This window comes from Amaranthus tricolor, chromosome 3 (assembly GCF_026212465.1).
Source record: "Amaranthus tricolor cultivar Red isolate AtriRed21 chromosome 3, ASM2621246v1, whole genome shotgun sequence".
Taxonomy (NCBI): domain Eukaryota; kingdom Viridiplantae; phylum Streptophyta; class Magnoliopsida; order Caryophyllales; family Amaranthaceae; genus Amaranthus; species Amaranthus tricolor.
This window is the reverse complement of record NC_080049.1, coordinates 30,305,397-30,534,636: the sequence shown is the minus strand read 5'-3', so window position 1 is coordinate 30,534,636 and position 229,240 is coordinate 30,305,397. Positions and strand designations below refer to the sequence as shown.

At 33.5% G+C, this 229,240-nt stretch overlaps 22 protein-coding genes and 1 pseudogene across 30 annotated transcripts in view; 8 read left to right on the top strand and 15 right to left on the bottom strand.

The window, feature by feature from the left end:
- Positions 1 to 3,304: 3,304 nt before the first annotated feature.
- Positions 3,305 to 5,962, bottom strand: LOC130808538 (uncharacterized). Its single transcript, XM_057674000.1, has 7 exons — positions 5,958 to 5,962; positions 5,587 to 5,695; positions 5,459 to 5,481; positions 5,314 to 5,383; positions 4,683 to 4,736; positions 4,486 to 4,575; positions 3,305 to 3,406 (listed from the first exon to the last, which is right to left on the bottom strand). The coding sequence occupies exons 1-7, from the start codon at positions 5,960 to 5,962 to the stop codon at positions 3,305 to 3,307; spliced, it is 453 nt and encodes a 150-aa protein (XP_057529983.1).
- Positions 5,963 to 6,926: 964 nt separating this feature from the next.
- LOC130808898 (zinc finger CCCH domain-containing protein 19-like) lies at positions 6,927 to 31,604 on the bottom strand. Of its 3 annotated transcripts, XM_057674441.1 has the most exons (10): positions 31,321 to 31,604; positions 28,371 to 28,450; positions 26,715 to 26,902; positions 25,011 to 25,896; positions 22,579 to 22,688; positions 14,077 to 14,136; positions 12,462 to 12,512; positions 10,354 to 10,424; positions 9,221 to 9,399; positions 6,927 to 7,965 (listed from the first exon to the last, which is right to left on the bottom strand). In XM_057674441.1, the coding sequence occupies exons 1-10, from the start codon at positions 31,425 to 31,427 to the stop codon at positions 7,073 to 7,075; spliced, it is 2,625 nt and encodes an 874-aa protein (XP_057530424.1). In that variant the 5' UTR covers positions 31,428 to 31,604; the 3' UTR covers positions 6,927 to 7,072. The 3 variants fall into 3 exon arrangements, with proteins under 3 accessions (XP_057530424.1, XP_057530425.1, XP_057530426.1); XM_057674442.1 differs by lacking the exon at positions 28,371 to 28,450 and having other exon boundaries at positions 31,321 to 31,598; XM_057674443.1 differs by lacking the exons at positions 26,715 to 26,902; positions 28,371 to 28,450; positions 31,321 to 31,604 and adding an exon at positions 26,301 to 26,503.
- A 3,889-nt stretch (positions 31,605 to 35,493) lies between these two features.
- Positions 35,494 to 51,644, top strand: LOC130808897 (uncharacterized). 2 transcript variants are annotated; one of them, XM_057674439.1, is made up of 19 exons: positions 35,494 to 35,683; positions 35,925 to 36,035; positions 37,493 to 37,549; positions 37,647 to 37,717; positions 38,225 to 38,324; positions 38,911 to 38,981; positions 39,115 to 39,215; positions 39,302 to 39,405; positions 39,500 to 39,553; positions 39,655 to 39,710; positions 39,837 to 39,875; positions 41,011 to 41,155; positions 45,185 to 45,366; positions 45,452 to 45,519; positions 45,654 to 45,726; positions 45,818 to 45,879; positions 46,021 to 46,945; positions 47,296 to 47,586; positions 50,496 to 51,639. In XM_057674439.1, the coding sequence occupies exons 2-19, from the start codon at positions 35,925 to 35,927 to the stop codon at positions 50,770 to 50,772; spliced, it is 2,787 nt and encodes a 928-aa protein (XP_057530422.1). In that variant the 5' UTR covers positions 35,494 to 35,683; the 3' UTR covers positions 50,773 to 51,639. The 2 variants fall into 2 exon arrangements, with proteins under 2 accessions (XP_057530422.1, XP_057530423.1); XM_057674440.1 differs by lacking the exons at positions 35,494 to 35,683; positions 35,925 to 36,035; positions 37,493 to 37,549; ... (2 more) ...; positions 38,911 to 38,981; positions 39,115 to 39,215 and having other exon boundaries at positions 39,389 to 39,405; positions 39,820 to 39,875; positions 50,496 to 51,644.
- Positions 51,645 to 52,533: 889 nt separating this feature from the next.
- On the top strand, positions 52,534 to 57,363 carry LOC130808766 (ras-related protein RABD1-like). Its single transcript, XM_057674253.1, has 8 exons — positions 52,534 to 52,740; positions 52,846 to 52,918; positions 53,012 to 53,059; positions 53,148 to 53,195; positions 54,268 to 54,339; positions 55,864 to 56,019; positions 56,199 to 56,302; positions 57,082 to 57,363. The coding sequence occupies exons 1-8, from the start codon at positions 52,727 to 52,729 to the stop codon at positions 57,170 to 57,172; spliced, it is 606 nt and encodes a 201-aa protein (XP_057530236.1). The 5' UTR covers positions 52,534 to 52,726; the 3' UTR covers positions 57,173 to 57,363.
- Positions 57,364 to 59,596: 2,233 nt separating this feature from the next.
- LOC130807852 (endoglucanase 11-like) lies at positions 59,597 to 70,635 on the top strand. The gene is made up of 4 exons (XM_057673219.1): positions 59,597 to 60,007; positions 60,996 to 61,409; positions 62,196 to 62,453; positions 69,744 to 70,635. Exons 1-4 carry the CDS (start codon positions 59,765 to 59,767, stop codon positions 70,410 to 70,412), a joined length of 1,584 nt encoding a protein of 527 aa, XP_057529202.1. The 5' UTR covers positions 59,597 to 59,764; the 3' UTR covers positions 70,413 to 70,635.
- A 546-nt stretch (positions 70,636 to 71,181) lies between these two features.
- On the bottom strand, positions 71,182 to 76,062 carry LOC130807853 (uncharacterized). Its single transcript, XM_057673220.1, has 3 exons — positions 75,864 to 76,062; positions 73,027 to 73,298; positions 71,182 to 71,447 (listed from the first exon to the last, which is right to left on the bottom strand). Exons 1-2 carry the CDS (start codon positions 75,937 to 75,939, stop codon positions 73,057 to 73,059), a joined length of 318 nt encoding a protein of 105 aa, XP_057529203.1. The 5' UTR covers positions 75,940 to 76,062; the 3' UTR covers positions 71,182 to 71,447; positions 73,027 to 73,056.
- Positions 76,063 to 77,521: 1,459 nt separating this feature from the next.
- On the bottom strand, positions 77,522 to 96,836 carry LOC130809404 (shaggy-related protein kinase kappa). Of its 2 annotated transcripts, none has more exons than XM_057675175.1 (12): positions 96,259 to 96,836; positions 91,906 to 91,998; positions 91,755 to 91,814; positions 91,396 to 91,668; positions 88,257 to 88,331; positions 86,942 to 86,998; positions 86,679 to 86,819; positions 86,543 to 86,593; positions 80,807 to 80,902; positions 79,253 to 79,336; positions 79,032 to 79,134; positions 77,522 to 78,430 (listed from the first exon to the last, which is right to left on the bottom strand). In XM_057675175.1, the coding sequence occupies exons 1-12, from the start codon at positions 96,403 to 96,405 to the stop codon at positions 78,342 to 78,344; spliced, it is 1,269 nt and encodes a 422-aa protein (XP_057531158.1). In that variant the 5' UTR covers positions 96,406 to 96,836; the 3' UTR covers positions 77,522 to 78,341. The 2 variants fall into 2 exon arrangements, with proteins under 2 accessions (XP_057531158.1, XP_057531157.1); XM_057675174.1 differs by having other exon boundaries at positions 91,906 to 92,001; positions 96,259 to 96,834.
- Positions 96,837 to 98,468: 1,632 nt separating this feature from the next.
- On the bottom strand, positions 98,469 to 102,371 carry LOC130807848 (ras-related protein RABA2a). Its single transcript, XM_057673211.1, has 2 exons — positions 102,030 to 102,371; positions 98,469 to 99,335 (listed from the first exon to the last, which is right to left on the bottom strand). The coding sequence occupies exons 1-2, from the start codon at positions 102,192 to 102,194 to the stop codon at positions 98,850 to 98,852; spliced, it is 651 nt and encodes a 216-aa protein (XP_057529194.1). The 5' UTR covers positions 102,195 to 102,371; the 3' UTR covers positions 98,469 to 98,849.
- A 2,006-nt stretch (positions 102,372 to 104,377) lies between these two features.
- Positions 104,378 to 108,311, bottom strand: LOC130807847 (ras-related protein RABA2a-like). Its single transcript, XM_057673210.1, has 2 exons — positions 107,940 to 108,311; positions 104,378 to 105,077 (listed from the first exon to the last, which is right to left on the bottom strand). Exons 1-2 carry the CDS (start codon positions 108,102 to 108,104, stop codon positions 104,592 to 104,594), a joined length of 651 nt encoding a protein of 216 aa, XP_057529193.1. The 5' UTR covers positions 108,105 to 108,311; the 3' UTR covers positions 104,378 to 104,591.
- A 9,472-nt stretch (positions 108,312 to 117,783) lies between these two features.
- Positions 117,784 to 120,307, bottom strand: LOC130809254 (ran-binding protein 1 homolog a-like). Its single transcript, XM_057674942.1, has 4 exons — positions 119,634 to 120,307; positions 119,315 to 119,466; positions 119,098 to 119,223; positions 117,784 to 118,350 (listed from the first exon to the last, which is right to left on the bottom strand). Exons 1-4 carry the CDS (start codon positions 119,777 to 119,779, stop codon positions 118,103 to 118,105), a joined length of 672 nt encoding a protein of 223 aa, XP_057530925.1. The 5' UTR covers positions 119,780 to 120,307; the 3' UTR covers positions 117,784 to 118,102.
- Positions 120,308 to 120,727: 420 nt separating this feature from the next.
- Positions 120,728 to 131,576, bottom strand: LOC130809253 (MACPF domain-containing protein At4g24290-like). The gene is made up of 7 exons (XM_057674941.1): positions 130,978 to 131,576; positions 128,802 to 129,040; positions 126,032 to 126,233; positions 124,716 to 124,784; positions 124,437 to 124,623; positions 122,341 to 122,507; positions 120,728 to 121,866 (listed from the first exon to the last, which is right to left on the bottom strand). The coding sequence occupies exons 1-7, from the start codon at positions 131,236 to 131,238 to the stop codon at positions 121,189 to 121,191; spliced, it is 1,803 nt and encodes a 600-aa protein (XP_057530924.1). The 5' UTR covers positions 131,239 to 131,576; the 3' UTR covers positions 120,728 to 121,188.
- A 5,101-nt stretch (positions 131,577 to 136,677) lies between these two features.
- On the top strand, positions 136,678 to 140,702 carry LOC130808339 (stromal 70 kDa heat shock-related protein, chloroplastic-like). Its single transcript, XM_057673818.1, has 8 exons — positions 136,678 to 137,393; positions 137,615 to 137,867; positions 138,314 to 138,393; positions 138,525 to 138,667; positions 138,780 to 138,878; positions 139,042 to 139,231; positions 139,546 to 139,944; positions 140,029 to 140,702. Exons 1-8 carry the CDS (start codon positions 136,833 to 136,835, stop codon positions 140,428 to 140,430), a joined length of 2,127 nt encoding a protein of 708 aa, XP_057529801.1. The 5' UTR covers positions 136,678 to 136,832; the 3' UTR covers positions 140,431 to 140,702.
- Positions 140,703 to 140,883: 181 nt separating this feature from the next.
- On the bottom strand, positions 140,884 to 142,360 carry LOC130808341 (uncharacterized). The gene is made up of 2 exons (XM_057673819.1): positions 141,875 to 142,360; positions 140,884 to 141,384 (listed from the first exon to the last, which is right to left on the bottom strand). The coding sequence occupies exons 1-2, from the start codon at positions 142,208 to 142,210 to the stop codon at positions 141,256 to 141,258; spliced, it is 465 nt and encodes a 154-aa protein (XP_057529802.1). The 5' UTR covers positions 142,211 to 142,360; the 3' UTR covers positions 140,884 to 141,255.
- Positions 142,361 to 145,191: 2,831 nt separating this feature from the next.
- Positions 145,192 to 151,096, bottom strand: LOC130807891 (heat shock 70 kDa protein 6, chloroplastic-like; annotated as a pseudogene).
- Positions 151,097 to 154,466: 3,370 nt separating this feature from the next.
- Positions 154,467 to 162,936, bottom strand: LOC130808228 (uncharacterized RNA-binding protein C1827.05c-like). Of its 4 annotated transcripts, XM_057673705.1 has the most exons (11): positions 162,728 to 162,838; positions 161,850 to 161,939; positions 160,219 to 160,312; positions 160,019 to 160,133; positions 159,876 to 159,931; positions 159,650 to 159,697; positions 159,479 to 159,576; positions 156,658 to 156,730; positions 156,471 to 156,581; positions 154,906 to 154,980; positions 154,467 to 154,823 (listed from the first exon to the last, which is right to left on the bottom strand). In XM_057673705.1, exons 3-10 carry the CDS (start codon positions 160,267 to 160,269, stop codon positions 154,936 to 154,938), a joined length of 597 nt encoding a protein of 198 aa, XP_057529688.1. In that variant the 5' UTR covers positions 160,270 to 160,312; positions 161,850 to 161,939; positions 162,728 to 162,838; the 3' UTR covers positions 154,467 to 154,823; positions 154,906 to 154,935. The 4 variants fall into 4 exon arrangements, with proteins under 4 accessions (XP_057529688.1, XP_057529689.1, XP_057529690.1 ...); XM_057673706.1 differs by lacking the exon at positions 161,850 to 161,939 and having other exon boundaries at positions 160,219 to 160,315; positions 162,728 to 162,936; XM_057673707.1 differs by lacking the exon at positions 161,850 to 161,939 and having other exon boundaries at positions 162,728 to 162,936.
- A 2,756-nt stretch (positions 162,937 to 165,692) lies between these two features.
- Positions 165,693 to 169,345, bottom strand: LOC130808537 (uncharacterized). The gene is made up of 5 exons (XM_057673999.1): positions 169,294 to 169,345; positions 168,857 to 169,209; positions 166,845 to 167,096; positions 166,553 to 166,754; positions 165,693 to 166,363 (listed from the first exon to the last, which is right to left on the bottom strand). The coding sequence occupies exons 1-5, from the start codon at positions 169,343 to 169,345 to the stop codon at positions 165,693 to 165,695; spliced, it is 1,530 nt and encodes a 509-aa protein (XP_057529982.1).
- A 1,524-nt stretch (positions 169,346 to 170,869) lies between these two features.
- On the top strand, positions 170,870 to 179,207 carry LOC130808996 (protein NLP9-like). 2 transcript variants are annotated; one of them, XM_057674594.1, is made up of 6 exons: positions 170,870 to 171,643; positions 172,306 to 173,347; positions 174,168 to 174,212; positions 174,632 to 175,372; positions 176,348 to 176,468; positions 177,867 to 179,207. In XM_057674594.1, exons 2-6 carry the CDS (start codon positions 172,424 to 172,426, stop codon positions 178,805 to 178,807), a joined length of 2,772 nt encoding a protein of 923 aa, XP_057530577.1. In that variant the 5' UTR covers positions 170,870 to 171,643; positions 172,306 to 172,423; the 3' UTR covers positions 178,808 to 179,207. The 2 variants fall into 2 exon arrangements, with proteins under 2 accessions (XP_057530577.1, XP_057530576.1); XM_057674593.1 differs by having other exon boundaries at positions 172,209 to 173,347.
- A 786-nt stretch (positions 179,208 to 179,993) lies between these two features.
- Positions 179,994 to 187,105, top strand: LOC130808997 (YTH domain-containing protein ECT3). Its single transcript, XM_057674595.1, has 10 exons — positions 179,994 to 180,282; positions 181,224 to 181,269; positions 181,813 to 181,865; positions 182,231 to 182,378; positions 183,253 to 183,305; positions 183,408 to 183,794; positions 184,242 to 184,724; positions 185,357 to 185,569; positions 186,071 to 186,244; positions 186,760 to 187,105. Exons 2-10 carry the CDS (start codon positions 181,242 to 181,244, stop codon positions 186,889 to 186,891), a joined length of 1,671 nt encoding a protein of 556 aa, XP_057530578.1. The 5' UTR covers positions 179,994 to 180,282; positions 181,224 to 181,241; the 3' UTR covers positions 186,892 to 187,105.
- A 609-nt stretch (positions 187,106 to 187,714) lies between these two features.
- Positions 187,715 to 195,161, top strand: LOC130808998 (uncharacterized). The gene is made up of 10 exons (XM_057674596.1): positions 187,715 to 188,128; positions 188,234 to 188,290; positions 188,915 to 188,992; positions 190,004 to 190,057; positions 191,326 to 191,405; positions 192,085 to 192,184; positions 192,296 to 192,358; positions 193,901 to 194,137; positions 194,577 to 194,637; positions 194,785 to 195,161. Exons 1-10 carry the CDS (start codon positions 187,832 to 187,834, stop codon positions 194,877 to 194,879), a joined length of 1,122 nt encoding a protein of 373 aa, XP_057530579.1. The 5' UTR covers positions 187,715 to 187,831; the 3' UTR covers positions 194,880 to 195,161.
- A 3,579-nt stretch (positions 195,162 to 198,740) lies between these two features.
- On the bottom strand, positions 198,741 to 206,261 carry LOC130808995 (uncharacterized). The gene is made up of 3 exons (XM_057674592.1): positions 205,751 to 206,261; positions 203,433 to 205,627; positions 198,741 to 199,159 (listed from the first exon to the last, which is right to left on the bottom strand). The coding sequence occupies exons 1-3, from the start codon at positions 206,078 to 206,080 to the stop codon at positions 198,985 to 198,987; spliced, it is 2,700 nt and encodes an 899-aa protein (XP_057530575.1). The 5' UTR covers positions 206,081 to 206,261; the 3' UTR covers positions 198,741 to 198,984.
- A 1,201-nt stretch (positions 206,262 to 207,462) lies between these two features.
- LOC130808994 (serine carboxypeptidase-like) lies at positions 207,463 to 214,640 on the bottom strand. Its single transcript, XM_057674591.1, has 9 exons — positions 214,272 to 214,640; positions 211,912 to 212,080; positions 210,635 to 210,754; positions 209,629 to 209,772; positions 209,335 to 209,485; positions 209,080 to 209,168; positions 208,541 to 208,799; positions 208,285 to 208,418; positions 207,463 to 207,907 (listed from the first exon to the last, which is right to left on the bottom strand). Exons 1-9 carry the CDS (start codon positions 214,538 to 214,540, stop codon positions 207,752 to 207,754), a joined length of 1,491 nt encoding a protein of 496 aa, XP_057530574.1. The 5' UTR covers positions 214,541 to 214,640; the 3' UTR covers positions 207,463 to 207,751.
- Positions 214,641 to 215,507: 867 nt separating this feature from the next.
- On the bottom strand, positions 215,508 to 219,904 carry LOC130808993 (uncharacterized protein At5g49945). Its single transcript, XM_057674590.1, has 3 exons — positions 218,659 to 219,904; positions 216,112 to 216,315; positions 215,508 to 216,029 (listed from the first exon to the last, which is right to left on the bottom strand). Exons 1-3 carry the CDS (start codon positions 219,721 to 219,723, stop codon positions 215,805 to 215,807), a joined length of 1,494 nt encoding a protein of 497 aa, XP_057530573.1. The 5' UTR covers positions 219,724 to 219,904; the 3' UTR covers positions 215,508 to 215,804.
- Positions 219,905 to 222,898: 2,994 nt separating this feature from the next.
- The window catches only part of LOC130808992 (ATPase GET3B-like), a 7,456-nt gene continuing 1,114 nt past the window's right edge, over positions 222,899 to 229,240 (top strand). Inside the window, exons 1-9 of the mRNA XM_057674589.1 lie at positions 222,899 to 223,237; positions 224,706 to 224,917; positions 224,999 to 225,061; positions 225,189 to 225,299; positions 225,457 to 225,531; positions 225,706 to 225,774; positions 226,883 to 226,948; positions 227,983 to 228,060; positions 228,140 to 228,238. Coding sequence (XP_057530572.1) covers positions 223,063 to 223,237; positions 224,706 to 224,917; positions 224,999 to 225,061; positions 225,189 to 225,299; positions 225,457 to 225,531; positions 225,706 to 225,774; positions 226,883 to 226,948; positions 227,983 to 228,060; positions 228,140 to 228,238 — 948 coding nt within the window. The 5' untranslated portion in view covers positions 222,899 to 223,062. The remainder of the gene's footprint in view (positions 223,238 to 224,705; positions 224,918 to 224,998; positions 225,062 to 225,188; positions 225,300 to 225,456; positions 225,532 to 225,705; positions 225,775 to 226,882; positions 226,949 to 227,982; positions 228,061 to 228,139; positions 228,239 to 229,240) is intronic.

The window sequence follows — 229,240 nt, the reverse complement described above, 5'->3', positions numbered from 1 at the left end:
AATAAAAATAATACAACCGTCTTATTTAAGAATTTGTGTATAACTTTTAATAAATTAAAACATAAAATAGGTGTCACACAAATAAGGAGAAGAAGATATAACTCACCTATATTCAAGAGAGGTTCACTAATTGTAGTATGAATTACTCCTTACATTAGTTAAATTCATAAAATAACTTATACTCCCTCTGTTCTCTTTAATGATCTTCCTATTTGAAATGTTTCACTTGAGAGAAAAATTTGATTAATGTTTTTGATACATAAGTAGAAGATAAAGTATGTCCATGTGAGATCTCGTTAGATTCTTGTTAAGGAGAGGAAAATTGGCATTAATAATGCAACCTTTTACTCATCCGCTATGAATAATCTCACCTTTGGATTATTTTCTAATAATCCAACCTTTGTAATAAATTTGCCCACAACATACCGTATTACTAATAATAGGTAATAAGGTATGTTATTAGCAAACTAAAATAAAGGTTGGATTATTCAAAGCGAACTAAGGCCAAACGTTGGATTATTAGAAAATAATCAAAAGGTTGGATTGTTCACGGCGGATAAGTAAAAGGTTGGATTATTTATATCAAATTTTCCTTTTTATTATGTATTTTTTATAATTTTTCATTATGTTTATTTAGAGCTATTGAGGTTTAAAATTTGCTTTGAAAACTGTGCAAAGAGTTAATGAGAAGAATAAAAAAAACGGAGGGAGTACTATTTATTTCCTCTAATATGGACAACTCATATATATGTAAATAATAAATAGACATTTTAACAATATAAATAAATGGTTGGATAGTCAAAAAATTTAATGCCAATGTTTATTTAATTAGATAGTTGAAACAATTTATTGTTATGAATCAATTAATTTACTAAAAGTTTTTTTACACCAGCGTACTTAAAATCAACTAGCTAGTCAAATCAGTTAATTAATTAAACGGTCAAATCAATTAGTTTAATAAGCCATCAAGTGTTAGTCAAATAGTATATGTGCTCTTCACTTTGCTATGGCTTTTAACTTGACATGTATCAATCATATCGATATATTTTCTTTCGGGTAAACTTTTTTATCTTCTTAATTTCCATCCAAGTATTTTCTACTTTGTCTTAATAGCATCTTCACAAATCACAAGTATATGGTCATTAAATACACCTAGAGAAAAATTAGTGTTTGTTTAAGAAAAATGTAAACTTTTGATAATAAGTGAAGAAAAAAAATAAATTAAAAAAATAAAATTAAAAAAAATTAAAACACATAAATGAAATTATAAATTTTTTTTGTTATTATTCAAAAATATAAAGAATAAATATAAAAAGAACGACCAAAAACGAAAAATAATGTTAAAATAATGTTGAATGAGTATGAGGGGGAATAGCTTTAAAAGAACGGCATTCAACGGATTGGTGATAAATTTTCTATGTTCTTCTATGCATACATTCATTCATGCGTCATTAATCAATATAAGTTCCATTAAATTTAGAAAATTTCATAATAACATATAATAAAGTAAATATTTTTCGCCATTTTTCTTTTTTTGAGCTTAATAAATTTAAATAAAGGCCAAAAAGATCAAAATAAGTTAAAGTACGGATCATAAATTTTGAAATAAATAAATTAAAATTTATATATTTAATTTATATAAATTCATGTAAATTAAAATAAATCCTTAATTTATCAACATCTTCAAAATGAGTATCTATTTATTATATTTTACTTTGAAATAAATCTATTTTTTATTATTAAATCTATTAATTTTCTCATTTCTTATTTGTACCCTATTTTTAGGGTGTCGCTATCTTTTTTCTTTAGATTGCCCATGTTGCTCTTCCCTTTTAAAAATTCATGATTTTTCGAAATACATCAAAACTAAATGTTAGCTCATCAAAGGCATCACTATTGATTCTCATAACTAATTTAAACACAAATCTAAATTTGTATGTCAATTAATTTTTGAATAATTTTGCAAAATACTTCAAAAAATAAAAAATATCAAATCACACAATGTGTATCTGTACATCTCTACCTTTGTCTAATAGCATATTTTGTGAGAGTGCACTTAGTTAAGTCGCATTAAATGTGCAATGAGACCTAGGTTAAGTCGCATATTTTGTGCAAATTGACATTTTCATTTTAAATTTTTTTTAAAAACTTCTTAATTTTAAATTTTTTTTCAGAGGTATATTAATCATTCATATTATTGATGCAATTAATTATTTTTAGGTAGATTGAGATCAAATTAAAGTTTTTTAATTTATTATAAATCTTTAATTTTTCTATATTTGTTATTAGTTTTTATTGTCATCGAAGTAAATTGATCTGAAAATATCCATCAATGACCAATCTACGGTCAATATATAAAGTCAACATGACCAATTTAAATTAGCGGAATCTGAATTATAATTCACTAAGACACATGCTTTATTGACATGACTTGATTTAAGAGATTGTGTATAATCTAACACTTTACACATGTCCAAAACTACCTCTGATAAAATTTGATTTTTTTTTCTTTATAATGCTTAGCAAGAGGTTTTTGATAGCTTGAAAGGAAGTAAATGCAATGTCAAAGATTATTTATACAAGCCCTTATCCCTCAAGCATCCATTCTTTAGCAAAACTTGAATTATATTTTCTCACATTTTTAATAGTTATATACTTATTATAATCAATTTTTTTTGTTTTTAATAGTTATTATAATAACCGTAGCAACTACTGATTTTATTTGACATATTTTTTTATGTATAAGTAAAACATAGTCAAGTAGAATTTTATTTAATTCGTTTTTAATGCATATTTTCATAATATTAACTTTTTAAAAAATTTTATGATATGAAATTATAGATATTAAAGATTAATATTATGCTTTGGATAGCGTAAAAATAAAAAAGTAGCAATTATTATAAACCAGATGAATTATATAGATAAATAATTTTCCTCTATGCCTCCAGAAACAATTACATTTAACCACAGTTAATAATACTGCTATTACATGGCTGAGTAATTATATGTACACTAACAAATCAAGACCCAAGAGAAGAGGGTGCAATACAAAAATCGGGCTCAATTTCTCTTACCTTGTACGGGTATGGGTTGCTGCCTTCCTTTTCTCTTCAGATCCTGTTTATAGTTTCCTATGGGCGGAATACAATAAATACGATGATGATAGAGATGTACAGATTGTGAAATGCAGGATTTTCTTGCTTAAGGATATGTATTTACTTGTATATGTATAGCTGGTTGTCCTTGTATCAGCAATATGCAACTAAGAATTGACAGTATTGATCCTCATAGGTTAATATTTTCTTCAATGTTTTTGGTATATATCGATCCAACACTCGGCATTTTTCGTTGCATCGTTCCATCTTTGACCGAACATCTTCATCTCGATGTACGACTGCCTTCGCACCTGCAATGCAATGAACATTCTTAGTATTATGATTATCCGAGAATATAATTGACATAATCTTTTGTAAACCCTTTTTTATTACAAGGTAGGTTGCGGGAAGGGGAGGGCTAGGTGAGAATTGAATCTAGAACCTAAACGCGATATAACTGAGACAAGACCCGATTCTCATCTTTTGTAAACCCTTGAATCACTATAGTACTATCAATAAATCTCTATCGTATCAAGTCATACTGAACAAGGGCATGTTCTCTTCAACTTATCAAAGCTCAAGATTTATGTGTGGTTTCGCTCAGTTCAGAATGTACACAAGTCTATGTAACTCGAACTCTCGATACTAGTGTCAAGATATGGGTAAGTGTTCAAGTATCCGAAATAGTAATGTCAAATCTAGCTCATTATTTCCAAATTTGAATTTTTTTTAATTTGTCAAACAATAAATTTATGTCAAACCTATATTTTCAAATGCATAACATGATTTCGAAATCGTAGTTTTAGTACTTTGGGTCTATGGTTTAAACAATCTGTTCAGGTTTTTTTTAAAAATCCGATTTTATGGGGTATCGGTTTTTTGTTTTTCGAACCAGAACAGACCGCAAATAGTTCTATGATTAAAAAACATAGCTTTTTAAAAATTTAGATTGAAGAGAAGGATGTGTGGCACCAACTGGGATGATACTATTCGTTAGATCATCTAATGAACACCAAACATCCTTGCTTTTTATATATAATAGATAATAGATAAAATAATAGATCGTTACCTAGATATTTTAAAATGTAGTTATTTTTTAGATAAAATTACCCAGAATAATCCATAAAATAATCTCCAATTTTTTATGCATAGTTGGTATCAATTCGGGGGTGCTTGCTAAGAACGTATCGAGTTAACCTTTTACCTATACAATAAGCCATTTGCATAAAAAAAATAAAAAAATATGAACATAAACTATCACATGTGATTTTCCTGGAAAAACTACATTTAAAATTCATTACCATTACCATTTTTTTAAGATAGTGTGGCGTGTACCAAATTGTACTTAAAACATCAACTGCTATGATAAGCAAGTACGACGAACACTGACCTTGTATTGTTCCAATACAGCAAGCGTCGAAAGTCCAAGATGAACTACGTATTCAGAATCCACAACACCCACATTTTTAGTTCTGTCACCCTGAAATTAGAACTAACGTAAAAAGCAAGCTAGCAACACCCAACGAGGAGTAGGTGAAGCTAAATAACAGCGGACGAACAGGGCCAGACGAAGGAAAAAAGTGTCACCTCAGCACAATAACCATACTGTCTATCCAAACCCCAAGCATGAATTTGATCATTCTGCAAGACATGGAAATAGCTTTTTGGTTCATAAATCACAATAATATGACAGGACGTCTAAATAATTCAGTGACTACATTAGAAGAAACAATGTGAAAATAAGAAAAAAAAAAAAAAAAAAGAAGACATTTTGCATATGAGAAAACTATAAATCTGAAAGCACCAGTGCCAGTTCTAAGCACAACTGGGGTAGCCAACCGCTTAGAGCCCCCAGAAATAAGGGCCTTAAATATTAAATGGTGCTATACATGCTTAATTCTAAGCAACATTTTTTAAGTGATTTATTTGTAATTTTTTTTATGTTTAACGTAATTTTAGAATATATATATATATATATATATATATATATATATATATATATATATATATATATATATATATAACGTTACAATATATTTTTTTAGAAATATTTTCTTTAAGTGGAAAATTTTATCATTTGATATAATGAAGAGCTTCATTTTGAAAGACATTATAAAAATAAATAGAGCCTCTAAAATCTTTGCCCCGCCCTTAGAAAGCAGTAACAAGTATTGTTAGAAGCCAAGCTTGAAACTCATTTTTGGGCGAAAGCACGTACCTGGATCATCATGTACCAAACACATTGCCATGCTGCTTTTGAGAAGACTGGTGCCATGATTTCTACCCAGCTGCATCAGTATTTCCAAATAAGAATATTTATAGAAAAAACTTGGGCCTTTTGATTTGTAATATGTTTTGCTCACCTATTCCTAATTCGCTTATTCTCCTTAAACAAGTAAAAAAGAAGTAACAGAACATATCCTTACTATTGAAGGTCAAATTGATGATAATAGAGGCTTTTCTTCAAACCCGCTATTCCTTATCTGTGCACCCTTCCATTTTTTTTACTAGCAATTATCGTGTGGTGAACAACTGACTTAACAGGATCAAGCGCGGGTTGTGATATCTCTAGCCCTTCACTTTTAATAATGCTGATGTGCCTACAAGAAATTCGAAATTCGAGTAGTTAAGAATGATCTACCCACACTAGCCCGTAACAAATTGTTAACATTTTATAGAATAATATAAGAATAATTTGTGAATTACAGTCTTAATTTTTATTTTTTGCGAATGACAGCTATTAAACTATTAAAGTCTATAGCATTCAGACTAACCAATTAATCAAAAGTTTCAACCATTAAAATGGTTGGAATTCTGTAATTTAACTTGAATGTTGTAGAATAAGGAGGTAACTATAATAACCTCATTTCAAAAAAAATTATTATAATAACCGTTTGAAACAAAGAAAATTGGATATTTTGTGGGGTCACGTTTAATTTGATTGTTTGATTTGAGAATGGCATGTAGATGAATCAAATGATGAAGAGAAAGCGTGGTAGTCACCGCAAATCTCGGGGTCTCCATTCTCCATTGTATCAGAGTGGTCGTCTTTTAACATTATTTTTCTAAATTTTTTTTTAAATATTGTATAATGAAAAAAAATTTTATGGTAAAAGATAAGAGTTTAACATTGACATTATTATTGTTATTATAGGAAAAAATCAAGCGGAATGCAACAATTATAAAAGTTTTTATAAATAATTGTTAGTAAAAAAATAGTTATTATTAATAGTTCTTAATAAGGGATCCAAACATCATATTAAGGTTCTAAAAATATAAAAATTAGAGTATTCAACAAAGTTACTTAATTTGTCAATTCAATATACATAGACTTCCAAGAGTATGAAGAATTAAGTGGGTCAAGCGACACCAATCACACCATTGTCATATACTTGCACCCGCCAAATGGAGGTTCTATATATAAAAACATTGTCGACAGTTTTATATGTAAATTCATTTTACTTCGCATTCTTCTTTATGGGTATGAGTTGTAGTCTTTATTCCCTTTCAGACCCTAATCATAATATTCTATGAGTGGAATACACCGTGTATAATGATGATGATTTTACTTTACCAAGTTCATGCTTCCCCATTTGCAACGCAAAACGTTTTGGAAATGGCCATGTTTCACTATTTGTACCCACGAATAATCAACAAAAATTAACAATAACAACCTCAATCAAAGTTAAGGTGTCAATTAACTACACTTTAAAATTTCGATCCCTTGTCCTACAATTTACAACCCTAACCCTTGTAGAGGACCCAAAAACATGAGTTGATGAACAACTACCTTTTATCAACGCCAACAAATATGATCAGCATTTGGAATGATCACGTTAATCGCTAATCACGAATTTGCATCGAGATTTAATAGAAGAGTGTGATAACATACATAATCACACAGCATTAGTTAAAGGCTTGTTCCATTTTTACTGCAAAACTGCTTACTATATATAACCTGTGACCAAATACTAGAACTACGACTTGTGGAGACTACGACAAGCATCGGGCAAAAGCACCCCATCCTTTTCGCTTTGACCTATCTTCCATACTTTGAACTTCCAAGCATAAATGGTACTGATTTCATTCCACTCTTGGAGAATCGACATTTTGAACGGTCCATTGATGTCACCACATGGACCCATGCAGTACCATTCTTCAAGATCTTTTACTGATCGCGGGTGCTTTTTCACCTTTATCGTCTCTATCTCACCATCACTGCTAATAACAATCATCGGCACCTCCCCAGTTTTCGCCTCAGCTACTTTCGCACTGTCACAGTCTGATCCTTGGGTATCAAGATTACTTTTAGTTTCCGTGTCAATCATCCTCACCGCCCCAGTTTTTGTTTCAGAAATATTTTTACTGTCATAGTCTGATCCTTGTGTATCAGGAATACATTCAGTTTCTGTGTCTGTCGTTGTCACCGGCCCAGTTTTCGTCTGCGCAACTTTCTCACTGTCACAATCTGATCCTTGTGTATCAGGAATACATTCAGTTTCTGTGTCAATCGTTGCCACCAACCAAGTTTTCATCTTAGCTACTTTCTCACTATCCCCGTCTGATCCTTGTGTATCATGATTACATTCAGGTTCTGTGTCAATCATCCACACCACCCCAGTTTTTTTTTCAGAAACATTTTTACTGCCACAGTCTGAACCTTGTGTATCGTTATTTCTTTCATTTTCTGTGTTAATCATTGCCACCACCCCAGTTTTCGTTTCAACAACTTTCTCACCGTCACAATCTGATTCTTTCATATTAGGATTACATTCATTTTCTGTGTCAATCTTCTGCAACACTCCCACAAATTCTGTGTCAACCTGAGTTGCAGAAGAATGGAGTTGCAAGTGAATCTGCTGTTTGAATGCTGCATTACACACAAGAGGAAAGACTAATTGAGTGGATAATGGTTTTCATAATCAATAATATTCAAACTTAAAAACGCCAATGATTTTTTAACTGTTGTATGTTTTTTAAAAATGATGTTTGGTGAGTGTCTCCGGTGCAAAACACAACTCCCTGCTGTCCAAGGTGAACACGCTGTCCCCTCTCATATATGCACTTGCAGAAAAGAGGATTGAAGCTCTCACCACTCTTAACTAAGTTGAGTAGAAGAGGAAAAGACTAGGGACGCAAGATAATGAGAAGATTAATTAAGCATAATCAAAGGGATAATGTATATGCTCAATATATAGAGAAAAATCCAACAATTAGAATATCAAGAGTTGTAACCCTTGAAACACCAATAATGGAGATTAAAATAAAAAATGAATGGGGAATAAATATGAAATTAATCAAACCATTTGATCAACAATATAACAAAAGAAAAGATGTTATGGTGATTAAGACTCGTGAGATAGTTGTTGGACAACTAATAATAATCAATATCAAGCAATAAAAGCAAACGGCTAGAAATCAAAGAGGCCGCTAACCAGGGTACTGCGCACTCCACCAAGAGGAGCGTGCACTCCAAGTTATCAGACGCTCCTCTCTAGCTAAGAGGTAAAGAGGGGCACTCCAAGAAAAAGAGAGTGATTGCTCCTCCTATAAAACACCTAAACAAACTTTTTTTTTTTTGAAGTAAAACACCTAAACAAACTAAAATCCAACATTAACTAGCAAGGATTCTCAGATATAAATAATCAATTAATGATGGATTGGAGTATCACTACTTGACTTGCCTTGTGTATAAAAAGAACATACTATTGCTTAAATGAGTGAATAACATGAAAAAAAAAAGGAACTATTTGCATAATTGGATGCTCCAACGTCATGAAAAGGCGTTATTTCTCTATGATATGCATGTTGTTGACTTTTAAAGACATTTTACTTGAGTTTGAGAGTACAGATTGAGGTCATGTAACCAAAATGTCTCATTTCTTGCTAAAAGTTGTCACCAATCAAATAAATGAAAGGCCGGACCTTTAAAAGATAATCATCTAAAGGTGGGACCTTTAGAATTAAAATTTTCTAATATATAGTAAACCAAATAAATAATTCTAGTGTGATAAAAATACTTGGATACTCTAAATTACACCAAATAGCCAGAAGGAAACTACAGCTCTAAAAAAATTCTTTCTTGTTTAACAAAGAGATGAAAGAAAAAAGAGATGAGCGCTAACCTGCAGCTTCTACTCCATTTTTATTTTCAGCAAAAGTTCTTTTTCTGCTTTCATAAGAGCTTGCTGAACTAGTATTGAGCTCTACATCATCAGCTATTACATCTGGAATCTGCTGTATCAGACGCATCAGCTCAGATGGACTTTCAAGTTGTTTTCTTCTTTCAGTGTAATCGAAAAGTCTAATAAGCTGTTAAGGTAACAATGAAAAAGAGGAAAAGAAGACAGAAGTCCTCAGATCTTACATAACGTTAGAATTCTAACATTATCTAATGCTGACTTTCCAATACTATGTCTGCCAACTTCAATTTCTTCACATTTAAAACTACTATTTGGCCACCTTTACACCACTTTTGGGCCTTCAAATACCCAATGTACCTGCTTAGTACTACCTAGAATATAGTTCACTCATGTTTTTATATATGATAGAATATTTGTCAACAAAGTGCCCAAGACAAAAAAAGTGGATCATTATTATTTCAAGGGCTCATCAGGTATGAAATTTTACCAGTCCTACTACTTCATTCATCTGAATGATTCTGCCATCCATCCTAGTCCAACTGAGAGTAATTTTTACTCAGAAATTAGCTAGTTATGTTTAACATTTCTTACCTAAACAAATAGTAAGTGAGTCGATGAATTTCAAGCGACCAGTCTATAAGAGGACACTTATCAGCCAAGTTAGGCTAGACCTGGCAATTGACTGATCCTGCTTCAGCCAGAAGCACCAGAGAGGCAATACGCAAAAGGTGTGTCATACATGATACAACCAGTGAGGGATCAGAACTATATTTTCTTGTGCTATTTTGGCAATACGCGAAAGATTGCAGTGCTACGTTTTCAAACATGTTTATCCAATTCAGTGCATGTAAGGAGAAAGTCTCATAATAGCAACAAGCAACAGCTGTTTATGCCTCACAGAACTCTGACTTACCTTATCTAGCACAATTCACTTAAACATCACCAATGTCTACAAACCTTGACTTTTCTGTTTGCAATACAAGAAGAATAGTTTAAGGCAGTTCAGAGACTTTTTTGCTTCAAATATTATCAATTGCAGCCACCAAATAACCTTTTACTTATGGATGAGCATATTGAAATAACCTGAATAAAATGTAGAAGGCCACAAAGGATACTGTCTTCTCCATCCTTTCTCATTAGCTTTGTCAATAAGATTCTTCAATACTGTAGATTCCTTCTCAATACTCTAAAAGAACCAATAATTTTGGAATAGCAGGGTAAGCACAAAAGACCGCAAAAAGAAGAATGTCTGGATTAAACCATTAAGTATTTCACCTTTTTCATTATTGATTGATTATTATAAAAGATAGAGTACACAAGCAGACAGACATAGTCAGGTATTAAGAATGCATCAGAAATACTCACTCATCTCAAACTAGATTTAAAAAAAAAAAAAAACAATCCATTAGAAAAGAAAGAGCATCATGCGAAATGAAAACAGTTCCGCTATTCGAATAAAAGTTAGTATTAGAAAACTAGCAGGTTCAGAGATCATATTTATTTTTCTCATAAGATGGATCCAAGTGAAATCATATTTAAGAACCATCCACCAACAAGATGTTTTGATGCTAATATGTTAAAATTGCAATTGGGCTCAAATGAGCAAGGCCCACAAGTGATTGTCATACTGATTATAGCCTAGACAATTTCAGAGAGTGATAGGAGCCTGTAAAAGTCCAAAACGATTGTAAACACAGGAAGTGCACAGCCCACTTGTCTATTGCTGACAAGGATCCAAGCCAAGCGTACTTTGAGACTTATGTGCCCACAGAAAGCATAAGTGAGGCAAATACACACGCAACATGAAGCCGCTGGGTTAGAATTTGAAAAGGGGGCCTTCACGTACAAGCCCAACTCTTGGTTGAATCCTAGCAACTCACACAAAAGGGGAAATATACAGGTATAGTAATTAACACGTTACAGGGTGGTCATTAAGTTAGTAATTACGAGACTTGACTTACAGACCTTCAACACAAACAATACTAGAAAGAAAAGAAAGGAAACGATTAATGAACAATTGTAGGCAAAAGTGGTTGAGACCTAACATCCTCCTCCACTTGAAACATGCTGACAACTTTATTTGCTAAATGTGTAAGGGAATTTGATAAATACATAAATACTGCATTTTTCACTCTTAAATCTTATTCATTAATTAATTTTGACATGGTAAAATAATGATTTTGGTCAAAATTTGTATAGTTTTCATTACGTTAATTCAACTGTTTTTGTATAATAGGCTTATTAATAGTCTATTTTGTTTAGGTACATAATGTGGATCTTTGATGGTCTTATTTACTAATGTTGCAGCCTGCAGGTATGTATCAAGCTAGGGCCATGTTCTCTTGCATTTACAAGTTGGTCTGAGCTAAGCGAAGTGAGAAATGAAGAGTTGCGTCACATGTGCAGGAGAATGTAAGTCTAAGCATGATAACTCTCTTTAGTTTATGCAAAGAGTCCAGGAATCATACATTCTCTTTCTCTTCCAGAGCTTAAAATAGCAGAGTTCTTATCACAAGTTAGTTCAGCATAGCATAACAATAGTTCCAATCCAGTTGGACTCAAATTCTAGGAGAAAGGCAAGTGGTTACCTGACTAAGAGCCTATGAGGGAATAACGTCTTCTATCTATATTATGCGAAGATTTGAGTCCCATTAGAAGAGGCTAAAAGGTTCATTTTCTTCCTGCCTACACCTATTCACGTTTTTTATTCAGGGCAATGGTCCGAATTGAATGGAAGATGAAGCAACATTGAAAGTGGGGCTGGTTCCACAAATGAAGAGGTAGGAGGCCTAATGGCTGCACTTTGAAGGAGTCAAAATCAGCATCCACGTCAAGTTTCTCGGGCGAATTACATAAGTCTATTCTTTTCAATACGATAATGATTTTATTATGTTAATTATCTAAAAGAAAAAATTATAACTAGATACCATTGTTTCAAAATTTTTAAAACACACATATAGGATCATACAACCCCACAATCCGACACCATCAATTCAAATCTACCTCTCATCGATCCTAAGTAGGATCCTGATAGCTTTAATATGGACTACAATATAAGGAACTCATCACACCTAGTCATTGTTCATAGACAAAAATTAATATGGACACGAAGCAATAGAAATTTTTAATCTATTTTTTGAGTATGTTATTCTTCACTATATACATCAAATAAGAGCTTGAGATTCTCATTCTAGCTACAAACAGAAGAAACAGAAAAACATACATGCTTGATGATATCTTCACGCAATATTCTGGCCTTGTGCTCAAGCTCCACCTTAAAGAGAGGAAAGGGATATCAAAACTTAAAATAGTTGAAGTATCACGCATATTCCAAAAGCAAGCGTACAAGATACTAACGCAACATAGACAGTAAGCTGAATACAAATCATAAGGGAAAGAAGATGATATGATATAACATAATACTAGGAAGAGATTAATGTTTGGCACAGGTATTATAGATTTATCCGTCTCCCAATATCACATCGGTACAAAGATTGGTGTATTAGTTAAAGGGTGAAGATGTTGGTATCGATGCAACTCATAGGGGAGAAAATGTAGTTGAATGTAGTGTTCCCTCAGAGCCTAGATGCATCAACTACCAACTGCTAGATAGATGTCAAACCGAGAAGGAGATCACATAATAAATTCATAAGTTTGCAAATTCATCAAGAACATTCAATTGAAATGACATTCTATACCTTTGATTGTGTTAGTAAATGTTTTAGATTGATTTTTAGTTGAAAATATTTGTCTTGAAAATATGATGTTTTTTGATGATTTCTACTTGTTTCTATGCAAAAATAGGGTTGAATTTTAGAGGATGAATTGAATTAAACTCCTTAAACTTTTCACGTGGTTTTGACATCAAATTCAATTTTCATTAAAGTTAATCACTCAATTGGTTAGTCATGCTTCAGGTAGATCAACAGTTGGGGCAATTATCATTTGGTTAAGATTTACAAATGTTTTTAGTCGTTTCAACTCGGACTTCTTAAGATTAACCTCAAATATAATTTGAGTTCAGCATATTATAGTTTGAGGCCATGTCATTTACTCATTTTCGGTTATCTAAACATGGGTTATCTTTATTCACAAGTTATGACCAATTCAAATATATAGTATGGTAATTATTTCTTCTCTCAGCAAGTAATCACTGGGTGATACATGGTCTGGCAGAACATGTGCCTGCTCCACTTGTCTCTGCTATTTGCAAACAAAAATTATGTTGTTTTTCTTAGAAAATATTCAAAAGTCACAGATTTGGGGAGCAGGTAGGCAAAAAATTTATAAAAACCCACCCATAAGCCATAACCAGTTTGCTTGATCGGTCATCAAAAACCCTGATGTTACAAAACTTTATAACTTTCCTCTCTCTAGTTAGAGGCTTAGAGCGTACACGACAATGTTCAAGTCATGAACTTCTCAAAAACATCAAGAATAGGATGCTCTAAGGTTCTAAAAATCTCAAGGGCACTGTTCTGTTAAAACGTTTTGGTTTCTTAATCTACAAGTAACACTATATACAAATAAACAATTAAAGCATCTCTAGTGCAGGAGAAACACTATTAAGGAATACCTCTAGAAATTTTCCTCCAAAAAGGAAACTGGCATTGCAAAAAAAATTATTAGAACACGCATCTTAATCTGAAGCACCGGTACGTTCCTTTTTTGTTTAGTGGAATGAGCCAAAAGACCAGTAAACTTATGCAGTGTTATCCAATAGAAATATATATATGCATTAGCATAGAATAATCTTGTCAAATTTCACCATAGATATCCTATAGTTCACATCAAGTAAAATCGAAGGGCCAAACGCACTCTAGATATTGAGTACTTACAATAGTAAGCTTCTTATGTAGCCTGTCCTTCATTTTTTGATGCAAATGATCACACTCTTCCTGCATATAAGTCAAATAAAACCCAATAATCCTAGAAGATGAGCCAGTAATAGTAATCAACACATTTTCTAGCATCAAATTTCTCATTTATAATGCTAATAGAATACATCGATTGCTAAGTCCATATATTGTATACAATCCAGAACAAAAAGGAAAATTTATGCTGATTTTATATTATCTGAAAATGATAGTTCTGAATAAGGAATGACTGTGGGAAAGTATAAATTTCATATATTTAGATTATTCTAATTACCTTAATTAATGTATAGAATATTTAGTTCCTTAGAATAGAAGCTAGTGTTCATGTATATATTGGAGAATGGTTTAGTCCTTAAATAATACAGAAAACTATTCCTAAAACCCTACTTTCCGCAACTGTTTAATCTTCATGGTATCAAAGCCAAAACAAGTAATATCCATGGAACAGATGGAACAAATGTTTCAGATGTTTCAGAAACTCAACAAAACAACCAACCAAACCGAAAATTCAATCGCTGTCAAAATCTCAGAAAAACTTACATATCACAATTATACAAAATGGTGCAAGTTAATGCACGTAGCCATTAGAGGTCGAGGGCGGCTCAGTCACATCACTACCGCACCTCCACCACCGTCAGACCCCGATTATGCTCAATGGGAACAGAGGGATGTCATGGTCATAGCATGGATTATTGAAAACATAGATGGAGAAATTGTTAATCAATTTCTGGATTATACAACTGCACAAAGCCTATGGCAAGGAATTGAAAGTCTCTTGGGATGTGGTAGAGACGAACTCCAGATCTTTGATCTAAGTTCAAAGGCAGCAACTTTAGGACAAGCCAATGACACCATTGAGGTTTACTACGGTAAACTCAATATATTATGGAAAGAAATTGACCGGAGTGTTGGGATGAGTTATCCCACATCGATAAATTAAAAATGGTGTGCACGCTTTATAAGCTATTAGAGACCTTCTTTCCATTGCCATATGGTTTTGGGATGGTATATATCTCCTTGGCTTATGATTGTGTGCACTTGTGTTCCCCCGTTAATATGCTGGCATTCACGATAAGTCCAGCCTAATTTAACATGGTATCAGAGCCGATGGTTCGATCAACAATTTAAAAAATGGTAGGTTCGAAAAAGAATGGTGTTCCTACCCTAATTGATTACTCCCACATGCGAACTTGACGGGGGTTCGCATGTGAGGGGGGGTGTTGGGATGAGTTATCCCACATCGATAAATTAAAAATGGTGTGCACGCTTTATAAGCTATTAGAGACCTTCTTCCCATTGCCATATGGTTTTGCGATGGTATATATCTCCTTGGCTTATGAAGTGTGTGCACTTGTGTTCCCCCGTTAATATGCTGGCATTTACAATAAGTCCAGCCTAATTTAACACGGAGAATGTCAAATCCAATGTTATGCTCGAAGGACATAACAGATTTTAACAAGTATATACAAAGGCAAAGACTTTATCAATTTCTCATTGGGATTAATGACAATCTAAACAAAGAAAGAAGGGACATCCTCAATAATAACCCCTTACCAACTGTGGAGGCAGCCTACGCCACAATCAGATGAAAAATAGCACGTCGGAGAATAATGAACGGCGTCTCATCACTGGGAACGAGTCCCTCAGAGATCGGATCGGTTTTAGCCATGCGAAACAAGACCCTCCAGAGAAACCGAGAAGAGGATGACCGGAGAAAACTCCGATGTACTCATTGTGGTGGCTCAAGGCATACTAAGGAGGAATGTTTCAAGCTTGTGGGGTACTCCGATTGGTGGAACGATTTACAGAAGCGGAAAGCCGCTACCAAGGCACCGGCAAGCCGGACCGGCGGCAAGGCTTACCTGACTACTGCCGACCAACCATCATCATGTGTGGAATCAGGTAAAGTGAGGGGCTATAGCAAGGGGAAGGAGAGGAAACAGTGACCACAAACCAAATAGACAACAGAAACAACAGCGACAAACAGAGAAGGGAAGACAGAGAAACAGCCGCAACACATGGGGAGGGAAGCACACCCCTTCTCACTCACTCTCTTATTTATAACCCAACTCTACCTCATACTCCCAAATCCCACATACAATCCATACCTTTAGGCCCAAATACAAAGTCCACTAATATTTCTGGCCCACACCACATAATATCCACAAGCCTTCTTAGCCATAAACCCCACTCTCAATGGATATTTGATTGCGGGGCAACTTATACAATGACTTTTGATCCCCGTGATTTTTTATCAACCCATCCTACTAACCGAACCCATATCCAGACAGCTAATGGGGAATGTGTACCGGTTGACCAAGCTGGGCCTGTCAATATTTCTCCTTCTCTTCATCTTAAAAATTGTTTGTTAATTCTCAGTCTGTCTCATAAATTATTGTCTGTTATTCAGTTAACCAAAGAAATGAATTGTACTGTGCTCCTAACCTCTGAAAATTGTATTGTGCAGGATGCTTAGACAGAGACGATCATTGGGCGTGGTACTGAACAAGGTGGACTATACTATGTCGATGGGGTGATTCAAAATAGTAGTGCAATGCTTGCTCACGGATCTCATGCTCACCAATTGTGGACTTGGCATCGTCGTTTAGGTCATCTGTCCCTAGGTTATCTAAAACGACTTTTTCCTTCTCTTCATAGTTGTACTACGTCCCTAGATTGTGAAACTTGTGTACTGGCTAAGAGCCATAAACATTCCTATTTTCCCAGTCATACTCGTGCTCTCAAACTGTTTGATTTAGTACATTCTGATGTATGGGGTCAGCTCCACATATTGACTCTCATTGTTTTGCATATTTGTTATTTGTTGATGATTGTTCCCGTATGTGCTGGATTTATTTCTTGAAACACAAATCTGAAGTTTTTGATGTATTTGTTAAATTCTATAACAAGATCCTTACTCAATTCCATGCAAAACCTAAGATCCTTTGCTCAGATAATGGTGGTGAATATATTTATGTTGCTATGAAACAATTTTTTCTCGATCATGGTCTTGTCCACCATACCTCTTGCCTAGACACTCCCCAACAAAATGGGGTTGCTAAACGCAAAAATCGTACCCTGCTTGATATATCATGAGCTCTCATGTTTGAGGCTCGTATGCCTGTCCGTTTTTGGCCCGAGGCTATTGCTACTGCCACCTATCTCATGAACCGTCTCCCTACTAAAACCCTCCATTTCCAAACTCTTCTTGCCACCCTCCATACTTTTACCCCTGTTCCCTCTTCTCATTCCCTTCCTCCTCGCATATTTAGGTGCGTAGTGTATGTCCACCTTCCCTCTAGGGTACGAACCAAGTTTGAACCACGGGCAGTCAAGTGTGTATTTCTTGGGTACGGCATTACTCAGAAGGGCTATCGATGTTATGATCCCCTCCATAACAAACTTTATACCACCATGGATTGTGATTTCTTTGAACAATCTTACTACTATACCCAGCCTCGATCTCAAGGGGAGAGTGTGAGTGAGGATCTTAGCTAGTTAATTCATCCCTTGGTTGACAGTCGAGACCCCAAAGAACAAGTAGGCACTACCACTGATATTGCCACCGACATTGTCACTAATCCATCTCCTCAGACTACTCCAGTCCCTGAGCATCCGGTCGAACAAGAGGTAACACCAAGTTCTCTTCCTCCTTTCATTGATATATCTACTAATGATATTGTGCCAAGTAGTGTTACTGTTCCCAGGAAATATGAATTGACCCCACGGAGTACAAGAGGAATGCCTCCCAAAAGATATGATCCTGAGTTTGAATCCCAGAAATCCCGATATCCCATTTGTAGACGGGATGATGAACAACTATCACAAACAACTGTTGCCTTCAATACTTCTCTCTATTCCAGTACTATTCCAGAAAGCACTGAAGAAGCCCTCCGAGATCTGAAGTGGAAACAAGCTATGAATGAGGAGATCATGGCCCTCCAGAAAAACGAGACATGGGAGAAGTGTATGTTACCAAGTAACAAGAAGACTGTTAGATGTAAATGGGTTTTTTCGGTCAAGTATCATGCTGATGGAACCATTGAGAGGTATAAAGCAAGGCTTGTCGCGAAAGGGTACACATAGACATACGGGATAGACTACTCGGAAACATTTTCACCTGTGGCTAAAATCGATACTATCCGAGTCCTCTTCTCTATAGCAGCAACAAAGAATGGCCCCTATATCAGTTTGATGTGAAAAATGTCTTCCTGCATGGGGAGATTGAAGAAGAAGTTTATATGAAACCTCCACCAGGTTACTCAGATGAATATAACCAAGGAGAAGGGTGTAAACGAAAAGCGCTATACGGTTTGAAACAATCTCCAAGGGCGTGGTTTGGAATATTCACTACAACAATGAAGGGATTTGGATACAGACAAAGCAACTCAGACCACACTATTTATCAGGAAGAGTGAAAACCAAATTACATGTCTCGTTACCTATGTTGATGATATGGTGATTACTGGGAACAACGCTAAGGAAATTGATCGGCTCAGGAGCAAATTATTCCAAGAATTTGAGATGAAGGATTTGGGACAATTGAAATTCTTTCTTGAAATAGAGGTTTTAAGGTCAAAGAAGGGGATATTCATTAATCAGAGAAAGTACACCCTAGATCTCCTGGCAGAAGCAGGCATAAACCGGCAGAGACTCCTATGGTAGCTAATCATGGTCTGAAAATTGTTGAAGGGCAGAAATGGTAGATCAAGATCGTTCTAGAAGGATGGTAGGGAAACTGATCTATTTATCTCACACAAGACCAGATATCGCCTATGCAGTAGGAGTTGTGAGTAAGTTCATGCATCGACCTCAAGTGGAACACATGGCAGCAGTCCTGAGGATCTTGAGATACTTAAAGGGAACCAGTGATAAAGGTATTTTCTACTCAAAGAATGATAACCTTGATCTTATCGGTTACATAGATGCAGACTGGGCTGCTGATCGGGATGACAGGAAGTCTACTTCAGGATACTTCACCCTTGTAGGGGGTAATCTAGTCACTTGGAAGAGTAAGAAGCAGAAGGTAATTGCCTTATCCAGTGCTGAAGCAGAATTTAGAGGAATAGCAAAAGGGGTCACAGAGATTCTATGGATCAGAAAACTTTTAGGAGATCTAGATTGCCACCAGACACAGGCAAGTCTTCTATATTGTGATAACAAAGCAGCAATAAGCATCTCCGAGAATCCGGTTCAACATGATCGAAGGAAACATGTAGAGATTGACCGACATTTTATCAAGGAGAAACTGGAGAACAAGATCATCCATCTTCCCTTTGTTAGATCGAAAGACCAACTAGCTGACATACTCACAAAAGTCGTTTCATCAGAGGTCTTCAATAGTACTTTATGCAAGTTAGGCATCAGTGATCCCACGACCTAACTTGACGGGAGTGTGGGAAAGTATATATTTCATATATTTAGATTATTCTAGATTATTCTAATTACCTTAATTAATGTATAGAATATTTAGTTCCCTAGAATAGAAGCTAGTGTTCATGTATATATTGGAGAATGGTTTACTCCTTAAATAATACAGAAAACTATTCCTAAAACCCTAATTTCTGCAACCGTTTAATCTTCAATGACAACTGTTTTGACAACTTTCATTGTGCAAAATAATGTCAACAGCTAAAAGCCTTAACAGAGTACAAAATATCGCCAACATGCATCACTATATCGTGAGTCCGTGACCTTATTGCAAAGGTTTTTAAGCTAAACTCGAGTGAAATATAGGTCTGCTAAACCATGCACACTATAAGTTTGACGCAAGCATAGTTACAAGAAACTGGAAACTTCCTACCGAATCCTGTTTCAAAACCTTCGTTTCCGAAACTCTAAATTAACGTTTCTGAAACTACATTCCTCAAACGTTTTTTCTTTTCTTCTTTTTTTTCTTTTTACTCATTTTCTTTTCATATTTTTTTATACTCATTTTATTGTTTGTTGTAATTTATAAGTGTACCAATGTTTCCTACGTTTCCAAAACTCTAAAATTAACATTTCTCAAATTTGTTTCCGTTTCTCGTATCAGATTGATTTAGGTGACATTGGACGCAACTATTCAGTTTTCTGTTTGAAAAACGCACTTCTTAATCTCATTTTCATCAATCTGATCACTAATTATTGTTTTCAGATCCTAGAAAGGGCCGTAAAGAGAACAAAACGAACACAAAAAGTTCATACTATGCAACTTAGACTCCTCACTTTACCTAAATTACTCGTGTCAGATGATCGATTATTGATACTCGAACAAGGGTAGGACACTGTGACACTTCTTTTTGGACCAAAAAATTGTATGTTTCCGTTTAAACATACACGTGTTATGATAAGTTCCCAAGTTCAGTTAACATAAGTTCATACATATATATACAGTTATACACATACAACTATACATATACACGTATATATAAAAGCAAAAAAATTGTCTTTGAAGAAAACATTCAGAAAAAAAGAAAAAAAAACTGACAAAAAATGTTAATTTTTACTTATAAACGTGTTACCTGTTGGCAAAAATGTGTTACTTTTCCAATGAAACAAAAATTCCCAAAAATATTTTTAACAAAACCTGATGAAACATGTCAAAAATGTTACTTTTTGCACATAAAGTTGTTACTTTTTGACAAAAAAAAAAGTATTGCTTTTTACATAAAAATGTGTTACTTTTTGACAAATACATATATTTATACATGTATACATATGTATATATACATACATAATTGTGTGTGTGTGTATATACAATAAAACAATCAGGATAAACTCTCATCGAGTGAATTGTTCCCACCTTGCATTGGAATACACACACTTGTATTGGCACACTGAAAAAATGAGAAACCAAAGTCACAGGACAACCATGGATGATATAATTTTGTACTATAAGCCAAATATATACACAACAAAATTACAATTAACATAACCTAGCAATATTGAATGAAAGAACTATCATCCAAACTATAATTTTCAACTAATGTTTCTTATACATTCAAATACACATAGTCAAGAAAATAATGAAACGTGTTCAATAAGGTAACCAAACTATATCATTTTAAGGACGTATGATCTATCCATAATCCACAGTATGTAGGTTGTTAATAAATCTGTAAGGACTCAACATGCCAACTCAGTAGGAGAACTAATGGTTTGCTATGAATTGATGATGTGGAAGGAGTTTGTCCTAGGTCAATTTAGAAGAGAATCTTGCAACAAATATACCATCAAGTTGTTAGACTTGGTGGCTTTATAAAGATATGATGTAATAATCAATGAACATGCTTATGAATAAAATGAATTGGAGTTCTTTTGGAGCCTAACAGTTGCTCAAAATATGCTCGGTATCCTTCTTAGCTTTCTTTCTTTCTTTCCCTTTCTCATTTTCTGCAGTAATCTACTAATTTACTTCTTACGTTCACAACGGATCTATTACAAAATCATACATTGTTCTTTTAGTTTGTTATGGTCCATTGCAAGGTATGAGACTTGTCCCACATCGGTTGTAAAGTGCAATTGGTGTGGGGTTTATAGGCAAACTGACTCTCTCACCAAATAGGCTAGTCTTTTGGGTGTGCTCTCCTGTTTGTCCTATAACAATGGTATTAGAGCCAGACTCGGAGTGGGTGGCCTGGAAGAGACAGTTGTGACCCAATGAGGACGTTGGCCTTATGGGGGGTTGATTGTTATGGTCCATTGCAAGGTATGGGACTTGTCCCACATCGGTTGTAAAATGCAATTGGTGTGGGGTTTACAGGCAAATTGGCTCTCTCACCAAATAGGCTAGTCTTTTGGGTGAGCTCTCTTGTTTGTCCTATAACATAGTTGCAACGGTTATTATTCAATCGCAAAATAAGAAAGAAAGTTTTGGACAACACATGCCCTTAAGATTCGGTAGAAAATAAATGAAGATGAAAATGGACCATAAAAAAGATGGGCAAAACAGTGTAGCAACCAAAAAAAGATAACAAATGTAAAAAGTGTAAAACAAAAATAACAGAGATAGCATCGTAGTTCATACCACCTACTAAAATTGTCCATGTCCGGGGTAAATTTAAGTCTATACACCTTGCCACATCTAGACCTTCCCAAATCCAGCAGCACAATTCGTATAAGATACGATTCATCATGTGTCAGTAAATTTCTTTTGAGAGACAAGATCAAAATACAATCACTTTGTGTACAATCAAAAACATGAAAGTTGAAAGTTAAAATCATCAAGACCCAAATTGTTGATTCACACATGCTAATATCAACCAAAAAACGTTTTTTTTTGTGAAGTACAAATTATCACAGTTTGAACCCCATTACTTCTCCCCATACCCCACTGCACTTATTCCAGTCAGATCAACCACCTCATGACATTTGTGTTCCTTTTTCATTTTTCCACCAAGAAAACCATGGGAAATCAATATTTTGGAACAATATGTGTGTAAGAGTTACTTAAAGAAGAAAAAACACAACAAATATTTATACCTTGCTGAAGTCACTCTCCGACAACATATGTACACTAATATCAATAGGCATACTCGAGACTTCAAGAAGAAATCTCACATTCTCTCCTCCAATGCATTGCTCTTTTATGCCTGGAAGAGAAGACAACAGATTTACATAATCTAATTATATGTGAACTAAGGAACTAATGGCAGAGGAGCAAAGGCATGTAATCTTCATGCATGCCTCAGTCTTTAGCTACTTTAATGCAAACCTTGATCAAATGAAAGACTGAAAATAGACCACCGCGAAAAGAAATAATAGCTGTTGTAACTTGCAACATGTACATATACTTTAGAGTGCAAGAGAAAAGCTACAAGCCTACAATAAATAGCATACATCAACAACCACCCCTGAAAGATAGTATGTGGAAAGGAAAACACCAATCATTATTTTCCTCAACATAAGTCATTCTGAATCATCCTCTGGAATTTGGACAAAACTAGCGAGAAGAGGACATATCAGTCATTCAAGTAACTGAAGATAAACTATAATTTTTGTGAAGTAAATTTGTTACCAAAAAAGAAAGGATCATTGGTTGATAGACTTCAGAGCTACTTACCAAACTTTACACAATAAAATATATGCTCTTATTGAAATAGCCAAACAATTCTCTGCCAATACCTTTACTGTTAGAGTATATAACATATCATGGGGCTTCAACCATCAGCTTAAGCTTTTGGTTGAGTTGGTTCCTTGACATGGTATCAGAGCCAATGTGACAAAAGGTTTAGAGTATATAACATATCCTGGGGCTTCAACCATCAGCTTAAGCTGATGGTTGAAGCCCCAGGATATGTTATATACTCTAACATTTACATAAATTTACTACCCTCACCTTAATTAAACTCAAACAAAAGAAAAGGAAATGAGATGTATGCACAACTTCCAGTGAAAAAAGGATACCAAAATTTTGTTGGTCGCTAACTTGCTATCGTTTAACTAGAGGTCACCATAGACAAACTTTTATAACGATATGGAAAGTGGGTCTGGGTGTTAACTTTCGAAGCAATTTAAGCACTTGGCCATGAAAGTTGCACCCCCGAGTATATTGGATAATTACAAACAAATTGTTATCAATGTCTAGTACCTTAGATGAAAGAAACAATCACAATGTGTAGTCTGTAGGGAAATATTTGTTACACCAGTGGTAGGAGCACAATCAAGACAGATTATCATCAAAACATGATAATCACCAAGATACTGTTGTGTCAAAGCTCATCACAAACTTCTGACAATTATTAAGAGGATTTCTTTTCTCGTCAATCAAGAGTTTGGCAAGGTATATCTGTTTGACATTGCAATCAATTCTTCGAAGCAAGGGCTTCATTGTCGAAGACCAGTAGATACCAGAACCTCTATATTAGAATATCATAGGACACACTATGATGATGTGAATTAAATATGAGGAAGGACCTTAAGAAAGCAGCTAAAAAAAGGTAAGACATAAAAAGCCAGCACAATCAAGATTGCCTTAATGGATGCAATCTCGTTTCCATCAGCATTCATTTCTCAGGTTTTAGATTATTAGCACTGGATCTGACTCTCTGCCATCCCAGGAGTTTGCTTGCCATAACCAAAACCCACCTCCCACCCACCAAAAGAACATTCCCCTCATCCCAAAAAATACTTGAACAGGACATCTCAAAGTAACTTCCTCTCTTGATAAGTAAAAGTCAAATATCATTTTCTCTTTCAATGTGACACATAAACCTTTCTCTTTATCATAACATTTTTTTTTTCTTGCTTTGCCCTCTAACTTTCGGCTGTCTAACAAGCAAGATTATGTATTTCCTCAGATCCTGTTAGCTAGAGCCCCTATGAAAAGATATTGGGACTTCTCATCCTTGTTCACAGTTGATGAGATGGAAGTTTGATCCAAGACTCTTTAGTCCTCAGCTCGGGAGTTTACGTTGTCTATATCAAAGCCCGAGTACAATTTGTTTAATCACACCTCATATGCAAGTCACTGGAAACAACAGTTGTGAACCATAAGAGTGTACAACTACCCCAGTGGAGGGCCATCATATTCCCAGACATGGAAAAACAATTTATAAAAAACCTGTGATTACCCCAATGCCAAGTGTCGCCCGCCTAGACAAGATCGGGTGTGTCCGAGGTATGCAACCTTACCCGTGTAATAACAAAGTTGTTTTCAATTGATCATTAACCGCAAATACATCAACAACTTCACATAAGCACAACTAAAAAACAATTTTAAAAAGCAGATGTGGTACATGGCTATGACAATGACCAGCCTGGGATATATTAGTTCTTTGCCGGCAAAAATTAATAAAAAGAATGACTACATTAGCAAAAATAATTCACAAGCCACTACACATATATTCTCCTCTATAACATAGATGCAAATGCAAAAGTAAAAGTTGGAAATATGAAAGTCATAAGATGTGTACCAGTAACTTGAACTAGTTGATGAGAATGTACTTGCATATAGTCATCTGGATCAGATCTGACCCTTACAAAGCTACCAATAACTTTGGTTTCGATTTCAGTTTTTTTCAGTAGCTCTTCCACCAGGCTTCTTTTCAAGTACGCCAGTTTAATATTATCTGGAATTATTGATGCCATGATACCGCCTGAAATTACTTTCTCCTTGTGTAGAAGTACATCTAGATTTTTCTTGTTCGTCCTGTTACAAGACGTCAAGGTTTTCTTATCTTTTTCTGGGCTAAACACAACTTCATCATCATCAAATGATTCTTCCTGATTTTCAGCAAGATGACCCTCCAAAAGTTCACGTAGTCTATGTTTGTTCACTCTTTGTCGCCCAAACAAAGATTTTAATCTTTGGTCACAGATAATCATTTTCTTTTTTGGGGGGGCAAATAGCTTTTTCTCGTTTGCATACTTACCAACTATGTCTATTAGATCATTTAGAGGGATTTCTATGCTTGTATCTTTCTCTAGGGATTCAAGAAAACATACGAGTGGCTTAGAGGCCCAGCCTAGAAACTCCATTCTATTGGACTTCACCTTCTCCGTAGATAACTTCCTCCTTTTGAAGTGTTTTGCATTACCTTTTTTCATTCTGTTTGAAGGACTATAATCCTCTATAACTTCGAATTCCCAGTCTTCAAAATTATTCAAATTCGGAATATCTTGGTCGTTATTACCAAACTCTTCTGTATCATCCAGGCATTTATATTTGCTACCCTTCTTCAATAAATTGTATGCCTTTTGGAGATTTTTCAATTTCAAACCTTCATTTTTCTTGACAATTTCCCAATAATCCATAAAGAGGAATTCAAAAGTTTCTCTCTCTGTAAAGTCTACCGTCTCCTGCAAACACACAAAGAAAAACTTCAACTGAGATAATAGCAAGACCAAGCATTATATGACAAAAACGAAGAAATATTTTGACATGAGATTAGATCCCACTAAATTATTGAGCATGTCCATCTCCCTCTCTATAGCACTAACCAATGCCTAAGCAAGTATTTACAACTTACAAGGTAAAATTTACCACTTCCCACACAAGCAAAAGAGTCATTCCCTACCCTTGTTCTCACTCCAACACACCTTGGACTAAGTGTCTCAGCATATAACCTTCCAAAATGGATGGACTTAGTTAACATAGGCAATGTCATACAGCCATCATAATACTGACATCACATAGAGTTACCCACGCACCAAAACAGTCAATGTGATCTAAACTCTAAAATCTAAAGTGGCAATCCCCTCACCTCACCCTCCAATTTCCTACAAGGTAGGCATCGGCCCATCCATAATTGAAGATTTTTTGAAGATGAAGTTAGTCTTATGAAGTTAAGATAAACTAATGAGGAAAAAAATGTGAAGAATTTTAAATTTATACGGCAACATCTATTATTATTACAAGTCCAACATATAAATAGTACATGGTGAATGGTAACTTAATAGCTTCTAGTCACTTTTCATCAGCAATCACTTGTGATTCTCTTTCTGTAGAGATGTGACTATGACCTTATGTAGTCACATGAGAGTGAGATAAGAGAAATCAATCAGCATAAGTAATGGGATAAAAGACTACCTCCAAACACTCAAAAATGTGTATTATCTGAATATTTAAAAGTTAGATTCAGAACAAGACTACTTAACAGATAAAAAGGCAAGCATACCCCATCTGAGTCAACTTCCTTCTTTTCCTCCCACAGCAAGACGAGCTTTAGACAATTCATGCAGAATCCTTTGATGCCTTGGACAGCAACAAAGTTTGCAACATCTATACACAGTCCACAAACAGCATATGGACAGCAAAAGCAGTGGAATTTCGCAGCTTGCTTGCAATTGAAGCACATATGCCAATCTGAAAAGAGGGATATCATCACGCTATATTCTTAATCAAAACTTCAGAAGAGGCACATGCAAAAGTACATATATGAAGAGCATCACTTGACGGACTCAGGAAAATTGTGTAATTAACATGAAATTAGATTTGAGATATAACTATGAAGCTCACTGCCATTTGTTACTGTGCACAATATTCATCTTCAACTCTTCATTTTATTCAAAAAACTCATTTCATCCTAATTATTGATGTGTTTCTTATTGTAATTCTCTAACACTCTATTATATCTTCAATAAAACAACATTCCACTACCCCAATGCCATCTCACCTAAGATGAGGTTTGGGACTTGAATGTACGAAACCTTACCCCTGTTAGTGATAACAAAGAGGTTATTTCCGATTGACATCTGGTAGCAAATATCATCTACAACTTCATATAAATAAGAAGCGCACATGATTTAACGAGTTGTTTAATGTAGTCCATTATACTCCAAAGCCAAAGAACTATGAATCTTTGGGCCCATCGAAATAAAAGACACTATATCTTCAATAAAGCAAGAAAAAAAACACTTGAGCAACACGATCTCTTAAGGCATGAAAAGCATAAAGACCAAGAACAAACGATGCCTTTTGTCTAAAGCCTAAGCTTCTCTACCTAAAAATCACTTCAATAAGTCAAAATGATGTGTCAAGCTTGAACTGACTGGATTTGGAAGAAGGAAGCTAAAAGACAATATGAATATATATAGACACGATTATCTATGGAAAACCAAAAGTAAGCTCCAAAAATGCATAAACCATTTCATGGGGATAAATACAAGTATAAACGGGTACTTTTAGAATTAAGTGACGAATGAAATTAATAAAGATGTGTACCCTTTTACTGCTCAAATGTACCGTTTTATACTCGTATGTATCTCTATCAAATGGTTTTCACGGGTATTCAATATAATTTTGGTTTCCAGTGGATCCTATAAATAACCATTCAAAAAAAACTTGGCTCCTTGAGATCACATTGAGAAGGCACATCTTGTAATGGGATTTCTCTAGAATTAAGCTTATTGGCTATTGACTATAATTGTAAGAAGACCATCCGTATTTAGGATTATTCTTGTTAATTTTTGCTTGGATATATCAAGGCATCCCTTCAGAAACTCGCTACGACTCCTTGAACCATAAAATTCTCTTGGAAATCTGTTGGTAAAATTACAACATTGCACTCATACCATAAGTTTGACCCTTACATATGAAATAGAGAGTATTGTCTTGACATTATATGTAAAATTCCTATGACGAGGAAGTAGCAAACATAACAGCGACAGTAAATGAATGAAAGTTAGCTAAAAAGTGTACTTCAAGGCAATAAAGCTTATTCTACAACAAGGAAAAAAAAATTAAAAAAAAAATAAGATTTTTCCCTTAATGTTTGGACAGAAGAAAGTAAAGGTTGATTTTTCTATGAAATTAAGAAAGAAACATTCTTTACCACATTTGAAATGCACGTCACTCTTCAGAGCAAAATCATCTTTATCAACACACCGAGGGTGATATGATTTAAAACAATCCCTAGGAGCAAAATATTCAAAATTAAAACAGTGCAGTATGATGAAGAATAATCCATAACTAAGTGCATGGAAATAAAACATACATGATTGCTTCATCTATGATACACGACAGTATTCATATTATATTGTCTATGCAACAAAGTGGCTTCCACACATGTGAGGGGTAAGAAGGTCAACTGTAGGCATTCTTACTCTTGTAATAACAAAGATTTCTCATTGACTATTGATAATGAAATTATACCCTCCAATTCATAGAAAATGGGACATTTCTTTTTTACACTATTTACTTATTACTCTTAATTTATATTTTATTCTTAATCTATGATTTAAAATATAGTCAAGTGAGATCTTATTTGATTCGTCTCAATGCAAAGATTATTAATATTCACTTTTTATAATATTTCATTATGTATAATTAGAGATATTAAGTATCGAATAAGTGCATTGGATAGTGTGAAAAAGTAAATGTCCCCTTTTCTATGAATTGGAGGAGAGTACTTTATAAAAGTGCATGATTTAATACGTTTTATTATACCAATGTCAAGTTGTCACTAAGTGACTCCCACCCATAGAAAAACACTTTGGGGTGCAACAAGTTTTGCGGACATTGTAATCATGAGCGCAGATTGACATCACTAAAATTCAAAATAAAATCTAGTCTTAGACATAAATATACCCTGATGAGTTGGTCAGTGTGGCGTCTTTCACACATGTGAGCTAGGTTCGAATCCGAGCAACAGTCTAGTCCAGCCTCCCAATATCGAAAAGCCAGAACACTAGAACAAAACCTTAACCCTTCAAGCTCAGATCCACCCACTATCAATGACTCACTCACGTGCCAAACGTCACGCCCACATCTCCACCAGCCCACCACCGTCCACCTGACGGCACCCTTTTCCATTAATTAGATCATTCCTCATTTCCTCTTCTTCTGTAGGGTATTGTATTCATTGTTTTGAACCTCTCTTGAGTTTTTCCTTTTTTATGTGAAATTAATTATTTTAATATGAAGTTAGTAATTTCTAAGGTGGGAATGGTGTATTTATGGTGTTATTGAATTTTTTTTTAGATTTTTAAATTTTGATTAATCAATCAATCAGAGTTGTTAATTTTGGGGTTTTTGAATTGGGTAAATTTGTTGACATGAAGAGTATACTGGATTTGATGAATTTTATTGGAATCAGGGTTGTTGAATTGGGTAAATTAATTGTCATTTGATATTGAAATTAGGGTTGTTAGTATAGTGATTGATATATAGTAATGATTATGTTGTAGAATTGAAAACGAACAGATATTTCAAAAGACTTGCTTCATTCTATGGTGATTGTAACTTTTTATTTTAAATTATTAACATCTCACTTTTTTTTTCTCAATCTACCACTAATTGTAATGCAGATGGTTAACTTTACATATATTCATTTTATCATATTAATTTAATTTTTATGAACATACTCATTTGACACTTTGAATTTGCCATACAACTTCCAAAACTGCCTTCTAATTACATAATAATTAATATAAAAAAGTTCAAATTCAAATTTGAAGAGAAAAAGGATTGTATTTAATTTAAAGCTTATAATAGATCATTTGAAACTCAATGTATATATATAAATTAAAATTTAAATTTAAAAAGAAAAAACTTAATAGTATAGTGTTTTTCAAAAAATTTTGATGGTTAATATGTTAGAATGACAACTTAAAATGGTTTTTGACCTTGATTTTAAATGAGATTTCGTAAAATTCATTATGATGGGTAGTTGGCTTTTTTGGCTTGTTTTAGTCAGTCAAAAAAAAGAATATTGGTAAATGGCTTTTCAACTTTTATGTCCAAATGACTTTTTTTGGTTTTTTGTTGTTGACCTCTTTTTAAAATACTCAATAGCTTATTTTACCAAATATTTCTTAAAATAGTTGTTTAACCAGCTAGTACAAAATCAATAAAAACAAATAACACTTTCTGCTAGGCAAACAATATTGATAAATGACTTTTCATCTTTTAAGTCAAATGGAATTCTTTTATACTATATTTGGAAATGATAATTTCATTTGAAATATACATTTGACTTAAATTTTATGTTTGGCAAATAAAAAAATTCAAATTTAGATTTGAGTAAAGATAAAGATTTGAAAATGATTTTCCGAACTTTATAATTCTCAAACTCTTCATTAATGATTTCATAATTGAAATCTACGGTTTGAAATGAAATACTTGTTTTCAAACGCAATCTTATTGATTTTTAGCTTGTTGATGTACACAATAACCTATTTTACCTACACAAATTCTTGTGAGAGACGGTCTCATCTCTATTTGGACCGGCCCAATTCTATATTTTTTACAATATTGTAAGTCGGCATTAAGCATGGTGTGAGCAGACATTTAAGATATTAAAGGTAGACATTAAGAATACGGTAAGTACGCATTAAGTATAATGTAAATACGTATTAAAAATACGGTAAGTAGGCATTACTCTTTAATGCGCTGAGCTTGAGATACACTCTCAAAGAGACGGTCTCTCAAAGAGACGGTCTATTTTACCTAACATCTCTTAAAGACAATTGCATATCCAACTAGCACAGCAACCAACAAAAATAACTAATCAAACAAGCCAACAAAAAATCATCCGTTAACGGTCATTGGCCAAACACCGTTATTACTTAATAGAACAGTCTCGTTTTTATTACATGCAGATCCGCTAGACAGAAAGATACAGAAAACAACTTTATACAAATGGGTTTTTTATCACGAATGTGATCCTTTCCTTTACGCAAAAAACAATGAAATTCGGCAAATGACATGCACATAAGCACATTCAACAACAGAATCGAAAACAATAATCAATTTAAAATAAAAGAAAAAGCAGCACAATATACCTGTGTTCACAAAGAAGAAGATCTCCGCCATCTTTACAGACGAAACACCAGTCCTCCCAAAAGTCCTCTTTTTGAATCATTTTCTTCTTGTTCTTCCTCTTGCCCATTTTCACTTGTGACTCCTGAAATTTAGAGAGAGAAAGAGAAGAATCAAGAATGAAGGAGCTTGGTTAATTAGGTTAAAATTGTAGTATATGATCGAGTAATTTTGATTTGATTTTGAACGAGAATGAAAATTCTGTGATTACAAGGGAAAATTGCTCATATTATGAACAAAAGATACTATACAAATGGCTTCTTCTTGCTGTTCCTCATAGTAAATAGTACTATTACCAACTAATAGACGTATTTCATCCCGATTCTTATTTGTCGACACTCTTTTTATTTATCGCCACCCCTCCCAATGAAATTACGAATTTGCCCCTAAACTTTAAAAATTTACAAATATGCCATTGGAGTTAATAACTTTTCATTTTCATTTTTTTTATTTTTTTATTATTTTTATTTATATTATTATTGTTATTATAATTATTATTATTTTTGTTATTATTATTATTATTATTATTATTATTAAACCACAATAATAATAATAATAATAATTATAATTATAATAACAATAATAATAATAATTTTTTAAGAAAAAAAAAATATAATTTAAAAAAAAAAAACAGTCGCACAAAACGTCTGTGCGACTGGTTTTTTTTTGTTTTTTTTTTAATTTTTTTTTTTGAATTTCGACTTATAAAATTTCTTTTGTTTAATTAATTCATTTTTTAAGTTGTTATTATTATTATTATTATTATTATTATTATTATTATTATTATTATTGTGGTTGTTATTATTATTATTATTAAATTATTATTTTTGTTTTAATTATTATATTTAATTTATATTTTTAAATGTTATTATTATTATTATTATTATTATTATTATTATTATTAAAATAAAATTAACTTAAAAAATAAATTAATTAAACAAAAGAAATTTTATAAGTCGAAATTCAAAAAAAAAAAATTTAAAAAAAAAAAAAAGCAGTCGCACAAAACGAGCGACTCGACCGTGCGACTAATTTTTTTTTTTTTTTAAAAAAAATTTATTTTTTTTTAATTTTGTCTTATAAAATTTCTTTTGTTTAATTAATTTATTTTTTAAGTTACTTTTATTTGAATAATAATAATAATAATAATAATAATAATAATAATAACATTTAAAAATATAAATTAAATATAATAATTAAAACAAAAATAATAATTTAATAATAATAATAATAACAACCACAATAATAATAATAATAATAATAATAATAATAATAATAATAATAATAACTTAAAAAATGAATTAATTAAACAAAAGAAATTTTATAAGTCGAAATTCAAAAAAAAAATAATAAATAAAAAACCAGTCGCACAGAACGTGCGACTCTTTGTGCAACTGTTTTTTTTTTTTTTTTATTATTATTGTTATTATAATAATAATAATAATTATTATTATTATTATTATTATTATTATTGTGGTTTAATAATAATAATAATAATAACAAAAATAATAATAATTATAATAACAATAATAATATAAATAAAAATAATTAAAAAAAAATTTAAATGAAAATGAAAAGTTATTAACTGCAATGGCATATTTGTAAATTTTTAAAGTTCAGGGGCAAATTCGTAATTTCATTAGGAGGGGTGGCGATAAAATGAAAAGAGTGGCGACAAATAGTAATGCCCTAATTCATTTGGCCTGAGTTTGTACTTGGTATCTTAAACCCACTCGTATACGTAAACGTAATAATATAATCCTGCTATGGAAAATATTTAGAAAAAATGTCTACAATAATTTCACATATTGTTGTTAATCATGTGAATAATTTCTATTATTTATTATTTCTGAATAATTTAACTTTTGCATAATTTTGTGGATAGTATTTTTTGTCGCATTTTAATCGACTACTAGTAAATAGTACCTATCAGCCATTACACTCATTTTTTCTTCCGTTTTACTTCTTCGTTGGTCTAACCTTACCTCTTTGGTATTAGAATTTAAAAACTTACAATAATCGGTTAAAATATGACAAGGGGTCAGGAAAAATATACAAATGTTATATTATTTAGAAATAATCAATATTAGGGATTATTCATATAAGTGGGCAATGGATGATATTATTCAGGATCATTTTTCTAAAATATTTTGTAAATATGTATGAAAGTAGGTATCACTTTATTTTAATTAGTATAGAAACTCATGCTATGCACTTAGTTTATTAGTATAAAAATATATAAATATAGATTTTAAATAGAGATACAATTACATGTTATCAGTACAAAATTATAATAATATTTTTTATAGAATAGATAAAGGATTTTAATATATATATATATATATATATATATATATATATATATATATTGCTTTTTAATGAAAAAAGTTAGGTTGTTAGTATAAGTATTAATTATAGTTTTTATACTTTTTAAGGCAATTTAGGTACTCTGCCAACAATATTATCATATTGATTCTTGATCATTTTTAAAGTAATTTTTGATTATTATGTATCTTTTGTTTCTTGATGAAATATTTTAGAAATTAAAATTCTAACGAAGTAATTTTATTAATTAGCAAATACTTCAACATAAAAAAACAAATACATATTCTAAGAAACTTTAATTGGAAATTTTATGTAACTTTTAAATTCAAAAATATAATATTTCAAGAAATTAAAGAAAATAACTTAATGTGATATACTACTCATCTATAAAGAAATAAGTTAATATTAACTATGATAAAAATTATTCCACATGGCGAATTTCTATGAGGATATTATGTAGAATTTTACAATTTTTTTTTAGATTGTATAATTGTATGATATGATATGATTAAAAGTGATTCATAAAAAAATAAAAAAAATGTAAGGAACAACGGAAGTATTACATTATATCATTATATTGTTAACTTGTTTTCATTTAATTTTTTTTACCTAAATGACTTGTTAACAAGTTTCAGGGCATTTTGGATGCTAGTGATACCTTTTAAAATTCATATTATTCAAGGTTAATAAAAAGTTAAAATTAGTTAAGAAAATTTAGAAAAAGTTTGATTATTAAGAAATATAGAGTAATAATTAACAAAATGAGTACGATTGATTTTTTTTTTCTCATAGTTTTTTTTCACTCCTAGATAATGCTAGGTGATACAGAACAAAATATCATTTTATATTTTATTTGGTTCTTATTTGTTCTTTTCATTTTTTAAATGGAAATTTTACAAAGAATTTTTAATATGAATAATTTATTTTGGTGATGTTTTTTGACCATAATAATCTCATTTGGTTAATACATTTTACTAAAAGGAAATCATATATTTACAATTTTATCCACAAGTAACATGATTTCATCTTTTATATATGTACCTCACCATCTTAATATGTTAAAAATATGTTTTATTTTTTTCTTTGTTCAATAATTGTAATTTATGATTTTCAAAATGCATATGTATCACTCTCAATGAACAATAATTACACAACAATATAATCTCAATACTTTATTACACTCTTTTTCCTTCCGCATTTCAAATAAAAAATGAAATAAGATCCAAAGGAGTAGTTGATGACTTGATATCATTGATTATGAAATAAATAAATAAATCATTAAAGCAATAGAAAGAATAATCACCACTATTATATTTTTAATTTATGTATAATATATATATATATATATATATATATATATATATATATATATATATATATATATATATATATATATATATATATATATATATATAATCCTATAATTTTAATATTTGGTATTATTATACTTGTAATCTTCTATTTATCTTTTTGTTTTTGTTTTTAAACAATTATAATGGCTAATCACTTATTATTTAATATTCGGTATTACGATTATGGTCCGTTTGATAGGTGATAATAAACGGTGGTAATAAAATAACAATTAGAGTAATTTTACTTTAAAATTCTTTGACTATGGTTATGCTTATCCAACTTCAATCGTCTCGATTTTTCCATAAAATTCATTTAAATACATTATCATCGGGAGATATGATATTAGTAGGTAATGAAAATTTGTTAAAAAGAAAGTTCCATCATAATAAAAATGATATGAAACTTTTGATTAAATATTACCTATAAATCTTTATTATTTCTACAATTTAGTACCACTAACTAAATGAAACATACTACAATAAATCAAGAGTCGTAATAATAATAAAGAAATGCCGGCGATTGGTCGTAAACTCTATAATTAAGTTTCTCCGGCAATGGCGTCGGCATTTTCCAGAAAACTTTTACTCACATCCTCCATTAGTTATCGCTTCATCTCTCAATCGATCCGACGACTCCATTGAAACTTAGGTTTTTTCTTTCATTCATCAATCAATATTCTCAAATAACAAAAAAAATGACCAGTGACTAATTGGAATGTAAAATTTCAACGAGTAGAATTAACAGAAAATGATTCCGTTGGAAGTTTTGATTTAGATTTTTTTGATGAAATACTCAAATAGTATAATTATTATTCTAGAAAAGGAAGGAAGTTGATTAATGGACTGCAGTTTCTGTTTTTGTATCTATTGATACCCTTTTTTGTGTGTAGATGATGGTTAATCCAGGGGATCCTGTCAAACCAAGCTGGCAGCGGAAACTCGATGATGAAAATAAAGTTCCTTCACAGTTTGGCATTAGCGTTCGAGAATTTGTTCAATTGGTGTGCTTCTGTCTTTTGTTATTAATTGTGATATGGGTGTTTTCTATTTTGGTTGAAATTTCTTAATAATCCTGATTTTCATGTCAATTTTTTATTGATAATGCTTAACATAACTAGTGAACTACTATTATCTGATCTCAAATACTTGGTGGTCAGAATTTTGTTGGTGGATTCTTGCTTTAGTTTTTGATCGTAGGCTTTATAATTAGTTTCCCATACATGGTGAGTTATGGTTGATCACTACAAGTATTATATTCTAATATGGGATGTTATTTTGTGTTTGGAGTCCATAGTACAAAAATATGGTTTCGGTGGATATTCGGTCAATGTCGCCTATTTATTGGTTGCGATAAACTTAAAAACTTTATAATACGGCCGTGATTTGGTGACGCTGCCTTGTTCTTGCACTATGGTTTGAAGTGTATAAGATTGTCATTTGAATTAAATTGTTTATTCAGATTAGATTAGATATTCATGCTCTTTACATTCGTTCAACAAGCAAAGTTTGGGCAGAAAAAACTAGAGACTGGCAAGAATGCCTTCTTTGAAATTTTAGCCTAGTGTTAGAGCAATGCTTTCAATGTTACTATGCATTGGGTCTTGAAAAATGAAGATTCACTTCAAGACTCTTGATGTGGGATGATGTCATATTTATATTTTGCTTCCAATAACTATTTTTTTGGATTAAGTATAAAACTAAGGATACTCTCGTTTCAAAAAAAAAAAAAAGAAAACTAAGAATGGTCTTGGCATAAACTGTAAAACTAGGGAGAGTCTTGTATGAGTCGAAATAATATAAAAGTGGATAAAAGTTAGTGAAAATATTCATAAGATTGGAGTTTGAGTCTGGGGATCTTCACACCCTATAGTTGCATTTTTGAACTTTACAAATTGTACTAGTGTGGACTTTATACTAAAACAGGACAGTGTAGGTCACAACATATGTTACAAAATTTCATTTCCAAAAGATTTTTACTTGTAACTCAAAATATTTAAATTTCAAGCCATTTTGCTAGAATGTATATCCTCTTTTCTTTCTTTTAACATTTTTCTCTACAAATTTTTGGTTCAGCATAATGTGGTAAAAGTAAAGGTGACTATTAGATTAGGATGAGGTAAGTAGAGATGTCACGAGTGATGATTGGAATGAAAATTTGGAATTTGTATGAGCATAAGGCAATAGATAAGAATGTATGGAGGAGTAGAATACATGTTGATGATTAAAATTGATTTTCTTAGTTGTAGATTAGTAGAAGTATTAAGTAAGGTCATATATAGTATAATTTTTGTAAGTGATAATTTCCCTCGTTGATCTATTTTGATTCATGTAGTTGATCTTATATATTTGGGATAAATACTTATTACATTGTTATTGTTTACTCATGGGATATGTTTACTGTACGAAATAAGTGCTTTATGATTTGCTAATTTCATCATCATGTCTTTGCTTATGACAGGCCCCTGTAGGTTATCGCCTGTGGCGCCATGTCCGAGAAGAAACTAGCAAAGGAAGGGTAATGTTGTTTACAATGAAAATATCGAGTATAGATTGGTAATTTTGTGTTGTTATGACCATTTTGTCAGTCATTTTACTGGATATTCAATCCTCAGGGGGCAATTATTGATCCTTTCTTCAAGCGTTTTGTCACATCTGACCATGGAGTTCCTCTTGGAGGAATTGGGTATCTTTCTTTATTAGTTTTTCTTTTAATTAAATGCTAACAAAGTTATTACATTAGTTTACCTTTTATATATGGTGTTGCCTATTCTCGAGGCTTATGTATTGGTTTAGCTATGAAGTTTCAATTTTCTGATATGTGACAAAATTATTTATTATGTTTTTTCCCTGGGCAGGGGAATTTTTAATGTGTTTTCTCTATTCTGAAGTTCCAGATGTGACATAATTATTCATTATTTTATTTTCCTTGGGGAGGGGGATTTTCAACGTGTTTTCTCTATTCTGAAGTTCCAATTTTCTGATGTGACATGATTATGTATTATGTTTAGCTATGAAGTTCCAATTTTCTGATATGTGACATAATTATTTATTATGCTTTTTTCCCTGGGGAGGAGGGGTTTTAATGTGCTAACCTCTTTTCTATGTTGATATTGGAATGCCAATTTACCACTTTGAGTTTACAGTCATCCACCTTAGCTATTTTTTTCCCTTCCTTTGAATCAATACTTAGAGCTGGAAGCATAGGGAGAAGTTACAAAGGCGAGTTTCAGCGCTGGCAAGTTTTTCCTGGATCATGTGAAGATAAACCTGTTTTGGCAAACCAATTTTCAGTAAGTGTGACATTAGTTTGCCTAATTCCCTTTGAAACGCACAGATTTGTGCTTTTGCTTTGTCGAGAAATCTTCATCATTCTTATGTCCATGGTCAACTACAAATTTGGCAATTTGTTTACTTGTGAGCTGCCTATTTGGATTAGGATTTTCTTATATATGTATATGGTATGAGATATGTCTTTCAAATTTGTATTGAGAAAGAGAAAATAAAGTGTTAGAGCTACTGAATTGTGATACTGATTTAATATTGAACAGCAAAATTTCCACACTATTTTTATTTCTTTTCTTTGAAAGAATATTAGGATATACTGTCATGTCCCAATAAACAGGTGACCTGCTAGGCTTTGTTGCTATGAGTGCTCAAGTTCCCTTTGTCCCCTCATGGACTTAACTAATTACTTTGTCATTCACAGACTCATCGAGTTATCGTCTAGCCAGTAGCTGCTTACCCTGACTTCACATTTCTTGTTTTATCTACTCAAGTTGTTCTGTTTGAAAAAAGTTAGATATGCTTGAGGACTCTTTAAGCAATAGCTTTTCTTGGTTGGTTGGACAGTAATCAAATAACTTACCCTTCTGCTAGGTTTTTGTCTCACGTCCAAATGGTGAAAAGTATTCTTCTGTACTGTGTCCACAAAATCCTGAGATGCTCAAGTACGGTTATTTTCCTGATCTTTACTATTTTCATTGAGATGCCGAAGAATGCTATTGAATTTTCTGGGCATGAAGTGGATAATATTGATGCTGTTGATGGTATTAAGTTCACTTATCTTCTGGGTTGAGACAGGGAAACTACTGCAAAAGGCATTGGAACTTGGGATTGGAATTTAAAAGGAAGCAACTCTTCTTATTATGCCCTCTACCCAAGGTCGTGGACTGTATATGATGGTAATAGCAGCTGCTGGATTCTCAAATTTGTAGCTTGACAGGAATCTTGCAATTGCATTGGTTTTATCTATGGTCTTCAAATGTAGGTGAACCTGATCCAGCTCTTAGTATTGTTTGTCGTCAGCTTTCACCGATTATTCCCCACAATTACAAGGAGAGCAGCTATCCTGTTGCAGTATTTACTTTCACGGTAACACCAAGAGTTCCTACAATTTTTTCAAGTACAAATTCACAATACTTTGATTGAGCAGCTTTTTCATCTAGTAACTTGTTATTTTCTTCAGCTATCAAACTTTGGAAATACAGCTGCAGATGTGAGCTTGCTTTTCACATGGGCGGTGCGTTAGGCAGTTACTTTTCGTTTTCATATTATAGTCGTATGAAATTGTTCGTGATTTCTTTACGGAATGCTAAAATGACAGTCTTGAGATACTTTCAGAATTCTGTGGGTGGAAATTCTGGAACTACTGGTAATCACTACAACTCAAAGATCACGTAAGGGCATATCAAGTGGTTTCAACACATACTCCTGTCACATAAGTTCATTTTTCATATCCTTTCATTTCTATGTTGACATTGCTAATATTTTATTCTGACATACAAGGCCATATATAATATCAGGATGAAGGATGGCATTCGTGGTGTAGTTTTACATCATAGGTGAGTGGATCTTCTTTAGATACAGGTGTAATTGGAACAAAAAGAAGCTTTTAACAATTACTTGAAGTTAGCTACCTTTTGTAAAATGGTTAATTATATCTCAACCTGTGAGTTTAAAATGTCTGACCATGACCCTCAATTTTACCATAAGATCCTAAATTAACTACTGACGGTACCAAAAATGTTAAGGCAGTTCCTTCTTTTGCTCGATTCTTGAAATAACAATTCTGGGCATTATATATTTCACCACCTTTTTCATTGCATCGCCACTTTCTTTTTATCTTTTTGGCCCTTGAACTTTATCTATCTAATTTCTCTCCATACTAAGCTTTCTCAATTCAATCTCAACTAATTATTTGTGTATCAACGCAAGATGAAAGATGAATTCAACATCGAAAATGTCGACTGTCAAGATAACTAATTTTATGTAAAATTTAGAAAGTTTTCTTAAATTTAATGATAATTAATTTTATCTCCGAAGGCGCTCACACATTGAAAATAAAAAATATTTAACAATATCAATAATATGAATAAACTAACTTGCCACTGAAAATAAAAAAGTAGTTTAAAAAATTTTTAAATAATTTTTTTGAAGAAGTGTGTGACTATACATTTTAATTTATTTTTCTTTTTTTTAATTTTTTTTTTTTACAAAATTTACGACAAAAAATCCAAAAATTCATATGAGTTGCGTTTACATTGAACAAGCTTTGCATTTGATGAATTGAAAAATTATAGGTTTCTGGAGGGAGGGGCAAATTTGGAAATTTTATGCAAAAAGGCAGCGACACAATAAAAAGGTGGTGACAAATAAGAAATGAGATAATTTTAACTGAATGTGAAATCAGAATCTTCAATTCAATTCTCTAATTGTTCCATTTTATCTTAATTCTTAGAATATCAGTGTATCATCACTTGTTCGTTTTAAAATACTGAAGTAATTTTATGTCACGTCTCAACATCCATGTAACAAGGTAGTTATCATTGAGTCCTTAGTTTGTGCACTGAATTTAAGGCACTCAAATGGGAATGGATGTAGTGGGCATATTATCAGTTTTCCTTTAATATGGCATATATTTGTTTGTTTGCTGTAAAACTTCTATAAATTTTTTTTAAATGTTTGTGTGACACACAGAGCAGCAGATGGATGTCCCCCTGTTTCCTTTGCTATTGCAGCAGAGAACAAAGATGGGGTTCACATCTCAGAGTGTCCGTGCTTTGTTATTTCTGGAGATTCTGAAGGTATTACTGCAGAGGACATGTGGCAAGAGGTGAAACAGGTTAGTGTCTTGAACCTTCTCTTATTTTAAAATATGTGCTTTTTGGTGTGCAAAAACACTTCATTGTTGTGGAAATGTATAGCATAGACCTCTATGATTATTTGCTTCAATACCTGAAAATCTAAATTTATTGGATCTCACCCTTATCATAATATATCTGCTTAATTTTTTTTTGTTTTTTTTTTTCTGTCTCTGCTTCTCATACACCCTATATTTTTATGTGGAAATGGAGTGTTAGTTTATAGTTGCTACTTCCATGAAATCATTGGTTCTTCTTTAATGAGTGCGAAGTATTTTGAAAGAAGTTATCTTATAAGAGTACTTTATGATTTTCTTATAGCTTTATTTGTCATTTGTAAGGTCATTTCATTAGTTTATGTATCAACATCATCTTTGGAATTGAATTAGCGTAAAAGCTTGGTATTTTATCGCTTATGTGTTTTGCTAATGTAGTTGTAATTTGAAGGTTATTAGCATAAGTTTGGGCTTGATAAAAAAAAAAAACTTTTTTTACCAGAGCCTTAATCCCAAAATATGGGGGCTGACTACATGAACTAATATATTTGTTCCAATGGTCATTCACATGGATTTTTCTTCATTCATTCCGATTTTCCACCATCGCAATTGTAAGTCTAGATCCTTCATATCATTTTCAACTCCTGTCCTCCAAGTCATATTTGGTGTTCCTTACCCTCTTTAAGTCTTCCAAGCTCCCACATTCTATCTTCCTTACCAGTTCGCTAATATCCCGATTTTGCACTTGCCCAAACCATTTTAAACAATTCTCTTTCACTTTTTCCTCAGTATTTGCAATTTGCAACTCCTAAACCCTTTTTTTATATCTTCGTTTCAAATTTTATCCCTCAAAGTGTGCCCACTCATCCATCGAACCATTTGCATTTTTGTTACACCCATCTTTCTACTTTAATCCTTTCTAAAATCTCCACTTTCTGATCCAATATAGTTGTGTTGGTCTAATGGTCGTTCGATAAAACTTGCCTTCAACCTTAATGGCATACTTCGATCACATAAAACTCTAGTACTGATTCATTTTGCCGCACACTTTATTTATAGGTCACATCTTGTTGGATGTCCACACAACTCCGAAATATGAACCCAAGGTTTTTGAAGCATCCACTTGGAGCGATGTCTTTTTTTAAAAATTTAAACTTTATAGTGGCTCGTGTTATTTTGTTTGTGCTGAAGTTAATACTCCTTGTATTCTGTCTTGCTCTGACTTGATTTAAAACCTTGTGACTCCAATTCTTTTCTCCATCATTTTAATTTAGCATTTATCCCCTCCTTGATGTCATTTTCCAAAATGATGTCATCAATAAACAACATGCACCAACACATGTCTCCTTGTATCGATCAAGTTATTTCATCTAGGACTGTTGCAGAAAGAAATAGGCTTTGGGCTGAGACTTGATGAAGGCTAACTGTGTTTGGAAAATCATTTGTACTCCTTTACATGTCCTAACATTCACCTTTACTTCTCGATGCATATCTTGCTCTATAATAATGTGTTTCCTGGGAATACCTTTTATGTCATTACCCACAAAATTATTATACCACGTTGTATGCTATTTTCAAGTCAATAAAAACCATGTACAAGTCTCCTTTTCTAGCCCTATAGTATTCGATCATTTGTCTCATAAGATGAATTGCTTCCACGTAGACCTCCTTGGCATAAATCCATATTGGTTCACTAATATGACTAATGAGTTTTATCACTCGATAGTTGGAGCAATCTTGGACATCTCCTTTATATGTTATATGGGCACTAGAGTACTTCTTCAATGATTGGTCATCTTGTTTGTCCTTCAATTCTTGTTGAATAGATCAGTTAGCCAAGTTACTTTGTTCGTCCCTAGGCATCTCCATACTTCAATAAGTATACCATCTAGGCTCTAGCCCAACCACTTTCTTTAGCCTCATTTTCTTCAAAGCATCCTCCACAGATAATTTTTGTATTTTTCGCATAAATTCTCCTACAACATTTTCTTGTTTTCCATTAATAACTCACAAAAATACATTCTCTTTCGATCCTTGATGTTCTAGTTCTGAATTAGAATGTTTTTGTCCTTGTCCTTATCCTTATCCTTATGACCTTAATACACTTAACTAAACCTATGCCATTAGATTTTGTTTCCCTTTTCTTTGCCATTATATATATATATATATATATATATATATATGGTCAAGTTCCAGTGAGAACCAAGCTTATATGAGAACCGTGAGAACCAATCTACATGATAAAAAACTGTAACTTTTTTACAGAAAATGTTACTTTTGGGCAAAAAAATGTTGCTTTTTTTTAAAAAAAATTGTTACTTTTTAGCAAAAAGTGTTACTGTCAAAAAAATTTTCAAAAATCAAATTATACAAAGTAGCACGTTTTTCTGAAAAGTAACACTTTTTTATGTAAAAGTAACAATTTTTTGTCAGATAGATTGGTTATCACGGTTCTCATATAAGGATGGTTCTCACTGGAACTTCTTCATATATATATATATATATATATACACACACACACACACACACACACACACACATATATATATATATGTATATATATATATATATGTATGTATATATATATATATGTATGTATATATATATATATATATATATATATATATATATATATATATATATGTATATGTATATATATATATGTATATGTATATATATATATATGTATATATATATATATATCTGTATATATATATATATGTATATATATATATATATATGTATATATATATATATATGTATATATATATATATATATATATATATATATATAGTTTGTCAAATACCTCCTTGAAAGCCTTTAATTTCGTCTCGCGAACTATTACTTTTGTCTTGGTTTTGATTTTCTTATACTTGGTTATATTTCCCTTAATCCTGTATTTTTCTTGACGCAAGATGACATTTTTTTCTTTTGCCTTGATAATTGTCTTGACCTCCTCATTCCATGACGCTGTATTCTTATTTACTAGCCTCTTATTCTCCTTAAATTTCCTTGGCTATTTGAATGAAGCAAATTTTCATCTTTATCCAAATATCCTCTGCATTCAAAGTCATCTCACAATCAGCTTCTTCAATAATTTTCTCAGCAAAAACTTTAGCATAATCCCTCTTACTCTCCACCATTTAATCCTAGCTTGAAGGCAAACATCTATGATAAGGATTTTATTTTGAGTGGCTATACATTCCATTGGGATAACCTTACAGTTAGGAAACCACCTCTATATATCACTTTTGTCAAAAAGTAGGCAATCTGGATTGTGTTTACTCTAGTTCTAAAAGTCACCAAGTGACTATCTCTCTTCTTAAACAATATATTTTCAATCAACTAATCGTATGCTAGTGTAAAATCCAAAATAGACTGCGCTTTTGTATTCCTTGTTCTATGGGCCAAAACCTCCATGGACATTTTCGTAGCCACTGTGACATTACCCTTACATGCCCATTCAAATCACTTCCTATACATTCATTGGTATGTTTTGCACCATGTCATGGATTTTCTTATTAAAATAAATACCATTAAAATTGTCAAACATGATACACTGACTTAGCCTGATAGAGAACAAAGAAGTTGTAATGTGAACTGAATATTTTGTGGTCAAAGGCACTCAAAGCTTCTGTATTAAGTATTAAGATTATCCTTTGATATGATGCTGATGAAACTGTGCATACATTCACTTGCTTAACACTTCCTCTTAAATTAGATAAAAAAAATCCCTTGCTGCCCTCGACTTTAGTTTAGCCTTTAGCATGTCATGCTTTCATCATTTACAATTGCACAACTACCTCTGAAGTGCTTCAATTTATGAAACTATGGTATTCCTTGCATCCTTTGTTGACTCCTATCATTTTTTTTGATAAGAAAAACTGCTTATGGATGGAGACTATAGCTTATGTTGGCTCCTTTTTTTTTCCTTCTTAATATCCTGTTATTGGTTGAGTTCTGTGTTCTGATTGCATGAGCATTTTTCCTATTCTCTTGTTTCCTTGATTTAGCGTGGATCCTTTGATAAACTTGACTGTCCTGAGACTTCATCTCCATCAAAGCCTTCATCTTGCATAGGAGCTGCAGTTGCGGCTTCAGTTAAGGTGCCATCAGGGTCAACCCGTGTTGTTACATTTTCATTATCATGGGATTGCCCTAAAGCTACATTCTTTAGAGGAAAAACATATCACCGGTCAGTGTGTAACCCTTACAATATCTTTGACGATGATCATGTTTAGCTTTTACCTTACTCCCAAGTCTCTTTATGATGTTTTTAGGCGCTATACAAAGTTCTATGGCTCTTCTGGCAATGCAGCGGCAGATATTGCACATGATGCTATAAGAGGTAAAATTACCGAAGTTACTAAAATCGTAATGGATCAGGATTTCTAGACTTGATAAAAAGTAATAAAATTGAATGTCATGCTTTGTTGTCAGTTTCTCACATCCCTCTCCACTTGATGATTTGTTTTGATGCAGACCAAAAGCACTGGGAGTCCCAGATTGAAGCATGGCAGAGGCCTATACTTGAAGACAAGCGATTTCCAGAATGGTGAATCTGCTTGTCTGTATTTGTGCTGGGTCCAGTAATAATTAGCAAGAATAATTAATAAGCATTTATTGAACTCGAACTAAATTTTCAGGTATCCAGTTACTCTTTTCAATGAACTCTATTATCTTAATGCTGGGGGCACTGTGTGGACAGGTTTGATCTGGCTCTTCAGTCTTATTGAAATAATTTTGTTATCTAGGCGGATTTTACTCAGGCTTCTATATTTATGTGTGTATATGTGTGTGTGTGTGTATATGTATATATATTCATATATATTTTATATATAATGTGCAGACGGATCTCCTCCACTCAAGAGTACAAGGACTATCGGAGAACTGGGAGTTGAGCAGTTAAATACAAAATTTGTAAGCACTACCAATGTCTCAACACAAAATGATACTGCTGTGGAAATCCTTCGGAAATTGACTTCAATACTGGAGCAAGTACACAAAACACCTAAATCCAATTCTGCTTTTGGTCCAAATTTACTTTTAGAAGGGGAAGAAAACATCGGTCAATTTCTTTACTATGAAGGGATTGAGTATCATATGTGGAATACCTATGATGTTCATTTCTATGCGTCTTTTGCTTTGGTAATGCTATTCCCAAAGCTTGAACTTAGCATTCAAAGAGATTTTGCTGCAGCAGTTTTAATGCATGATCCTAGTAAAAGGAAACTTTTGATGGATGGGAAATGGGCATCGAGAAAATTTCTTGGTGCTGTCCCTCATGATATTGGGCTTAGTGATCCATGGTTCGAAGTAAATGCTTACAGCCTCCACAACACAGACCGATGGAAAGATTTAAACCCAAAATTTGTTCTCCAGGTATACAGAGATGTTGTAGCCACAGGTGACAAGAAATTTGCACAAGCTGTTTGGCCTTCTGTTTATGTGGCGATGGCCTACATGGATCAATTTGACAAGGATGGAGATGGCATGATTGAGAATGACGGCTTTCCTGATCAGACATATGACACATGGTCGGTCTCCGGTGTGAGCGCATATTGTGGGGGGCTCTGGGTTGCAGCACTTGAAGCTGCTTCAGCCCTAGCTGGAGAAGTTGGCGATAAGGGTTCACAGGACTACTTTTGGTTCAAATTTCAAAAAGCTAAGGCTGTTTATCAGAAGTCATTGTGGAATGGCACATATTTTAATTATGACAACAGTGGTGGTAGTAACAGTGCGTCGATTCAAGCTGATCAATTGGCTGGTCAATGGTATGCTGTGAATTGTGATTGATTTGCAATTTTAAAATATAGATTTTAACTTTTTCATTAGTAGGTCATATCTCTCTAAGGTTTTTATTGAAATAGTTGCAATGGAATTGCATTTTACATGAATTATGGCTTTCTTTGATCTTCAAAGTAAGTATGAAGCTTTAAGTGTTTACTAATGAGAAGCTTTCACAACCTCCACTTTGCGAGGGCAGTTTTCTTTCAACCAAACATTAATGTTTGAAGCAATCTGTGTTACTTTTATTAGTACATGGAATTTGAATTACCTTTGCATAATGCTGTCCCTATTAAAAAATTTCCAAATTGACCTCTGTCCTTACGGCTGGTTGTAGGTATGCACGAGCATGTGGTCTAGCGCCAATTGTTGATGAGGAAAAGGCAAAATGTGCCCTTGCCAATGTTTTTGAGTTCAATGTGATGAAGTTGAAGGATGGACGGCGAGGGGCTGTGAATGGAATGCTTCCTGATGGAAATGTAGACATCTCGTCAATGCAGTCGAGGGAGATATGGTCTGGTGTCACTTACGCTGTTGCTGCCACCATGATTCAAGAAGGATTACTGGACATGGGTCTTCAGACTGCGTATGGAGTTTTTGAAGCTGTCTGGTCACAAAAAGGACTTGGGTTAGTGTTCTTTCCTTATTATTTACTCCATTTGCTTATAATTTAATGCATTTGTTTGACATATCTTATAATGATACCATATTCGAGATCCACTACCAAATTGAAAAGCTGTAGTTTAACTAGCTAACTTTGCAATTTTATCAAGCTACCAAAACCATTAATTTTCATGTTTTGACGTTAAGTGGGGCACACTACTTTCCTTCAAACTTTTCCCCTCAATTTAATAGAGCCCACAAAAATTTTCACAACACCAAATTTCAAAATTTAAGGCAATAATTTACCCAGATATTTTTTGAAGAGTTTGTTCTTATCTTATCCAACCAGTTTCTATGATTTATCTGTCAGTTTATTTCAATACAAAAATTTATCATCTCCAACCTGTTTATTTGCAATTAAGGTTCATCAAATTTGGGGCCTTTCGAAAATTACAGTAAATTTATGCAATATGGGTTAGTGAGGGAATTGTCTAAAACATGTAAATAATTTCGAAAAATTAATAATGATTGATATTTGACCTTGGATCAAAAGACTGAATTTAAAGACACCCTAAATAACAGGTTGATTGCTAATTTGATAGTTTCAGTTTGTTACAAGCATCCTTTGGTGATGCCCGACGCTTTTCTCTTTTGGATCTTCTTGATTTTTCTATCTCTCTTTATTGTCTTGTAATGCTTAAATTTGATCGAAATATTTTGAAAAATAGATTATTCCATGGGAAGATAAGATCATAAGATAATTGGTCTTTTGAAGGGGTAATTTTGTAACTTCACCATGATTTTTGATGGAAATGAAAATGGCTGGATCCTATATGACGGCAAAATGCAAAAAGTAACGGTTTTGGTCGTAGTACATTAATAAAATTGCTGAACCTGACAATCCATCCTTATTTTTCATTGGGAGAATTCACCATTAAGTTAGCCACTGATGCTTTACATGATATATCCATACAAGCTTAGTTCTAAACGGCGTAAAAGGGTCCTGCAAGCTAAGCGCAAGATGCTAGCATGGTACTAATATTACTTTTTAGGATTAAAGTTCTGGCATTGTTGTTGAGTGATGATAATACAAAGGGATACCGGACACCACCAACCTTTTGCGCAAATCTTCAGAACTTTGAAGTAGTTTTACATGTTTAGTCATTTGATCGAGTACAACATGCAAAGAAATGTTTTGTGATGTATTACCCCACTATTTTTATCTTGTCACTTTCCAAAACGAGCGTTCTTTTGTTCTTGACACCTCCTATATGCAATAATCCCTTTTCAACTATTCTCATTTTCTTGTTATACTCTCCTATAATTCCTATCAGTCTCTATAACCTATCATGAACATGGGGTGTACTCTTTTCCCTACCCTTTTGGTTGTATCGGTCCCTCCCCCCAATGTCTGAGAACATGTGCTCTTCAAAACCTCGAGAACAAAAAAGAACACAGGTTATATGAAACTATTGAGTTGATTGGTTGGTCAAGATGGACTTCTAAGGTCAACTTCCCTCAAAGTATGAGAAATCATTTTGTAACGAAAAAAGTTAGCCCTTTCCCAGAAAATGCTTTTCTAGGAATTAGGAACTAGGAAGTGCAACTTGGTGGAAGGTGTGAAAATTTCTTCATCTCCCGGTTTATGATCACTTAGAGACCCTCTTGATCTCCAAATTCACAAGAATAAGGAACCCTTTAACTATGGAAACACTAATGGCCGGTAAGTAGAACTGTAGAAGTTAATGGATCTCATGCCATATAGACAACCTAAAAACTAGAAGGGTTTCAGTTTGTGTGAATTGGTTTTGCTCCGTAAATGAAATTACCAAGAACCAATTGTAACATCATCCTACTATATACAATTTTACTCCTACTCCCTCCGAAAGCACCAAATGAAAATGTCATATTTTTAGTGGAAAGGAGAATTGGGTTGGAGAATAAGATAAAATACAAGTGGATGGTAGAAATGAGTAGTTAAGACATAGAGAATAAGTTTGTGGATGTGATTAAAAGAAAGAGATTGGGATTATTGCTAAAGAAGAATGGATGCAAATTGAGTAGATTAACTAAATTGGAAAAGGTGTTAATTCGTAGGAACATGGAGTATTACGCAATGAATGGGAAACAGATTTCAAGACACCATTGTTCTTGCTTTGAAGTTTTGATGTGGTCCTCTAGACGTGGGGGTTATCGTAGGGAGTGGACTTTATTTCTCAAGTAAATTAATCTGAATTTATATAATTTATGAGTTTCTTTGAAGATCCCATCTTAGACTACAAAGTTTCTGGGTACTTGCTATAGACATTTTGCTTTTGCATAGTCCTCATGGTTCTTCACTCATCCTTGACATCTTCCTTTGCATCATTTTCACTTTTTAATTACATTTAAAACAATCACTTCTTGGATCTAGAGCTTTAACATGAGACATTATGCCAATTTTTTTACGAGATGCAACTCAGATAAATGCATGTTATAATCTCGCTTCGAAAGAAATCAACAACACACTGTTGCCAAAGCCTTAATCCCAAACAATTAGGGTCGAATATTTAAATAGCGACCACAAGTTTTGCTCGAGGAAATCGAAAAACCAAGCCATGGGCTTGACTTCAATCTTGCCCCAGGTCTTTCTCTACCTCTTGCAGACGGTTTCGGCTATTGACTGACTAGATTAAATAAAGGTTAGTCATTTTGCATAATCTAGATACAATCTTAGCAATTTGCTACGGATCAAGCCATGTGCTTGACTGGAAACAGATCCGAAGACATTTGATACGTCCATGTCCCGGAACTTGTAGAACAAACCTGAAGTAGAGGCTCATTTTATTGTTCTTGTTGCGAGTCGTGACTAAAATGTGTTCGATATTACTGTGAGCCTGTTACAATGAACCATTCCTTGCTTTTATCCTCAGTTTCTCACCGAAATGTCTACAGGTACTCATTTCAAACCCCTGAAGCTTGGAATACCACTGGTCAGTACAGGTCACTGTGCTATATGCGCCCGTTAGCCATATGGGCAATGCAATGGGCGCTGTCGAAGCCAAAACCTGCAGAGCTGGAGATAAGGCCTGAAGTGAAAGAAGAGTCTTTGGCTAAGTATCACTTGGGATACTCGAAAGTTGCCAGTCTTTTGGAGCTCCCAAAGGAAGAAGATTCTCCAGGTCTGGTGAATGTTATTTATGACAAAACTTGCAGAAGGATGTGGAATTGACTACATATTGTTTCATTATGCTATGGAGCATTGCTAGAGCCCAGAAAGGGTTTATTTAAATTAGTCGATTTCCAAATCGAGTTCCCATTTATACAAAGAGTGATTTTCTGGTAGGTGATTGGAGTTTTTATTTACAAATTGATACAAGACATAGCATTGGTATCATTCCCATCCGATTGTGCAAAGCTATGTGATTGGAGTTATTATTTACAAATCGATACAAGAAATAGCATCGGTATGAATCCCATCCGATTGTGAAAAGCTATGTCAATCGACTTGTATTGTTCATAGTATAATATATCTCGGAGATTTATATATTTGCGTTTGTTGTAAATTGAAATTTGATGAAAAACTATGTTCACTACAAAGCAAAGTTTCCATGTTTTAGACTACTGATGTACTCTTAGATTACCTTTTAGTGTTCTTGTCCTCTTACTTCTCCCGTTTATTTTATTATTAGTTTTTTTGTTTTCTTTATTGTGTAGTTAGTTCTACTTATTTATTTTATTTATAGGCATTTAATTTATCTTTTTCGTGTAGTTACGTCTCTTTACCTTTCTCGAGTCAGTGGACTCCTTTGACCGTGCTCTCCTTTATGGGTATGAGTTGTCGCCGTTCTTTTCTTCCCAGATCCTGTCCATAGTTTATCTATGAGCGGAATACATTGGGTAAGATGACGATGAAGTTATTTTGTTCAACTAAAGTTTGCGGCATTTTGACTCTCGATTCTTAAAATTAAAATTTTAACATTATTGTTGCCGTTATAAAGTGACATCACCGCCATTCATATGCATCACGGTTTTCATTTATCACCCTCAAAAGATGAAATGTTTATAATGTTTTAACCTAAAGCTGATTTCAACATATGTTTTTTTTCATCCATGGAAGCAATTTATTTTATGAGACAAATGATGGAGTACTATAAAGCTAGTGAAAGAGAATTACACATGATTTTATCGATTTGGAAGAGACATATGACAAAGTACCAAGGGAAGTACTTTGGTGGACAATAACAAAGATGAGCATTCTCATGAAATCTATAATTTATCTATAACTATTACTAAAACAAAACATTGCTGATATTATCATTTTTTTAAATTTCTTACGTGTCACTTTCTCAATAAAAATTTTTCCCTCTAAAACTCAAGGATGAAGTCATTGTATTTATTACTAATGTTTATATCTTTGACTTTTTTATTTTCTAATTATGACTATAATATTATTAATATTCGTTGACTTTTTACTTTGCAGGTTATATCATTTAATATATTAGAAAATCATATATTTTATTTTATTTTCTTTTAATTATTCATCAAATATTTATATTAAAACATAAAGCCATAAATTTTTAATTTTGTTGTTTAACCAAATATATCAACAAATTTAATAAAACCGTACATCGGACGGGCATTATCTAGTATATTAATATAGTACAAGATATGTTTTGATAAGTTAAGACAAACGTTAGGACATGTAGAGGAGCAACATAAGATGTTGCAATCAGAATTGACCATCATCAAGGCTCGGGTCTAAGCTCCTTTCTTTTCGCAACAATCATAACGAGATAACTCAATCGATATAAAAAGATGTACCTTGGTGTATATCATCTGCTGATGACATTATTTTGGTAAATAAGATAGTCTCATACAAGTCTCTTGTAGTTGATTAGAATATGAGGGGTATAAATTAAGTTAAAATAAAATATAAAAAAGAAACAATAAATAAAAAAAAAAAAAACTTTTTAAGAGTATTAGTAGTAAGAACGTGGTGAAGATGAATGACCCTCGCACGATGAGATCTGTTTAGTCTTTAGTAGGCTTTGAGTCCAACACTCATTCCCCAAACCCAAGTCTCCCCCCATAAGGGCCATTCCCTTTACCTTTCCCTTTCTCCGACGAGCAGGATTCCCCAAATTCTGCAATCATTATCAACTTCCTCTCTTACAGTCGCAGCCATGAGTAACGAATAGTATTTCCCTTCCCCAACTTCTGCTAATTTTCTGATCATTTTCCCATTTTTTACATCATTTTGTTATCATTTTGAATTTTGATTGTGGGTTGTTTTTTTGTGCAGCGATTATTTGTTCAAGCTTTTGCTAATTGGAGATTCTTCTGTTGGAAAATCATGTCTATTACTCCGATTTGCGGTATATTTGACTTTCATCTGACTTGCCCATTTCTTCGTTTTTTTACTCTTTCTGAGTGTGATAGTGATACCATTTTTTTGTTGATTTTTTCAGGATGATTCGTATGTGGACAGCTACATTAGTACAATTGGAGTTGATTTTGTTAGTCTTTTTCTCTGTTTTTGTATTTATTGTCAGTATTTTAATTGGGTTGTAAATGTGATGGTTTTTAATGGGGTTTCTGTTACAGAAAATCCGGACAGTTGAACTGGAGGAAAAGACCATCAAACTACAGATTGTGAGTCAAATTTCCTATTTTCAACCTTCAAATTCGTTTGCATTTATGGACACATTCATGTTCTTATTGCTAAGTACCCCATACCTAAGGGAAATGTAGGCAGACGTCGAGTCTTTGATTAAAACCCTATTAATATTGAATTGTGTAACCTATGATAGTAGAAAATGACAACGTAGTTCTACTGTAAAAATTTAGATATGAGTGTTTGACGGACTACCATATACTAGTATTTTGTATTTACCCGACATCAGTATTGAAATTATAGGGAAAAATATCCAGTTAATCTGATTAGTTTTATTTATAATGACAATATTGTTGTGTTAACTTAAGGTTATAAAAGGGGAATCTTATAGTTTTCATGGAAATTTACCAGATTATGCTTTTAACACCATATTTTTTATTTGCAATTCATCGAATTGTAGTATTAGTCACTTAATTACAAGATATCTTTTGCATTGAGGGTGTCAACAATGCTAATTTTATAATGAGTCTTGTAGTGAGTTTTGTTCATGAGGTTGACATGGGTTATGGAGTCTTGATGGATTAAAAACAATACAAAAATTCTTGAAGTGGGGTAATTTTTGAAATTGTTTTCAAGATTTTTGATTTTTGATAAATAAAGTTGTGTCTGAAGTTGGTATAAGAAAAAAGTGTAAACCTAAAGAGTCTTGTATGAGTTTGAATTATAAATAAAAGTAGATAAAAGTTAGTGGAAATTTGATGGGGCATAGTGTATTCACACCCTGTCAATTTATTTTTAATTTCTTCATACAGATTGATGCGTCATATTTATTTTTCCTTAATTGACTTGGCTTACACATATTCGACATATCTCATGTTGATTTCTGTATTGCTTTCTTGTCTATCGATTTCTTCTCTATATGGTAGGATGTATCACATCTGAGATTCTGTTATGAAGCTGTCATTGGCTACTTTCATGCTCATGCTTATTTTGTTGTTTCTGAATATTTTCCTTGAAGTTGCATAAACTGAGAGAAATTAATGGCCTGTTATTCCTTTATGATTATCCTGAATGCTAAGGTTTTTTATCTTATTGGCTATGTATTGTCAGTGGGATACTGCTGGACAGGAGCGGTTCCGAACTATAACAAGCAGTTATTACCGAGGAGCACATGGAATTATTGTAAGGAATTCTTTTAACAACTATTGGCATTATTCATATCGAACAGCTCCCTTGGTCCTGGAGGAAAAAGTGTGAGGGTGATGTATGAATAATGCTTGGAGTTATATCGAGGATTAAAACTTCAATACTGTCTGAAACTTAGAATTTTTCTTTTAAATCTGCTCTTGGTGTTTTTATGAATTGCAAATATATGAAATCTTTTGCATCGTAATTTGCCAGGTCAGTTTCATGTTCTTGTCAAAGCAACTGTGATTCGAAACTTCTAGTGCATGTGTTTGATGACCTATATAAAATGTTTTGAGTTGGTCTCTTGTATACTTAGAGCTGAGAAAATTGCTCCTCAGTGTTGCCTCAACTCAATTTATTTTATATGGATGCTATATGCTCTTAATGTTCTTTATAAAGAATCCAACTGTGTTCCACCTATCATACTCCATGTTTAAGTGTTTAACCGACTGCAATGTTGATGCTTGATCGTTATAAATCTTGGGCAAGAATTTTACTGAAAACTTCTTTTGAAATACATGTTACGATCAAACTCAAAGGCGATCCATGTTTGAACATTGCTTTTTATCATTTCGTGTTCTTTTTCAATGCTCTATGTATTTTAATTGTTAAACAAATTACTTGGATTTGATGGGTGCCTTTTGTTTTCTGATCATAAGATGTGGCAAAAACATTTTCTATAATGTGAAGGTACTCTTGCTTATTTCAATATTGAACCTTACTTGGAGCTAGAGCGGTTGGTTTGAGCTCCAATAAACTTGTATGAAGTCTCTAATTTGAGATGTCATGCCATAGCATTTACAAATGAGTGGAGTTTCTCTCTCCTTACTGTTCAGATGATAGTGCAAAATATCGACCACATAATCGTACTGCGACCAAATTGTAAAAGTTTCGAGGTTATCGTGACTACAATATAGGTTGTAACAACCGCAAAACTGTCTTGACAATTGTTATTGCAACGAAAACAAAATTTTGCTCTATGCTTAGATTCACACGGTTGCATGGGGTGCAGGTTTTCCCATGTAGCCCAACGTTTACTGCTTACAATGTGGGTGTGTTAGTTGTAAATCTAAAAGAAGTTTTTTCTAAAGATGGAGATAACATGTGTTTATTAGTTATTGCTACAACCCTGGGATGTAAGTGTTGACGTGAGGAATGCCAGAAATCAATATTTTTATTGTTGTCTCTATTATGCTCATTTTTGATACCATAGGATATGTGCTTTCTTGCATTTTTAGACTTGAATTTTGCACCATATATTCATATTTTAGTACACTTTGAATCTAAATTTTGCCTGAAATCCATCATGTTTATTAGGAGAGCTTATACGTCAACTCTCTGTCTAAGTTTGAATTCTCTGACGGTTGCTGCCCTCTTCATTTTCTAGTGCTTCTAATTGTTTGGTGTTTTTAGCCTTGTCATGATTGTTTTAGAGTTTTTGAAAACTTCAAATTTGCTTCTTGGGCATTTTATGTGCTAGCTACTAAAGAGTTTTCACTCTAATTCTCTCTTTTGTAGATTGTCTATGATGTTACTGAGATGGAAAGTTTCAACAATGTTAAGCAGTGGTTAAATGAGATCGATAGATATGCAAATGAATCAGTATGCAAGCTTCTAGTGGGTAATAAATGTGATTTGGTGGAAAACAAGGTAGTTGACACTCAAATGGGACAGGTAACATTACCTTAGTGTAACTTAACATTGATATTTTAATTCTGGAAACTGGTTCCATCTTAGATCTTGGATTTTTGGTGTGATGGAACCATTAGTATCTGAAGGTCTATATTATAATCACTAGTCAGTCTGTGCTAATAAGAAAGTTGATTGACTCCTCTTATATTGTTAATTATCAGGCTTTGGCTGATGAACTTGGAATTCCTTTCCTTGAAACAAGTGCCAAGGATGCGATAAACGTTGAGCAGGCTTTCTTGACCATGGCTGGAGAAATCAAGAAAAAGTGAGTTGGCGATTCTTCTTGCTTTATTTTTTCTGCACTATAATGTTAGGCTCATGTTTCGTAGACTACGATGCTTGGTATCTCAACTTGATTTTTCCGCTTGTGGATTCTTCACTCGATAGTTTGATTGGTCTCCTCTTTTCGTCTTCAATGGGTTTATGTCTGAGTTATTTGGAAGTTAATTAGGGTCATTTGGGAACCACCTCTTTTTTGTTGAATAAGTATGCCATGTCGGGTATCTAGGAAGAATTATGCATCAAAAGTCTTCGAGAGCAATGGTTCTGGAATAACTACTCCTGAATAAAACTTTAGGGGATTTCAGTAGTTCATTTGTCATATTCTTTTCAGAATTTTTGTTATTTTCCCGTACTCCAATTATCCATATTCATATGTCGTCTTACTTCAATACTAGTTTCCTTTCGTTCATAGTTTGTCATTAAGGCCCTTTTTCCTAGATATATATCAAACTTTCGATGTAATACACATCTTTATATCAAACCATGTTTCGGAGTTAGGTCCGATTCCCATATAATGTGGGGTGAAAGATCATTCTCACGTATATAAAATAAGCAAAGCGGAATCTTTTCTGCATAGGCCAAGATTCACCCGAAAACATAGTACCTATAGCGTTTACAACAGCCGAGAGAGATCCTCCAAGTCCCGGTATGATAGTCCGAGTCAAGCTTTCTTCCCCTTTGAAGTCTGAATGATGCATATGCTTTCATTATGTGTTGATAAACTTTTAGTACCGATGACAATAATGAATCTATAATATGCAGAGTCGGGAACCAGCCAACTGCAAAGAAATCAACGGGCAGTGTTCCGATCAGGGGACAGCCGATCCAGCAGAAGAGCAGTTGTTGCAGTTGAAAGGGTCTTTTTTCCAAGTCGTTCACTATGTTAATTTCATGTGTTTATGGACTATAAACATGTTAGTTAAGGTTATATTACCAACTGTATGCTTTCTCCATTATGTATCTACACAACTGAGACTCGTCCCTAGTTTGGCAGGTGTGTCGCTTGAAATTTAATGCAATCTAACTGTTGAAATTTCTTGTTCACCGACTACATTTATTTCGCGAATGCACGCTCGTCATTGCTTGTTCTCTTTTAATCATCTCCTACTCTTTACCTTCACATATTATAGAAGTATGCCCTATGGTCGCTTTGATTTTGGATCGTCTCTTTGTTATTACTTATTTCCGATAAATTATTTATCAGTTTGTAAAAAACTCACGTAAGAAGAGAATTGACTGCATACAAATCCGATGAGGTATTATCTTAAAACGGATTGGTTATAGGATGATTGGCCCGTCAAGAATATGTTAGTCAATATCTCTAATTATTTAATTTGGAATCACATGTGAGTTACTTTTTAACGATTTTGCTAATTTTAAAATTAGATAATGGTTCAACAAATCTTTCATTTTTATTTTTTTCAACAAATTTATTTTCTATCCTCAACCAATCCATTTATTTCTTTTCCTTAGTTTTTGTTTTATTCTCCTACTAAAAATCAATAAAGTAACTTCATTCCTTTTATAGCAAAATTGAAGGACCAAGAAATTAACACCATAGCAATTAGCATATGTTAGAGGTGATTCGCAAGTTCAAGAGGGCCTATGACTTGGTGAATAAATGTCGTTTTTATTTGTGTGGTGATCTTAACTTTTTATCTTCTCTACTTGGTAGGTAAGAGGTTAAGATTTTTGTTCACTTTACGTTATTATTTTTTATTATAACGACCTTTCTTCGTGAAAACAAACACCCTGATTATTCTTTAGCAGCACTTTTTCAAAAATTTGATTGAAATGAGTACTTAATTTAATAAAGAATTTAATATTTTATCTATCACATGCAAAAGTTAAAAACTCGGAGTCACCATACGGATTAAAAAAATATTTGTCTACCACATATAAGAATCAAAAACTTAGGATTACAACATGTAATTTCCTATTTTTTATTTAATTCAAATAATTTTAAAGTGATTGATGCTTATGTGATTTGTAACTTAAAATTCAAACAACTTGTTTTATTTTGATTAGATATGAGATATGTGTCAATAAAGTTGAGTTTATGTGTTAGATTACAAAGAGACTATATTTCTTGGATTATCAAGATGGGAAGGGAATGTTTATCTCCAAGATGGTGAGAGTCCAATTTGTGGGAAGGAAAGTCTTCTATCACTTCTCCAATCAATTATTTACTACTACAAATTCATGTCATTCATAAATAATCATGGCTTAGATGACATCATTTGATTGATCTTAATTTGGTCTTGATTTGTATTAAGATGGTATACGGTGGCAATGAACTTTTGTGAAAAACCAGTGAAAGCAAATCTTAGAAAAAAATTTTCATAAAATAGCATTGTACTTTTAGAATTTAATCTTTCGTAATATTAATGCCCAAAAAAATTTGATTATACGATAAATACTAGTTATTATAATTACCATAAATACTTGTTATTAGGGTGAAATTGTAGGAGTCTATAAATGTGTTTATGTAGTGTTTGGGAATAAGTATTTCATTTTAAATTATGAATTTCAATTATGAAATCATAAATGAAGAATTTGAGAACAATAAGGTTTGGGTAGTCATTTTCAAATTTTCAACTTCAACTACTTTAAAACAATGGTGGAATTTGATTCAAATTTGAAAATTTTTAATTTGCTAAAAAATAAATTTGAACCAATTTTAAATTTTCAAATGAAATTATCGTTTTCAAACATGACATTAGAACAAATGTGAGAACAATTGTAGGAATCCAACGACCATAAAAACCTTGTATCATGGATATATACTTGGAATATGGATGAGCATAATTTAGCATGCAAATCTACTTGCATGAGTATAAAAATCTGTATAACAATAAATCAGTTTATTTTTAACAAATATATTTAATAAGTAAATTTATTCAAAAATAAATAACAAATGAATTAATTGTCAACGAATCAAGTAAATATTAGTTTATTATTAACAATTTACTTTTTAAAATATAATATACACATTTCAAGTGTTTAAGCATTATCGATATAATTTAATGGTCCCATGTTATCGTAATAATTTTTATACATTACTGACGTGGCCCATTATATTTGCATCTAAGAGAAAGGAGGTAATTTTACAAAAATGTGGTAATATATGAAGAGATAGAATAAAGTATGTAAATAAAATTAAAAGTGAATTAAAATAATAACATTAAAAAAAATAATAGACCATTATTCAAAAATAAAAATAATATAAATTATTTAAAATGGATCAAAATTAAAAATACTACGAATTCAAGTCTACAAATGTGATGAGTTTTTAAACACAAAGAGGGAGTAGCACTGGTAACCGACAAATGAGCTTTTAAAAGCAATACACAATCTCCATCTTTTCTCCATTCTCCCTCCCAAATTCTCTCAATTGGGAAACCATAACCAAAATTGGGAGGCAGGACACCATTTTCACACAAAAATGGAAGAAAATAACAGAATAACAATGTCGATAATGCCACAACGCCATCTGCATTGTCTCCTCATCATCTTACTCTGTGTTCTCGGTACAATCACATCCTCAGTAACTTCGATATTCGACTATGGAGATGCTCTGTCTAAGAGTCTTCTTTACTTCGAAGCCCAGCGTTCTGGACGTCTTCCTTATAATCAACGCGTCTCTTGGCGTCATCATTCTGCCCTCACCGACGGTCTTCAACAAGGGGTATGCACAACCAACGAATCTCAAATTAAATCTGTATTCTACATTTTTGTTTTTCAAATTTTAAAACCTAAATTCAAGTAGTAATTTAACAAATACAATACAATTCGTCTTTATTTAATGTTAATAGACCATGTATGATCGGATGATTTCCATTTTCACACCTGTTTTGGAGTATTTTACTAGAATTCAAACAGAGTAACCGGTTGAGGGAAGGGAAGGGGGAATGTAGTATTGTTCTACTGAGATAATAACCGATTCCGGTATCCAGTTTTTTCATTTTAGGTATTACAGTGAAATTGTCATTATCATCATTACTTTCAACAAATTCAAATTTTATTTCTCTCAAATTAGTTTTATTTTCCGTTTCTAATGATTATATTTTATAACGTCTAATTAATTGTTAGACGATACAATTTGAATAAAAAATACTAATTCTTCTTGAATATAATATTTGAAATTTAGAGTTATATTTAAACCACAAAATGAATTTTTTTCATTAAGGATCTAGTTTCATCTCATCATATATATTTTTTTAAAATCAATGTTATTTAAATTTTAATTTTTATATTAGGACGTGAAAGAAAAGGAAAAAATGGATAAATCGAATGAAAAGGACAAAAATAAAAAAATTATAGGAAATTAGTAGATTGAGTGAGTATAAATTGTGGTTAGTTTGTGATTAATTAGGAGTATTCAAATCAACCTCAAATGGGAACAAGTTATCTTTTCATTTAACCCATTTTTTCCCCTAAATTGATTTTTTTTTTCTCATAATTTAATTCCATGCACTATAGAATTTGATGAAAAGTTGTTTGTCTCATGTACAATATTATAAGAAAAAAGCCTGGATTCTACAATCCATTACTTTGGTAGTGGATTTATACTTTTTTAGCATGTAGAAACAAATGGAAAAACACTTACTAATTATACGCCAAGAAAACCGTGATTGTGGAGATGAATTAACTGCGGCCATGAAAACAATGTGCAGGTAGACTTAGTGGGCGGGTACTATGACGCAGGAGACCACGTCAAATTCGGATTACCCATGGCGTTTACAGTTACAATGTTATCGTGGGGAGTAATTCAATATGGATCCGAAATCGAAGAGTCAGGTCAATTGGAGCATGCTTATGAAGCAATCAAATGGGCTACTGATTATTTCATTAAAGCGCATACTAACCCTAATGTTCTATGGGTTGAAGTTGGGGATGGAGATACTGATCATTATTGCTGGCAAAGGCCGGAAGATATGACGACGTCGCGGCAAGCGTATAAGATTGATGAGGAGAATCCTGGGTCTGATGTTGCAGGAGAAACTGCTGCTGCCATGGCTGCTGCTTCCATTGTTTTTAGGAAGATTAACCCTAATTATTCTTATTTACTTTTGCGTCATGCTAAACAGGTATGTAATTTTATTCATTTTGTTGATTATTGATTTATTTGAATGCTTATGCTTTGATAAGTTGACTCTATGTATAGTTAATGCTTTAGCATATTAGGAATTAGTCAGTCATCATCGTACCTGGTGTATGTGTATACCGCTTATCGGATTAACTATGATCAGGGTCTGGAGAGTCTGGTGTATGTGTATACCGCTTATAGGATTAACTATGATCAGGGTCTGGAGAGAGAAGTAAGGCGACTACTCATACCCATAAAAAAAAGTGCTGTCAAAAAATCCCTCGGCTCGTGAAAGATTCACATAAATAACTCATATTAGGAATTAGTATTATGTATAAATTAGTTGTGCTTTTGCATTGGTTGTTGTGTTTGATTTAACAAAGAAGGAATGTCAAATTAAGAAGAATTTAGGTTCGGTTCTACTTAGTCTATAGTCCACGTCATGCGATCAAAAAACATCTTGATTTCTTGATTTTGAAATGTGTGATGTGTAACACAGAAAATAATGGTCGGTTAGTTTTGTAAATGTAAATAAAGTATTAGTTTTGCATTGATGAGAATTGGGTCTTATTTTCGTCTAAGAGCAAAGATCACTTTTTAGAAAATGTCTTGAGCTCAATTCTCACGTGCCCCTGCCCCTGCCTCTGCCCCTGTCTCTGCCCGTTCTACCAGTCTATATTGTAATAATAAAATAATGGTAATTTTATAATAAGATATTAGAATTGCATAAAGTGAAGAAAAAAGAGGTGATTAAGTAAGTAATAAGTGTGATTGATGATGGATGTAGCTATTTGAATTTGGAGACAAGTACAGAGGAAAATATGATGAAAGTTTGGAGGTGGTAAGAAACTACTATGCATCAGTAAGTGGGTACAAAGATGAGTTGTTGTGGGCAGCTTTGTGGCTCTACAAAGCCACCGACAATCAACACTATCTGCATTACACTCTTCAAAATGCTCATTCTTTTGGTGGGATCGGATGGTCTATTTCTGAATTTAGCTGGGACGTTAAATATGCTGGCCTCCAAATCTTTGTTGCTACTCAGGTAATTCTCCTTTCTCCTTCCACTTTTTTTCTCTTCTTTTGCCATCAAATTTTTTATTTACGTTGTCGCCACTCTTTTTTTTTAATGAAATTACAAAAACGTCTTTAAATTCGTTTTTCTTATAAAATAAAAAATTATTATTTAACTAAAAATTATAAATAATAATAAAACTAACAAAACATATATTAACTAAATAAAAACAGTAAAAAAACATGAGACCGAGTCTATTTCTCAATCTTTTAGTTATATTTTTTTTTGGTGTTTATTTAATTGATATTTATTTTGTTAGTTTTATTATTATTAATAATTCTTAGTTTAATAGTAATGATTTTTATTTACTTGCTATTTGAACAAATTAATCAAAATGAAATAAACCATAAAAAGAGGAGTAATATCTTTCTCTAACTAGTGGTTAAGTTTTTTAAGCTAATGCATCATAACTCATAAGGGTGGATTTCAGGAAAAAAAGACAAGAACATAGACATCAACTTAATTAGTCATAAAATTGTTACTTTTTGAAATGTATAAAATTTATTTAAAAAGGAAATAAGTATCAAAAACATGAAAAAACTCAGAATTCACGTGTACTAAAAAACATTTCTAATATTAAAAAAATTTCAAAATTATTTTAAACCGTAAACTATAAAAAGTGATTCATCCCTTATGCATAACAGCATAAGACTAGAATTTAAAGAGTTTAGTGGCCCTTTGGCTACTGATTATGACGTCGTTTAGTTTCAGACATTTTATTGACAAGAACATCAAGTTTCTAAGATTTGTTACTCCCTCCGTGGCTCGGTCACATATAATGTGTGACTTTTAAAAGTTTAAGAGAATACTATTTAAATACTTTCTATATTTTGATTTTTAACACTATTAATTTTGTTCAAGATTATTTTACATATTGCGGCTGATGTATAAGAAAATATATCGTCAATTGGAATCTTGTTTAAATCAACTACTTTAATCATATTAACTTTTTATAAATTTTAGATGCATATAATTCAATATATGATTGATCAAAATAACACATTAAATTGCATAAAAAATCATATATAGCAAAAATAATGAAACGGAGGAAGTATTAAGTGTGACTTTTTAAAAGTTAATACTCCTATATAGTATTACTTGCCACATGTATAAATTTAGAAATATAAAATTATAATATTTCTACCAAAGAAAAGTATAACATACTTATATTATATTTCCTTCTATTAATTATTATTGTCCCATTTGATTTTGAACACTATTTATCAAATTACTTTTAGTCAAGTGAGATTTCTACAAAAGAAAATATAATACTCGTATTAAATGAGACAATTTTAAGATTTCTACAAAAGAAAATATACTATATTAAATGAGACGGAGGGATTATTTTATTAGGGTACATATCGATGTCATTAAAATCACGTAGAATTCCCAAGTCTAGTTTTTATTACCGAGAGTTGGATAATAATCCATTACAATTATGACTACTCTTATTAATTAAACAAGTTTGAAGACACATTAAAAATGTTTGCAGCCTTGTTCTTACTTCTTACTGCCCATACTCAGATGTGAGATGAAAATCTGCGTTCATGTATCTACGCCTAAATTATGAAATACACAGGCAAAATAATATATCTATATAAATTTTACAGTTTATCATAGCTATTTAATTTTTTTAAATTACATGTTAGGCCGAAGGAATTTAAAGTTTAGGTGAGAATTGATCCTAGGATATTATAGGGATAAAATAATATTTTCTTTAGTTATGACAAAATTCGATTTTTTATTATCATTTAAATCATCTATATTTTTCAAAATTGAAAGGGTATTATTAAACTTTGTCGCCATTTTTATTTTATCGGCATCCCTATTTTAATGAATTGATGAAAATGCCCCTGGACTTTATATTTGTTGTATACAATCCAATCTCATTAAATAACACATTTATCACTCTAAAAACACTAAATCAAAACTTAAAATTTGTGGAGCTAAAGCTAAGGAATTCAAAACGCAAAAAATAATTCGACGTAATTTCTAAACGAATTTATTTAAAAAAAAAAAAAAACAGAAGACGAGTCGTGTGCGACTCGTCCTTTTTATTTTTTTATTTTTGTTTTTTAATATTATTATTAATAATAATTATTAATTATAAATTATAAATTTTTTAATAATAATTATTAATTTGTAATTATTAACTTAAATAATATATTAATTAAATGTTTATTAATTTAACTTATTAATTTAATAATATTTATTTTAAATGTTTATTAGCTTTATATGTATGAATTATATTATTTGTTAATAATTTATATTATTAAATGTATATTAACTTAAAATTAATGTAATAATCTTGATAATTTAATTAACTATTAATAATAAGTTAAAATAATTTTGATAATTTAATTAACTATTAATAATAAATTACAATAATAAAATATTACGTTAAGTTAATTTGATGAATAAAACATAATGACTAATGACCATATTAATTCATGATTTGAAACGATTACGTAATTAACATTAATAAAATCCCGGCTCTAAAAAGATTATTAAATTAATTTTGATTACATTAATAATATTAATTTAATATACATTTAATAATATAAATTATTAACAAATAATATAATTCATACATATAAACTAATAAACAATTAAAATAAATATTATTAAATTAATAAGTTAAATTAACAAATATTTAATTAATATATTATATAAGTTAATAATTATTAATTTAATATTATTATTATTATTATTATTATTATTTATTATAAGTAATTTTCTATATTAATAATAATAATAATAATATTAAAAAGCAAAAAAAATAAAAAATAAAAAAATTAAATTAAAAGGACGAGTCGCGCGCGACTCAACCGTGGCTGAGTCGCACAAAGCGCGTGACTCAACCGCGGCTCAGTCGCACGCTTTGTGTGACTCAGCAGCGGTTGAGTCTCGCGCGACTCGTCTTCCGTAATTTTTTTTTTAAATAATTCGTTTAGAAATTATGTCGAATTATTGTTAGGGGTTTGAATTCCTTAGCTTTAGCTCCACAAATTTTAAGTTTTAATTTAGTTATTTTAAAGTGATAAAGGTGTTATTTAGTGAGATTGGAGTGTATGAAATAAATTTTAAGCCTAGAGATATTTTCATCAATTCAATTAAATAAGAATTGAGATAAAATAAAAAGGTGATGAAGTTTAAAAATTCATAATTGAAATCAATATGGACGCTAAGTATCGTTTTCTATGTTTTGTCACTACCTTTAAATACTCCTATAATTGTGTAATGTTAATTGGATAGGAAAAATACTAGAATCAAACTGAAAATAAATTTCAAAGGAAAATATTGCGTGGGGACAATTTTCTTAAATTTAAATTTAATTTTGGGAAAGTTTACTCCACTATATACTTGAGTTGCTTAGAGCATTGCTAATAGTGAGTGAAATACCCGTTAAAATTGTATCACTTAATATTACAATAAAATTTTGGTACCGACTCTTTTGTACTTATGAAATCGCACTAATATTATTTTGAGTGAATTTTAATGAAAAGTGAAATTAAATTAAAAAAATAAGACAACAAATGGATGATAAAAATAAATAATTAAAATAAAAAAGAATAATAAATATGTGGGTTAAAAAGAAAAAGATGTAAAATAAATAAAACAAACTAAAATAAAAATAAATACAAATTATAAGATAGAGATAGAGAGAGTATTATTTTAGTATGGAACAAGTTTCTAATATGATACTCCTCAAACTTCTTCCTACCATTAGAATCACGTGCATCTCATGTGATGGTGATCAATAGGAGCACGTAAAGAGGGTTAAAATTGGAAAAGCCGAGTTGAAGGCAGGTGGGAGGGTGGGAGATTAACTTTGTCTCAGTCTCTCCTATATTTGCTTTTACTTTGTGTGGAATTTTAATGTGCTATTCTCAAAGGGTGTGTTAGCACTTAAACTTTATTACAAAATAAATTAAATTATTTCAAAGTATAAAAAATAATTTTAAATTTTAAACTTGAATAATAGTTGTGAGATGGATGAGTGAGTACTTATTCTCTTTTAAGATATGTTAGGTTCTTTTTATAATTTTCTTTTAAACCAATTTGATATGTAATTTTCTGACCCTAATATTAACTCGACCCTCTTGAACTGATATTATGTGACATATTAGTAAGTTCGTTTGAAAATAGGCGAAATGGTGAACTATTATTTAGTCCAACCTAATGCTAACAGATTAGAGATTTATCTAACCTCATATCACAAAAAAAAAAAAATAACTTAAATCCTTCAGATAAAATAATCTAATTATAATCAATTTAAATTTAATGTGAACCTAAAAAAATTTAAACTAACGTTATTTGAACTTAATATGAAATTAATTTGAACTCTAAATGTATCAAGCTAATAGCCAACCTAAATAATCTGAATTATTGCTCCAAAAATAAATTGAACTCGATAATATTGACTTTAACATAAACCATAGTAGCCCGCATGACTTATATTGCACTTGACTCGAACTCCATTGCAATTTCCTCAAATTGCTTCATTTACTAAAACGTACATAGATTTATCATCATCTCTCTTCTCTATTAGAATCTCACATGCGAATTACCTTTGAGCTTCTCTTTCTTCATCCTCCTTTTTAATAACACCAAGTATTGTCTACCCTAATGATACCAATTTATTACTTTTTGATTTTTGGTTAGTTGATAGTGAGAGAATAATACAAAAAGCAAATAGATGTAAAATGAATAAATATGATGAAATTATCTGATTTTGTGGATTAAATTAAAAAAAAAAACTAAAAAATTTGTGAGAAATTAGATTGCAACTAATAAAATATATTTTTTCTATTTTATTATACTTGCTACAAATAATAACATTTCTCCATTAAACATATCATCATTAATAGTAAATATTTCAAAACGGAGTAATTAAACATGTGAAATTAAAAAATCAAAAATAGAGATTTAGTAAAAAGGATGTTAGGTCCTATCAAAGGAGGGGCAGACACGTAAAGGATAAAAGCATGTGATGGTTACAGTGATCCTTCTACTTTTCATCCTCAAACTGCCTCAATTTACGCATTACTTTGTGTTGTTGCTGGACTACAAGTCTACAACTACTTCTATAAGGCTATTCCCTCCCCATGTTTTATGCTTTTTTGTTGACTACCATTCAGTTAAAATCTAGGACACTAATACAAAATGGACTTTTTTTTTTTATGTTACACAATATTATTAATCAAATAATACATGTCGCAAGTCCAAGCTTAGATTCACCCATACGACTATTTTTACTTTTTTACCTTCTGAATTATCACACTTTTGGATTATTAAGCTTGACCAGATGATAATTGCAATTCCTCAATTCTCCTTCCCAACTAACTAATTCAAGGATATCAAACAATAAACATTATGATATGGGGACTAGAGTAGGACTAGGAGTATATTATTATATTGGGAAATAAAAGCTTCAAAGAAACATACAGAATTACACTTTTTTATACTCGTGCTCTACTATACCAGTATACTACTCCTAGTACATCAACAAATTTAAGAAATAGAAATGGTGCATTATTATTGAGCAAGTGCTAGCTGCCCTCATAAAATTTGTAGCACATGCTTTTGTCTGAATTGAATTGATACTTGGTGTGGAGCCTGGCCCCATTTGCTTGACCTTTGACAGAGCCTGGAACTATAAACTATACAGTCAAAAATCAAAATGTCAGGCTTCCTTTCATTTGAGTTTTACTACTCCTATAGGATATCCAAAGTATCACACACAAATTATCTAGAAGTATAAAACAAATACTTTCTTGGTTCCAAAGAAATAGTCTGGAATATAAATAGAATAATAAAGTGAATAAAAATGATGATAAAGTATATTTAATAGTAAAGTGAGAGAAATATGTGAATGCTATGAATAAATAAGTAAAATGCGTAGATGAAAATAAAAAAAAAGTATGGATTATCGATTAAAAATAAAAATATGACAATTAAAAAGGAAAAATGAAGCTAATTCTTTGGAAAAGAGGAAATATGTTATTTTGATAGTGAATATGATTTTTTGAAGAAATTATGAGGAGTAATGTGAAACTGACTACCAATATATTAAATATAACAAATTTTTAGAAACGGGCAAAAAAATATAACTAGGTAACTTTTAAGACAAAGAGAGTAATGAGTATTTACCATTTAGTGAATCATATTTAAATTTATAATATTTTATTTAGTTGAATATTATGTTAAAAATCAACTACACTAAAAATTTAAACGGTAATACATATGGGTGGGAAGGGAAGGAAAAAGTAAACAAGAAAAATGACAGACCCAACACTAAAATCTAAAAAGCTCTGCCATTCTTGGACCCAATATACGTGTGCTCATTGTGCTTTTTTCAATCTTTAGATACAACCGACAGATTAAAATTCAACACTTAATATGTCTACACCACTAATTTTGTTCCACAAATTATTGCATAATCAGTTCCACTCATTCTTATATATAGACAAATGTGCTACTTTCTGATCACTTACTGTTAAAAGCCATTATACAAATTTTACTAGAGTCTGTTAATTTAATTGATAGAATTTTAATTCGGTATGCACCAACTTACAAACTCTTGATCTGATATTAAGATTAATTCCAAAATTTGCAAGGAGAGATAACATTATTGTTGATAAATAATCTAATATTTTGCACATCCCCAACAAATAAGACCATATATTGATTGTTTTCTAATAATTTAATTTTTAATATGTATTTACTTCTGGTATATCCGATGTGGGAGGGGAGGGGTGGGCTGTGGTGATTCAGATAATTGTGTATGATGGAAATAAATATATAGCAAATATTAAATTATTTGCTAGTATTTCAAAAGTTAAATTATTTTCGGCGGAGAATTAAAATGTTGAATTATATTTGACAATTTCTCCTAAAATTTAAAAGAAGTATTAATAGTTGAGTATTGTAGACATCAAATTTTAAGTATGACTTGCATATCCAAAGAAGCACATAAAGCTCAATTGATGCTTAGCTTGGTATTGTTGCCTAATTTTATGTGATCTTACTTTGTTATCTCACATGCAAATTCCTTTTGAAGAAATTCAAACAAGAGGCTTTTACTCATAATATAAAAGTTTTATTCATCAAATGCTTCAAGCATCAAATCATGTTGTAAATCCAGAGCTAAAAGACTATGATCAGTACACATATTTTGCAATGTTTTATTTTTCATACGCAAACATATTTTTCTAAAATCGTAGCACATCTGATTGTACCTTCGGTTGTTTGTTACAGTTGTTAGCTGATAAAAAGCACGAGCAACATAGAACGATACTCCAACAATATCACTCAAAAGGTAAATATTACCTATGCTCATGTCTTAAAAAGAACAAGAACGGAAGTAATGTTGAGAAAACACCCGGAGGCCTCTTATTCGTAAGGCAATGGAACAACATGCAATATGTCTCATCGGCTGTCTTCTTACTGACCGTATACTCTGATTTCCTTCAAATCACAAACCAAGTGCTCGAGTGCCCCGATGGTCAAGTAAATCATGTGGAGATGCTTAATTTTGCCAAGTCTCAAGTTGACTATATCCTAGGCTCAAATCCGATGAATATTAGCTACTTAGTAGGCTACGGAGAAAACTACCCTAAAAGGGTGCACCATAGAGGGGCTTCAATTGTATCATATAGAGAAAATAATGCCTTCATAGGGTGCACCCAAGGCTATGACAATTGGTATGCTAGGTTAGATGCGAACCCCAATGTTGTGGTTGGCGCGCTTGTTGGAGGACCCGATTTTCAAGATAATTTTACGGATGATAGGGGGAATTTCATGCAAACCGAGGCTTGCACATACAATACAGCCCCCCTTGTAGGAGTTTTTGCAAAGTTGAATCAATTAGATGGTCTTGAAGATACTTCTCAAGAATTATCTTCCTCTTTTGCTTCCTTAAAGTAAGTGTATAACCAAATTTATGATCTTTGTGTAGTGTTTGAGTTAAAATTTTCATATTAGTGTTTTTCAAATTGTAAAGGTTATCAGGGATGGGTGTATGTACCACCTCAAATAGTATACAAGTCTTGAAAGAAATGGGGAAATATTGTACCTCAATTTTCAAATTTGTTTATAAAATTACAATGGTTTCCTTGTTTGTGAATAAGTATTACATGGCACCTAAAATTGATCCAAAACATAAACTTTAATTGTTGTTTGCTTAATTACTTTGCTCAACTCTTAACTTACATTACTAACATAGTACTCCTACGTCCTCTTGAGATTGCTCGTATACATTTATGAGTCTTTCACCAAAGACTTTTTGGCATATTTGCATTGTCTAGCAACTAGCAAGCATCTATACATAAACTATCACTAGACTACCTTAAATAGGAGTGAATCTAAAATACTAGAACCAATCAAGTTGTTATTTTTTTTGTTATATTTTTATATAATTCAACTTCAATCAAATGACACAAACTATGGTCTAAGTAGGCTCGATTTTAGATTCACCGATGACCTTGAAAACCCTAGTGACCCATTTCTAGCTCCTTTCCTAATAACAAGCACAAATGAAAGAACAAAGGGAGTATTAAGCAGATTATTTCTGGGCTCACATAGGCTATAAATTCAACCATTGTAAATACTTGTTCTCGATCATCAACCACAAGGATCTCTAGCGCAATCATGGAAAAAAAAATTGCAAACGAGTTGTACATGGTGTCATCACATCGAAATGAAAAACGCGACTTTGTTTGCATAAATCTTTCTTACTCACTTGTTCAGTATATCACAAGATCTCTACAAAACTTTGAATCAATAGGATTTACATCTGACATTTCTATAAGTAAACAAATTACTCATGAATTATAATATTTAGCTTTGATTCTGCTTGCAATTACAACAATCTACAAGGAAACTCAGCTGTCAACACCAACGGTCATCAAAATCGTAACTTGATCTTCGAAGGAACCATTGGTTAGACGCAAAAGTGAATTCCTGCAACCACGTCACCAATCACCACCAGTAAAAAAATTGTCCATTCAAAGCATATTACAAATATTTTTGTCTAAGTGTCAAAATGAATGTCAAGCAATTTGCTTAATCATAACAAACTCAAAAGCAAAGAATCAGGGAGCTTTTAAGGCTAATTCTTCTTACTGCTAGAATAATCAAAACACCATCGAAATAACTCTAATTGACCATTTATTGAACCTTGGTAATAAACTGCACAAAAACAACTACCCTGATCACTAGAATTGTCAAAATTAAACACACAAAAAATTTCATGCTGCTCTATTGAATGCATATATGCAATCTCATAGAGATAAAGTGAGTAACTTTCACTTGTTAATCTAGCAAATAATTTTTCGATATTCAAATCACTAAATGCATTGAAAACATAATGGTATTACAACTAATTGTAATTAATATTCCATTACAAAGTATAAATAATACAGAGTTTTTAATGGAATATCAAGTCTTTTTTTAGCATCTCATTTTCATTCTTCATAAGAGATTAACATTAATATCATAGCTTGAACTCGAACATGAAAAATTGATATATTATAACACTTTCAATCCCAATTTACTTTCATGTAGAGAGTGGTAGGCTGGTAAATAGGTCATTAAGAGGACGGAACTCACAAGTCACAATGGAGAAGACGGCATCTGATATTAAATAAAGAGGAAAAATAGAGAGAACAGTGGTAGGCTGGTAAATAGGTCACGATTAAAGAAAATTCTAGAAAAATATAGATCATGTGTAATAGGTCAGGATTAAAGAAAATTCTAGAAAAATATAGATCATGTGTAATAGGTTTTAAGTCGACTCGGTTCATTTTGGAAAGAAACCCATCATAGTTTGAATTAATCGGATATAACTCATAGTAGTTGCCATTATATTGAGCAGAGCGCTTATATTTAGGATTATTCTAGTCAATACTTAATTCTTCTCATTAAAAAATTAGGTGAATGGTTTTAAATGATGAACAACCCTAAAAAATATTCCATCGATGGACAAAAGAAACACTTTGGAAGGAAAAATAGAGGAACCAAAAGTTTGGTCCATGAAAGGGACATCACCGTCTTTATAGTTTGTACATAGCACTGTTTTCTTACATAAAACTTTTGGAACTTCTTGCAAAGATATTTGAAAAAAATTTCTTAGACCATAACTACATTCATAAATTATCTAAATTAAGGACAACACCAGCACACAATAACAAAAAACTCAATTTGCCATTCCCAGAAGTTCTGAAAACCCAGATACCACAGCTAAGTGACTAAACCCAGGAAAATTGAACACAGATTTCCAAATCTTTACAATCCATAATCAAGCAAAGAAGAATTCAAATATATGCACTGTGTTCAGCATTTAAGGAGATACCACTCAGATATTATCCAACGACTTTCATCAATTGCATTTATTTCGGAAAACAAGGAAAGCCTCAATACATCACCTCTGTTAAACAAATCTGGCACGTTAACAAAATTACACACATGGAACAGGATGAAAAAGATCTCCAAGAGAACTCAGCTATGGTTAATCAGTAAATAGAAGAGAATAATTGCCTACCTGGAATTCCGTAAGTGAAGGAATTCACACTTAGTCTCTGAGACCCAGTTCCACCTCAAGCTCATCATCCTCTTCAAACAACTTTAGAAGACGGGCATATTGTTCTTCTCGTTTCTTTTTTTGCCAGAGTTTGAAGAGGAAGAACGAAAAAAGCACTACTGCTGCAACAGCAATGCATACAATAGTCACCTTGGTCCCAGTACCACCACTACTCGTTTTTGATGAACCATCCCCACCGTCATTTTTGGAACTCGGTGCGTCATTAGATAAACCTAACAAGAGAGAGAGAGAGAGAGAGAGAGAGAGAGTTAAAACACTCATAAAAGGAACTTGTTTGACTACCCACAAAACATACTTATACAGGCAAAGCAAAAAAGAGAACCGGGATGACATGGTAATACCGCCCTATTGGATACAGGGAAGAAAAGAAATGACCGAAGGTATCCAACTAAAAGCAGTCACATCACATATAGTTTCGTAACTAAATGGTACATAATATCCAGTTTAAAAACTCTCACTCTTTTCCTCCTCCACTAAAGGAAGAAATTGACTCAAAAACCATGACAGTTTTGAATCTTGCATGCATCAAGAAAACAAATTTTAAAAATAACCATTCCACAAAAATCTAAAAGCAATCAGCTGGCAATGCGCCACAGAAATTATAATTCATACCAAGGAGTATTCATGACCAACTAACACATTTTCTGGCTACTAACGTAAAATAAAAACAAATTGCTGGCAATGCACCACAGAAATTATAATCCTACCATATCAAATTGCTTAAATGAATTATTAACACTACTTTAGTGACTAAATATTATATGTAAGCTATAATAACAATAGATAGGAATGAATGAGAGAAGAATATACGTCAATAATCAATGCAATTGATTCTCTTAATTGTAGATTAATATTTGAAATGATTATTAGTATTAGATAGGATCGAATAATCTTTGTTAAAAACAATTTTTCTTGCTAGTTTGTTTTAGTTTATTGGATTAAATACATAGATTCAAAGTTCAAAGCATCAAGTAAGGAGGAAAAAGCTTGTCCCACAATTAATTGTTCGAAGAAAGACAAAAGTATATGGTGAAGCACAAAGCCAAGTATCTAAGGCTCATATAACAAAATGAGCCAATAGTGGGATGAGAAAACAAGTGCACATATAATGCTTCGATTGCAACTTACAAACCATTTTTTTTACTCTTTCCTTCTCAATTTAACAATATATGCTAAAATAGAACCCACACTTAAGCCACTCACTTATTCCACAAATTTTCTCTCTCCTTAAACTCCATGACCAAAAGCGATACGAATGTACAACTCACGTATTCAATTTTGGGCCCATTTCATTAGTTCTTACTAGAGTTTCACATTTCAAACACTTCAGAATTTCACCGTGGAATAACCTCCGGCCTTAAAGCAACATCTAAATAGTGCAATAATGTTTTCATGCCACTAACTCTTATATATGAGAATGATTTCAGAATAGAAGTGAAGCCCAATTCCTCTAGTGCTATGATGCGGACTTAAAACTTAAATCTAGAACCTCGCTAGGGAGCAATCCACTGCACCGCGCCACACCACTTGCCCTGGTAGAGAACACAACTAACAGAGGATGACATAGTAATTTGGTTACCACGGATCTCCATACCACATCCAGACAGTAATACCTGCATTTTAACATAACCAAATGAAGTAGTGTTCGTGCTATTATGCATTCCACTATTTCTATGAATGATTGCACCAATGTCATGGTAAGCCAAAAATTAATGTCCATCCATAGGCCCACTTTTTGTTTTCACTTTCTAGCCCTTCCCACCCTAATAAAGCTTTGATATCATGGCCTCCCTGGATGAGGTGTTCAAGCTACAAGACCAACTTTCAATCAGTAATCAATCACAATGATAATTAGTTTAAAAGTTACTATAAATGTGTACACTTGATATTGCTACAAATATATAAGGAACAAGCCCAACAAAGGAGCTAAATACAGAATTAGGGAACATATTAATGAAGAGTGTCGTCAGTTCCCATCGGAGTGGAGCAAGTGGTCAAACTTGTTGGTATAACATCAATAAAACATAAATCCTTATGTAGATCCCCACAATTTCTCAGCAAAGAAAGTGGTACCTGGAGAGACTTCATTCTAGTTCTCCAAGATATCTATAGTAGGCTGAATTGGGCAATCTGACTATTGGCTTTTTCCAAAATTGCAGCCTTATAAGCAAACTTACGTATTCATAAGGCCCCATGAGTACGTAGTCCAGATATGTATGCTAACAGGGTGATATATAATGTCAAATACCACATATATCAGCCGGAAATACAAACGAGAGAAATGAATTGTCTAAGATTCCATTCGAAACACACTCATAATAGTACTGCTCACTCGACAGAGTGATTTTCAAAGGGGAAAACAACAAACAACCCTCAGACTGCAATATTGAGTAATAGATAATAAAGCCGCACTATTAAGGCACAAAAGGGATCAAAGCTTGAGAAGAACACCCAAAAAACAAGCAGCACATTCTAACTGACAGATCAAGATCTGAATCAAGCAGAAACCATAAAAAAATTCCAAGAAATGTTCAAATTAAAAAACTAACGCCAATCATGACCATCTTATCAAGATGCCCAAACTCTTGACACCTAAAACATTCCAAATCAAAAAAAAAAAAAAAAAGATCCAACCGGCATTGTCTCATAATCACAAAATCAACAAAATCAGCAAAATTAGGTTACAAAAAGTGAAATCAATCGAGAAATAAAAAAATCTTGAAATCAAGTAACGAAATCAAACAAAATGTTAAAAGAGAAAGATCTGTAGCAGAAACCTGTAATAGAGTGAAGAAAGAATGAAGAGAAGAAAAGGAGAAGTCGAAGCGAACTGGAAGTAGAGATCTGAACCATGGCGTCGTCGTAGGTTGGTATTGAAGACAGGGAAATTGTGGGTCAATAATCAATATTGCGTTACGATTATTCATTCCAACTGCTTTTATTTCCTCCCTTCTTGCGTATTCTTGTTTGTTCACTCCACTAGTATTTCTTTAGTAGTGTACTAGTATTGGATATTGGATTATAATTATTATAATTATAATTATAAGAATTATATGATAATTTTTTATAAATATACATATATAATACTACTACCTCCTATTCAGCTTAATTGTCCCATTTTTTTAGCACTATTTACTTATCACTCTCAATTTGTATTTTACTCTTAATCTATAAGTTAAAACATAGTTATTTGGATCTTGTTTGATTCATCTCAATAAAATGATTATTAATATCAACTTTTTATAATTTTTAATTAAGAATAATTTGAAATATTAAGGGTTAAAATATTATCTCGATAAGTGTGAAAATTCAAATTGAACAGTTGGGCTAAATAGGAGGGAGTATAAAATTTAACACGTTGGATTGCCACACATCTTCGTTTACCAAGTCTACATAAAACTAATGTATAAGAAATATACAAAAGAGATGTATTTATTAGACTATATGGAATTTTAAGAACACAAATTTAGAGACGATTTCTTTAAGAGATTATATCTAATTGAGCCGATTAATTATATTTTTTAAAATATTGCAAGTAGGCATTAAGAATAATATAAATAGACATTTAAGATATTGAAAATAGGCATTAAAGATAATTAAACATTAAAGATATTGTAAGTAGGCATTAAAAATACACTAAGTAGTTATTAATCTTTAGTGGGTTGGGTTTGAGATACATCTCTCAAGAGACTAGCTGTTTTAAGAAAAGAGTATATCAAATATGATGATAAAATCCTATAATTTTATTTGTAGGAAAAACACAAGTATATATTGATTCGAACACCTTTATTTTGTTTGGGGTAAAAATGAAAATGATTCTAATATCTCTAAAATTGTCTAAGCTGTGAAAAATCATAATAAATAATGGTATATTTCTTTTATACCAAAATTATATTCCACTTTTATGTTGCACATTTTTTACACAATTTGATTCATGTGGGAGCCTTATATTTTTAAAACAATATTGGCAAAAACAAACAACAACAAAGAAAGTTTATTTATTTGGGTTCTTGTATTGCTAATAAAAGTACCAAAATGTTATTATGCTTATAAAATTTGATTAAAGTAAAGTTGAAGTATTATTGTTTTTGTATTTAAAAAAATTTAAAGCTCCCCCTGTCCTTTTAGATTTTATTTAAAGAAAAAGAAAGTTATTTTTAAGATTGTGGTAATAAAAGAAGAGAAAGAATAAATGATATTGATGAAATTAAAAGAGTTAAAATGTATGGATGAGATTAAAAAAAGGTGATGGATCATTATCTAAAAATAAAAATAATGCAAATTAAGTGAAATCGACTAAAATAACTACAAATTTAATGAGACAGAGTAAGTAAATATCAAGTTCAAATAAATATAAAGGTCAAAACAATTGAGAAAAGCACCAAGAAATGAACAACCACTAAAACCATAACATAAAGAAAAGGAAAGTCACTTGTGAGAAAACAAGGATAATTTGCATTAAGTAAACCTCTGAACTACAAATCTCATAATGAAACAATCTCAAAATAACGAGTTTACATTCTCAATTTCCCATAATACGTATTCGTTGGAATATTTTACCCATATATAAACTGCATCATACAGTGAAACACTGTTTTCCAAATTACTTGGCAATTCCCATGGGACATAGAGAGTATAATAAGAGTAATAAGGAACAAGAATTTCTATTAAAAGTTGAGTACATAATAAAATAAGGCAGAACATGGCTCTTAAAAACACATACTTGAAACCAAAGTCCATCCAATATTGGAAGGGTAGAAAACTGCATCTAGAGATCACCGGAAGATCTACCTAGAATTTCCTCGGTCTTTTGTACGAAAATTTTCACAATATAAGTAAACCACTCTTTGAAACTTGACATCGTAACTTGACATCAATCGCCATTCGCCATACCATATTACAATCTCTCACAAACGTACAACCTATTTGCAACTAGTGAACAACAGACACACCAGGACTAAAAAATGAAGCCAAAACTCTCGAGTCAAACAAAAACAAGATTAGGATACATATGTCATGTGCTTTGTCAACTAAGCTACTAACTGTGCAAGTATCTCAACACGGTTATGTATAAATACACGTATGCCATATTTTCATAATTATATCTCAAAACCACCTCTCACTATCCTTCGATTTCTTCACATCCTATGCAAGAGTTCACGACATTCTGTACTCTGCTCACTATCATCAACACATGCTAGTACTCGGCATGAAATTTAAAAGAAATGCCTAAATAAACTGCGAGAAAGGTGGACTTAAGAGTTCAAAGCCATGAATAAGTTCTGTCGCCGAGCATGCTCTGGGATGAGGCGGTTCACCATATCAGGTGGGATGCTTGCGAGCTCTGTGGATTAGACCAGAAGTTAAAATAAATGCAGTGAAACAATTTTCAACTTCAAAGGTAGCAAAGCTTATTCAAGGGGATTTTTGTGCACAAGTAGTTGTGTATATAGATACACAGATGTGAAGATGTTCTTACATGTGAAATTAATTGTAAAGGAGATTTTTACATTTTCTGATTCAAGATCAGGAAAAGAATCTTTTACACTACCTCCTTATATTAATACTAAAACCATTTTATGCACAACTTGAACCTTTATAACTTGAGTTGTGTATAACTAAACATTATTGTGAAAATATGAGATTAGAGAGAATGACAATAGTAAAGAAATATGAAGGCCCATTTCTCTCCTTTCTTCTATGCTCCTTTGCAGTATTCGAAGAGGAAAAGTAAGTTTACAACAACTTGGAACGAGTACCTTCTGTCATTCGATATGCCCAAACTAGGTCACCAATCGAGGGTCAGGTCCACAATCCAGGTAACATTGGTTCCCAGCGTGTTTGGTAAAGAAAACCATTTCAACTATTTCTCAAAAGAAGTATTTGGTCTATGACAGTTTTAAAAGTTTAATTAGACTTGCAGTTGCATTTACATAAGATATTACCTTGTGGCTTGAAATTGAATAGAGGAGGAAGAGGACGGCCATTAGGAAGTCTTGTATTTGGATCCCTCAATTCATCAAAGAAGGAGTGAACACAAGCTTCCAACTGCAGTACAACAGTAATGGACATATACAAAGTGTTTAGTAATTCAATTCTAAGTAGTAAGTAGTAAGAAAAAGAAGACGTAATGAGAATTAAGTGGCAGAAAAAAAGAACAGCTTACAGCAGTGCATCTCAAATTTGGAGAATACTGAAAAAATCTGCAGATTAGATCAACTGCTTCAGGTGGCAAACGTTTCTGAAAGACCTGACAGTCACACAAGTAATCATGCAAGAATTCGTGAGACTCAAATAGCATAACTTTTACTTATTGAACTGCTATTTTGTCAATTCAAGACAATTTAGTCCAAACTTAGTTATAAAAAAATAATCCCATTTGAATCTAAATCCAATAAATGACATCTTGACTGATTACAAAAATCAAATTTTCTATTCAAAATGTTTTAATCTAAATACAAATCTACCCAATCAGCCGTGACCATCCAACCTCTTTCTTTCTTATGTTTAGGGCCTATATCTTTTTCAACTGAAGGTTAACTGGAGTCCTGAACTAAATGCAAAAGGTTTTATGAAAACCAAGTATCTGAAAAGGTAAATCTAGAAACTTCAGGTAAAAGCATACAAGGGCACCATCCTAATTCAAAAACAAGACACAGCTTCTCCAGATATGGGAATTTTAATTTGGCCACATGCTTAGGTAAAATATATACGTATACATAAGCAAACCCTTGTCCACGTTCGTACAGCTCTTGGCCGAGCATATCAAGAAAGCATTAAGCATTGCTTGGTTAGAGGCAATTAACATGTAATAATTAAACTTTCTAGAGTTTTTTGTCCCAAAAAAATTTGATTTGAAAGGAATAAAATGCATAATCATCACTATAAAGAACACTACTGTATTTCTCCTTTCAGCCTTGAACACCTAGACACTTCAAGCGCATGTGAGTAATTAGACCTTAGCTCCCCTAGCACTGCCTTAAGGCAAGTAATGGAAACGTCCAAGAGTTTTATAACTTCATACGGAACGTCAATAGCTAATGTAAGATCCAACCCAAGCCCCATCCAACAATCACCACCAACACACCTAGCCAAACTTACAATGTTCTCATAAAGCAAATCACTATAACCCTCTAAATTATTTGCCATTTATTTTGAGTTTTTATATTTCATCATCTAAATGTCAAGTTGGCATTTAAAAAACTCCCTTACAAAGTGAGGGCTGAATCAAACAAAATGTAAAATGTTCATTAGAAGCCACAGTTGTACCTAATAGAAATAATTGGAGCATTCCTATGGAAGATTATGAAATACAAAATTTTAAATGAATTTTAACACCAACTAGAAGACTAATAATTGTAAGATTTTACAAGCGCAATTACACAAAGATATTTCGCTAGAGAAGGTGTCACCAATTCTAAAGCTAAAGCATAATATCTTGAGTTTCATTTTACAAGGTTTGAGTAGTTCATCTTTACACCATTTGCTTTTTCTATCTTGTTAATCACATTCATTTGTTATTAGCACAACGTTTTATCAAGCACTTGTCATTTGTGAATACAAATGTATTAGTTTGAAAAGTAGAGCATAATAACCCGAAATAGAGACTGTAGTAGCCACTTGGCAACAAGAAACTCCCATTTTTTCATAAGAGTTGTGATATGGTGGTATCAATGTTAAGGGGAAAGAGCCAGAAACAGAAGACATCGTTAGGCTGTACCTTGTGCCATGGATGAGGTTTTATCTGTGGAAACTTAAATTCAGTATAGTTCGGATTCATGCACTTTATCTCCTCCCTTGTTGGTGTTCCAAGAACCTGCAGCAAAATCATAGCATGCATCGTTAGTTGGAATTACGCAACTAATTCCTTAAGTTGAAAAGCTAGATTTATTTGGTCGGCCAAGGTTTCCATGGTTTTTGTCCCTATTTCTTGAGATTTGAAGAAGGATGATGTATGCAACAATCCCCGTGAAATTTAAAGCTTGCTTTAAAAACCTAATATCTTGTTCTAAAGAAAGGCAATAAACCGAAGTAATTTTCTTTCAAAACGTCGCCCGAATTTTCTTGCCCAAAATACATTTGTGCTACTACTAAATTTAAGTGTAAGTTGGAAAGAACCTTCAAGAGATTAGTTTGGGTCATTCTTGCCTTAAATTGTGTTACGTCACCTTTTCAAATAGATTAATTTCTTTGTTGATAAGTAAAGTAGAGGTATAAGTTAGAGTTAGGTTGCCTAATCTTGAATATATTACATTCGTATAGAAGTTCCTTATATGAATTATGAAACCAAATGATGTTGGTTTCAGGTTCAACTTTATTATAGTTTCATACTTAGATTATTTATTAATTTAATGACAAAAACGGAGAAGTTACTTATGCAAGTTCAATTCGAATTCCTAAGTGAAAACAATATAACTAATACTTTAAGTTTGGTGATAGCATTCCAATAGGATGCTAAGTTGTTAGATTCTAGTAACAAAAGGAGGTTAGCAATCACCTATAATGGTCAATCAAAAACCTATTTTTTATTACAACGGTTAGGTTGCGCACATCAAACTTATCAAATTCTGCCATAACCAATCAATGAAATGTTGTTGTATTATCTCATAAATCATATCTGATATCACCCTTTTCTCCACTTATCTCCTTTGAAAAATCTGAAAACCTTCACTGAAAATAAAACCCTAATCCTCAACTTTACATCTAAGCCAGACCAAACTACTTAGTAATGACATCCAGAAATCCAAATTCCATAAAGAAAATGATCGGTCAATGCCAAATAAATCAGGTTATCAAAGCCATTTCCTCATCAAAGAAACATTCATAGGCTTCATACAGCCAAAAAAAAAACCTGTCTTTTCAGCATATCTAGAAAATGAGTGCCCACTGGCCACTTCCAAGATAATCCTTTTTGCCAATTCCTCCAATACGATAGCATTCGCAGGTCTTAATGGGTCTTCCAATATCAATAAACTCACATAGGTAAAACAGAAAAGCGGTTCATGCTAGGTCTACAGAACTATACATAATACACAACATCTGATAGAGGAAAGCTAGTTTGATCACATGCAAGTCATGTGAGTGTTCAAAATTGAGTTAGTTAAATGTTGTTAGGAGTTGTAGTTTTGGCAGGAAGAATAATAATTCTGTTATTCTGTTTTACTCATTGCTTGTACTTGATATATAAGATACAATGTTGTAATATGAGGATATCAATAATGCAGTAGTCATTCTTCCTATCTTTCCCTCTTTCTGCTCTAACTTTCTACCTCTCTATTTCTCTATTTCTTTTCTATTCTTTGTTCTCTAATTTGATCAGAAACCAGAATTCAGTTGATGATCTTTGCATGATCACCTCTGAACTGCATCATTGGTATCAGAGCCAATCCGTTGCTCTCACTCTCTATTCTTGCAAAACATTCACGCACACTACCTGTCTGCACAAAGTTCCGAAACAGTAGTACAGATTTTGAAATTTCAAGATTTCACTGCTTCTTGATTTTTTTTTTCCTTCAGAACAGGCTGGATTAAGGATCTCTTGTCATTAAGGTTGGCTCCAATTACTCGCAAATCATGAGCCATGGAGGAACATGTAAAGAACCTTGAGAAGAATCTAGAAGATCAAGCAAAGCAAATGCAAGTGTTGATGCAAATGATCACTGAGTTAAAAGAAAGCATTCAAAATTCTAATCAGACTTCTTCTGGACGTTTCAATAATGAAACCAACTATATAAGGCCTCAGGGTATGATTCCCAAACTCACTTGTCCTAGCTTTGATGGTACTAATCCTAGGATGTGGATAAAAAAATATAACAGATATTTTGATCTATGCAAAATTGCTGATGAGGCAAAAGTGGAGCATGCTTCTTTGTACATGATTGATAAGGCTCAGATATGGGTGTTTAGTTACCTGTCTAATAGGAAACATGTGGATTGGGAAGATTTTAAGTTTGATTTGGTTGTTAGGTTTAAAGACACTACAAGTGCCAATGTTGTTGAAAATTTTAACAAGCTGTATAATAATGCATCTTTGGAAGAATATGTTGATTCCTTTGAACAATGCAAGTCTGAGTTGTTCCAAAATGGGCATAGGTTGTCTGAAGAATATCTGTTAGAAAGCTTTATTGGTGGATTAAAAGAAGAGGTGAAAACCTTTGTCAAAGCCTTTAACCCCACAACAATTTCATATGCTATTAATTATGCCAGGTTACAGGAGGAATAACTAGCATATACATCAAAAATGATGGCTAAGACTTTCCAAAATAAGCCTTCCTTTACCTCTAAACCAGTATCCTCTTACCAAAACAGGAATTTCTTTCACCCAAATGCAAATAAACCACCCCTTCTTCCTACTCCATCTAATCAATCTCAAGGGATTTGAATAAGAAAACAGTCAAAGACAAATATCCTATTCTAGTAGTTGAAGAGTTGATTGATGAATTAGCTAGAGCAAAAGTTTTTACAAAGCTAGACTTGAGGTTTGGATACCATCAACTCAAAATGCATCCAGATGATATTTTTAAAACTGCATTCAAGACACACTCAGGGCATTATGAATTTTTGGTTATGCCATTTGGCCTGACCAATGCAACTACTTCATTTCAAAATTGGATGAATGGGGTCTTCAAGCGTTTCTTGAGAAAATTTGTTCTAGTATTTTTTGATGATGTGCTTATCTATAGTGATTCTTTACAGAATCATTGGCAACACCAAATGTATCTTAAGGAGAGCAAGTGTTCTTTTGCTCAGGCCAAGGTTGAGTACCTTGGTCACTTCATTTCTGCAGAGGGAGTAGAGACAGATCCTAGAAAGATAGAGGTAATTTCCAAGTGGTCTGTCCCAAAGACTATTAAGGAGTTAAGAAGTTTTCTTAGGCTCACTGGATATTACAAAAAATTCATTCCAAGATATGCCACTATTAGCAAACGTATGACTAATCTCTTAAAGAAAGGTGCTTTTTCTTGGAATGAACAGGCTGACGGTGCCTTCCATCAATTAAAAGACGCACTTGTACAAAATTTTATGTTAGCTCTTCCTGATTTCTCAAAACAATTCATTGTGGAAACTGATGCCTCAAATTATGGTATAGGAGTTGTGCTTATGCAATAGGGAAGACCCTTGGCTTATATAAGTAGATCATTGGGTCCAAAGTGGCAAAGACTATCTGTTTATGAAAAAGAGTTGTTGGCTATTGTACATGCAGTACAAAAATGGGAGCCATACTTGATTAGTGGTCACTTCCTCATTAAGACTGATCAGAAAAGCCTCAAGTGGTTACTTCAGCAGAAGATATCTACTCCTTTCCAACAATTCTGGTTATCAAAGCTCATGGGGTTTAACTATGATATACAATATAGGAAGGGCAAAGAGAATGTAGCTGCTGATGCATTATCTAGGGTACCAGGTTCTGAACTTCTTTATATGGCTATATCTGTGATTGACACAAACTTGGTATCAATGATTAAGAACAGTTATGTTCTTGATAATAACTTGATTGCAATTGTTGAAGAATTGCAAGATCTGCTTCAGTTTGCTGGTTATGAGCTCAGAGGGGTTACTAAGGAAAAAGAACAAGATTGTCATTGGTCCAGGTGAACAACTCAGGGCAAAATTAATCTCTTGGCAACATGCATCTCCTGAAGGGAGTCATTCTGGTAGGGACATAACAACAAGAAGATTGAAGGGCCTTTCTATTGGAAAGGATTGTCTAAGCATGTCAGGCAGTTTATCAAGAAATGTATTGTTTGTCAATCTTATAAGCCTGATAATGCAGCATATCCAGGGTTGCTGCAACCTTTGCCAATACCAGATCAGGTATGGTTTGACATTTCTATGGACTTCATTACGGGGCTTCCAAAGTCTATGGAGAAAGATGTAATTTTTGTAGTAGTGGATAGGCTGAGAAAATATGCTCACTTCATGGCATTGTCACATCCTTTTACTGCAGTTGAGGTAGCACAAACATACTTAGACAATGTGTTTAAGCTTCATGGGTGGCCATGGAGTATAGTTAGCGACAGAGATTCTATTTTTCTCAGTTTATTTTGGAAAAGCTTATACTCTCTTGATGGTACTGAATTCTTGATGTCTTCTGCCTATCACCCTCAAACAGATGGGCAATCAGAGGTAGTTAATAGGTGCTTGGAAACATATCTTAGATGCATGTGTGGAGATCATCCAAAAGAGTGGAGCCTTTGGTTACCATTAGCTGAATGGTGGTAAAACACTCATTTCCACAATGCCATACAGTTGACACCTTATGAAGTGGTTTATAACCAACCTCCCCTTCTTCATCTACCTTACTTGCTGGGGACTCAACCAATGCATCAATAGACAGAAGCTTACAAAGGAGGGAAGGTATGATAAGAGACTTAAAGTTTCATTTGACCAGAGCTCAGACTCGAATGAAACAACAAGTTGATTTACATAGGTCAGAGAGACATTTCCTTGTTGGAGATTGGGTATGGATGAAGCTTCAACCTTACAGGCAATCTTCAGTTCATTCTAGGAGGAATCAGAAACTCTTCCCTAAGTATTTTAGTCCTTTCAAAGTCGTTGAAAAGATTGGACAGGTGGCTTATAAATTGGCTTTGCCCCCTGAATCTCAGATACATAATGTTGTCCATGTATCTCAACAGAAGAAATTTTCTGGCACTTTACCTAAAGCTGCTCACATTCCATCTTGGCTACAAGGTTCTACTGATGTTGAGACTATGCAACCTAGAGCTATAACAGATAGGAGAATCATCAAAAGGCAAAATGCAGTAGTGCTGCAGTACTTGATTCAATGGAAGGATTTGCTGATCATAATCAACTTGGCAGGATGCAGTGATTTTTGAGGCCAAACTTCCTGATTTTATGCATACTCAGACTTGAGGACAAGTTTGTTCAAGGGGGAAGGTATGATAGAGGAAAGCTAGTTTGGTCACGTACAAGTCATGTGAGTCTTCAAAATTGAGTTAGTTAAATGTTGTTAGGAGTTGTAGTTTTGGCGGGAAGAATAATAATTCTGTTATTCTGTCTACTCATTGCTTGTACTTGATATATAAGATACAATGTTGTAATATGAGGATATCAATAATACAGTAGTCATTCTTCCTATCTTTCCCTCTTTCTGCTCTAACTTTCTACCTCTCTATTTCTCTATTTCTTTTCTATTCTCTGTTCTCTAATTTGATCAGAAACCATAATTCAGTTGATGATCTTTGCATGATCACCTCTGAGTTGCATCAACATCAGAGTATTTTCTATTTCTCTCATGGGTGGCTGCATAACTGGATGAAATACTTCTTTCTTTCCTCCTTCAAGGAATTAGAGGAAACCCACCTCACCTTTGAGCAAGTCCCTTCTACGAATTCCTTCACCTTTAGATCCTTTATCCATAGTACATAATTGATTTTTGATTATGCCAGCTTACATATATTTTCAAAAAAAATTGCTCTGACAATATACTTACCTTGATGATCTCTACAAGTTGATCGACCCCACTTTCTCCGGGGAATAATGGCTGCAGAAAATATTCAGCCAGAGTTAATGAGTATCACCATCCAGACAACAGTAACAGATTAATTAGCACAGAAGAAATCTACAACCTGACCCAGAAGTAATTCCGCCATAACACATCCTGTAGACCATATGTCTATTGCAGTGGTATACTCAGTGGCACCAAAAATGAGCTCAGGAGCACGGTAGTATCTAGAGCATATGTAGGAAACATTGGGTTCTCCTTTAACCTGTTACAACCCAGGAACAAAATTACCATTAGGACAAAAAGAGGACAGGAAATGTAAACGTCACAGGATAGACAAAAATCAAAAGAGACAACATTAAATCATGTAGAAAATGAAAAACATACCAGTACTTTTGCACTTCCAAAATCACAAAGTTTCAGCTGGTGTGTATGTGGATTCACCTAATAACACAACAAAGCTATTTAATCAATAATGTCTCTACAAAGAGAAACCCCCTGACTCAAGTTTAGCACTTAAATAATCTACAGATTCTCAGCATAAAAAATAACATACTCAAACACTAAATAATAGTACAGTATCCTCGGAAATGAAGAAGCTTTAATGTTGTAGGTACTGTCATAAATTCCCATATCCATTAATCAAGAAAATAATTTAAGTTTCCATAAGTTCGGCAACACCCCCATGAAAAGTTCGCAAGAAATAAAATGTGAAAAGGAATTACTTCCAAGCTGACTTGGACGGTGGAGTTGTAGTTTTCCTTGAACCAAGTAGAGACAAAGGGGTACCCAGATGAAAAGGTCTATCACTAGTCAAGTAGTTCTTCCAGAATATCTATTACGTCTGCAACACAGATCCTCCAAACTCCACTCTCCCAACCAGGTATTCTCATCAGAAAATCTATCCAACCGTTTGCTTTACCCCAAAATTAATAATCTTAAACCCATTATATCCAAAATGATATGTTGAAACTTGGATAATGAATGCAAGTATCTCTAGTATTCTCATCAGAAAATCTATCCAACCATTTGCTTTACCCCAAAATTAATAATCTTAAACCCATTATATCCAAAATGATATGTTGAAACTTGGATCATGAATGCAAGTATCTCTAAAATCTCCTGATAATCTGCCAACCAGCTAGGTTTTATATTTCTATATGCATGGCAAAGTATGTCAACTTACTTCACAAATCAAATACACATTTAGTCAGACCAATGCAACATTAAAATCAGCAATTATGATTTGAGTAAAATTCTAAACATTAAGCTTGCCACTTTTGATCAAAACACAAGTGCATTTAACATAAAACGGAACCTAATTTTTGCTAACTAGAATCATGGTTAGTGAGTTTCATGACATTTCAGCCCCAATACATCACATTGCTAAATTCAGAAAACAATAAAAATCAAGCATCTCTAGATGGCCATTTCCAGTACGCTATCAAGAAAGGAAAAAAAAAACAGAAAAGCAATGTACAGAGGGACTACACACAAAGTGTGACACAAATCACATAGCTTTTAATATAGGTGGAACCAGAAAATTCGGTGTCAAAACTATCTTGTACCATTTAAGACTCTGGCCTTTTGGGCATAATGGCATAAAAAAAAGGGAATCTCTAGGCTCCATTATGATCTTATGATTTGGAGATACATTCACAACACAAGATTTTTGTGACTGCAGAGTTATTTAAAATCTTACCAGTAGATTCTGGGGCTTAATGTCCCGGTGGCATATGCCAATGCAGTTATGTATATACGCCAGTGCTCTGCAGATCTGTCACATCCCAAAAAATAAGCATTAAGAAAGAAACCAATGAAACAAGCAACATATTTCTTTTAACCAAGCTTCAACAATGTTTAGTCAGCCTAAAATTCTTAAGGATTGTTGAGGAAATTTTAACAACTCCTAACAGTTGGGAGTATCCACTATTTAAGTTGATAAGGCTGAAAAAAAAAAAAAATGAGTTCACATTGCACAAAAACCTATTACCCTCATTTTTGCCATGTGTTTTATGCTCCATGTTTCACAATCAAGGATTTACCAAAGCTTACAAAGCCACTTCAAACACAGTCCTCACAAAAATTCCCAACACACCTTTCACCAAAATGATCCAAATACCCAACACATGACAGATAGTTAATGAGATTATTTAGAAGTCATATCCTCAAATTTGAAAGCCACATAAACTCTCTAACTTCTCTTTTTTTCTCCAGTTTATACACTATAAAGATTTACGCCCTTCTTTAAAAAGTTGAGATCCGTTCAAGTATTCAACTATAAATCCTTGCTTCTTAAACTTTGTTGAGAAATCAAGAAAGATACGAAGTCTCGTACACAGCACGATGAGAATTACAAGATGAGGATTACAAGAGGGAGAATTCCTGAAGCACAATGGTTCAAGTTATGTCATCATATGAGTCTGCAAACATGATATTACATGCATAGGTTTTGGTTTGGATTTAAAAATGACTCATGTTTCATATCTTGTATTTCTTGGTCAAGCAGATATAATCACATAACTGACATATTTCTTTTGTTTATTACTTTACGGTTCAACACAGGTGATAGAGTTTCATTGCATACACCTAAAAAATATGTTGGCTCAAAGGAAATTCATAATCAATTTTTTGTATAAACTTTATGGCTTACAAACACAGAGCTAGAGTTTCAGAATTTAGAATAAATAAATTTCATAATAGTTTTCAAATTTCTTACTTTTCACTTTCACCTTAAAAACACATACAAAAGTCATCCATCCCATATTAGAGTTTATGTTTCCAGATAAACAAATTAAACCTTGAAGATTAATTTTTTTTTTTCTTCAAAAGGATCAAATTTTCCTTGGACTCAACTCAAAAAGCACCTAGATACCTTAATCTCAAATTTATTCACGGATGATAATGAGTACTTCCCTTCCTGTCATCACTTTGGAGTTCCACCATTGCTACTTTCCCACTTTACGGTTACTTGTATGTAATGAAGAACAAACTACCCTTCACCATATGCAGGAGAAAAGGAAGACATTTTCAAGTCCAAATATAGAAGCAACGTCATACTGTCAATTCAATGCAAAGCTGTTTGGTTGGTTGGTTGGAATTAAAACCAAACACTCTCCCTCTATCTAATTTTCACCTCATATTAAATTTTGAATAAGCATAAAATCATTTAGATTTGCTCAATGTCATCATTACGAAAGGGAGAAAAAATAAGCCATTTGATTTACTGATTTAATGGAACTCATAATCAAAATTAAAAGGAGAAAGCGACTACTATAAGTTTCAAAAAAATCATCATCTTTGGGGATATTGCGCTCCAAGGTGGATTATTGGTGGAATTTAAGTGTGGTAAGATTCCCATCAGAAAAAAAGAATGGTATGATTGCTACAATGAGCACGTTGATGTTTGGTGAATTATCAAGGATTGCAATTTGTTTGACTACCCAATTTCCAAGAGGTCTTTTACATGGCCAGTAGCACCTGTAGCGGAAAGTTGAAATGTACGAAGAAAAATTGATAGATAAATCCTTTTTTTGAGACTCGGCATCATCACTAGGATCAAGGGTGGTATCTGATCATTTTCCGCTTCAGGAGGCAAAAAACTTCAAGTGGGGGTCTTATCCATTCAGATTTCAAAACATGTGGTTGGAGCACCCTAGTTTTCTCAAACAAATGAAAGAGTGGTGGGAGCAATTTCAGGAGAATAGATGGAAGAGACTCAAACCGCTAAAGATTAACTTGACAGAGTGGAACCTGGAGGTCTTTAAATATATTCGACAAAAGAAAATTTTGTTGCAGGACAAAATTGATATTTGGATATGAAAGAATTAGAGGATAGTTTAGAAATGGATGAGTTGAACTTGAGAGAGAGTTGGAAAAATGAGTTGAAACGCCCATTTGGAATGGATGAAATTTGGAAGATAATCTTCGAAAGTGATAGAGACCCCAGGTCGAAATATTTTTTTACATAGAATTTATAAGAGGTTCGGATATTTTGAATACAGACCAGATGAGCATGCCTGAAGAATTTATGAGACTGAAATTAAATGCCAAAGTATGAACTCAAATTTTACTCATTTGGTTCCCAAGAAAAAAGGGTCAATCGGGATGAATGAGTATAGACCAATTAATCTCAACTCTCACCACAAGATGCTACAAGATGGTAAGTAAGGTGCTTGCTCATGGGCTTGGGGTGGCTATCAAAGATACTAAACCCCTAACAGAGCGCTTTTGTAAAGGATTGACAAATTTTCGACGCAGTTCTAATTGCTTTTAAAAAGGTGGAATTTCCACATAGGAAAGGAGACGAGGCATAGTTCAGAAGTTCAACTTTGAGAAAGCTTACTGGGAATCTTTATTCAAGACAATGAAATGCAAGGGTTTTGGGAATACATGGTGTAAAGATACAAAGTTGTCGAGATTCCTAGAGTTTCTCTGTAGTCGTGAATGGTTGTCCCACGGAATGGTTCAACCCCAATAGAAAGTTGGGACAAAGAAATGCTTTCTCCATCGTTATTTTGTCGTTGATCTCTCGTGGAATTGATAGGGGTTAAGTGATGGTGTTGAAATAGGTAGAGAGGTAAGTAGTCAGCCATCTACAATATGCGGATGATAACATCTAGATAGATAAATTATCCATACCCACATACTAGACATCAAATTTTAATCCTTTCATTTCCCCTTGTTGGCTTGTTCTTTTGAGCAGTGACTAAGAATACTTTAGAATTAAGTTCCAGCCTTAGAATTCTAAAAAACATAATACTAATATCAAAAGAAAAATACCAACATTTTTTGATATTTGAAACGAGAAAAATAGCATTAATCTACTTAATAACAAATACCTGATAGGTATACAATTTCACATATATTAAAGGCATTTTCTGGTGCATTCTGTTGTATCCCCTTGCAATGCGGTTGACAGTCTCGGGCACATATTCAAGAACGAGGTTAAGGTACACCTCCTCCTTTTCTGTTCGTGAAAAGAAAAAATGCTTGAGAGCTACAATATTAGGATGATCAAACATCTGCATGATCTGTAGCTCTCTATTTTTGTAACGTTTGTCTTGAAGCACCTTCTTGATGGCCACAATTTCCCCGGTCTCTCTACATTTCGCCTATAAATAGATATTATGTTCAAGAGACAGAAAGCAATAGAAAGTAAGAATGACCGGGAAACACAAAATAACAAGGTTAAGTTCACCTGAAATACAACACCGAAGGAACCTGTTCCAACCACGTGTTCTGCAATATAATTAATAGTCTGTCCAAGAAAATAACTTAATTTTTGAGATCATAATAATCATCTACCTTAACCCATGAATAAAAAAGCTTATGCATACTGTTTATCCAACCTGTCTAGGTTGACCATTTCGACCTCCAATTGTTGTCCTGATAACATGCCCTGCTTCAGTACCAGCACCATCAATTATCTCAGGTTCACTGTCCTGCTGAAATGGCCAAATTAAGAGGTTTTATTAGGTTACTGAAAGTACCCTACATTAAAAGAATACCTTACTTTTAAAATTGATCAATATCTAGGTTATTATTTAAGCTTAAGTTTTGATTAAATGTCTGATAGCTACTCATGAGTTTCTATTTGCTTAGAGTTAAGAGGCACGTGGAGCAGGGAGGCGGAAGAGGTATTTTTTCAAGGCGAACGCGCGGACTTTTTGTATGCAATGACCACAATTTCACTAAAAAGCTCCAATATCAATTTTAAAACATTTTTAATACTTACAACTTAAAGCAACATGAAAGTCATTATAATAACAAATAACTATAAGTAAGCTAAACACTACTTTAGCACAAAGTCATACGATAAATCGATAAGTCGATAATGTAGTCTTGAGTTAACAAAAACAATAAAAACTACGATAAATCGATAAGTCGATAACGTAGTCTTGAGTTAACAAAAACAATAAAAACTAAAACAAAGACAAAGGTAAAGAAAGCAAACAATTGTTTTTGATGCTTGAAATAATTTGCGACAAACTTAAACAAACACTTAAAATCAAAATCAAAATCATAAGTCAACCAGTGAAGATGGCGACACTTCAAGGTTATTTTTGTTCTTCCATTTCTTACAGTAGTTTTTTTTCTCAGGCCAAGAAAAGGGGTATATATTTTGCAATCTAAGAACTGAGGATTATTTTAGTAATATTAGGCAAAAACATGTTATTTATAAAAAATCAGACTTGGTATATGTGAGGCGCAAAAAGGCGTGCCTTTGAAGACCCTCCTGCATCGCTCTGCACCTAGACCCAAGGAGGCGTTTAAGTGGTCGCCTCACGCCTAGGCACGCCTCGGACGCGCTATTTAAACACACCTTTCATGTTAGCTACAAATTGGAATTCCTACAAATGACATTCAATAATAATGGCACACTCTTCCATGCCAAAAACTTATGATGCTCAAACCTGAAGAAAGCTTATGACACACTACTAGAAAATTACTTTGCTATGTTAAGACAAAAAAGGGTACCTCACATAATACATTTATGTGGTAAAGGATATGCATTTACAAGGTAAAATGTGACTTGTTGAGAATATTTAATTCATTAATTACATCCTCCCAAAATAATTATAGTATAAAAGTAAGTAAATTTAAGATAGAATTCTGATTTTAAAACAGAAATTATCATTATGTTCCACTCTTGTGACTAAATTACAAATCCAAAGAAGTGGAACGCGTAGCTACTTGCATATTTTCAAAAACAATTCTAATGAAACTCAATATATTAATATCTACAACATAAATTTTTTCTCTTATAGATATAATGACATGCTAGTTTAGTATAAATAAAGGAAGTGAAGTACTAATGAGAGAAAATAGAGGAAAACATTTTCCTAGAAAACTGTTTTAATTTTTCATTCCTTGGTTTGACTAGGAAAATAAAATAGAAAACTTGGGTCCGGACAATAGTTTTTTTTATAAATTTGTTGACATTTTCCTCCAAAATAAGAAGTAAACTAAATTTAATCCACTCTTTCAACCCCAGCACCTCCATTTCTCCTAAAAGTTCTCCATCAACCAAACAAAAGAGCAATAATCATCATTTGCATTTTTCATTTAAAAATAGTTCCCATGCAAAATTGTTATCTAAGGTTAATGTAATCCGCCAAACCAAACACTTCCTAAATGAAAAAGGTAAGAAAAGAAGAAAAGTTCAAGTAAATACAAGTATTACCGTTACGGTCAATGACTCCTCAAAACCAACCCCCCACCCCAACCCCCTTTACCTTTCTCATTATTGAACGCTCCAGTCCAAAATTACAATCGCAAACAAGATTTCACCGTCGATGCAGATGATTATGCGATTGTCTCAACCTATATTTTGTGACTTTTGGTCACACAGTATGAACAAGAACCTTTGGCATTGTTTTTTGCACTATAGCTCCAACACAACTACATATGCATGTCAGTATCTGACTATATCCATTTAAGAGACACAATTCTTTCCGTGAAAAATAGCTAACCGATAGAAAATTAGCAATTAACAACTTTATCGGTCAAACTCTTCACTTCACAGCAAATACATGTGTTTGATCCTTGACAATCATATATGAATAGGTAACTTGGAACATAAATTTGGTTCAAAAGCTTGAAACTTAATTCTAAAATAGTCAATTCAAACACTTGGACATGTATTCATGTCATTATGAGTGTAAGTCACATACAAATGCCAAAATCTTATTCCCAAAAGATGTGCTTGGAAGACATGAACAAAAGAGAACAGTGCAACAATCCTCCGTTTTTATTTGTTTGTTTCAAACATTATGTGGTCCTATAAGTGTCACATAAATTGCTAATCTTTATGCGATTGAAAAAAGTGCATCATGGTCGGTTTGGAGCTATTTTTGAGCCAATGACTGAATTGTGAATCCAAAATGCGAATTAGCTAGCGAATTATGTCACACTAAGTCCTACTATGTCCTTCTCCATCCTGACATTGAGGTCATTTTTGGTTCCCCCAACCACTTGTAAGGACTATATCCATCCAAATATGGGAATTGTGTTGCTGTCATTGCACCTATCTAACCCAAAGAAGTTCATTCTTATTCATTTTGTCTCTAATATGTTCCCATTTCAACTTCCTTTCAAAATAAAGATCAAGGTGGAACCATGTAAGCTCAAAACCCAAACATGGATAGAACACTTGCACTATATTTCGATGGAATAAGATGGGGAGAAAAAGGCAACAAAAATTTTAAAGTTTTAATCCCGAAAGATAAATGACTAACTTTTCTGAAAAGGTTGATGTCGCAAAAGGGAAATAGAGGGAAGCAAAAAATTTCATTTGGAGAGTAAAAGGGGGGGGGGGGAAGAAAGGGATAGGAAACTGAAGGAAGAACCTTTTCATATTTTCTATAAACCAAGCTGTTCTCACCATTTCCTTCCCCTTCTTTTTCCGTTCCTCCCTATCCCTCCCTCCCCTTCATTTCCCCTAGAATAATATCAAGTAGGAACTTTTCACAAAATAGACATGTTAGACACTTGAATACATATCCATGTGTATAGGTGATGGGTGACGAGTCTAATTGACATAGTTATATATGTCATGTCGTTAAAATAAGGATATGGCCGCACGACCTCAAGCCGACTCACGAATCTAAGCATTTTAGAAACTTCTACTTGAGGCTCATAGCCCAAAAATTTTCATTACCCTCTCAATTTATGATAAACTTGTAATGACACCCAATGTTAGCTTAAAATAAGAAAAAGGATAGAAATATAGCAAGCATTAAGGCCCTCATTAATGTTAATGTTAGAGGAAAAGTAAAGGTAAGAATATAAAGCATTTTATCCAATAACTGTAGAACTAAAAACTTATAGCTCTTTGTAATGGGCTTTAAACGTATCTCATCCAATCATGTGAATATCTTCATTATTTAAAGTTTCATGTGATATTTGTTATTTGGGCATTAAAAATAACTTCTTTTTTGTGAAAAGGTTGCGTGCATTCAACCAAGCAAGCATTGCCTAAGTGGGAGCAACTTAATACAATGAGGTAATAAGTGTATGTGTTATTTTTTGTATGAAGCATTTGTTCATCATGATTTCACCCTTTTGTAGAGTCAAGTTCTTTTCTATACCATGTGAGCAAAAACAGATTATAGTATAATTGTTCCTCAAAATATATGGTTTAGAGTATGAAGCATGCAATCATCAGCTCATTGATCTAAAAACTGTAAAGTAATTTGTCAAGCCACATTTTGTTTTCATGCCAAAAATCACAACAAAAGTAATTCAACCATCCGAACCAAAAGTCCTAGAATAATAAAGTAACAGCACCTGCATTGCCCATATGTATCAATGCATACTAATACAAGAAAATACACAGACAAACATTCCTAAAGACTCCACAATAACACTCAAAATCACACATAAAACATAGACTTTCCACACACGAACAGAGAAGAAAAGAGCGAGATCTGGGCACTTAGACCAAGAAATAAAAGCAGAAGCTTCTCGAAACTACATGTCACAATAACTCTCAGAACACATCCTCCAGTCATTTAAACAACATAAAAGTACAGAGAACAAATTACAAAAAACACAATATAACAATCATAAAAAGTCATACAACCTTGAAAAAAATGTTCAGAAAAGCAAAAGGCAAAAAAAAACAACAATTAAACAATCAAAATTGGGGCTTTTCAAAAACATCTCATAAATTGGGGCGAATAAAAACGGAATAAGCTTACTCTATCATCTTCCCGGTCGCTTCTATCACCCAATCTTAATTCAAGCATATCTTTTCCCAACCAATCAACAGAACTGGAAGAACCCTTATGACCATTAGATGTCATTGAACTTCCCGGTTGCCCATTTCCAATATCGGTAGCATCCATTACTACTAATGCAACCTTTAAATCCGAATTTTGCTAGTGTTGACCCATATTAGCATTCAATTGTAACAATCGAACAGAAAACAGAAATTAAATCGGCGAAAAGAGATTTGAGATCATATATGTAAACAGAAGATGAGGGCATTAAAGGACGAAGAAATTAAATAATTCGATTAGAAATGAATAATATTAGGAAAAGAAAAAGGCGATGATGAAAAGTAGTAGATTTTGGAAAACGATGAAGAAGAAAAACAGATCGTTAGGGATTGTAATGTTGGTGAATCGGAATTGGGAATTGGGAATTGGGAATTAGGAATTGGGAAATTGGGGATTCTCAATCGGAATTGGAAATGCTTGGGAGGAGAGAGGAAAGGAAGGGGAGTGTCAGTCCTGTTTTCTGCTCTAAAACTCCCCTAATCAATCGTGATTCGTATTTGTCCAAAATCCAAACAAAAGTAATCAATTGTGGATAGAGGTCAAAGTTCCATTTGCGATTTATTTTTTTCGCAAATCTAAATTAGATTAAATTTATTTTGAATTTTTTTTTTTTCAATTCAACTTAAATCAAAATATTTGTTCAAATTAAACTAAATCAAATAAATTCCGTTTAGATTCTTTTGTCCAATCCAAATTAAAATTCCGACAAAATAAAAAATTAAATTGCAAATCGAATTATATTATAAATATTGTAAAGAAAAAAATTTATAAATTTATAGTAGCAAATATGAGATGGCAAAATGAAACTTTAATTATTACATTAAGTTTTATTATTGTTGTAAGATTGCTTAAGTTGTTTTGCTATTATCGTCAATTAAAGTATCTTTTTGCACGTCGGGTTGCACAAGATTCACTCAACTAGTAATTTGGCGTAAATATAAAAAAGTGAGTTTCAACTCTAATTCAGTTCTGATGTTCAAACCTAAACCAACACAAACATATTTTGGTTTTCAAAATTCTAACCCAAAACTAAATCAATCTATAATCTATAATTATTACCAAAACAACACATTGATGACATCATCACTTTTTAAAATTATTTACGTGCCACAATCTTAACAAAATTTTTCCCTTCAAAACTCAACGATGATTTCATTGTTATTATAACTAATATTTATATCTTTGATTTTACTACTTTCTAATTATGACTATAACATTATTATTCATATTGATTGATTTTTTACTTTTTAGGTCATATCGTTTAATGTATTAGAAAACCATGCATTTTATTTCTTTTTTTTTCAATTATTTATAAAACCTTTTAATTTTTATTTATTAAATGATTATAAATCTTAGCTTATACAAATACGACAAAAAATTTAATAGAGTCGGTATCGCACAAGCACTATCTAATTTATAAAAAGTCTAAACTATATTTTTTTATTCGATTTCACTTGGTTTGGTCTATAATTTTATCTCAATAAGTTTCGCCGCTAATTGCAAATGGTAATACTTATGAATTACATGTAGTTTATTATCATCTCGCTTCTTTTTTGTCTCCACGTTCCTTGTATTTTCTATCAACTTCTTCTACCACTTTTTTTTCTTTTCTATTTTTCTCTTTTACTCAATACTTAGATTTTTTATTTTTTTTCCGTGAAAACAAGGGCAATTCTACATAATACGTGATATTCTTATGCTAAATTTTCTGCTAGGATAAATCATATATTTTGTGCAATTTATCTCTTTTCTTTTTGATTTTTATTTTATTTAATATATAACTTTAATTTATTCATATTATTAATGTTATTAATTATTTTTATGTATAATAAAATCAAATATAAGAAATTGCAAAAAAAATTGCGACAGTGGAGCTTCTGTTGCATTGACTACTTTAAAATACATACAACCCTAATAATTAATACAAATGATGCATATATATATATATATATATATATATATATATATATATATATATATATATATATATATATATATATATATTGGTCTTTAAAATGTCTTATTTAATCAAGGTATTGGTCTTTAAAATGTCTTGTTTAATCAAGATATTGATTTGTAAAATTTCTTGTTTAATCACAACATGCATTCTTCCCATTTTCAACAATAGGTGGAAGTGAAGATATCAACATTCATTAGCTGGGTTTTTCCATAGAAAAATGAACACATTGTAATAAGTGTCACGCCCTTCCCGGACAAGATATTTTGTTCAATTCTCGAAAAAAAAGGTATTTTACTTGTCATCTATTTAAAAGTTCAAAAAATGCAACCTTTTACTTGCTCGAAAGAGCTCAGTTGGTATCTGGGTTGCAAAATATGGGGAGGGATGTAACTAAAGAAACAGAAAAATAAGGGGGGGTTAAGAAAATCACACATTCACAATAAATAGATAATAAGCTTAAGCCAACTCATAACAAGCTATGCTCCAACCAACCCAAACTTGACTTCGGAAAAAAATTATGACCAAATCTCACTTGAAGGTTAGGTTACTCCTAGGATGATGAACAGCAAGGCTTCTTCGCAGCAGTCTCGGATGCTCCTCCGACAACTATAGTTTGTCCTCCTGCAAGTGCTGCAGGTGCTGGTTCATTGGAAGATAGCGTCTTCTTGCTGATAATCCGATATATCTCAGAGAGAATGGTTTGAAATGCCTTCTCAACATTTGTTGCTTCGAGAGCAGATGTTTCTATAAAAGAAAGACCCTCTTTATCGGCAAAACTCTGAGCGTCCTCAGTGGCCACAGCTTGAAGATGCTTGAGATCAGTCTTGTTACCTATAAGCATAATCACAATGTTGGCATCCGCATGATCACGTAGCTCCTTCAGCCACCGGTTCACATTGTCGAATGTTGTAGGTTTGGTGACGTCATACACCAAAAGAGCACCGAGAGCACCCCGGTAGTAGGCACTTGTGATTGCTCGGTAACGCTCCTGACCAGCTGTATCCCATATCTGTGCCTTCACAGTTCTTCCTTCAACCTATTAGCAAGTAAACAAATAGATAGCCTTGAGCATGAATCTACTTTTGAAGTTGAAGCCAATAAATGTCACAAAGGACAATGCATATATTTTTCTCTGTGAAGAACTAGCAGCCTTTTTGTTATCTAAATTTGGGCAAGGGTTCTAAATAAAAACAAGGCATATTCCAGATTAAACAAGCACCACTTTAGTAGCAGCTGCCTCTTTAACATAGGAACAAAACAGCGGCCAGAAAATGTGACTAAATAAAAAAGTACATAATTCTCAATCGTGTATTAGGGATTGTTGAAAGAAGAAACTAAAGTCATGGACTAGCCAAGAAAGCATCAAAAATATTGTAATCGTAATGTGTAGGTAACATGGAGTCCAGTAAAAGCAAGGCCAGTTTCAGCTTAATGAAGAAACTACTTCAGAATCGGGTGCACCAACATTTTCAAATTATGATAAGGCGATACAAGTTCTGGATAATTTATCTTAACCTCGGACAGTTTAATGGCTAATGAAGATCTAAATCTAGTTAATCAAACAGCAGGACCACGAGTCCACAACACAGAAAAGAAACCAGATAGAAAACACATGGTACGCGAATACAAAGGGAATAATGAAAATTCTGGACAAAAAGATGAGAAGAGAAGCAATGCAAAAAATACAAAACATACATGGAATATTTTATAACACCAACCATGGCACAATTTACCTTTTGTTTTGTATGAGGATGGAGTGAGGCAGCATAGGTTTATCGTGTATTAGTTCAGGATAGCTTCAATTAAATAAAAGAGATTTTCATAAACTTTCAACAGTCATGATAGCTTTCAACTAAATAGTTAACACTGACTGAAATTGGACTATTGGAGTGCCATCAGTTCAGGATAACTATATAAAAGAGATTACAAGCAACAAATAATGAAATTAAAGGGCAGTGCAGATGCCTTTTCAACACAAGGTTGAGTTGTTTTAGAGATCACAATTAACAAGTATACGCCAAGGGATAGCAAGATTACAAAGTGAGGGGTTAGATTAGACTGGGAGTGAAACTCAAATGCAGGGTGGGACTGGAGGCAGGGAACAGAAGGTGTGGCCCAGATGGCAGTGAGGGAGAGGTGGTTCAGGCGTGGGAGGGGGGGGGTGCAAGCATTGTCGGAGCAAGGGAGGAACATTTTTAAATTTAATCTTTAATTTTGCATTATAAATCTTTTATTCCTTATTTACTTATTTAAAAATTTAACCTGGACAAAAACGTGTCACCTGTCAAAAGTCCCAATCATTGGCCATCGCAAACCCATAGCACGGGAACCGTTCTAGAGAAGGCAACAAAAAAGTTAAATATGTTCATAAGGAATCTTTATGAAGTACATACTTGTAAACGGATGCACAAATACAAACTTCATATAGAGGCACAGGCAAGTGAAAACATCTTGAAGGTAATCATTTTTCAAAAAGTTAGATCACATTTCAAGATGACAAAGGCTACATGAACATTCTAACAATTGTTTATGCACTACATACTTCTCAAATCTCAACGAATGCACATATACAAATTTCTTGTAGAAGCAAGTGAAAATGTCTTGAAAAGAACTACATCCACCATTAAAAATTAACTCTTTGATACCATCCTCAATTCTTCAAGATTGAAGTTAAAGTGTTCAACCACTTGAACATAAATTTCCAGGAACAAAATAATAACCACTTCCTATCTTGTGCTGGAAATATAAGCTAATAGTGATGCTTCAAAATGGCATCAATTGATGTGAAAATAAAATAAAGAATAAGACAAGGCTGGCTACTCGGATTGGGCCCAAAGACAGAAGACTAGGAGGAAATACTCGAACTACCAGCCCATAGGCATAGAACACTCTTTAGTGCGAAAGATATGGGAAGGGAGTACACAGTAAGAGTTAATGCTGTCCGGATCTTCAAGCCACTTACTATGAAAATGGCATAGATATACTAAACACTAAAAACCCTAATAGCCTCTCGTGAATTTAGAATATAACAAGACATAATTGCCTCTCTTTATGCCATAGGTTTCACAATTCGTCTGAAACAATGACTCCCGATTGGTAACAACTAACAAGCACAAGAAGAGAATCTCATAAAACAAACATGTTGAAAAAACAATTGCAAAACCCCAAAATCTACACAAAAGTAACCATATGGAGTACATTGGAAAAGGAGGGTATTTGGGTTGTTCAACTAAATCCCCATAAGATGGTCAAAAGATGTCATGTTACATGCAAAATGAGATCGGATAATCTTTGAAACTCAAACTAATCTGGAAACAATCCATCCATATAACCAAGACAGAAGCATACTCCTATACTCCTGAATCCCAAAATATACAAGAACTAGTAACAGATTAGCAAACAGATCCGCCACTCAAAATCAAAACACAACCAATAAGATAACGGGAAAAACAACATCCAACAAGCATAAAAGGTAGCAAACAGATCCAAAACTCAAAATCAAAACACAAGCATAACATGAAATACCAATTACCATATTTGTACCAGTATATCTCCAATCAAAGCAATGATTAAAAATTCTACAAGCATAAAATATATCAGTGTAAATTGCGAAAATCAGCAAAAACAGTAAAAAAATCAGATTGAAAATTTATAAGTAAATAAATAATACAAAATCAAATTCCAAAAATTCTACAACAATCCAATACCAAAAAGAGATTAAAAAAAGAACCTGAAGAGTTCGAGTGGCGAATTCGACGCCAATAGTGGATTTAGATTCTAAACAAAACTCATTGCGAGTAAATCGAGAAAGAAGATTGGATTTGCCGACTCCGGAATCGCCAACAAGTACGACTTTGAACAAATAGTCGTACTCTTCTTCGGGTTTCCGAGCCATTGTTGAAATCCAAGATGATCTGATAGTTTACAGTTACTGAGAATGTAATTGAGGGTGAGAGACAACCCTATAATTTAGAAATTAGGAGTACAAAATTTCAAAGTGAATTGCTATGACTATGATTATGAATTTATCAATTATGAATTTCTTAATTCACCATATTTCAACGGACTTTGTTTTCTTTTCTTTCCTTGCTTGTTTGAATAATTTGTAAAGTACTCTCTCCGTTTCATAATATCCGCTACATTTTCTATTTTTGGCAATTTTATATTATTTGCTACATTTTTATTTTTAGTAATAAAACAATCATTTAAAGTTCTACCTACCCCTATTTTTATTCTACGCTATACTCTTTATTCTATAATAAAATACTATACTATACTCTATAAAGTAACCTGACAACCTATTTTTTCTTTTTCTTTTTCAATTAACAATAATAAAATACTATACTCTATAAAGTAAACAATCAGCTACAGTGTAGGTCAATCACTTTTCTTAATTTCCGTGCCCATGCAAATGTAGCAACAATATCGGAACGGAAGAAGTACATATTAGTACTTATATAAATCGTATATCGTCTTAATGTTTATTTTTTTTTTTTGCGAATTACATCCATAAAACATCAAAGTTTATGATGTTCAAGTTATATCACATAATTTCGAATATTTTAATGGTTGCAATTTTAAGTTAAGTGATTCGAATTTTTGTAATTTGGCCTTAACAATGTTGTACACTTTGATACTTTGTGGTTGTGATTAGCAAAAAATAAACATTCAAACAATAATTTGCAAAATTCCTAAACTTTTAAGGTTACAATTTACAAATTATTCTACTTGTTTTTATTTAATACTCACCTCTATTCACTACTATTGTCTCATTTGCGAACATGCCAAACACTATTTATCGATCACTCTAAATTTATACTAATATTTTATTCTTAATTTATGAGTTCAAATATAATCAAGTGAGATTTTTTTATTTGTCTTTATGTAGATTTTATTAATATCAACTTTTAAAATTTTTACCCAATCACAATTAGAGATATTTAAGATTAAAATAGTACATTGAAAAACATATTAAAAACAAATAGGACAATAATAATGAATCAAAGTAAGTATATAATAATATTAATTAATATTAATATAAACTCATCCATTTTTTAGTTGCACCTGTGTTGATTTCAGCACCATTCATCAACCAAAATTAACTTGCTTATTATTGTTAATTAATAGTTAAAATATAGTAATGTGAGATCTTATTTAAATCATCTCGATCTAAAGTTTGTTAATTTTTAATTTTCATATATTTTATTTGCATAAATAGAGATATTAATGATTAATGATTGAAAATGTAAATTAGATGGTGTGTGAAAGTAAATAATGCAAGTAAAAAAACAAATGATTTTTTTAAATAAAAATTTACTTATAATCTTTTACTATCCTATCCCTACGAAATTTCACCCGCTACAATTGGTGCATACAAGTATTATGAAACTGATAGATAGTATCAAATTGTCTGGTAAGATAAAAAGTGAGAGAAAATGAGAAAAGAGATGTGAAGATAGGGATTAAAGTAAGTGATGAAAACACTACCTAAAATAAAAATATTGTAAATTTAAATGGACAGATTAAAAACAAAAGTAAAACAATCTCTTAAGAAAAAAGAGTATAAGTGAAATTTTTTGTTACAACTTACATTGTAGACTGAGAGAAGGAAAGACGTCAGTGAAAATCAAACTCAAATTCCTTCTAGATAGAGTGAAGCATCTTTTAATCAAGAAAAAAAAAAATTTTTATACGAATCTTTGTCTCATGAAAATTGTTAGATCCTGCCGGATTTTTTAAGAAATGAGGTAAAAATGTGTATTTTATGATAAAATAAAAAAATATGTGCATAGATGAAATTATTTAAACGTGTGGTCATGGCATGGGCTTAAAGCCCAGAAAGTGAGGGCTCATGCTCAAGAAAACTTAGTCCTTGTCACAGAAAATGAAGGGCGACCGTCCATTAAACTAATCATTAGCCTTAACTGCATGTTTAACCTAGATATTTCGTACCTTGTTGATGTGTACCCCCAAAGCCCTATATTTAGCTAGTTGTTTGTTTGTTCGTATGTCTTGACCATGAAATCAACCAATTTAATTCAACCAGAAATATTTTTTACTTGACTAATTAGAAGGAAATTCAACCAAAAAGTATTTTTACTTGTCATAAATTAAATTTAAATAATTCAAAAAATACAACCTTTTACTTGAAAGAACTCAGTTGGTATCTGGGATGCAAAATATGGGAAGGATAAAACTAAAGAAGCCGAGAAATAAAGGGAACAATAGAAGTCAAGAAAATCTCGAATTCACAATAAATAAATCAAGAGCAAATCTGACTTGAAGTTTACGCCTAGGATGATGAACAACAAAGCTTTTTCGCACCAGTCTCGGATGCTCCTCCGACAAGAATAGTTTGTCCTCCTGCAAGTGCTGCAGGTGCTGATTCATTAGACGTTAGCGTCTTCTTGCTGATAATCCGATATATCTCAGAGAGAATGGTTTGAAATGCCTTCTCAACATTTGTTGCTTCGAGAGCAGATGTTTCTATAAAAGAAAGACCCTCTTTCTCAGCAAAACTCTGAGCATCCTCGGTGGCCACAGCACGAAGATGCTTGAGATCAGTCTTGTTCCCTATAAGCATAATCACAATGTTGGCATCTGCATGGTCACGTAGCTCCTTCAGCCACCGGCTCACATTGTCGAATGTGGTGGGTTTGGTAACGTCATACACCAAAAGAGCACCCAGAGCACCCCGGTAGTAGGCACTTGTGATTGCTCGGTAACGCTCTTGACCAGCTGTATCCCATATCTGGGCCTTCACATTTCTTCCTTCAACCTATTAGCATGTAAACAAATACATAGCCTTGAGTATAGATCTGCTTTTAAAGTTGATGCTAATTGATGTCACAAAGGACAATGCATATATTTTTCTGTGCGGAGAAAACTAACAACCTTTTCTTTATCCAAATTTGTGCAAGGGTTTATTTAAAAACAAGACACACTCCAGATTGAAGAAGCACGATTTTAATAGCAGCTGCCTCTATAACAAAGGAACAAAACAACGACCAGATAATGTGACTAATTAAAAATACACAGCAATCTCAATCATGTATTAGGGATTGTTGAACATAGACTAAAGTCATGGACTAAGCATGAAAGCATCAAAAAAATTGTTATTGTAATGCGTACCTAACATGGAGTCCAGTAAAAAACAAGGCTAATTTCAGCACGTTCAGGCAAGGATGAAATTTAATGAAGAAACTAGTTCAGAATTGGGTGAAACAAAATTTTCAGGTTTTGTTCTGGAATGAAGATCTAAATCTAGTTAATAGCTGACGAAGCAGCATGACCAAAAGTCTACAACATCTACAACACAAAAAAGAAACCAGATTGAAAAAAGTATGGTGGGCGAATACAAAGAGAATAGAGAAGATTTTGGACAAAGAGACGAGAAGAGAAGAGATGCAAAAAATACCAAACATACATAATAAATTATAATATCAACCTATGAGCACAGATTTACATTTTATTTTGTATGAGGTGGGGTGAGGCAGCATAGGTGTACTGTGTATTAGAAAGATTTTTATCAACTTTCAACAGTCATGATAGCTTTCAACTAAACTGTTAACACTGATTGAAATTGGAGTGCCGTCAGTTCAGGATAACTATATAAAAGAGATTACAAGCAACAATTTATGAAATCAAGGGCAGTGTGCAGATGCCTTTCCAACACAAGGTTGAGTAGAGAGAGCACTATTCACAAGTATAGGCCAAGGGGTAGCAAGATTACAAAGTGATGCAGTGATGAGATTGTCGGCCGTCGAACGACAATCGGAAGAGACGGGGTTAAATTGGACAGCGAGTGGATTTCAAATGCAGGGTGGGACTGGAGGCAGGGAAACAGAAGGTGTTGTCCAGATGGCAGTGAGGGAGAGGTGGTTCAGGCGTGGGAGGGGGGCTGCACGCATAGTCGGTGCAAGGGAGAGGCATTTCTAAATTTAATCTTTTAATTTCTCATTAAAAATCTTTTATTCATTATTTATTTATTTTAAGAATTTAACCTGCACAAGAACATGTAACCTGTCAAAAGTCCCAATCGCTGCAAACCCCTAGCATGGGAACCCTTACAGAGAAGGTAGCAAAAAATCAACAAGTTATATAATAATACAACTATTTTCTCTAATTTTATCAACAAGGGAGCCAATTTACAGAATTATTCACGATAAATGAAATGAGTTGATAAAAAATTTTTATGCAGTACATACTTCTGTACGGATGCACAAATACAAACTTCATACAGAGGCAATCAGGCGAGTGAAAACATCTTGAAGATACATCATTTTTCAAAAAGTTAGGTCATATTTCAAGACATCAAAGGCTACATGAACAAGCTAAGAGTTGTTTATGCACCATATACTTCTCAATGAATGCACAAATACAATTTCTTGTAGAAGCAAGTGAAAATGTCTAGAAAAGTACTACATCCACCATCTACATCCACCATTAAATAGCAACTCTTTGATACCATCCTCAATTTTTCAAGATTGATGTTAAAGTGTTCAACCACTTGTACCTAAATTTCCAGGAACAGAATAATAACCACTTCCTATCTTGTGCTGGAAATATTAGCTAATTGTGATGCTTCAAAATGGCATCAATTGATGTGAAAATAAAAGAAAGAATAAGACAAGGCTGGCTACTTGGATGGGCATGAAGATACAAGATTAGGAGGAAATACTGGAACTACCAGCCCATAGGCATAGAATACTCTTTTAGTGTGAAAGATATGAGTATGTGTGCACGGTAACCCAGTAAGAGTTAATGCTGTCCGGATCTTCAAGCCACTTACTATGAAAATGACAATGACTATACTAAAAACAGAATTTATAACAAGACATAATTGCCTCTCTTCATGCCATAGGTTTTCCAATTCGTCTGAAACAATGACTTTCAATTGGTAACAACTAACAAGCACAAAAGGAGATTTCATAAAACAAACAAGTTGGAAAAAAATTGCAAAACCCCAAAATCTACTCAAAAGTATCCATATTGAGTACATTGGAAAAGGAGGGCAATTGGGTTGTTCAACGAATCCCATAAGATGGTCAAAAGTTGTCATGTTGCATGCAAAATGAGATCGGATAATCTTTGAAACTCAAATTAATCTGGAAACAATACAATCCATATACCCAACACAGATGCATACTCCTATACTCCTAAAACCCAAAATATCATAGAACTAATAACAGATTAACAGATCCGCCACTCAAAATCAAAACACTAGCAATGAGATAAAATTTAACTCAATTACCATGTTTGTACAAGTATATCCAAATCAACCAATATAAGGTAACGCAAAATTTTCATTTACCCAAAAAAGTGCTCAAAAAAATAACGGGCAAAACACCATCCGACGATCACAAAATTTAGCAAACAGATCCACCACTCCAAACAAAAAACACAAGCCAAAAAAATGAAATTGAACCCCAATTACCACAGTTATATCAGTATATCTCAAATCAAAGCAATGATCTAAACAAATTCTACAAGCATAAAATATATCAGTGTTAATTGCGAAAATCCACAACAAAAACAATGAAAAATTAGATTGAAAACTTATATTTAAATAAAAAATACAAAATCAAAATTTCAAAAAATGTACAGCAATCCAATACTAAAAACAGATCAAACAAAGAACCTGAAGAGTTCGAGTGGCGAATTCGACGCCAATAGTGGATTTAGATTCCAAACAAAACTCATTGCGAGTAAATCGAGAAAGAAGATTGGATTTGCCGACTCCGGAATCGCCAATAAGTACGACTTTGAACAAATAGTCGTATTCTTCTCCGGGTTTCCTAGCCATTGATGAAGTCCAAGATGATTTGTACTGAAATGTAATTGAAGGTGAGAGATCAGACAATCCTAAATTTAGGAATTAGGGGTACAAAATTTCAAAGTCAGTAAGTAATTGGCTAATTGCTATGATTATGAATATGATTTCTTAATTCCCGATATTTCTATGGACTTTCTTTTCTTTTCTTTCCTTACTTGTTCGTACCGAGAAGTTTCACCGTGAATCATTAGAACTAATCTATCTAATAAAAAAGTGTTATTTTTCTATTATAAAAGTGTCGCTTAGGCAAAAAAAAAAAAAAAGTGTTATTTTTTTATTAAAAAAAGATATACTTTTCGACAAAAAAGTATTACTTTTCAGAAAAACATGTTACTTTGTATAATTTAATTTTTAAAAATCTGACAGTAATATTTTTTTGCTAAAAAGTACTCCCTCCGTTCTTTTTTGATCTTCCACATTATTATAACGAGTAGTTTCAAAAGTTCTTCCACTTTAAAATATTTTCTATTTTTAGAAAGTTTTTATCCCACTTTTATCCTTAAAACCCCTCATTTTCTTTTAATGTAACCCTTTTCTTTTATTTATAATTATTTTCTCTCTCATACTTTCAATACAATCATTACTTCACAATACTATTTAATTAATATAATACCCACTAGAACCTCATACTTCCAATACAATCGTTAACCCAAAGTGGAAGATCAAAAAAGAACAGAGGGAGTAATATTTTTTTGCTCAAAAGTAACACATTTTTTGTAAAAAAGGTAGCAGGGTTTTATCATGTAGATTGGTTCTCACTGGAACTTGACCCCTTGTTCATATATGTATATATACAACATATACATATTAATATTAATTAATTAACTTCGGCGTTATTCTTCAACCAGATTGATTTGTTTATTGTTGTTAATTTATAAATTTAAATATAGTCATTTAATATCTTGTTTGTTTCATTTTGATACAAAGTTTATTAATTTTTTATTTCTATAATTTTTTATTTGTATAACTTAAGATATTAAAGATTGAAAAATGTGCACAGAATGGTTGGTGACAAAAAGTAAATGGTGCAAGAAAAAAAAGTTGAAGTATTTAAATAAAAAATTATCTATAATCTTTTACTCTTGTTGTCTATACGAGATCTCACCCATACAATTGGCATGAGTATTGAAAATCGGTAGATGCTATTAAATTGTGTAGGTAAGATTGAAAGTGCGAGAAAAGGAGAAAATATAAATGGATGAGATCTAAGAAAGTTATGGTAACACTATCTAAAATAGAAGTGTTGCGGAACTAAATGGACAGATTAAAAGGCAAAGCGAGACAATCTTATAGGGAAATAGGAAGTTAATTGGAAATTTCAAACTCATAGAGAAAAGTGGGACGATCTTGTAGACGGAGGGAAAGATTGTAGGGTTCTAGTAATGTTAACTTTTAACATGCGAAAAACTAAAATCTTCCCAAGACCCAATTATTGACATGAGATGAAACAAATTAATATCGGGACAAAAATTATACCTTTGTAGCGTGAATCCACTAGCGAAATATAACCACGAGACAAGAATCACAAATGAAGTTTCTGTGTAGTCCACCCACAACGTCTTATAAGACCTTGTATACAAGTATGATGTTTAAGAACAATTCTTAAACTAATTTTGTGTGTATACAACCCTTGTATTATTACTCACAATTGCTCTCAATTTTTACGGCATGGCGTTAGATTGCATCAAAGAACAATAATTCTCACACGCGAAGTCAATGAGAAACTTAAGTCTAAGGACTCTATTTGTAAGTCAATTTGAGATATTCTTATGACGTTAGTGTTCTCAAAGAATACTCAAAATGGGTCATGTCCAAATAGAAATACTAAACCTCTATCAATGTAATTGACTAGACATCCAATGCCTCTATGATCTATGAACACGATCATCAATCAACAATATTTTAACCATTTCTGGTAATTGGCGTCCAACTCAACTACCTGGCTAGGGACTCAAAATAATCTAAGTTCTCTAATTCACATTATAGGGTTCATTTGTCAGATCACATCCAACAACTCATATAAACTTTATAGATTATAATTGGACTTTATTTAATTCTAAACCAAAACTAAGTAAATAAGTTCGAAACTTTATTAGATAATCATAAAACTTACATTATATTAAAAACACTATAAATGTAACATATCAGATATATCTCATATAAATAATCGACATCTAATCTTATTCTATAATGAGTTTGATGCCCATCTCAGACAAATGTCTCTCATGCTTAGTCTGAGACAATGGTTTAGCCAACGGATCTGCAATATTGTCATCCGTAGATATTTTGCACACTTCAACGTCTTTTCTACCTACGACTTCTGAAGCTTACATACTTTCCTAGGGCTATTAGGATCCACAAAACCCTTCGGTTGTGTCATATACACTTTCTCTTCTAAATATCCATTAGAAAAGCGGTTTTGACATCCATTTGCCAAATCTCGTAGTCATAATACGAAGCTATTGCTAGGATAATTCTGATGGATTTAAGCATTGCCACTGGTGAAAAAGTCTTATCATAGTCTATACCATGAACTTTCTTGAAACCTTTAGCCACCAGTCGTGCTTTATAGACAACTATTTTGCCATCCACGTAAATCTTTATCTTATAAATCCACATGCACTCGATCGATCTAGCACCTTCGGGCAAGTCAACTAAGTTCCAAACTTGATTGTCATACATGAACTCCATTTCAGATTTCATGGCTCTAAGCCATAGTTCAGAGTTAGAACTCTCCATTGCTGCCTTATAGGTAGTAGGTTCTTCCTTATCTAATATAAGAACTTCATGACTTTCATGAACGATGTAGCCCTCTATAGGATCTCTCCTTGGAGGTTTACTTTGTCTACTAGTCCTACGAACTGGAACATCCACCACCTCAGTAGGTACAACAGGTACCAAAGCTTGAGCTCCCATTTGAGAAACAATCTCTCCCACTGAAGGAGTGATTTGTGGTAGATCATCTTAAACATCTTTAAGAGAAATATTTCTCCCACTTGGCTTTTGAGAAAGACATTCTCTTTCTAAAAAGACACCTTTGTGAGCCACAAACACTTTATGCTCACTAGGATTGTAGAAGTAATATCCCTTGGTTTCTTTGGAGTAACCCACAAAGAAGACCTTATCAGATCTATGTTCAAGCTTATTTGGTTGTAAACGTTTTACATATGCTTGACAACCTCAAATCCTTAAGAAAGACAACTTAGGAACTTTTCTTGTCCATAACTCATATGGCGTCTTAACGACAGCTTTGGACGAAGTAGATTTAAAACATGGGCCGTTGTTAGGAGTGCATAACCCCAAAATAAAGTAGAAAGATCGACTAAACTTATCATTGAACGAGCCATATCTAATAAGGTTCGATTCCGCCGCACAGACACACCATTTAATTGTGGTGTTCCAGGCGGCGTTCGTTGTGAAACTATTCCACATTTTTTCAGATGATCAATAAAGTCCTGACTCAGATATTCACCACGTCGATCTGATCTAAGTGCTTTAATCGTCTTGCCAAGTTGATTTTGTACTTCATTTTTAAATTCTTTGAAGTTTTCAAAAGATTCAAATTTATATGTCATTAAGTAAATATATCCGTATCTACTTAAATCATCAGTAAAAGTAATGAAGTATTCATACCCTCCCCTAGCTGAGGTACTCAAAGGACTACATACATCTGAATGTATTATCTCTAATAAGTCACTAACTCTTTCACCATGTCCAATAAATGGTGATTTAATCATTTTTCCAAGTAAACAAGACTCGCATATTTCATACGATTCAAAATCAAATGAGTCCAATAATCCATATTTTATGGAGCTTTTTAATGTGTTTCTTATTTACATGTCCTAAACGACAGTGCCAAAGATAGGTATGATTAGAATCCTTTGATTTTAGTCTTTTAGAATTGTCCACGTGATAGTTTTGTTTATCAAGATCTAGTATGTAAAGGTCATTTAAGCAACATCCTATACCATAACAAATAACGGTGTGCAAACCAAATTATCTATCCTAATTGGGTCATACTAGTTACTATAACCTGTATAACAATTATCATTCACCCACTTACTAATTGTTAGTGACCCATACAATATAATATTTAAACAAATTTAAAGAAATATGCATGAAATACATAAATAAATATATAGTCTTATTATTTAAAATAAACATGATAAATAATCACATTATGCAATTTTAATTGATTCCTAATCAATTAAATAAAATATTTTTACTTCTCTCAAGCAAAATAAACCTCCCACTTAAAATAATTAAGTGAGTTTTAAATAGATTAAACCTTCCATCAAACACTAATCTAATAAAGGTTTAAAGATATTTTTATTATCAATATTAGAAGGGACTTGTGATACAGTTTGAAGAGATAATCAAATATAGTGAAAATGAGGTCAAACTCTTAAAATATTAATTCTAATATATATATGGTTGGTAGTTGGTACCCGTAGACACTAAAATTATCAAATTCACCAATTTGGTAACTAATTAATTGTCTAAAATGTTAACTATTAACAAAATTTCACATATCTAACTAAATATCTGATGTAGAAGTGCCAAATGAATCTAATTCTTTTCGCAAAAGAAAAAATGTATCAACTTAATATTAAAACAATTTTAATTGTCCCTCCCCTAAAGTTCTTAACTTTACATGCAAATTAAAATTATCATGTGAAAAATATATTTATGTACAACAAATATTTAAATGCCCAAAATATATCAATAAAAGAGGAAACTGATATCACTGTAGGGTTTTAATAATGTTAACTTTTAACATGCGGATTACTAAAACATTTTGAAGACCCAATTATTGACATGAGATGAAACAAATAAATATCGGGACGAAAAATTATACTTTTGTAGCGTGAATCCACTAGCGAAATATAACCACAAGACAAGAACCGCAAATGAAGTTCCTCTAGTGTAGTCCACACACAACGTCTTGCGAGACAATTCTTAAACTAATTTTGTGTGTATACAACCCTTGTATCATTACTCACAATTACTCTCAAATTTTCCCAAAGAAAAAAAAACCTACGGCACACTATTTTTACATGGAGCTAATTAGAGGCTACATATGTAGAAGACACAAATAAATTCCTTTTGTGAAGACTTTGCAAATTCCTTTAATTACGATTACGTCACCTAATAATGCTAATTACTCATTAGATTAATTGGGTGGAGTTACAAATTTAATTTATTTACTTAATATAACCTATTATATTAAATAGTTAGATTATGAATAATATCTAGTCCAACTAAATTAATCATAAACCTAGATTAATATAGGTCTAAACATACAAAATGATCTCCCACGTTGATACAGTTTAACCCAATAGGTTTAGCGACATTAAGCTCGTTCCATTATCAAATAACAGTTCAGTGACGTTTATTGGTCTATAGTAAAACATAAACGTTACTCAATGTAGACTAAATTAACGTCTCGTTGTATATTGACATAATTACGTTAAACGACTTACAAAATATTCACTTGATCATTGAACATTTCTAACAAAGAGAGCCCATGAGAATCAAACTTAACTTTTTTCCGGATAAAGTGATACATACTTCAATTAATACAATCATCGATACTAACCCTTTGTGCCCACGAAAATAGATGGAGCCCACCACTTAAGTAAGAAGTGTTTTTTAAAGTATGAGTTAAAAATGTGTATTTTATGATAGAGTGGGAGAATTAAATGGTAGTGAAAAAAATTATTTAAATGTTTGAATGAGAATTGAGAATTAAAGAAATAATGTGGCTCATGGCATAAATAAGATTAATTTGGACCAATTCTCATGGAATAAAGGGGTAGTTTGTTGCACGTAAAATTTGGATGGTGGTAAGAATACCATGACTTGGAGCCAATAAGTTGGATCATGGAGGAAAAAAAAAGGCTAACCTAAGAAGGTGTGCTAATTTTCCCTCGATAGAATTCTTTGTTCAATCTTGCATGATGATGTGGGTGTGTTCAACGATCATTGTCCATGGAGTACTTGTTAAGAAATCTAGAAAACGGAAAACTATGTTGGAACCCCTTTATGATTCCTAGAAGGCAAATTTCGTGTTCTTGAACATCATTCCAATTCATGCTTGATTGTGAGTAGTGTTGCATGTTGAGTTTCTGGTCATTGTTAATGAATCAACTCAATTAAAAATTTAAGCGGATGGTTGAGGCCCTAAGATCTAACACGCCCCATCACACAAGAGTCTATTGGGCTAGAAGTATTAATGCACATAGGCGCTGAATATTCCACTTTGAATGAGAGGGGTTTGAGATTCAAACTCGTGACCTTTTGTCACGTCGGCTCTGATACCATGTCAATGAACCAACTCAATCAAAAGTTTAAACTTATAATTAAGACCCCAAAATACGTTATATACTCTAACAATCATTACATGAGCTTAAGGTAGAGATAATTATTACTAATACTCAAGAAATCTTAGTCTTTGTCATAGAAATTGAGGTCACCTTTCACTAAATAAGTCATTAGCTTTAAATTTAATTGCATGTTTAACCTAGAAATTTCCTATCTTGTAGATGTGTTAATACCTCTTAACCATTTGACTACTTACAAATAAGTATCATTCCTTTGGATACGATCCCTCGCTTACTATTAGTCTTAGCCACTAGAAAGTATTTAAGGTGTTTATAGAACTTAACAACGACCAAGGACCCAATATCAATATTGCACCGTTGTCGAGGATAATTGTTCGTTTGTATTAGTTCTTGTTGTTTTTGTCTATACTTTATATACTTCATCTGTTTTACTATACTTGTTAATTTGATTTTTTTATGCAATCTAATGTGCTATTTTGATCATTTATATATTGAACTATATATATTTAAAAATAAAAAAAGTTAATATTATAAAAGTACGCGATTATACGATTGAAATAAGACATTAGCCGAAAAATATAAAATAAGCTTAAATGACAAAGAGTTAATAATCGTAATATAATGAGTATTTCAAAACGAGGAATTATTATGCTAAATTCTCCCTTTATGTTTGTTGGTTGCAAAAGTGAATTTGTTCTAGCTAGAATTAAGGCAACGAATTTGGAGGTTTCAAGGCTCTACAATAAGAGGATCAATCCTTCTCCCCCTCCTAGTGAATTGAACCATTTGGCTTTCGATTGTAAAAGCACAAAAATTCTTATATGAGATTGTTTCATCATAAGACATTTTTTATATATGAGCTGAGATATGATATATTTGCTACCCTCCTCCCCTCCAATCCTTAGTTTTTGCGAAATATTAGGTTGCTTTGACTCAAGTCGATTTTTATGAGAGGGATCTAGTTCCACCACTAGTTTCTTCACCCCCTCTCGACCCGAAAGTTCAAAACTACAACCCCCCACCCAAAAGCTCTCTCCCAACAAAATCTTGCTCTTTCTCAACAAAACCTATTATACATATACAATTAAAAATATTGCAACATTAATATTGTACGACGGCTACGACCATCAGTAATGTGTTATTGTTTTCTTGAGACGTTTTTAGAAAAATAAAATTGCATCTTATATATTTTCTAAAATTATATTGAAATTGACAGTTAAATTGGTTTAAAAACTGGTCAAAAATCACCCAAAGCCAGCTTAGTTCATGTTTGATGCCCATATAGCCGAACCAAACCCGATCTAAATCATACCATGTCTAGTTTGCATTAATAAAACAACCCTCAAGTAGTTGTTCTAATGAGAATCGTTTATCACCTTTTTTTCACTTTTAGGACATAGTTGTATTGAAAGGTCAAAGGACATACTTGTATTGAAAGAAAAACTAAGTCAAATATGAAAATAAAGGAAAATAAAGGTGGATTTGTAAGGGAAGACGAAAAATGTGATACAATAGCATGAGAAGGATGAAGAAAAGAGGATATTATCACTTTATCTCAAAGGAGAGGAAAATATTTTCCAAAATAAGAGAACTAATTCCTTTATTCTTCACATCACTACAATAAAAATTAGAATGAGCATAGGGCATAGTAATGCCCAAAAAAAACAACCTACCATCTGAGTGAAAGATTAAAAAAAATAAGCTAATTATCAAAAAAATTCCCAAAAAACTTCAAAAATTTAATTCCCAAAATAAGCTTCGAAAAATTTTAATTTTCAAAAACGCATCTCCATGCCAATGCCAAAGCAACAGCGAACAAACTTTGTTTTATTTTTTTGTCCCTTCCAATGTTATGACATTGTCTCTTTATGTTTACTGTTAGTAACAAATAAATAATTTTGACTTTTTTTACCGATTTCTTTATTCGCTATTAGTGACAGCAAACATACTTGACCTTAGGCTCGAACATGAAACACTTATTTTGGAAATTAAAATCTCTAGAATCTTATTTTGGAATTTTTTTTTATAATAAGCTTAATTTTTTTTATCTTTCCCATTTGAGTTACCGTAAAAGGTACAGGTACAGCGCATCATTTGGGAACTTGACCCGTACATTTTGAAAATGTGGGGGTAATGAGTCATAAAGTAGTTGCTTAGCTTACCTTTAAACTAATAATGCACCCACTCACTGCACACTACTTCCACAGTTCCACTCCATCAACTCGCTGGATTTGAATGGCATATCTTGTGCGTTTTCTTCTTGTTTTTCCCTTTAGCCTTTAGGGAGAAACAAACCCATAATTTTTCGTGTAACAAGAATCTAATTGTTGGACTTTCACACTAATTGTGTTATAATGACTAGCTAATAACCTAGTGTGAGTAGTATCGGGAGTTCGAACTTCTACACTAACTTGAGTTGTCGGGTTAATATCCAAGTTGAAGTACGATTTGATACTAACACTATGTTTTGGATAACAATTTAAAAGAAAAAAGAAAGGAAGAGAAAAGGAATGGAAGGAAGGGAAACGAAGGAAAGGGGTTAGAGGGAAAGTGCATCTCATTTGATTAGAAGGAAAGGGAAGGGAAAATGAAGAAAAATAAGTGTTTTCCTTCCAAATTTTTTCACCTTAGAACAGATTATATTCTTAACAAATCTTGACCTTGTTTTCACTCCAAACCCCTCCCCTTCCTTTTTGTTATCCAAACAAAAGATATTTCATTTTTCCAATCCCTCCCCTTCCTTTCTCTCAATCCAAACATAGTGCAAACGAAAACGTGCTTGTGGCCACTATATTGTTTTCTGTGTGTGATTTACATATCTTAATCTTGTTAGATATGTATCGGATACAGTGACTTGGAACGACAGCATGCATAACACATAATCCTGCCAACCTGGTATAAATGCATTCCCTTCTCGCCCTTCTTCAATCTCCGGTGACTAGGAACAAACTCTAACACAAAAACAACCATGCTCCATATGAAGCCGCCCCTGCTTCATTGTAATCTTTAACCCAAAGGAGATTTCAAACCTTAATACGCAGCAGGTATTATGTCATTACTAAACCTAGCCTTAGACCGTTTCCTTTCCATAACATCCTTTTGAGTGCTGTTTTCATACCGTCATCCATTCATTCACATTTCCTAACAGAAGCAGCCTAACTCGGACTACTCTTACAGAACAAGTCCATGTACATATACATAGCTCACACAGCCCAAATGCAGGTTGATTAGGTGCATTATTCATTATTGGAATAACAGGTGGTTGCACAACATTCTAATATAAACGATCCAACAGAATTAGAATAACAAAAGAAGAGCCAACTATAACAAAAAGGCTTTTTCTTGTAGAAAATTCCCGTAAATGCAAGACTCAGCGTACAGCGAAAAGCACACCCAACTTACACCAAGTACATAATTTAGTATATATGAAGGCATTGGGAGCCTCATCTAAGAACCCAAAATGAAAACAACAAAAAACCCTCACCACCCAGATAGAAGACATAGCATCAACAAACTAGACAACAACCCATTTGGTCTCTTGAATAAATACCGACCAAAATAATGACTATCAAAATATTTGCGCAAAATGAAGGACAGCTAACAGACTTTGAAATATACCATGAATCAAGCGCTAGAATCTTCACCCTTCTTCTCCTCGTCATCCTTTTTCAGCTCGGCTTTTGTCTCCTCAGCTGGAGTAGCTGCTTCTTTAGCTGGAGAAGCTTCCTCCTCGGAAACTTTCTCCTCGCTTTTCTCTCCACCAACACTCAGCTTTTCAAGAGCTTCAGCAGTGGCGGATGCATCTTTATTCTCCTCCTGCTTCTGCTGTGATTCAGCAATCTCTTGGAACATCTCCATGAAGTTTTTGTTATCTAAAGTAACATGATTTACAACATCATTATACATGAAAATCCACTAGTATACCAGAAGAATATTGTTTAGGTATTGCTGTAAGACAATCCAGTAGTACAGCATAATTAAAATAACAGAATTTCCAGCAAGTACCATTTTCATCTCCATTGTAAGAAAATAGTTAGAAAATGTTACCTACAGGATAACAGAGTTTAATGATTACCCCCGCAATTTCATCGTTACATTGTCAATCCAGATATTTCTAACTTGCATTTCCCCAAAAACAATCCGATTTCATAACAAGCGCTAGTGATATAATCTTGCATATGATTAAATATACTGAAACAAATGCAACTAATTAACCGGTAAATGGTACGTTATTAACTAAAAACTTTGGATAACTGAAAATGAATAATCAAAGCCCTAATTCCTAATTAAACCTCCTAAAAGATTCAGATAACAGAGCTAAAGCCTAAATTCCTCATTCTCAGTATAATGAGCTAAACAGGCAGTTTAAATTCATATTGTACACCAGTTTCCAAACTTGAATTTGATCCACTCACGGTCTTACTCTCAATTACAGGATAGAGGAATCCAAATTCTAAAGAAATGGTATCAAAACTCAAACAAATTAACTAAAGATCACCATTAATCCACGTTGATAGACTACCAACCACTACTAATCAAATGCAACTCAACATATCCTAAAGCAAAAATGTAGAAGCAGTAATGAGAGCAATAATCAAGCATAAGATTAGAGAACTGACTTTCAATAGATGCGAATCGGATGCAGAACATCTCCTCCTTTAATTCTCCATCAGCATAATCACTAGCATGCCATACACAGGACTTCTCATTTCCAGCATGTTCTTGAACCGTCATACCAGCAATAACTACAAAAAGAAAATAAAGAACGTCAAATACATAAACATGTTTTTCAAAATAAATGGAAAATAAAAGCAAAAGATAGTAATAGTAGCGTACTGAGATGATTAGCACAGATCTTCAATGTCTTAGATTGCCGCATGACTAATCGAACCTTTCCACTGACTTTATGCTTGAGAAACTTGACGGTACCAGTACCTCTCTCTTTCCATTGATTTCCTTCTTTATCAAATCTGTAGAGCTTCGCTTTTCTATAATAACAATTCCACACAATTCGAATTAGAAAAATTGAGACATAACAAAACCCTAACAAGCAGGAAACGGAGGAAAACTCCACAATGGTTGATGCCGAATAAAATAAATTAAACATAAAACAAGAAGATAAAATTTTAAGAGAAAAGGAAATGAGAAAAATTACAGATCGAGCAGAGCATCTTCATCTTCTTCACCAGTAGTAACGGCAACCTCTTCAAGTCTGACGATAGGGGCAATTTGAGCTCCAGTATCTTCTTCTTCTGCTGGAACTTGCTCTTCTTCTTTGAGCTCTGGATCTACTGACGCCATTGATGGAGGTTTGTAAGAGCTTGGGAGAGAAAAGAAAACGGCAGTAAGAAATGAAAATTATGAGGAGAGAGAAGTAGCGGAACTGCGGAATGGGAGAGGGTTATGGTCTTATACGGAGGGATAATATATACCACCGCCTAAGCCCTCAGCCCATTTCTACAATCTTGGGGCATTTTCGTCATTCAGCAATATTGTCAAGTGCTACTTTTTTCATATGAGGTTCGGAATTTGATTTGCATTTCACATTTAGTCTTTCTATTCACTCATCCTACCTTTTATTCCTTCATTCCAATTAATTAGTATTTATCTGCTGGAGATTAAGAAGTTAGATTTAGTGGGTTAAAACGGGATTATTTCTAATCATAGATAAAGATAAACATTTGTATAGAATCCAAAGTTAGAAAAGAGCATAATTCCTCCAGCAATATTGTCAAGGACGTTGTTCACCTTTTATAAAACACAAATTCTTGTGAGAGACGGTTTCTTTGATAGACCATCACAAATATAAAGTTAGTTTTTCGGTAGGCATTAAGAATATTGTAAGTAGGCATTTAGAATATCGTAAGTACTTATGTACTTACTCGGTGGACATTAAGTATATGGTAAGTAGGCAGTAATGATATTATAAGTAGACATTAAGGATATGGTAAATAGGCTAGTAAGCTAAGTATCTCAGTAAACATTAAGAATCTTATAAGCATTTAAGTACTTTTTTCGATAGGCATTAAGTATATTGTAAGTAGACATTATTCTTAATGTAAAAAAAATCATATTAGCTTTAAATTGTTATTTGTCTTGGCCTAAAGTATGTTTTAACACGACTTAAAATCAATTTAATTCATACTTTTTTTCAGGTAAAACAAAAAAAAGTATAAGTCAAAAGTTAACTGAAAATCAATCAAAATGAGATTTTCCAAAAAAGAACTTCAAAGCCTTATTTGGTGTGGATTGATAAGAGAATTGATCTTACTCAAGAATTTTAAGTTTTCAATAAAATCATTCTTCCCGTATGTACAAATGCAAGAAGGCTACTTGAAGGGCAAACATCCGGCCTTTTCCTTTCCCTTCTTATAAATGAGATTCTCAAATCATTAATACAATGAAATTAATTTTGTTTTGTTCGTTCTTCTGGTGAAGAACAAGGGGGGGGGGGGGGGGTCAGAGGGGGTAAAACCTGAAGGTCCGCGCACAACCACCACAAGAATCGGCTGCCTACTCAAATATTCGATCATCCTTGGTTCTGAATTCTGATGCAATGTTTCTTCTACATATGGGTGATTTGCACCGAAAATAATACATACACGATCACAATGTCCCATCCCACCTCTCCACGATAAATTTCCCTTCCAATGACATCCTTATAGAACTATCTCAGACTTTCCCGAGACAAGAAACTAATGTGTGTAAACTTATTCCGACTCATCCTCGTCAGGTAAAATAGGAGTTAGTAACGAATATTTAACACGGATAGAAATTTTACCCTTTTCAACCACGAGTTTTGCACCAGAAACAACCCAATAACCGGGGGTGTCCTGCGGTCCTCTTGTCATTTCAGTAGTATCGACAATCTTCAGCAGCTTGGGCGCTTGCACAGGGACTGGAGGACCACCTGGATAAACTGCGGAATTGATGTTCACATCAGCAGGATGTGGTGCAGGTTTTGCCACTGCTGTGAAGCGCTGGCTGATTAATGTTGATATGAGACCCGACTTGCGTGCCAAACCAGGCGATCCATCCCACTCTGGATATTTTACTAGTGTAGCTCCACGAACTGCGTAAAATCGAAGTCCAAGAAAAAGTACCTTTTTGAAACCATAATCCCCAACTTGCAACTGGGCCCCAGTTACAATTGATACATCATCAGACTCAACTGGAGCTGTGCACACATGAGAAAAGTTCTTCCATCCAACTTTCTCATAAAATCTCCTGTCACAGTGATTTTGCTGAAAATTTCCATTGGGATCATCTGTAAGTTGAAAAACCTTTGGAAGAGATGACAAGTGTTGCACGTGGATGGCCAGGCGATTGCTTTTCCTACCTTCTAGATAAAGTCGCAGGCCAGTCACAGGCCTCTTACCGACATCAACCTGCACCCAAATTAATCAATACAAATTACAACCATGGGAAGTAGTTTAAAATCGTAAAAATTTGGCATTACAGTTTATAGCCTACAAGGTGAAAAGTATAATGTGTAATGAAAACAAAAGACTGTCAATGAAAACAACTATTGAAGCATCCCAGCAAAAGATTGTTTTAAAAATAGAAAATATATTATAATAATATGCATCCTCCAAAATCCCTAAAATGATTTCAATTAGTTGTAGGATTTTCATGTTCCATAGTATTGATGACTCCAACTAGGAAATCACACTTCCATAAGCAAATGTTGGCTATACCACCAAGAAGAAATGCTTGCCATTGTTTTGTAAATTCGCCTCAAGTTGATTTATCCAGCAGTTTAAAAGCTGGAAGCAACATGATTTATCAAGCAGTTTAAAGAGCTGAAAGGAAAATCACCCGCTTCCATACCACACAAAAGTCGGATATAAGTGTAAAAGTACCGGAGTAGTGTTGACATATAGCTTTGGACCCATGATACTGAATTGCAGAGAAGCGTAGTTTTGTTGGCTGCGCTGAGGGCCAAGAGGAAGTTCACAAAACACAGGAGCCCATTGTCTTGGCAACTGAAACTCTAGAAACAGATGAAGCTCTTCTAGTGGTGGTTTGTCTGTGAACATGAACCAACAAGCAAAAGATAGTGATTAACAATTCCACAAGCACCTGAAGAAATGTTGAGCAATGTTTTGATTAATAGGTAATCACACGGGTTAGGCAGGTTAATTGTGGCTTCATTGGCTGCTTCTCTTATTATTATTATTATTATCTCCCCTTCCTATTTTGTTAATGGAAAAATCTCTCCAAAAGGGACTTTTTTTGCTTATTATTATCTCCCCTTCCATTCCCTTTCCTCCCTTCCCCATCTCTTCCTTTCCTTTCCTTTCCCTCCTAAATTGTTATCCAAACAAAATGCTAATGTCATTTCTCTGTCTGCAATAGATAAGAGTTTTGAAATATCTTTGTAAATTGCAACAAGCTAGATTTTACACCCATAACATTGGACTTATTGGGAAGTTATCATTCATTGCATCAAAAAACTCATTCTAGATCCATAAGCAAATTACAAAGCTCAATTCCTCAATATATCCATTAGGGAATGACCACCTTCAATAATTACTCCTATAAAGGAATCCAAATACTAATTAAAAACAAACATTCCATAACTCTCAATTCCAGTGTCATCAAGTGACTCCTACATAGACAGAGTTTAAAAAGGGTCACATGTATACAACCTTAACCTAGTAATAACGATGTTGTCTCAAGTTGACCTTAAATAATAACAAAGAAAGACCAGCATTGAAGAAAAATCAGTGCCTTTATTAATCTTTATATGCTCGCAGTTCATTAAGAAAATACAAGAAGTCTTCTCCCAAATGATATGGCAGGGCTAACTTTTCTTATTGGAGGCAGTCCTCCCATTTTGGTAGGGCCAGAGAGTAGGGGATGATACAATGACAATTCACCAATGTCTGATGTGGAGTCCAGGACTAAAATCCCAAGTCCAAATTTGCAGAATCAATAAATCTACCCTAAATTTAAGCCACCGCCTGAATCTTCAGTTTTTTGAAATTAAATTTCCAAGAAATACCTTAAATTTCTTCCTGCTTTCCTTTTTTTAAGTGAATATGCTCTATATTCATATTTGTTAATGTTCCTAATGATACTAATATCATCTAGCAATTTACCAACTTTAGTCTTGACAGCTCGTAAATGTTTGTGTTGATACTAGACGGCTGGAACTTTAATGAAGTTTGGTTCATACGTATGCAACACAGTGGGAAAATGTGATTTCACTCGTGCTTGTGTTAGTGGTCACGATGATGTGGTAATAGGGGTGACAAGATTGTTTGCCAAAAATATTGGACGTAACCATGATATATCTTTGGACACCAAATACACATTTTCTTTACTTATATGATGCAATTATTATTTGTTTGGTACCTATGAGAACATTAAATAGGCCAATGCAATTCAAAGGGCCTTTGTTTTTGCACTATGGTATGTAAGATCAAAACCTCAAAAATTTAGCTCAATATGAGAGCTACGTTAAATGAACTCAAGTAGAAGGATCAAGTGACTCGTTCATAGGTAGGGTTTGAATGGATTGAATATACGCAACCTTACCCTTACAATAACAAAAATGTTGTTTCCTTATTGACTCTTGATTACAAACATCATCAGTTTCAAATAAATGGAAAACACAAATGATTCAATGAGTCGTTTTACTATCTTCCATTATAATATGAATCCAATTAACTATATAACTATGATGCTGTCCTAGTGTTTGGACTTGAGTACAGGGATATGGAATATTTTCACAAATGATAAGAGTAGAAATTTTGAGAAGATAAATTTTGGAAGAATTGGAATACAATAATTTTGGGGAAAGGTGAGGATGTCAAAACCCAATATTGAGGGAAAACAATAAGTGGGTTAGCAAACAAACTGGTACTTGATCTCAAAATTTTTGCCTCCCTTGTCTATTTTTGACATATCAACCAATAGAGTTTAAGAAAAAGGATCAGCAGCTACAACTTACAGCGAAGATAAAGATTTATTGCGTGGCTTAAAAAACCACTCCCAGGAACACCATTCAACAGAGACGTGATTGGGATGAAGGTCATGGAAATTACATCAGGTTCAGATTGTACAGTTTGTAACCACTCATGATGAGAAAGATTCCTGGTATCACTTCCGCCTCTCCTCTTACAAATGGTAACAATATCCTGAAACGGAGGGTAAGTTGCGAGGCCAAGATAAATAACAAACCCATTTGAATGATGAATAACCAAAGAGGAATATCATATTATTTTAATACCTCCTTGTGTGAATATGAACAAGAAGGACTCAAATCTGCAAATCTCAGACGCTGTTCTCGAGCATCAACCTACAAAACAAGAGCAATGGATTAGAATATTTTCTTGAAAGACAAAAAAACACAGCCTTACCAAATGATAATTATGCATATAGAAATATGCAGAGACATTGACTGTTCACCCCCACTCATAGTGCGAAATGCGGTAACGGTCGCACTAACACGGTAATGGGGGTGATGCGGTTATTGTACCACCATATATCGGCCAAGACCATGAATTATCCTTTGAACCAGCCTAAAACACGGTTTTTTAACACCTTTACGTTGCGGGTAATACCTTTTCGGTAAATTTGAAAACCTTTACGATGAAACCGATATGATACGATGCGGCCTTGATTTTGCACTATGCCCCCACTTACTCCAACTTCCGAAAGGAAAGAGAGAAGTTGGAACCAATTGTATCCAAATTACAATATGCTCATTTAAAACCTATATGAAAATTTCATGATCACCAACAGACTTAGACTTAACTACCAGTTGAAATTCGCAATACGACTGTCCTGTTTAGGATGTTTCAACTGACAGTTCCAAATGATTGAAATTAAATAACTTAATGCAAACAGCTCCATTTAGATATGTTGTTGTCTGAAAATTTACTAGTTGGCCAGATACATTCGGCCTGTGGTGATCACTGACCAGTGACGATCCTGTATACGTGACTTATAAATGGAGAAAAAAGCAACATTATTTGACTTTTGAATTGCAAAGAGGCAGTAACAAACTGTACCACAGTTTATTGTTGTTTCACATTCCAAGAACATAATCACAGTCTATCGAAAGTGGGAAGATTAATTTCCAACTAAAACTGCAACATGAAATCGCAGACCGTTCTCCAATCAATGATACACATCCATTGCAAATGATCTAGTACTTCGGCCAGGCTTTTAATTGACCAGCTTATAGCTGAATGCCAATAAATCACCTTTACTAAAGTTGAACACTATCCTCCTCTGAAAATGATGAATAGGTAAAGTATCCTGGACATTGTTTCTTTTTATTTGTCAGCTATTATAAATACTACAGTTAGAAGAGTAACACCCTAACTGGGTTTTAAGTGTTCAACTCCAATTCACCAAGTACCATAAGAATCCAATATTTTGTAATGTCATAATTCAAACACTAATAAACTAGTAACCTCCTTGGACATCCAGGAGCAAGTAGAGTGCCTATATAAGTTCAGTATTTCACAATTCTCCTAAAAAAAGAAAAAGCATCCAAAAGAGTTGACTATCAAGACATTGAATGGAAGAAAAGAAAACCTTTCCATCCTGATAAATATGTCCGGAGTTAATCTCATACTGCCCATTTGCTTCTGAAAACCTCTTGTCAGCTATCTCCTTCAATTTTTTCTGTACTTCAGCAGGCTGAAGGGATGATGAATGCTGCTGCTTTACAAAAACAACATCCTTCCCTCCCATCTTTACCCCAACAATAATGTGAGTACCAAATTTTTCAATGAACCTAAAGATGATCAAGAAACATAAGTCAAAAGCTGACAATAGTAAAGGCAAGCATCTCAAGGAGACTATATACTTCAGTAATCACATAATCAAGTCTTTCATGGCTCATTGACAACTTTTCCTAGTTAAACTTTTGAACCAAGGGTCTCCTGGCCGCAACTTCCTTATCTCCTTCAAGGGTATCGTTCCGTCTTCCATCCTTCCTCAAACCTGATCATAACTTATATGAGCGGATTATATTGGGTAGACTGTTTGATAATGATGATGATAATGACCCCCTTCAACCATTGCCGCAAAGAACAAGAGACAAATATACTGATATACAATGACTCCAAGAATAGCAATTGGAATTCAAAACCCGATGTATGTAAATTGTGTCTCATCATACATGAGAGCCCACTAGTTTCAAAAAGAGAATGGAGAGCAAAATCAAATGAAAAGTAAGATAATGGGAGCAAAGTAAAACTTTACATTAGCAAAGAAGAGCGATCCAAACGCAAAAAGGGGGATGTTAATAAAGCAAAGAAAAAAGAAAAAACAGAAGCAACAGATCTTCATTTATCAGTCACTCCACATTTTTCCTCAAATCAAACTAACACCATTCTATGCAAGAATTGACTCATTTTTTCTTTCTCCTCTCCTGATGCATGTGGACAACCAACAGCAGATTTAGGCTTTCTTTGTGTGAATGAAAAGAATAGGGGTTGGCAAGGTCAACAAACTAGAAAGCAAAAACCAGCAATCTAAGTGGTTTGTTTGCCCCATGATTTGGGGCAAGATATCTGGGTCTAGAGATAATTATGCCTCCAACCCAATTTTTTTAAAGAAAATATCACATTTCCAAAAGTAGCCTTCATAAGAGAAGGCCTTGACAAAATAAATCCACGGCAACTGCAAATTACAGCAGCTACTATAAATAAATGAGCATCTCCCTACAAGACATCATAAGCAGAAAAGGGAATAACTAGCTGTATGAGAAAGATTGTATATTTTTATTATCATAGTTAAACAATCAACACTTACATGATCAAATACATTTACGTAAAATGATCTCAACAGCTCACTGAAACTTCAAAATGAAAATCATGATTACATATCGTAATATGTGAAGTTTGAAGATGCAGTTCAAAATTGGATTTTGTAACTTTGGGATAGTTCAGTATGTTTATTAATTTTCAGTTAAAAGATTTCAATGTGATACATATAGTAAAAAGAATTGAAATACTTGTGTAAACTTCTCTTTTGAGGAGAGAGTCTTGATTTCTTACAATGTAAATGTTATACAACATTCCAATTCCAATTCTTACTTTGGACTTGAAGCCCAGTTTTTAGACTAAAAAAAACCCAAGTGTCATTCCCTTGCAACAGAAAAAGCTGAGAAGAAAAGAGGCTTAAATAAATAGAAAAAGGAAGTTAAAAGTAAAGAAAACAAAGGCACTAGATGAGAAATGGGTATCATGTGACTTTCTTCACTATTGTCATAGAACCAATGAAAACAAGACTACAGAAAAGATTTCCGTCGAAATGCTTAGATTTACCTTCTTAACAAAAGCCAAGATAAGGTAAATTTCATGTTTTATTGACAAATCTAGGGTTGACATCGCAAACCCTAGATCAAAAAAGTAAAAATTGTACCGTCTTTCTTCTTCCTCCAATAACAGAGTCTTACGTAACCCTTTTCAAAATTTGGCAACAAGTCAATTCCGGGGATTAATAATGCTCATTCAAGGACTAAAGTTTAAATAATTTTAGTTTAGTCCTAACAGGTTATTATTGTTCCCTCAAATTCCAGAAGCTAATTAAATTAAGTTCAGTAGTTTTCAAGAGAAGACAAAGTCCATGATTGGAAGGGGCAATGGATAGGGATTTCTTGATATCATTGAGATATACATTTTGACATAATGGGGTAGATAAAAGAGAATCAAATAGAGTGACTTGAACATTTTCAACACCTAGATTTGAAGAATAGGTCCAGAAGATGGGGAGTTAGACTTTGGAACAATTTACATACTCTTGTTAGAAAAGCTCAAGTACACAAAAAAATCAATGAAATGGGTAAAACCAGTGTTACTCCTTTCACTATTTGCTTAATACTTCGCTTGGCCTCTAGCCATCTTCACTACTCTTTAGGTCCCTAGTCCCTACAGAAAGCAATGTTGCATGGAAGGGGAGTTTTAAAGACGCAGAAACAGCTTAATCATTTTCACCTCCTACAAAGGTCAAGCACGTCATGATTCCACAAAGAGCAACAATCATCTTTATCAAGCAAACACTAAGTGAAGGAATAAGAAAAAGGATATTGGCTTTACAGGAAGCTAATATGGTGTCACCCTCACTTTTATAAACTTAAGGACTTCCAGGAGCAGATAAAGCATTTCTTGAGTCATAATTCATAAACAATCATGAGTAATGGAATACGCTTAAAAGATATCTAGAATATCAGTAAAAAGCATTTTCACATTAGTGACAACTAAACCTCATCCTACAAGCACAGTATCATGTCCTCATTGGTTACATCTTCATAGTAGATTTAAAGAGGAGAAAGCTAAATAACAGAGTTCAAATGTACCTCGCCAATGCAGCAGGCTCCCATGATGACGGAACAGCGTGTTTGACATAGTCACGCAATACAAGTTGACTTTTTTCTAAAGCAACAGTATACAGAGTGATGAAAACCCCATCGAAGGCCAAAGTTTTTGTGTAGGCTGCATCCTTTTGCCAACATCCAGAAAACTCGAACATAGTATTGAAGTGACCGGATGGTATTTTACCAGTTAATGATATCTCGTGGTTGAAATGTTCTGACATCTGAAAAGAGAACCCCAGAAGAATAAGAATCTACGCATGAAAGGAATATATTACTTACGACACTCTCTAGACATAGGAACAAGAACAATTCAAATAATTGTTCTCACTACACAAACTATTGTGCACTGTTTGTTTTTATGTTCAATGTTTCCTCGATTATTGCTATTCCAAGTACAATTTATCAATTGTCTTGAAGGGATAAAAATTCCAATTGATAATGAGTGTTCTTAATTCTTATACTCAATCCACCCTCTCTAAGTATTACATCTATATCTATACTATTAAATGCATGTGCACGCCCTAGGTTGTTGAATTAGTTTCATTTACTTTTTGATCATTGTAAATAGATGTGGGAAGATGAGATTCCTCATGTTAAGATGATTAAGTGGAGATACCATAAGGATATAATTTGAAAAGACATAAATAAAGGGCTTGGAGTTGTGAATATGAAAAACAAAATCGCCTAAGGTGGTTTGATCAAGTTCAACGAAGACAAAAAAAATGTGCCAATTAAAAGAGGAAAACATTAAAATTTTGAAGAGGTGGGTAGATGGTGCCTTCAATAAAAGGAGTAAAGAATGATATGAAGGATTGGGAATTACATTAGCATAAGACAATAGATAGGGACGTATGGAGGATTATATGTCAATGGTCATTGGAATTCATTGACTTAGTTGTATATTAGTATTCGATTGGGTTAAATAAAGTGAAGTCTTTGTAAGTGACAATTTTCTACATTGATTTATTTGGTTCATATAACCGACTTTAGTATGAAGACTTGGGCAATGTTAGCATCGTTGTGGGATTGTGGCATCATTTCAAAAACAAGTTTCATAAAATATCATCTTTTGTATTTTACCCCTTCCTTAATTCTTATCACCCTGCATTGTACTCTCATAAACTGATAGAAACAAACAAATCTTTTGGCATGGTTAACATCTTCACAATGTTCACTCACATACATCAATGTCCACATTGACATGATGAAATGAACTCGAAAAGAAAACCTATAATCTACCAATACAAGAAGCAAGTGAAAAACAAGTTGAAAATGAAGAATGAAGAATATGACATAATATATGCGGTGAATATTATGTAACCAAAGTGCACATTATGCGGTTTATAATATAATTTATTATTCAGTAATCTATATAGAGACTAGAAAAGTAGAAACATTAGAAGGGAGATGTCAAAACATCTATTTTGAGTCTTATAACTCATGTAGAAAATTACAAACCCCTCGAAAGCTTTTATGTTTTAAGCAATCTATATAAACCTAACATTTTTTCTATCTACGTTCAACTATTTATCTCTTTAGTTTCCTCCTTTCTCATCTTTGTAACAATGGCAGCCCATTCCAATTTAAAATTTGTATTGAGTAGAAGCCTCTCTAAAGCTTGTAACCATTTTTCAATTATTAAACTCATTAATAGCATTGGATTCACATTTCACATGTAATCAAAGTCCTCAGAATTAGCAAATCCCTTCGATCTTAAGCAGAGACATTAACATTTTTTCTTGGATTGGCACACAAAACATGCATTTACCAATTACCCTCTGAAAGTTTGGCAAGAACATAACCCAAAATTCAACATTGCATTCAAATAACAATGATGTTAGCCACATTGCACAGTAAAACCACTGATGATAACAAGGGGAATCTGGGCCCAGCCGTGCTCAGTCATGGCTCTATGACTCTGTCATTAGATTAAAAAAATCCTATTATTATTGAATGTAATTCTATAACACATGATATAAGAATGCATTCCGCTCATCCTCTGAAACAATAGTAATATAGTATCCTGAATTCAGTCACTAATTATTGATAGGCAGCTCGACAACTTTCAAAAGGAAACGGCTGAACAAGCAAGAAATTTTTTTAGAAAAAAAAGAAGTATGAAATCCTAATTCTATTAATTACAGAAGAGGTTACAAACCTGTTGAAAAGACAGGACGTCCGACCTAAATCTGGTTCGTTCACCTTTATCGCATTTTATGGAAGTGGGTACATTAGGAATCGTAATTCCAGAACGTAAAGCAATTTCTTGACAATGATCTTCATCAATTTCAATCAAATTCGAATGCTCAGAATCACCTTTACAAAATTTAAGTCTAAGATCCGCTGATATATCATAGCCACGACCAATTGATTGTATCGCCACTTGAGCTGCTTTAGCAGCTGATAATTTCAGTGCCATTTACAAAGATTTAATCCAGCATTACATAAAACCCTCAAGCTTCAATAATTTTAAAACTAACTACAAACACAGTAACCAATTAAAATTGATTTACAAATTCTGTTTCCGACGAGTTGAGAGGTTTGAAGGTATGAATTGCGAAACCCTAAGCTCGGAAATTCAGAAAATAAAGCTCAGATCCTGAAAATGGAAGAAGATGAGGAAAAAGAAGAAACCCTAAACATGGTAAACTCAAGAGTCTGAGAGAGCAGCCAACAAGAGGAAGGGGAAGAAGGCGCTGCAAATTGGTGATGTCTATGAGACTTCGCTTTTTTGTATTTTTGGAAAAGGGTGGAAAAGATTAGTCAAATCTTGGATTGGTCAAATTTTGAGTAATGTTAATATACTTACTTTCTCCGTCCAAATTTACTTGCAATAAACGTTTATTTTTTCACGGAATCTAATGCACTAATTTAATTTTTAATATCTCTAATTGTGAATAGTAAAAAATTTAAAAAATTTAATATAAATAATCTATGCAATGAGACGAATCAAACAAGATTTTACTTGACTATATTTTAACCTATAGATTAAAAACTAATCAAAAATTAAGAATGATGAATGAATAGTCTCATTTTTGTCGATGTTACAACTAATTTGAAACGGATGAAGTATTACAATTATCGAAAAAATCCTAAGAATAATAAAATAAATTTCAAAAATCAATAAATATATATATTTCGGTCAACAACAAATCTTGTATGAAACCGTCACACTATTAAATGAGTTCACATAATTAGCTATCTCTAACTAATTAATTAAAGATTGTATGTCATGAGCTCATCATGATAACGTTATAAGGGATCACTTTAAGATTTTTCTTTAAGGTTATATTTTGTCAAATTAAGATTGTAATTTATCACTTTAAAATTATAAATAATTACTTAGAGCCAGTAACTATATAACTTAATAGAAATTGTCTTATTGTAAGATCGTCTCGTTTGACAATTTATCTTCAATAAAAGTATAACACAAGTTCTTAACATTAGAGTATTTGGATAGCAAATTAGAAAACAAAGGAAAAGAAGAGAAGAGAAGAAAAGGAAGGGAGAGAAAGGGAATGGAAGGGGAGGGAAAGAGATTAAATACACTAAATAGAAATTCGTGTGCCAGACGTTTTTCGTACATGAGCTAAATAGCCGAACTAATACAATTATTATTATATGAACTCTTTGTTCAGATGTCGTCTCACTGAGAGTCGGACTCTCACAGGAGTAATTCAAAACTAAATTGTTTATATATATCAGAAGAAAAGGGAGGGAAAATAAAGTAATTCTTATTTTTCTTCCAAAACTTTTCCCTTATTGAGAGATTTGGCTGTTAACAAAATGAAGGGAGTTATTCCCTCCGACTCTTCCCTCCAAATCATTTTCCTCCCCTTTTGTTATTCAAATAAGGAAAACACCTTCCTTTTAAATCTTTTCCTTACTTTCCCCTCTATTATCCTCCATTGAAACAAGGCCTACGGTCTCATGGGTGAGACCACCTTTATTGGACTAGCTGACACATGTATATTTATTGTGTTAAAATGTTCATTTGTAATTTTAAAGTGAGCAATTAGATAAATATGCTAATTATATAAACATATCTAATGTTTAGACGGTCTCATACAAGATGATGGATTGTTTTGACCTAATTTTTCAAATCATTATAAAATCACATATATATAGACTCAAATTTATTTTAAGGTTGCCAAAAATTAAAAGTCATTTTCAAATGCACACTATTACAAAATTTGATCCATCAATTGTAAATCACAAAATTTAACTTAATATTTAAAGGCCGCTATAATTTATTTTTCAACTATATATCCTATCCATTCTTTATATTCAGATATAATTTATTTTCCAACTATATATTCTATCCCTTCTTTATATTCAGACATAATTTTCTTTATTTAGATGGTTTTAAAAAGAAAAAAAAATGTTGAATGTCTCAAATAAAGATTTTTTAGCAAATGGGTTTATTCTTGTATCAAAGTGTATATAAATAAATATAATATAAATATAAACATATAAAAAGTTTTCACACATATCCTCATTTAGTCATTAATTTTAGAATAAATTTCCAATGAAATATTTTCAAAATTTACTCATAGGAGAAAATTATTAATAAAATATTCATTCTTGATTAATGAAAATATAACATTTTCTTAATCATAATATTTGAATAAATTACAAAATATTTGCATCCATGGTAGAAAAAATCAAATTCTTTTGCAGCCATGGAGGGAAAATTTTATGTGATTCCAACCTCAATTATATTGGCGGTGAGACTCGCTTTGTTGTTATTCCACGTTCAATAACTTTGTTACGTTTCTCTTTTGTACAATACTCATATACTTCTTCCCTTCTCAAATACTTGTTACCTAATAATTTTTGACACTATTTTTCGTTTAAGTTTATTTTATATATTAAGGATAATGTATAAGAAAAAATACAGTCAAATGAAATATTGTTTAAATCGTCTAATCGTGTGCTTTTATAATATCAAGTTTTTATAATTTTAAAATGTGCATAGTTTGATATATAAACAATCAAATAACACGTTGGATTGCATAAAAAGTCAAATGTAGCAAGTATAGTGGAACGGAGGAAGCATTTTTATATGTTCTTTGAAATTTACATCATAAAAATTAAATATGTGAAATCTTTTTGAATTACAAATCAAAAGGATATAGGAAACATATCTCTCAACTCAAATTACATGTTTAATTTTTATGAAAAAATGTCAAAAAATAATTTAATCTTTCACTCGTTACGAATAATTTCACCTTTGAATTATTAATTTAACCTTCATTATATATTTGCTAATATATAAGCTCCCAGCATTCCCGATCATCTGAATCACCACAACTCAATCCCTCGCATCGGTTATAATAGTAGCAAATACATATTAGAGATGAGATTATCAGAAAATAATCAATAAGTGAAATTATGCATAGCGAATGAGTAAAACATATGATGGATTATTTTTGACAATTTTCCCTATTTTTTATCATAGAATGTTACAAAATTTCTCTATATCTCTATTATTATTGATTTAGTGCAATTTGAACAATTTGTTTTGTTAGAGTGTATATATATCATGAAACTTCAACTATTAACTTAAGATTTTAGTTGGGTTGGTTTATTAATTATAATCACGTTGGCTTTGATACCATGTCAATGAACTAACTCTATTCAAAATAGGTGTGGCTCAAAGATATGTTATCAACTAAAACAGGATTCTAAGATGGAGTACTATTTTCTATACTATTTAATGTTTAAAATTAACATGATTAAATTTCATTGATGACTATAAAGATTGATCATTGATATTTATGTGTATTGAAAGTGAAATTTCATTTTGAGCAAAGCAATCTAAGCAAATTGGTTTGAAATAATGTAAATTAAAATTTTGAGGTTGTAAAATATTGCTCGATCTTTATCTAAATGAAATATGAAATATAGAAAATTCTAAATGTAATTAGAATCGTAACGTAAGGAAATAGAACATTCAAATCAAACCATTAAATTAAGATTTTATTTAGTTTGATATACGGTTTAGGCCAAACAACTAAATGTGTTCATGCAACTTCTTTATTTCTTTGGTCTTGAATTTTTTTTTTAACTTGAGCTTTAATATTTCATAAAAGTCATCATAATTAATAACTTTGTTAAATGCTTACTATTTATATGAAACCAAAGCTTGAGCAAAATATTTTGAAAAAATTGAAAATCAAATCTTGTCTAAGTTAGAGTAAGTATCATATTTACTAAATAAGGTTCTGTGATTGAATTTCACGTAGTTTTTCCCTTCATTCATTTCTATTATCTAAAAAAATGTTCCAAAAAACAAAATAGGAGTATTATTGTCTTTGTACATTTATTAAGGAATATTTTGACTTTTCATTTTTTCAATAAAAACCCAATATGTTCATAATATTATTTGTTATAATTAAAGTCAACTAACCCTAAGAATTCTATATTGCAATGGTGTTATTGTTAACTCATGTGCTTTTTAAAAAAATAAATAAGTTATTTGAAGGAGAATATGTTCTCAAACACCAAATAGGCAAGGTAGTTTATTTACAAGCAATTACAAGCATTCAACAACTATGAATAATGACTATCACCAACATAACTATCATGGTTATCAATCCCAAAAAATTTTGCAACTTGATCATATACAATTACAAGATTATTACATGAATTTATCTCCACACCCTTTGATAGCTAATAGACAATACTGTAATGAGAGTAATCAATTTGACAAAGTAAATAACATTTCAAGAAACACAAATGATAATCCCTCGTAATCAATTTAGTTGTCACATTTCCTTATTTGACAAAGTTATTTTAATTGTCATATTTCTATTTTTGTCAATCTTTTTTACTTAAATATCCTTAGTTCACACACGTAATTACGAATATACCCCATATACCTTACGTACCCAACTACCCTTCACTACTTACCCTACACTATTTACCCTTTTTAATGAACCCACACCATTCTTAATAACCGTACCCAAGTAAATGGGACAACTAATATACAAATATGATATAAGAAAATGAGATTGTAAATAATGTATATAAATTATCATGTGACGACTTTATGTTATTTGTATTTCTTTACTATAAATAATCAATTTCATTAATAAAAAGGTTCTTTTTGTTGTAACTTACTATATACAGTGATAATTCTTTGAATAATTTAAATTCAAAACATTGCTTATGTGGGAGTGCTTGCTTGTTATTGTTGTTGTTGTTCACGATCATTGTCGGTCATGAGTCGAGTATCTCGTACAGTATAAGGAGAATAGGTAGCAAAAACGGTTTCAAATGAATGTGCGCAATAAATTGTCTAAACATAAAAAATATTACACAAATTTTCAAATGAAATGGTTTCACAAGGAGCACATTTATATTTTGGTCTTATGGTGAGACGATCTTATACAAGACTAGTTGGCTGAAAATTTCATGGGTTGTGGTTTGGTCTGGTGCATGAAATTTCAAAATCAAAGTGAAAAAATCGAAAAAAATCTAGTAAAATTTTTTAGAAATTAATATTAATAAAATTAGCAAGTCTTGTATGTGACCGTCTCATCGTGAGACAAACCCATACAAACAACAAAAATTCTTTATATTATAAGAAAAAATTTAAACCACATCTAATCTGTATTTTAATTTTTTTATCAAATTAGAATTTGGTTAATCATATTAAGCCGTCTTACAAGAGACCATCTTAACAAAGAATTTACTAGTAATTTTTACTAAACACCTCCTTAATATCAATCAATGGGTCAGATCAACTAAAATTGTTTGTCAAACAAATTCGTAAACAAAAATTTGATTAAAAAATTGTGTTTTTTCTTTCAAAAAATGTGCAAACGAATTTTCTAGAACTTACCTAGTTGCCACCCGTTTTCCCCCTTTCCTTCTTTTAATGCTCTCTCGTCTCTTATCCTTTCCCTTCACTCCTTTGCGCACCAATCTATCGTCTCTCGCTCACCATTCCGCAAACCCTAATACCCTCTCTCTCCATCCTCCATTGAAGCAAAGCTCAATCTAAAAATGGCGTTTTCAGCGACTCAAATCCATGTTTTGGGCACCACTCCCTTTACATCCTTCACTACAAAACCCTCCTCTTCAAGGCCAAATTCAGTTTTCTTGGGCCAGAAGATTAACTCTAGTACAGCCTTTTTAGGCACCCCTAATTCGGGCTTTTTGAGACTTAGGAAAAGTCGCCGGAGTGGCGTTGTAGGTCCGGTGAGGATTGTGAACGAGAAAGTGGTAGGAATTGATTTAGGAACCACGAATTCAGCAGTTGCCGCCATGGAAGGAGGGAAGCCTACTATAGTAACCAACGCAGAAGGACAGCGAACGACGCCATCTGTGGTGGCGTATACTAAGACCGGGGAGAGACTGGTTGGGCAGATTGCGAAGCGTCAAGCAGTGGTGAACCCTGAGAATACTTTCTTCTCAGTGAAGAGATTTATTGGTAGGAAAATGTCGGAGGTTGACGAGGAGTCTAAGCAGGTTAGCTACAGAGTTGTCAGGGATGATAATGGTAATGTTAAACTTGAATGCCCTGCTATTGGAAAGCAATTTGCTGCTGAAGAAATCTCTGCTCAGGTAATTAATGCTCGTTGAAGGGGTCTTTTTTGGTTGTTTTAGCAATTCATTTCAGAGTATTGATGATTTGTTGGGTTTATAATTTTACTCCTATTATGTTGATTATTTAGTATTTTGTCTATTATATTGAAGTGCTATGCTAAATTTTTGGTAGTTTGAATTTCGGGTGATTTAATTACCTGTTGAGCTTTGTTTGAATTGGGTTTCTATTGATGTTGTAGGTATTAAGAAAGCTTGTAGATGATGCATCAAAATTTCTGAATGATAAAGTAACGAAGGCAGTGGTTACAGTACCTGCTTACTTTAATGATTCTCAAAGGACAGCAACAAAGGATGCAGGCCGTATTGCTGGGCTGGAAGTACTTAGAATCATCAATGAGCCGACTGCTGCTTCTTTGGCTTATGGTTTTGAGAAGAAGAGTAATGAGACTATTTTGGTGTTCGACCTTGGTGGTGGTACTTTTGATGTTTCTGGTACTACCTTTCACCTTTTTATTGTTAGTTTGCTTGTAATTAGGTGGTACATTTGATGTTTCAAGTAGCTTGGAAGTAAGATCATTGAAATTAATGGAGAACTCATGTGTATGAGCACTCGTAGGTGTCCTAATCTTTTGCGATTAAGACTTTGGCCTGATTCTAAGTAGTTTGGATTTCGGAAGTCATTTTAGAATAATTGAGATCATCCTGATGCAATTCCTGTCCCAAAGACCTCTAGAGACTAGAATAGTCTAATTGCAAATTTAGCATAAATGTTGATTTGACAGTTTTATCCATTTAAGCGCAAACCGAAAAGCTTTGGTTGTTATGATATATGATTTGTATTATGGTTAGATTAACTTTCCTAAGTTTTTAAATCACTAAATTAACGTTTCTCGTTTCTTGTTGCTTAATGAAATGGGAATTTTGTTAATCTGTTGCAGTCCTTGAGGTTGGAGATGGAGTCTTTGAAGTACTTTCAACATCTGGAGATACTCATTTGGGTGGTGATGATTTCGACAAGGTTTGTAGACTTGATAGAATAGTTGTGACTTCTTTAGCGATTCTTTAATTTGGCATATAAAACTACTTTGAGCTTTATTTTTTTACCAAATATCGTTCTGTTTTAATGAATGGGATTTTGTTTATGAACAGAAAATTGTTGATTGGCTAGCTGCAAACTTCAAACGAGATGAAGGTATTGACCTATTGAAGGACAAGCAAGCACTACAGAGATTAACTGAGACAGCCGAGAAAGCTAAGATGGAGTTGTCATCACTGACTCAGACCGGAATTAGGTGCGTTTGGACTTGAAGTGTATTTTATTGTGCTTCTTTATATTTTTTCCCTTGGTTGCAGTCTTTTGAAATATTCAAACTCACAACTGACTATGGTTTGTACTATTTTTAGCTTGCCATTTATTACCGCTACTGCTGATGGACCTAAACACATTGAGACCACCTTGACAAGGGCAAAATTTGAGGAATTGTGTTCAGATCTTCTAGACAGGTACCAAATGTTTCTTTAATTTGCGGTTTCTAAATGAGCTAAATAACTTATGCTGTTACTTTTCGCTGTGATTTATTTGCCTGCCGCATTGCATAGTTCATTGAATATATCTGGTTGCTCCATGAAGATCATGTATTAAATCTGCTACTACTGTTGTTTTCAGGTTGAAAACACCAGTTGAGAACTCTTTGAGAGATGCCAAACTCTCCTTTAGTGATTTAGATGAAGTGATTCTTGTTGGAGGTTCCACACGTATCCCAGCTGTTCAAGAGTTGGTCAAGAAGTTGACCGGAAAGGACCCTAATGTCACTGTGAATCCCGATGAAGTTGTTGCTCTTGGGGCTGCAGTACAGGTATAATAACATATTATCTATCTTTATTCATAGTTGCTTCTAATTATTTCGTTTGATATGTGGAAAGATTACTGAATGACATTTAAGAACAACCGTATAATTTTGTGATTGTAGTCTTTTGTGATCATCAATATCAATAAGAAAAATTTTGAATCTAATGCCAGTCAACTCCTTGTAATTCATGGCCAAATATTCCTTCATGTGTGATATGCTTGTGATTCATGGCTTACTTTGGGAGGTCCTCTAATGTCTCTAGTGGAAGCTTTTAATGGAAATTGTATCATAATAGACTAACACATTCTAATATTATGTAGGCTGGTGTCCTCGCTGGAGATGTGAGCGACATTGTGCTTTTGGATGTGACACCCTTATCACTGGGTCTTGAAACCCTTGGTGGTGTGATGACCAAGATCATCCCCAGAAACACAACCTTGCCCACATCCAAGTCAGAAGTCTTCTCGACTGCTGCAGATGGACAGACTAGTGTTGAGATTAATGTTCTTCAAGGAGAACGAGAGTTCGTAAGGGATAACAAATCCCTTGGTAGCTTCCGTTTGGATGGTATTCCACCAGCTCCTCGAGGTGTTCCTCAAATTGAAGTCAAATTTGACATCGATGCCAATGGAATTCTCTCCGTTGCTGCCGTTGACAAGGGAACAGGAAAGAAGCAAGACATCACAATTACCGGTGCTAGTACGCTACCTAGTGACGAGGTAAGATTCTAAGTAGGGATTTTGTTATACTTTACAATGAAACCTTTTAAGTAATGACACTTAAAGTGCGGCTGGTGAATTTAGGTCGAGAAAATGGTTAGCGAGGCCGAGAAATTTGCAAAGGAGGACAAGGAAAAGAGAGACGCAATCGACACAAAGAACCAGGCAGATTCTGTTGTATACCAAACGGAGAAGCAATTGAAGGAACTTGGAGACAAAGTTCCAGCCCCCGTGAAAGAAAAAGTGGAAGCTAAACTGGGAGAGCTCAAAGACGCCATTTCCGGAGGTGAAACTCAAACCATAAAAGATGCCATGGCTGCCCTAAACCAGGAAGTAATGCAACTCGGCCAATCCCTATACAACCAGCCTGGTGCAGAAGGTGCACCAGGGCCAGCTCCTGGAGGCGAGTCTGGCCCCTCAGCTGATTCAACTAGCAAGGGACCTGACGGAGATGTCATTGATGCCGACTTCACTGACAGCAAGTGAAGTGAAAGGTTGAATATGCTAAATGCAGAGATGTGCTAAATGGATGTGTATACGATTTTTTTAGGCAGGGTATTCTCATGTTTATTTCGTGCTCTACGAGAAGATGTTAGGAAAATTTAGATGGCAAGGCACCATATCGATTTTGTCGTAATTTTTTTGCATATTTTGAAAGCTTATAGAATCTGGATTATTGTTTATGTAATCAGAATATGAGATCCATAATGGATAATAATTAGAAGTGTCAAGTAGTTGATGATTTTCTTTCTGATTGCCGGCATTGTGTCGCTAATTTTATTGGTTATATTCTACACACGACGACAAATGATGATGACCGTGGCTTTAATGTTCAGTTGGTTATACCAAGTATGATGAAAATTTGCTTTATTTTCATTTTTGAAAAGGATTTATTTTTTGTTTAAGGAAACTTGACCTAAATTATTTTTTAGAACATAATTAGACTCATTTGATCTGAGAATTGTTGAACAATGAACATATTCAAAAACATTTGACAACTCTTGAACATTTTTTTACCACCAATTACCATAAATAGTATTACAACACTATTGTTTTAACAAGACTAAAAGATATGCTAAATTAATACCCATCAAGCAAACCTAGGTAACTTTTCTAGATAAGTATTACTCCCTCTTTACTGTATTACTTTGCAATATTTCTATATAGATAACCTTATTAACACATTTTTTTTTTATTTTCTCTCACTTTTAATCTTACTGATACAATGTAACAGTGTCTATCAAATTCTTAATACTTGTGTCAATTACTGGTGTTGCAATCTCTCATGAAGTAGCCAAAAAATTAAAGGAATCAATGGTGAAAGGGTTCCCTTGGAGAAGGAGAAGGAAGTAGAGGAGTAGGATGAGCTATACAAGTTGGATACTTTTGTCCTGGCATTACCACCGACAAATCTCTTCCATTCCTTGTAATTACCTGCATCTATTTATAGTAACCAAATTAAGTATATTTCTACATTCATCCTTATTAAACTGTTATTAGTTACCAGTATCCATGCAATACACAATAATTACAAATTAGTAACTCATTAATGATTCGTTTAGTTGTTGGTACTAAAAGATGGTAATAACAATGAATTGTAGCGTAAAATTTTATGAAATGTATTTTTCCATTCCCATGGTAATTAAACTTTAATCATAAAAAAGTTTTTTAGATTCACAATTTTCCATTACCACTTAATACCATGTTTTTAAATGTTAATACATTGATATATATTTTGTAAAAAAAATTAAAATGATTGGAGGAAAACAAACATAACTATTTGAATTGTCTATAGATATTTCAACTAAAAGTATACTAACTCTTTATTATCATTCCCACCATATTCATTTAATACCGACTATCAAACAGACTGTAAAATTCCTATAAAAGAATTCGAGAAGTGAATCAATTAAGAATAAAATGTGAATACCGGATGATTTATAGATTTGATGAATGATCCCGAGTCCAACCCATTGCCATCACGAGATGAGGAAGAGGAAGAGGACGAAGACGAGGACGAGGCATGATTAGGGTGAGATCGAAACAAGTGTTCTAGAATGGCCATAATAAGAAACAAAGATATAAGAAGTGCTGTTGCAACAAACCCAAAAGAAATAGCATTAAATGGTTTAGTGGTAGCCTTCCAAGGTCCTTGTTGTTTGTAGTAATTTGGAGGATTTGTTGATATTTGTGTGCTACTACTTGGGTAGTATACCCATGGCCTTAATGTTGATGATCTTTCTCCATTATAATCATTATTATTCATTTTTTTGGGTGGAGAAAAAAAGGATTTTGATATTGGTGATGTTATACATGTTATAGACAACCCAAGTAGTTGTATAGAGATACTTAGCTTAATCAACAATCTAGCTAGCTTTTCGTTTATTTGTTCACTTTTTACTCTTTTTGTTTTCGAGAAATTGTCACGGTTTTATATTGTATAATATTGAAAAAGAGCTATTCTTATGGAATATCGTATCTTGGTGAAACGACCTTAAAGCAAAAAGTACATATACTAATAATTTTTATTATTAGGTAATTTCACTTATATGAGTTGCATTTCACAATGAGATACAAAAATGTGTGTTTAAGAATAGTGTGTTTATTTAAATTGTGTGGATAAAAATAAAAGAAAGTGATGGAGACATTTTTATAAAAGAAATTACAGTAAAGTAAAAAAGAAAATAGACTTAAAAAGAAAGGGTAACAATCTCCTAGGCAAAAATAAATAAAATACTTAAAAGAATGAGAGTAGTACATATAATCCTTTAAAGGTTATTTTTTGTGGTGCCATGTACTTCTTATATGATAAAGAAATTGTTATATTTTTCTTAAAAAACTTTAACTTGAATGAGGAAAATTTAGCCATTTAATTTGTTTTAATGTCTAGTACTACTAGCCCTTTTTCAACTTATTTTCTATATATTTATTTTTAATTCTAATTAGCTTGATGGAAGAGGCTCATATTTGTGAAATGTATCCTAACTAATTATGGCATAAACATAGATTTTTACATTATTACTTGATAACTTATACTTCATTATATATACTAAAATAAATTAGGACATTATTTGAGCCTTACATAATAGAATAATTCATTTAAAGGAATAAACAATAAGAATCGAGTTTTATCTTGGTTAAAGAGTAAATATTACTTATTAGAAAAATTTCAAATTTGAGTTTTACTTAATATTCTTTTTTGTATAGTCGTTCTCTGTAATAATTAATAATAATAAAAAGGTATTAGAAGTGAAAATGTGTTGGATGGATTGATGCATGATTTAAAATGAAACAGACACTTAGAAGAAGTGTTATTGGGAAGATAGAAAGGATTTGGATTAGGATTAGGATTTTTGTTTAAACTTTCCCATGTGGAAAAGGTAAAGAAGGGCAGGATTAGGGAATGTGGGCAGATGTTGAATGAACTGTAACATGGAGGGAGACTCTTTTCTTGATGTGGGCCAGTATCAAATTCTACTTTACATTTGGTAGATCTCACTTTACGCTCTCATTGTTAGATGCGCATCATATTATTAGGGTTGGTAAAAGTTGACCCGATTTGTTAATCCGAAATAAGTGGGTTTGGGTTGAGACTTTTGACCCAATTAATTAAATGGGTTGACCTGATCTAATATGTTTATTAAATGGGTTAGATTCAGGTTAAAATTTTAAATCTGAAAAAAACCTGTATAACTCATTTAATTAAATGTGTTAATTTTGAGTTAAATCATAAGTATAAGCTAAACTTAGTTCATTTAATATTTTCTTATTTTTCATAATAAATACAAAATAAACAGCAAAAAAAACATAAAGTTAAAATTAAAGCCTAAAAAATTAGATTTAATCAACGTTAAAAACCTTAAAACGAAAACAAAAAAATTATAAACAGGTTAAGTGGGGCGAAATCAGGTCAACTTGATCTGTTACAGGTCGGGTCAAGGTTGTGATTTTCGACCCAATTAACTAAATGGGTTGGGTTTGGGTCAAGGATTTTGTGACTTGTTTATATATGACCCGAACTCAAACCCGACCCAACTTGATCTGTTTGACAGGCCTAGGCATAATAATACAAATTATCTCATCGAGTGACAATCTCTCAGAAACATAGCTCATTTAAAAGTTTGTACAAAATCGTGTCTCATCATAAAACTTAGGCACGAGTCCGGCTCAACAATAGCTAGATTTTTTGAGTAAAACCCTTTAAATACTGAATTATATAATATATAATGCAGAAGAATGACATCTGTATAGGTACAAAACCAATACAGAGAAGAGCGTTCAACCAATTCTATTCTTAGGCCTAGAACATTTTTTTGTTATCATCTAGAGGGAGCAATAAGGCTCTGAATGAAATTGTCACTTAACCCTTTTATTTTCATGCGGTATATCCTATGACTTCTTTTTATTTTTTTTTTAAAAGCTTAATTGTATGCTTAATTTCCATTTCAAATATTAAAAATCTAATATGATTTCAAGTAGATAAAAATTCAACTCTCAACTAATTCTCGCCGCCTTCTATCTACCCTGTAATTATAAAAAACATTTGTTCCAAAAATACGAAGATGAAAAAAGGTTTTGTTGAATTCTACTAATGTTTCTAATATTAGTAATTTTATTGAGTGCTTTCGTTTCTAATAACTATTTATAAATAAGAATATTATCAATAAGACTATAGGAACGATATATCAATACTCAACGCAATAATATGACATGATAAGGATATCTATTTTGACGTCAAAATTATTAACAAGCAAATACTTGAACTAAGAACAAATACTATAATTTCGATTGAAAATCTAAAATTGTGTTTATAATATTAAAAATGCAAAATATACTCCTCCATTCTAATATAATTGCTACGCATAGCTTTTCACGTAATTTAATAAATGCTTTTAATCATTTATATCTTAACCTAAGCTTAGCTAAAAATTATGAAAAATTAAAATTATGAAAATATAACCATCAGATAAATTATTAACAAAAGAATATAGCCAATGTTACTGGAAATGACAATCGATCCTATACGAGAAACGAAACAAGAAACGAGAAACGTTAATTTATTGTTTTAAAAACTTAGGAAACTTAATCTAACCATAATACAAATCATACTTCCTCCGTTCTGATTTAAATGCTACATTAGGTTTGGCACAAATATTAAGAATGCTGAACACCTACTTCATAGGCTACTGTTGAGTTTATAAGATTTGATGTTTTTGTTGTTGTTAATTTTAAAAGAAAAAGGAAAAATAGTTAAGATTAGGTAAATATTTTGCAGATTAATTTACATGTCAGTTTCATTTCCCCCCAAAAAATATTTTCCCACCCAAATAATTCCCTCCAATATTACAAATTATCAGCAAAAGTTAAAATTTTTACACAAAAGTCAGCATTAACACATTTCATCTTCTATAAATAGATCAAATTCTTCTATAGTCAGCATTAAAATTTTCAACACTTCTTCATTTCAATTTCTTCATCTGTTGTCCTCCCCTTTTAAAAAGTTCATAAGAATTTGGATCCAAACCTATTTCTTTCATCAACTCTACAAAACCAACAACAAGCAATCAAAACAACAAATGGCTGAGGTTCAAATTCAAGAAGAGGAATTCATTAATCCTGATATTGAGGTATTTATTTCTTTTTTTGAAAACCTTAATATAGATTGTGAATATGACATTTATAATGAGTACACAAGTGAGAATTATGGAAACATCGATGTCAGTTTGAGTTTGGAGGAACCCATAAGCCATGGTCAAACATTAACACATGAAGAAACAGAAACAGAAACATTAAGACAGCAACCAGTAGGTAGTAAGAGGGAACTACCAGTTGAGACCAGAAAGTTAATTGTACAACAGTTAACTAGTTTGTCCACAGAATCAGATAGACGTTTGCCACGGGGTACAATTAAAACAATTGCAATGCAACATAACACATCTAGGTGGACAATATCAAGGCTGTGGGAATCAGCCAAAACATCAATGCAAAATGGCATTTTAATTGATGTTAATAGTAGAAAAAGGGGAAGAGTTGGTAGGAAACCAAAAGTTTTTGACATGAATTTGCTGAATGCTGTTCCGATTGAAAAGAGAACCACAATTAGAGCAATGGCCTCTGCATTAGGCATTGGTCATTCACAAGTTTATAGAATGATGAAATCCGATATTATTAGAGCACATACGAATTCTATTAAACCAAAACTTTCTCATGACCACAAAATGAGAAGAGTCAACTTCATTTTATCCCAAGTAATACCACCCACTGTAGACAACATACCAAAATTCTCACTTATGTATAATGTTGTGCACATAGATGAAAAATGGTTCTACATGAGTAGGGCAACACAAAGGTATTACTTATTTCCTTGGGAAGAGGAGGAACCATATAGATGTGTGCAAAATAAAAATTTCATAGGCAAAGTGATGTTTATAGCAGCTATTGCAAGACCTCACATTAATGCTACAGGTGAAGTGTTGTGGGATGGGAAAATAGGAATTTTTCCGTTTACAGAAACTCATTATGCAGTGAGGAGGTCAGAAAACAGACCAGCGGGTACAGCAACATTACGAGCAATAACAAGAGTTACACGCGACATTCTACGAGACAAACTAATCACTGAAGTGCTACCAGCTATAAGATCAAAATGGCCAGCAAATGGGGTGAAAGATATATGGATTCAACAAGATAACGCCAAGCCACATATTTTAATAAATGATCATGCATTCAATGAAGAAGCAAAGAAAGACGGATTTAACATAAGACTTGTTTGTCAACCAGCCTCTAGTCCAGATATGAACATCTTGGACTTGGGATTGTTTAGTGCTTTGCAATCAATTCAATTCAAGTCATTCCCCAAAGACCTCAATGATCTGATAAAGGCAGTCAATGATGCATATGACACTTTTGAACCAAAGCTTTTAAACTACACTTGGATACAGTATCAACTGTGCATGATAGAGGTACTAAAAGCTAAAGGCGGTAATAACTATAAGAATCCACACATTGGAAAACAAAGACTGGACAGGCTGGGTATGCTGCCCAGGCAATTAGAAATTCCACAAGAACTAATTGATGCAGCACGACAATTTTTATCTCATGGTATAATTAATCTCAATGATCTTCCGCAAGATGATTGAAATTAATTATCAATATGTAGACATTTTGTAAAGAAAACAGTATGTATGACAACATTTTGTAAGTATACAATTATGCATACCTCTCCATTTAGTCATTGAGGTAGTTATGTCACAAAAAAAAACTAAGCAAGTTAAACATCATTCATCATTCCAATTTTCACTTGTGTACGTTTATTTAACTCTCAGATTTAACGATTAATCATCATTTGAAATTGTGCAAATGTAGGTATCTCAGCCTCATCTTAGTGCTTGAACCGGCAATAAGACAAAACACATTAACCATGTGTTAATATCTACTGCTCATGATTTAACTCTAAGGTGGCAATGAAACACACTACTATCTACACATTTCATCAAGCAAATAACAATCATCATTGAGACATTAACAAAAAAAACATTTTCAATAAATATAAACATCATGAATAATATCAAAAATAAGTTAGAATGCTCATGAGTTAAGACCACAAATTGTCGTCTTGCGTGGCCTCTTTTGCTTAGGTTGCACCTTATCGATTAATGCATAATCCTCCTCATCTGGTAAACCGTAGTACCAAGGTGGGGGTTCTTGATCAGGATCTTCAACACAATTTAATTCCCAACATTTCAAATAATAATGATCGTACCACGAACCAAAGATATTATCGTATTTTTTACATTCTCTTTGGGATTCTAATGAGTCGCACGCTTTTTCCTTTGTGTCCATCTTCTTAATAATCTTAAGTAGCAACAAAAACATAACAGAGGAAGTACACATAATAAAAATCTTATCATTAGTAATAGATCAAAGTTTAAATCAAAGTTTAAAAAAACAAGATCATACAACATCATATTTCAAACCAGATCTGGTGAAGGACTAAAACCAGATCTTGATTTTGGGATTAAAAACAGCTCAAAAACATAATCAAAAAAATAACAAAATCAATATCATAAACGTATTACAAATAAACATTAAATAAAAAAAATAAGAGCAGATCAAAGTTTAAAAATATCAAAAAATGAACATGCAAGAGAATCATTAATCAAAACAGATCTCATCGACTGCTACAACCACATCATCGTTTTCGTAATTTAAAACAAACCAAAACCATAATCAAAAAAAAAAAACAGAATCAAAATCATAATCAAATTAAAATAAACATGAGAAAACAAAAAAAGAGATCAGATCCAACATTAAATAAATCGAAATAAGAACAACATGCAACAATATCATAAATCAAACCAGATCTGATAAAGTACTAAAACTAGATCATGATTTTCGGATCAAATCATACCAGATGAAAGCAAAGAGTAAAAAGAACATGCAAGAGAATCATTAAAGAAACCAGATCTGATGAAGGACTAAAATAAGATCATGAATCTGGGATTAAATACAGCTTAAAGAAATAATCAAGAGAATAACAAAAACAAAATCATAAACGTATAAAAATAAACATGAAATAAAAAAAAACAGAGCAGATCTTAGTTTAAAAATATCAAAATAGACAGAACATGCAAGAGAATCATTAAAGAAACCAGATCTGATGAAGGACTAAAACAAGATCATGAATTTGGGATTAAATACAGCTGAAAGAAATAATCAAGAGAATAACAAAAACAAAATCATAAACGTATAAACATACACATGAAATTAAAAAAAAAAAAAAAGCAGATCAAAGTTTTAAAAAAATCAAAATACGAAGAATATGCAATAAGAATCAAGATTTTAGGATCAAAGCATACCAGATGACGATTAAAGCAAAGTGTATAAAGAATATACCAGAAGAAATAGAGAAATTTCGGAAAACCCAAATGTAAACCTTTAATCAAATACAAAACCAAAGATCAGAAATAAAACCAGATATAATCCATCCTTTCGTAGTCAATAGTGAAAGAAAACCCAAATAATGAAATCAGAGACGGCAAAGAAATGAAAGAAAACCAAAGATCTTTAGGGTTAGAACTTTCCAGAGAGAATGAGAGAGATGGAGAGGGGAAAATGGCAAAGGAAGAGAAATGGGATTAGGGTTAGGAAAGGAACCGGGTTACTTATATAAAGAGCAATCAACGGTCAGATCTGGGCAAACCAAATCCAACGGTTCACATTCATCCCACCATTAATATAAGTAGTTGGAAAGGTTTGTTTAAATGGGAGAAATAATTAATTGAGATAGTGTATTTAAATAGAGGAAATAATTAATTGGGATGGTGGGTTATGGGAGATTAGTTGAGTTTTTAATGAGAATAATAAATATGGAGGGAAAATTAATTTTAATTGGAAATAAATAAAGATTAAATAATTGTAGGTAAAAAAGTTAGAGAGGTATAGAGTAGGATAAAAGTAGGGGTAGGTAGAATTTTAAATGATTGTTTTATTACCAAAAATGGAAATGTAGCAAGTATTATGAAATTTCCAAAAATGGAATATGTAGCAAGTATTATGGAACGGAGGAAGTATATCATAACAACCAAAGCTTTTCAGTTTGTGCTTAAATGGATAAAACTGTCAAATCAACATTCATGCTAAATTTGCAATTAGACTATTCTAGTCTCTAGAGGTCTTTGGGACAGGAATTGCATCAGGATGATCTCAATTATTCTAAAATGACTTCCGAAATCCAAACTACTTAGAATCAGGCCAAAGTCTTAATCGCAAAAGATTAGGACACCTACGAGTGCTCATACACATGAGTTCTCCTCCATTAATTTCAATGATCTTACTTCCAAGCTACTTGAAACATCAAATGTACCACCTAATTACAAGCAAACTAACAATAAAAAGGTGAAAGGTAGTACCAGAAACATCAAAAGTACCACCACCAAGGTCGAACACCAAAATAGTCTCATTACTCTTCTTCTCAAAACCATAAGCCAAAGAAGCAGCAGTCGGCTCATTGATGATTCTAAGTACTTCCAGCCCAGCAATACGGCCTGCATCCTTTGTTGCTGTCCTTTGAGAATCATTAAAGTAAGCAGGTACTGTAACCACTGCCTTCGTTACTTTATCATTCAGAAATTTTGATGCATCATCTACAAGCTTTCTTAATACCTACAACATCAATAGAAACCCAATTCAAACAAAGCTCAACAGGTAATTAAATCACCCGAAATTCAAACTACCAAAAATTTAGCATAGCACTTCAATATAGTAGACAAAATACTAAATAATCAACATAATAGGAGTAAAATTATAAACCCAGCAAATCATCAATACAAGAAAGCTGAAATGAATTTCTAGAACAACCAAAAAAGACCCCATCAACGAGCATTAATTACCTGGGTAGAGATCTCTTCAGCAGCAAATTGCTTTCCAATAGCAGGGCATTCAAGTTTAACATTACCATTATCATCCCTGACAACTCTGTAGCTAACCTGCTTAGACTCCTCGTCAACCTCCGACATTTTCCTACCAATAAATCTCTTCACTGAGAAGAAAGTATTCTCAGGTTCACCACTGCTTGACGCTTCGCAATCTGCCCAACCAGTCTCTCTCCGGTCTTAGTATACGCCACCACAGATGGCGTCGTTCGCTGTCCTTCTGCGTTGGTTACTATAGTAGGCTTCCCTCCTTCCATGGCGGCAACTGCCGAATTCGTGGTTCCTAAATCAATTCCTACCACTTTCTCGTTCACAATCCTCACCGGACCTACAACGCCACTCCGGCGACTTTTCCTAAGTCTCAAAAAGCCCAAATTAGGGGTGCCTAAAAAGGCTGTACTAGAGTTAATCTTCTGGCCCAAGAAAACTGAATTTGGCCTTGAAGAGGAGGGTTTTGTAGTGAAGGATGTGAAGGGAGTGGTGCCCAAAACATGGATATGAGTCGTTGAAAACGCCATTTTTAGATTGAGCTTTGCTTCAATGGAGGATGGAGAGAGAGGGTATTAGGGTTTGCGGAATGGTGAGCGAGAGACGATAGATGGGTGCGTAAATGAGTGAAGGGAAAGGATAAGAGACGAGAGAGCATTAAAAGAGGAAAGGGGGAAAATGGGTGGCAAAATTCTTTTGAAAAATTCTTTTGAAAATGGGTGGCAACTAGGTGAAGTTTTAGAAAATTCTTTTAAAAAATTCTTTTGAAAATTTTCTAAAACTTCACGTAGTTGCCACTCATTTTCAAAATAATTTTTTAAAAGAATTTTTTAGAACTTCACCAAGTTGCCACCCATTTTCAAAAGAATTTTCTAGAACTTCACCTAATTGCCACCTATTTTCAAAAGAATTTTTCAAAAGAATTTTCTAGAACTTCACCTAGTTGCCACCCATTTTCAAAAGAATTTTTTAAAGAGAAAATTATAATAAACTACCTATTCTATACCCCTCTTTGCAAAAAACTATCTTATCTAAAATTTTTTGCAAAAAAACTACCTTATATAATACATTTCTTTACAAAAGACTACCTTATAACGATTTTTAGCGTTTGACCGTTTAAATTAACCGTTGACTATCACGTGATAGTCAAGTGACCTTATAAAACACGCCTTCCTCTTCATTTCACGCTGCTTTGAATCAGTTGCTCTTGAAGGAGGGTTAAATCCAAAATCCAAAGCTCCATTAATGAAGCTTAAATTCAAAGTGCCATTTTTACAGCTTGAACCCAGAAAAGTAAACCCATCAAAAAATCATCCCTAATTGATCTTAAACTCTACGATGACGACGAAACACTTGTAACCCATGTATCTTCGATTCAATTCAACTCAATACCCGAATCCGAAGTAGAAAGAGAGCCCGACGAAGATGAATTTCATGGGTTTTTTCCAATCTGTCTTCAACCTCAAAATCCCGTCAAAGAAGAACTCATTGACGCCTATACATCATCAATTCATCATTTTGATGTTAGTTTGGGCATCAAATGGAGCTTTCATGGTTGAAATTTAGGTAGTTTGTAGAGCTTTTATCAATGGACTAAGAGGCTCCATACGAATCACGCGAGCTTTTATCAATCTTGCATATATTGAATCCAGTGTAGGGTGGTCGAGTTGTTCCATTGAAATTATATAACCTGTTGCTTTTGGATGTGCAATGAGACCAGACAATTGTATGAGCTCCTATTATTCACATTTAAGATATTACGGGTCAGAGGGATTTAGAGTCTGGGACAGGGGAGGGAAGCAACTGATTCAAAGCAGCGTGAAATGAAGGAGAAGGCGTGTTTTATAAGGTCACGTGACTATCACGTGATAGTCAACGGTTAATTTAAACGGTCAAACGCTAAAAACCGTTATAAGGTAGTCTTTTGCAAAGAAATGTATTATATAAGGTATTTTTTTGCAAAAAATTTTAGATAAAATAGTTTTTTGCAAAGAGGGGTATAGAATAGGTAGTTTATTATAATTTTCTCTTTTTTGACAAAATTTTTCAAAAGAATTTTCTAGAACTTCACCTAGTTGCCACCTATTTAATTTAGCCATTTAATTTGTTTTAATGTCTAGTACTACTAGCCCTTTTTCAACTTATTTTCTATATATTTATTTTTAATTCTAATTAGCTTGATGGAAGAGGCTCATATTTGTGAAATGTATCCTAACTAATTATGGCATAAACATAGATTTTTACATTATTACTTGATAACTTGTACTTCATATATATTACTTTTATAATAAACATAAATTATATATTCCTTTTATAATAAACATAAATTAGGACATCTTTGAGCCTTACATAATAGAATAATTCATTTAAAGAAATGACAAATAAGAATCGAGTTTTATCTTAGTTAAAGAGTAAATATTACTTATCAGAAAAAATTTTAAATTTAATTTTTACCTATTCTCTGTAATAATTAATAATAATAATAATAATAATAAGGTATTAGAAGTGAAAATGTGTTGGATGGATTGATGCATGATTTAAAATGAAAAAGACACTTAGAAGAAGTGTTATTGGGAAGATAGAAAGGATTTGGATTAGAATTAGGATTTTTGTTTAAATTTTCCCATGTGGAAAAGGTAAAGAAGGGCAGGATTAGGGAATGTGGGCAGATGTTGAATTAACTGTAACATGGAGGGAGACTCTTTTCTTGATGTGGGCCGGCCTACAAGTATCAAATTCTACTTTACATTTGGTAGATCTCACTTTACAGTCTCACTGTTAGATGCGTAATAATAAAAATTATCCCATAGAGAACTTAAGATTGTCTTATTGAGTAACGATTTCTCAAAAAAATAGTTCTTTTAAGAGTTTGTACAAAATCGTGTCTCACCATAAAACTTAGGCACGAGTCTGCCTTAACAATTGCTAGATTATTTGAGTAAAACCCTTTAAATACTGAATTGTATAGTATATAATGTAGAAAAATAACATCCATATAGGTACAAAACCAATGCACAGAAGAGCGTTCAACCAATTCTATTCTTAGGCCTAGAACATTTTTTTGTTATCATTGTAGAGGGAGCAATAAGGCTCTGAATGAAATTGTCACTTAACCCTTTTATTTTCATGCGATATATCCTATGACTTCTTTTTATTTTTTTTTAAAGAAAAACTTAATTGTATGCTTAATTTCCATTTCAAATCTTAAAAATCTAATATGATTTCAACTAGACAAATATTCAACTCTCAACTAATTCTCGCCGCCTTCTATCTACCCTATAATTATAAAAAACATTTGTTCCAAAAATACGAAGATGAAACAAGGTTTTGTTGAATTCTACTAATGTTTCTAATATTGGTAATTTTATTGAGTGCTTTCGTTTCTAATAACTATTTATAAATAAGAATATTATCAATAGGACTATAGGAACGAAATATCAATACTCAACGCAATAATATGACATGATAAGGATATGAATTTTGACGTCAAAATTATTAACAAGCAAATACTTGAACTAAGAACAAATACTATAATTTCGATTGAAAATCTAAAATTGTGTTTATAATATTAAAAATGCAAAATATACTCCTCCGTTCTAATATAATTGCTACCCATAGCTTTTCACGTAATTTAATAAATGCTATTAATCATTTATATCTTAACATATGCTTAGCTAAAAATTATGAAAAATTGAAATTATGAAAATATACAGTTAGGCAATCTCCTCACACAATAGCCAAAATATAAAAAATAAGTTTAAAAAATAATGACATAATTTCAATTGAAAATCTAAAATTATGTTGACAATACTACAATAAAACTAAAAATACAAAAAATATATAAATAGAAATAAAAATTAAAGAAAAACATCTTAAAAAAATTATAACACAGTAAAGAAATTTGTTATGGAAAGCCAACTAGGATATCATTCCAAAAGAAATTGAGAAAGTTATTTGGCTAGCAGAAACGGGTAGATTACACACCGGATCAACTAAGTTATTTCCTAAATATTACTATTAGTCATTAATGGAAAATATATTATAATAACAAAGAAGGGTGTTTAATAATATGGAGGAAGTACTTATAAATAAATTTAAGTTAGATACAACATTTGATTCTATATATTAGTAGCATATATTAAGCAACCATATATTATAAGTTAACGAAAATTAAAAGTTTTTGATTTGATTCTACATTTGTTAACAAATTTGACTCTATTCTTATAAATAATGTTCGGAATAGAGTCTAAAAACTACTTATAAATAAATCAGACGAAAAATCATAAAGTCGAACATACCAAATGGTAAAAAAGAGAACCCGAACCCGAAAATACACAGAGAAAAGAACTTGTGTGATCAATTGTAGCATTAAGCAAGCCTATAACAGCAAAAAAGGCGCGGCTTCGTAGCTCATTGGTATTCACTTCAGTGCAGTGTATTTAGCTGCTTACTGAGATAAAACTGGGCATAAATGTTTAAAGGTCCGTCAAACTATAAGACGATTGTGAAGCAAGAAAAACAAATAAAAGCAATGCCTGCTTACCTTCGCGTTTTTTAGAAAGACTAGCTATCGTCAATCAAATCTAATTTTCTTTGGAGCAGGCAGGTTAACACCCTCCTACAAAATAGAAAAACGTATCATAACAAGAATGAAAAATAACGAGTCACCTGAGAAGAGTTGCACAAGCATCGATTTTATAGGTACCAATGTCGAGATTACTAAATAACACACCAACCTTATTTCAACAGCAGGATTTCAAGCTCGTTAATTAACAGCCCAATATTTACCATTCTAATCTTGACCTTCCATCAACAAAACTCATAAGGTGGTCACAAAAAGACAGCCAACGACTGCCTGACCTTATCTATGGGACCTCAATGTTAGCAACAATGTCTAAAATAAAATCAAAAATATCATCATCATCATCAACCCAATATCCCACTCAAAAACAGGGTTTGACTGAGGGAAGGTGATGGACAATTCATACATGTACTTCCTTCACAGAGACGACTAGAGAAATGTGGTCAATTTTACCCCAAAAAGTAAGAGACCGGTAAAATAAAAAAATATAACCTTTTTAAATATAAAATTTACATTCCCTTTCAATAAGTTGAGCAGGATTAAAGAAACAGTTGTGACTTGTGCGTATACTTGCACTAAAATTTTATGGCACGTCATCAGGGCTCTAATAAAAACTTCAAGGTAAATCACTAAAGCTAATATGTTAATATCCTCCTCCCTAGTCCCCACAATTTAAGGAAAGAGCAACATACAGATGTATGAATATTTTTTTGATGTAACGATAGATTAATGTTAGGTTAAACTTAATATGATAGGAACTTGTGCACACTGAACTTACTATCATCATATCCCACTCTAACAATTGCAGTGCATGAGATTTTCAAGTGTAACGAAACTAGCTAAACGGAAAACAAAAGGTCTCTTTTTCAAAGCATATGCAAAAGAGAAGCCACTCAATGTAATAGCGACATAAAAACAGGAACAAGCATTGTTTGAGATTCTCAAGAGTCGGTTCTATAAAACAGCGCCAATTGCTAGCATTTGCTATGGTCACATTAACCCTCCTCTCTTTGTCCTCGTTTTGTTTACCAAAACTCTGTTATCTAGTGTAGTAGTCAAGTACATAGAAACGTAAAAGAACCTCAATAAAAAAAAGGAGAAAGGAGAAAAGGGAGGAGGAAGGTTGTGAAAACGAGAGGGGGGAAGATTTATTGATAAATATCTTCAAAGAAATGAATAGCTAACAGCCCAAGCTCTAAATCGGTTGTTACACTCACTCAAACACATCCTTGCAAACGTTTGCTGTCTTGTTATTATATCTTAACAGATTTCTGCTGATATTCCTTTTTGTACCCATAATCCTCGTTTTGCATATGTGAACATAACAGCAGGTCTAGGCTAGTGTGGTGGGTAATAGCAAACTCACCCACAAACATAAATAGCCTCTACTTGTCAATGTACAATTAGAGCCATTATAAAAAGCAACACGGGAAACTTGCGTCCACAGGAAAATTGCAAGCAACATACATAAGCACAGCCACACAGCAAATAAGTCTCATGCTTAAATAGAGGTTGAAAGATCTTACAATTTCAGGACATTCATAATCAACGCCAGCAGCCTCTATTTTACTTTTTCGTTTCCTGTCTCGCTTCAGGATTGCTTTAAGCAATTTCTTGTGCTCCTCCAGTGTCCTATCCTGAACAGCCTTATATTAATACGACTATCAAAAAGATTTTCAAATTGAAGTTATGGCACTCTGATTTTACATATACCTTGTTATGCTTAAACCTTTCTATTTGAACAAAATGAACTGGCACCTTCTGCTTACGATTTAAACCTTTCCACCTATAATACCAGGTACAAAAGTCAGCAGCCGCATGGAAGTAAAATGAACCAAAATCTAGTGAGAAAAATTTAACCAGCTAGACATAGATATAAACAATTCAGGAGTAGCACTTTAGCACCATAATGAAGGAAAAATTATCAAAGTTGATCCTACGAATAAATGGACACAGAACTCATAAGCAATAGAGCATAAATGATTATAAGAGTGAATTAATATGCAGTAGAAAACAACCCTGAAATATAGATAAACAAGCTGCATGACACTATATTAAATAGAATTTTGCAGGTGATAAAACAAGTTCCTATTTGATATAATTGTCAACAAAAGACATTTAAACTTAAAAAATGGAAGTCTATAACTAGTTAATTAAATAATATATAGCTACATAAAAAGATAACATGAACTTTAAAAACAGCCCAAAGCATGACAAAATTATGTATCAAAAGTATTTTTGAACACTACTAAAAAAAATGCAAATTGTGGATGTTAACGCAATGCCTTAAGATTGAGATTTTCTAAAAGTTCAAGCAAGTTAAATCGTCAAATCCAAAAAAAAAAATAATACAACAAACTATACACATCTAGGCAAAGAATCAATTAGTTTTATCAAGTTTGAGCTATTAGTCGTAAAAAGTGTTCTTTGGTGGGTGATGGTGTGAGATACTTTGAAAGGGCTAGGCTTGGCGAGTTGAATCCTTAATCTGAGTGCCACATAGTACCTTTTACGAGCGCCTCGAGGAGCATTTGATCTTAAAAAGTGCGCATTGGCAAGTGATGGTATGGACAATTTGAAAGGCCTAGGCTTGGGGAGGAGAATCCTTGATGTGAGTGCCTCATAGTACCTTTTACGAGCACCTCGAGGAGCATTTGATCTTGGCGAAACCCATTTAAAATGGGCAGCCACGATCTATATTTACTCATCTTCTTCATTTCTCTTCCCATGATTTCTCTTCTGGATTTTTTTCGAGTTAATTGTTTTTCTAGTTTCTAAGGCGCCTTCACCAGGTGCCCTAGGCTCTAGGGATCCCAAATCCTTGAAGCTCCTCGCGCCTTTTAAAATTAAGGGTTACAAAGTATGAAATCACCTATTACATTTCAGTACGGGAAAAAATTCTACCTTCTTTTACAACCCAAAAGCGAACACAAACTCCATCTACATAAATATAGTAAGGAACCAACACCAACTCGACTAAAATTACAATCACAACCAAATCCATCAACCTATCAACATCTTATTTACTAATCATCTGCTCCCATTTTCACAAGCTCCAATCACCAAGGAAATAAAGCAATCTACATCGCAGATGCACATAACATAAACAGCAATGCAAAGAAAAAACTACCATAAAAAACACAATGTTTTGTTCTTTCATTTCTTTTCCCCTTAGAAAATAAATGTTTCAATGATTTTTCATAACCCCCATCCGCCAAAGTCCAAGCAACAAAGCTCCAAACCCCATCCTGAAAAGCATAAAGTTCAGCTATTACATTTCTGTCCGAAAGAAAGTCATCATCTTTGCCAACCCAATCAACACTCAATAAAGTTAGCAGCCAACACCAGCCAAACTACAACTAAACAATCATACCCAACTCCATATTAGCATCAATCCAGCACCATCAAAGTTTCCAACCAACCTCTTCTACTTTAATAGTCTCCAATCATTAAGAAAACCAATGACCAACGGCCACCTAGCTTTCACTCCAACGCCTATTTTGAACATCTCAACCCCATTATTGCACTAACCATCAACCGACCATCTAATCCCCCACAAACAATTACAGTGAACAAATAGGACGTCAACACTCTCACGGAACCTCACAACCAGTCTCTATTACTTTAATAGTCTTCAATCACTAAGAAAACCAATGACCAATGGTCAACTAACCTTCACTTCAACGTGTATTTTCAACATCTCATCCCCATAGTTGCACTTATCAACTACCCACCATCCAATCCCCCACAAACACTTGAATCAACAAATAGGAAGTCAACACTTTCACAGAACCTCACAACTTAACCACCACTTACCAACTATGATGTTTTCCAAGACACAAGCAAGACCTATTAGCTACGAAGCTTTTGAATAAAGGCAATATAATGCCCTTTAGTACTCAATTGATCAACGTTCTTCAATAACCTAATGGTTGAATGTAGACATGCAACATGATCGGACTAAAATGATCGTGATTTTTTTTTATTAAGAACCAATTATGGCAATCCATCACAATGGAGGAACACATGAAGGGTTTGGGGGCATAGTGCAAAATATCACCCACCTCAAAGTATCACAAATTCACAATCATCTTGTAAAGGTTTATGAAATTATCAACAAAATTATTCGCATTGATTGTGAATGACGTTTAGCAAGTGAGGCCATAGCAGTAAGCTTATTCGGTACTGTGTTTGGGATTCCTACAAGATGATGCTTTTGTTAATCAAAACGTATAAGAGGGAACAATTTCAATTCCTGAAATGAACATTTCATTCAATTTATCTTGATTTCTTTCCATTTTCCTGATTAGACAAAAGGCTTCCCTAACAGTCCAAATAAATATGGTAAAAAAAGATAGCTCAGTCAAATGAGTTCAATCACAGCAATAAATAGCAACATATGCTTCATGTACACCCAAAATAACAATCAAGTTCCAACTAGTCTTAGGGTTTACTTGTCTTTTTTGTGGAAGGACAACAAAACTACAGGCCCTGCAGTCCTTAACTTTCATACCTAAAATAATACAAGACTTACAATCTAGGATGTACATGCTCTGGAGGAATTAAGTGTACTTGCAGCATGTGCTCAAGCAGCAAATAATTGTGCATACATTCTGAAACTATTTTTGCAACCTGTAAACAGAGGCAAAAGTTAGAGAAGGTAATAAAGTCCAAATATTAATCCGCATCTGAGAAATGAGACCACCTCTGGATACTCGAATTCGATGAAACCATAGTGCTTAGATTTTCCAGTCTGTAGAACATTCAAAGCACATAACATATATATCAAAAAAAAGGGGTCAAATTATATAACTAGATCAAGAGAAATGGGATGCACTGCACAATACTAGATGTACAAAGATCACTTTTTCGAAAATAAAAACAAGATCAATTCTGATACCTCAAATTCAAATTAATTGAATGTATTCTACCTTCCTGTTTCGTGCAATTTTTAATCTCTTAATGGTTCCAAATTGTTGAAAGAAACCTGAAAAGGTTAAGATAATTTAATCAACCAAAAATACCAAACAAAAAACTCAGATACATAATAAAAGGCGAAAGACAACACACACACCCTCCATTTCATCCTCGTAGAAGCCATGTGGAATCCTTCCAATATAAACCACAGTAGCTTTGTTATCTAAATCTTCACCTTTGGGAAGCTTACGAGCCGGACCACCTTCTAATGGCTGTGGTTGGAAATTAATTATCATATTAATAAACTACGAATTTAGAAAACCCATCAAAAATGAGAATTAATATGGACAAACTCACCAAGAAATCTGCATTACTTTCCATGGTTCTATCCTTTCCATTCTTCGGCATTGTTTGTTTTTCTACTTGACAGAATTCCTTCAAGAACCCAAATCTACTAGAAAAAAAAAAGTGAATTTCACTTTCAACAACGCAAAACGATCAAAAAAATCCTAGAAATCAAATTCCAAAGTATTTAAAAAGCAAAAATAATTTTTCCTTTGAATACCAAATAATAAAAATAAAATTTTATTGGATTACAGGGAAGACAAGGGTTGGGTAAGAATCAACACAAGAACCCTTTCAGGGAGCGGTATTTAATCTACAGCAAAAATAAGACACAAATCTAAAAACATGCAGTTTAAATTCAAAAAACAAAGAAAAAAGGGGTAAAATATTAGAAGGGCTCATATCAAGTGTACTTGGAGAAAATCCATCATAGTAGGGAGAATGGCAAAAAAAGCAATTAATTCATAATTCGATTAAACAAGGAAAGTTTTAGAAAGAAATATGTAGATGAAGCAAAAACGCCATAAAAATTACAGAAAGCTCAACCTTCAAATCTCAAAGGGAGCGGCATTTTTAGCAAAAATCAATTTCTTCAAAATACAATCCATGAAAAATAGAATTAACCTCCCTACTCCACCCTCTCTCTTTATAATCATAGCCCATAAATCTTTGTTCTAATGATAGAAAAGGTCGTGGATTCGAATCCGGGTTTACACACTCAAACACACACACAAGGAAAAGAGAGAAAGAGACAAAGAAATCGTCTTAAGATGAGACCATCTTATATGAGAACTTGTGGAAAGTGAAAGAAAGTGGGAAATAGAAATAGAGTTTAATCATCGTCCATTAATTTTTACCTTGAATTTTTGGAAAATAACGGAAACAAAAATCAGTATGGGTGAAAGTTCGGTCAACAGCTTGAACTTTTGTCAAAACCATATTAGACCATATTTGATTCGGTTTTCAATTTTTCAGTAAAAATCCAAACCTAATTTATTTTTAAACAAATTGCACCAAATCACAATTTAACAGATCAAACCGAACCCACACCGCCTAAACCGAAATTTAATAGAATAAAGAACATTGAAAATTTTGCACAAACCAAAAAATAAAGAACAAAACATAGAAAAATGTTTGATTTGCATATCAGTCCGAAAGAGGTATTCAATTTTTTGATTATTAAAGTCTATTGTATTATAAACAATCAACACAGATTGTTAAAAAAATAAAGCAAAAAACGAAAACAAAAACACAATGAAAGAAAAAAAAACAAAAAAATTCATCAGACTACATTATAAACAACAAAAGTAAAAAAATACAAACAAAAAATACAAAACAAAAGCAAATACTTCAAAACGAAAAAAATGGAAACCAACACAGATTAACCAAACACAAAACGAACACAACACAAACAAGTACAAAAAAGCAACAAAAAATAAGAACAAAAGCAATGAAGATTAAAGACCCAAACAACAATCTAATTAGGGTTATGCGTAGAGCAAAAATGACCCATACTAATTTTAATTGAATTAGGGTTATGTGTCGAGCAACAATCGATTCACGGTTATGTGTAGATTAAAGACCCAAACTTAATTTTAAACGAAAATTAGAACAAAACAACAATTAAAAATAAATAGACTAACCTTGAAGAGTAGAAGGACTAAAGATCAAAGGAGAAGATGAAGAGGTTGTAAAAGGAATGAGGAATTAGGGCTGTGCGTGACTTTCTATCTCTTGATGGAATACATGAGGAAGGAATGAAGCCAGGAAAGAATGAATTAGGGTTATATGCGTGGCTTTTAGGGTTTTGGGCAGATATTATTAATCAAATTGGCCTATCTATACAACCTTCAATTATTTTGGTTCCAAACCTAATTATTTCAGTTTTTGAATTTCCAAATCGAAACGAAGATCCTTTATGGGGAATGGTATTTGATCAACATGTGAGACAAGACCCAATTCTATAAAAATGCCAAAATGAAGTAAAAAAAAAAACAAGAAAAATTATGCAAAATATTAAGAAGGCTCATATCAAGTGTACTTGGAGAAAATCCATCATAGTAGGGAGGATGGCAAAAAAAAGCCATCAATTCATAATTCGATTAAACATGGAAAGTTTTTAAAAAGAAATACGTAGATGAAGAAAAAACACCATAAAAGTTAAAGAAAGCTCAACCTTCAAATCTCAAAGGGAGCGGCATTTTTAGCAATAAAATATTTCTTCAAAAAACAATCCATGAAAATAGAATTAACCTCCCTACTCTACCCTCTCTCTGTATAATCATAGCCATAAATCTGTACGATGAACAAGTTCTAAAGTTCCGAAAGTTAATGGGTTCGAATCCGGATTTACACATACAAAGTTACAAACTATCTTAAGATGAGACCGTTTCATATGAGAATTTGTGAAATTTGAAAGAAAGTGAAACAGAAATAGAGTATAAACATCGCCGATTAATATTTACCCCAAATTTCAGGAAAAACAATGGATTTGGAAAAGAAAAAGGAATAGAGGAAATACCTTTTACAGACAAAAATGGAGGAACTGGAAGAAGGCGGCTTCTGGAATATAAGGAATCAAAGTAGGGGTTTTAGAAGAAATGTTATTGCTAGGGTTTTGGGATGGCTTTTTTTAGCTCGGGTGATTTGCAGTCTTTTTCCATTTACGAATTTTAATACTCCCTCCTATTCATCTTAAGTGTTCCATTTACTTTATGCACTCTATCAAATGCACTTATTCAATCTTTAATATATCAAGTTATATACAATTAAAAATTATAAAACAGTTGATATTAATAATTTTTACATCAAAACGAATCAAATAAGATCCCACATGACTATGTTTTAACTTATAGATTAATAATAAAATGCAATTTAAGAGTGATAGAGGAATAGTGTCTCAAAAGTAAATGGGACATCTAAGGTGAATAGGAGGGAGTATTAAATTTTGATTATAATTTCTTATCAATGCAATTTTAATAGATTCGTCTTAATATATTTTATTTAAATATTAATTTTTTTGAATTTTAAAAACTCACAGTTAAAAGTATTTAATTTTTAAAATTTGCACTTGATCTGCACAGAAAGTAAATGGAAAGAACAATAACAACACAGAAAATAAACAAATATTTTCAAGTCAATCCGTCTCAATTCTATTAGGTTGACCCAATAAACTTTTATTGTCATAAATTAATCACTTATAAATTTAATGTTATCTCTTTTTTATTTTTTCAAGTGATTAATTATCACTTATAATTTTAAAATGATGAATTAGAGAAATCATACGAGAATTTTGGGTGAGCTACTTTCGTGTGAAATAGTCTCATCCCGATAAGCTTTCCATATATGAATTAAATATCTCAACTAATACAATTATTAGGATATAGTTCTTTGTTTTGAGTCATGAGTTGGTAATGAAATTTGTCTTCCGCAGTGGAAAAATAATTAAGGGTCCGTTTGGTTCAGTGAGCAGGATTGGAATGGTATGGGGTCCCCATACCAGGATGGTATGGATTTAGAACCCCACACCAGACTAAAACTGTTTGGTTCAATCCTGTAATAGATATTCAATCCATTCACACTGTTTGGTTCAATTATGCAATGGATTCACTGTCCAGTTTATATATAGCAATCATCAAATTAATCTAGCAATCATTACTATGGCTAATTGACATTGTTAACAAACTGAGCATTTGAATTAATCCAGTACAAACTGAGCATCATCAATTTCATAAACGGCCTAGATTGGTATGCTCCAGTACAAACATCCAGTATAAACTAATCCAAAAAATTCAGCAATTTCCAGTACAAAAAATTCAGCAAGCAAACCCAACTCCAAATTGCTTGGAATTAATCCAAAAACCTCAAACAAACAAAGAACAATGCGTAAAGAATCAAACTTTAATGAATTATGAGATGAATAATTGAAAACCCAATTCCAAATTTCTTGAAATCAATCCAAAAACCTCAAATAAACCAAGAACAATGTGTAAAGTTTCAGACTAAATCAATCTCACAGACTTTCTTGGCAAAACCCAATCAAGAAAACAAAGCAATCAAAAGAAAAATTCAGCAAACATCCAGTACAAAAAATTGGTCCTTTAATCGAATGAATAAGCAATCAAAACATCAAAACAAAGCAATCTCCAGTACAACGAGTTTGATCCAATTGATTAACAAAGATTGTTTAATAATTAACAAAGCAATGAATAGCAGAAAGAAAAAAAAAAAGGTATATACTTTGGAATAAACTGGGCTGCTGGAGGAAGAACAGAGTACGGGGAAAGCGAAAACCGAAGAGCAGCGGGAGCAGGAGGCCACCGGTGAGAACAGAGAACCGAAGGTTGAAGGAGAAGTGAATTTCAGAGGAGGCGGAGGAAGATTGAAGAACAGGGCTGCTGGAGGAAGAACAGAGTACGGGGAAAGTGAAGAACCGAAGAGCAGCGGGAGCAGTAGGCCACCGGTGAGAACAGAGAACCGAAGGTTGAAGGAGATGTGAGAACAGAGAAGGCGGAGGAAGATTGAAGAACGGGGAAGTGAAGAACAGGAAGATTTGAATTAGGGTTTGTATATGGGGGGAATGGAGTTTGAAACTTTGGGGGTAGGAGGGTATGGGATTTTAGGGAATGGAAAGGTATGAGAATCCATTTGGATATGAGATCCTAATGTAAAATTACAAAACCAAACATTGGAATGGGTTGTCATACCATTCCATACCCTTAAAAATCACCAACTAAACACACCCTAAGATGATTATCATTGTTGCTCTCGTTGCTAGGGATGTGTTGGCCATTTTAGTATCCACGGTAGCTTTTGAATCCATATTTAGCACAAGTGGCCGAGTACTTGGTACTTTTCGTAACCCTCTATCTCTAAGAACGGTGAAAGCTCTAGTGTGCACACAAACTTGGTTGTAATTTGAATGAAAAAACTATTTTGTTGTAGACTACTAGACTTGTAGTGTTGTCGGTCTGTCAGTTGTTACCTTATAGTCAGTATGCATTTTCATTTTTCATGTTGGGTATTAACCGTTGTAAATGGAATGAAAAAAGGTTATTGTATTGCTAGACTTTTTATCTCTATTTGATTTGTTTGGTTAAAGTCTAATGTAATTGAAATTTAATTTGGAATTTAGTCTTACTCGGATATCGGTTATCGAATATCGGATATCCAATTCGAATGTCGTTAAGAACTCCAATCTTTTCGGATAACGAATAGTCCAAATATCCAATTCGACTTTTTCGGATATCCGATTGCTTTCGGATGATACAGATATTATATTAAGACAAATTGTTGTGAGAAACGTTCTTTCCGAGAGACGTATTAGGTATACGAGCTAATCCGATCGGATATCTAGGCTTGCTCATCCCTTCTCAAAGAGTCAAAGTGGATGTCGGAAATCCGATTACTTCAGATGTGGATGTCCTACCACCTCTGCACCCTCTTTGTCCGGATCTTCCCCCTCTGGACCCTACACCACTATGGATTTACCTTCCATTTCTACCTATTCTTGTTGGTTGAGCTCCTTTTTCTTGTACATTCTCTGGGATTGTTGTTGTAGAGGCTGATGCCTTTCTTGGTCTGCCCTGCTTGCGTGGAGGTTGTGGTGGTTCATCATTAGTTGGCATCCTACCCTTGTTTGGACATTTCTGTTTGTTGTGACCCTTAACCTTGCAAATGCCACAAGTCATTTCCATACCGTGCCTACTCAGTCTTCCTACTTTTTTTGGGTTTTTATGGGGATCTTTCCTCCTATTCAAGTGAGGTGTACCAGGCCTTATTTTAATAGGTGGAGGTGTGAGTGTAAGATCTGTTTTAGGCCAAAATCGAGGCCCTTCCATTGGTGGAATGGAATAGGCGTATGCCCGCAAATATTTATCCTTTTTGTACAAAGGATTAATGTAATCTTTGGGAGTTTTACGAACAAAAGAGATATAAGCAATAGCATGTCGAAATGGAATCCCTGTCAAATCCCAGTTCCGACATGTGCAGGTCCTACTTTCTAAATTGACAGTCATAACATCAATTAAATAATGACTACATTGGAAGATCATATTAGTTGAAGGGATAACATCAAAATTCTTAGCTTTCTCTCTCTCCTTTTCTAGTCTAGCTTTAACCCTAGGACCATAATCACCTTTCCACTTACTAACATCTCCTTTTTTAACGTATAACCGTTACATGACTTGTGTTCTAATGTCTTACAACACGTGCATAATGTGTTTTGTTCGAGCAGTGATAATATATCCGTTAAATGTTTATGCCATGTTATTCACAATGACATCAACTTTGGTTGTGGATGACATATATGCCCTACAAAAACAAGCAGGGTTGTACCTCTTGAAACCATCCACAGCTGCTGGTAATATTTTCTCCATCTCCACTAAAGCATCTTCAAAATCAGCCATATTGTACGCTTTAACTGCCTTCCAAAACAGAAGCTTCAACTCCTCACCCTTGAATGACTTGTGCCAATAAGCGTAAATGTGTCCAACACAATGTATGTGTTCAGCTTTGGGGAACACTTTAGCAACACCATTTAATATTGCCTAAAATAACATTTGTGTAAGAATAAATGACAATATATAACAATTATGTAAAAATAACTAACAGAATACAACTAACTACAGCTGACTAACCTGGTGTTCATCTGATATAATAGCCAAGTCGTTCCCATCACCTAAGTTGACAACAATCTGAAGATTCTGTAGAAACCATTCCCAAATTTCATTGTTTTCACCCTCTACAACGGCCCATGATATTAGGTACATTTGATCATTGTGGTCTCTCCCAATGGCACTTAGTAGTTGGCCACCTAAAAAGGTCTTTAGGAAGCACGCATCGATACAAATAACCTTCCTACATCCCTTTAACCATCCATGTTTCAACCCCTTAAAACACACATACAGTCTTTGAAAAACATTAGCATTATCAACTCTCATGGCATCAGTGATAAGTTTCACCAAGCTTTGTGTAACACCCTCAAAATAGGTCGAACTTTTGAAAACACCTTTAATGAAAAACATTAACCAAAGCCTACTCATAGGAGTGTTACCGCCACATCTATTTCTAATAAAATAAATGTAAGGCTTAACGACTAAGAAATAACTTAATAATTTTAAATCCAACAAAGGGTCTTACAACATAAGAAAAGACTGAAACGTAACCTGTGTCCATATAAAATTTAAACAACTTAAAAAAATTTAAACTGAAATACGACTCTAATAAAAGCTATATTTCTAAGTGATCCTCACTCCACGATTCCCACGCAATCAATAACCTGCAACATAAGAATGCAAGAAAAACAAGGAAAAACTCCAAAAATTAGGAAATTGAGTAATTTCAACTCCATCTCGTAAAACGATTAAATTCGAAAATGATTTTAAGAAAATAAAATATAATTAAATTGAAATTAATTTTAGAAAATAATATATAGTTGAGTTTAAAAGAAAACAATATATATAATATCACATAAACTAGTTTATTAATTTGATATTTAATAATGACAAACACATAATCAATTTTTAATTTGAGGGAACGAGAACTCCAGTAGGCCGAGGCTTTACCCCTATATCTACTTCATCAAGAGGTCGTCACCCCAAATAATTCAAGGCCAGCAGAGTAGTCTTAGGGAACCCTAGTGTGCACACCCCTTCTACTTGGATCACAACAAATAGAAGGAAGACCAAACATCGTATCAAGTATCAGAAATAATAATACCTTTCGGCAGCTATACCAACCAAACTGGACAACCTGTTCCTCACCCTTATACTTGGATCACAACAAATATAAGAGCTTCATTTCCCTCGTGTTGCACTTTACGTGATTTAATATATTTTAATAATTAGTCGCGTGCACACAAACATATAATCAAACATACATTATACATTTTATTTTATTATCATAGGTTTTCCCAAGAAAAATATATCTCACGAATATTCAATTGCAATATTAATATCATAATATTTTTCTCCCAAATTCAATCGCATTTAAAATCATTAAAATAATAATATAACTTTCATCAAAATAATAATATTATAAGTATTTCTCTTTCAAATTAAACCGTATCTAATTTTATTATCAAAATAGTAATATAAATTTTATCAAAATAGTAATTATAAATTCAAGTTTGACAAAAATAATAGTAGATATAATTTGAGAATATATAAAACATAATATCATACAAAATAATGTCATATAAAATCATGCATTCTATTTAAACACATTAATTATCACTTAGCACATAATACTAACGGGATCGTCCTAATTAGATGGACATTTAAAATAACCTTGTCACGCGATCCTAGACAATGTACGCTCCTAATAATCTCTGTCTACGAATCCGCTGTCTTTACTATCAAAATTTTGCCTTTTCTTGATTAAATTTTAAGCAATTGGAAGATGGAAGAAGTAGTTTGTAGGAGAAAAAGGAAGTGTGAGTAATAATGTGAATGAATTAAGGATAATTGGTTTAATTTATAATAGGTAAGTGAGGTTAGTTATAAGATTTAGAGGGAGAAGTGAGAAGTTATTTGTTAATGGGGAGTTATTATTATTATTATTTTTTTTTTTAAAAAAATTTTTGAACTTCTTTTTTTTTTATAGAATTATTATTACTATATTATTTATTATTATTTTTTTTAAAAAATACGGATGTTACACTTTGTGGGTTAATGTGTTTCAGAGCCTCAATGTAACTACCAAGCTTGGTGTAGTGCTCTAGCATACTACCATGAAGCATTCGATGTGCATGATACTTTACTCTATAAGCAAAATCCTTATTAACAAGAACACCAAAGGCTTTCTTAATCGTAGCCATTATTTCTTTAGCTTGCCAATGTGGTCGAACCTTGAACACCTCTAAGAATTGATCTGCTACCCATCTGGATTTCATTTGCCTGTTCTTTTTTGTATTTCTTGAACATTTATGCTCACCGTCAACTGATTTAACAACATACACAACTCTCTTTGAATCCCATCCACCATACAAATAAAATTTGCTTCCTGAGACATATTTCAGTGATATTTTGTTTTCTATGATTATTACTAGAGGTTATTGTGATATTCCTTCCTTGTAATATCCCATACTTTGCCACAACATTCTTGAAGCTTTGCCTAGAGGTGAACCTTTGCCCAACATAAGAGAGTAAATTCCAACAATTACTAAGCAAATTTCTACAATTACACAAAAAATCTAATTTCTAATGTGTTTAACCAAATTTCACCATAAGAAAGTAAATTTCAACAATTACTAAGCAAATTCCAACAATTACACAAAAATTCTAATTCCTAATGTGTTTAACCAATTTCAACCACAAGAGAATAAATTCCAACATTTACTAAGCAAATTCCAACAATTACACAAAAATCCTAATTCCTAATGTGTTTAACCAAATTCAACCATAAGAGAATAAATTCCAACATTTACTAAGCAAATTCCAACAATTACACAAAGATTTTAATTTTTAATGTGTTTAACCAAATTTCACCATAAGAAAGTAAATTCTAACAATTACTAAGCAAATTCCAACAATTACTAAGCAAATCAACAATTATCAATAATGGGACATCAATTGCAGAAATTTAGAGTTAGAAACTTACTTACGTTGTGATATTTTAGTGGAAATCAACTTTGCCCTAAAATTGCATTTATGTCGCCATTGGAGAAGGATTAAAGGGACGATTTTTTGGGTTGAAGATGCAACAACTGGTTTGGCAAGGGGTTGAAGATGCAGCAACTGGTTTTTCGTGGATTGAAGATACGAAATCAAGGTGAAAGATGCACACTGTTTTCGTGGGTTTGCAAGGAAAATGGAAGATGTTTGCAAGGGAATTAAAACATGATAGAGACAGATATGTTCTCGAAATAAATGTTAACCGGTTATCAGTAAACTATCTCTTTAATTGCAAAAATGGGACAAAGATTTTCTTTTTATTGAATAAATGAAACGTTGACTCTTTATTTGCAGATGACAAAAAGGTTGGCTTTTTAGAAATAATTTTTCCTTTTATTTTTCATCCTAAGAATCCATACTCCTTACACTCTACTCTATTAATTCACTAGTATGTTAAAGTTGATATACACTTTTTTTTTACTGAACACTAGTGGTGTGTTAGGATCGAAAAAAATGAATGAAAATAAGAGGATAAATTTGAAAAGATTAAGAAAATCCCTTGTTTTGATTAAAAAATGAGAGGAAACGAATTAAAAGGGATTAAATGAATAATTCTTGTTAAAATCTCTTAAAAGTTGGAAATATTTACACTATGTTCGGATTAAGAGAAATAAAAGAAATGAAAAGAGAATAAATAAGAAAAGAATTAAAAGGGAATAAATATGAATAATTAGATTATTGTTTATTAAGAGAAGTCAAATAATAATAATAATATAACAAAGAATAATTTTTGAAGTAATATAGTAGAAAAATTTTAAATACTTTATTGTTCCATATAATATTTTACAATTGAGTACGAGTATTTCAAGTTAGAATATGTAATCCATCATTATAAGTAGTCTTATACCATAATAATGGGGATCTAAGACCTTGGTATTTGATGATCATGTTGGTATATTTAAAGATTAATTAACCTAACTATGTATTAATTAACCTAACTATGTCATACTCCTAATAAACAATAATCTAAACATGGAATCTCACAATATGATGATTGATGACATCAACAAATTTGGCAACACATAACAAAAAAGCTGTGTATATGGATCTACCACAATCAGACAACTAATCTTTTCCTCTTTGGTTTTTTTCTCTTCTCAATCCCTAATTCAATCTTTTATACTTGCTATTATCTGTGAACACAGCATCATCATCATGAAATTTGTAGACTATTCCGCTTATAAAAGTTATGATTTGAATTTTATGTATAAATCATAAAAAATGAGTTGTCTATTCCGTTCATAGAAGCTATGTCGAGTGGGTGGGGTGTAATTTGTTAACACACCATCATCAAATTCATCATCCAACCTTACCCAAAACTAAGAGATACTCTTAATTTATTTCTCAAATCTTTTTCGTATCAGCATCATCCTGATTTCCTTCCTTGTTTTCATTCTAGACCGCCGCCAAAATCCTCCATTTTTGTTCATAGTTAGCTTTTTGTATTCTGTGCTGTTATATTTCAAGTTTCAAGATAAACCCATTTCTTAAAATTGGTCAGATTTTCTGGGTCATTTTTCAATCAGTCGGTTGTTCATTACAATTGTGTTTTCCTCTTGTACTGGGTTTTTGAAGCCTTTGATTTTTTTGTATGAAAATTCAGTTTTTAATCCCCCTTTTTTTCTGGGTTTTTGAGTATTTAAACTTATCTGAACTGGGTTTTTGTTTTGGAGCTTGATTTGATCAATAATTTATCTTGGGTGTTCTGGGTTTATAAAGGCTTTGCAGTTTTTGTATCTGGGTTTGTTCATTTGTTGACTAAGGTATAATCATTCTTACTTGCTTTCAATTTCTACTTTCTTCTTTGTTTTGCAATCATGGTCTCAAATTGTTTCTTTTTGGGTGATTTGTCTCCATTTTATGTAAATCATGTGCCTTGTTGTTTATGTGATGTTTGACATTTGCATTGGGTAATAAAATTGAATGTATATTGTTAACTTTAATGTAAAAGTAGATTCATTATTTTACATATTCTTGTTTGCAAATTTAATGTCATTTTGGTTGTTTTTTATGGAATAATGGTTATGGAATCCATTACTTTTTGTTAGATGCTTGCTGTTTGAAAAGAAGAGAGTAGATTTTTTCAGCTTCCTTATTAATGTACTCCCCAGAAGGATGTTTCTGAGCATGTTCGACTTGCATAGTGCCTCGAAAAATTATGTCTCAATATTAAATTACGTTGTATATATTAAGTGTATTAGAAAAATATCATAATTCTTGCTTTCACATAATTTTTCAATTTTTTACTCCGTCCATGTTACTCCTATGTGATATTGTGATCTCATTGACTTTGATATTCTTTATTATACTTTGCTTTTTTTTCCTTAGGTCATTCAGGACTCAGAAGTAGTTGGATTGCAAGTTTGATGAGTTTAATGTTATAATTTAAGTCATTATCAGCTGATTACTTGCCCAATTAAACTAGGTGCATATGGACAAAAACATTGAAGACTCCATTTGCGGAAAAGCAAATACTTGTTGTCTTCTTCATAGATTCCTTCTTCTTTTGGGTGTTTTAGAAAGTAATTTTTGAAGTAATTTCAATGGAATACTCATTTCCACATAAGGAAAAGGGAAATAGTTTTTGGGCTTGTACTAGTTCTCAATCATCTGATATCCCTATGGGGGTTGATAATGAAGCTATAAATTCAACAGATGATCAATTTGTAAACATGTCTGAGATGATGAGTTTAGATGGTTATGATTCATGGTGCAATAATCCTTCTTCGAACGAGCAATTATTCGCATCTTATATGTATTCATCTCTTCCATCCATCCCTCCAAATTATACTTCTTATGATTCACAACTTTCTTCTTTTCCCACTAGTGATAATGGGTGCACTACTCTGAATTTGTATGGAAGTCCTCTTAGTTATACTGATAAAATCATTTTCTCACATAAAGATTCCCAACTTAGTCCTCTTGTGGGTTCTTTAGACAATAGCGACTCTTGTTCGAAACAAGAAAATAGGTCTGCACTGTCACAAAATAGAGTTCCTAGGCCTTTTGGACATTCACTACCTGAGAAGTTGCTCCATGCTTTATCGCTTTTTAAGGAGTCATCTGGGGGAGGGATTTTGGCTCAAGTATGGGCTCCTGTAAGATCCGAAGATCATTACATGTTGAGCACGTGCGAGCAGCCATACTTGCTTGATCAAATGTTGGTGGGTTATCGGGAAGTATCAAGGTCATATACTTTCTCCATTGAGCAGAAACCGGATTCCTTTCCGGGGCTTCCTGGGCGTGTGTTTATCTCTAAGATGCCGGAATGGACTTCAAATGTTAGCTATTATAATGCAGCTGAATACTTAAGAGTTCAACACGCTGTTAATCATGAAGTTCGTGGATCAGTTGCATTACCGGTTTTTACTCCAGAAGGGTCATGTTGTGCTGTTTTGGAGCTTGTCACTGTAAGAGAAAAATCTAACTTTGATTTAGAAATGGAGTCGGTTTGCCGAGCTCTAGAGGTCAGTTATCAATATATACTATCTTATCATATTTACATATGGTACACTAACTTTTTGAGGGTAAAATTGACCACATTTCTCTAATCTTCTCTTTGAAAAGAGAGTACGGGTATGGATTGTCCGTCACATTCCCTCACCCAGACCTTTTCTCCAGCTGGATATCGGGTTGATGATGATATGTTACACTGTTTATAGTATTTGTTCTTTTATTGTTTCATTCTTCTGTTTGTATGGAAGTTCTTTGCTTCTTTTTAATTTTGTGTTTGAGGTATTGTAGCTCTTCAACTATCTATTTTTGTTGTTTTAACAGGTGGTGAACCATTTTTTTGTCCTTTTGTTTCAATTTTTTTTTCCAGATTTTGAGACTTGGTTGTAATGTGCATTCCTGGCATTAACTGAAACCAAGCATCCACTTTTTACGTAGAAGCTCCCTGTATATGCATGTTCTGGTAGTAACTCCGTGTTATATGCATGTTCTCAATGTTTATTGACCCTTTATGTTGGCTGGACTCTTCATTCAAATTATATGCGCGTTCTCGCCCTCGGATCTACATCTGGATTGTTGTTATACTTGAATGTTCTCTGTCAAATATTCTTGATATTCTCGGTCATAAAATGAACTATCTAAAGAGATTGTTACAAACAAAGTAGAAATTATGTCCTAAAGGGTCTTAAGGGTTTATTTATGAAATGAATACTTTACCTTTTCTAAATTGAAGAAATAAATAAAATTGGCGCTTGCAAATTTTGATTGCTCAATAATTTTTATTCTAACTTGTGAGCCTCTCTAATATGGCCTAATCGTTGTTGATCATATCAGGCAGTAGATTTGAGAACAACTAAACCTCCTCGACTTCTTTTTCAGGTATGATAGACCATTGAAGTACTCGATTTAGATTATCTGTGTTAGAGTACATAACATATCCTGGGGCCTCAACCATTAGCTTAAGCTTTTGGTTGAGTTGGTTCCTTGACATGGTGCCAACGTGACAAGAGATCACGGGTTCAAATCTCAACCACCCCTCAAATTCAAGTGGAATATTTCGCATTAGGTATGAGAAGGGCCTAAGCTTCATCCACACCTAAGCCCAAAGGGCTCTCGTGTGAGAGGGCGTGTTAGAGTATATAACATATCCTTGAGCCTCAACCATCAGCTTAAGCTTTTAGTTGACTCGGTTTCCTTGACCCCAAGATATGTTAATATACTCTGACAATCTGCTTTTACTCACCTTCTCGAATATCTTTAGTTGTATCCTTAAACTTTTCCTTATTCTGCACTTGCAGCATCTTTCGATGAACCAAAAGACTGCCTTGGCGGAGATAACGGATGTGTTACGAGCTGTATGCCATGCACATAGATTGCCATTGGCACTTACATGGATCCCTTGTACTTTTGAAGAGGAAGACGGTCACCAGATATTTCAGATACAAGTTAAAGACAATAGCTTTAATTTGAACAAGAAATCGGTATTGTGCATTGAAGAGAGTGCTTGCTATGTGAACGATAAAGATATGCAAGAATTTGTCCATGCATGTGCTGAACATTTTCTTGAAGAAGGGCAAGGTGTTGCCGGAAAAGCTCTCCAATCGAATCTTCCGTTCTTCTTCCCCGATGTGAAAAGTTACCATATTAGTGAATATCCGCTCGTTCAGCATGCTAGGAAGTTTGGACTAAATGCTGCTGTTGCAATTAGGCTTAGGAGCACATATACAGGAGTTGATGATTATATATTAGAGTTTTTTCTGCCTCTAAATATTACCGGAAACAAGGAGCAGCAACTATTGTTGGATAGCCTAGCCGGTACTATGCAAAGACTTTGTAGGAGTTTGAGGACGGTTTCGGAAGCAGAATTGCTTGGTTCTTCAGATTCTAAAGGTGAACTTTTTGGAGTATCCCAAAGCTTTTTTACGAAGGATCTACCATTGACGAGTTCCTCGGACTCGTTTACAATGGATATACAATTGGCTATGGATCGATCCAGCAACAGAAATTGTTCTTCCAAAGAAGATGGCCCTTTTGAGCAGGTAATGTGTCGAGCTATCCTCGGATTAACAGTTGGACAGTTTATAGTTTTATACTGCTCTTATGTAATTTATAGATCCCAATTGGTCGCTATTTTGGCTTAGAGACGCACCTGCGACAATTTTGGACTATCACTATGTTGCTCGTGGCTAAGAAAATTTTGACGCTTAAAAGACGCCATTTAACAATGAACTGACGACAAAACTTTTGGACGCCATTTCCAAATTCAGCATCGGCCATTTCGCTGCTAGGTCTTCACATTTCAGGAAAAAAACACCCATTCTCCATCCCCGCAAAAAACCCAAACCCCTCCCTTCCCTCTAAACCATTGCCACCTCCAATTTTTTTCTCCATTACTGCCTTAAACCCACTGCCAGCCCCCACCCCTCCCCCCGTCACCTTCACAGACAGCCCCTCTGTCTTCATCTCCGTTACTGCCTAGTTTTCTCCATTTACTCGTCTCCATTACTCATCTTATCTCCAATCTCTATTAATGCCCAAATTTCTTCATTTATCTCCATTAGGCATCTCCAATTCCATTAATCCCCAAAATACGAGGAAAATAAAAGAAAAAAAGGAATTGCTTTCCTTGAAGCCAGAGAAGACGTCGAAATGTTATTTTGATATTAGACATTAGCAATGAACCAGTGACAATTCATTTTCATCGCAATTCCGTCTTAATTTTGTGGCTAATATTATTTTATCTTTTCAAAAAACTAAAAGCATCATAGGTTAGCTACGACCCAGCTTGTTGTCATGTTCTTCGCTATTTAAGACCATTTCATTTTTCAATCACCTGTTCATCACCTGTGTTTATTCTTAGACGACCATTTTTTTCTCATAGGTCATGGATAGTGACAATATTTTTCCGGCATTAAATGTCCTTTGCAATTTAATTTTTTTTTTTTTGTAATTATAATTTAGTTAAAAAATGATTTTATGTAAGAGTTTCTAGTAATCATTTGTAGTTTTTGTAGGCTAGTGGTTCAAGTAGGTCAATGGAGAAGAAGCGAAGCACAGCAGAGAAAACTGTAAGCCTCAGTGTTCTGCAGCAATATTTTTCTGGGAGTCTCAAGGATGCTGCAAAAAGTATTGGTGGTGAGATTTCGTCTTATAATTTTTTTCATTCAACTGTTTTTAAGATGAAGTGTTTGATTTAATTAGCTTATACTATAAGACACACGTCTTCTTTTTGTTCATAATATTTCTAGTTTTGGCTTAGTTAAGGTCTTTGCTTTCTCTTGTGGGTTTTATGAGTAGTTTTAGTGTACCGTTTGGTTAGTGGTACTAAATGGTGGTAATGGGAATGATTTATAGTGTAAAATTTCATCAAAAGTTTCATATCATTCCCATGGTAATGAAACTTTGATCATAAAAAAGCTTTTTTGTTTACAAATTTTCATTACCACCTAATACCACCTCTCTCAATGATAATGCATTGGAATGCACTTTATGAAGAAAATGAGATGATTGAAGTTGGACAAATATAGCCATCAAGGTAGCTAAGAGATTTTTCAACCAAAATTAAACTAATTTTTCATTCCCATTACCACCTACTAAACGGGCCGTTATTGTTGATCATTAATGGCAATGAACACTATTCTTCATGAATTATGATACATGTACCTATGTGGATAGTGATGGCCACGGGCCGGGTTACCCGGAACCAAATTGGTCCCGGGCCGCAGATTGGAACTCCGGCCCAAACCGCGAACCGTTATGGTTACAAAAAATCCGACGGACCCGTGGAACCTTTGGTAGGAACCGGACCGCGTAGCCGTGAACCGGCTCACCCGAACGTACCTTTGTTGATTGTTTTAATTAAATTAAACCTAAACAAGAATAGTAAATATTTCAATCACGATTGAGAAACAATGGAGTACTATATATGTTTTTTTATATTTATATTTAAAGCAAAAAAAAAGGAACTGAATTGATGGTTCAACCCGTCCAACCCGGGAGTTGAACCGCTAAGAACTAGCAAGGAATCGTCTAGAACCGGAACCCAACAGTCCGAATTAGGTTCTAGTTTTTTAGGAATCGAAACCGGATGGAACTAGAACCGGAACAGGCCCAACCCGAACCGTGGCCATTACTATATATGAATGATCATTGAAATCAATTGTCTTAGTTGTAGATTCGTACTTTTATAAGGTGGGCCAAATAAAGCACGTATATTGTTTGTTATTGATGAAGTCTCATGTTTGTTTGTTTTGGTTCATGTATGGCATTGTTGTCTTTTTCATATTGTCCTCCCAGAAATTATAATGCTCTTCTGTTCGAGTGTTAAGAGTCCTTAATACAGTATGTAGCTTAAAACTTGGATTCTGTAATTCGCTCGTCATATTTGCTGTATTCAGTCCCAAGTAGTTCTATATTATTCACGCAATATTTAGTGTGAGAAACTCCGTTTTTTGTCCGTTGTAGTTCTGCTGCAAAATAAAGTCTAGATAAGTCAAATAAATGCGAGTTTTGACGTTCTCTGATATTTTACAGTTTGCCCTACGACGTTGAAGAGGATATGCAGACAACATGGCATCTCAAGATGGCCTTCACGGAAGATAAACAAGGTGAACCGCTCACTGAGAAAAATCCAAACCGTTCTTGATTCTGTCGAGGGAGTAGAAGGAGGATTGCAGTTTGATCCCACAACAGGAGAGGTTGTGCCTGCAAGGTTTGTCGTTCGGGATCCCGATGCTCATAAAACGCTGTTCATGTCCAGCAAATGCATAGCAGCTAAAAAGTGTGAAACATCTGATGTCAAAGTACGGAATGATTCCTATACAAGTGGAAATCAGGCGGTGCAAGGTCTAACCGTGTTTGATTCTGAGAATCGGAAACAAGTGGAGAAAAAATTGAGCAATAGCGTTGAAGAGATGCAGAAATCGGATTTCAATATGGGATTACGTAATGATCGCAACCAATATCGTCATTTAGTTTCTCAAACCCCTGGTTGCAGGGCTGGCCAAAGTGAGATGGAAAATGACGATGGATTGATCGAGCACAACCAAGCGGCTTCATCAAGTATGACAGACTCGTCGAATGCCTCTGCTTCTATGTCTAGCTCGCCTAACAGTAACGATAAGCAGAGGCAACCCAAGGATAGAATGAACAATGAAAGTAGCGGATCACGAATCACGATCAAAGCAACGTATAAAGAAGATACTATTCGATTCAAGTTTGAACCGTCTGCCGGATGCCTTCACCTCTGTGAAGAAGTGGCAACACGGTTTAAGATTCAGCGCGGTACCTTTCAGCTCAAGTACCTAGACGATGAAGAAGAATGGGTTATGTTAGTAAGTGACTCGGATTTACAGGAGTGTCTTGAAATAATGGAGTATATGGGGAAAAACAGTTTAAAATTTCTCGTTTGTGATTTGGCTTTCAGTATGGGTAGTTCAGCCGGTAGCAATGGCTTTTTGCCCGGAAGTTGCTAGGTATGGCTCAGAAGTTAGGAGATCGGTTTGAAAACAGTCTAAATCTCTCGTTCGTGATTTGGCTTTTGGTATGGGTAGTTCAGTGGGTAGCAATGGTTTTTTGCTCGGAAGTTAGGAGATTGGTTTAGGAAAGACGTAAATCTGGTGGCTGTAAATGTGAAACAAAACTAGAAAAATTTGAGGGAAAGAGACGAAAGTCGAAAGTTGAAAGTCGAAAAGTATAGGTGTGTACAGTAGATATAGGAGCTCATGCTAGATGGGTAGTGATGCAAAGAATGGCTTTCCCTTACCCTGGTTGTATTAGCAAGACTTGTTAGTTTTATGCATTGTATAGTCAGTTTTGTTTTATGTACTATAATGAGTAAAATCAGAAATCAAGTTTTGGAGATTTTGATCCTTCCATCTAGATTCAAATGTTACCTCCATGTCTTGTTTTCGTCAGTCGTCTCCTCTTTTGTCGGAGGTGTTTGAATTTTCATTTTTTTTCGTGTTTTTGGTTGAGAAGATGAGAGGGCTAGGATCGCAAGCAAAGCGGAGCCCATAGTTCACACATTTCTTCATTTCTCCGCACGCCTTTTATCCATTTTCTCTAAGATCATCGATATTGTACTTGTAGCTAACCTCGTAGAACAAATAAGTATACAAGTATCTCTCACATTATAGTATTCCCTTAGTCCCTTTGAGATAACATCATTTGATTCAAATACGTGAGTTTTTAAATCACATTGTAATACTCCCTCCATTTAGAGGAAATGTTTCATTTTTTTTTTTTAATAAATTCACCTTAAATATTTTATTTCTACTAATAGTGTATTTTATTACTAATTAACCCTTAAAATTCAACTTTAATTTTAACAAGTATCTATTTTAATTAATTTATCCTTAAAATCACATGTCACCTGATATTTAATGGTCCTTATACTTTCTTAAAATTTATGTCAAATCAATATTGAACATTAGGTGTAAATTGGAGGGTGTATTTCATAACAACAAAATGAGTAAAAATACTTCATTTATTTTATCATACTTGCATCGAATAAAACGTTAAATATGCAATTAGACGATTTAAAAGGATCCCACTTAATTATATTTTTTCTTATACCATAACCGCAATATATAAAATACGCTAAAACAATAAGTAATACCAATAACCGTGACGAAGTATAAAGTAGTAGGTAGACTGAAGGCAAGACCGCAAACAAATGCCAAGTTCCACAAAATCTTACCAATCAGAGTAAACACCAACAAGAGTGGGGAATTATTGTGAGCCGTTGGATTAAAACACAGAAGGGTTTTTAGATTCCTATTTATACTCTTTTCTTCTTTCTCTCTCCTCCCTTTCCTCCTTCCTCCATTTTCCCTTCAAATTCAAAGCGGGATTTCCCCATCTCCTGGGAATTGCTGCTGCTCTTTATCCAAGATCAATTTCTTAGGGTTCTTCCTTCTCAAATTGATCTTTTATCCAATTTTACCAGGTTCCATTCTCTTCTTTCTATTGGGTTTTTCAACTTAATTCTTCACTTCTACTTGCTCCTAATTTTTAAAAAGTTTTTTCCGCCAAGATTTGATTTTTAGTCAAAACCCATGAGTCTTCTTGATTTTTAGTACTTTTAATTGCTTTTTAAAAATAAATATTTTTAAGCTTTTATGTACTTCTATGAATTTTCTGACCAAGAAATGATTTTATATTTAATACCCATGATTCTTCTTGATCTTTAAAGTCTTATTTTTAGTACTCTTTAATTTTTTAAGAGTTTCCCCAAGCTCTGAATATGATTTTTCTGACCAAAATTGAATTTTAGTCAAAACCTATGATTTTTCTCGATCTTTAAATTCTTTTTTTTTTCTGGTTAGAAATATATTATTTTGGATATTTTCAAAGGAATTTTCTGGATTCTGATGTGTTCCTTTTGTTTTGTCCTGTTATATTTTTTATCAGCAAGAAAAATTTTGTTTTGAATTTTCTATCTTTTGATTTTGATATTTCAAAAATTGACTATTTTGTTATATCATGTAAGCAATTATTTGTATCTTATAGCTCTTTATCATATTCAAAGATAGAATCTTTTACCTTTCTTGATTAGTGATGCAAATTCAATCCTCCTTGCACCAACTTGCTTTTTGTTAGCTATATATCTGTCACAATAATGTCCCCATATATACTCTTGATACTGAAAATGACATTTTTCTCAATTTTTTAACATTTTTTCTAAGTTTTTCATTTTGAATATATCTTGTTAAACATAATACTTTTATATGCTTGAGTGTAAAAGGGTACCTTTATTTATATAAAAATTCCTGTGTACTGTTCATATAGTTAGTTTTACATAATTTGCATTTAGTTGGATATACAAATAACAAAAAAGACTGTTTTTTCTCATTCGGTTTTGATTTGATGTTCTTTATAATGTAATAGGTGATACTTGGAGGAAGGATGGTTTGTGAAAAGCCAGTAGAGCAATGTATCCTTTAGTGTTTTTTGTTGCTTAGTCTTCTATTTGATTGTTATTGTTAAGGGGTTAAAAGTGTAACCATTAGATGAAAGTAGTTTGCTTGTTTTTTGCTATACTAGCATTCTAGGAGTATTTGGCTTTCTTTATGATTATCAATCATGTCATTTTGTTTTGTTTTGTGTCATAATCTTCAATGGAGTTTTCATGTTGTAAGGGTGTAGCATAGTTTGATGATGTAATACCCCGATTGAGATCACGAAGGAAATAAAGGAGTTCTAATAATACCAAGGAAACTCTTTGCTAAGAATTTTATTGTTGAGCTTGTTTGAAGTGGAGTTATCTTAGGATAGGCGAACTCTTAAGAAATTTTCAAGGTGCGCATGAATGAGGATAAGGTGGGCTGAAAAGAATTGTGTTCAGTTGTGGGTAGCAACCCGGACGGCTTGGGAGTTTTGCATATGATTTAATGTGTTGATTCTCTATGCTTCTATGTTTTTTTGATGGGGCATTAGTTTGTTTAAAAAGAATGTTTTTCTTGACTTCATGAATCAGCTAAACTGGTGGATTCAGGTTTGATCCATTCTCAATCTACTAAAGAGCCTACAGTAAGTGTGCTTTGCTATGGAAATTGGGATAAGTTTATTTCAACTCTTGTATTCAGTTTTATTTATGGATACTAGGTTTCGTGTTTCTTGTTATTCACTATGTTACTTGGACTTGGGTATTGATGTCGGCTACTGGTACGTGTCCAAGTGTCGAATATATCTAAATATTCAATTTACGCCTAAAATGAAATGTCTTAAGTGCCATACCTATGTCCGAGAATCAAGGATCGGACACGGGTACGTGAAGCAAAATGAAAGAGTTTGAGTAACGTAGGTTATTCATATTCCATTTTGGCATGGCATAATCTTTGATGGATCAAAGTATGACTGAAAAACTCACTAGCCGTTGCTTGGAATTCACATAGGTTTCTTCCAAGAATGGGATCACATCTGATTCAACCTCATCTAACCAGTATGCTGCCTCAAGCATCAAAGGTGAGACTGGTCAAGAGTATGTGGCCGGGCAAGATGTTGATAATCCACCTACTAGCTATTATGATTATTATTATCCAGGTTAGAACTTTGCAAACCTATCTTTTGTAAAGCGCTTTGGTGTACTTTCATTCTTATTCTAAATCTAGGATTCATTCTTGCTAATGATCACGAATAATAATTGTGCTTGAAGTTAAATGCAAATACTTTACGTTAGTACTGAACATCTGAACCGGTAAATTTCGAATACAACTGATTCTTATTATACTTTCAAGGATCAAGTACATCCAAAATCAAGTCATGCTCTACATCAACACATTGGAGTACCCTTGTATTTTTTCATCAATAATGTTATAGTAATAGTTAAAAGCTAATGTTATAGTAATGTTTTCGACATAATTGCTCAAGCCTTAATCACCACTTAAATTTTACTTATCATGAGACAAAGTTCTTGTAGACTGTTATTTTAGTACATAAGTAAATGTTACTTAAATGGTGTGTTCATAGGGAGGAAGTATTTAAAGTTTGTGGGTCCATGCCCTAAAATGAAATGATAAAACTATTGTTGAAACGGAGATGGAAAAAGAATTTGCGAGTACTCATGTAGATTGGAGGAATGTAATCACTATGTTGCGCCTATCGGGAAACTTTCCTAACCGGAGTCCTCATCCTCATTTAGACTCAACTAACTTGAAACCACCCTAATGAGTATCTAACTTGTTGCGCCTTTCGGGAAACTAAAATTAATGATTAATATATGTTCGTTAACTAAGTGATTGGCAATGGACCCAAATGATCTCACTATGCTTGAAAATGACGAGAATATATTTGACTGTTTGACATGATTGAGCTTACCCTGTTAAATCTCTTTTGAATAAAATTCTGACTTCTGCGTGGTCATCCGACCTACAATAAATTTTGAGAAATTATAACGAATTCTGCCTTTCTGTTGCAGGCTACAATGTGTCTTTTAGTCCGTCAGATGATGGAAGAGATCAATCATCTATGGTAAATACAATATTGGGATTTAAATTTATTTTGTGAAATGAAGCGTTGTCTACATGCTTACCTTACAATTTGGTCTTAGCTTCTCTTTCTCTTGCAATGCAGGGTTTGCAGACAAATCACAGTTCAGTAGCGTATTACTATCCTGGCTATAATCCGTATGCTACCGGAACTTATATTGGTGCTGACGGGCATTGTGTTAGTCAGCCATATTTTACACCAGTTACATATGGGGCTGAAGCTCTTCCTTGTTATGCTTGGGACTACAATTATCACGGAGATCCCTTGACTGAATCAAATGCTTCCTCTGCGAATGTTAAATCGAACCTTTCTCCTGCTACCACCGTGAGGTCTAATGGCACCAAGCCTTCAAAACTGCATGCCCCCATGAATAAGCTCTCATCTGTGTCTTTGGACTCTAAATCACGTTCTGTTGCGACTAATGCTTCTCAGCCCAAGTTTGATACTCAACCGAGCAAATATTTGAATAAGGTGCATACTTTAATTTTTACACTCTGCTTTAGCTTAGTCAACTTTGTAATCGAACAAATTGTTAGGCATTGATCAACTCATGGTAAAATATGTAACGGGAAACAACAATGATAAAAATATTTTATGATAAGACTGTTGCGACTAATGATAAAAAATTTTACATTCTGACTCATGTTGAGCCGAGCATGTGTACTTTTAGAATTCATTGCTTTTAAATGTATTTCCTCAATACAACAGAACATGGTGATTCATGTGTTTACACAAACGTTTATGTTTTTAGTCTTTTGCGCATGTTTTTGGCCTTTATGTGCATAGATGCCATGTTTAACTTGCTCATTTCGTTCATTTTTTATTATCCTTTGCCTTTTCCTTGAAGGGTTTTTTTAGACACACATGCATTATATCCTTTACTGAGATTTCGTCTTTGTTTCTCCTATATCTACTCAGCCAGGTTTCTATTATCCGTCACATGGGTATGCAAATGTTTACCAACCCGCTGGAAATTACCAGTCAGTATCTTTCCAGGAACAAGGTATGCTTGGAAATACTGGTCCTATGAAATACAGAGCAAATGCAAGGACGTGGAATAGAAATGACAAATCAAGATCCAATAGGAGAAGTGAGTTTGAAATGTCACCTGAACTTACATGTGGCCCTCGACTCAAAACCCAGAGCAATTCAGATTCTGAGAAGAAAATATTAGGCGTAATGAAGGGAGAATATAACTCGGCAGATTTCCCTACGGAGTATGAAGCTGCCAAGTTTTATGTCATTAAATCATATAGTGAAGATGATGTTCATAAAAGCATCAAACACAATGTTTGGTCAAGTACTGCTAATGGGAACAAGAAGTTGGATGCAGCGTTCCATGATGCCGAGGTGAAAGCAAATGAAACGGGCGTAAAATGTCCTATATTCCTTTTCTTCTCAGTAAGTTTTTTCTTGATGAATCATCAAGATACTTTTTTTATTATTTCCATTATTCTAGATTGTTTCATACACCTTTTTATGTTGACGCGCAATCTAAGGAGTCTGGTTCTTGATTTCTATACCTCATCTCATACTCTCATTTGTCAACTTGATATTTGTTTGTAGAATACTAGTAGAATTTATTGAGCTAAAACTTTGACTTATGAAATCTAAATTCTAGATCATTACCCACAATTTGAGAACTAGACCGCACTACTTGGGTCTTGGGCATCATTATGGAAATTTTTTGCTCTTTATTATCCTAATGGAAGTGTCTAATGCAATATGTGACTGAGACACGCCAAGGCCAGCCCTAAGGGGGCAACAGGGGCATGTGCCCCCGGCCCATCCAAAAATATTAGAAAAACGACATTTTAATAGTTAATATAGTTAGGGGCCCATAAATAATAACGTTTCGCCCGGGCCTCACAAACCTTAGGGCCGACCCTTATCTGACTTGGTAACTTGGGTGGGCTTTGTTTGATGTATTATTGAAAACTCAAATTTAGCTAGAAGCCTCTCATTGTACTCTCATTTGACTTGTAGATCCTAGATCATGTTGAAATTTATTAACCCTTTGGTTTTATTTACAGGTTAATGGAAGTGGTCAGTTTGTCGGAGTGGCAGAGATGACAGGCAAAGTGGATTTCAAAAAGAACATGGGCTTTTGGCAGCAAGACAAGTGGAGTGGTTTCTTCCCTGTGAATTGGCATATAGTGAAAGATGTACCTAATTCTCAACTGAGACATATCCTTCTCGAAAACAATGATCGTAAGCCTGTGACCTACACAAGGGATACTCAAGAGGTAATAGAATTTTTCTGTGTTATGTTGAGGGTGATGGGGACCAAGACCAACAATGAATTTTTCTGTGGATCTTGTTTCTAGGGTGGGCCGTTCACTCACCTCTTTATGTGTGCTGAGTCAACCGAGCAACTTTTTTCCGTGTGGACTATGCATGTTTTTGTTGTCAGACAATTTGAATTAAAAGGGTTTTTTTTTTTTTTTTTTATCAATTGGCTCGGGCCTAGAATTTTTCCTTTTTTCAACGTCTTTCAAAATAACTATGTGTGGACTATACATATTTTTGTTGTCATCGGCTCATCGCTACACCATGACAAGTTTTTTTTGTAATAACATGTCTCCAAAGCCTTTGCTGACCCATCTTATGGCACGAAGGGGTTGGAGAAGTTTTTCAAAAATTTGTTGCGAGTTCCTTTAAATCACAAAATGTGTGTTGTATGCACAGCCCCCCTTTTCTTGTGTTTTTCCGCGTCTAATTTTTGGTTCTTGATGATTATTGTGTAGATTGAGCTAAAGGAAGGGTTAGATATGCTGAAGATCTTCAAAAAATTTTCGTCGAGGACATCAATTCTTGATGATATGGACTTCTACGAAAACCGTGAGAAGGAATTGCTGATGAAAAGAAGCAGCAAATCTGGTGCTAAACGGACAGAACTATGTGCGAAAGCAAATCAATCTGTAAGTTCAGCTCTTGTATTCTTCAGTTCCTCCCTTTTATTTTAAGTTATGAAATGAATAAAAATGTCGTGGTTGTGCGTGAAGCTTATACTAGTAATACGTCTTGGGATTCATGCACCGATCTTTAGATCCATGAACTCGTTCATTTGATGATTACACAACTATAGAAATTGCAATACATTGTTTCGGTTTTAAGAAGAGGCATGACTGAAATAGGGAAGTTATTTGATCGCACTGAATACGGTTGGAAAACAATCGTGTCAGTAAAGTCGATTCACCATTGTAGTTTGTTGGGATGGTTTATCCCATATCGACAAAATGAAGATGGTGTGCACACTTTATATGTATATAAAGTCCTTTCCATTGCCGTATGGTTTTGGTATGGTATATGTGTTCTTGGCTTATGAAGTGTGCGCACCTTGTGTCTCCCTATTAGTGTGCTGGCATTTACAATTAAGTCCAACTCAATTTAACATAGTTAACAGACAATATGTAACAACACGATTATTTTGCAGAAGCAATTGGAGACTGAAGCTCAAGGTGGTGAAGAAAACAAAACTCAGGTGGCGGCGTCTCTTGTCGATCTCACCAAAAACCTATCCCTCAATTCAGATTCTAAAGTATTCGATATTGTGGCATCTGTGTAATCTTTGATTAGAAGTGTTTTGAGTAGTGTTGCTTTCATTTCATTGTGTTTGTTGCTTTGTTCTTAGCATTGTTCGAGTGAATGATAGTTTTTCTTTTCGCCATGAATACTAGTTACTTTTTAGTACATAGTTTGGGAGTCGATGGTTCTCGTAATTTGTTGATGCTTTTCCCATAAACCTTTTGTGTTGAATCTGATCTCGTAATATTGTTGAATGGGGTGAGTTTGATGTTCTATCCGTACACAGTCGATTTCACCTCGTTTCAGGTGGATACGTATTTTAAGTTTATTAGTTCATAAGCCAAGGATTGTAAAATCAACTATGAAAAAATAAGACATAGGACAACTATATCTCTACTAATCATATATTAAATATCATCAAATACATTATCATCAAAAATCAAATTAAACAAACCCTTAATTACCCTAATTTAGATGTAAACATCTTAATCTTAACTTTCACTTTTTGATTAAGTAGCAAATATTATTAAGACAAATAAATTAATTAATCTAAACTTTTGCTTCTCTACTAGTCAAACTAATGAATTTATCTTAGCAATTATTTAAAATAATCTAATAAATCACCATCAATTTGATATAGAATGATGATAATCAACTACAATTAGTACATATTAGGGTTCAAATATTAATGCCTTACAAAAGAAATTACTAATTATAATTCAACTAATGAGAACGATAATAATACAAATAAACATAGTGATTAGTCGATCACAAACTAATCAAGATTTAAAATAAATAAGTAATAAAAATGAACAATAAATAATAAAATAATGAAAAATAATAAAGAAAAACTTACATGAATAAAAATGTACACCATTGCTAGTAATAGTCCGTTGTTAATAAGAATAAGAAGGTGATTACTGGGTTGACTTTTTTGACTTGACTTTTAGCAATTTGGTGAATGATTTGGGCATCAAAACATGTCAAGGGCAAAAAAGGAAAAGGAGTGGCAAAGAAATACTGGGGTTCTGAAGCAGGGCGATGCAATGGCTTCTGTAGACGCTGCTGCTTCAACGACGCCAGACAGTGGTGACCATCCCAGTCCCGATTCGCCTCAACTTCAACGGCCGTCGAAGGTTCCAAGGATTGAGGAACAAGTTATGAACCCACCTAGACCCGGATTGCAGAGATACTTGGTCGCATTTGAGTATATTGGTACCCGTTTCTTCGGTTCCCAACAACAAACCAATCAGAGAACTGCTGTTGGTGTTCTTCAGGTCTCCAAACAACTTTAATGATTGAATAATTATGTTGAATTTGTAATTATTCGTTACATTTACAGATTTGTAGTTGGTTGATGTTTGATTATGTGGTTTGTGTAGGAAGCGTTTCAGAAATTTGTGGGGCAACCTGTTTCAATCTTCTGCTCTAGCCGAACGGTATGTTTGATGGTTCAATGTTTTGAGATTTAACCATGTTTGAGAAACTGTTATTAATTAAGCTATGCTAAAATAAATGATAGCCCAGGTGAAAACTTTTGCAATTTTGAATGATGATGGTGGTATTTGTTTGCTGCTCACAGTTTGCGGTCTATTGTTTTGTAAAGATTTCATCTGGCAACATTAGTGTATCATACATATTAATGTTATGCTAGTAGGGTTCTTTCTTATTGTTGGTCAAAGCTTATGTTACTATGTTGACTTCGTCTGTAGATATTTCTGGGTTAAATGCTTTCATGATTTTCATTTTCACTTGTAGTTATATTTTACCATAATCTTAATAGTATGTACCTTATCCACATATTCCTCTCGATTTGTGATTAAGAGGCTCTCGAATAGTAAACCGCAACGTAGCCAATTGAGAGGGACATAGGAGTTCCTTGTTGAAGAACAATTATTCAATGAACACCAACCGGGGCAATGATGGAACTTTCTATATCTAGTGTAGCCGTGTAGGACCAAATACCCTTGTTTTTGCTGTTCATTGCCAAACTGTTGGGTTTTGAGATTTTCCTGTTTGGAAAAAGAAAAGGCCGAGGGATTTATGTTTGTCTTCTTGTGCAGGATGCTGGAGTTCATGCCTTGTCAAATGTTTGTCATGTTGATGTTGAACGCGTTAGTAAGAGGAAACCAGGTGAAGTGGTAATAATCCCTTGCTATTGTTTGCTGTTCAAGCAAAGACTATTGAGTCGTTTTACATATGCAATAGATTGTTTGTCTGTGTGATTTTAAGCCTAATGACTTTCATGGTGATGCATTGAGTATAATATATATAGATCACTTATCAAAAAATTATATAGATTATTTTTGAGAACGAGAAGTTTGACGCTTTTAGTTTACTAAATATTTTTTCCCATGTCCTCCTCCATCCTACTTTCCTTAGGGTCTTAGGCACATATAGACTAGGGATGAAAATTATTTGGACTAGTCATTCTTCAATGCTATTGAGTTTTTTTTTTAGTTTTTTCTTCTTGAACACTATCACCCCTAAGAACTTTGGTGGGGCCTGATTTTTAGAGCCCTTTAGCACTATAAGATATTTATGTTTTGAGTCTAACCTAACGTGAATAACCGGTTTTACATCTCCGCTCTAGCCGGCCATTCTTAGATGATGTTCAAAACTTATGCTGAAATATAGTAGTCGGATACTCTGATTTGCATTGCTATGTTGGATTATGGATATGAATCCGTCTCCTAAAGCTTGTTCCTTGTATTATTTAATATGCATTGCAGCAAATCTATGCTTCTATACTTGAATTTGTCAAGTTTTGTTCTGTCCTCGAGTTTGGGTATCAGCTTTAGTAACTTCTTTTTTCGCCTGTTGCGTACATATTCTCTGGTTGTTGAAAAATGTTTTTTGTGAGAAACAAAGACGTATAAGTTCTGGCTTAAGGAGAGATTTTAATGCCTTAGCATAATTGAAACTTGCAGCCCTATGCTAGTCAGCACATAACACTAGAAAGGGCATGGCATTAAAAGCATGTTTATAAGGTTTCTTACTAATTCATCTATTTTTTTGCTCAATTTTTTTTCTTCCCCTTGTTAGTACACACCCCCTGAATCTTTTCACCTAGTTTTTATTTGACTTGGATTCAAACCTATGTTTATTTGAAATTGACAAATAAAGAACATTCTGTTGATATTTTCTTGCAGTTACAACCGCATGAACCTTCTGTTGTCAGAAGAGCCGTGAACCACTTTTTACAGGTAACTTTGTGTTGCTCATACATTTTTTGTCAAAAACTGTGCTTTTCTTTGTCGCTTTGTTTAAGCTTAGTACAATTGTTAGGACCACTGCACTCCTTGTGGTGGGTGCAAGAATAACTGTTGTCCTCCCATCTAATGGGCATTGCTTAGTTGATAACATTAAGAATAAAGTACCTGGGACCATCAGCTCCACGAAATATGCATAAGGTTTCATTTTGGTTCTTGGAATTGTCTCTGTAGGCAGACCTCTGAAAACTGACAAATAAAGAATTCAATTATACCATTCTTATGAAGTGATAGGAGTTAGAAGTGTCATCAATTAGATTTAGACCATATATGTATGTGGCTGGTCTTTTGGATGTTGTTTAGGGTAAATTGTAGTGCGCCAGCCAAGGTCACTAAGAAATCAAAGATAATAAGATGCTTACAATGCGTGTAGGGGAAAACTAGATCTACAAACTAAAAATATGAAGGAATAATACAAGTATTGAGTTCATATGCACTGACCAGGTCAAGGACTTTATTATTAGTTATATGACACTAAAATTGGTCCACGGTGAAGTTGTACTACTGCAAATGGCTAATCTTGTTTTAATTGCTGTGCTTCTTTATTTTCTTTGCCATAGATTGATTTGCCTCATGGCAATGACTTGTCAGCAAGTCTAGGTTACCTCTGCAAGATGGACAAGCAGTTTTTGACTCTTTCATAGACATCTTATGGGGAAATCTTTGTTGCTATACTGCAATGATTTCTCACGTGATTTGTTTTGGCTCATGTAGCAATCCTCTGTTGTTAAGATTAAAGCTTTGACATAGTTGTATTTATTTTGAATATAAAATTATCGGAATCATGTCCAAAATCTACTCTTAGAGACTAACTTTAGAATTATAGTTCAGCTACCAACATAGTTCCTGGGTTATTTTATGGAAGACTCAATTCTCTGATTCTTGACTTTTTATTTGGGATAGCCTGGCTGATTCAGGACATGGGAAGTTGTGACTTATGATGATAAGTTGTTTTGCATTTGGTTTCAGTCACTAAATTTGCTATCTCTCAAGCACAAATTTTATAAAAAAATCATAATGCAAAGAAGGATGGTAAAAATCATCTCAAGCTTTATTAAAACAATTTGCTTTGCTTGATTTGTTTTAACTGTATGATTCTTTTCTATTAACGTTGCACTCGTTTTATTTATCTCCATCTCTTATATCTGTCCTATACATTTGATCTTACAATAGTACTAATTATGTTTTCTATTGTGTGGCAGAAAGAAGGTGACATCATGGTTATTGATGTATGCAGTGTTTCCTGTGATTTTCATGCTAGATATAAGGCCCAAGAGCGCACGTAGGTATTTGTGTCCCCTATTTCTATCTTTTTGACCAGCACGAACTGATGATTCAATTTATTTTAGTGGGCCTATACATATGCCGAGCTGGAGGGGGAGGAAAGTGCTAAGGGGATTATCAACTTTGAAGTGTCTGGTGGGAAAGTAATCACATGATCTCTTGATCACGAGATCAATGAAACTTTGTTTGACAATTTAATGAATTTTGTTAATTCATAAAGGAGATAATAATGTACAAGTCAAAACAGCCAACCAATACTGTCAAAAAAACAACACTAACAATTTCTAGGAAGGTTTGATAGAGGCTATCTTTGAGGCCAAAGCAACTACTCCTAATTAACACCAATAAGTCAATAACCACCACATAAACGTCATGTTGGATTTGGCTCGCACTGCAAGCTATTACTAAACAAAAACACATGTATTTGAGGAACTCCACAAAGAAAATGGGGATAGTGATTTTAAAAAAAGTCCAAACAAGAACTAGCAAAAGTGTAGAATGATATAAATATCCTTACATTCTTCCCAATCAGATGCGTACTTAGAGTTATTTTTTTGTGTTGGATCATTCTATTTTTTATAATGTTGCTGTTCACCTATTAGTATAATTTACTTACACAATTTTTCTTGATTTGTAATGTACTATGGAGATCTGAGATCAACTAATTTCATATTTAGGTATTACTATCGCTTGCTGTCAGGTCCTGAATCATTGTCAACATTTGAGAGAGATCGGGCATGGCATGTTCCTGAGGAGCTGAATCTTCAAGCAATGCAGGTTGGTTTGAAGTGTTTATCTTTTCTTGATGTTGATTAGGCTTCTCCATTGTAAACTCTTTTTTTTTGAAAGAACAAACTCTTTTTATTATCTGCATTTATTTTGAAATAGGAAGCGTGCAAAGTTCTTGTAGGAAATCATGATTTCAGTTCATTCAGGGCTGCTGGTTGCCAGGTTGTTTCTTGTTTCCCTTTTAAGCCTTGGTACTTGGTATTTCAAAGTCATATATAGGGTTATAGCCAATTGCAATACTCTTTTTCAGATTTTGATGTGTTTTAATATTAAGAAAGGTTTCTTATTGTCATGGTTTGGCATTTGTGTTATTCATGTAGATGTAGCTCATTTATTTTGATTGCGTCTTCATTGTATGTAGACATTTTCAATTTGCACTAGAGCTATCTCTGACATTATAGTGGCTTGAGTGAAATCAATTTTTGCGCCCTTAAGAAATAAACATGTGTCCTATATATTTTTAAGTGATGGTTGACAAAGATTAAAATATTCAATAGGCCGGCGTTCTAATTTGTACAAGTAAACTAGTTAATATAGAAAAATACAAAAAAACCAACAATACTCGTGATTTTCCAATATCCATATGATTCTTAATTTAGAAAATATAAATCTTATTATGAAATATTTACTAGTACACTACCCATAAGAACTTTTTAAAATGATTAAAAAAAACATGTAGATATCAATTCTACCCGAACATTAACAAAAAAGTGGTAAACTACTCGAATATACTATCGAATCACATGAAAAATATCTTGCAATAACAATTAATCATTTGAAGAAAATAAATTTGTTTTATATTGCTTATATATACGTACAAGGTTAGAAAAAATTTGATGTATTTTATATATAAAAAAAATTATGGGCTCTTAAAAATCGGGTCCTAAGCATCATCATCATCATCATAAAAAATTATGGGCTCTCAAAAAATTATGGGCTCTGAAAAAATTACAGGCTCTCAAAAATTATGGGCTCGCAAAAATCTGAAAACTGCACGACCTGAAGCATCATACTCAAAACCCATAAGAACACCTCTGATTGCATTATGCTATGGGGTGTTTGGCAAAGTAGCTAGTTTGAATATTTTAGCTTATTTAATATCAAATAGATGGTTGAGTGGTCAAACCATCTAATGCTGGTGCTTGTTTAATTAGCTAGCTGAAACAACTTTTTAAGGAAATCAATTAATTTACAATAAGCTGTGTCCACCCCACCAGTGCGTTCAATTTCAGCTGGTTAAATCAGTTAGTCGCCGTTTGCCAAACACTTCCTTTGTGTTGAATTCACTTGTATTATCTCCAACAATTAGCGTCTCTATACTAGATTGAGCTTCTTTAGACTGTCAATGAGTTGGTGTAAACTATTCTGTGTTTAGATATATAGTTCAGCTACATGCCTGTCAATGTCATATTTTATGCTCCCAAAGAAAACGTTTTACCAGTTTTGGAATCTCACCCTCTTAAAAATATGAACTCATTTCAGGTGTGGAATCTGTGGGCCGTTATGCCAATTAGTATTTTGGCTTATTCATTGACTTTCTTGATCCTGTATCACCTGCATTACACTACCTTTCATGTATATAGCTTTTTAAAACTTCATCGATGTCGTTGGACAAATGAATAAAAAAACATAGTGGCTTACATCTACATTAACATTTCTTGTGCGGTCTGCTAATTTTCATTAATATTTCTTGATGTTTTACAGGCTAATTCACCTGTTAGGACATTAGATGAGCTTCATGTTTCCGAGTTATTTATTCCATTTTTTCCGTGCGTTGAGAGAGAGCCTAGTAATACTGGTGTACAGGACTCATTCAAGTGTGCAAATAGTCCAGATGACAGTCTAAAAGAGACTAATGGCTCATGTCATGAATTTGGAATTAGGAGAGGACACCGCTGCTTAGTAGTTAAAGCACGTGCTCGCTCTTTTCTGTATCATCAGGTTGATTTTATTTACTAGCCTACTGCCCCATTATTTTATCCTGCTTTTCCTTTTCAATTTGTTGATTTTAGTGAAAGATACATCTTGGCACATGCCATTACTGATTAACTTTGGTAGTATTGAAGTCTATTTTCTATAAGATTCAGATAAATGCCTTACCGTTTTGAAACATATGATGCCTGCTTGATGAAAGAGTACAAAAACTTACAAGAAAACAAAAAAGAAGTTATAACCTGACCTCAACTGTGATAGTGAAACCCAAATGATCTGGGAAACTTCAATTGAATTTAAGTTGTTTGAATTCACAAAAGATATTTTTTGTTGTATCAAACATTATTAAAATGAGAAAATTGCCCGTGTTGATGTATATTCTTCCTGTTGACATGAATCATTAAATCAGTTTCTTTATGCTAATGGATCTATCTGGGTTGTTGATCAGGTGAGATTGCTTGTTGGTGTTCTCAAGTGTGTTGGTACAGGTCATCTAACAGTTGCTGACGGTGTGTTTTTCGTGCATGCTTAATCTTTTAAACATTCAAGTTTCTCTTTTGATTCTATGCCTTCTTCATTGAGGCCTGTTGTTAATTTAGTTTTTATTTTCCCATAAACTTTCTCTAAAAGACTAATGCTATATTACATTGTCTCAGTGGAAAGGATCCTCAATGCAAAAACTGTGACAGCTGCAAGTCCGATGGCTCCTGCTTGCGGGTTATACCTTGGGCGTGTAAAGTATGATCTTTGATCAAGATGATAGTAAAATGCTTCTCGCTGGAACCCTGTATGATCCTGATGCATCTAGCAGACATTCTCTTGGAAATTTTTATATTGCAGATTCCGTCATTCCTTCATTGCTGTCGAGATTATTTACAGTGCACCGACGTCTCTAATAGGGTGTACGAGGGCCTGTATATTAGGTAGGGCATGTTGAAGGATTAGTCATTTTGATGTATTGCATTAGATAAAATGAAATTTGCTCTGCCCTGTCTTTAGGTTTGTTGGTATTAATTATTAAATATTATCATCATTATCATCCTGCCCAGTGTATCCTGCTCATAGAAAAAAAAACTATAGACAGGGTCTGGGGAGGGAAGGATTGCGGCAACTCTTAACCATAAAGAAGAGCGCGGCCAAATGAGTCCCCCGACTCGAGAAAAATATGGAGACGTAGCTACATGGGAAAAAGAAATAAAGGCCTAAAAAAAAAGTAGAACCACCTACAAAAGAAAAGAAAACAAAAAACTAATACTAAAAAACACAAAAAGGTAACCTACGAGGACATCAGTATTCTAAAACATGGATATGGCGCCTTTAACTACCTATATTCCTAGTTAGGCCCTCGGAGAGGTTTAACTCACGTAAGTCAACTTTTGTTTGCTCATCTCAAGTTCTCCTGGGTCTTCCTCGACTCCTCTTACCCTCTATTATAATGCTTTCTACCCTCTTCACAGGGGCGGCGAGAGTCTTTCTCTGCTAATGTCTAAATCATCTCAATCTATTTTCACGCATTTTTCCAAAAATAGGGGCTACCTCTAATTTGTCCCTAAACTCTTGATTCTTAATTCGATCCATCAATATGTGCCCACATATCCATCTCAGCATACGTAGTTCTGTAACTTCCATCTTATGTTCAAAAATCTTCTTTACAAGCCAACATTCGGTTTCATATAACAGAGCAGGTCTGATTGCCGTCTAGTAGAATTTTCCTTTTAACTTGCTTGAGAATTTCCTATTACATAGCACCGCGGTGGCTGCTCGCCACTTGAGCCAACCCGCTTGAATATGATGATTTACATCTCAGTCAATCTCCCCATCCATTTGAATGATCGATCCCAAATACTTGTATTTGGTCATACCTTTAACAACTGCTTCACCAATGGACACCTCTGGTTCACCTAGTGGTGCTGTCCCACTAAAGTCACAGCGCAAATACTTGGTCTTCGTACGACTAGTGCGCAACACTTTACTAACCTCCTCTCTAGTTTCCGCTACCAGCACTATGACGTCAACGAATAACATGCACCACGGTACTGTCTCCCAAATAGATTTGGAAATTTCTTCCATAATGACAGTAAAAATGAAAGGGCTTAGAGCCGATCCCTGATGTAGCCCGGCTTTAACTGGGAAAGACTCTATTATCCCCACCGGTGTTTGAATGTTAGTCGACACTCTCTCATACATATCCAGGATAGCCTCAATGTACACTGAAGAAATACCTCTAGCTTTGAGGCTATCCCAGATGACGCGTCGTCGTATGCTATCAAACGCTTTCTCCAAGTCAATGAACACCATATGAAAATCTTTCTTTCGTTCCCTATATTTCTTCATCAGTCTCCTCAAAACATGAATTACCTCCATGGTTGACCTTCCTGGCATAAAACCGAATTGGTTGTTTCCTGTCTAATTCTCCTCTCTATCCTTCTTTCCCACAATTTTATCGTGTGGCTTAAAAGTTCTATACCTCTATAGTTCCCGCACACTTATGCATCGGCTTTGTTTTTAAACAGAGGTATTAGTGTGTTGTTCCTCCATTTTTCTAGCATCCTATGTGTCCTCAAAATCGTATTAAAGAGGTTAGTCAACCAACGAATATCCTAATCTCCTAAACCCCTTCACACCTCAATCGGGATGTTATCTGGCCCGACTGCCTTCATTCTCCCCATCTTTTTGAGTGCTTCTCCTACTTTTCCTATGGTAATATCACTCGTTGACCCATTTTCTAGTGGTCTTTGGACGTCAGAAATATGATTAACCTCTTCCTTTGGCCCCTTAGACTCATTGAGTAGCTGAGAGAAATACTGGAGCCATCTGGTTTGATATCCTCTTGTCTCAAGAGAACTCGTCCTCCCTCTACCTTGATGTATTTCACTGCCTCTAAGTCTTGCCACTACCTTGACCTAGTCCTTGCCAACTTAAAAATCTACTTCTCCCCCTCTTTAGTATCAAACTTCCGATAAAAGTCCTCATAACCACGGTTTTTTGCCTCCATTACCGCTTTCTTTGCCGCCCGCTTTGCTTCTTTATAGCTGACTCTCTTTTCTATCCTATCCTCCTCTTCCGTGCATGTAATAAGTTCTTCAAATCTCTTGTTTTTATCTTTTATCTTCTTTTCCACCTCCTCGTTCCACCACCACGACTCTTTGAACACTTTTGGTTTACCTGATGACACCCCCAAAGTCTCTTTTGCCACTTTTCTAATGGTTTTTGCCATGTTCGCCCACATTTCATTCGCATTCTCTGACTGACTTGGGAAGGCCAATAAACTTATCTTGCTTGACAGGGTTGTGACCATATCCCCTTTGAGTCTCCCCCACATGATCTTTCCCCTAGACTCGCCCTTCTTCTCTACGATTTTCTTTCTCATCCTGAAAACCAGTACTTGAAGCCTGTGTTGGGTGGGCATCTCTGTACCCAACACTACCTCACAATCCAAGGATGAGGCCCGATCTCCCTTGCGCACTAAGAAATAGTCAATTTGGGTTGCATGCCCGCCGCTCTTATATATGGTCAAATGCTCATCTTTCTTCCTAAAGATCGAGTTTGCTATAACCAATTCTCTTGCTAGCGCAAAATCCAGTAAATTCTCCCCACTCTCATTCCTTGTCCCCAAACCAAACTCTCTATGTACCGAGTTATAGTTGTCTGCATCTCTGCCTATATGTCCGTTAAAGTCTCCTCCTAATAAAATTTTCTCATCTTCCGGGATAGTTCTCATGAGGTCTCCTAGGTTATCCCAGAACTCGCACTTCACCTGCTCATCGAGACCAACTTGGGGCCCGTATGCTCTAACAATGGATATGATCTCTTCTCCCACTACTATCCTAACTAGCATAATCCTATCATTAGACCTCCTTACTTCAACCAATTGCTTTAGGATATCATTAGACACTAGGATGTCAACCCCGTTACGTCTGCCGTCCAGACCTGCATACCACAACTTATATCCTTTTATACCTTTTGCTTTTGGCCCCTTCCACCTAGTCTCTTGTACACATGCTACATGAATCATGTATTTAAAAAGCTCATTGGCCAACTCCAACGACTTTGCTTCTAGGGTACCTATGATCCAAGTCCCCACTCTTAGTTCTAAATCCTGCTTACGTTGCCCCCCCGACCCCCTCTCCTCGGACCTGACCTCAGGTGACCATAATTGCTTCTTAACTCTATATTCAGCTACTACTGACTAAGCTTAAAGGTTACAGTCAGGTCAACTAACAGAAATCAACACAACAAACAAAAGATACGCTAAAAAGCTAAGTAAATAAACAATCCTTTCATAAGAACACTCCAAGATATGATAATCGATCAAAGGAAATACAATAGAAGTATAATTTAACTAAGAATATTACTTTACAAGGGTTATGATCATTGTTACTTCTATTTGGTTAAGAATACTACATTTGGTTAAGAATACTACTTGACAAGGTTTATGATCCTGGTTTCTAAAATTTATTTTCATTATCATTATTTAATCAAAAGCTCCGTAAAAACTTTTTGTAACTTTACTAAACTAACTTACCGAGTTCTTCCAAGTTCTAACGCTTCTAATAAACTCTATAATGGCATGATATTTCGTAAGACGTATCATACTAAATGTTCAAGAAAGATTCAAATCGTAATCTCTTATGAAAGAAAGATCAAAGTTTATCTAAAACGAATTTGATTCAAGGTACAATTTTTCACTGACTACTACTAGAACTGTACGAAAAATTCACAGAAAGTTTCCGTATAAACATTTGTGTATTGATGACCATCAATAATTAAAAAAGTCATCGATACACAAACAATTCAAAAGATGCAAGTCCTGCATCCACTCGAAGTATTGCACACACATAACAAATAGCAATATTTCATGTATGATGGTTAGGACTCGAGAGGCTGCTTTCAAGCATGAACGATAGATCATGCATCTCTGATATCAAAGTCTCCGCAGCAGGCGACTTTATATTTAATCCTTCCTCTGAAGTGTTGTCACTTGGGATCCTCGTATCCATGTAGCCACCAGCTTTATCAGCATGTTCCGTTCTATAAAACAAGGAGTCAAATTTTATTCAGTTTGGGTAATAACTAAAATACTAAATGGCTACTGGCCGGCTGTCGGATAAAGTGTAGATCCGAGTGTCCGGTACGCAATTATAAGATACAAGATACACGGACACCATTCTAGTTTCGGACTTCTTTCATACAACACAAGTCATTTCATATAAATGCAGTTCATCAAAAATTAAGCTACTATATACATCTCATGTGAGAATGATTCCAATGATGACAAAAAGCTTTTTTTCGAGTCGGCTTCCTGTCTTAGGGTTTGAGATTTCAAAACAGGAAACTATACCAAAAACTTGGTTTTAACAAATCAGCCCCACTGCGATATTAGGGTCATCAAGAAAACAAACCAAGGGAATCAAGAAATTTGGATAAATTCAAAAAAATTTAAAATCCGGTAAATTGGCTAAAAGCTTGAATGCCTATAGGCGCTATATCGGAGGCCATAGCATGGCTACCTAAAAGAAAACCTTTTGGTACAATATTTCATACATTTAACTTGCAATATTGTTTAGGTATATATACCATATTATCCTCATAGTGCATTTGGTTGGACACTTGGATGGGAACCTAAAAACTACCTATAAGCTTATATGGACATAGTAAATCATTATAGTAAATGGTAAAAATACTTATTAGCAAGGATCTTTCTGTTCCGGCCAAAGTTCCACATGCAGGTCACCAACTTGTAATTTAGAGTTTCAAGTTTTCAATCTAGGGTTATAAAAAAAAAGGCCCCTCAGGCCTCAGGTTGATTAACACCTACAAGGCTACAATGGCTACTTTCCAACACCATCACTGATAGCTCCTCTTCATCACAACTCCCTTCAACCCGTATTGCTTCTTTCCTTCTTTTCCTTTTTATTGTTAAAAAAATTCCCCAAGTAGAAAAAATATACAGTAGGAGTACTTATCACATAATGCATTCTTATACTTCAATTAGTGCAAATTTCAATCCCCCCCTATTTCAATATACACAATAACACAACTCCATCTGAGGTGCTACACCCGAATAAAGAGGAGTGTTGCGCCAGGTAGTGACAAGCAGTGTAAAATATCATAACATTTTATGTCATGAATCGAATTTAATTAATGCAGGGGCATCCCATACCAAGCGACACATTAAACTTCTCTCACTCAATGTAGTGACAATTATTCAAGAGCTTCTAGGTCGTCGCCTAGAAGTGATGCAACAAATCACCAGAATGTGGTTTCAAATGACTAGGACTTTACGCTTCACCTCCTAGACATGTGTTAGAGTTAGGTATGCAAGGGTAGCTACGTCGCCGCCAGCATTTCGTAAGTATGAAATGTTCTATATAGACGGTAACCTAAAAGGTCATTTGGTAAAATATAAGTAACTTTGTGGGTGTCCAGGGAAGTATAAAAGTACAGTCCAATATATGTATGAGGAAGTACAGACCAATGTTAGAACATAAGTGGGAGCGTCAAAAGATCCTCTAATCACGATTAATCTAGCTTTCTCTTGTTTAAACAATCATAGGTGAGATAACAAAACATATCTAGGGAGAAGTTTCGTGGTCCACGTTGTTTGCTAATGATTTCGTGAACTAAACTACACATGGGCTCAATCTAAGTTAGATATGTAAGACAAGCATGAGTTAAATTGAAACAAGAAAAAGTATATAGAATGTAAATTTGGCACATCGTTTTTGGCAAGAGGATCATAAAGAGGTATTGTAATGTTAGACATGAAGGAGCTCATCACAAGTGAATGATTCAAGTACCATAGCTCAATTATTACTAGAATGAATATATTAATCGAAATGTTAAGCATAGGATTCTGTGCGAATGGCTCAAATGGAGAGTTCTGATCAAAGTATTATGCGGCCAAGGTATCTACTAAGGTGAAGAAGATAATTCTACCAAACTACCTCTAAACAAGCACTACTATATGTGACACAATATTTGACTTTTAGAAAAGGTCATTAAAGGAAGATTTGTGTAGTTGAATGCAAATGCTAAGATAAATGAGAGCACGCCCCCTGAAACATAGAATTTGAAATGATAAGGAAGGGTCTTGGAGCCGTAGAAAAAAAAGACAAAATGAGAGTCTTCTGACTCTGTGAGTTGGCAGGCCGTGTTTTTGGTACCCCGAGCATGCCTTAGCATGAAAAAAACCTCCCTTAGGCATGACAAAAAATGACAAAAACGACTCGCAGCTAGCACGGAACGCCCTGTGCCCACCTCTTCCTGTAAGCCTAATATAACATATATTGACTGCAATCATTAATCTCTCTACTTTTGTAGAAGTAAAAGAGTTTGCATCCAGCTAAGAGGAACAAACATGCTGGTTACACTGCTCACAAAGGACGCTTAGATCTAACAGCATAAACTAACAACATATATCCACCTTTCTCGGTGCAATTTAATAAATCTGAGTGGTCCTCCAGTTCAACTTTATCAACCAAAGAAATGCTCCTCGCTCTCTCAAAGAAAAGATTGTCTTTAAGCTACCCTTGGGGATCTCCAATCATCCATGAGGAGTCTATGGCCCTCAATTGAGGTTATACAAACTTCTAATCAACCTACCAAAGAGGTTGCACATGCTTTCACTCTTAATCTTTCCCACTTCTCTCTCTATCTCACTTTCTCCAGGATAAATTTGAATGGTTTCTAACATTGGGGTTCCTCGAAATGGCGCAAGGGATCAAAAAGGAAAGGAAGACATTAAGTACTCAAAGGGAGGGATTTCATTGCTAGGGAAAATTAATGCAACATAATTCAATGTGAATCGTTTTTTGAATTCGCAATTCGCTCAAAAAGGCCCAAAAATTGTCCAAAACCAACCGTAACTCGTGTTTTTGTTTTGCGATTCACGAGAAAATTTAAAATCATGTGCCACTAAGGGAAATACATGGTAGTTGGGAAAGGAAGACAATGCTAAGAGGAGGAGAATATGTGGGCTATGTCGTAGTATAGGTTTGCTCGGGAAAAACATAGTTCACTATCCTAACTTAGTTGTGGTCATGCATGAAAGAATGCAAAAAACAAAAATCGATTATATTAAAAGACACACACAACAATACTAAAGCCTTAATCCCAACTACATGAGGTGAGGGCTACACAAATCAAAAGAAATCAGTGTAAAAAATCGTCCCTTATAAAGAATATATTTTAATCACCCTAATCTTAATACTAATCTAAAGCTAAGAACATCAATTGAAATGATCCTCCACCGTCTACATATAATCTCCTTCTCCATTCATTCCTATTTGTTGCCATATGAACCAGAAAATCTCAATCATTCATGTCATTCTTCACTCTTGCTGTCCACATAATGTTCGATCGTTCTCTTCCTCTTTTAAGCTACTCTATTATAACATTCAACTTTTTTATGCATTATTTGGTCTTCTTTGTACATAATCAAACCACAAAGAAATTTCCTCATTTTATCTTGAATTGCAACTCCAAGAGCCTTTCTTATGCCTTTGTTTAAATCGTATCCTTTAAAGTATGTACCCTCAACATCTGAACATATACATCTTACCAACCTGCCACCCTTATGTTTCTACAATGGTCTCTTCAGAAAACCTAACATTTTGACTCATACTAATGGTGTTGTAGAATTTCTCTTTCACCAAGTCGCATACCTCAGATGCATAATATTTGTATCTCACTCTCCATTTGAGTCAATGCCCTCCTTAACATCTTAATCATTACCTCCATTCTAGTGAATAGTTAGCCAAGGTACTTAAAATACTCACTTGAAAGAAGCTCTTTTTATATATAAACATACACCTAAAATAATTAAAAGTTGCACGTGCAAGGATCAACTACACTGAAAATCCCGAAAGTGGACAAAGGAATGGGATAGCCGACCAATGTTAGCGGTGAGTGTGCCATACAGAATCGCGCAAGCACACAAAAATAGAAGAATGTCCTCATTTTCTCACTATTTAATAATTGATTCAATGAAATCGATGAATTCTATTTGCAGGAAGGTTATCAAGATCGAAATCCTCCACACTGCACTCGTGTTAAGAGGATATCTTTCAAATACACAAAGAAGAGGAAGAGAGCTTTACACTAATAGACAATAACAATTCAGGAAAACATCTTGATCAGACGCCCTGCAATATATCACACATGTGTGTCTCAACTTAAATAGTTAACAGAACTACAGAAGCAATGACTCAAAAGTAAAAAAGATATTACGCTACTGTGTACAAACACGTACAACCAACATAGAGTCTCACAATAAAAAGGATTTGGATCTTTGCACACTTACCTAACCAAATCAGAACCTTCACGAGTTGCAAATGCCTGAGATGCAGAGGCATATTGGGTACTGAAAATTCCACCATATAGGTCAGGGTAAGATGTATCAGGTGTCTTTTCCATTGCAGCACTAGTGTTATTACCAGCTTGAACATCGGGGGAGCTTGCAGTAACATTCCAAGCATCCAACAAATCTCCATGTTTAATAGCCTCCTCGTCAACATGTGCATTTATTGAGCTACTAAAATTTACTTGTGTATTACTCGAGCCAGTAAAATCAGACCATGCATCAAATGAATCATCAGTTTCGCACAAGGATTTACCATCAAGCAGAGTAATACCATCAAACTGGAGTTGATTGTCTGGTTGACTAATGTATTGTTGTCCACCATTATTGAGTCCAGAAAATAACTCACCTTCAATGTTTAATTTATTTTCGAAGGCCCCTTCCTCAGAAGCTTGCACCTGACCCCATGAACTGAAAGTACTATTCTCTTCAGCCATGTTTACACTGTCAGGAGTTTTATGGAAACTGATCTGATCTGAACTGATTTTGATATCATTTGGTGCAAAAGAACTATTTTCCGTTTGTATTCCCGAACTCTGAAAAACATTCCATGAACTAAACATATTATCATCGTCAAGAACTGCTTGATCTTCAGAGGTTCTTGTATTGTTACTTTTAGCTGAATTTGCATTAGCAACCATTAAACTTGAAAAGTCATTCCAAGCCCCAGATGAAATGTCATTGTCCATTGGTTTACTAGCAGAAGCACTATTGGTTCCAGTGAAATCACTCCACACATCAAACGAGCTATCATTGGACATTCTCAATAAGTCAATTTGATTAGTATTTCCCTTCCCACCATCTACTTCAACGCAGGCTTGCTCTTGCTTTTTCACGGTACCCATTCCAACAAAATCGTCCCATGCTTCAAATTTGCTACCACCTTCAATATTTACTTGCATATTAGTTGCTTGCTGCAAATTTGCAGAACTCTTTACATCCCACAAGTCAAATGAATTATCCAAATCATTGGTAGTCCCACTTGCAGGTTGCTTGCTTTCTTCGCTTTCCAACTGATTACCTTTAATACCCAAGTGTGCATCATTACCCCATAACCCAATTGAATCATCTTGATAGGATATCTCTTTCTGTAAGCTTTCACCATGTATTCCCTGATGTTCTAAGAGGGTAACATCCAACAGAGCAGGATCATCTTTGCTACCAAGTGCTGGAACATCCTCTAATTTATTACTATTCGTTAATGACTGAATGTTTCCTCCGGTACTTGGTATCATGAAATCGCTCCAGGCATCATTAGGCACTGTAAAATTATTGTTCTGAAACGGGATTCCTTCTGAACTTGTGGATCCAACAAAACCATCAAATGAGTCAGATATAGCTAGTGACGCACCACTATCAGTGGCAAGCACCGCTGTACTGCTTGGTTCACATTGAGTTGTTTTATCACTCACAGACATCCTAAAGTCACCCCACTCGTCAAAAGAATCATCATTATCTATGTTCTCACTATTGAGAGACTCTTCCTTGGAGTTATCCTGTTGATCTTGTGGAAACAAATCAAAAGAAGAATCCACCGATCCCATCGGCCTAGTACCACCTTCAACCAAAACATTCCCATCAGATACCTTAGACTTGATATGACCTCCAGACTCCAAATTACTCCAATCATTATCATTACTGGAAGTAATCACAGTACTTCCTGAAGGAGCATCAGAAAATGAGCTATCACCTGATTTCTCAGGTCCGGCCACCGGAAAGGAAGATTGAAATTCTGCCCCCCATTCAGACAAAGACTCATCATTTTCACCCTCACCAGACCTCGAAGCAGCCATGGAAGATCTCCTGTTTTCAAACAAATTAAGACTTCTCTCGCCTGAAATCCTAGACTCCTCATTTTCAAATTTATTACTAGCTATGGAATGTTCATTTCTTACATTAAAATCATCATCTTTATTTTCTTGACTCAAAAGTTGCTCAATGTCTACACCAATCAAGTTCAGATTTCTTTTCCCGTGAAGTATCTGTTTATTTCCCACACCAGATCCTCTCAAATTATCAGGCCATTTCAGTTGCAAATCAAGAAAATCCGATAACGAAATTTCATCCTCCTTCAACGAGCTCCGCACTCTACCACCAGATTGATTTACATCACCTCCAATAGGTTTCTCAACACTTTCCTGCAATCCCAATTTCAATCATAACAGTACATTCACATGCAGCTAGCACGCAATTAAACATAGCAAACAACACCATACATAATTACAAATGAAATTATTTAACAGAAGATAGGGGAGACTTACAAATCCATCTAAACCAAGCGATTGCAAGAGCCACTGAAAAGCAATTGTAGATTTGAATGACATAGGATTTGTAGCAAAATCTCGATGCTGAAACATCCCACAGTAAACACAAATGATTGATTCCGACCTTCGTAAAAGCTTCCCTTTGCAATCATTACATCGTATTACATCAACAGAAGCATTTGAACCAAGAATGGCATCATTGAGAAACGATGATGAAAGACAATCAAGTGAGTGATCATTGGAGTTAAATGTTTCAAGGCCTGCTTCTTTCTTGAGCAAGATCTGAACTTGGTCGATTAGATTGGTTGATACTTCGTACATGTCCATTAAAGAGGATCAACTGCATTTAAAGGTTCGACAATGGCGGTTAGTGTTTGAATGTTATTAATTGAAGATGCAAATCCTGAATTTGGTGTCTACTCGGAGGATTGAGAAGATATCATATGGAGAACTAACCCAGACATCCTTCATCCCCCAACTAAAGCGATTATTGGAGTTTGGTTTAAAGTGGAGTCTTGTTTTTAAATTGTAAATTTATTTTTAAATCGGGTTAAATTAAATTTGGTTATAAGATTGAATATAAGATTGTCGAGTCTGTTTTGAATATTATTAACCATCAAAAATCTACGGTAGAAGCACAAATAGGTAAAATTTTACAGTTTTACTATGCATCTGTTTCATACTCTTTTTAGAGGAGAGGGGAATATATATCCTTTCTCAATGTGGTGGATATCGATCTTATATCACAAGAGCGAAGAGAAACCCATCACCCTAATTCATAAAAGTCGTTAAAATTTAAATGTAAATTTTTTTGAAATATACATAGCCATGAGTAAAAATTTAATCTCACTTGAGGTGAATCGATATATAATGTTGATTAAAAATGAGGGATATATGAATATAAAAAGTTCATATTGTCAGTTATAAGTGTTCTTGTGATTTAAATACCACGAACTACCTTTGTTGATTAGGTATTGTAGATTTGAAGAGACCTTATTAAGTAAGGACTTAAGAGTCGAAACCATTAGTCATAGTCAATATATTTCAATATAAAAGCTATGATAAGGGTATGAAAGTATTGAATTACACCGACAATATCCTTATCAAGAGATAAAAAGATTGCGGGCAGTGAAACACTCGGATCGATAATAACTTGTAAAAGAAAACAAAATACCTAGTACACGCTACAGGCGTCAGGCAAGACAAATACCAGGTCAAGGCAATGCAAAACAAGTAGTAAGACTAATAACATAAACCAAAGAAACAAAAATAACAATCATAAAGGCATAAACTCGACTTTGACATCACCAACTAGTTTTATCGCTAGTCTAGAGAGATGCAATTAGCTCATGTTATTACTAATTTGCACCTATGACACTTTTTTAATCCTATTAAAACTTTTCTTTCCATCAAACGTTATGTTTTCACCCTTCTCACAGTTGGATTGAAAACATTACGACGAAGCAAATTCTCGTAATAGAAAGAATTATGAGTCGAGATTCCACATCAAGATATCCCGTAGGCAGTAAGAAACGAAAAACCCAAAACCTAGTAGAAATCTCTATGCATATTGTAGAGCACATGTTGTCATATATTTATGGATCAAAGGGATTCAATTTATGTATAATAAACGTATTTCATTCAAGCAACAAGAACATAAACATCACCCCAATATGAAGTACTAAACAAACAGAAAAGAAACTTTCAAAGAATACATAATAATTTTAGTAGATTGGATTATAGAGTATGTATCTATAAAATTTTATTTACAAGTGTTCAAATCATACTTCAGTAAGCACATTTTCCTATCCAAACTTCATCTAGACGAGAGTCACTTGAAATTGGTATATTGTTGTGTTGTTGTAATCTCGATTTCTTATCACAATGAGATTTGATAGTCGCTTAAAAATGTGAACTAAAAAAAACGCGAAGAACAGAGATCACACATAGATTGCTGCAAGGATGAAATGTCGTGCGTGAGGCGGATCATAGAAGTGATCATTGGGAAGCAACAAAGGTTTCTTTTTGGCTATCAGGAAAATAGGGTTCAGACTGGGAATTTGACAATAAAAGTGTGCCTTGTGTCCATCTCCTCAGCATATCCAAGGCTGCCTTTGGCTGATCCATAGGAACCATGTGACCAGCATCATGAACCTGTTTTAATACAGCACAGACATCAGCATTCGTCAATCCGATCAATTTACCCGATTGCTTCGGGGTCAAATTATTACACGATAATTTAGTGTGTTTGGCCAATGGTTGTTAGTAGGAGTTCTAGTATGAAGTTGTTGGTTGGTTGACCAACTAGATGTATTGGCTTATAAGCCAACCGTTTAAGCCAGCTGTTATGGAGATGTTAGGTAAATATTTTGTTAGGTGTTGGTTGAAGCTGGTTTTTTGATATTCGCTTAAAATTCAAAACGAAAAAACCATTTACCAAACACCAAGCATGCAGATGGCTGAAAAAGTTGTTTACCAAACACTTAAAATAACGCTTATGAACTAAACACACGATTTTGGTACGAACGAACCTTGAGGAAACTAAGAGGGCCATAGCTCTTCAATATTCCAGCCCCCGAGCCGTCAACTTCAAAACGAACCTCTGGTGATGCTGCAAAATGTTTTTGACCACTCCATTCCATATTGTGTACCCATCTAGAGTTACCTGGTTAATGGTTATACAAGAACAAAACTCAATTTTAAGCATATAGCTACATCTAATGAATGTTTTGAAGTATGCAGATCACATCAGAATTTTGCTGTATAAATTTGTTGATTGAATTTTACCGAGCCAATTGCAGATAAGATCATATTCCCCTGCATATACAAGCAACTGGATTCCATCCTCAAGTAGAGCTGGGATGCCGACATCAAGATTTCTCATCCAATCAACTAGCATGGCCTTGTAAACAGCAGGACTACAGGACAGGAAATTAATGTCCTGAACACCGAGAGCAGTCTTAACAGATTCCTGATTTAAGAACTTCTCCATGTTTGAGAAGTCGTAGCAAAGCGTACCTTCACATTTCTTCCTGACATCATAATACTGCAAAAAACCAAAATATTTTAGAATTCATCTAATTCAATGCACAAAAGAGAATTCCTATGTAGCTATTTCTCAAGAAAAGCTAAAGAATTGCCATTCCCACTTCACTTCCTAGCATAATTTTCGCAAGACAATATTTTCCCTTTAAGAAAGCTCTTTTCTCAATCATGTTTAGAAGAAAATGGAGTTTCAATTACATGTAAAAAACATTCAGGTTAAAGCATAAAATTAAAAGCTAAAAAGTCAGGTTTTAACGAAAAGGAAGATTTAAAGTTTATACATTCGTATCACCAGTTAGCTTTCTAATGCTTGCAAATATAGTGTTGCACATGAGGTATGCAGTCATGCAGGAAGCTTTGCCCTTTGTACCTGGAAGAGAACGCGAAAACATCACTATTAGCAGATATTAATAGAGATGAATAAGTAATAGCCAGCTAATTAGACATTAATTTTATCTTTCGCCCATAATTATCTTTTCAACATTTAGTCATACCATTGTATTAGAAATAACATAAAAAAAATCAGGTAAACCTACCACATAGTTTTGCTGTCATTTTACACAAAGGAACCATAAGATTGATAGCGTTGTAGGAGGATTTTTTGATCAACCCCATCTGTAGTGCATAATCGGGATAAGCTTGATACTGTACAGAAGGATCAGTTAACCCATTCCCAATCGCAAATCCCTGTTCAATGAAATCAAATACATTACAACTGGTAAAGGTTTGTTCCTACACTGGACTGCTGGAGTCGGGTTTATAGCCATCTCCATGTCCTACTGGGGTTGGTGGGGGCAAGAAAAGAAAACATCTATAATCTATTTGCAGACCTTGAGATTGATAAGGATTCCATGTTTAGATTTATTCCTGCTATGAACACGAGCAGCAAAGGCAGGAATGTAGTGGCCAGCATATGATTCTCCAGTGATGTAGAAGTCATTTTTAGCAAAATCTGGGTGCTCAGTAAAAAATGCCTAAATGTTGAAAGAGAATCCGCCAAGTTAAAACAACAATAATGAACTTACGATCTTAAGAAAGTGATGAGGTCCAAGGATGTAGTAGAAAAAGCTCAGGAGGCAAAGCACAGCACAAAGATCACATGTACTTCTATCAACATATATGGAGTTACATGCTAAGTGGCACCCAACAAACTAAAGCAAATATTAGTATCCGAGCAAGGTTCACCAACCTTGACCATGTAAGATATGATCATGGGTTTATTTAAGTCTAACACTGCAATTCAACAGCATGTGACTACTTGTGCCTTTTCGATTTAAAATTCATTACTTAGCATATATAGGTCCAATTTTCAAGCTTTCAAGTCATTAAAATACTTGGGCTTTTAAATAAGTATTACTGTTATCATAAATAATCTTATGGTTTATTCTAGAATTAGTTTAGGGTCAATAGATGCGTCTTAGTTATGCTTACCATGTCATTGTCAAAGAGACAGCAAAGATGTAGACTGCTGTTTAGCATACATCGAAGTCAAAAAAAGTCCAGATACTAGGAGAAGGCTCCCCTGTTCTTTTAGTCTATGATACTTAGACTTTCACTTTACTTCACATAACCAAGTTGAATCCTCCACAGATAGGACACCTCATTTTGCACCAAAATCATGGAAAATATTCATTAAATAGCCAAGTTGGACACGGACATGAATTTAAGTAACATACTTTTTAGTAATATTACAACCTGATCATTTAGCCGCCTTACTCAAAAAGGCAATGTATCAACCACAAATCTCACAAAGAACCAAGCACATTAATACAACAAACCATGTCACTACCAAAAGACCACGATAATGCAACTAAAAATTAACATTATTTAACATACCTGTAAAAAGTCATACAAATCATTACTGACCCCTTCCTCATCATGTCGTATATCACGTTTGTCAGTGGAGTAACTGAATCCAGTTCCAATAGGCTGGTCAACAAAGATGATGTTGGCAGCCTGGAGAATCACAACAAATCAATTCGTTACACAATATTTCCAGCAAGTACAGTATGCAACTGCATCTGGGAATCTATAGATACTCCTTAGATAATTTAAATTCCAAATGGGCTGAAAACACAGACTTATCTACGTTTTGCCTTAGAAACTAATCCTCTATCCCTTCGAGTTTGCTCCCCCACCTCATGGGATGTGAGAGCTTATGGTGGGAACTGGGGAGTAGGGAAAACTTAATGGGAAGGACCAAAAGAAAGAGGAATAGCATTATTTATACAATTGAAAAAGAGAAGAGGCAAGTGGAAATCATATCCTACCTTTCAAATTTTGATAAACCCCGGCATTTTAGGCTAGCTACATTTGGACTAGAGAATAGCCCATTCGGTGCAGACATTACTAGATAACATTTTTAACAGTAGAACTTTGTTTGGCTATTGATTCTAGGAAGAGTAGAAGAGAAAGTGAAGAGCAGAAAAGGGAGGGGAAAGAAAAGGAAGAAACGAAAGTTGAATAATGGTGCTAGGATAGAAGAATTTGGAGAACAAAAAGGAAACGATCATATTCCCTCCCCTTCCCTTAACATGCTTCTATCCAAACAAATAATAACTGCACTCAAATTTAGTTCATATCATTTCATGCTGCTTGGTCAAATAAGATGTTTATGGAAATTGCAAACAAGGACATAGTACTTCATCTCAAGTCGTCACATAGCAACTTCGAGTTATGAAGTCTTCATATTATTACTTAAGAGTTAAGACAAGAAAATTATATGCGCTTTCCTAGAGATTTCTTCACTGCGCAATGTTGATGAGTTCATTTTTGATTTTCAGCATACATACAATCCATATGTTACAAATGCTAAGATATTGTTAATCATCCCATCCAAAGTCATCAACTTTAGCAAAAATTTAAAGGAAGTGAAAATGTGGAGAGGTGAGTAGTGGGTGTGAGACCAAACTATAGTGAAAAAGTAAAGATGAAAGGCTCACCAAATTATGCATGTATCAACTAATTTGAAAAGCCCAACACAAGAGAACACTGGGAATATAATTTGAGAACACAAAATAAATAGCAAAAAGAGATTAAAGCATGGAGAGTTTCACAACTTCGCACAGCATTGGTAATTAGAAAACACCTAATGTGATTAGCAACTTGAGTACCTGGTCCCAGCCATACTCATTCCATACAAGGGAAAGGTTTTTTGCAATTTTGAATGGCCCATTTTCATAAAAAAGAGCCAGCTCACTACTGCAACCAGGTCCTCCGGTTAACCAGATAACAACTGGGTCTTGCTTGCACTTGCGTGATTCGAAGAAAAAGTAGAACATCCTACAAATTGTATAGTAAGAAACCTTTAAAAAATTCCAGTTATAACGTCATAAACAATGAGTAGACACATAGATGAGGAGCAGGGCAGATAAGCCTATTATATAAATCAATCAAAATAAAAGAACCCAAGCAGCAGCCTAACAGAACAAACACCAACAAGGCAGACTGATGATGGCCTGGAGCCTGCCATAAATGTTCCACACAATTTGATGTAAAGAATGAGCTGACTAACTACTACAAACTGTGCAGTGTAGAGATGATTCAGAATCCATCTCAAGAAATCTTACAACTTTTGGTTCCTTAAAGACATTATCTGGCACACTGCACATTAGGATGGGAAACCCGTAATAGCATCCATAATGCAAAATTTCAGATGCGGATGCGATAACGGTCACGAAATGATTTTATCAACATTGTGTTTTGTGGTCGTTTCAGCCGCGAACAGGATAAACTCAAAAGTCAAAACCCTTTACAAAGCAATGCGGAGAATATTTTGCACTAACAGTTACAATGAGTAAGGATTAATTTTCTCATTCGTAATGGGTTAACACCTTTATCAACATCTATTCAAGTTGATGTTTTAGCCACAGTTATTTTCATTGACGCGCTGGAAGAACATAAGAAATTTAAGGCTACGACGAATAGGTTTATGGTAGAAACACACTAGTATTTAAGAGTTTACTCACCCCGTTCTTGAAATAAAATTACATAAATTTTTTTGTGTCAGTTCAAACCTTTTAGAAAATTAAGATTGCATGCGGGCATCTTACACAAGTATTATTCTGTGCACGAAGCACCACCAAGGTACATAAAATATTTTCAAAAGAAATGTGTATACTAACCAAAACAAAAGTTTGCAAGCATATCAAAATGCACAAAAGCATGATAAGTGTGCTAGTTGAATGTGCAAGGGGATTCTCCAACCTTATACCAATTATAAAAAGTGTGATGGTTGATTACACCTTGTGTGATTTTCAAGATGTATTTATGTAGGCATGTAGCTTAATACACTATACTTTTGTAAACAAGTGGAAAACAAGGCTTCATGGTGCAAAAAAGAATTCGCAATCTTATAAGTTAAATTTCAATTTTCCAGCATTTGATCACCTCCTATTATCTCTGCATCCCTCCTGTCTCTTGAGAAGCACTCTCCAACTATATAGAAGTACTAGTATATAAAATCATTTGTAAAAGTTGTGCTCACTCCCACCTTATAATCGTTAGGAATTCTTTGAGATAGTAAATTCAAACAGTAATTTAGTCAAGCTAACAATTAATCAGCACGAGGTTTATGCTATCAAAATCCTTTCCAAAATTAAATAATGATTATATTCAAATTTAAATTATTATGAAATAATTAGGAGGCTAATGGGCAAATATGGGTTATTTGAAGTTCGAATTGGCTGGTTTAATCTGTATAATCATACAATCATTGACATATACATAATATTTATCAAAGCAAACACTCAACAATTAAATTCTTTATTTCAGATTCTTAACTTTTCTGAATCAGTTCAAAACTGTATAGATTTCTTCTCCAAACAAATAAAAAATTATAAAAGATGTCGTGTAATCAAAGTTCAATCAATGAAATTTAGTCATTTTTCAGGCTTCTATAATTTTGACATTCGTCATCTTCTAAGATTTTAAATGTTATGTATGATTAGCTAATTTGCTAGCTGTTAAGCTAGTTGTTGAGCCAGTTGTTAAAGGGTTGTTATGAAAATGTTTGGTAAATATTATTTGTAGGTTATTTAAAATCAACAAAATTACCAAAAAACTTCTATTATTTGCCAAACACCCCAATAACCAAATGATCTCTCCATTTTTCTCCCCTTCCTTATCCTTCATTCCCTCCTACCCAAACATAGTATAAAGCAAGAAACATGAAACTTCATAGCAAACAACAACTGTGCATCATCCAAGTTCATATTCATAGACAGACAATAAGATTTCAATTCATCTTCCCAATCAATTTTGTTATCATGCTATTCTCTAAATCTACGATTATCAACTAACACTCTTTCTCAAATTATTTGTACGATTTGTTCAATTCCTCTTCAATTCAGGTCAAAACTAAAAAATTCAAAATTTAAGAAAATAAATCATAAAAATCACATCAATATTCAAAGAAAACAAAAACCTAGAATCACCTAAACTCGAAAATAGATTTGAATATCCAAATACAAACCTGGCATTATGAGAATGTTGAAGTTGATAATAACCAGCATGATGACCTAGCTGTTCAACAGAGGCACCATTAGGATCGTAAAAATTAGGGAATTTGAATTTCCTTTCCACGAGTTTGGGAGCAGAGGGTTTGCGAGAAAATTCGGCATTAATGATATTAGCAGACCTTTGAGGAAACAAATTGAGATCCTTGAATAGATTATCAAATTGAGCATAGGAGAAAGATGATGAGAGGAAGATGAGAAAACTGAGAACGATCAAGTTTTCCATTAGGAGTAACTTGCAAGTTGAACACTACTCAATCTGTGACAGATGGTATACTTACTATATACTTCTAGGGAACATCCACCTTTTTTCCAAAGACAAGTATTTTTGAAATTCGATTGGTAGAAAACAACACAGATGTTTGGCGAAAGACTGATAGCCTATAGTCCGTAGCTAGTAAGTCGGATTGAAATTGAATTGATTGATTTTATTAATTGATTTTACCAGTTGGTTTTGAATGCGATAATAAGAATAACTTGTTTAAAAATAATTTATTTATACTAATAATTTGTTTTAACTATATAATTTGTAAGTAATTGGTTTTAGGTGGTTCGATCATCTAATTTTTTTTTTTTTGCCAAAATAAAATAAAATACGTTATTTTACCAAACATCCTCGCAAAATTAGTCAATTAGACTAAAAATTGTCCAATGGGATGTTTGCTATTTTACGGTTAAAAATCAATTCAGCTAAGATTAATAATTCAATTAATTATTTTGTATGATTTATAATCGGCTAAATTTAAGTCATGTTCTAGGAATTTTATTGATCTTTAATCAATTTATTTTAAAAATCATTTAGGTTATAATTGATTGATAAGTGTCATGTAATCACACTTATTAAATATTCATCATAGATAATAAAATTGATTATTTTAATTCAATTAACTGTCATTATGAGTGTATTTTATATATGCCTTTATAGTTGTATTTTGACTTAAGGTCAAACGACTACAAATAATATTCCGTAAATGACTTTAAAAATCAGCTAAAAAGTTAGTAAAAACAGTTGTAAGTATAGCTCATATCTTTCAACATTTTCATAATAAACTGCAATAAATAATTAGTTTATTAATCATTACTTCCAACTAGTCAAACCGATTAACGGTCATTCTACAACTTTAGTTCCATCATTCTCAACTCAGAGCATTGCGGCAAATAATCTTAATCCAATGATCCGAGCTATTAACTCATTTGAATAAATGTTACCTTCATCAAATAATAAAAACAATAGCTTATTAAGTCAAATAGAGCTGCATTTTGAATAATGCTTTAGTTCCAAAAAAACCCTAAAGAACTAGGAAGTGTAATCTAACTACATCAAAGTAATGACTGATGAGAGATATCGTAACGTCGAAAATAGTTGCTCATACATCTTCAAATACACAAATTATCTCATAAAAAGGGCCATTATTCTACATAGAGAACATACTAGCGATGATCCAAGACATAAAGGCACGAGTCGTACAATCACCATACGAAACTGAGCTTCAAGTTCGAGTCATTTTCATTTTTGGCATTGCCTTCTTCATCTGACGAGCACGTTCCTTAGCTTCTTTCTTGCGAATTCCCTCGGCACTCAGCTTCGCTTCTGCCTCCTCCATCTTCTTCTTCTCGGCCTTCTTCCTTTGCAAGGCATCTTGCCTAGCATTCTGGAGCTCCTTGTATGCCTCTTGGGCAGCCTTGACCCTAGTTGCATCAGTTTTGGAGCGTGCCTGAAAGCAGGAATAGTTGGTGTTTGTGTTGCTAATGAATAACAATCAAATTCGGCAAGAACACCAAAATGTAAAACCGTACCTGTGAACTCAATTTGTATTTTCCAACTAAATCAATGTAATACGGCACCAAAGCTACAAGCCGAGACATGTCGGCCATGTTTTTCTGATTGGGAAGAGCAAACTTAAACATCAATTTCTTTTTGTGGTTTCCTGATTGTTGATCTGAGAAATGCATTGAAATAAAATACTTTCCGAACTTCTCAAACGCTTTCTCTCCCAAGACCTGAAATAACAGGTGAAAAGATTTATATTGTACATTCATAGTTAATACTTTTATGAGAGACACGAAAGCAAGAGCTTGACCAAGAATTCAGCGATGTGATATTTAGCACACTGGTCCTCTTGGAGCACAAAACATTCTCAAGAAAAGGATTGATAACCATTCGAGTACAACACAACATAGATAAAAGACCTCATGATTTGGAAAGAGGGGAGGGGGAACCGGAAAGAATCGGCTTTAGGCTTGGACATCGATTATTTAAAAGTAAACAGTCCTTCCCCAGCAAAATTTTAGCTAAAGTTATATATTGCAGCAATGTAAGAAGTTCACTGCACAACAATAGTATTCTAAAAGCTGTCATCAACAGAGAAAGGTAATTAACATATCTTCTTGATGCATGAGAGTTGAGACAAGTCTGAAATATGCACAAACTGTATTGTGTGCATGACTCAACATCCACAAAGCACACAACACACAGCATACAACAACACCAAACCTTAAAAACCCAGCTTAACCCATCTTTCTACAACGATTGAAAGAAAAAATCTTATTCTTATAATAGTATTGTCTAATGGCGCTCCTTCTTGTGGTAGTGTCCTAATTTCCCCTTTAAATTTATTGGCACACCTCGGTCACATTATTTTTATTGCAACTCTTCAAATGAGCCACCCGCATCCTATGCTTTCATCCCGATTGGTTTAGTTTTCAACGGTGCAAGGTGCATGGAGGGGTACAAGGGTCCTTGAGCCTAAGCACAAGGCAAAAGCACTATCTTTGGCTCAAAAGCTAATAAAACAACTCTTGAACATATCTGATACTCAAAATACACAGTATACATATTATCATTGCATTAAAAATCTAAAATATTTGTTATCATCGCAGTAAGCTACTAATACAATGCAAAATAAAACAAGAGCGTACTTAAATCTACATTTAAAAGCAATCTGTCTAGTTGTTACAACAACAAGAAAAATTTAAAAAAAAACAAAAGACAATGAATTAACGATTTGTGAACGCCTAAAGGCCGTTTTTGTATGGATCCTAACGTAGAAATCAAATGGTATTAGATTGGAAGGAATGATTTTTAATCCGACTCGATATTTTGTAGAACTTTTTTGTTATAGAATATAGATACAAAAGAAATCATTCTAACTGATGCTTGTATGCCATCATATTGTTTTCCACAAAAGCCCCTGGAGTTCTCTTCTCCATTGTTATCTCTCCTTCAAGCACCTCCGAAAAGCCATGGCACATCCATTGCAAGCAACTGAAACCCAATTTACAACACCACTCTCTTCCTTGAATAATTCATGACCTTCCTTGATGCTCTACTTCACCACAAAAATTGGTCAAGATATTGTTTGCAAAGAGAATTTTTTAGAGCTTCCATTCAAGACACGCTTTTTAGGGGTAGGGTAACAGTGCTAGTGATGATTGGCTGATTGGGGTGAAGATAGATGTAAGAAAGGGGGAATGTGATAACAAAAACAATGAAGGTTCATAAGGGGGGCGGCAGATCTGGTGTTAGGGTTAAATAAGGTGGTGACTATAGTTTTGGGCACATTGATCAAGTTCAAAAGATGAAGTTGGGCTACGACTAAACAGTTTATCGGTCATGATTATGGTGAATTGGAAAGAAGGGTAAAGACCTTAGAAGAGGGAAAGATACGAAAAAGTATATCAACAGGTAGCTTGTCAATTGGGTCTAATTAAAACTATTTTGATTATCTAGATTTTAGAGTGATATCAAAGTTAGGACTAACAATGGAATACAGGATAGATTGCGACTTAACTGTCAAATTTTGCAAAAACTAATCACAAGAAGAAAGTTAACACAAACTGTCTTTGTAATCAAAACAGGGAAAAAAACTGACAAAAATTCAGTGTCTATTCCAGTAAACTAGTAATTCTGAAAAGGTTATCTACTACAATTGACACAATAGCAATGCCCAAGCCTAAATCCCATTAGCAAGTTTTGTATGAGACCGTCTCACCGTGAAACGGGCCCATAGCAGCCCAAAGTTAAACTTATACAGCAGTTAACAAAAGCTTTTTTTTTTCTTTAAATTTTAAGAAATTAAAAATTGGGTCAGCTCATATTAAGCTGGGTAAGATGATCTTAATAAAGAATTTGTTGGATCCCATGGGTCAGGTACATGAACTAAAGCAAGTCAGAATCACAGGCCTATCTTGATACAAATACTCCAGAAAACTAACACTCCAACATATAAAGTTGACTAACTCACTAACACATACAAGAACAAAGATATTGAAAACAAACTAAGTTCAACAAAATCAAAATCAAAATTCCTCAATTTGTCATCAACTATAAATCACAATTTTTACCTGATCAAGAACAGTCTCATTGATTAATTCACCAGCAACTTCCTTTGATTCCGAGATAACACTCAACTCATCGGACACCCACTTCCTGTTACTCGGTGTAGGCATCAAAGAAGCAAATCTCTGAAGATCAGGCAGCTCCTTAAGCATAGCTTTAGCCGCCTTCTTCTTAGCTACAGCAAAAACTACCTGATCCATAGCTTCATCATTCATATAAACCTCAAAGTGAATCTCATCTTTACAAGGCACAACAGAATTATAAATCCTTGATATCAAATCAGGTCTACTCTTCAACTCCATAGTAGCCAACAGACCTTGACAATACCGCCTACCACTGGCATAAAACTTAAACACATTTTGACCTTCTTTCAACAACAATGGAGAATCCACCCCTTCACCAACCCCCAGTAATGAAAAATTCTTATCAAAAATAGTATCTTTGGTAGCAAACTTTGCAGCCCAAGCCAATGCCAAATTCTCATTCTCTTTCTTCCCAGTAAAATAATTAATCGCAAACACAATCAAAAAACTCACGCATATAATCTCAATAAAAAATCTCGAGATCAAAGACTTTTCAGAAACCAAAATTTGATCATGGGTAGTTTTTTCAGAAACATCAGATTCTAGGGTTTCAGAATCTTGATTAGTTTCATCTGATTCAGGAGCAGATTGTAAATCAGTAGGAATACCTTCAAATTCATCTTCATCCCAATAATCAAATCTAGAAGTGGGTTTAGGAGAATCAGTGGGTTGAGATTTAGAATCTAAAGGAGTAGGAGGCGGGCCATGATGAGTTTGGGAATCAGACTGAGTTAAGGTAGGAGAAGGGGGAAGATCAGTGATATGAATCGGTGAGTCGTCAATTGAGTCATCGAGTTCATCAAACTCATCGCCGAATCCCTCAAATTGAGGGGTGGAAGGTACGGCGTAAGTGGAGAGAGAAAGGTGGTGAAGGAGGAGAGAGAGAAGAGAGAGAATGGCGAGTGAGTACCAGAGTGCATCGCCATTTCTAGGAAGTAAGAAAGAGGTCAGTGGTGTTATCCATGAAGTCGTCGATCGTTTCGCCATTGTTGATGTGAGGGGAGAGAGAGAAAAAAGGGAACGAATTTGGAACTTGAAAGTGTATACTAATTAGATTTGGAGATGGGATTTGGGAGATGATGGATAAATATCTCAACTCTCGAGTTTAGAGTAGAGCAGTTCATGGGTGGATTATTCATCAGACTCGATCCATTCGGTTTGAAAAATGGGCAGGCATGAACAATATTTTTCATATACAATCCGGGTTTTGTATATTTGAGTTTGCGGGTAGATTTTTTAGGTACTATCTGGTCCACTACCCGCCCATCAACACCTCTAGTTTAGAGTAAAGGAAATGATCAAATTAAATGAGAATAAGATTTTATTTTGGGAAAACTATCTTGAATAATTTAACTTTTTACTCGTTAATTTATAATATTTTCAACTTTTAATTAAATATAAATTATCTTAACTATTAAAGGCACAAGCTAAGATTACACTAAGGTAACCTATTACATATACAACAAAGTCATGTTGCATAAAAATTTAAAAAGTAAATACAAAAATTATTAAAAAATTTAAAATTTCAAAAAAATTAAACAATGAAGTCAAATAAATTTATTTTTTGGTTTTAACTTTTAATTTTTAAAATTTTTGATTTTTTTTTTTTTGCTATTAACATGTAAAAACCGGTCACCATTTAAGTAACAATGTTCTTGGTTGACTGATCCCAAAGTTGAAATTTTTCATGGTTAATCAAAATTTGAGATTATCGTGAGAAAATCAATAAAAATTAGATTATTCTATGTAATTTTTCCTTTTATTTTTATTAATTTGTACTTTTAAATGGTTCTCATTTTACTTGTTTTTATGTTGACTTTTTGTGATGTTGCTAGTAACTTTTTATGAGTGAAATTTATTCGAATGTGTACATTCAGTGTACTCAAACCGAGTAATAGATATTGTTAGAACAGCGCCTTTTCTAAGAAACTGTCTTTACAAGAAACGACTCTTCAAGCTTAGGCCCAACAATAAAAAAAAAAGAGAAATACCTAAAGACACTATTTGGAGTTGGTGTTATACCCAATTGAAGTTGGTGTTATAAACCTATTTAAAGTTGATATTATAACCTATTAAAGTAGGTATTTGGAGTTAGTGTTATAACCTATTAAAGTTGGTATTATAACATATTTGGAGATGCCAACTTTAATAGGTCATAATACCAACTCTAATTGGTTATAATACCAACTTCAATATGTTATAACATCAACTCCAAAATAAGGTTACACAACACGTTTTTTGTAGTTGTTTTTTATTAATAATGGGCCGACCTATTTAAGATGCGTTTTTTATAAAGACGGTTTCAAGTAAGAATTTAAGTTGTTAGAAAATTAAGATATTTAATAATATGATTTGAAGAAAAAGACAAAAAAAATTGTTTGGACTAGTTATAGTTTACTTAATTAAAAATGGGAATTTCAAATTGTAATAAAATGAGTTTACAGGCTGAATTGGATGATAAATGATAATACTAGTTAAGTGGGGCATGTGCGTCCATGTACAAGTACTAGTGTACAACTACTCAACTAGCGTGCCACTTTGAAGTTTTTGCAACTTAATCAATAATTCAAGTTTCATTTTAAAATATTATTTTTCCAACTGCGATTTTTAATTTATTTATTTAATTAAAGTTGATATTAAACGGTTATAAATGTATACAAATATATTTTATCAACTAAGATTGATGAAACGATTATTAATGTATAAAGGTATATTTTATCAAGTAAGATTAAACTTGCAAGTCATAAGATGAAATTGAGTGTAGTTTTCAGCCTTTTAACTTTTACATATCATGCATGACTATCTTTGCACTACCTTGAACTCTTTTACATAACTTGGTTCAACTTTATTCTAATTCATGTATTTTTTTGTGCATTTTTCCGCTTGTTTATTTAAAATCCAATCATTTTTCATTTGAGTGTCAGAAATCTATCAAATACATCATGGACCAAAATGAAATGATCATTATTATCAACATACTTAATTTTATACCCTTGTTTTTTGGACATTGAAATTTAACTCATTAGCTTCCAATCGACTGATCACACGGCTAATTTTGAAAAATAACAAATCTATAACTATTTTTAGATGAATAAACGAAGCTACAAGTAGTGCGCGCCTGAGCACATCTTAGTAGATAGAATCCGCAACATAAAATTAATAGAAAATGTAAAAAAAATAATTTGTGAATTACAACCTTGAAAGTTAGCACTTTTGCGAATTACAACCTTAATGTTTGTTTTTTGCGAATTATAGTCACCAAAGTATCAACGTCTACAATATTCACGCCAAATCATAAAATTCAGATCATTTTGGTAGTCGGAATTTTAGGCTAAGTGATCAGAAATATGTTATTTGGCCTGAACGCTATAGACTTTGATACTTTAACGGCTGTAATTCGCAAAAAATAAACATTAAAGCTATAACTTGCAAAAGTCCAAACTTTAAAGCTATAATTCGCAAGTTATTAAAAAAAATATATTGTGTTATAATCCTCAAATTTTTTTATTTGCAAAACTTTATCTTTTACACTATTTATAAACAAACAAATATCGTGTTATATTCATCTCAATCTAAAGTTTCAATAAATTAAATACTTCATTTTATAACTTTTGTTTATGTGTTTATACATAATCAGACATATATGAAGTTAAAAATATGCATTGACATACGTGTTTTGATAAATATTGCAAATAAAAAAAGTATAATTTAAATCAATAGGCGAACAAACATGCCTAGAGTATTTATTTATGCCACTACCGCCGGTTACTGCACATTAATTTTACTACACAATGCTCGTCGACATTTTATATTTACTACAAAATACACTAATTCCAATCTAAAATGGTCTCATCGTGAGATAGTTTTAAATTGGCTATATAGACCAATCAGATAAATTAAACATGTACTTTTGTACTTAAAATATTTACTTTTAATTGTTTAATGTTTAACATATCAATTTAAAAGTCAAAAAGAATACTTTTAGATCATAAACACTAATTTTTTAAATGTATAATCCATACATGAATTTATTTTTGTGTAAGACGATCTTATCTGAGAGTTGCTTTAAAAATATTAACAATAAAAAAATTTTATTGATTTTTATATACAACCCTTAAATTTGTAAATATAGTACATTCATACTTACCCAAAAAAATTCCAAATTCAATCAAGATAAACTAAACCCGACTTGAAACCCAAACCCGAATCCAAGCCCGAGCTCGAACAAGTTGTGCAGGTCGCCACGTATGTGCGACGCTACCCCCTAAAGTGTCTATCTCCCGTCATCTGTATGTTCTGGAACGTGCAGCAACAGCATCAGCAGAAATGGCGAGCGCCTTGGTTCGCTCTTTGGCTTCGTCCATGTCGTTTGTTGGATTTCCTCATCATTCTACCAATCATACTTTATCTATTCCTCTTATTAGATTCAATCCTGCCTTCAATTTCAAGTTTACTCACCAACTCCATGCCCGTACAAATTCTCAGCGATTCTTATTTCATGGTATGCTCAGCTATTATGCTCATCCATTCCCTTTCATCTCCTTTTCCCCATTCGCTATTATTAGCTGCTGGACTATTTTTTTGTTTTATTATCGTAATTTTTGTTGGTTTTCCAAAAAAGATTTCTGGGTTTTTTAGCTGTGTCTTCCATAGTCATTCAGCTGGATTACTTGAGTATCTGTTTTCATTTGACAATTAAGGATGTTTACTATTAATTGATTTGTTCCATGGAGGAAGGATTTGGGGTGCTTTTCATGTTTGTTTTGTGTATAATTCAAGTAGCAGTATAGCCGTACAACATTAAAGAAAAGAGTAGTTCTTATCATTATCTGGATTTAAAGTTCCTTCGAATATCACTGCCGAGAAATAACAGTTTCTAGGGATGCTAGTAGAAGTTGAGCAATCTCACTATTTTTGTATTGCACAAGAGCTTGGTTTGTTATTGGGTCGTTGTAACTGGCGATTAATCGAATTAAAAGTTAGGGGACGTCTACGGTTTATTGTGACCCTTTTGGTGGGTAAAAATTCTAAGGAAACTTGCATGTAATGGGATTGTTGAAATGTCCAGATGTGAGTTGTTCTATATCAGAGAATGAGAAAAATTGTATACCACTTACATGGTATAAGCTTGAGGAGTGACTCTTACTTTTATATACTACCAATTGATTTTAGTAGTGAACCGTATTTGAGCTTGTAATTAGGTAAACTCTTCTTCTCATTGTTTAGGTTGCTCAAGTCCATTTTATAATTGTAACAGATCTGGGTATATGCCCTTCAATAAAAGTTGTATTTCGTTATCTAGGGATTGTTTGCTTTAAAAAAACGTTGTTCCGTTGCACCAATATCACAGAGTGGCTCTCGCTTAGGCTGAGTTATGGATTTTAGATGTACACAAATTTAGCATTTCTAATAACAAAAAGATTGTTTGGATTCATCCTTGATTGCAAACGTCTAAGTAAGAAGCAAAGATGTTTTAATATGCCATTTATTATAGTGCATGATGATCCGATCCAAAAAACCATAAGTTTTTGACTCTACTAAGAATAGACATGGATTGTTTGCCTTAAGTATATGTAATGGATAATGAAGATTATGTGGAGGTTTTGTTATTAATTCTAAAGGGAGCTTACAATCAAGTTAATGGTTTTCATTTGAGAAGCTGGTCATCAAACTTCACTACTAGTTCATAGTCTTAGGAAATGCAACTAAAGAGTAAGAAGGGTGGGTAAAAGAAGTAAAACAAATGTTTGCTAAAGGAGATGTAATACCAATGACCATTATTGTAAAACTTTATATGTAATTTCATGTCTTTCACTACCGTTAACTTGATTTATTTACCTTGTACAAACCAAACTGAACGAGCTAGTTTTGGTTATAGAAGCTTTAAATTATGATTGATTAATAGATTGACCGTAGCTGTAGATTGTTCCTCATGTGAAATGAGTTGATTTTTTGTTTGTCATTGGCAGTAAGGTCAGTAGCTGCCACCGCTGAATCCTCTGCTGGGTTCGATGAAATGGCCTCAGGGACTATGAGGAAGTACTATATGCTTGGAGGGAAGGGAGGTGTTGGGAAAACAAGCTGTGCAGCGTCCCTGGCTGTGAAGTTTGCAAACAGTGGGCATCCCACTCTTGTGGTTTCAACTGATCCAGCTCATTCGCTGAGTGATTCTTTTGCACAGGTTAACTACATTCCCTAAACATGTCATTAAGAAAAAAATTCTCTATTCTTCTTGGCTTTTTGATATCTTTTTCTTACTTAGGATCTGACAGGAGGAATGTTGGTGCCTGTTGAAGGGCCTGAGTCGCCACTGTTTGCTCTCGAGGTATTTGCTTGTTCATTCATTATTTCAAATTCTAATTTATCATTTTTATGATGCTATTGTTTATTGATTGTTTAGCAAACTCAGCAGTGACATACATAAGTAGAATTTTTTTTCCCGAACTATGTAGATAAACCCAGAAAAGTCAAGGGAAGAATTCCGTAGTGCTAGTCAGAAAAATGGAGGAACTGGGGTGAAGGACTTTATGGATAGCATGGGTCTCGGCATGCTGGCAGAACAGGTAAACCATATTGTATTTGTTGCTGGGATTTTTCCCCTTATCGTCCCTTTTTTGCAGTATGATGAAATGCCTGTGAATTGTAGATTCTGTCTAATAATATATGCTATTGTTTGCTTGTTGGATTTGTTTTGATATGCTGTCATTTTGTTGGACAAAGCTAGGAGAGTTGAAACTTGGTGAACTTTTGGACACACCACCACCTGGCTTAGATGAAGCTATTGCAATTTCTAAGGTTAGTGTTTTTCCTAGTATATGGGAATTCAATCTTTGTTAGAGAATTTCTCATGTTAATTTCTTTTGGTCATTTAGTTATTGGAATAAAGACTTTGACATTGTTGTTATATGGACATTCAATAGTTTGCATTATATTGTTGTGGCCTAACATATGTTTATGTACTTTTTCTAGGTGATGCAATTCCTAGAGTCACAAGAATATAGTATGTTCACTCGAATTGTTTTTGACACTGCTCCAACGGTGAGTTATTATACTATTTATAGCCCTATTGACCCTTTGTTCTACTTTAAAATTTGTTTTATTGCCGTTTTATAAATATTTTAAGTTAGCCTTAACTGTCGTATACTATTAATTGAGTTTGAAGAAGTACAATAAAGGATTAACATTTGACACAGATCAATAGGATGGGAGGAATGGAAATATAGGGGGCTGTATGCCTGAGGTGGTCAATTGGTCACAGGAAGACCTAAATAATAGTTACAACAAAGACATTGTCACATATTTCTTTTGTATTAAAAACTTCTAATGTTTTAATCTTCAACTCGTCTTGTATGAAACTGTCTCACCTTGAGACGGTCTGATATAATTTGTCAATTTCTATAATTGATCATTTTAAGATTGTAAGTAATCATTTTAAGGTTATAAGTGTCACTTTAAGACTAAAAAAGGTGATTACTTTAAAATTGTTAATGATCACTTAAAGAATATAAGTGATCACTTGAAGACGATAAATTTATATTGGGCCAACCCAATAAAGATGGTCTCAACATGAGACTGTCTCATTTAAAAATTTGTGTTGAATTTTTAGAATCTACTAACATTTGAGAGTTCTTAATAAAGTTGACATGTTTGCTTGTGCATTTTGACAAAAACATTATATAGGAAATCTTATAAATACTACCTATGTCCCTAGATTTTGTCACTCCACACCCAAAAAGCTCTCACATCGATTTCTGTAATGTAGCAAAATCAAGGGGGCGAAAAGATTTATATTTATACATAGTGCATTATTCCACAATAGTGGGTTTTTTTAGAAAACATATTTGAGTTGAAAAAATCAATGTAGTATGTGAAATGATGATATTTAAAGCTTTATTTAGTTGAGTATAAGATAGGTAAGAGAAAAAGGAGGAAAATATAAAAAATTTAAAATTACGAAAACTGTTTTGATTATTTAAGATTATTTAAGAAAGAATCTTCTATACTTGGGATTATTCTAAAACAATCTTATGATTGCGGTTATTGTTGGAAAAATAGTTGGGGTATTCTTATTTTATTAACTGATAGAATGGGATATTATTTGATATACTACCATGTTTAACTTAATATCTAATTGTTTTTCTACCAGGGTCACACATTGCGACTTTTATCGTTGCCGGACTTTTTAGATGCATCTATTGGTAAAATACTAAAGGTGTGTTTCTAACTCTGGGATTGGTAGAACTGATAATTAGTGACACTAAAACTTTACTGCCCACAGCCTTTTGTTACATACTTGGTGAGTTGGTGAATTTCTTTGTGTTGCAGATAATGCTTGGTCTTGGTCTTTTAAGCATCACATAATTACATCGCTAGATGTCGAATGTATTTCATTAGTGACACTTATGAGCTTTAGGACCCAACTTTACAATGTCCATGTACACTTCCAATCTTCCTTATGGTAGCAAGTTTAGCTTGGAATAGTTGTACTTGCTATCATATTGCAAAAATGCGGCAATATTCGCGATCACAGTAACAAATAAAATGTTTCGGTGATAGAAGTGATGTGGTTACTGTAACGCCAAATATTGCCCAAAAGCATATTGATAATAATGCAATAGGATAGAGCTTGTAGGAAGTATTTTGCATTATTGCATCCAGCTTTTTAGGTAAAAATTCAATAGAAGAAGGGACTAACATAAAATATGTTATAGATTGTCTTTTTATCCATATGTAAGTTTTGGAATTCGATCTTATATATCTTTCTTTTTCAAACATAATTTTATGTTAATAAAATTGTTGAAATAATTGTAATTAGTTTTTTTGCATCATCCATACTAAATAATATTCTTGGAAAAATATTTTGGTTTCTTATACAAGTGACATTTTTCAAGAACTTGGTGAATGGTTTCTGCATTAGTATATACGTCCTATATTTCAAGATTGTTGGGAGGCTCAAGGCTAGCATTGTTCCCCTTCTTGTTGGGAGGTGGCTTGGTGCAGTTTGTTGAACTTATTTTTCGGAAATTGGTCATGAAGGCTAATAGCCATGGTGCTTATCAGTTGATTAGTGTCGTTGTTGATTAGTGGGCATGTTGAGGTATCAGGGACAATATGGATGGTTGAAACTTGAAATTGCCTTTTTGGGTTCTTGTAAAATCATAAGCATCTTTCTTTTGTTCTTTTTATTTTTTAAACATTAATTTTATGAATGGTTTATTTATCCTTTTTTTTTTTTCCTTGATACAGCTTAGGCAGAAAATTTCATCTGCTACTTCAGCCCTTAAATCAGTTTTTGGGCAAGAACAGCCACCACAACAGGATGCTGTAAGCTCACCGTTGTGTTAGTTTTGATGATGCCATCTACTTGTGTTTAAGTTATAATTGTATTTTCTTTTTTTATTAGGCTGGAAAATTGGAGAAGTTACGGGAAAGAATGATTCAAGTACGAGAACTATTTCGAGATACTGATTCAACAGAGTTTGTCATAGTTACAATTCCAACGGTGAGAGCGTTGTTTCTTTGCCAACAATTACGAATGGGGAAAGTATTTAGTTATGATGTAAAGCATTTTGCTGTTAATTTCAACATCTTTGACTTATTTTGTCTTGTTATTTATGCATGAAGCACGAATCACTTTAGACTTGAATTTTCATGTTGATTTTTGTGCTTTCTAGCCTTGATCAGTATTGTCATTATCTCCTATGCATGAAAACACCTTCCATGGCTGACACTAATTTGTACAGCCAATTGAACATTTCTATTTAAAAAAGGCAGCTTTATTTACTTGAGAAACGCTTTTTCAACTCTCAGATCACCATTTTATATTTCCCCAGATATAAAAAATCCCTTTTTTTCCTTTCAGTCACTCATCTCTGCAGTTCCTCTTATAAAATGTGAAGTGCCTCTCCAACAGAGATTTCTCCAGCTACTTAATACTCGTCAAAATTGAAAATTCAGGCAACTCTTTCTCTCCTCCCCTACGTAATCTGCTGATCGGAAACTATTTTGAAGACTAGATACTTGTTACTCGAAATCATTTGACGTTGCCTCAACTAGGGGTGTTCATTTTCCGGGTACCCGGTTGGTCTGATACCTATTTTTACGGCCCGTGTCCTGGCCCAATTTATCCAGGTACCCGGTATCAACTTTGTACTCTTCCGGCTATTTCTGTTCTCTTCCATCAGGGTTTTTGCTTGATGAACTGTCTTAGCTATTTTCTCTGGTTCTAATAGTCCAAGTTTCTCATCCCTGTGTGCGCTTGCTTTTTAATTCCAATTTCCATTTCATGTTTGTTCTCTTTTTTCCCCCAAAAAATGACCGAGAAATAAAAATTTATCGTGATTTATGGTGGGGCTCCAAGAAGTTAGTAGAATCAAAGAAAGAATTTGTTGTGGTGACTTAGTTACTTTCATCCTATGGTGATTATTTCTTATGCTAAAATAATGTGTGGATCTTGTGGTGTATCTTTAGCAATATCATCTTAAGTAACAGCCATATAATCCGA

Excerpts from the sequence above, each read along its gene's own strand:
- LOC130807852 (XM_057673219.1), top strand. The coding sequence starts at position 59,765 with ATGGAAGAAAATAACAGAATAACAATGTCGATAATGCCACAACGCCAT. Across the intron at positions 60,008-60,995 it reads CCGACGGTCTTCAACAAGGG|GTAGACTTAGTGGGCGGGTA; the intron begins GTATGCACAACC and ends AACAATGTGCAG. Across the intron at positions 62,454-69,743 it reads AAATCTTTGTTGCTACTCAG|TTGTTAGCTGATAAAAAGCA; the intron begins GTAATTCTCCTT and ends TGTTTGTTACAG.
- LOC130808766 (XM_057674253.1), top strand. Across the intron at positions 54,340-55,863 it reads GAGGAGCACATGGAATTATT|ATTGTCTATGATGTTACTGA; the intron begins GTAAGGAATTCT and ends TCTCTTTTGTAG. Across the intron at positions 56,303-57,081 it reads GCTGGAGAAATCAAGAAAAA|AGTCGGGAACCAGCCAACTG; the intron begins GTGAGTTGGCGA and ends TATAATATGCAG.
- LOC130809254 (XM_057674942.1), bottom strand. The coding sequence starts at position 119,779 with ATGGCGTCAGTAGATCCAGAGCTCAAAGAAGAAGAGCAAGTTCCAGCA. Across the intron at positions 119,467-119,633 it reads GAAGATGCTCTGCTCGATCT|AAAAGCGAAGCTCTACAGAT; the intron begins GTAATTTTTCTC and ends TTGTTATTATAG. Across the intron at positions 118,351-119,097 it reads CCGATTCGCATCTATTGAAA|ATAACAAAAACTTCATGGAG; the intron begins GTCAGTTCTCTA and ends ATGTTACTTTAG.
- LOC130808994 (XM_057674591.1), bottom strand. The coding sequence starts at position 214,540 with ATGGAAAACTTGATCGTTCTCAGTTTTCTCATCTTCCTCTCATCATCT. Across the intron at positions 209,773-210,634 it reads ATTTGTATGACTTTTTACAG|GCATTTTTTACTGAGCACCC; the intron begins GTATGTTAAATA and ends TTCAACATTTAG. Across the intron at positions 209,169-209,334 it reads AATGACAGCAAAACTATGTG|GTACAAAGGGCAAAGCTTCC; the intron begins GTAGGTTTACCT and ends GTTCTCTTCCAG.
- LOC130808993 (XM_057674590.1), bottom strand. The coding sequence starts at position 219,723 with ATGGCGAAACGATCGACGACTTCATGGATAACACCACTGACCTCTTTC. Across the intron at positions 216,316-218,658 it reads ATGAGACTGTTCTTGATCAG|GTCTTGGGAGAGAAAGCGTT; the intron begins GTAAAAATTGTG and ends CTGTTATTTCAG. Across the intron at positions 216,030-216,111 it reads AATACAAATTGAGTTCACAG|GCACGCTCCAAAACTGATGC; the intron begins GTACGGTTTTAC and ends TCCTGCTTTCAG.
- LOC130807853 (XM_057673220.1), bottom strand. The coding sequence starts at position 75,939 with ATGGTTCAGATCTCTACTTCCAGTTCGCTTCGACTTCTCCTTTTCTTC. Across the intron at positions 73,299-75,863 it reads CTTTCTTCACTCTATTACAG|GTTTATCTAATGACGCACCG; the intron begins GTTTCTGCTACA and ends CTCTCTTGTTAG.
- LOC130808898 (XM_057674441.1), bottom strand. The coding sequence starts at position 31,427 with ATGGGCAAGAGGAAGAACAAGAAGAAAATGATTCAAAAAGAGGACTTT. Across the intron at positions 25,897-26,714 it reads AGGAAGTTGACTCAGATGGG|GAGACGGTAGACTTTACAGA; the intron begins GTATGCTTGCCT and ends GTGTGTTTGCAG. Across the intron at positions 12,513-14,076 it reads TACATAAGAAGCTTACTATT|GTGGAGCTTGAGCACAAGGC; the intron begins GTAAGTACTCAA and ends CCTCTCTTTAAG.
- LOC130808341 (XM_057673819.1), bottom strand. The coding sequence starts at position 142,210 with ATGAATAATAATGATTATAATGGAGAAAGATCATCAACATTAAGGCCA. Across the intron at positions 141,385-141,874 it reads TCAAATCTATAAATCATCCG|ATGCAGGTAATTACAAGGAA; the intron begins GTATTCACATTT and ends TACTATAAATAG.
- LOC130808339 (XM_057673818.1), top strand. The coding sequence starts at position 136,833 with ATGGCGTTTTCAGCGACTCAAATCCATGTTTTGGGCACCACTCCCTTT. Across the intron at positions 138,394-138,524 it reads GTGGTGATGATTTCGACAAG|AAAATTGTTGATTGGCTAGC; the intron begins GTTTGTAGACTT and ends GTTTATGAACAG. Across the intron at positions 139,945-140,028 it reads GTACGCTACCTAGTGACGAG|GTCGAGAAAATGGTTAGCGA; the intron begins GTAAGATTCTAA and ends TGGTGAATTTAG.
- LOC130809253 (XM_057674941.1), bottom strand. The coding sequence starts at position 131,238 with ATGGCACTGAAATTATCAGCTGCTAAAGCAGCTCAAGTGGCGATACAA. Across the intron at positions 122,508-124,436 it reads AATAAATCTTTATCTTCGCT|ACAAACCACCACTAGAAGAG; the intron begins GTAAGTTGTAGC and ends TCATGTTCACAG. Across the intron at positions 121,867-122,340 it reads TATATGTCAACACTACTCCG|GTTGATGTCGGTAAGAGGCC; the intron begins GTACTTTTACAC and ends ATTTGGGTGCAG.
- LOC130808537 (XM_057673999.1), bottom strand. The coding sequence starts at position 169,345 with ATGTTGGGCAAAGGTTCACCTCTAGGCAAAGCTTCAAGAATGTTGTGG. Across the intron at positions 167,097-168,856 it reads ACCCACAAAGTGTAACATCC|GGGTTGAAACATGGATGGTT; the intron begins GTATTTTTTAAA and ends GTGTGTTTTAAG. Across the intron at positions 166,755-166,844 it reads TTATATCAGATGAACACCAG|GCAATATTAAATGGTGTTGC; the intron begins GTTAGTCAGCTG and ends ATGTTATTTTAG.
- LOC130808897 (XM_057674439.1), top strand. The coding sequence starts at position 35,925 with ATGATGGTTAATCCAGGGGATCCTGTCAAACCAAGCTGGCAGCGGAAA. Across the intron at positions 38,325-38,910 it reads TTTTGGCAAACCAATTTTCA|GTTTTTGTCTCACGTCCAAA; the intron begins GTAAGTGTGACA and ends CCCTTCTGCTAG. Across the intron at positions 39,554-39,654 it reads GCTTGCTTTTCACATGGGCG|AATTCTGTGGGTGGAAATTC; the intron begins GTGCGTTAGGCA and ends AGATACTTTCAG.
- LOC130808998 (XM_057674596.1), top strand. The coding sequence starts at position 187,832 with ATGTCAAGGGCAAAAAAGGAAAAGGAGTGGCAAAGAAATACTGGGGTT. Across the intron at positions 188,291-188,914 it reads TCTTCTGCTCTAGCCGAACG|GATGCTGGAGTTCATGCCTT; the intron begins GTATGTTTGATG and ends CTTCTTGTGCAG. Across the intron at positions 192,359-193,900 it reads TCAGGGCTGCTGGTTGCCAG|GCTAATTCACCTGTTAGGAC; the intron begins GTTGTTTCTTGT and ends GATGTTTTACAG.
- LOC130809404 (XM_057675174.1), bottom strand. The coding sequence starts at position 96,405 with ATGGATGCTACCGATATTGGAAATGGGCAACCGGGAAGTTCAATGACA. Across the intron at positions 92,002-96,258 it reads GCGACCGGGAAGATGATAGA|CAGGACAGTGAACCTGAGAT; the intron begins GTAAGCTTATTC and ends TGGCCATTTCAG. Across the intron at positions 91,669-91,754 it reads CCTTCGGTGTTGTATTTCAG|GCGAAATGTAGAGAGACCGG; the intron begins GTGAACTTAACC and ends ATCTATTTATAG.
- LOC130807848 (XM_057673211.1), bottom strand. The coding sequence starts at position 102,194 with ATGGCTCGGAAACCCGAAGAAGAGTACGACTATTTGTTCAAAGTCGTA. Across the intron at positions 99,336-102,029 it reads TCGCCACTCGAACTCTTCAG|GTTGAAGGAAGAACTGTGAA; the intron begins GTTCTTTTTTTA and ends ACTTGCTAATAG.
- LOC130808538 (XM_057674000.1), bottom strand. Across the intron at positions 5,482-5,586 it reads CTAGTAAAAAAAATGGAAGG|GAGAATAAGCGAATTAGGAA; the intron begins GTGCACAGATAA and ends TACTTGTTTAAG. Across the intron at positions 4,737-5,313 it reads TTTGGTACATGATGATCCAG|AATGATCAAATTCATGCTTG; the intron begins GTACGTGCTTTC and ends CATGTCTTGCAG.
- LOC130808996 (XM_057674594.1), top strand. The coding sequence starts at position 172,424 with ATGGAATACTCATTTCCACATAAGGAAAAGGGAAATAGTTTTTGGGCT. Across the intron at positions 173,348-174,167 it reads CGGTTTGCCGAGCTCTAGAG|GCAGTAGATTTGAGAACAAC; the intron begins GTCAGTTATCAA and ends TGATCATATCAG. Across the intron at positions 176,469-177,866 it reads TGCTGCAAAAAGTATTGGTG|TTTGCCCTACGACGTTGAAG; the intron begins GTGAGATTTCGT and ends GATATTTTACAG.
- LOC130808997 (XM_057674595.1), top strand. The coding sequence starts at position 181,242 with ATGGTTTGTGAAAAGCCAGTAGAGCAAT. Across the intron at positions 184,725-185,356 it reads CTATATTCCTTTTCTTCTCA|GTTAATGGAAGTGGTCAGTT; the intron begins GTAAGTTTTTTC and ends TTTTATTTACAG. Across the intron at positions 186,245-186,759 it reads GTGCGAAAGCAAATCAATCT|AAGCAATTGGAGACTGAAGC; the intron begins GTAAGTTCAGCT and ends ATTATTTTGCAG.
- LOC130808228 (XM_057673706.1), bottom strand. The coding sequence starts at position 160,269 with ATGCCGAAGAATGGAAAGGATAGAACCATGGAAAGTAATGCAGATTTC. Across the intron at positions 156,731-159,478 it reads GAGCATGTACATCCTAGATT|GTGGAAAGGTTTAAATCGTA; the intron begins GTAAGTCTTGTA and ends CTGGTATTATAG. Across the intron at positions 154,981-156,470 it reads ATTATGAATGTCCTGAAATT|GAGGGTGTTAACCTGCCTGC; the intron begins GTAAGATCTTTC and ends TCTATTTTGTAG.
- LOC130807847 (XM_057673210.1), bottom strand. The coding sequence starts at position 108,104 with ATGGCTAGGAAACCCGGAGAAGAATACGACTATTTGTTCAAAGTCGTA. Across the intron at positions 105,078-107,939 it reads TCGCCACTCGAACTCTTCAG|GTTGAAGGAAGAAATGTGAA; the intron begins GTTCTTTGTTTG and ends ACATGCTAATAG.
- LOC130808995 (XM_057674592.1), bottom strand. The coding sequence starts at position 206,080 with ATGGACATGTACGAAGTATCAACCAATCTAATCGACCAAGTTCAGATC. Across the intron at positions 205,628-205,750 it reads CGCTTGGTTTAGATGGATTT|GAAAGTGTTGAGAAACCTAT; the intron begins GTAAGTCTCCCC and ends TTGGGATTGCAG. Across the intron at positions 199,160-203,432 it reads GAAGGTTCTGATTTGGTTAG|AACGGAACATGCTGATAAAG; the intron begins GTAAGTGTGCAA and ends CTTGTTTTATAG.